The sequence below is a fragment of the Pristiophorus japonicus genome, chromosome X (genome assembly GCF_044704955.1).
Source record: "Pristiophorus japonicus isolate sPriJap1 chromosome X, sPriJap1.hap1, whole genome shotgun sequence".
In the NCBI taxonomy this organism is placed as follows: Eukaryota; Metazoa; Chordata; class Chondrichthyes; family Pristiophoridae; genus Pristiophorus; species Pristiophorus japonicus.
In genome coordinates, this window is record NC_092010.1 from 30137777 (window position 1) to 30378754 (window position 240978).

At 47.5% G+C, this 240978-nt stretch overlaps 3 protein-coding genes across 6 annotated transcripts; 1 reads left to right on the plus strand and 2 right to left on the minus strand.

Annotated features, from left to right (window-relative positions):
* The first annotated feature begins 11876 nt into the window (after nucleotides 1-11876).
* On the plus strand, nucleotides 11877-131130 carry LOC139240845 (keratin, type II cytoskeletal 8-like). Of its 4 annotated transcripts, none has more exons than XM_070869327.1 (11): nucleotides 11877-12468; nucleotides 13838-13924; nucleotides 117564-117878; nucleotides 118116-118324; nucleotides 121021-121081; nucleotides 121174-121269; nucleotides 122793-122957; nucleotides 124395-124520; nucleotides 127642-127862; nucleotides 129358-129413; nucleotides 130222-131130. In XM_070869327.1, the coding sequence occupies exons 3-11, from the start codon at nucleotides 117606-117608 to the stop codon at nucleotides 130380-130382; spliced, it is 1368 nt and encodes a 455-aa protein (XP_070725428.1). In that variant the 5' UTR covers nucleotides 11877-12468; nucleotides 13838-13924; nucleotides 117564-117605; the 3' UTR covers nucleotides 130383-131130. The 4 variants fall into 4 exon arrangements, with proteins under 4 accessions (XP_070725428.1, XP_070725429.1, XP_070725430.1 ...); XM_070869328.1 differs by having other exon boundaries at nucleotides 11877-12276; XM_070869329.1 differs by having other exon boundaries at nucleotides 11877-12188.
* Nucleotides 131131-190885: 59755 nt separating this feature from the next.
* Nucleotides 190886-195733, minus strand: LOC139240846 (keratin, type II cytoskeletal 8-like). The gene is made up of 9 exons (XM_070869332.1): nucleotides 195306-195733; nucleotides 194949-195157; nucleotides 194139-194199; nucleotides 193964-194059; nucleotides 193682-193846; nucleotides 193448-193573; nucleotides 192891-193111; nucleotides 192150-192199; nucleotides 190886-191667 (listed from the first exon to the last, which is right to left on the minus strand). Exons 1-9 carry the CDS (start codon nucleotides 195702-195704, stop codon nucleotides 191486-191488), a joined length of 1509 nt encoding a protein of 502 aa, XP_070725433.1. The 5' UTR covers nucleotides 195705-195733; the 3' UTR covers nucleotides 190886-191485.
* Nucleotides 195734-205780: 10047 nt separating this feature from the next.
* LOC139240847 (keratin, type II cytoskeletal 8-like) lies at nucleotides 205781-212794 on the minus strand. Its single transcript, XM_070869333.1, has 9 exons — nucleotides 212367-212794; nucleotides 212010-212218; nucleotides 211202-211262; nucleotides 211027-211122; nucleotides 210744-210908; nucleotides 210510-210635; nucleotides 209939-210159; nucleotides 208226-208275; nucleotides 205781-206307 (listed from the first exon to the last, which is right to left on the minus strand). The coding sequence occupies exons 1-9, from the start codon at nucleotides 212763-212765 to the stop codon at nucleotides 206144-206146; spliced, it is 1491 nt and encodes a 496-aa protein (XP_070725434.1). The 5' UTR covers nucleotides 212766-212794; the 3' UTR covers nucleotides 205781-206143.
* Nucleotides 212795-240978: the final 28184 nt, after the last annotated feature.

The following is a 240978-nucleotide window of genomic DNA, read 5'->3' on the forward strand; positions in this document are numbered from 1 at the left end:
GGAACCCATTGACTCCGTCTGTTCCCACAGCCACCACCCTGCCCTGGAGCTTGCTACGTAACCACAATTGTATTGTGGCTCACTAAACCAGCAGCTTTGACATACCGGACAAGGCAAGAAGGTGCAAATGCTTTGGAGAAATTTCCCTGAATTTTAACTTCAACTAACATTGTCCATGCCCACACTGCGATGTGTGCGCGCACTAGGCCCGTGCAGCGGAGCCCTTCTCCAGTCGTCCTGGATAACCCTTGCCACTGGACCAAGACCTAGCTCTGTCAAGCCCGTGTGGTGGCTGGTGTGCAACGGCCACCCCACGTTAAAAAAAATCCACGCACAGGCATCTTCCACCCTTCAGGATGTGGTTCAGGACCTAGATCATCGGGTCCTTCATTGAAACACCTGTGGATGCAAGTTATCCTCGTTTGAGGGACCGCCTGTGATGATCACATGGATCCTTCCTTTGTACGGCAGCTTGAGAAGCAACATTAAATGTCCTGGTGGAGAAATTGGCATGGCTTACGACTCCCGTTCGGGGCGCAAAGGAGTTCTCCCCCGGGGCGAGGGGACGCTACCGGCTCCCGCAAAATTGTGCGGGAGTTGGCGGAGGTGCAAATCCGGCAGCGCCCCCCCCACCACCCCCGTCGGTAACGCCCTGGGCCGCTGCACCTCTGGCGATGATGCCATCGCCGTGCGCAGCACCCCGTTTTTGCCCCGTGGCGGAAATTGAGCAGCGCCCCGTGAGGCCGCCGCGGGGCGATGTCAGCGCCAGCCCTGCGGTTCGCAACCTCGGCCACACTCCGCTCGCGGGGCGCAATTTAAAGGGGAGGTGCACGCCGCCATTTTGTCCTCTCGGCCGGCTTATCGGTCCGTCCTTCCGTGAGTTTTTTTCGCGGGGTCCGTGCTGCGACGGTGCGGCCCGTCACTCCGCTTCTGGCGGAGTGGAGGCCCCTGGCCCCACTGCAGAGCTCGCAGCGTGCCCGCCCCTTTAACGGAAGGGGAGGGCCCTATGCTCCCGCCAGTGTTACACGGAAAGGCCGCGTAGCGCTGGAAAATTACCGTACTTACCACCCTGGTCCCGCCCCCCCCCCCCCCCGAGAGGAAGTGGAACACCTGACATTGCGCTCCACTTCCTCTTGGGGGCGGTAACCCCAATTTAGGTTGCAGGGCGGGATTTCCGCGGCGGGTGCAGGAACTCTCGCCTCGGTTACCAACAACCCCCCCTCCCCCCCGCAAACGGGGCGATCCGCAAATTCGCCAGTGACACCCACGTCCCATGAATGAAAAAAAAGCCTTTAAAGCTAAGACCTATATTTTCGTGAAGCTGTTAACAACCAGATTAATGACTTCATTAAAAAAGCCCATGGAAAGATGTGTTAACCAAGCCCAGTCGGGGTTTATACTTAAAACACTTTGAGTTTTAACTATAGAAAATAATCATCTGAAGCAGGTTTGCTACATCAGCATTGTTGCAATTCAGACTTTCTCCCAACACTTTTCACTGTTTTTTACAAAAGAAAGTCAGTGTCTGGAAGCCTGGTTGTGCTAATTCTTCACTGTTTCCAGGTCTTTCTTTGCTGCCTGGCATAGTCGTCGCAACACAAGTGAGTGGAGGGTGCAAGGGAACCCAACCACGGAGTCCAGGCCAGACAAGTGGTCTTGCTCAGGGGGCCGAGAGGTGGTCACCATTGGCAGGAAAAATAGGGGCCTTGGGAACCGCCCCCACCCATCCCCCCGCCCCACCCCACAGCGGGCGAATGGGTGCGTTTCCATGGGCAAGTGAGTGCCAGAGATATGCCTGAAGTGACGCTCATGCCCACCTGCCCCATGCAAATGAGGTGCCCACCCATTCACCCCATAAACTTGTCAGCTATGGCTCAGTGGGTAGCACTCTTGCCTCTGAGTCAGAAAGTTGTGCGTTCCAGAGACTTGAGCATATAACCCAGGCTGACACTCCAGTGCAGTGCTGAGGGAGAGCTGCACTGTCGGAGGTGCCGTCTTTCAGATGAGACGTTAAACCGAGGCCCCGTCTGCTCTCTCAGGTGGAAATAAAAGATCCCATGGCACTATTTTGAAGAAGAGCAGGGGAGTTCTCCCCGGTGTCCTGGGGCCAATATTTATCCCTCAATCAACATCACAAAAACAGATTATCTGGTCATTATCACATTGCTGTTTGTGGGAGCTTACTGTGTGCAAATTGGCTGCCATGTTTCCTACATTACAACAGTGACTACACTCCAAAAGTACTTCATTGGCTGTAAAGCGCTTTGGGACGTCCTGAGGTTGTGAAAGGCGCTATAGAAATGCAAGTCTTTCTTTTAAACTTCTACAGGATGGGCATTGGAGGGCTTTGGCAGGATCGCACCCTGAGGAGTTTTGCTGCCATTTGCTCTTGGCACGTGACCTGCAGAGAGACTATTTGGAATGTCTGATCGGAGTCTGTATATTCACGACCAGGAACCTTTCAAAGACACGCAGGGCTGCCCCAACTAACCTGCGCTGGTTAGATTCTGATTACAGGCAGTGGCACCAATAATGACTGCCTCGCTCCCCTCAAAATGAAAGAGTATCTCCAGACTAGTTTATGTCTCGCCTATCATCCCGCAAAGAGAAAATAACTCTTCAACTAATACAGCTACCCGAAGCCAGTCTTTAAAGGACACTGACCCACCTGAGAGAGCCCGACTTCTTTCTGATTGAGGCATGGCAGTGTTCTGCTCCTGTCACAAGCATAATAATAAAAGAGATTGCGTTAATAATGCATGTTTGAAATGTAAAAAAATATTTTCCAGAACTCTCTGATATTTGTCAGCGTTTCCACATGGGTGCGGACGAGGATAATTTCAGTGATTCCATATAAAAATAAGCTTTTCATTTTTCAGGTTGAACAAATAAAACACACCCCATGACAAATATAGTGTTTAGTTATTCACACAGAAAAAACTAAAGTGAATTTATCAGCGTTCACTAGATCTCCCCAACCCTCTGCTCTCCAGCCCAGCCCTGGTCTTAGGTCACTGCATCAATATCTTCTCTCTGACCCTCTGCTCTCCGGCTCTCTGGCCTTACTCTTTCAATGCTTACTCTCCTTGGAATGAACATCACTACATGAACAAGCTCTGTGAACAGATCAACACTTTCCTCAGGAAATGTTAAGTGAAGTGTGTAAAAGTCAATGCATTCATAAAATGATATTTTTGCAATATAGCAAATCTCCAGACTTTATCATTAAGAATGTAGCAATGTGCAGGACCAGAAAAGTCCATTGCAGTCAGTTTTTTTTGTCATGAAAAGTATTGGTTTGTCATTCACTGAGTCTTAACCTCACTTGCAAATCGCACCCCTTTCAGGAATGTTTCCATAAAGCATTTAATGTCACTGCCCTCAGCATTTTATGTAACTTTGGTCTAATATTTATTTTACAATTGTTTTCTTCACCTGCTTTAGGGCTGTTCCCAGAGAGTGTGTAAACTCAAAGTCAAAGGAATGTAAACTATAATGTTGAACAAGTCAGCATTTGAAGAGGCTGTTTAAGCTCACTTTAGTCTGCTCTTTAAATAGCCCTTATGTCTTGAAGTTCGGCTCTTTGAATATCAGCATGTAAACTTTAAATATATTCGTCTGAAGTTTCCTTCTCCGCCATTGTAATAGAAACACTAAGCTGTTCAAAATAAGTAGGTCACTACCTCCTTTAAAATAGTGGAGAGAGGAATTTCACTGTATGTTAATGTTCATGGTCATGCAGTAATTATGGGACTGATCTCGCAATCTAGATGTAGTGAATTTACATCCCACAATGACAAGTCATTAAATTGCATTCAATAAAGCTGGAAGCTTGTGGGCTAACAGCAGAAAGTGACTGTGAAAGTTGCTAGATTGAATCTGCTGTGCCACCCCTACCCAGACTCTCGCTCACATGACACGCTTGACTCTTAATGCTCCCCAGAACGGGTAGGATTAGTGGGGATGGTTGTCTCCTCCATGCCTTTGTTACCTCTAGACTTGACTATTCCAACACACCCTTGGCTGGCCGTCCACATTCTACCCAATGTAAACGTGAGGTCATCCTAAACTCAGCTGCCCATGTCCTAACTCGCACCAAGTCCCACTCATCCATCACCCCCTGTGCTCGCTGACCTACATTGGCTCCTGGTTAAGCAACGCCTGGATTTCAAAATTCTCATCCTTGTTTACAAATCCCTCCATGGCCTCGCCCCTCCCTATCTCTGTAATCTCCTCCAGCCCCACAGCCCCCTGAGATGTCTGTGCTCCTCAAATTTTGCCCTCTTGAGCATCCCTGATTATAATCGCTCAACCATTGGTGGTCGTGCCTTCTGTTGCCTGGGCCCCAAGCTCTGGAACTCCCTCTCTGCCTCGCTTCCTCTCTTTCCTCCTTTAAGACACTTCTTAAAACCTACCTCTTTGACCAAGCTCTGCCCTAATTTCTTCTTATGTGGCTCAGTGTCAAATTTATATAATTTTTGTCTTACAACACTCCTGTGAGGTGCCTTGCGTCGTTTCACTACATTAAAGGCGCTATATAAATACAAGTTGTTGTTCCGATTCTTGCCACTCTTTTGAGGCCTTGTGAGCACCAGGGTGACCCTTGGAGTGCCCACCAGTATGCCTGAGGCCTTCCAGCACCAGTGGGCACCACAGGACATTGACTGTTTTATATCTCTGGGAAATCAGGTCATAAGTACAACGATGCTTATTTCAGTTTTAATAGACCATATGAATCAGTGGTGGCCAGGGCACTTGTAGAGTACATAAAAGCATTAAATTGTTTATATTACTGGTGCCCTCTTCTTGGCGAGCGCACTTGGAGTGTACGTTTATTGTTTTGGTGGCATTGGGTCTATTTCAAAAGTGAAATGGTCAAGCAAGCCTGACCACTCAGTTGCACAAGTGTTGAGGGCAATTAGGGATGGGCAATAAATGCAGCCTTGGAAGTGTTGCCTAAATCCCAAGAACAAACAAGAAAGCCAGATTTCAAGATGCAAGTACTTTGGGCTGGAAATTTGGTCTTTTTCCGCCCCTGTTTGCGCCCCGGATGGGCGGCAATGGCGGCGGAAAGCACTTGCGGCCAGCTCCCAGCTCCCTGCCGGGACATTCGGTGCGGGTTTTGCAGGGGCGCGGAGCAGTACTGCCCGGGGGAGGTGAGCCGGTGTGCAACACCTCTGCTTGCAACAATGGCTCGATATTTGGATTGCGTCCGCTCCGTAGCGTGCCCGAGTGGGACCGCCTGTGAAAGCTGGCGTTCCGATCTGTAGCGGCCGCAGTGATTGAAGAAACGTCTCCCTCAGGTAAGGGTGATAGTTTTTCTCTTTTTTTTTCTTTTTGCGATTTATGTTGGGGTCTCGTCAGTAATGAATTGGGAATGTTTTTGGTGGGGTTTTTTCAGGTATTCTCCACGGAAGCCTCACTTAGGGCGCTCCGAGGCCGGCTGTTTAGCTGGGGATTTTCAGTGGCTCAGCCGGCCTAGCGCTCTAAAAGAGGCGTGGAACGTGCCCCATCGTGCCCAGCCCCACACTCAGGGCCCAGCTGGTGAATTCTGTGGCTGCAGATGCAAACCATTTCCCGGTGTAAAATTTACCGTTCCGCCTGGTTTAACTCTGCAACAGAGGCACGAGCGAATTTCCAACCCTGAGTATTTACTGTGGCGCATTTCCATTTTCTGATGATGTGCAGACATTGCTGATTAAAGAATGGATTTTGGAAACGATGAGCAAGTGAAGGGTTTACTCAAGTGATCTATGAAAGTGTGAGGTCATGCACTTTGGCAGAAAAAAATCAAAGAGCAAGTTATTATTTAAATGGAGAAAGATTGCAAAGTATCGCAGTACAGCGGGACCTGGGGGTACTTGTGCATGAAACACAAAAGGATAGTATGCAGGTACAGCAAGTGATCAGGAAGGCCAATGGTATCTTGGCCTTTATTGCAAAGGGGATGGAGTATAAAAGCAGGGAAGTCTTGCTACAGTCATACAGGGTATTGGTGAGGCCACATCTGGAATACTGCATGCAGTTTTGGTTTCCATATTTACGAAAGGATATACTTGCTTTGGAGTCAGTTCAGAGAAGGTTCACTAGGTTGATTCCGGAGATGAGGGGGTTGACTTATGAGGAAAGGTTGAGTAGGTTGGGCCTCTACTCATTGGAGTTCAAAAGAATGAGAGGTGATCTTATCGAAACGTATAAGATAATGAGGGGGCTTGACAAGGTGGATGCAGAGAGGATGTTTCCACTGATGGGGGAGACTAGAACTAGAGGGCATAATCTTAGAATAAGGGGCCGCCCATTTAAAACTGAGATGAGGAGGAATTTCTTCTCTCTGAGGGTTGTAAATCTGTGGAATTCGCTGCCTCAGAGAGCTGTGGAAGCTGGGACATTGAATAAATTTAAGACCGAAATAGACAGTTTCTTAACCGATAAGGGAATAAGGGGTTATGGAGAGCGGGCAGGGAAATAGAGCTGAGTCCATGATCGGATCAGCCATGACCGTATTAAATGGCGGAGCAGGCTCGAGGGGCCGTATGGCCTACTCCTGCTCCTATTTCTTATGTTCTTATTAAAGTGGTACATTTTTACTCTTATTTGTGATATGTGTTCAATTCGAGGGTCATTGTATTCAGAAAATGTCTGAATATTCAATACATTTTTTAACTATAGGCTCTAGCTGTGTATGGTCTGCCCTGTAGGTTCAATTTGTGAGGAGAAACCAGCATGCATGGGGAGGGGGAACCATTGCTTTGCACATTGCTTGCATGACTTAAGTTAAAGGGCGTGTCATGTATTCAACCAGCATTGTAACCCATGTATAATCTGACCTAAGTTGTACACTGTGAGAACAATGACCACTAGGTGGTGAACTTGTGGGAGACACTCCTAACCTAGACCTTCAGATATAAAAGGGGAAGCTCCACCCACTTCCATCACTTGAGTGCTATGAAATAAAGGATAGGTCACAGACTGACCTTCTCTCAAGCATAGGCCTCGTGTGCATTTATACTGTATAGTAAGGACGTATCAGGGTGCCGCTCTCGTGGTATAATGTTTTTGACGGAGCAGTATTGCTGATTAATAATTGCCAGGACGTCGGGAGCGCCATGCTGGCTTCCATGCGCAATTCTCCACTCCACGCTGGAACAGAGCCTGGCGAGATTGCCCTCTGGTACTTTAAAGCTCTTGTATTTCTCATTACCAAGCCTCCTGACTTCAGTGGAGAATAAAATTAACATTGTACCCGATCCCATCAGTTTCCCAATGGGGCAGGTTAGGTTAAATTGGCCAGGTATCAGCTGTGGCTCAGTGGGTAGCACTCTCGCCTCTGAGTCAGAAGGTTGTGAGTTCAAATCCCACCCCAGAGACTTGAGCCCATAAATCTAGGCTGACAATCCCAGTGCAGTGCTGAGGGAGTGCTGCACTGTCGGAAGGGCAGTACTGAGGGAGCGATGCACTGTCAGAGGGGCAGTACTGAGGGAGTGCTGCACTGTCGGAGGGGCAGTACTGAGGGAGTGATGCACTGTCGGAGGGGCAGTACTGAGGGAGCGATGCACTGTCAGAGGGTAGTACTGAGAGAGCGATGCACTGTCAGAGGGGCAGTACTGAGGGAGCGATGCACTGTCGGAGGGGCAGTACTGAGGGAGTGTTGCACTGTTGGAGCGGCAGTACTGAGGGAGTGTTGCACTGTTGGAGCGGCAGTACTGAGGGAGTGTTGCCCTGTCGGAGGGGCAGTACTGAGGGAGCGATGCACTGTCAGAGGGGCAGTACTGAGGGAGCGATGCACTGTCAGAGGGGCAGTACTGAGGGAGTGCCACACTGTTGGAGGGGCAGTACTGAGAGAGCGATGCATTGTTGGAAGGTCAGTAGTAAGGGAGCAATGCACTGTCAGAGGTGCCATCTTTCAGCTGAGACATTAAACCGAGGCCCCGTCTGCTCTCTCAGGTGGATGTAAAAGATCCCATGGCACTATTTCGAAGAAGAGCAGGGGAGTTATCCCCAGTGTCCTGGCCAATATTTATCCCTCAATCATCATCACTAAAACAGATTATTTGGTTATTATCACATTGCTGTTTGTCATCATCATCATAGGCAGTCCCTCGGAATCAAGGAAGACTTGCTTCCACTCTTAGAATGAGTCCTTATGTGACTGAACAGTCCAATACAAGAGCCACAGTCCCTGTCACAGGTGGGACAGATAGTCGTTGAGGGAAAGGGGAGGGTGGGACTGGTTTGCCGCATGCTCCTTCCGCTGCCTGCGCTTGATTTCTGCATGCTCTCGGCGACGAGACTCGAGGTGCTCAGCGCCCTCCCGGATACACTTCCTCCACTTAGAGCGGTCTTTGCCCAGGGACTTCCAGGTGTCAGTCGCGGATGTTGCAGTTTATCAGGGAGGCTTTGAGGGTGCCCTTGTTTGTGGGAGCTTGCTGTGCGCAGATTGGCTGCTGCATTTCCTACATTACGACAGTGATGACACTCCAAAAGTTCTTCATTGGCTGTAAAGCACTTTGAGATGTCCGGTGGTCATGAAAGGTGCTATATAAATGCAAGTCTTTCTGTCTTTTGTCTCTGTAACCTCCTCCAGCCCTGCAACCTTCCGAGATCTCTGCGCTCCTCCAATTTTGGCCTCTTGCGCATCTCCCACTTTTTCCGTCCTACCATTGCTGGCCGTGCCTTCAGCTGTCTTGGCCGTAAGCTCTGGAATTCCCCCCCTCCCCGCACACAAAACCTTTCCAACTCTCTCTCCCGCCTTAAGAAGCTGCCATCAACCTCTTTGACCCAGCTTTTGGTTTGAATAATGCTCCTGTGAAGGGCCTTTGGGGCATTTTTACTGTCTTAAAGGCACTGCATAGATGCACATTGTTGTTGAAACCTGTTTGAAAGTCCCGCAGGGCAAGCAAAGCTTCAGTTTCGAGAGCTGCGGCCTTTGCAGTCTGTAGCTGGATCAGAATGGGCACTGTACCAAGCTCCTCAAGATGGCCGCTGACTCTATCAAGAGTGAGGCGTGGCACGTTTTCATCAAGCCTTGCGACCTCTGAGCACTTCTGACAGAAAGTAGGCAAACTCGCTCAGATATTCTTTTTAATGTTGTAAACCCTGCACTCATTTTGAGCTTGGATGAGAAGATTTGCCTTGCGAAATGTTATCCTGACTGAAGGATTTACAGACAGGTACACAACCGTTTCACTGCTAAAATCACTCCCAAAACATGCAGACATCTGTCTCAGCAGCAAACAGGCTTGTCGGGTGGGGTTTAAATCGAGCTCCGCTCATCTTATCCAGCAACCGTGTTGGAATTATTTTTTGAGTTTGACAACTTGGAAGTGACAGATAATGTAAAACAGCGAGTGTAGGTTTCGGGGCTGAGAGAGAGGGGGAAGCTAGTGGAGAGAACAAAGAATGCTGTGTCTGTGAGTGCAACACAGGTATAAGTAGGGACTGTGTCTAAAGCTGCTGTGGTCCTTTAGGTATGTGTAGCGATGAAGCCACCCTTGTGCCAGCCGCCTGCAAGATGCAAGGAGGCTATTCCGCCAGGAGTTATATCTTTTCGTTCACAGAATATTAGGTAGAGTTTCGCAATGGTTAGAAGGCTATGCGGATAGGGATTAGATGAAGAGGGAGTGGGAGGAGCTGCACCTCCCAAACCCGCGACCTCTACCGCCTAGAAGGACAAGGGCAGCAGGTGCATGGGAACACCACCACCTCCACGTTCCCCTCCAAGCCACGCACCATCCTGACTTGGGAATATACCGGCCGTTCCTTCATCGTCGCTGGGTCACAATCCTGGAACTCCCTCCCTAACAGCACTGTGGGAGTACCGTCACCACACGGACTGCAGCGGTTCAAGGCGGCTCACCACCACCTTCTCAAGGGCCATTAGGGATGGGTAATAAATGCTGGCCTTGCCAGCGATGCCCACATCCCAGGAACTAATATATTTTAAAAATAGAGCAGTTAGGGCGAATGACCTCTCTCTGTGCTGTAGATTCTGTGGACTAGAAAGCAAATCTCTTTTACCACATCAGCAGAGCCACTCGGTGTGATGGAAATTTCCGTCACGGAAGTCACCAACTCTGTTCTTTTGTCAGGCAAAGCAAGCAGCATCGAAGTAGCTGCTTCATCTCTGAAAGCTCCCCACAATTGGAAAGACCCACTTTTAGTCTTGCCAATTGAAAGATTGCCCAAATCAATGTGTCAGCTGTGGCTCAGTGGGCAGCACACTTACCTCTGAGTCAGAAGGTTGTGGGTTCAAGTCCCACTCCAGGGACTTGAGCACATAAATCTAGGCTGACATTCCACTGCAGTGCTGAGGGAGTGCTGCACTGTCAGAGGTGCTGTCTTTTGGATGAGATGTTAAACCGAGGCCTGGTCTGCTCTCTCAGGTGGATGTAAAAGATCCCATGGTACTCCATCGAAGAAGAGCAGGGGAATTCTCCCTGGTGTCCTGGTTAATATTTATCCCTCAATCAACATAACAAAATAAAGATTATTATCTGGTCATTATCACATTGCTGTGTGTGGGAGCTTGCTGTGTACAATTTGGCTGCCACATTTCCTACATGACAACACTCCAAAAGTACTTCATTGGCTGTAAAGCGCTTTGAGACGTCCGGTGGCTGTGAAAGGTGCTATATAAATGCAAGTCTTTTTGTTTTTAAAGTAGCCATTGTGTGCACAGACCTTCCCCTAGGTTTACCACAGTGCTGTTGTCCCAGGCATTTAAAATTTACCATGGCTTTCACATCATCTGCAGTTTGACTGCAAAGAATTGTTGCTGATCTGACTTTTGTGAGGGCTACACTGCAGAATGGAGGACACACACCCCAGCTTCACTTCATGTACTAAAGATACACCGAATCCTGTTACTGTGATTGGCCAGTAGATCACGGCCAATCATACTGAATGGGTTAATTTGTTAACAGCAACTTGTATTTAAATAGCACCTTTAGGGTAGTCAAACTTCCCAAGGTGCTTCACAGGAACGTTATCAAACAAAATCTGACACTGAGCCACATAAGGAGATATTAGGGCAGGTGACCAAAAGCTTGGTCAAAGAGGTAGGGTTTAAGGAGCGTCTTAAAGGAGGAAAGAGAGGTAGAGAGGCAGAGAGGTTGAGGCAGGGTATTCCAGAAGGCAACAAAAGGCACAGCCAATGGTGGAGCGATTATAATCAGGGATGCTCAGGAGGGCAGAATTAGAGGAGCACAGACATCTTGGAGGGGGAGGAGGCGCTGGAGGAGATTACAGAGATAGGGAGGGGCGAGGCCGTGGAGGGATTTCAAAACCAGGATGAGAATTTTGAAATCGAGGCGTTGCTTAACTGGAAGCCAGTGTAGGTCAGCGAGCACAGGGGTGATGGGTGAATGGGACTGGGTGCGAGTTAGGACACGGGTTTTGGATGAGCTCAAGTTTACGGAGGATGCAAGGTGGGAGGCCGGCCAGGAGAGCGTTGGAATAGTCGAGTCTGGAAGTAACACAGGCGTGGATGAGGGTTTCAGCAGGAGATGGACAAGGAAACAAAGGACAAGGAGTTCTCCCGGTGTCCTGGACCAATCTGCAACCCTCAACCAACACCACCAAGAACAGATGAATTAGGCCTTCACCTTATTGCTATTTGTGGGATCTTGTGTGCAGAGTAGTTGCTATATTTCTCTACATTACAATCACTACACTTTAAAGTAATTGACTAAATGTGAAGTGGTTTGAGACGTTTCGGAGCGACACAATTCGGCAGTCGATCGCGTCCCTGGTGGCCCGGTGGCAGCCACCAAAGGGCCTGCAGGGTTCGCAGTGGCCCTCCCCTTTAATGGAAGGGGTGAGGTGTTGGAGCGCGTCAGTACCTGTGTAGCGCTGGCCTCCTCAGCGGGGGCGCTGGACTCAGCCCCGGGAGCACCCCTCCAAGGAGGCAGAGCGCCGGAGACAGCGCTTTGAGGGGTGCACGGCCCAATTCCACGTCGGGCCGGGCGCAGGACGTCCCGGCCCGGAAGGTTACCGCCCCCCGACGGGGCGAAGGGCAACTTCCAGCCCGATATCAATCCAAGTCTTTCTTTAAATGATCAACACTTCGAGGAGGTGCTGTTAATCCTGAACAAATATGTTGAAGCCTTATTTGCCAGAGCTATAAACGCTGGCTGTGAGCAACAACACAGCAACGGCACCGCTTCTACACTGACTGATTAAAAAATGAGGTTTGGAGAAAACTTCACAAAAGCTTGTGTTTGAGCAGGCTGAGTGTCTTCTGCAAAGCAAACCTAAGGAGGGCCATTGTGACTTTGGGTGAGAGTGGGAGCCCGTTATAAACATCTCTCCTGATGTCTATTTCCATTGACAGCAACTTGCATTTATCTAGCGCCTTTAGCGTAGTAAAACATCCCGAGGCGCTTCACCAGGAGCGATTATCAAACAAAATTGGACATCGAGCCACATAAGGAGATATTAGGACAGGTGGCCATAAGCTGACTGGGAGAGGTCAGCTAATCCGATATCGCGCGTTTTACACAATTGTCCAAAATCAAAATGACCCTCGATGGATGGTCAACCACACCTGGAGTATTGTGTACACTTTTGGTCTCCTTACCTAAGGAGCGGCATGAGTTCGGGGCCCAGAAGAGCCGAGGGCCCAGGGGCAGCACGGGCCCAGCCCACACTGCGATATGTGAACGCACTAGGTCCGTGCAGCAGAGCAGGTCTCCAGTCGTCCTGGTTAACCCTTGCCACTGCACCAAGACCTCGCTCTGTCAAGCCCGTGTGGTGGCTGGTGTGCAACGGCCACCCCACGTTAAAAAAATCCACGCACAGGCATCTTCCACCCTTCAGGATGTAGTTGGGGATCTGGAATATTAGGTCCTTCAGTGAAACACCTGTGAACTCATCCCTTTTTGGCGTGGAAGCAAGTCATCCTCATTTCGAGGGACTGCCTATGATGATGATGATGATGACCTAAGGAAGGATATACTTGCTATAGAGGGAGTGCAACAAAGGTTCACCAGACTGATTCCTGGGATGGGGGGATTGTCCTATGAGGAGAGATTGAGCAGCCTAGGCCTATATTCCCTAGAGTTTAGAAGAATGAGAGGTGATCTCATTGAAACATGCAAAATTCTTACAGGGCTTGACAGGGTAGATGCAGGGAGGATGTTTCCCCCGGGCTGAGGAGTCTAGAACCAGGGGTCACAGTCTCAGGATAAGGGGTCGGCCATTTAGGACTGAGATGAGGAGAAATTTCTTCACTCAGAGGGTGGTGAATCTTTGGAATTCTCTGCCCCAGAGGGCTGTGGAGGCTCAGTCGCTGAGTGTATTCAAGACAGAGATCGATAGATTTTTGAATATCAAGGGATATGGGGATAGTGCGGGAAAGTGGAGTTGAGGTAGAAGATCAGCCATGATCTTATTGAATGGTGGAGCAGGCTCGAGGGGCCGAATGGCCTACTCCTTCTATTTCTTATGTTCTTCACTGATTTTTTTCAATGGGCTAATCCCATCTGTTCTAGGAACTTTGCCGAGCTGAAAAATGGTGGCAGTGCCCCTTTAAGACTGAGCTGTATTAATCCTGTCATTTTGTTTTTATAAGTTGGGTGTGGGGGGGGGGGGAGGGGCGGGGGTAGGGGGGAGATGAAGTACCATATTGTACAGCTGAAAATTAAAACCTTATAAACAGGTATTTTGGAGGCAGCCTGGAATTTGAAAAATATATATTTCAGACGGTTGAAAAAGGTATAATATGATAGAGCATTGAAAAGGAAGGCTTTACATTTGGCCTCAAGAAAGATATTTTTGGCAGAAAAAGAAAACGATGTCAGTTGAAGCTGCTATTATATGTCTCTTGTGTTCCCAACAGAATGAAGACAGAAGCTTGGAAGCTGTGTACCTGAAGAATTACCATATATGGTATCAACGAAGCCAGGCCAACTCAAGCTGTCAAAAGGTACAACTTGCCTCCAGGGGAACTCAATGTCTTTGTTGGGTGTGGTGTGTAATGTGGGCGTGATTGCCTTCAGCCATACCTTGTCAGATCCAATTTCTCATGATCATTCTTATCTGCTTAACATTTTCTGAGCCGACAGCCTCTTTTGTTGTTGATAAAATGAACGGACATTTTTCTTCAATTTTTAATGCGCTTGGAAGGGGATTTGGGACTTTCCTTAGCAAGATAACCAGACCTGGTGGTTTCTCTTCCCTTTTATGAGTTGCTGCGGACACACGCGAGCTTTCTGTCGCCTGGCTGCTTCGACAGCATTAATGGAGGGTGTGGCCTCTCAGATAGCTATCCTGTCTCATATTTCAACATCTTTGTGCTGTTCAGAATGACGCCGATCCAAAGCTGTGACACACTGCTTACTTGAGTGGTGGTGTGAGTCGCAGGCCTAGGTCGAAGGTCACGCCTCTGCCACTGACCTCTGAAGGGTTCGGCGGGGTCCGCTTTGTGTGCAGACATTTCAACATTCCTTCAGCATTCTATTTGCTCGCGCTTTCCACAGTTTCAAGTGCTGGAGAAGCAACAATTGCGAACTGTTCCTCTTCCTTGAACTGTGCATTGCGCTGTGCTGAAGGAACTGGCTGACAGGCGACAGGGTAATGCAAGGCATTGCTGAACCCGAGCTGGAGCCTCTGTTAGTTGTACCCACCCCCAGGGGCGGATTAACCGTTGGGTGGATGGGGCTGCGCAGCCCCAGGCCCACCAAAGAACATAGGCCCACCAAATAAATGTAGGACAAAAAATATAAGGCCTCCCAAATAGAATAGACAACAAGAGAGGAAACATAAGACCGAGGAAAATAGATTGACTTGTTTATACCCTATATACAGAAGTACTGATATACACTAATATATCGATATACAGAACAGAATATGTACGTGCCTGTTTTATTTCACGTTATTGAGAGAAATTTGCATATATGTATAGGAATCTGGTATTGCAATGTTACCAGCACCAGAATGTATACCTACTTGATACAGAATGTATGCTTTCAGTGTTGAATATGCTGGCCTCTGTTTTCATGCTCAGAACCAGAATCATACACACAATATGATGAACATAACTATTGGCCTATTTGGGATCAGTTTGCCCCAGGCCCATCAGGCCCTAAATCCGGCCTTGCCTTCTTTCATTTGGGACGCGGGATGCACCATTTTGGGTGACCTGCCATGACCAAAGTGTGTACGTGTCCTTAAAGGCAAAGGAAGACAAAAATAATCAGTGGCGAAAATCAAAGCGTGGCCTAAAATTAGCACGACATTTCTCAACTCAGATTATTTCTCGGATTTAAGCAAGGATCAGGAGTTGTATATCCAGTTTCCCACAGCGAATCAGACCACTGCAATAACCCCGTGTGGTATCACCCAAAACAATCTCTTTGGGAAGTGTAGGCTACGGCAAATAACCCATGGAGCTGGGGACCACGGCACTGGTTTCCGATATCTTTAGCTGGGTAAAGCACATGGCATTGGCAGAATTTCTAAAGCAAGTCCAGCAGATGGCCATGCAATGGGGGGGGGTAGGCGAGGGGAGGGGCGGGAGGGGCGAGGGGGGGGGCGGGGGATGTGCTCCCACTCAAGCTGAGATGCTCATTTGTGATCACCAATGAACAAAGTGCACAAATGTACAGATCTTGTTTCCAAATGAACCTCACCATTCCCTCAACCAATTCCTCCTAAAAAACAGGTGTAAGATTTTGCTGACACAAAATGGCCACTGAACTTGACTGCATACAACAGACTTCAGTATGTCATTCATTGTGCAAGTTGCGTCGAGACATTTCAACGCCAAAAGTGCCATCAATATGCAAATATTATTTATTACATCATTGTTGTTCTGCCTCACTGAAATTATCCACAATCTTACTTGTTTTTACATTTTGTAATGTTTAGCTTTGCATTTGGCCCGTTGCATTTTCTTTCTGCAAATAACAAAAGGCTACAAAAATAAGCAATTTCTCTCTGAAAAATATCTCTCAAATTATGGGGAAGAGCCACGTTTGCACCAAACAGCTCAGAAAGACTGCGCGGAGCAAGGATAGAGGCTCAGGCTGATTTACCGGCTCCCCTTAAGCCAGCTGAAGTTTCGTTTGGGAACTTGCCAACAGTGAGTTTATAGTGCATGCAGCTGGCAGATCAGAACCTGTCTTCCATGGTTCAGACCTGCAGGGGAAAGAGGAAAGGAGTGTTGAACAATACAGTATCAGACCGCCCACGTGAATCTATACTGATCCACTTCAAAAGGTGTTCTCAAAGGTGATAATTAAAGGTACCAACAAGAAATGGATATTAACAGTGGTGCCTACCACCAGTCCAGAAGAAAGAAAGACTTGCATTTCTATCGCGCCTTTCATCACCGCCGGACATCCCAAAGCGCTCTACAGCCAATGCAGAACTTTTTGAAACGTAGTCACTGTTGTAATGTAAGAAACATGGCAGCCAGTTTGCGCACAGCAAGCTCCCAGAAACAGCAATGTGATAATGACCAGATAATCTGTTTTAGTGATGTTGATTGAGGGATAAATATTGGCCAGGACACCGGGGATAACTCCCTTGCTCCTCTTCCAAATAGTGCCATGGGATCCTTTACGTCCGCCTGAGAGAGCAGCCGGGGCCTCGGTTTAATGCCTCATCCGAAAGATGGTACCTCCGACAGTGTAGCATTCCCTCAGCCCTGACGACTATGTGTGCGGGAAGTGTATCCGCCTCCAGCTCCTGACGGTCTGCGTTGCGGAATTGGAGCTGAGCGTGGATTTACTCTGGAGCATCCACGATGCTGAGAATGACATGAGTAGCACGTGTAGCGAGTTGGTCTTACCGCAGATGAAGGGTCCACAGCCAGTTAGGGAATGGAAGACCAGCAGGAAGAGCAGTGCAAGGAAGGTAGTGCAGGGGTCCCCTGCGGTCATCCCCCTGCAAAACAGAGATACCGCTTTGAATACTGTTGAGGGAGATGACTCATCAGGGGAGGGCAGCAGCAGCCAAGTTCATGGCACCGTGGCTGGCTCTGCTGCACAGGAGGGCAGGAAAAAGAGTGGGAGAGCGATAGTGATAGGGGATTCAATTGTAAGGCGAATAGATAGGCGTTTCTGCGGCCGCAACCGAGACTCCAGGATGGTATGTTGCCTCCCTGGTGCAAGGGTCAAGGATGTCTCGGAGCAGGTGCAGGACATTCTGAAAAGGGAGGGTGAACAGCCAGTTGTCGTGGTGCACATTGGTACCAACGATATAGGGAAAAAAAGGGATGAGGTCCTACGAGACGAATTTAAGGAGCTAAGAGCTAAATTAAAACGTAGGACCTCAAAAGTAGTAATCTCGGGATTGCTACCAGTGCCACGTGCTAGTCAGAGTAGCAATCGCAGGATAGCTCAGATGAATACATGGCTTGAGCAGTGGTGCAGCAGGGAGGGATTCAAATTCCTGGGGCATTGGAACCGGTTCTGGGGGAGGTGGGACCAGTATAAACCGGATGGTCTGCACCTGGACAGGACCGGAACCAATGTCCTAGGGGGAGTGTTTGCTAGTGCTGTTGGGGAGGAGTTAAACTAATATGGCAAGGGGATGGGAACCAATGCAGGGAGGCAGAGGGAAACAAAATGGAGACAAAAGCAAAAGACAGAAAGGAGATGAGTAAAAGTGGAGGGCAGAGAAACCCAAGGCAAAAAACAAAAAAGGCCACTGTACAGCAAAATTCTAAAGGGTCAAAGTGTAATAAAAAGGCAAGCATGAAAGCTCAGTGCCTCAATGCGAGGAGTATTCGGAACCCAGGAGAGGATTCTGAGCTAGTTAGAGTGGGTGAGAGCTCAGATGAACAGGACCCCAAGAAAGAATGCAAAAGGCAGGAGGCAACAGAGCAGAGTAGCACTGGGGTAAGTGTAAACCACAAGGTGATAGGAAGGGACAAGGTGTATGAATATAAAGGGGGTACAGGAGGGGTCAAAACTAAAAATCATGGTTTAAAAACTAGTATTAAAACACTCTACCTAAACGCACGCAGCATTCGAAATAAAGTAAATGAGTTGACGGCACAAATCATTACAAATGGGTATGATTTGGTGGCCATTACAGAAACGTGGTTGCAGGGTGGCCAAGACTGGGAGTTAAACATACAGGGATATCTGACAATTCGGAAAGATAGACAAGAAGGGAAAGGAGGTGGGGTAGCTCTGTTAATAAAGGATGATATCAGGGCAGTTGTGAGAGACGATATTGGCTCTAATGAACAAAATGTTGAATCATTGTGGGTGGAGATTAGAGATAGTAAGGGGAAAAAGTCACTGGTGGGCGTAGTTTATAGGCCCCCAAATAGTAACTTCACGGTGGGGCGGGCAATAATCAAGGGAATAATGGAGGCATGTGAAAAAGGAACGGCAGTAATCATGGGGGATTTTAACCTACATATCGATTGGCCAAATCAAATCGCACGGGGTAGCCTTGAGGAGGAATTCATAGAATGCATACGGGATTGTTTCTTAGAACAGTGTGTTACAGAACCTACAAGGGAGCAAGCTATCTTAGATCTGGTCCTGTGTAATGAGACAGGAATAATAAACGATCTCCCAGTAAAAGATCCTCTCGGAATGAGTGATCACAGTATGGATGAATTTGTAATACAGATTGAGGGTGAGGAAGTAGTGTCTCAAACGAGCGTACTATGCTTAAACAAAGGGGACTACAGTGGGATGAGGGCAGAGTTGGCTAAAGTAGACTGGAAACACAGACTAAACGGTGGCACAATTGAGGAACAGTGGAGGACTTTTAAGGAGCTCTTTCATAGTGCTCAACAAAAATATATTCCAGTGAAAAAGAAGGGCGGTAAGAGAAGGGATAACTAGCTGTGGATAACCAAGGAAATAAAGGAGAGTATCAAATTAAAAACCAATGCGTATAAGGTGGCCAAGGTTAGTGGGAAACTAGAAGATTGGGAAAATTTTAAACGACAGCAAAGAATGACTAAGAAAGCAATGAAGAAAGGAAAGATAGATTACGAAAGTAAACTTGTGCAAAACATAAAAACAGATAGTAAAAGCTTTTAGCGATATATAAAACGGAAAAGAGTGACTAAAGTAAATGTTGGTCCCTTAGAAGATGAGTAGGGGGATTTAATGGGAAATGTGGAAATGGCTGAGACCTTAAACAATTATTTTGCTTCGGTCTTCACAGTGGAAGACACAAAAACCATGCCAAAAATTGCTGGTCACGGGAATGTGGGAAGGGAGGACCTTGAGATAATCACTATCACTAGGGGGGTAGTGCTGGACAGGCTAATGGGACTCAAGGTAGACAAGTCCCCTGGTCCTGATGAAATGCATCCCAGGGTATTAAAAGAGATGGCGGAAGTTATAACAGATGCATTTGTTATAATCTACCAAAATTCTCTGGACTCTGGAGAGGTACCAGTGAATTGGAAAGCAGCTAATGTAATGGCTCTGTTTAAAAAAGGGGGCAGACAAAAGGCAGGTAACTATAGGCCGGTTAGTTTAACATCTGTAGTGTGGAAAATGCTTGAAGCTATCATTACGGAAGAAATAGCAGGACATCGAGATAGGAATAGTGCAATCAAGCAGACGCAACATGGATTCATGAAGGGGAAATCATGTTTAACTAACTTACTGGAATTCTTTGAGGATATAACGAGCATGGTGGATAGAGGTGTACCGATGGATGTGGTGTATTTAGATTTTCGAAAGGCATTCGATAAGGTGCCACACAAAAGGTTACTGCAGAAGATAAAGGTACGCGGAGTCAGAGGAAATGTATTAGCATGGATAGAGAATTGGCTGGCTAACAGAAAGCAGAGAGTCGGGATAAATGGGTCCTTTTCGGGTTGGAAATCGGTGGTTAGTGGTGTGCCACAGGGATCGGTGCTGGGACCACAACTGTTTACAATATACATAGATGACCTGGAAGAGGGGACAGAGTGTAGTGTAACAAAATTTGCAGATGACACAAAGATTAGTGGGAAAGCGGGTTGTGTAGAGGACACAGAGAGGCTGCAAAGTGATTTGGATAGGTTAAGTGAATGGGCTAAGGTTTGGCAGATGGAATACAATGTCGGAAAATGTGAGGTCATCCACCTTGGAAAAAAAAACAGTAAAAGGGAATATTATTTCAATGGGGAGAAATTACAACATGCTGCGGTGCAGAGGGACCTGGGGGTCCTTGTGCATGAATCCCAAAAAGTTAGTTTGCAGGTGCAGCAGGTAATCAGGAAGGCGAATGGAATGTTGGCCTTCATTGCGAGAGGGATGGAGTACAAAAGCAGGGAGGTCCTGCTGCAACTGTATAGGGTATTGGTGAGGCCGCACCTGGAGTACTGCGTGCAGTTTTGGTCACCTTACTTAAGGAAGGATATACTAGCTTTGGAGGGGGTACAGAGACGATTCACTAGGCTGATTCCGGAGATGAGGGGGTTACCTTATGATGATAGATTGAGTAGACTGGGTCTTTACTTGTTGGAGTTCAGAAGGATGAGGGGTGATCTTATAGAAACATTTAAAATAATGAAAGGGATAGACAAGATAGAGGCAGAGAGGTTGTTTCCACTGGTCGGGGAGACTAGAACTAGGGGCACAGCCTCAAAATACGGGGGAGCCAATTTAAAACCGAGTTGAGAAGGAATTTCTTCTCCCAGAGGGTTGTGAATCTGTGGAATTCTCTGCCCAAGGAAGCAGTTGAGGCTAGCTCATTGAATGTATTCAAGTCACAGATAGATAGATTTTTAACCAATAAGGAAATTAATGGTTACGGGGTACGGGCGGGTAAGTGGAGCTGAGTCCACGGCCAGATCAGCCATGATCTTGTTGAATGGCGGAGCAGGCTCGAGGGGCTAGATGGCCTACTCCTGTTCCTAATTCTTATGTAGCCCTGCACTGGAGTGTCAGCCTAGATTTATGTGCTCAAGTCTCTGGAGTGGGACTTGAACCCACAACCTCAGAGACAAGTGTGCTACCCACTGAAATACTTGAACAGTTGGGCTGCAATGTGTTGAGGGTAATGAGGTTTGTAGAACAATAAAAATAAAAGCGTCCTGAAGTGCTTTCCTCAGGGAGCGGTGATGTTGGGCAGGAGATGGAGACGGTTGCTGGGGAGTGCAAGCTGAACACAGCTCACTAAAGAACTATTGCACGTTCTCCAGGTCGAGAAACGCTCCTGAAGAGTGCAACGCACCTTCTTGATATAGATGAGGAATGGGTAGGGTTGTCAGCCGTCCTGGAATCTCCTGGACACTTGTGCCCAAACCCGGGAGAAACATCATAGGGATATTGAAGAGAAATTGTTAATTTTTTCATTTTATTTGAATACTTTTGTTTATTCAAATATTGGAGATGGGGGAAGAAAGGCTATTTGACCAGGTGGAGTAGTTGGAGGCGGGGGTCATGTCATGAAACCTCTAGGAATGGACGAACCAGAGTTGGCAACCCTGGAGTAGAATGGTTACAGCACAGGAGGCCATTCGGCCCATCGAGCCCGTGCCAGCTCTCTGCAAGATCACTTCAGCCAGTCCCACTACCCCGCCCTTTCCCCGCAGCCCTGCAGATTTTTTTCCTTCAGGTACTTATCCAAGTCCCTTTTGAAAGCCACAATTGAGTCTGCCTCCACCACCCTCTCAGGCCGTGCATTCCAGATCATAACCACTCGCTGCGTAAAATAGATTTTCCTCATGTCATCTTTGGGTCTTCTGCCAATCACCTTAAACCTGTGTCCTCTGGTTCTTGACCCTTCCACCAATGGGAACAGTTTCTCTCTCTCTACTCTGTCCAAACCCCTCATGACTTTGAACACCTCTATCAATTCTCCTCTCAACCTTCTCTGCTCTAAGGAGAACAACCCCAGCTTCTCCAGTCCATCCACGTAACTGAAATCCCTCATCCCTGGAACCATTCTCGTAAATCTTTTCTGTCCTCTCTCTAAGGCCTTCACATCCTTCCTAAAGTGCGGTGCTCCACATGAGCCTCCTCCCACCCTACTGCATCTCGCCCTATCAACATAAGAACATAAGAAATAGGAGCAGGAGTAGGCCATTTGGCCCCTCGCGACTGCTCCGCCATTCAATAAGATCATGGCTGATCTGATCCTAGCCTCAACTCCACTTCCCTGCCCGCTCCCCTTAACCCTTTATTCCCTTGTCGTTCAAAAATCTATCTATATCCATCTTGAATATACTCAATGACCCAGCCTCCACAGCTCTCTGGGGCAGAGAATTCCACAGATTTGCAACCCTCTGAGAGAAGAAATTCCTCCTCATCTCAGTTTTAAGTGGGCGGCCCCTTATTCTGAAACTATGCCCCCTCGTTCTAGGTTCCCCCACGAGGGGAAACATCCTCTCTGCATTTACCCTGTCAAGCCCCCTCAGAATCTTATACATTTCAATAAGATCACCTCTCAGTCTTCTAAACTCCAATGAGTATAGGCCCAACCTGCTCAAACTATCAACATACTCTTCAATTCTTTTGTCCCACATATGCTTCCCCCTAAATGCATCTTTGCTCTTCGCCTCAACTACTCCTTGTGGTAACGAGTCCCACATTCTCACCACTCTCGGTGATTGGGTGTGGACAAAATAATTGATCCTGAATCCAAATGCAATGGATGCGGCTTATTTATCAACGCACGTTGATGTGGTGTCAACAGACACTAGCCCACACGCAGTCTACAATAAATCAATTTGTTAACTGTCTGCTAAATGGTTTCTTCAACCTGTGTGGCAATGAAATGACAGCCACACGAGAGGTGTCCAAACTAAGTTATGCAACTCTCAGATTTGAAAATAGAATGAATTATCAAAGATCAGATCGCATTGGATAGACAAGAAATGATTACCAGGAACATCAAATAAACATTCCAAAAGGAAATTGCAGCACAGATTCTTCATTAGCATTTGTAAATTATTGCAACCACATTTCAGTGGTCACACTGCCAACATTTTCATGCGCTCTGGGAACAGCTATCAAAAACCATTCAATATTTAGGTCTCCATCAGACTTAACATGGGGCCCACAGAGTGGTGAGAATGTGGAACTCGCTACCACAGGGAGGGGTTGAGGCGATTAGCAATAGATACATTTAAGGGGAGGCTAGATAAACAAGTGAGGGAGAAAGGAATAGAAGGATATGTTGATGGGGTGAGATGAAGAGGGGTGGGAGGAGGCTTGTGTGAAGCATAAACCCCGGCACAGACCAGTTGGGCCGAATGGCCTGTTTCTGTGCTGTAAATACCATGTAATAATTGAAGAGATACTTTTGAAGGGAAAGAGTGAGGTACCAAGGCAGTGAGGGGCAACTTTCTCCTCCAATGCATATAATGAGATTAATCTGAGCTGGAATGTCAACCCTCCTAATCTCAATCTCAAGGTGCTGATCACTTTTATACATTTGATGACAGGTTGTGGATTTTTTGGGGGGGATAAGATTATATGTAATTGAGACATTGCTCCATTGCGAGGATTATTATGCAAATCTAAGTTGTTCACCCAGTGACAGACCCTTCCTGTGTTTACTGCCCACATCTGAACTGTAGAATTGTGATTCTTGTAACGACGTGTTTGAAGATTTCTGAATGCTGTAACTTGGTCACCGCTGCATTATACAAGGCTCTGCTTCACGTTATTGCTATTTTGAGTGTGCTACATTTAATTGAGAAGCAGTACAAATGTATAATTAACCTGCGTTTTAATGGATGGTTTGGATGAATCTTTAATTACTCAGAAGAAGGGAAAGCAAGCCTTGCATTTCTGTAGCGCCTTTCACGACCACTGGACGTCTCAATGCGCTTTACAGTCAATGAAGTAGTATTTGAAGTGCAGTCACGGTTGTAATGTGATATCATTTTTTAAGGCTTCTTTTTAATGAATTCAGCAAAGCTTATGTGTTTCCTTGGCTGACAATATAATTACACGTTACATAACAGTATGCTTGCAGTTGCACAATAGCTGCATCTATTTTGGATCTTCCATAGGTTTGACACAGTCCGGGTTTTTATTTTTCCTTGATACAGCAGGGCTTGGAACAAGCAAAGAGGTTGGGTCGGGGACTTGTTAAGCACTGGGCGGCTTCGTTTCCTCAACCTGATCTGTGCCACATTGCACAACGCCTTTTTGCCAAACGCATTTCAAGTCCGATCCCACATTTGTTTGTCAGGGCAGGCACTGGGCGAGTTGGGACAATGGGTGGCGCTGTGTGCTGCTGATAATGTTCAAGAGGCAAATGTCTCTCATTCGGCCGGGTTCGGTCACGATCTCCACAGCCAGGAAGCTGGATAGCTGGGGGTGGGTGGGGGCAGCGCGGCCGCAGCAGTATAGTTTCCGCGGCAGTGTTTCAACTTTTTGAGGGATGTTGACGAACTTCCATGCTCAACGTGGCGTGGGATCCCAGTGCCTTTGAGCACCGTGGTAAAATTCACCGCGACTGAACGGGTTGGAGCTGGCCTGCAAAGTAGCGCCGATTCTCCGACCCGTACTCCCTTTGGAACACGGCTCCCCGCTGGGAGGGCAGGAGCGGCGAACTTCCCCTTTTGTGCCAGCATCAAGGATGGCAAATGGAGGTCCAGAATAAAGTTGCCTCTGCTCCACCCCAGCCACCTGTCTTAACGGCAACTTCAAGAGAGCAGCAGTCGGTATTTGCTCAACTTAAATAACTGCCGTCTTTGTGACCTCTCTGAGTGAGACTGTCAAGGTGCGGTGTACTGTGGCTAGTTGTCCTACTGTGGGTTCACGTCCGCTAGGAACTGGGTTGAGCCCAGTTGACAAACCTACATGGCAGAACATAGGCACCCTCCAGTATTGACAGAGAATTGAATTTCTTTACCCAGAGAGTGGTTAGAATGTGGAATGCGCTCCCACAGGGAGTGGTTGAGGCGAATAGCATCAATGACTTTAAGGGGAAGCTAGACAAACACAGGAGGGAGAAAGGAATAAGAAAGAAGGACTTGCATTTATATAGTGCCTTTCATGACCTCCGTCCGTCCCAAAGCGCTTTACAGCCAATGAAGTACTTTTAGAGTGTAGTCACTGTTGCAATGTAGGAAACACGGCAGCCAATTTGCGCACAGCAAGCTCACATACACAGCAATGTGATAATGACCAGATCATCTGTTTTTGTTATGTTGATAGAGGGATAAACATTGGCCCCAGGACACCGGGGCGAACTCTCCTGCTCTTCTTCGCAATAGTGCCATGGAATCTTTTACATCCACCTGAGAGAGCAGACGTGGCCTCGGTTTAACGTCTCATCTGAAAGACGGCACCTCCGACAGTGCAGCACTCCCTCAGCACTGCACTGGAGTGTCGGCCTAGATTTATGTGCTTGGAATAGAAGGATATGTTGATGCGGTGAGATGAAGTAGGGTGGGAGGAGGCTCGTGTGGAGTATAAACACCGGTATGGACCTGTTGGGCCGAATGACCTGTTTCTGTGCTGTCCATTCTATGTAATTCTATGCAATGTCAACATGGTGTAAAGCATACCAAGCCCAGTGAAGAAGGAGTGAGCCTTTTTCACTGCATTATGTCCTACGCTGCTCTTTCAGGGACTATCTTTTGACTTTTTCTGCTAAAGGCAGACCAAATTACGCTGGCCTGCTCTCTTTTTTACTGTTCCGCATTAGTTTGATCAAGGTGACTTCGTACTGTCGCTTTTCCTGAATCAAAAAGAACAGTGAATGTATTTGTTACGTATTAATGCTTGGGGGTCACCAGACACCAGAGGGCGCTGCAGTCGGAGGTCATCGGGCTGTACGCATGGTCGAGGAGGCGGGAGCTCGGAGCAGCGCGAGTCCGGGGTCGGCGAGAGGCCTATAAAGGCCAGCGGGAGCTCGGAGCAGTCAGTCGAGGAGGCGGGAGCTCGGAGCAGCGCGAGTCCGGGGTCGGCGAGAGGCCTATAAAGGCCAGCGGGAGCTCGGAGCAGTGAGTCGAGGAGGCGGGAGCTCGGAGCAGCGCGAGTCCGGGGTCGGCGAGAGGCCTATAAAGGCCAGCGGGAGCTCGGAGCAGTCAGTCGAGGAGGCGGGAGCTCGGAGCAGCGCGAGTCCGGGGTCGGCGAGAGGCCTATAAAGGCCAGCGGGAGCTCGGAGCAGTCAGTCGAGGAGGCGGGAGCTCGGAGCAGCGCGAGTCCGGGGTCGGCGAGAGGCCTATAAAGGCCAGCGGGAGCTCGGAGCAGTCAGTCGAGGAGGCGGGAGCTCGGAGCAGCGCGAGTCCGGGGTCGGCGAGAGGCCTATAAAGGCCAGCGGGAGCTCGGAGCAGTCAGTCGAGGAGGCGGGAGCTCGGAGCAGCGCGAGTCCGGGGTCGGCGAGAGGCGTACCGGTGCAGCTACAGGGAGAAGGCAAAAAAACAAAGGTGACGTCACAGCCTAGGGGGTAAGTGATTGGCTGGTGATTGGTGAGTAGTTTTTCTTTTTCTTCTTATATTGGTCAGTAACTTTTAACATTGTTATTACCAGTTTAAGTGTATCTAAGGGTTAAGACATGGCAGGAGAGCTCGGTCGGGTGTTATGCTCCTCCTGTACCATGTGGGAACTCAGGGACACTTCCGGTGTCCCTGACGACTATGTGTGCGGGAAGTGTATCCGCCTCCAGCTCCTGACGGTCCGCGTTACGGAATTGGAGCTGAGGGTGGATTCACTCTGGAGCATCCACGATGCTGAGAATGACGTGAGTATCACGTGTAGTGAGTTGGTCTTACCGCAGGGAAAGGGTCCACAGCCAGATAGGGAATGGAAGACCAGCAGGAAGAGTAGAGCAAGGAAGGTAGTGCAGGGGTCCCCTGCGGTCATCCCCCTGCAAAACAGATACACCGCTTTGGGTACTGTTGAGGGGAATGACTCATCAGGGGAGGGCAGCAGCAGCCAAGTTCATGGCACCGTGGCTGGCTCTGCTGCACAGGAGGGCAAGAAAAAGAGTGGGAGAGCGATAGTGATAGGGGATTCAATTGTGAGGGGAATAGATAGGCGTTTCTGCGGCCGCAACCGAGACTCCAGGATGGTATGTTGCCTCCCTGGTGCAAGGGTCAAGGATGTCTCGGAGCGGGTGCAGGACATTCTGAAATGGGAGGGAGAACAGCCAGTTGTCGTGGTGCACATTGGTACCAACGACATAGGCAAAAAAAGGGATGAGGTCCTACGAAACGAATTTAAGGAGCTAGGAGCTAAATTAAAAAGTAGGACCTCAAAAGTAGTAATCTCGGGATTGCTACCAGTGCCACGTGATAGTCAGAGTAGGAATCGCAGGATAGCGCAGATGAATACGTGGCTTGAGCAGTGGTGCAGCAGGGAGGGATTCAAATTCCTGGGGCATTGGGACCGGTTCTGGGGGAGGTGGGACCAGTACAAACCGGACGGTCTGCACCTGGGCAGGACTGGAACCAATGTCCTCGGGGGAGTGTTTGCTAGTGCTGTTGGGGAGGATTTAAACTAATATGGCAGGGGGATGGGAACCAATGCAGGGAGACAGAGGGAAACAAAAAGGAGCCAAAAGCAAAAGACAGAAAGGAGATGAGGAAAAGTGTAGGGCAGAGAAACCCAAGGCAAAGAACAAAAAGGGCCACTGTACAGCAAAATTCTAAAAGGACAAAGGGTGTTAATAAAACAAGCCTGAAGGCTTTGTGTCTTAATGCAAGGAGTATCCGCAATAAGGTGGATGAATTAATTGTGCAAATAGATGTTAACAAATATGATGTGATTGGGATTACGGAGACGTGGCTCCAGGATGATCAGGGCTGGGAACTCAACATTCAGGGGTATTCAACATTCAGGAAGGATAGAATAAAAGGAAAAGGAGGTGGGGTAGCATTGCTGGTTAAAGAGGAGATTAATGCAATAGTTAGGAAAGACATTAGCTTGGATGATGTGGAATCTATATGGGTAGAGCTGCAGAACACCAAAGGGCAAAAAACGTTAGTAGGAGTTGTGTACAGACCTCCAAACAGTAATAGGGATGTTGGGGAGGGCATCAAACAGGAAATTAGGGGTGCATGCAATAAAGGTGTAGCAGTTATAATGGGTGACTTTAATATGCACATAGATTGGGCTAGCCAAACTGGAAGCAATACGGTGGAGGAGGATTTCCTGGAGTGCATAAGGGATGGTTTTCTAGACCAATATGTTGAGGAACCAACTAGGGGGGAGGCCATCTTAGACTGGGTGTTGTGTAATGAGAGAGGATTAATTAGCAATCTCATTGTGCGAGGCCCCTTGGGGAAGAGTGACCATAATATGGTGGAATTCTGCATTAGGATGGAGAATGAAACAGTAAATTCAGAGACCATGGTCCAAAACTTAAAGAAGGGTAACTTTGAAGGTATGAGGCGAGAATTGGCTAGGATAGATTGGCGAATGATACTTAGGGGGTTGACTGTGGATGGGCAATGGCAGACATTTAGAGACCGCATGGATGAAGTACAACAATTGTACATTCCTGTCTGGCGTAAAAATAAAAAGGGGAAGGTGGCTCAACCGTGGCTATCTAGGGAAATCAGGGATAGTATTAAAGCCAAGGAAGTGGCATACAAATTGGCCAGAAATAGCAGCGAACCTGGGGACTGGGAGAAATTTAGAACTCAGCAGAGGAGGACAAAGGGTTTGATTAGGACAGGGAAAATGGAGTACGAGAAGAAGCTTGCAGGGAACATTAAGGCGGATTGCAAAAGTTTCTATAGGTATGTAAAGAGAAAAAGGTTGGTGAAGACAAACGTAGGTCCCCTGCAGTCAGAATCAGGGGAAGTCATAACGGGGAACAAAGAAATGGCGGATCAATTGAACAAGTACTTTGGTTCGGTATTCACTAAGGAGGATACAAACAACCTTCCGGATATAAAAGGGGTCAGAGGGTCTAGTAAGGAAGAGGAACTGAGGGAAATCTTTATTAGTCGGGAAATTGTGTTGGGGAAATTGATGGGATTGAAGGCAGATAAATCCCCAGGGCCTGATGGCCTGCATCCTAGAGTACTTAAGGAGGTGGCCTTGGAAATAGCGGATGCATTGACAGTCATTTTCCAACATTCCATTGACTCTGGATCAGTTCCTATGGAGTGGAGGGTAGCCAATGTAACCCCACTTTTTAAAAAAGGAGGGAGAGAGAAAACAGGGAATTATAGACCGGTCAGCCTGACCTCAGTAGTGGGTAAAATGATGGAATCAATTATTAAGGATGTCATAGCAGTGCATCTGGAAAATGGTGACATGATAGGTCCAAGTCAGCATGGATTTGTGAAAGGGAAATCATGCTTGACAAATCTTCTGGAATTTTTTGAGGATGTTTCCAGTAAAGTGGACAAAGGAGAACCAGTTGATGTGGTATATTTGGACTTTCAGAAGGCTTTCGACAAGGTCCCACACAAGAGATTAATGTGCAAAGTTAAAGCACATGGGATTGGGGGTAGTGTGCTGACGTGGATTGAGAACTGGTTGTCAGACAGGAAGCAAAGAGTAGGAGTAAACGGGTACTTTTCAGAATGGCAGGCAGTGACTAGTGGAGTGCCGCAAGGTTCTGTGCTGGGGCCCCAGCTGTTTACATTGTACATTAATGATTTAGACGAGGGGATTAAATGCAGTATCTCCAAATTTGCGGATGATACTAAGTTGGGTGGCAGTGTGAGCTGCGAGGAGGATGCTATTAGGCTGCAGAGTGACTTGGATAGGTTAGGTGAGTGGGCAAATGCATGGCAGATGAAGTATAATGTGGATAAATGTGAGGTTATCCACTTTGGTGGTAAAACAGAGAGACAGACTATTATCTGAATGGTGACAGATTAGGAAAAGGGAAGGTGCAACGAGACCTGGGTGTCATGGTACATCAGTCATTGAAGGTTGGCATGCAGGTACAGCAGGCGGTTAAGAAAGCAAATGGCATGTTGGCCTTCATAGCGAGGGGATTTGAATACAGGGGCAGGGAGGTGTTGCTACAGTTGTACAGGGCCTTGGTGAGGCCACACCTGGAGTATTGTGTACAGTTTTGGTCTCCTAACTTGAGGAAGGACATTCTTGCTATTGAGGGAGTGCAGCGAAGGTTCACCAGACTGATTCCCGGGATGGCGGGACTGACCTATCAAGAAAGATTGGATCAATTGGGCTTGTATTCACTGGAGTTCAGAAGAATGAGAGGGGACCTCATAGAAACGTTTAAAATTCTGACGGGTTTAGACAGGTTAGATGCAGAAAGAATGTTCCCAATGTTGGGGAAGTCCAGAACCAGGGGTCACAGTCTGAGGATAAGGGGTAAGCCATTTAGGACCGAGATGAGGAGAAACTTCTTCACCCAGAGAGTGGTGAACCTGTGGAATTCTCTACCACAGAAAGTAGTTGAGGCCAATTCACTAAATATATTCAAAAGGGAGTTAGATGAAGTCCTTACTACTCGGGGGATCAAGGGTTATGGCGAGAAAGCAGGAAGGGGGTACTGAAGTTTCATGTTCAGCCATGAACTCATTGAATGGCGGTGCAGGCTAGAAGGGCTGAATGGCCTGCTCCTGCACCTATTTTCTATGTTTCTATGTTTCTATGTTTCTATGTGTGCTTGGTCACCTGTATATAAGCTGGGTGGTCTTTGTCACACTGGCACTCTCAGGTTGGAATAAAGATGGATCAGGTTGCACCTGAGTGAGTTTACAGTAACCAGACTCTTGAGTCATTACAATTGGCGACGAGGTAATTTAAGAACCTTCATTTGCACAATCCTGGTTGGAATCCTCGAGAGATTTGCGGAGGGCGAGGATTGGTCAGATTTTGTCGACCGCCTGGATCAATATTTTGTGACCAATGGCATGGAGGCAGAGGCCCACGCAGTTAAGCACAGGGCAGTTCTCCTCACCGTTTGTGGTCCGAAAATTTAGAGTCTCATGAAGAACGTTCTCTCGCCTGTACGTCCGGCGGTAAAAGGGTACGACGAATTGTGTACGTTGGTGGGTAACCATCTGAAACCACAAGAGGGGATCATCATATCACACTACCGTTTCTACACGCATGTTCATGCTGAGGGCCAGGACGTGTCGGGATTTGTCGCCGACCTGCGACGTCTTGCTGAGCCGTGTAAGTTCGGGAACATGCTGGAAGACATGTTGCGTGATGTCTTCGTGATAGGCATCAGCCATGGTGCAATCCTCAGGAAGCTGTTAGCTGCAGAGACGCTGGATTTGAAAAAGACCATCGCGACTGCCCAGGCATGCATGATGACGGATGGTAATTTGAGGCAGATATCATCGACGAGTCGGGAGTTCCACGGCAAGTACTGTAAACAAGATGGCGTCGTTTTCGGGCAGAGCTTACTCGAAACCTGCCACTGCTCAGAGCCCGCCAACTGGTTCGATCCAGATTTCACCCTGTTGGCATTGTGGGGGCAATCATCAGCCTCATCAGTATCGGTTTAGACAATACTCATGCAATGGATGTTCGAAAGTAGGGCATCTTCACAGGATGTGTCCACAATGGAGCAAGCCTGGTGCGGCTCACCACGTGGCTGATGAGGACCAGTTCAGTGATGGCCCGGATATACGCAACCTGAGGAGGAAGTGAATGGACTGTATTCATTCCTGCGCAAGAGCCAGCCGATAGTCGTTAATGGGAAGCTGAATGGCGTGCCTGTATCAATGGACCTGGCCACGGGTGCGAGCCAGTCAATAATGAACCAAAGGACATTCGACAAGTTGTGGGACACTAAGGCTGCGAAACTGAAGCTGAGTCCAGTCAATGCCAGGTTGCGTACTTACACTAAAGAACTCATACCGGTGCTCGGCAGTGCAGCAATCAAGGTGTCCTATGACGGTGTGGTTCACGAGCTACCATTATGGATCATCCCAGGTAATGGTCCAATGCTGTTCGGCAGGAATTGGCTCGAGAAAATCAAGCTGAACTGGAATGATGTCAAGATGTTGTCCTCAGTGGATGACACTTCATGTGCTCAAGTATTGAAAAAGTTTCCTTCTTTGTTTGAACCAGGCACTGGTAATTTTACGGGAGCCAAGGTGCAGATTCACCTGGACTCCAAAGCAAGGCCTGTCTATCACAAAGCTCTGTCTGTTCATGATGAGGGAGAAGGTTAAAATTGAGCTTGACAGACTCCAGCGTGAAGGGATCATATCACTGGTCGAGTTTAATGAGTGGGCTAGTCCCATTGTTCCTGTGTTGAAGAGTGATGGCACTGTCAGGATTTGTGGAGACTACAAGGTTACGATTAACCGATTTTCGAAACAGGATCAGTATCTGTTACCAAGGGATGATGACCTGTTCGCCATGCTAGCTGGTGGAAAGTCGTTCACGAAACTGGATCTGACATCTTCCTATATGACCCAGGAGCTTGTCGACACTTCGAAGAAACTCACCTGCATCAACACCCATAAAGGACTGTTCACCTACAACATGTGTCCTTTTGGGATTCATTTGGCTGCAGCCATATTTCAGAGGAATATGGAGAGTTTACTGAAGTCCGTTCCAAAACTGTCGTGTTTCAAGATGACATTCTGATATCAGATCGTGGCACTGCTGAACATCTGAACAATCTTGAAGAAGTCCTACAGCGTCTGGACAAAGTGGGACTCGGGCTGAAATGCTCGATGTGTGCATTCATGGCACCTGAAGTCGAATTCCTCGGGACGAAGATTGCTGCTGATGGCATCAGGCACACTGATTCTAAAACCAAGGCCATCAAAAATGCACCCAGGCCTCAGAATGTGACGGAGCTGCGTTCGTTCCTCGGGTTACTCAACTACTTTGGTAATTTCTTACCCAGATTGAGCACTTTACTAGAGCCACTGCATGTGTTACTAAGAAAAGGCGACAACTGGGTCTGAGGTGCGTCTCAAGATAGAGCCTTTGAGAAAGCCAAGAATCTGCCATGTTCAAACAAGTTGTTTGTTCATTATGATCCGTGTAAGCGTCTTGTATTGGCCTGTGATGCTTCATCATAAGGGATTGGCTGCGTACTCCAACAAGCAAATGAATCGGGCAAGCTACAATCTGTTGTGTGTATGCTTCGAGAAGTCTGTCTAAAGTGGAAAGAGCTTACAGTATGGTAGAGAAAGAAGCTTTGGCCTGTGTGTATGGGGTAAAAAAAATGCACCAGTCCCTGTTTGGTCTTCGTTTTGAACTAGAAACGGATCACAAGCCACTCATTTCATTGTTTGTGGAAAACAAAGGTATTAATACCAATGCATTATCCCGCATTCAAAGGTGGGCACTGACATTGTCTGCCTATGATTACCTGATCCGTCATGGATCTGGTACTGAATTGTGCCGATGTACCAAGTCGTCTGCCCTTACCCACAACTGAGATGGAGATGCCTCAACCTGCAGATCTACTGTTCGTAATGGATGCTTTTGAGAGTGAAGGAACCCCTGTCACTGCTCAACAAGTTAGGATCTGGACCAGCTATGATCCTATTTTATCGGTTATGAAACGGTGTGTACTCAGTGGTGATTGGTCTGCCATACCCATGGAGATGCGTGAGGAGACCAAACCTTACAACCGTCGCAAGGATGAGCTGTCCATTCAGTCAGACTGTTTACTGTGAGGTAATCGTGTAATCATGCCGAAGAAAGGTCGAGAAAAGTTTGTACGTGAACTTTATAGCACTCATCCTGATATTGTCATGATGAAGTCCATTGCTAGGTCTCATGTATGGTGGCCTGGAATTGAATCTGATCTGGAATCATGCGTGCATCAGTGCAGTACATGCAGCTAAGTAAAGTACCAGCAGAATCTCCGCTAGTCTTTGGTCGTGGCCATCCAAACCCTGGTCGAGGATCCACATTAATTTTGCGGGCCCGTTCCTAGAAAAGATGTTTTTTGTCGTAGTAGATGCATGTTCTAAGTGGATAGAGTGTGTTATTATGTCATCCAGCACGTCTACAGCTACCATTGAGAGTGTTGCTACTCATGGTTTGCCTGACATTGTTGTGAGCGACAACGGATCTTGCTTCACAAGTCTTGAGTTCTAGGAGTTCATGAAACTCAATGACATCAGACATGTTAGATCAGCTCCATTCAAGCCTGCTTCTAATGGTCAAGCAGAGCGTGCTGTTCAAACGATTAGGCAAAGTATGAAACGTGTAACTCAGGGCTCACTGCAGAGATGGTTGCCATGTATATTGCTCAGTTACAGGTCAAGACCTCATACACTTACTGGGGTTCCTCCTGCTGAACGACTGATGGAGAAATCTCAAGACCAGGCTTTCTCTTGTTCATCCCGATTTGAATGATCATGTTGAAAACAGACGTCAGTCAGCAATGGTATCATGATCGTGTTGCTGTGTCATGTGACATCTCGGTCAACGATCTGGTTTATGTACTGAACTATGGTCAAGGTCCAAAGTGGATCACCGGCACTGTTACAGCCAAGGAGGGTAACAGAGTGTTTATTGTCGTGCTCAAGAATGGGCAAACATGCAGGAAACACCTTGACCAGGTTTATCTGCGGGACACGGATGAACTGGAACCGAGTGAGGAAGATGCAGTCAGTGACCAACCAGACGACTCTGCTGACATTACTGACTCTGAACCTTCAGTCTCTGATGTGGTCATGACCACTCCCATCAGAGCGGCTACTCAGCCCTCAGTCTCAACGGACTCAGAACACTCGCCCAGAGCCAAAGTTGAACTGAGACGATCAACTCGTGAGAGGAAAGCCCCAAACCGTCTTAATTTGTAAAAAGACTGTTGTTAAGATTTTAAAAGGGGGATGTTGTTATGTAGTAATGCTTGACACCAGACACCAGAGGGCGCCGTGGTCAGAGGTCATCGGGCTGTACGCATGTGGCATGTGTGCTTGGTCACCTGTATATAAGTCGTGTGTCTTTGTAACACAGGCACTCTTGGGCTGGAATAAAGATGGATCAGGTTGCACCTGAGTGAGTTTACAGTAACCAGACTCTTGAGTCATTACAGTATTTTAGACGGATTCTCCACTCTGTGGCAGTTCAGCTCTCAGCAGCTTCCTCTTTCGTGTTTGTTTTTCATAGCCAATTCATCGCGCAGGCCCAAACAGATGAGAATGACACCATTGCAAAAGATTCCAGGTGGTATCACATTCAGGCCTGCGTTGCCATGACACCCCTTAGTGTGTGTCCACCCATTGAGATAATTTCCAATGCAGCAATCCCGACAACAGATTTAAACAAAATAAGATGACATCGTGCACGGGTGCAAACTGTGCTATGTGTGTTAAACCACTGTCTGGTGTCACAGAAACCTGGAATAATAGACAGGTGTAGCGTGTAGTAACCCAGGAGAGGGCCTGAAATGATCTAATAAGTTGCAAGGGTGAAGTTGAAGCTTTTTTGTTTAACGTCCTTTTGGAATCTTATGACAGTCTCACTGCTTTACCTCCCTCCGACCTATTTAAATGACATGTACAACAACAACTACTTGTATTTATATTGCGCCTTTAATGTAGTGAAACGTTCCAAGGCGCCTCACAGGAGTATTAGAAGACAAAAATTTGACTTCGACCCACATAAGGAGAAATTAAGGCAGGTGAGCAAAAGCTTGGTCAAAGAGGTAGGTTTTAAGGAGCGTCTTAAAGGAGGAAAGAGAGGTAGAGAGGCGGAGAGATTTACAGAGGGAGTTCCAGAGCTTGGGGCCCAGGCAGCTGAAGGCTGTAAGGAGAACTTTTGTCACGGAAGGCTTTAAGTTCCTCAGATCCCTTTGGATCCCTTCAGATCAGTCGGTGACTATTACCAGCATTGACGATGTAAGCAAATACACAATGTCACATCACGTGACCGGTGGAACCGCGTTTGAAGAGCTTTATTTGCAGGCCATTCGCAAGCTTACGCCAACATGGCTGCAGCAGAGATGGCCGCCAGCAGCAATGCCTGATGGAAAAGAGACCAAAATGACCGATGGAATGGCGGATGGATGAAAACATTGCAAGGATAACTTCTTGCATTGTGACTTCCGACAGTTCCACGGTGACACCCACGGGTAGTTATTCCCATGCTCACAGAATAATCCACCAGTACCTCCTGAACATTAGCACATTGACCAGTGAAAGGAGGGAGGTTCACCACGAGGATCGGTGTGTGGCAACAATCCAGGTGTTCTCCTTGCGAGGGCTTTTTGCGGGCCATTTTTCCCCTCTTCCACCCCTCCCCCACTTTTACCTTGGTCATTGATCGCACCACCTCCAGCAGCCGAGAGCTCTGCTAATTCCGCTCTGACCCAACTGACAGGAACTTTGCCGAATGGGCATGAGATCATTCTTCTTCTGTTGGCCCCTCCTCCCTCTTTGGGCAAAGCAGCTGGTTCAGTGCTTCCCCGCAATGGCACGGTTGAGATAGGGAACTCGGTGCCATGTGGGCACGGCGCCCAGCACTCCAATATGGTGTGGGCCGACACACCGACGTACCGTGCCATCGTGCCACCCTTGATTGGTGGGTTTTGAACCAGCAGAGGAACAAGCAAATAGCAAAATGCTCACCTACGCTCGCACCAAAACAGGGCCCCTACTTATCACACACGTTAATAATGGTTGGGTTGTGGGTCAGTGCACCACACGGAGTGGTACTGAACCACACAGACCAGGAGGTCGCAGGTTTGATATCTGTGCTGTGCTGAGTTGGTTCATCACAGCCAAGACAGCTGCAAGGTCGCTTTAAGTTTGTTAATTAAATATGCATTCTCGGGATGTGGCCGTCGCTGGAAAGGCCAGCATTTATCGTCCATCCCTAGTTTCCCCTTGAGAAGGTGGTGGTGGTGTCAGCCGTGGCTCAGTGGGCAGCACACTCGCCTCTGAGTCAGGGGCTTGTGGGTTCAAGTCCCACTCCAGTGAGCACATAAATCCAGGCTGACACTCCCAGTGCAGTGCTGAGGGAGCGCTGCACTGTCAGAGGTGCCGTCTTTCGGATGAGACGTTAAACCGAGGCCCCGTCTGCTCTCTCAGGTGGACGTAAAAGATCCCATGGCACTATTTCGAAGAAGAGCAGAGGAATTGTCCTGGGGCCAATATTTATCCCTCAATCAACATCACAAAAACAGATTATCTGGTCATTATCACATTGCTGTTTGTGGGAGCTTGCTGTGCGCAAATTGGCTGCTGCGTTTCCCACATTACAACAGTGACTACACTCCAAAAGTACTTCACTGGCTGTAAAGCGCTTTGAGATGCCCGGTGGCCGTGAAAGGCGCTATATAAATACAAGTCTTTCTTTTCTTTCTTTCTCTCTTCTTGAACTGCTGCAGTCCGTCCGTGGGGTGAAGGTACCCCCACAGTACTGTTAGGGACGGAGTTCCGGGAGCTTGACCTGAAGGAAAGGCGAGATTAGCCTCAGTGATTGGAGCTGTGGGGGGGTGGGGGAGAGAGGGCAGGAGGGGGAATCACTGAGTGTTTCCACTGATTGCCATCCAATGCCTCCCTTGTTGATTGCTTGAGTGTGGATGTCGGCTGGGAACAGAATTGGGTTCAATTTTACTGGCCTGTGTGATGAAAGACCCCACTGACACACTCTGTCTCGGCTCACACGTGAAGAATGGACTTTTGGGTGAGGTGTGGGAGTGCTGCTGGTACCTTCAGGAGAGAAGAAAGAAAGAAAGACTTGCACTTATATAGCGCCTTTCACGACCACCGGACATCTCAAAGCGCTTTACAGCCAATGAAGTATTTTTAGAGTGTAGTCACTGTTGTAATGCGGGAAACGCGGCAGCCAATTTGCACACAGCAAGCTTCCACAGACAGCAATGTGATAATGACCAGACAATCTGTTTTTGTTATGTTGATTGAGGGATAAATATTGGTCCCAGGACACCGGGGATAACTCCCCTGCTCTTCTTCGAAATAGTGCCACGGGATCTTTTACACCCACCTGAGAGCAGACGGGGCCTCAGTTTAACGTCACATCCGAAAGATGGCACCTCCGACAGTGCAGCGCTCCCTCAGCACTGCACTGCGAGTGTCAGCCTGTATTTATGTGCTCGTGTCCCTGGAGTGGGACTATGAACCCACAACCCTCTGTCTCCGAGGCGAGAGTGCTGCCCACTGAGCCACAGCTGAAGGCATGGGCAGACAATTGGAAAATAAACAAACAGAAAACAGATATTTGTTTCAAATTGTGGCCAGAAAAGCAATCTCCCCGAGGTCCCTTCGGTGCAGATTAATGAACTGAATCAAATGAAACCCGTAGGATCACATTGAAAGCCTCACATGACATCACGTATCAGCAGATTCCAGTAAAACCTGTGCATGTCCTTTGGAAGCTCGAAGACGTCACTTGACAGCACAGTGTAACCTTATACAGAGGGCTGCAAACACTGCCAACGGGCGAGCAAAGAGTGAAGAAAAGTCAACAACTGAACACAAGGAGGAGTAGTGTCACCAGGAAAGCCATTTTGGGTGTGTCCTGCAACAGTTGGTATATCTGTTGGGGTAATGAGGTTTGCACTGTATTTTTTGACTTATTTTCTTCCCCCACTCCTCCAGTTTTCTCTCCTCTCAGGAACGGAAGGCATGGAAGTTATCCACACACACACACACACTCACACACACACCACCCCCTCACATAATTGGCTGTTCTCCATGTCTGAGCCAGCACAGTGTCTGCGAATGTGTGGGCAGGCCGTTCGCCCATGTGGGTATGACTGGCGAGCCCCATCCCGTTCTCCCAAGGCGCCAACCTGCCGAGGTTCTTGGATTTCCCTCCGCCCCCTCGCTGTCGTCCTCCGTGGCTGGCTGCGCATTCTCCAGCCACAAAGGCAGACGTGGGCTTCTGCCAGCACTGCAGCCAGTGTGCTCTGGTTCATCATCCTCATCATAGGCAGTCCCTCGGAATCGAGGAAGACTTGCTTCCACTCTTAAAATGAGTCCCTCGGTGGCTGAACAGTCCAATACGAGATCCACAGTCCCTGTCACAGGTGGGACAGATAGTCATTGAGGGAAAGGGTGGGTGGGACTGGTTTGCCGCATGCTCCTTCCGCTGCCTGCGCTTGATTTCTGCATGCTCTCGGTGACGAGACTCGAGGTGCTGAGCGCCCTCCCGGATGCGCTTCCTCCACTTAGGGCGGTCTTTGGGCCAGGGACTCCCAGGTGTCAGTGGGGATGTCGCACTTTATCAGGGAGGCTTTGAGGGTGTCCTTGTAACGTTTCCTCTGCCCACCTTTGGCTCGCTTGCCGTGAAGGAGTTCCGGGTAGAGCACTTGCCGGGTTCCTTCCTCTCCTGCTCCCACGAGGGAAGGCCTGGTTGATTTCATCCCCGGGTGACGTCGCTGAAATTGGGATCTTGCTCTATCATTGGTCAGACATGCTTCTTAACCCCCTCCCCCGCCTCACCAGAATATACAGACAGGAGCGCACATAGTTCCACTCATACGAATAGCAATGGTGATAGTCGCTGCAATTTACAAGGCCCACTGTGACTACGTGGTAATGTATTTGCTTCAAGGGTTCTTTGCTTAAGAATTCATAGCAACACATTGCTATTAAGAACTAGTTGGTTTACTAACAAAGGTTTAACATTCATACTACACATTACCCGTTCATCCACTAGGCTCACAACCACCTGCCTCATCGTGGATCCCCCGAACCCAACTGGCTGGGGTTTTATTGAGTCTTGTGAACATCACATGACTGGCTAAGCCACTCCCAACTCAACAGCTCTACAACTATTTTTGTATTACATTAAATCAAGTGCCCCCTTTTGTAAGGGCACCAAAATCTACAAATTAACAATGCAACCTTGTCAAATCAAATTAAAATCCTGTTCCTGGGGGTGATGATGCACTCCAGTCCCTCCGGTGCCCACCTCTCATGGAAGGCCGCGAGCGTACCGGTGGACACCGCGTGCTCCATCTCCAGGGACACCCTGGCTCGGATGTAACCGCGGAAGAGAGGCAGGCAGTCGGGCTGAACGACCCCCTCGACCGCCCGCTGCCTGGACCGGCTGATGGCCACCTGGCCCGTGCCCAGGAGCAAAGCTCTACAAACCTGTGAGCATACTCACAGGTGCATACATTAGATAGGTTATAATGCCTGCTTTGCCCACACTTGCAGCCATGTTCCTGCCATGGGCATGACATTGCTAATGGCTGTCCAAGTCACAAGCACCCTGCAATGTTCTACTCAAGATGGTTCCAGGCTGCCACTGGGGAGGCTGGTAACATAAACTGGTTTTGCTTGAGGAAGCGGTTTCAACTGTCCCGTGGCCAACCGACAGCAGCATGAGAAAGCTGAGGCCTTTTATACTGCGGCAGGAGTCCTGAGGGGGTTACAGGTTGCGACCATGTGGATCTATGTGCTCCATTACTCGATGTGAACCATTACAAAAGCTAGGCATCGCAAGGGATTCAGGGCCAGAATGATCTCCCGGACTAGTCTCTCATTCTTGTTTACAAATCCCTCCATGGCCTCGCCCCTCCCTATCTCTGTAACCCCCTCAAGCCCCACAACCCCCTGAGATATCTGCACTCCTCTAATTCTGCCCCTCCTGAGCATCCCTGATTATAATCGCTCAACCATTGGTGGCCGTGCCTTCTGTTACCTCGGTCCCAAGCTCTGGAATCCCCTCCCTAAACCTCTCCGCCTCTATATCTCTCTTTCCTCCTTCAAGACACACCTTAAAACCTACCTCTTTGACAGAGCTTTTTGGTCACCTGCGCTAATTTCTTTTCATGTGGCTCGGTGTCAAATTTATTTTTTGTCTCATAATATTTCTGTGAAGCGCCTTGGGACGTTTTACTACATTAAAGGCGCTATATAAATACAAGATGTTGTCATAGTTTCGATTGCCTAGAAGGGTGGGAGAGGAATATGCCAGATATTTTCCCACCAAATTGGCTTGGGTTTATCATTTTTTGCCACTCTCAGGAGATCATATGGCTGTGGGATGGGAAGCAATATTCTCTGTAAGCTGCACTTTGTTCTGCGTGGCTTCTTTCATTTAATGCGTGGACCCTTTAGATTTCTGCTCCTGCACGGTATATACAGTGCAAAAGCCAGTGAGTGGCCTGCATGGGACTTGCAGATTACTGCACAACCTCGTGCACGCACCTGAGTCACTCTGGACCACATGGTGTCCATTATATTGTGGTCTGAGTCATTCTAGACCACAAGGTGTCCATTTATTGCGGTTTGAGTCAGTCTGGACCACATGGTGTCCATTATATTGTGGTTTGAGTCAGTCTGGACCACATGGAGTCTATTATATTGCGGTTTGAGTCAGTCTGGACCACATGGTGTCCATTATATTGCGGTTTGAGTCACTCTGGAGCACATGGTGTCCATTATATTGCGGTTTGAGTCACTCTGGACCACATGGTGTCCATTTATTGCGGTTTGAGTCACTCTGGACCACATATAAGAACATAAGAACATAAGAATTAGGAACAGGAGTAGGCCATCTAGCCCCTCGAGCCTGCTCCGCCATTCAACAAGATCATGGCTGATCTGGCCGTGGACTCAGCTCCACTTACCCGCTCTCTCCCCGTAACCCTTAATTCCCTTATTGGTTAAAAATCTATCTATCTGTAATTTGAATACATTCAATGAGCTAGCCTCAACTGCTTCCTTGGGCAGAGAATTCCACAGATTCACAACCCTCTGGGAGAAGAAGTTCCTTCTCAACTCAGTTTTAAATTGGCTCCCCCATATTTTGAGGCCCCTAGTTCTAGTCTCCCCGACCAGTGGAAACAACCTCTCTGCCTCTATCTTGTCTATCCCTTTCATTATTTTAAATGTTTCTATAAGATCACCCCTCATCCTTCTGAACTCCAACGAGTAAAGACCCAGTCTACTCAATCTATCATCATAAGGCAACCCCCTCATCTCCGGAATCAGCCTCGTGAATCGTCTCTGTACCCCCTCCAAAGCCAGTATATCCTTCCTTAAGTAAGGTGACTAAAACTGCACTCAGTACTCCAGGTGCGGCCTCACCAATACCCTATACAGTTGCAGCAGGACCTCCCTGCTTTTGTACTCCATCCCTCTCGCAATGAAGGCCAACATTCCATTCGCCTTCCTGATTACCTGCTGCACCTGCAAACTAACTTTTTGGGATTCATGCACAAGGACCTGCAATTTCTGCGGTCTGGAGGAGTCCGTGTTCCATGTTTTTATTGAATGCACGAGGTTGCAGCCCCTGTTCCACTATTTGAAGGGGCTGCTCCTGAAATTCTGGCTGCACTTCAGTCCCACTCTCCTGATCTTTGGGCACCCTGTGCGGAGGGGAGCGGGTAGGTCCGAAGGCCTCCTCGTAGGACTGCTCCTGGGCACGGCCAAGGGTGCCATCAGCCGGTCCAGGCAGCGGGCGGTCGAGGGGGTCGTTCAACCTGACTGCCTGCCTCTCTTCCGCTCTTACATCCGGTCCAGGGTGTCCTTGGAGATGGAGCACGCGGTGTCCACCGGTACGCTCGCGGCCTTCCGCGAGAGGTGGGCACCGGAGGGACTGGAGTGCATCATCACGCCCGGCAACCAAATTTTAATTTGATTTTACGTTTTAAAGTTAATTTGTTTTAATTGCCGGTGCTTTTAGTGTCCCCTTCCCTTTTATAGGGGGCACTGGGGAAAAATTGTGATTTTAGTGCCAAAAAAAAAAAAAAAAACAAAAAAAAAAAAAACACAAAAAAGGGGGGAAAAAAAAAAGGGCCTTGTAAATGTCTGGAGTGTCACCCAGGTCGGGTGGCACCGTTTAATGTTTTATGTTTTCACAGATAAACTCAAAAGAGTTTCATGCACAAGGACCCCCAGGTCCCTCTGCACCGCAGCATGTTGTAATTTCTCCCCATTCAAATAATATTTCCCTTTACTGTTTTTTTTCCCAAGGTGGATGACCTCACACTTTCCGACATTGTATTCCATCTGCCAAACCTTAGCCCATTCGCTTAACCTATCTAAGTCACTTTGCAGCCTCTCTGTGTCCTCTACACAACCCGCTTTCCCACTAATCTTTGTGTCTTCTGCAAATTTTATTACATTACACTCTGTCCCCTCTTCTAGGTCATCTATGTATATTGCGATTTGAGTCATTCTAGACCACATGATGTCTATTATATTGTGGTTTGAGTCACTCTGGACCACATGATGTCCATTTATTGCGGTTTGACTCACTCTGGACCACATGGTGTCCATTATATTGCAGTTTGAGTCAGTCTGGACCACATGGTGTCCATTATATTGCAGTTTGAGTCAGTCTGGACCACATGATGTCCATTATATTGCGGTTTGAGTGACTCTGGACCACATGGTGTCCACTTATTGCGGTTTGAGTCACTCTGGACCACATGATGTCCATTATATTGCGGTTTGAGTCACTCTGGACCACATGGTGTCCATTTATTGCGGTTTGAGTCACTCTGGACCACATGGTGTCCATTATATTGCAGTTTGAGTAACTCTGGACCACATGGTGTCCATTATATTGCAGTTTGAGTCACTCTGGACCACATGATGTCCATTTATTGCGGTTTGAGTCACTCTGGACCACATGATGTCCATTATATTGCAGTTTGAGTCACTCTGGACCACATGGTGTCTATTATATTGTGGTTTGACTCACTCTGGACCACATGGTGTCCATTTATTGCGGTTTGAGTCACTCTGGACCACATGGTGTCCATTATATTGCAGTTTGAGTCAGTCTGGACCACATGGTGTCCATTATATTGCAGTTTGAGTCAGTCTGGAACACATGGTGTCCATTATATTGCAGTTTGAGTCAGTCTGGAACACATGGTGTCCATTATATTGCGTTTGAGTCACTCTGGACCACATGGTGTCCATTATATTGCGGTTTGAGTCACTCTGGACCACATGGTGTTCATTATATTGCGGTTTGAGTCACTCTGGACCACATGGTGTCCATTATATTGCGGTTTGAGTCACTCTGGACAACATGATGTCCATTATATTGCAGTTTGAGTCACTCTGGATCAGATGGAGTCCATTTATTGTGGTTTGAGTCTCTCTCTATTGCGGTTAAAACCCTCATCAGTGACCAGTCACCCCTCCAAATATCTCTTTCTTGGTGTCCAGTTTGATTTGATTACGATTCTGCGAAGCGCCTTGGGTTGTTTTTACTGTGGTAGAGGCACTATATAAATGCAAGTTGTTATGTTTACATCCATGACTCAGGTCAGCTCCTTAAGGACCTGGAAAGTTCTTTGTCCAAAATAGCACTTCAAAGATTGTCCGGACCTCGCGTTATTTAAGGCTCCAAGAAGGCGCACCAGGTATAACTTACTCCGTGCTTGTATCTTGTATCATTAGCATCCTCGACCAGGCTTACATCCCCAGCACTGAAGCACTGACTACACTCGATCAGCTCCGCTGTGCAGGCCACATAGTTCGCATGCCAGACACGACACTCCCAAAGCAAGCGCTCTACTCAGAACTCCTTCACGGCAAACGAGCCAAAGTTGGGCAGCGGAAACGTTACAAGGACACCCTCAAAGCCTCCCTGAGAAAGTGCAACATCCCCACTGACACCTGGGAGTCCCTGGCCAAAGACCGCCCTAAGTGAAGGAAGTGCATCCGGGAGGGCGCTGAGCGCCTCGAGTCTCATCGCCGAGAGCATGCAGAAATCAAGCGCAGGCAGTGGAAAGAGTGTTCTGTCTTTAATACTCTTATGAATGACTGGGCCCTGCACACCTATGCAGGTGACCCTCAGGTCTCCCACTGCAGTGCCCTCTGGTGGCACACCTTATGTGACTATACAGTTAGTATACATGTCTACATACATGACATCACTTCCCCCCAAGTCTTTAATGCAAATTGACTCGTACATTGATGGTGACCTGGGCTTTGCTCTTCCTGATTGACCAGTGGAGGGTCACTTCTAGCTTGGGTGGGTTAGTAGTGACATTTGTTGCCAGTGGAGGTCCCCGTGGTTTCTGGTTGTGAGTCCATGACTACGCCATTCTCCCCCCCCCCCCCACAGAGATCAGGCTAATGGTCCATTCCATGCAAGTTGCATTCAAGTTCATCACCTGGGTTTTACAATTATATCTTGGTACATTTTTTGGGTGGATTACAGATGCGTTTCATTTTGTGTGGTACATTTACATGATCAGTACAGGTATATCAGAACAGGTACACAAGGACAGTCTAGTTCCAGCACGGCCGGATGAGATCCGGGTCATCTGGTGGCAGTGCAGCGCCCCATGCTAGTGGGTCTGTGGGCGAGGTGAGCTCATTTTGCTCGAGTTGCCGGAGCTCAGGGCTCTTGCCATTACTCCTAGTGTCGGGCAGGCCCAAAGACAGCTAATGTGTCTGTGACCTCCCTTTTCGTTTGCACAATGTCGCTGCTGCTCCCTGGGAAGCGGTCTGAGCGAGTGAGCGTTTTGTCTAAGCGACGATGGGGCTGCCTCGTCTTGTCTAGCAGTTCACAGGGGACTGCTGACTCGCTTTCCTTGAGGGCACCATTGTGAGCACTCTCTAGTTTGGGATCCTGGCTGGTCCAGGTCCCGTTCGGAGGAGCCATTGCGGGTGACCCTTCACTCTTGGGCATTGCCGTGGTGGTGAGTGGGTTTGTGGGCTGTGCCTTTTCCACCCGGGTGGTGGGCGACTGTAGCCGACTGCGAGCATAGGCGCAGTTTACTGTTTCTGGCCCGTGGCGGTTCATACCATCGGGTGCCTGCAATGTTAAACCGATCTGAGGCAGGGTATCACTACCGGTGCCTCTGCTCTCCGGGGATCGTTTACTCTGCGGCTTGTCTATTTCTGTCAACTGTGGGGACACTTTATGATACATCATTCTGGTCCTGGGGACGTAGGCTACAGCATTGGGTAGCCCGCTGGACCTGTATACGACCGTTAGGTGTTCGCCCGCTACATTGGTTCATTGCAATTTGCACTCGACATCGCTCAACAACATTTTGCTCGTTACAGCTGGACTTTTACATTGGTTACCAATTTCAAGCAGTTCATTCAAAAATGGCGGGTTGCTGGCCTCCTTTAAAATGACCTTATACTTTTACCCCAATCGCCTTCCTTGCATGGAACCACGTGTCGTTGCTCCTTTAGCGCTGTACCTCGTGGTTTGGACGCCATCTTTTCCCTGTCCATGATGTCGACTGCCGCGAACTTCTTTCCCAGGGATTCTGCCACTGAAGGTAGGAAGGCGCCCTCGGATCCAATCTTCCTCCCCAGGAGTCCTGCCACTGAAACCGGGAAGGTGCATTCGGGATGTCTCGGCCGGATCATACCACGCAGTCGTGATGAGCGGTCTGTGCCTCGGGGACTGCGCGGATCTGCTCTCCGTGCTTGGTCCAACCAAAGGTCGGGGCTTGCTCTGCCTCTAAGCACGGGGGACGTCGATCACTGGAGGGATGAAGTCTTCCCAGTTCCAATGAATCTTCCCCATCCATCTTCTTCCAAGTAGCGTTGGTCCATCACCTGAAACAATCCACAATGGTAAATTGTGCACCGCGCTATCATGGGATACACTTACATCTGCACTACCAACAACTGATATCAGTTCCTTGGTGTCGGTGCACAGCTTTGCCTGAACCGGGACCAACTTGGGTCGTTCAGCTTAATCATTCCATAGCCTCTCAAAAGCTTCCTGGCTCATTTCTGACTGACTCGCCCCTGTGTCCACTTCCATGAAGACTGGTACGCTATTTATCTCGACTTCCATTATCACTGGAGGACAATCTGTGGTGCAGGTATAGACTCCATACACTTCGTCCTGGGACTGAGCTGCCTCTCTAGCCATCTCCTCGTAATCCGCGCTGGATTCACAGCCATCTGCTGACTCCTCTTCCACGTGGTGAGTAACAGCTCTTTTGCACATTCACTGGAGGTGGTCCTTTGTGCTGCAGCCTTTGCACACATAGTCTCTGAACCGACACTGGTGAGCCCTGTGATTACCTCCACACCGCCAGCATGATGCTACACAACTTACGTTTGCACCCCTCGGCAGACTCTGAGTTAAAGGACTCGGGGGCCTGTATGCTCTGCCCTGGGCAGATTCATGTTCAACAGTTCTATCTGTGAAAGGCGCCATTCTATTTACAGTACTTGCCGGGTTTGAGTCCTGAGAGTGAGTCATCATCTGCTTGGAGCTGCAGCTTGAGGTCATGAACGCCTGGCTGATGCTGATGGCCTTCTGCAGAGTGACGATGGTTTCGGCAGACAGTAGCCTATGAAGAAGGGCCTCATGACCGATGCCAATTACGAAGACGTCCCGCAATGCATCGGTGAGGGATGTGCCGAATTCACACGGTCCTGCCAGCCTCCTGAGGTCGACAGCGTACTTCGCGATTTCCTGGCCCTCGGAGCGGCAGTGTGTATAAAATCGATTCCTGGCTGTGAGGATGCTCTCCTTCGGTTTGACTTGGTCCCGAATTAGTACTTTCAGCTCCTCGTATGACGTGGTCGTTGTTTTCTCTGGTGCAAGCAAGTGCCTGACGAGGCCGTAGACCGCGGGCCCACAACTGGTCAACAGGATAGCTCTGTGTTTATCTGCCAGCGTGGCCGGTTCATCGCCTACCAGGTCGTTTGCTACGACATATTGCTCGAGCCGCTCCGTAAAGGCTTCCCCATCTTCACCCTCTGAGAACTTTTCTAATGCACCAACGTTAGTCATTTTTGCATGAAAGTTTGTAAGCTCATCGCCAGTTGTTATGTCTTTAATACTCTTATGAATGACTCCATGAGGTCTAGTATTGTACTTGAGCTGTTGTGACAGTCCCATTTATTGTAACTCCAGAGTGAGGCACAAGCATGGTGGGCAGTCTTTTATACTGGGCCTTGCACACCTATGCAGGTGACCTTCAGGTCTCCCACCGCAGTGCCCTCTGGTGGCACACCTTATGTGACTATACAGTTAGTATACATGGTCTACATACATGACAAAGAGCGTGCAGCAAACCTGTCCCTCCCACCATTTCCCTCAATGACTATCTGTCCCATCTGTGACAGGGACTGTGGTTCTCATATTGGAATGTACAGCCACCTAAGAACTCATGTTAAGAGTGGAAGCACGTCTTCCTCAATTCTGAGGGACTGCCTGTTAGATCTCTTAATTTCCAATGAAATACGAACTCCGGTTGTAGTTTTAATGTAATTTTATTCTGGCAGCTGCAACAAGCTCTTGGCTTTAAGCCAGACCTTTGTCCTTCTGAGACCACATGGCCAAAATGGCTGTTTTTATACCTGGTTCAATTTACAGAAAAATACGCGCCTTCTTTGACCTTATTGGCTCAATTGATAGTCTGTTAACCTTTAATTGGCTCGCTGCCAAAGGTCCAGTAATGTCATGTTGATGACAATGCAATGTGGTCTGTGTTTTCTCAAAACTGTAGCCAGGCTGCAGAGCTTGAATTCTCTATCACTGCCTATGACGACTCCGTGCTTATCCCTTGTGTCATGGAAATATTCACGCTCGTGATAAGGATGTTTGCACACACACATCAAAATAGGAACAGGAGTTGTGTCTCGATTAAACAACTACTGTGATCACTGTATCAGCATAGGGAATTCCCCATTTACACATAACACAACCAGTTATAGGCACTGTTTAAGACTGCTATTGTTGACATTAGGACAAGACAGCCTGGATTCCCCCCCTGCAATCCGCCTGATTATGGGCAGTAAACTGTTTGGCTGGCAGCTGAAAATAGGCGGAAAGACATTTAGCTTAACATTACAGTGCCAGCTGTGGCTCAGTGGGTAGCATTCTCTTGCCTCTGAGCCAGAATGTTGTTGGTTCAAAATCCAGGCTGACACTCCAGTTCAGTACTGAGGTAGTGTTGCACAGTCAGAGGGTCAGTACTGAGGGAGCGCTGCACTGTCGGAGGGGCAGTGCTGAGAGAGCACCGCACTGTCGGAGGGTCAGTACTGAGGGAGTGCTACACTGTCAGAGGGGTAGTACTGAGGGAGCGTCACACTGTCGGAGGGGCATTACTGAGGGGGTGCTGCACTGTTGGAGGGGCAGTCCTGAGGGAGCGCTGCACTGTCGGAGGGGCAGTGCTGAGAGAGCACCGCACTGTCGGAGGGTCAGTACTGAGGGAGTGCTACACTGTCAGAGGGGTAGTACTGAGGGAGCGTCACACTGTCGGAGGGGCATTACTGAGGGGGTGCTGCACTGTTGGTGGGGCAGTCCTGAGGGAGCGCTGCACTGTTGACGGGTGGAAGATGCCTGTGCTTGGATTTTTTTAACGCGGGCTGGCCGTTGCACACCAGCCACCACATGGGCTTGACAGAGCTAGGACTTGATCCAGTGGCAAGGATTAACCAAGACGACTGGAGACCAGCTCTGCTGTACAGACCTAGTGCGCACATATATCGCAGTGTGGACTGGGAGTGCTGCACTGTTGGAGGGGCAATACTGAGGGAGTGCTGCACTGTTGAAGGGGCAATACTGAGGGAGTGCTGCACTGTCAGAGGGTCAGTACTAAGGGAGTGCCGCACTGTCAGAGGTGCTGTCTTTTGGATGAGACGTTAAACCGAGGCCCCATCTCATCTGTCAGGCGGACATAAAAGATCCCAGGGCACTATTTTGAAGAAGACCAGGGGGATTCTCCCTGCTGTCCTGGCGAACATGACTAAACCAGACGATCTGGTCACATTGTTGTTTATGGGAGCTTGCTGTGCGCAAATTGACTGCCACGTCTAATACATTACAACAGTGACTACACTTCAAAAAGTACTTCATTGTCTGTAAAGCGCTTTGGGACATCCTGAGGGTCATGAAAGGCACTATATAAATGCAAATCTTTCTTATTATTGTGTTGGTGCTTAACGGCCCTGGTTGGCCATGTCACCTGACCACTTGATGAGCTGCATGCCAAAACGGAGGGAAATGGTGTGAAGGACCAACATCAACTCCCCAAATATGTACTTAAATGTAATGCCCAACTAGAAAGCTGCCCATTTTGTGCCCCAACACAGTGGGGAGGCTTTTTCTCTGGGGGCATTTACTGGGCATCAAACAGGTGCGAGGAAGTAGGTTTGCCGTGCTGCTTTCCCCCAGAAAATAATGTGTACACTCCTTTTAACATTTAGTGCACCATTGAGAGCACACAGCAATTATATTTAAGCCTGTCTGCTGGATTTCCTCTGAGTCAAATCTGAATTCTTAAGAGATGCAGGTATTTGTGCAACTATGTGAATTTGCTTCTCCAAAGGTCAGTTTTGCTCCATTTGCTGCTTGCGTTCTTCACAAAACCAGTCCACCTCCCAAGTCAAGAATGTGGAACAGCTGGTAAATGATGAGTTCCATTCATTCTTCAAACCACAAAACTTGTCAAAAAATTAATGTTATGGCTGGAATTTTTCACTTCCTCCAAGCAAATGAAGGACAATTCTGCCTCAAATATTTTAATTACAGGCCCCATCGCTCATCGCGGGCGTGTTAGTCTGAATGCTATCCAGTTGGACAATTTATATAAATCTTGATGAATTTTGTGATCGGAGCTCCGCATCTCGTGTTGATTACTAGAATCTGCCTCACAAGTTTTGTTGTCCCTCTTGTAGAGACCACGATGATTCGATGTTGCAGTTTATTTTCTCTATAAATCAGAGGGTATCAAACTCAATTTACATGGTGGGCCCTGATCCGATATCCTGGCACTTGACGGAGGCCACACTCAGGAAACCCTATTTGGACACATTCGGGTAGACATTGCTATGCCTTTCGCTCATTTTTTGGGCGTAAAACGGGTGCAGTGTATTGTGTTCCTAACACACATGAGACTGCACACAGGGAGGTTAAAGTAACAGTGACCTCAGTCTTTATTAAGACACTCCAGAGTGAGGAACATGCCTTAGGGGCCGGCTTATATACAGTGCTTCCAAGGGATGCTGGGATCCCTTGGGACTTCAGGGGATGCGCTCCCTGGTGGCAGAACATGGGAGTGCATGCTTTACAGATACACAACATCACTCCCACACCAAAGTCAAAGTGAAAACTATTTACAAGGTGCTTTTCTTTCCCTGGTGGACCGCCTCGGTACAAATGTCTGTTCTGGTGTGTTGGCTATGCCCTCGCTGGGCTGGCATGTTGTTGGCCCTGCAGGGCTGCTGGGTGAGCCTGGCCTTGCTGGGCTGTTGGGCGTGATGGGTTCGATTTCTTGGTCCGGGGTGGTGTCGTTGATCCTTTGGGTGTGTGTTGTGGGCTCGAAAAAGGTGGTGTCTGCTGTGGGTTGTTCAGGGCAGTCTGTGAACCGTAGCCTCGTTTGGTCCAGGAGCTTTCTGCAAATTTGTCCATTGTCTAGTTTGACTACAAACACCCTACTCCCTTCTTTAGCTATCACCATGCCCGCGATCCACTTGGGACCATGTCCATAGTTTAGCACATACACAGGGTCATTCAGATCAATTTCCCTTGACACAGTGGCGCGACCATCGTTTACATTTTGTTGCTGCCGCCTGCTCTCTACCTGATCATGCAGGTTGGGCTTAACCAGCGAGAGTCTGGTTTTAAGTATCCTTTTCATGAGTAGCTCAGCCGGGGGCACCCCTGTGAGCGAGTGGGGTCTCATGTGGTAGCTGAGCAGTACTCGGGATAGGCGGGTTTGGAGTGAGCCTTCTGTGACTCGTTTAATGCTCTGTTTGATTGTTTGTACTGCCCGCTCTGCCTGCCCATTGGAGGCTGGTTTAAACGGGGCCGAGGTGACATGTTTGATCCCATTGCGGGTCATGAATTCTTGAAATTCGACACTGGTGAAACATGGCCCGTTGTCACTGGCCAGTATGTCAGGCAGGCCGTGGGTGGCAAACATGGCCCTCAGGCTTTCAATGGTGGCGGTGGCGGTGCTTCCCGACATTATTTCACATTCAATCCATTTTGAAAAAGCATCCACCACCACCAGGAACATTTTACCGAGAAACGGGCCCGCATAGTCGACATGGATCCTCGACCATGGTCTGGAGGGCCACGATCACAAACTTAGTGGCGCCTCTCTGGGTGCGTTGCTCAACTGAGCACACACGCTGCATTGCCGTACGCAGAACTCTAAGTCAGAGTCGATACCGGGCCACCACACGTGGGATCTGGCTATCGCTTTCATCATTACTATACCCGGGTGTGTGCTGTGGAGATCCGAGATGAACGTCTCCCTGCCCTTTTTGGGTAGCACGACGCGGTTACCCCACAACAGGCAGTCTGTCTGAATGGACACCTCGCCTTTCGCTGCTGGAACGGCTTGATTGGCTCTTGCATTTCAACGGGGATGCTGGCCCAGCTCCCATGCAGTACACAGTTTTTTACTTGGGACAGCAGAGGATCTTGGCTGGTCCAAGTCCTAATCTGGCGGGCCGTGACATGTGATTTATCATTTTCAAACACTTCCATGACCATCAACAAGTCTGCGGGCTGCGCCACCATCAACAAGTTTGCAGGCTGCGCCATTTCCACCCCCTTGGTGGGCAATGGTAGCCGACTGAGAGCATCCGCACAGTTCTCGGTGCCTGGCCTGTGGCGGATGGTATAGTTATACGCTGATAGCGCGAGTGCCCATCTTTGTATGCGATGAGGCATTAGTATTTATCCCCTTGCTTTCAGCGAACAGGGATGTGAGGGGCTTGTGATTGGTTTCCAGCTCAAATTTGAGGCCAAACAGGTCCTGATGCATTTTCTTTACCCCGAACACACACGCTAATGCCTCTTTCTCAATCATGCTGTAGGTCCTCTCAGCCTTAGACCATCTCCTGGAGGCATAGGCGACAGGTTGCAACTTCCCCGCAACGTTAGCTTGTTGTAATACACACCCGACTCCGTATGACGATGCATCACATGCGAGCACAAGTCTTTTACACGGGCTATACAATACAAGCAGCTTGTTGGAGCATAAAATGTTTCTGGCTTTCTCAAAAGCAATTACTTGTTTTTTTTCCCCATACCCAGTTCTCACCTTTACGCAATAACACATGTAGGAGCTCTAAGAAGGTGCTGAACCCTGGTAGGAAGTTACCAAAATAGTTGAGGAGTCCCAGGAATGAGCGCAGCTCCGTGACGTTCTGTGGCCTGGGCGCGTTCCTGATAACCTCTGTCTTGGCGTCTGTGGGCTGAATGCCGTCCTCCGTGATCTTTCTCCCCAAAAACTCCACTTCTGTTGCCATGAAGACGCATTTCGACCTCTTCAGCCGCAGCCTTACGCGATCCAGTCGCTGGAAGATCTCCTCCAGGTTTTGTAGGTGCTGGACGGTGTCCCGACCCATGACCAATATGTCGTCCTGAAAAACCACCATGCGTGGTACCGACTTGAGTAGGCTCTCCATGTTTCTCTGGAAGATCGCTGCAACCGACCGAATTCCAAACGGGCATCTGTTGTAGATGAACAGTCTCTTGTGCGTGTTGATGCAGGTGAGGCCCTTCGAAGACTCCTCCAGCTCCTGCGTCATGTAGGCCGAAGTCAGGTCGAGCTTGGTGAACGTCTTGTCTCCTGCCAGCGTCACAAATAGGTCATCTGCCTTCGGTAGCAGGTATTGGTCCTGTAGCGAGAAATGATTAATAGTTACTTTATAATCGCTGCAAATCCTGACCGTGCTATCACTTTTGAGTACTGGAACAATTGGGCTGGCCCACTCGCTGAATTCCACTGGGGAGATGATGCCCTCACGTTGCAGCCTGTCCAGCTCGATTTCCACTCTCTCCCTCATCATGTGAGGTACCGCTCGCGCCTTGTGGTGAATGGGTCGTGCCTCTGGGACCAAGTGGATCTGTACCTTCGGCCCCAAAAAGTTTCCAATGTCTGGCTCAAAAAGGGAAGGACATTTGTTAAGAACCTGGGTACATGAGGCCTCATCGACATGTGATAGCGCTCGGATGTCATCCCAGTTCCAACGGATTTTGCCCAGCCAGCTCCTTCCAAGCAGTGTGGGGCCATCGCCCAGGACAATCCAGAGTGGCAGTTCATGCACCATGCCCTCGTAGGTGACCTTGACCATGGTGCTGCCCAGGACAGTGATGAGCTGTTTGGTGTCTGTTCTCAGTTTCGTGTGGATGGGGCTCAGGGCTGGTCTGAGTGCCTTGTTGCACCACAGTCTCTCAAACATCTTTTTACTCATGATGGATTGGCTAGCGCCAGTGTCCAGTTCCATGGCTATGGGTAAGCCATTCAATTTTACATTTAGCATTATAGGTGGACATTTCGTCGAAAATGTGTGCACCCTGTGTACTTCAGCATCTGCCTCCTCTCTCTGAGGTTCAAAACTGCTTTGATCCACCATGGACCGACCTTCCTCTGCCACGTGGTGGTTAGCAGGTTTTGCAGAGCTTGCAGCTCGGACACAAGCTCGTTGGAGGTGCCCCATTGTTCCATAGCTCTTGCAAACATACCCTTTGAAGTGGCATGAATAGGCTGAATGGAAGCCTCCACAACGCCAACAAGGTGTGAATTGCCTTGCATTCATCCTTTGTTGCGGATTCTGAGTCATCTGGGTCACCTGAGGCCTGCTTGCAGTTGCAGACTCGTGGGTTCTGCCCTGTACATTTCTGCTTGCAAACACAGTTCCAGTTAATTTATGAACATTGTGTGCTGAGAGATTTGTTTGGTGTTATCACTGGTGGACATAAACGCCTGTGCTATCGCAATGGCCTTACTGAGGGTCGGTGTCTCTGCAGTCAAACATTTTCGTAGGATGATCTCGTGGCCAATGCCCAGTACAAAAAAGTCTCTGAGCATTTGCTCCAGGTAGCCATCAAACTCACATTGTCCTGCAAGTCACCTTAGCTCGGCGACGTAGCTCGCCACTTCCTGACCTTCAGATCGCTGGCACGTGTAGAACCGATACCTCGCCATCAGCACGCTCTCCCTCGGGTTAAGATGCTCCCGAACCGGTGTACACAGCTCCTCATACGACTTATCTGTGGGTTTCACCGGAGCCAGAAGATTCTTCATGAGGCTGTAGGTCGGTGCCCCGCAGACCATGAGGAGGACCGCTCTCCTTTTTGCAGCGCTTCCTTCTCCATCCAGCTCGTTGGCTACAAAGTACTGGTCAAGCCGTTCGACATAGTCTTCCCAGTCCTCATCCTCCGAGACCTTCTCCAGGATGCTCACAGTTTGCTGCATCTTTGCGTTGGATTCGTATTCTCGTCACCAGTTATTGTGTTCCTAACACAGATGAGACTGCACGCAGGGAGGTTAAAGTAACAGTGACCTCAGTCTTTAATAAGACACTACAGAGTGAGGAAAAGGCCTTAGGGGCCGGCTTATATACAGTGCTCCCAAGGGATGCTGGGATCCCTTGGGACTTCAGGGGATGATGCGCTCCCTGGTGGCGGAACATGGGAGTGCATGCTTTACAGATACACAACACAGTGCATACCAATTTCTGGGCATGAGGTCCTCCATCAAATCTGCGCCAGTGGCATGGCCTGCTGCCTTATTGGTCCTCGCTGCTTTTAGGCGTCCCTGGTGGCTGCCTGAAATCAGCGTTGGATCCAATTAAAGATGCAAAGAAGGATCACAAGTCTGTTTCATGACCCTTCTACTAATTGTGTGAAGGACTAGGCAGAGCCTGCACTGTGCAAGCTCCGACTGGTGTTTCCAGTACCACGGCGGGCTGACGAACGTTTTGTTGAAAGGGACTGCTGGAACCCGCTGATGAAATGGTAGGGGACGTTTTTTGTACTTACTGTTCTGTGGAGCCAGGAGGAGCGAGAGTACTCCTTCCAGCTGGAGAGTTCTACTGTGAGCTGCTGCTGGCTTCCGCCTACATTTTCCCCTGGTCCGGACCGCCACGCGCTGCTCCCTGCAATGGCCCTAGCCTGCTGATGGTCTTGCAGGCTGGGACCGCGCATATTTCCGGGCCAGGCCACCACCACGCTGCTCCCTCTGGAATATTAGGTCCTTTATTGAAACACCTGTGAACTCATCCCTTTTCGGCGTGGAAGCAAGTCATCCTCGTTTCGAGGGACTGCCGATGATGATGATGACATTTTCCCCACACCCCACCTTCCAGGACTCACCGGCGATGCAGCAGGCCCAAATCTGACCCCCGCCATTGGGCGAACTGCCTCTGGAGACGCGAGAGGCATCGGCAGCTCACCTCGAGTATTAAAATGAGGCCTGACGCCCAATTTTGAGCCCGCCTCGGGCCCAGGCTCTTGGCGCGAGCTTGAATTTCCGCACCCCCGCTCGGTCTGGAGGTTTTAGCAGGCGATTCTTCCAAAATTCTCCCTCGAAAATTGGTTTCGATGACACAGCTCTTTCACGGGCCGTCACACAGCTGCCTATTAACAGCAGCATCGCTTAAACGGCGAGCATTGGAAAACATTCATCACTACGTCTTAAACAACCGTGCCGACTCAGTAAATTTATCCTTACGCAATTTTCCTGTGCACTTAATTCTTTCATCACAGCTGCTCGTTACAGCTCCTACAGATCAAACACGCGGGCTTTCCATTGACGCCCACAAAGAAATACAAAAATTAATTTCATAATTCATGTGAATGTTCTGGTCACTTACCTAATTGGAACCACACATGTTCTGGGTGACGAGCTGTACAGTTGAAAAGTGGGAATGCAAAAGTTACAACAAAACCTATTGTCAAGAGCTTAAAAGAACAGTGGCTCTGAAATTGTGGCCTCTCCGGGTGTGTACGATGTGCGCACGCACCCGAAGAGGCCCCGCAAGTTCCGGGTTTAGGCGCGCAAAGCGCATGCACTGAAATCCGGCACTTGCGAACGGTCAAAGTGTCTTTTGACAGATCGCACGCATCCCCAAGAGAAGGGCCTTCACGGACGGAGAGTTGGGCCATTTGTCCAACTCCTGCCCAGCGAATGTCCTTCAAACTCTTGTGCCTGGCAAAAGCAGGTGTAAGGCCTGCTTTTACCAGCGTAAGTTTTAATAGATATAAAAATTAGTGATAACATTATTTTTTTCTATTAAAAACCCTGTCCTTTCAGGTAAGTTTATTTTTAACCCTATTAAAACATTTTCAAAAATCTAATTTTTTTCCTGAAACATTTAATTTAATTCAGTTAATTTTAAATATGCGTGGTGTTTATTTTATTTATTGTGTTGTGTTTCTGTGTTTTGGGGGATATTCTCATTGCTAGTAATGGGAGCTCGTGCAAAGGGAACTCATCATTATTATCAATGAGAATACTCCATGTTCATTGGTGGTCCAGGCCCACGTGATCCCAGGATGCCCGCACGATCCTGGGAAGTGTGGGCCTCTGCGCTGGGCTGCGCATCTAGGCCTCGGAGAGGAAGTGTTCATTCCTCCGGGACCAGCAGGTACTATCGTGAAAAAAAAATTTGCTCAGAGGCATCCGCTCGCAGGAAGCCAAATTGTGCACAGCAAGCTCCCAGAAACAGCAATGTGATAATGACCAGATAATCTGTTTTAGTGATGTTGATTGAGGGATAAATATTGGCCCCAGCACACCGGAGATAACTCCCTCTGCTCTTCTTCGAAATAGTGCCATGGGATCTTTTACGTTCACCTGAGAGAGCAGACGGGGCCTCGGTTTAACGTCTCATCTGAAAGACGGCACCTCCGACAGTGCGGCGCTCCCTCAGCACTGCACTGGAGTGTCAGCCTGGATTTATGTGCTCAAGTCCCATGAGGGTCAAAGTACACCTGGATGGAGGTGGGATCTGAGCTGGTGAGCCTGTGCACCCACTCAAAACTGGTGCTCATGGTCTGCAGAGGGAGCCACCTGTCATGTGCCGACAAAGTTCTCCTAATCTTCAAACACAAAGAGACCAGCATCACAAAGAGGTATTAGTGTCAGTCAGTGATCCTGACCTCCAATCCACTGCATCATCATCATCATCATAGGCGGTCCCTCGAACGAGGATGACTTGCTTCCACAAGAGTTCACAGATATTTCAATGAAGGACCCGATGTTCCAGTCCTGATCTCCAATTGAAGGGGTGGAAGATGTGTGTGTGTGGATTTTTTTAACGTGGGGTGACCATTGCACACCAGCCACCACACGGGCTTGACAGAGCTAGGCCTTGGTCCAGTGGCAAGGGTTGAACCAGGACAACTGGAGACCTGCTGTGCTGCATTTATCCACTGCAACAGTACCAGAAAGACCGTCTGACCCTGGACAACAGGCTGAGACTCTGGATCCACTGCTCCTCCCAGACTCAAATCCTGACACACCCTACGCCTCAGCCCCCATCTTGCTCCTGACCTGAGCTCTTCAATTCCTCTCAGCCCTGTCCCTTATGCCCCAGATTCTCTTACGGCCTCCCATTCATGTTACAACACCCTCTGCCAGACTGCCAAACCCCTCCACACACACACACCCATGGCTTCTTCCTCGGGTTGCAGCTCTAGTTGGACGTATTCCATGTTGGCTTCATCACATGACGCAAACCACTCTGCTCCCACGTTCCCGCTATTGGTCTATTCGCCTGACATGCTCACCCTCAACTGGGCACTGCGTTCCCACATCAATTACACGATTCGGGACTGCCAGTTAAACAGCCTTTTTCACCATCTCACAGCAGTGTCCAGGAGATTAATCTTCAATTCCTGGAGACTCCAGGACAATCCTGGAGAGTTGGCAACCCCTGCTTCTTCCTGCCCAGCTCAGATCTCACCTCCGTCCAGGTGTACTTTGGCCCTCATCTTGCGGTATCTCCAGTCCTGTAATAAGTGTGTAAGATACAAATTTAGTAAATCAGTCAATAAATGTGTGTGGAATACGTACAGAGCGACTAGAGGCACGCTGAAGAGAGCAGAGACAGATGGAACTCGAAATTTATAGATTCACGGAGGCCATTTGGGCCATCATCCATGTGCCGGCTCTTTGAAAGAGCTTTTCAATTAGTCCAGCTCCCCTTTTCTCCCATAGCCCTGCAATGTTTTCCTTTTTAGGTATATATCCAATTCCCTTTTGAAAGTTACTATTGAATCTGTTTCCACCGCCCTTTCAAGCAGCGCAGAGACAGATGGAGCTGGAAACTTATGGATAAAACTCCTCTGCAGCTACCGATCTGCTCAATCACACTCTCACCACCACCTTTGATGCCCTAGTCCCTCTTAAAACCATGACGGTCTCTCACCTTGGACGTTCTCCCTGGTACAGCCCTGATCTTCGCTCCCTTAAGTCCAAGGCACGCAGACTTGAAGGGTCATAGCGGACAACTGGTTGAGCCATTCACCGCCAGATCTGGCTGGACCATGTAAAGAACTATCAGGTCCTGCTCTCGTCTACCAAAATTGCTCACTATTCCAGAATCATTCTGGAATGTAAAGATAACCTCCGGCTTCGTTTCTCTACCACAAACCGTCTTCTTAAACCCCTCTCCCCTGTCTCCTCCACCCTCACCTCCAACAATAAGTGTGAGGAGCTCATGGACTTCTTTGTGTCAAAGATTGAGACCATCCGTTCGGCTGCCTCTGCCTCTTCCCTTTCTTCCCCTAGCCCGCCGAGCCAAACATCCTCTAAAGTTCCCCCCTGCCCTAGCCCTAACCTCACATCTTTCTCCAGTTTCTCTCCGATCTCCCCTCATGACCTTTCCGAGCACATCCTGTCCATGAGACCCACTTCCTGCTCCTTTGACCCTATTCCCAGCAAACTGCTGACCACACAACTTCCTTTTCTGGCCCCCATGTTGGCCAACATTGTTAACGGTTCTCTCTCCTCAGGTACTGTCCCTCTCTTCCTCAAATCTGCCGTCATCACCCCTCTCCTCAAAAAAACAACTCTCGAGCCCTCCGTCCTTGCAAACTACCGCCCCATCTCCAACCTCCCTTTCCTCTCCAAAGCCCTTGAACGTGTTGTGGCCTCCCAAATCCGTGCCCATCTTTCCCGCAATTCCATGTTTGAATCCCTCCAATCCGGTTTCCGCCCCTGCCACAGCACAGAAACGGTTCTCATCAAAGTCACAAATGACATCCTTTGTGATGTGACTGTGACAAACTATCCCTCTCCGTCCTTCTCGACCTGTCTGCAGCCTTTCACACGGCTGACCACTCCATCCTCCTCCAACGCCTCTCCACCATCGTCCAGCTGGGTGGGACTGCACTCGCCTGGTTCCATTCTTATCTATCTAATCATAGACAGAGAATCACCTGCAACGGCTTCTCTTCCCACTCCCGCATCGTTACCTCTGGTGTCCCCCAAGGATCTATCCTTGGCCCCCTCCTATTTCTCATCTACATGTTGCCCCTTGGTGACATCATCCGAAAACACAGCGTCAGTTTCCACATGTACGCTGATGACACCCAGCTCTACCTCACCACCACTTCTCTCAACCCCTCCACGGTCTCGAAATTGTCAGACTGCTACTCTGATATCTAGTACTGGATGATCAGAATTTTCCTCCAATTAAATATTGGGAAGACTGAAGCCATTGTCTTCGATCCCTGCCACAAACTCCGTTCCCCAGCCACTGACTCCATCCCTCTCCCTGGCATCTGTCTGGAGCAGAACCAGACTGTTCGTAATCTTGGTGTCATATTTGACATCGAAATGAGCTTCCAACCACATAGCCACACCATCACTAAAACTGCTTATTTCCACCTCTGTAACATCGCCAGTCTCCGCCCCTGACTCAGCTCATCCGCTGCTGAAGCCCTCATTCATGCCTTTGTTATCTCTAGACTTGACTATTCTAACGCACTCCTGGCCAGCCTCCCACATTCTACCTTTTGTAAACTACAGGTCATCCAAAACTCAGCTGCCCATGTCCTAACTCGCACCAAGTCCTGCTCACCCATCACCCCTGTGCTCGCTGACCTACATTGGCTCCCGGTTAAGTAACACCTCGATTTCAAAATTCTCACCCTTATTTTCAAATCCCTCCATGGCCTCACCCCTCCCTATCTCTGTGATCTCTTCTGGCCCCATAACTCTCTTAGATGTCTGCACTCCTCAAATTCTGGCCTCGTGAGCGTCCCCAATTTTAATCGCTCAACCATCGGTGGCCGTGCCTTCAGCTGCCTGGGCCCCAAGCTCTGGAACTCCCTACCTAAACCTCTCCGCCTCACTACCTCTCTTTTCTCCTTTAAGACGCTCCTTAAAACCTACCTGTTTGACCAAGCTTTTGGTCACCTGCCCGAATATTTTGTCAAATTTTGTTTATAACGCTCCTGCGAAGCGCCTTGAGACGTTTTACTATGTTAAAGGCGCTATAGAAATACACGTAGTTGTTGTTGTAAAGCATGAGGTAAAGAGTCAGATACAAAAATAGATGCCAATGAAATAAAAGTGTGTGAAAGCCACAGGAACAAATAAAGGACGGTGAACAGTGAGACAGAGAGAGAGAGACAGAAAGATTTGAAGCATGAGAAAGAAACAGATATCCAATTACAGGAAGAGAGAGACCGTTTTTATTTTTGTCTGTGATGAATGTCGGGCAGAATCAATGAGTATGTCTACATATACTGGTGCACATGATTTTTCTCTTCCTGCCCTCTTGCCCTGATAATGTTCATTTAAAGTCAACGTATTATCAGTAGTGGGGGAAAAAGAAATGGCTGGGGCTATATTTCCTACTGTTAGCCAAAGGTAGTGTGTGTAAACTAGGTCTTCCATTTTGTACTCAGACCGACATTTTCTCTGAGAGCAGCAAATGGAAATAATCATCACTTTGTTTTGTTTCAAACGCTTTAAACCAAACATTTTACATTCCACAGGCCACTACCCACAATTAGATCTGCAGAGGTTGGAAGCATATTTTCTGCAAGGTGTGCCAATTATTTAGCTAAAGCAAAACCCCACTTTTGGCAACACCTCTGATTTGAATGCAGTCGACATTGCCTCAGAGCAATGCTGTTGCGACTATTGCAGCTGCTTACTGTCTGTCGGCCCAGTGACATTTCCAAACTCACCCACAGAAGCACAAAACAAAATCCTCGCAAGGGAAACAAGCGCTGCGACCGTGAAAGTTGTGGTGTGTTTATTCATGGACTGGTGCTTATCCCCTGCCCTTGTCCATGATTTTAAAATAATAGAAACAGCCGATGCAGGTGTATCACACTGCAGTTACACTCTCCCACCAGCGACGTCAGCCTGGTGCCTCAAATTTTCATCTCCCAGCTCCCCAGTCTGAACTGTAGAGAAACCTTGTTGCTGCTTTTCAAATGGCCTTGAGTTTGCTATTCAACGACAAATAATAATGTAAAGTCAAGACAGTTTATCAAAATATGGACAGAATGTATGACTTTAAAATGGAGCCTGTGCACCCTGGTCTAATTATCCAACCCACCCTCCATCCTTGCTTCACCTGAAGATGATACTTGTTCTTGACTTGCCCATGTGCAATGCCATGGGAGATTATCATGAAACACAAAAAGTTAGTATGCAGGTACAGCAAAGTAATCAGGAAGGCAAATGGAATGTTGGCCTTTATTGCAATGGGGATAGAGTATAAAAGCAGAGAACTACAACTGTACAGGGTATTGGTGAGGCCACACCTGGAGTACTGTGTACAGTTTTGGTTTCCATATTTAAGAAAGGATATACTTGCATTGGAAGCTATTCAGAGAAGGTTCACCAGGTTGATTCTGGAGATGAGGGGGTTGACTTATGAAGATAGGTTGAGTAGGTTGGGCCTATACACATTGGAGTTCAGAAGAATGAGAGGTGATCTTATTGAAACATATAAGATAATGAGTGGGCTCGATAAGGTGGATGCAGGGAGGATATTTCCACTCATAGGGGAAACTAAAACTAGGGGACATGGTCTTAGAATAAGGGGCCGCCCATTTAAAACTGAGATGAGGAGAAATTTCTTCTCTCAGAGGGTTGTAAATCAGTGGATTTCTCTGCCCCAGAGAGCTGTGGAGGCTGGGTCATTGAATACATTTAAGGTGGAGATAGACAGATTTTTGAGCGATAAGGGAGTAAAGGGTTATGGGGAGCAGGCAGGGAAGTGGAGCTGAGTCCATGATCAGATCAGCCATGATCTTATTGAATGATGGAGAAGGCTCGAAGGGCCAAATGACCTACACCTGCTCCTATTTCTTACATTCTTATGTTCTTATAGTGGTTATGTTACTGGACTAGGAATCCAAGGGCCTGGACTCATGATCCAGAGACATGAGTTCAAATCCCACTGCGGCAGCTGGGGAATTTAATTTCAGTTAATTAAATAAATCTGGAATGAAAAGCTAGTATCAGTAATGGTGACCATGAAACTACCTGATTGTCATAAAAATCCATCTGGTTCACTAATGTCCTTTCGGGAAGGAAATCTGATGCCCGGTCTGGCCTATATGTGATTCCAGACCCACAGCAATGTGGTTAACTCTTAGCTGCCCTCTGAAATGGCTACTCAGTTGTATCAAAAGGCAATTAGGAAAGGGCATTAAATGCTGGCATAGCCAGCGACACCCACATCCCACGAATGAATTTTAAAAAGCTGTTTTTCCAAACTCATCTTTCCTGTGTTCCACCGTTCTCGCAGGACATTGTTGCTGATTGCTCACGTGTGGGGCTTTGTTCATCTGTTTCCTGTTCTCACAGGAAACTGGAGCATAGATTATGATCCGTTCCCCAGTTCTTGGATTATCCTGAAAAGCTACTAATCAAACCTACCACGGCGCCCCTTCATTTGGAAATTATCTCCATGCAAGACTTACAAGGATATACTTGCATTGGAGGCTGTTCAGAGAAGGTTCACTAGGTTGATTCCGAGGATGAGGGAGTTGACTTATGAGGAAAGGTTGAGTAGGTTGGGCCTCTACTCATTGGAATTCAGAAGAATGAGAGGTGATTTTTTTGAAATGTATAAGATTATGAGGGGGCTTGACAAGGTGGATGCAGAGAGGATGTTTCCACTGATAGAGGAGACTAGAAACATAGCAACATAGAAAATAGATGCACGAGTAGGCCATTAGGCCCTTCAAGCCTACACCACCATTCAATATGATCATGGCTGATCATGCAACTTCAGTACCCCATTCCTGCTTTTTCTCCATACCCCTTGATCCCTTTAGCCCTAAGGGCCACATCTAACTCCCTTTTCAGTACATCTAACGAACTGGCCTCAACAACTTTCTGTGGTAGAGAATTCCACAGGTTCACAATTCTCTGAGTGAAAAAGTTTCTCCTCATCTGGGTCCGAAATGGCTTACCCCTTATCCTTAGACTGTGACCTCTGGTTCTGGACTTCCCCGACATCGGGAACATTCTTCCTGCATCTAACCTGTCCAATCCCGTCAGAATTTTATATGTTTCTATGAGATCCCCTTTCATTCTTCTAAATTCCGGTGAATATAAGCCTAGTCGATCCAGTCTTTCTTCATATGTCCGTCCTGCCATCTCGAATATATCTGGTGAACCTTCGCTGCACTCTCTCAATAGCAAGAATGTCCTTCCTCAGATTAGGAGACCAAAACTGAACACAATATTCCAGGTGTGGCCTCACAAGGCCCTGTACAACAGCAGTAAGACCTCCCTGTTCCTATACTCAAATCCTCTTACTTTGAAGGCCAACATGCCATTTGCCTTCTTCACTGCCTGCTGTACTTTCAATGACTGATGTACCATGACACCCAGGTCTCGTTGCATCTCCCCCTTTCCTAATCTGTCACCATTCAGATAATATTCTGCCTTCCTGCGGACATAATCTTAGGGGGCATAGTCTTAGGATAAGGGGCTGCCTATTTAAAACTGAGATGAGGAGGAATTTCTTCTCTCAGAGGGTTGTAAATCTGTGGAATCCGCTGCCTCAGAGAGCTGTGGAAGCTGGGTCATTGAATACATTTAAGACAGAGATTGACAGTTTCTTAACCGATAAGGGGAGCTGGCAGGGAAGTGGACCTGAGAACATGATCGGATCAGCCATGATCGGATCTTATTGAATGGCGGAGCAGGCTCAAGGGGCCGTGTGGCCTCCTCCTGCTCCTATTTCTTATGTTCTTATGTACTGGAAGAGGCATTCAATTCCCCCACCCCGCCCCAACCCTTCGACAGTGTGAATGTTTGTTAGGATTCCCTGGGCTGAGGTAACAGTTCCCCTATTTTATTTCTCATCATCCTGTGTAGTGCGATCACTGTCTGGCTTCACTACGCACTCAGCAAATGGCCTGCAGTCTTCCTTTTAAAATCCGTGCAAATCCACCTTGCCTCTCAAACCCAATACTTTAAAGTGACTTTTTTTTCCCAAATGCCTTCTGTGGGAAAAATGGTTACAAAATCCTGAAACGTGAGAAACAGTCAAGTATAAATTTATTCCAGAGTGAAGTTGCTCCACTCGAATTTTGGTCTGGATAGTCCAGCGGAGGTATCTTCACACCACTGAGGCACTGCAGCAGCTACAGAATAGGTGTAACTGCTGCAAAAACAATGTTGAAAAAGTTTCATTACAGTCATATAAGTCCAATAGGGAATTCAGGAGAAACTTCTTTACCCACAGTGTGGTGAGAATGTGGAACTCGCTACCACAGGGAGTGGTTGTGGCGAATAGTATCGATGCATTTATGGGGAAGCTAGATAAACACATGAGGGAGAAAGGAATAGAAGGATACACCAATGGAGTTAGATGAAGAGGGGAGGGAGGAACCTCATAGGAAGCATAAACACCAGCATGAACCAGTTGGACTAAATGGCTTGTTTCTGTGCTGTGAATATCATGTAATTCTAAGTAAAATAGAGCACGTGGAAAGATTTTAAACTATCGGCAAAAGGCTGGTTCTCTCATCAGCTTTATGCAAACCTCATGGGTTCACCTGATCAGGCTCGGTAACTTTGGTGTTTCCACCAAAGTACCGATGGCCGATCAAGAGAAATTCCCAGCGATTCTGTTTATCCGCCATTTGGATGCAGGTGACTGGAACTCAGCATATGTTTGTGCAAAGTAGAAAGTTTAGGGAGACTTTATTTTACATTGTTTTTCTTATGCCACGCAAACAGTTATAAAGTGCTTGCAAATGCTGAACTCTAAAAGAGATTCTGGCATCGCAGGGGAGTTATCCCCAGTGCCCTGGCCAATATTTATCCCTCAATCAACATCACTAAAACAGATTATCGGGTCATTATCACATTGCTGAGTGTGGGAGCTTGCTGTGCGCAAATTGGCTGCCGCGTTTCCCATATTACAACAGTGACTACACTCCAAAAGTACTTCATTGGCTGTAAAGCACTTTGGGGACATCCTGAGGCTGTGAAAAGCGCTATAGAAAACATAGAAAAATAGAAAATAGATGCAGGAGTAGGCCATTCGGCCCTTCGAGCCGGCACCACCATTCAATATGATCATGGCTGATCATGCAACTTCAGTACGCCATTCCTGCTTTCTCTCCATACCCCTTGATCCCTTTAGCCGTAAGGGCCACATCTAACTCCCTTTTGAATATATCCAACGAACTGGCCTCAACAACTTTCTGTGGTAGAGAATTCCACAATTCTCTGAGTGAAAAAGTTTCTCCTCATCTCGGTCCTGGATGGCTTATCCCTTATCCTTAGACTGTGACCCCTGGTTCTGGACTTCCCCAACATCGGGAACATTCTTCCTGCATCTAACCCATCTAATCCCGTCAGAATTTTCTATGCTTCTATGAGATCCCCTCTCATTCTTCTAAATTTCAGTGAATATAAGCCTAATTGATCCAGTCTTTCTTCATATGTCAGTCCTGCCATCCTGGGAATCAGTCTGGTGAACCTTCGCTGCACTCCCTCAATAGCAAGAAATTCCTTCCTCAGATTAGGAGACCAAAACTGAACACAATATTCAAGGTGTGGCCTCACCAAGGCCTTGTACAACTGCAGTAAGACCTCTCTGCTCCTATACTCAAATCCTCTCGCTATGAAGGCCAACATACCATTTGCCTTCTTCACCGCCTGCTGTACCTGCATGCCAACCTTCAATGACTGATGTACCATGACACCCAGGTCTCGTTGTACCTCCCCTTTTCCTAATCTGTCACCATTCAGACAATATTCTGCCTTCCTGTTTTTGCCACCAACGTGGATAACCTCACACCTATCGACATTATCCTGCATCTGCCATGCATTTGCCCACTCACCTAACCTAATAGAAATGTAACTCTTTCTGTTTTCTTTTATTTCTTCATGGGGGATCCTTCTGGGAATCTTACTCAGGCAAGAGGAGGAGCAAACAGAGCTGCAGCTGGAAGGGGAGCAAATAGAAAGAGGCGAGCTTGGAGGAATCCTCACCCTCCCAACACAGTCATTAGGCCCAGGGCAGCATCCCTGCAGTTCTATGAGGAGCAGTGCATAAGGAGACTGCATTTCTCTCGGAAGACCTGCAGCCAACTCCCACAGCGAGCGGTGCATGGCCGATTGCAGTCAAGGTCGCTGCCGTTCTGAATTGCTTTGTCTCCAGCTCCTTCCAGGCTGCCACAGGGGATATCAGCGACATCAGTCAGTCTGCAGTCAGTGCTTGTATTGAGCAGACGACTGACACCATGTTTTCTCGAGCAAATACTTTCATCACTTTCCCCATGGACAACCGGAAGCAGCAGGATAGGGCTCCCAGGTTTGCACAGATTGCAGATTCCCCCATATCCAGGGCCTCATTGACTGCACCATATCGCCCGAGGCTCCTTCACACGAGCCCCTGCTTTCATGAATTGCAAGGGCCTCCAGTCCATTACTGTGCAACTGGTGTGTGATCACCGGCAGCGCATCACGCAGGTCTGTGCCCACTTTCCTGGCAACTGTCGTAACACTTTTATATTGTGGCAGTCCTCCTTCCCCCCACTCTTTGCCCCTGCACAGCCAGTGAGAAGCTGGATGCTTGGGGATAAGGGTTATCCCTAAACACTTAGCTCATGGCTCCTCTCAGGAACCCACGCTCGGCAGCCAAACAATGGTGCCATCAGACCATGGCTCAACTAAAGCCCTCATCAAGCAGACCATTAGAGACCTCACGATGCCTGGACAGGCCAGGTGGCGTCCTGCAGCACAGCCCACAGAGAATGTCCCGTATTATAGTGGCTTGCTGTGTGCTGCATCACTTTGCTCTGCAACGGGGACAACACAGGTAGCCACCGTTGAATGAGGGCCCTCAGCATGTCCAGGGGGTGGACACTGGTGTAGAGGAAGGCAAGGAATAACATAGAAACATAGAAACATAGAAAATAGGTGCAGGAGCAGGCCATTCGGCCCTTCGAGCCTGCACCGCCATTCAATGAGTTCATGGCTGAACATGCAACTTCAGTACCCCATTCCTGCTTTCTCGCCATACCCCTTGATCCCCCGAGTAGTAAGGACTAGATCTAACTCCTTTTTGAATATATTTAGTGAACTGGCCTCAACAACTTTCTGTGGTAGAGAACTCCACAGGTTCACCACTCTCTGGGTGAAGAAGTTTCTCCTCATCTCGGTCCTAAATGGCTTACCCCTTATCCTTAGACTGTGACCCCTGGTTCTGGATTTCCCCAACACCGGGAACATTCTTCCTGCATCTAACCTGTCCAGTCCCGTCAGAATTTTATATGTTTCTATGAGATCCCCTCTCATTCTTCTAAACTCCAGGAAGGGGCCCAACAGTTTCTTGCAGGCAGATATCTTCGGCGGCAGCTCTTTGAACAGCGCTTCAGTTGAACAATCCCAGCTCCCCTGCATTAACTGTCAGGTCCAACATCTTCCTCAGTCGTTCCACCTTCCAAGAAACTGTATCTGGCCAAAGATCAACACTGATATTCATGTCAACTAACATTGCCAGGTCACCAACAACTACATGAACCCTCTCAGGGCACAAATATTTCAAAAAGCATTCTCATTTTACTGGCTTATAGAAATGCCTGCGCACTAATTATCAGCCTGGTGTGAGTCTTTGGTGCCTGCCTTCGGTGCTCACTTATTTCTACTCTAATGTTTCTACAAGGTGCGCCCCAAATAGCTGCAGCTTGGGAGGTGGAAGGCTGCTGGGGCTCAGACAAGGGCTCAGGAGTTGGGCCGAACTGTAGACAGCAGCATCTCCTGGGGTAGTCTGGCTCAGCTGGCTTTCCAGCACCAGGGTGCCATTACATAGGATTACACAGGATATACTGCACAGAAACAGGCCATTCGGCCCAACCAGTCCATGCCGGCGTATATGCTCCACTCGAGCCTCCTCCCATCTTCCCTCATCTAAATCTATCAGCATAACCTCTATTCCCTTCTCCCTCATATCTTCCCCTTAAATGCATCGATACTATTCACTTCAACCACTCCCTGTGGCAGCGAGTTCCACATTCTCACCACTCTCTGGGTAAAGACATTTCTTCTGAATTCCCCATTGGATTTCTTGGTGACTATCTTATATTGATGGCCTCTAGTTATGCTCTTCTCCACAAGTGGAAACATTCTCTGCATCTACTCTATCAAAACCTCTCATAATTTTAAAGATCTCAATTAGGTCACCCCTCAGCCTTCTTTTTTCAAGAGAAAAGAGACCTGTTCATCCTTTCCTGATATGTATATCCTCGCATTTCTGGTATTATCCTTGTAAATCTTCTCTGCACCCTCTCCAGTGCCTCTATATCCTTTTTTCTAATAGGGCAACCAGAACTGTACGCAGTACTCCAAGTGTGGTCTAACCAAGGTTCGATACAGGTTTAGCATAACTTCATTACTTTTCAATTCTATCCCTCTGGAAATAAACCCTAGTGCTTGGTTTTTTTGTGCCCTTATTGACCTGTGGGGATTGTGAGGGTCTAAACGTGCTGTCATCCTGAGAGATGGCTATTGTGTTCCTAACACAGGTGAGGCTGCACACAGGGAGGTTAAAGTAACAGTGACCTCAGTCTTTAATAAGACACTCCAGAGTGAGGAACAGGCCTTAGGGGCCGGCTTATATACAGTGCTCCCAAGGGATGCTGGGATCCCTTGGGACTTCAGGGGATGAGCTCCCTGGTGGCGGAACATGGGAGTGCATGCTTTACAGATACACAACAATGGCAACATGTTAAAACTCCATTGCATGCCTGTCGCTGCTATTGGGCTATGGCTCAGCATTCCTCCTGATCTGCAGGAGAATGGAGTGAAGGACATCCATGATCCGACTGCAGCCCTGTCTGTTTGGTCTCCCAGTGTGTCCAAGGCGGGGGAGATGGTGGAACCCAGAGCCTGCAAGTCCACAGTTGGTGAGACCGAGTTGTGGAAATTCGTCCGTGCTTCAGTTGGGGCGGTGTCCCGGGTGGAGCGGTAAATTTTGTGCCGGCAAATGGCTTGCGCCTACCGCCGCAATATTCATCAGCTGAGCCCGGAGTTTGGAGCGGGGCGTGAAGGGAGGCTTTGCATGCCACTTTTAGGGCCCTAGGCCATCTGAGCAAGGGAAAATCCCAAGCTAGACAGCCGGACTCGGAGCGCCCTAACAGAGGCCTGGGGGGAAAGAAACAACCAAAAACATTCCCAATACATAGCTCACACAACCACAACATCAATCGCAAAAGAAAAAAGATCACACTTACCTGAGGTCGGCATTACTTACCTCACTGTGGCCGCTGCAGCCTCTCCCGGGCGGTACTGCTCTGTGCCCTGCCGATACTGGCACCGAATGTCCCGGCAGGGCACTGGAAACAGGCCGCCCGGGCGTAAGGGCTTTCCGCCACCATTGCCGCCTATCCGGGGTGCTAAGAGGGGCGGCAGAAAACTGAATTTCCACCCCCTAGAGGATTGTGTACAGTTTTGGTCTCCGTATTTAAGGAAGGATATACTTGCATTGGAGGCTGTTCAGAGAAGGTTCACTCGGTTGATGCCTGAGATGAGGGGGTTGACTTATGAGGAAAGGTTGAACTGGTTGGGCCTGTACTCATTGGAGTTTAGAAGACTGAGAGGTGATCTTATTGAAACATATAAGATTATGAGGGGGCTCGACAAGGTGGATGCAGAGAGGATGTTTCCCCTCGTGGGGGAATCTTGAACTAGGGAGCATCATTTCAGAAGGGGTTGCTCATTTAAGATGGAGATGAGGAGGAATTGCTTCTCTCTGAGGGTCGTGAATCTTTGACATTCTCTACCCCAGAGAGCTGTGGAAGCTGAGTCGTTGAATATATTCAAGGCTGAGATAGACAGATTCTTGAACTATAAACATAAGAACATAAGAAATAGGAGCAGGAGGAGGCCACACGGCCCCTCGAGCCTGCTCCGCCATTTAATACGATCATGGCTGATCCGATCATGGACTCAGCTCCGCTTCCCTGCCCGCTCCCCATAACCCCTTATTCCCTTATCGTTTAAGAAACTGTCTATTTCTATCTTAAATCTATTCAATGACCCAGCTTCCACAGCTCTCTGAGGCAGCGAATTCCACAGATTTACAACCCTCAGAGAAGAAATTTCTCCTCATCTCAGTTTTAAATGGGCGGCCCCTTATTCTAAGATCATGCCCTCTAGTTCTAGTCTCCCCCATCAGTGGAAACATCCTCTCTGCATCCACCTTGTCAAGCCATCTCATAATCTTATACGTTTCCATAAGATCACCTCTCATTCTTCTGAATTCCAATGAGTGGAGGCCCAACCTACTCAACCTTTCCTCATAAGTCAACTCCCTCATCTCCGGAATCAACCTAGTGAACCTTCTCTGAACTGATTATCTGGTCATTATCACATTGCTGTTTGTGGGAGCTTGCTGTGCGCAAATTGGCTGCCGCATTTCCCACATTACAACAGTGACGAGGCTCCTAAAGTACTTCATTGGCTGTAAAGCGCTTTGAGACGTCCGGTGGTCCTGAAAGGTGCTATATAAATGAAATTCTTTCTCTTTCTTTTCAAAAGAATAACATAGCCTACAGTGATGTGCCATCCTGCATGTTTAGATACATTTAGTGGAAGGAGAGTCATTATATATTACATTATTATTGATGACTGGGGGGCAGTGCTGTGTTGCGGGGTCAGGTTGGTGGAAGACCTTTGTCTTCCGGGTGTTTAGTGCAAGGCCCATGCTTTCATACGCCTCTGATCTGGCTTTGAGGGTGTCCTTGTAATGTTTCCTCTACCCACCTTTGGCTCGTTTGCCGTGAAGGAGTTCCAAGTAATGCGCTTGCTTTGGGAGTCTCGTGTCTGGCATGCGGACAATGTGGCCTGCCCAGCGAAGCTGATCAAGTGTGGTCAGTGCTTCAATGCTGGGGATGTTGGCCTGGTCGAGGACGCTAATATTGGTGCGTCTGTCCTCCCAGGGGATTTGTAAGATCTTGCGGAGACATCGTTGCTGGTATTTCTCCAGCGAGTTAAGGTGTCTACTGTACATTGTCCATGTCTCTGAGCCATACAGGGGGGTTGGTATTACTACAGCCCTGTAGACCATGAGCTTGGCGGTAGATTTGAGAGCCTGGTCTTCGAACACTCTTTTCCTCAGGTGGCCGAAGGCTGCGCTGGTGCACTGGAGGCGGTGTTGAATCTGATCATCAATGCCTGCTCTTGTTGATGACTGGGGAGCAGTGCTGTGCGGCGAGGACAGGCTGGTGGAGGACCTTTGTCTTACGGATGTTTAGTGTAAGGCCCATGCTTTCGTACGCCTCAGTAAAGACGTCGACTATGCCCTGGAGTTCAGCCTCTGTAAGTGCGCAGACGCAGGCGTCGTCCGCGTACTGTAGCTCGACGACAGAGGTTGGGGTGGTCTTGGACCTGGCCTGGAGGCGGCGCAGGTTGAACAGCTTCCCACTGGTTCTGTAGTTTAGTTCCACTCCAGCATGGAGCTTGTTGACTGTGAGGTGGAGCATGGCAGCGAGGAAAATTGAGAAGAGGGTTGGGGCGATGACGCAGCCCTGTTTGACCCCGGTCCGGACGTGGATTGGGTCTGTAATGGATCCATTGGTAAGGATCACGGCCTGCATGTCATCGTGGAGCAGGCAGAGGATGTTGACGAACTTTTGGGGGCATCCGAAACGGAGGAGGATGCTCCATAGACCCTCGTGGTTGACAGTGTCAAAGGCCTTTGTAAGATCGAAGAAGACCATGTGTAAGGGCTGGCGCTGCTCCCTGCATTTTTCCTGCAGCTGTCGCGCTGCAAAAATCATGTCCGTTGTGCCCCGTAGGGGACGAAATCCGCGCTGTGACTCCGGGAGGAGCTCCTCAGCCACGGGGAGAAGACGGTTGAGGAGAATTCTAGCGACAACTTTCCCAGTGGCTGATAGCAGGGAGATTCCTCTGTAGTTGCCGCAGTCGGACTTGTCCCCTTTTTTAAAGATGGTCACGATCACTGCATCTCTGAGATCTCCCGGCATGCTCTCCTCCCTCCAGATGAGAGAGATGAGGTCATGTATACGTGCCAACAGCGCCTCTCCATATTTTAGTGTCTCAGCAGGAATTCCATCTGCTCCCGTAGCCTTGTTGTTCTTAAGCTGTCTTACGGCTTTTTGTACCTCGTGCAGTGTTAGGGTTTTACTGAGGTGTTGATGGGTAGCATGTTGCGGGATGGAGTCGAGAACACGCGAGTCAAAGGCAGAGTCTCGATAGAGGAGATCTTCGAAGTGCTCCTTCCAGCGGGCCCTGACAGCCTCAGTGTCCTTGATGAGTGTTTCCCCGTTCTTGGCCAGCAGTGGGGTGGTGCCTTGGGAGTTTGGACCGTAGGTGGCCTTGACTGCGATGAAGAATCCTCGCACATTATGGCTATGGGCCAGCTGCAGTATCTCCTGTGCTTTCTCCATCCATCACCTGTTCTTTAAGTCCTGGGTTTTTTGTTGGACCTCAGCCTTGAGCCGTCTGTAATGTTGCTTTGCAGTTCCCGAGTTGGGTTGTTGTTTAAGGCTCAGAAATGCTCTGCGCTTGCGATCTATTAGCTCATGGATCTCCTGATCATTCTCATCAAACCAGTCCTGGTGTTTCCTGGTCGAGTGACCGAGCGTCTTTTTGCAGGCACTGGTTATGGAGGCCTGGAGGGCAGATCAAGCGCTGTGGGCATTCAGCATCTCAGGGTCATCAAGGCACGCCAGGTTTGCTGTGAGGCGCTGGCTGTATAGGGCTCTCTTAGCTGGATCTCTCGGTACCCCGGCATTTACTTTTTTGCGGCACTGCTTCTGCTGCCCCCTCCGCTTTGGGACTATGTTAATGTTGATGATGGATCGGATTAGGCAGTGGTCCATCCAGCAGTCGTCAGCTCCTGTCATGGCGCGGGTGATGTGCACATACTTGCAATCCCTGGCTCGGACGATGACATAGTCGAGCAGGTGCCAGTGTTTGGAGCGAGGGCGTTGCCACGATGCCTTGTATTTGTCCCTCTGGCGGAACAAGGTGTCGGTGATGAGAAGTTCATGTTCTAGACATTTTGTCAGGAGTAGGGTACCGCTGGAGTTGGCTTTCCCTACCCGCCTCTCTGCCAATAACGCCGCCCCAGAGCTCTGTGTCCCTGCTGACCCTGGCGTTGAAGTCACCAAGGAAGATCAATTTGTCGTCCAGGAATTTTTCAAGGTTGGAGCAAAAACCGTCGTTGGTCTCACCTGTTACATCAAGTGTTGGAGCGTACGCACTGATGACTGTGGCACATCGGTTCCAGGACAGGGTGAGTCGAAGAGTCATGAGGTGTTCATTAACCTGCAGGGTGAGTCTTTGAGGCGGTCGACCAGCTCATTTTTGATGGCGAAGCCAAATCCGTGAAGGCGGCGTTCTTCCTCTGGTTTCCCTTTCCAGAAGGTGGTGTAACCTCCACCTTGTTCCTTGAGCTGGCCTTCCCCTGCCCACCGGGTCTCGCTTAGGGCGGCGATGGCGATGTCAAAGCATCTAAGTTCCCGGGCAACTATGGCGGTGCGGCGTTCCGGCCTGTCGCTGTTGGAGTTGTCCATGAGGGTCCTGATGTCCCAGGTCCTGACGTTCCAGGTCCCGAACTTCATATTGAAGGGTGGAAGATGCCTGTGCGTGAGTTCTTTTAACGTGGGGTGGCCGTTGCACACTGATTACCACACGGGCTTAGCTGAGCAAGGTCTTGGTCCAGTGGCAAGGGGGTCCAAGACGACTGGAGACCAGGCACCGCTGTATGAGCCTAGTTGTTGGCCGCAAATCCTGACCAGTTCCACAAGTGGTGACGCAGAAGAGGCCCAGTCCAAGGTAAGTTTGGAATTATTTCTGTGGGGCCTGGAGGCAAAGGAGCTATCTCGAATTGTCAATTTTAAGTTCATGGCCATTGCTGGGGATTGATGTATGCTGCAACCTTGGGCCCTGTTACGTTCTCTGTGTTACTTTTCTGCTCCTGCCCAGATGAGTGCTCCATATATGAATTGTAACGGCTTCTACTCATTCAGAGATGGTCAACTGCGGCAACTTTATTCTCTGGCATCAAGTGCGTGAAAGGGTGGCTCCTGGGCTGAGCAGGAATGCCCCACGCTGCAATGGCTCATGGTCCCTCTGTGCCATCCAGAAACTCCAGTGGAACACAAACATAGCAAAGCCCGTGAGGTACAGCAGCCGAGTGGTTATGGGCTTGCACTCCAGAAGAGGAACTGGGGGATGTACGTGAAGAGGCAGAGGAGGCGGTGCCGGCTGCTAGAGCCATTTGGCAGACCTTGATGCAGGAAACATTCACCGGAATACCACAAGAAATTGCCACTTCTCCCACAATCTTCCTGCTGCCATGCTCCACCTCACACTCAACAAGCTCCCCGCTGGAGTGGAACTAAACTATAGAACCAATGGGAACCTGTTCAACCTTCGTCGTCTCCAGGCCAGATCCAAGACTGCCCCATCCTCTGTCGTCGAGCTACAGTACGCGGACGATGCTTGCGTCTGCGCACATTCAGAGGCTGAACTCCAAGCCATCGTCAACATCTTCACCGAGGCGTACGAAAGCAAGGGCCTTACACTAAACATCCGTAAGACAAAGGTCCTCTACCAACCTGACCCTGCCACGCAGCACTGCCCCCCAGTCATCACGATCCACGGCGCGGCCCTGGACAATGTGGACCATTTACCATGCCTCGGGAGCCTATTATCAGCAAGGGCAGACATTGATGATGAGGTTCAACACCATCTCCAGTGCGCCAGCACAGCTTTCAGCCGCCTGAGGAAGAGAGTGTTTGAAGACCAGGCCTCAAATCTGGCACCAAGCTCATGGTCTATAGGGCTGTAGTAATACCCCACCTCAAGTCGCTGGAGAAATACCACCAACAATGTCTCCACAAGATCCTACAAATCCCCTGGGAGGACAAACGCACCAACATCCGTGTTCTCGATCAGCACAACACCGCCAGCATCGAAGCACTGACCACACTCGACCAGCTCCGCTGGGCAGGCCACATTGTCCGCATGCCCGACACGAGACTCCAAAAGCAAACGCTCTACTCAGAACTCCTACGTGGCAAGCGAGCCCCAGGTGGGCAGAGGAAACGTTACAAGGACACCCTCAAAGCCTCCTTGATAAAGTGCAACATCCCCACCGGCACCTGGGAATCCCTGGCCAAAGACCGCCCTAAGTGGAGGAAGAGCATCCGGGAGGGCGCTGAGCACCTCGAGTCTCGTCGCCGAGAGGATGCAGAGATCAAGCGCAGGCAGCGGAAGGAGCGTGCGGCAAACCAGTCCCACCCTCCCTTTCCTTCAACCACTGTCTGTCCCACCTGTGACAGAGACTGTAATTACCATATTGGAATGTACAGTCAACTGAGAACTCATTTTTTGAAGTGGAAGCAAGTCTTCCTCGATTTCAAGGGACTGCCTACGATGATGATGCTTAAACCACTTGCAGAAGAACATTGCATCAATTGTGCCAAATTCTTTTATTAGAGAAAGACATGCACCCCTGAGTCAAGTGTAGGCTCCCCATGGTGCTTTTCCTTCCGATCAGTGATTGTTTGCTGAGCTCACCACCCTAATCTGGTGCTTCTTCTCAATGCAGTCCCACTGGTGGGAGGCAGGGTGGTGTCTGGCAGCTGAGTGTCACTGAGAAGCTCGTGGGATTGAGATGACTCTCGACCTCTGTGAGCGTGGAACCCCGATGGGCCTGCTTCAGGCAGCGACATGCCCGCTAGTGCGGGCACATCCTGGCCCTGCCTGCCCCTAGGCTCTGGTGCAATCTTTCAGGCGGAACTGGCGGCAGATTGCTGGCTCTTGGCTGCTATTGGGAGTGACAGTAACATCATCTGTCATCGGGTCCAACCAGCCCCTGCTCCCAGCTTCCAGGTCATGGTGGCCCCCTGATCGGCAACAGAACCTGCCATGTAAGTATGCTTGGGGTTACAAGCCACCAGGTGGCGCCACTGTCAGAGGTCATTGGGCTGTACACACGTGTGTGCGGCCCAGGTATAAAAGGCAAGTCATCATGTAATGTAATCACTTTGGACCCTAATAAAGCAGAGCCAGGTTTGTACCTATGTTAGTTTACAGTATTCATTCTATTGAGTTATTACATACACAACAACCCATCGCAGCAGTGACATTGCAGAAGTCTGTAATAATCTATTACCGACTCTGTAAATTTGAGCGCATCCAGAACTCGGCTGCCCGTGTCCAAACTCGCACCAAGTCCCGCTCACCCATCACCCCCTGTGCTCACTGCCCGTGTCCTAACTCGCACCAAGTCCCGTTCACCCATCACCCCCTGTGCACACTGACCCATGTCCTAACTCGCACCAAGTCCCGCTCACCCATCACCCCCTGTGCACAATGACCCATGTCCTAACTCGCACCAAGTCCCGCTCACCCATCACCCCCTGTGCACAATGACCCATGTCCTAACTCGCACCAAGTCCCGCTCACCCATCACCCCCTGTGCACAATGACCCATGTCCTAACTCGCACCAAGTCCCGCTCACCCATCACCCCCTGTGCTCACTGCCCCGTGTCCTAACTCGCACCAAGTCCCGTTCACCCATCACCCCCTGTGCACACTGACCCATGTCCTAACTCGCACCAAGTCCCGCTCACCCATCACCCCCTGTGCTCACTGCCCGTGTCCTAACTCGCACCAAGTCCCGCTCACCCATCACCCCCTGTGCTCGCTGCCCCATTTCCTAACTCACACCGAGTCCCGCTCACCCATTACCCCCTGTGTCTCGTGTCCTAACTCGCACCAAGTCCCGCTCACCCATCACCCCCTGTGCTCGCTGCCCCGTTTCCTAACTCACACCGAGTCCTGCTCACCCATTACCCCCTGTGTCTCGTGTCCTAACTCGCACCAAGTCCCGCTCACCCATCACCCCCTGTGCCCCGTTTCCTAACTCACACCGAGTCCCGCTCACCCATCACCCCCTGTGCTTGCTGCCCCTTGTCCTAACTCACACCGAGTCCCGCTCACCCATCACCCCCTGTGCTCGCTGCCCCGTTTCCTAACTCACACCAAGTCCCACTCACCCATCACCCCCTGTGCTCGCTGCCCCGTTTCCTAACTCACACCAAGTCCCGCTCACCCATCACCCCCTGTGCTCGCTGAGCTAAATTGTCTCCCGGTCCGGCAACGCCTCGATTTCAAAATTATCATCCTTGTTTACAAATCCCTCCATGGCCTCGCCCCTCCCTATCTCTCTAATCTCCTCCAGCCCCACAACTCTCCGAGATGTCTGCGCTCCTCTAATTCTGGCCTCTTGCACATCGCTGATTTTAATCACTCAACCATTGGTGGTCATGCCTTCAGCTGGCAAGGCTCTAAGCTCTGGAATGCCTTCGTGAAACCTCTCTACCTCTCTTTCCTCCTTTAAGACACTTCTTAAAACCTGCCTCTTTGCCAGCCCTAATACCTGCTGATGTGGCTCGGTGTCAAATTTTGTTTGATAATCGCTCCTGTGAAGCGCCTTGGGACATTTTACTAAGTTGGAGGCGCTATATAAATGCAAGTTGTTGTTGTTGGCCTCATTTGGCCAAACTCATTAGCTGTCCTGCCCAATCGGATGGTGGGATTGCAACCCAAAGCCTGATGTTGCTGTCACTCCCAGTAGCAGCACAGACCCAGCAAAGACAGTCATTCACAATGGCCTCTGACATGAGAGATTGCACTGGAAATGGCTCCGGGGCTGCCACGTGTGCAAAGGCTGACAGGGCAGCACTCCCTCAATAAGCACTGACGTGTCAGCCTGGAATACGTGCTCAAGTTGCTGCATTTCAACAAATGTGGTGCGAGTGCTAGCAATTGTGCCGAGCTGGTACTGAAAAATAACGCTCCCTTTCATCTGCCCTAACATTGTGCCTGTGCCCCAGGCCTCCAACGAGCAGCCATTACCGCAGCAACATGACATTTCTATTTCACTGGGTGTTCTAATGGCTGTCACAGAGAGAAACTGATAATTCAGGATCAAATACTACGCAGTGGTGCACTTTGGAAGTGTGCGCACCAGGAGCTGGGCTGTGGCGGACCAAACAGCCTAATTGTTGGGCGCGAGAGAGAATACGTTCATCCCCCAAGTCCCACAGGTGAAAGGGCAGTGAGCTGATCCACTTTGCCACACTGGCGGCCAACCTGAGAGATAATGTTGTTTGGGCAAGTGCCGCAGCCACAGTGCCAATTCTCAAGTTGCTATTTCTGTCAGATTAGGGTGTCGGCTGCTGGCTTACCACTGGAAATACAGGTCTCGATATTTTCCTTAGTTGGTGCAGTTGGCAACTTTCATGGATCATTGTTGTGCAGGCATGTGTGTTTAACTGCTGAAGTGACACTGATGCATTATTGTTTGCATAACATGGAACTGCATTTTCCTTCTGCGTAATTATCCCCCATGCAAAAATATAAGAGCTGTCAGTTCACTCACGCAGTGCACTAGCTCTTCTGTCCCTCACTCGGCCCCACTTTTCGACGGCAGCATGCGGAAAATCGCGACGCAGCACGTGCCACCCCTCTCGCACTGCCGCTGCCATTTTGGGGGGCCCTTGAGATAGGCGGCCCAGGCAGCTGCCTGAAGCCTCATTACAGTAAGCCAATCAGGGTCCTATGGCGTTAATGAGACGAATTAGTGCGCGGAACACACAGTGCTGGACCCAGTAGTGCTGGGCAGTACAGGCCACAAGCAGCCATTTCTAGCGCTTTTTAAAGTGGTATTCACCTGCATGCACTCAAATCATTGGAAACTATTTATAAACTGGCTTGGAAACCTCTGCATTTTTGCCTGAATTTGCTTCAAAACCTTCAGGAAGCTCGAGGTACTGGCTACTGCAGAAAATGGGAGTTAACTTGGTGAATCCAGTCAGGGCCTGGATGAGACTCCCGCTAAAAGCAGGCGGGGGCATACTTGAGATTCAAAAGTCGTGGCCTGATGATGTCATTGGTGCCATGACGCAATTTTAACGGCAACGTAGTGGAGCCGACTGGCCAGAAGAAGCCCAGGTAAGTTGTAAAACTTTCCCACTCTTTGAACTCCTTGTGGGCTAGTAGGAGCAGGAGTGCCCCACCCCTCCACCTAGGACCCTCTGTGAGTCCTTGGGCCTCTCCCACCTTGGCCTCCCCACATATAAGAAATAGAAGCAGGATCATGGCTGACCCGATCATGGACTCAGGTCCACTTCCCTTCCCGCTCCCCATAACCCTTTATTCCCTTATCGTTTAAGAAACTGTCTATTTCTGTCTTAAATTTATTCAATGACCCAGCCCTCACAGCTCTCTGGGGCAGAGAATTCCACAGATCCACAACCCTCTGAGAGAAGAAATTCTTCCTCATCTCAGTTTTAAATGGGTGGCCCCTTATTCTAAGATCATGCCCTCTAGTTCTAGTCTTCCCCCATCAGTGGAAACATCCTCTCTGCATCCACCTTGTCAAGCCCCCTCATAATCTTATACGTTTCGATAAGATCACCTCTCATTCTTCTGAATTCCAATGAGTAGAGGCCCAACCTCCTCAACCCCCTCATCCCCGGAATCAACATAGTGAACCTTCTCTAAACTGCCTCCAAAGCAAATATATCCTTTCGTAAATATGGAAACCAAAACTGCATGCAGTATTCCAGGTGTGGCCTCACCAATACCCTGTATAACTGTAGCAAGACTTCCCCTTTGCAATAAAGGCCAAGATTCCATTGGCCTTCCTGATCACTTGCTGTACCAGCATACTATCCTTTTGTTTTCATGCACAAATACCCCCGGGTCCCGCTGTACTGCAGCACTTTGCAATCTTTCTCCATTTAAATAATAACTTGCTCTTTGATTTTTTTCTGCCAAAGTGCATGACCTCGCACTTTCCAACATTATACTCCATCTGCCAAATTTTTTCCCACTCATTTAGCCTGTCTATGTCCTTTTGCAGATTTTTTGTGTCCTCCTCACACATTGCTTTTCCTCCCCAACCTTGTATCGTCAGCAAACTTTACACTCGGTCCTTCCTTCCAAGTCGTTAATATAGATTGGAAATAGTTGGGGTCCCAGCACTGATCCCTGTGGCACCCCACTAGTTACTGATTGCCAACCCGAGAATGAACCATTTGTCCCGACTCTCTGTTCTCTGTCAGTTAACCAATCCTCTATCCATACTAATATATTACCCCCAACCCTGTGAATTTTTATCTTGTGCAGTAACCTTTTATGTGGCACCTTGTCAAATGCCTTCTGGAAGTCCAAATACACCACATACACTGGTTCCCCTTTATCCACCCTGTTTGTTACATCCTCAAAGAATTCCAGCAAATTTGTCAAACATGACTTCCCCTTCATAAATCCATGCTGACTCTGCCTGACCAAATTTTGCTTTTCCAAATGTCCTGCTACTGCTTCTTTAATAATGGACTCCAACATCTTCCCAACCACAGATGTTAGGCTAACTGGTCTATAGTTTCCTGCTTTTTGTCTGCCTCCTTTTTTAAATAGGTGTGTTACATTTTCAGTTTTCCAATCTGCTGGGACCTCCCCAGAATCCAGGGAATTTTGGTAAATTACAACCAATGCATCCACAATCCCTGCCGCTACTTCTCTTGAGACCCTAGGATGCAAGCCATCAGGTCCAGGGGATTTAGCTGCCTTTCGTCCCATTATCTTACTGAGTACCACCTCCTTAGTGATTGTGATTGTGTTAAGTTCCTCCCCCCCTATAGTCCCTAGACTATCCACTGTCGAAATATTGTTAGTGTCCTCTACCGTAAAGACTGATACAAAATACTTGTTCAGAGTTTCTGCCATCTCCATGTTCCCCATTACTAATTCCCCGGTCTCGTCTTCGAAGGGGCCAACATTTACTTTAGCCATCCTTTTCCTTTTTATATACCTATAGAAACTCTTGCTATCTGTTTTTATATTTCATGCTAGTTTACTTTCATAGTCTAGCTTCCCTTTCTTTAGTCATTCTTTGCTGGCTTTTAAATGCTTCCCAATCTTCTGTCCTCCCACTAGTTTTGGCCACTTTGTATGTCCTTGTTTTTAATTGGATACCGTCCTTTATTTCTTTAGTTAGCCACGGATGGCTATCTTTTCCCTTACACCCTTTCCTCCTCACTGGAGTATATTTTTCTTGAGAGTTGTGAAATATCTCCTTAAATGTACGCCACTGTTCATCAACCATCCTACACTTTAATCTATTTTCCCAGTCCACTTTACCCAACTCTGCCCTCATACCTTCATAGTCCCCTTTATTTAAGCTTAGTACGCTGGTTTGAGATCCAACTTTCTCACCCTCCATCTGAATTTGAAATTCAATCATGCTATGATCACTCATTCCGAGGGGATCCTTTACCAGGAGATTGTTTATTAATCCTGTCTCATTACACAGGACCAGATCTAAGATAGCCTGCCCCCTGAATGGTTCTGTTACATACTGCTCAAGGAACCTGTCCCTTACGCACTCTATGAACTCTTCCTCAAGGCTACCCTGACCAATTCGATTTGTCCAATAAATATGGAGGTTCAAATCACCCATGATTATTGCTGTTCCCTTTTTACAAGCCCCCACTATTTCCTGGTTTATGCTCCGACCAACAGAGTTGCTACTGTCAGGGGGCCTATAGACTACGCCCACCAGTGACTTTTTCCCCTTATTGTTCCTTATCTCCACCCAAAATGTTTCAACACCCTTATTATTTGAGCCAATATCATTTCTCACTATTGCAGTGATTCCATCCTTTATCAACAGAGCTAACCCACCTCCTTTTCCTTTCTGTCTGTCCTTCCGGATTGTCAAATACCCCTGAATATTTAATATCTTTGGGGAATCCTAAGAAATGGCATCCCCCGATCTTCACATAATAGCCAGCTCCGCAATCCCCCCATCGCGAACAGGGAATCCCCAGGCCTCTTCCCGATCGTAATGTAATTACACTGAAATCACTTCACCCACTGACTGCCGGGGACTGTTCCTGGTTGCGGCCTCCTTTAGCCATCTTTCCACTCCCACCCACCGGCCAGGTAGTCAATCTGGCCAGGTGTCGGGCAGGAGTCCTGGAAAAGTTTTAATCATATAAGGCCCTGAGGTGAAGATTGCCAGGACCTCCACATCCTAGACCTGGCTGGGTGTGTTCTGCCAATCCCCCTCCCCCTCCCCCCGCCCCAGTAAGAATCAGGACCATTTTTACGGATAATGTCAGCAAGGGGCAGCATTCAGATGAAGAAGAGGAGAGGGCCAAGGTGAGCTGCTTTGCTGTTTTGTTATGTTGGCATAACGGAGTTTAAGGGTAAGCACGTCGCCATCAAGGTCAGAGTAGAGTTGACAATCCTGAAGCAAAGGTTCAGATGTGTCGACCAATCAGGAGTTCTGTAGTTCAGGCCAGTAAAAATGGCATGATAGGGCCCATTTATAGTGCAGACTTGTGAGAAATGTGAAATCAGGAGCTGCCGGCATGCAATCTCCTGACTTGCAATCCCTGTGAGTGCTGGGCCTCACCTGGAGCACCTGATCCGGGAATCAGCTCTTATAAACTCACTGAGCGAGTTCAGCACATCATTGTCCGTCTGTCATGATGCAACAGTGTCATGATGTTGACTCATGAACCACCTCAGTGTCAGATTCTATTCAGGCTGTTTGTCCTAACATTCTATTTGTTGTTTTTTGTTTTGCCTTTCTACAACGCCCCAACATTAAAAGTGGCAGCTCTCTGTTACTCCCAGATCCCTTTTTAATTCTCCCGATGCTAGCTCTATTCTTTTCAATACTTTTCCACTTTTCTCCCTCTTTCCTTTTCTCTCTCTCCCTCCCTGCCCCTTCTCTCCTGTCGTCATGCCTCCTTTCATCTCTCTTCTCTCGGATACTCTGCCCTCCCAAATCCCTACCCCAATCCTTCATTACTCTTCGACCTTCCTCCTGCTGCTATCCCAGGCTTGACTCCCTCCTAGATAAGCTTACAGCTTCCCTCTGTGCCTCTCTTGGCATCCTACGAAGGGCCCATTGAGGCACTCGTCGCTGCCTCCTTACAAGCAGTAACCCCAACTGTCCCATCCTACTCTCTCACCGACCTTCCCGCCCAGCGCGCCCACTGGGGGCTAATCTCGCCGATCTCCTCCCCGTACAACTCGCCCCTCCCTGTGGACGCTGGCAGTGGGGCAGCCATCACCGACCCTCTCCGCATCTCCCTCCTGAACGTCCGTTAGCTTGCGAACAAGGCCCTTGCCATCCATGAGCTTATTGTGGATGATTGGCCCTGACAGAAACCTGGCTGAGGGGCGATGACACTTTGCCCTTAAATGAAGCCTCCCCGCCCAGCTATACCTTTCACCACTTGCCCCACTCAGACCACCGTGGTGGCAGTGTGGCTCTCATCAGCAAATCACACCTCGATCTGTCCCCCTAGTCCTCCAGCACGTTCTCCTCCTTTCAGCATCACACCCTGTTCCACCCCTCTCACCTCTCATTTAAAATTCTCCTTCTCGACTGCCCACCCAAGTAGCATAACAATGTTATCACCGAGATATCTTCACTGCTTTCCTCCCTCAGCCTCTGCACCGAACGACTTCTCATCCTCGGTGATTTCAACCTTCATCTCAATTCATCATGCTCTCGCTCCCCTGAGTTCACTAGCCTCCTATCTCTCCCTCCATGTAAACTCACCAACCCATATTCACGGTCAGCCCCTCGACCTTGCCGTCTCTCGTGGCCTCGCTACTCCCATCGTGTCAATCGCAGATAAGGCCATCTCTGACCACTTCCTCGAATCGCTCTCCACCCACATCCCCTTTCCACCCACGCTCCCCGCCCCCCTAACCCGACCTCCTTCTGTGTCCGTCCCTGGAAAAAACTCTCTCCCGACTCTCTTACAACTGCACTTATGAACTCCCAACTGTCCATCCTTTGGCCCTCCATTCACCAGGATATTTCTGCAGCTACCGATCTGCTCAATCACACCCTCACCACCACCTTTGATGCCCTAGTCCCTGTTAAAACAATTACTCTCTCTCACCCTGGCCGTTCCCCTGGTACAGCCCTGATCTTCGCTCCCTTAAGTCCAAGGGACAGACTTGAAGGGTTATAGCGGACAACTGGTTGAGCCATTCACCACCAGACCTGGCTGGACAGCATAAAGAACTATCGGGTCCTGCTCTCATCTACCAAAACCGCTCACTGTTCCAGAATCATTCTGGAATGTAAATATAAACCCCGGCTTCTATTCTCCACTGCTAACCATCTTTTTAAACCCCTCTCCCCTGTCTCCACCCTCACCTCCGACAATAAGTGTGAGGAGCTCATGGACTTCTTTGTCTTGAAGATTGAGACCATCCGTTCGGCTGCCTCTTCCCTTCCTTCCCCTAGCCCGCCGAGCCAAATACCCTCTAAGGACCCCCCCTGCCCTATCCCTGACTTCACATCATTCTCCAGTTTCTCTCCGATCTCCCCTCATGACCTTTCCGAGCACATCCTGTCCATGAGACCCATTTCCTGCTCCCTTGACCCTATTCCCAGCAACTTCCTTTTCTGGCCCCCATGTTGGCCAACATTATTAACGGTTCTCTCTCCTCAGGTACTGTCCCCCCCTCCCTCAAATCTGCCGTCATCACCCCTCTCCTCAAAAAAACAACCCTCGACCCCTCCATCCTTGCAAACTACCGCCCCATCTCCAACTTCCCTTTCCTCTCCAAAGTCCTTGAACGTGTTGTCACCTCTGAAATCTGTGCCCATCTTTCCCGCAATTCCATGTCTGAATCCCTCCAATCCGGTTTCCGCCTCTGCCACAGCACTGAAACGGTTCTCATCAAAGTCACAAATGACATCCTTTGTGACTGTGACTGTGACAAACTATCCCTCTCCGTCCTTCTTGACTTGTCTGCAGCCTTTCACACAGTTGACCAGTCCATCCTCCTCCAACGCCTCTCCACCATCGTCCAGCTGGGTGGGACTGCACTCGCCTGGTCCCATTCTTATCTATCTAATCATAGCCAGAGAATCACCTGCAATGGCTTCCCTTCCCGCCCCCGCATCGTTACCTCTGGTGTCCCCCAAGGATCTATCCTTGGCCCCCTCCTATTTCTCATCTACATGTTGCCCATCATCCTAAAACACAGCGTCAGTTTCCACATGTACGCTGATGACACCCAGCTCGACCTCACCACCACTTCTCTCGACCCCTCCACGATCTCTAAATTGTCAGACTGCTTGCCGACATCCAGTTCTGGATGAGCAGAAATTTTCTCCAATTGAATATTGGGAAGACTGAAGCCATTGTTTTCGGTCCCCGCCACAAACTCCGTTCCCTCGACACTGACTCCATCCCTCTCCCCAACGTCTGTCTGAGGCTGAACCAGACTGTTAGCAACCTTGGTGTCCTATTTGACCCTGAACTGAGCTTTCCACCACATATCTGCAGCATAACTAAGACCGCCTATTTCTACCTCCGTAACATCACCCGTCTCCGCCCTTGCCTCAGCTCATCCGCTGCTGAAACCCTCATCCATGCCTTTGTTACCTTTAGACTTGACTATTCAAATGCACTCCTGGCTGGCCTCCCACATTCTACCCTATGTAAACTAGAGGTGATCCAAAACTCGGCTGCCCGTGTCCTAACTCGTAGCAAGACCTGCTCACCCATCACCCCTGTGCTCACTGACCTACATTGGCTCCCGGTTAAGCAATGCCTTGATTCTTGATTTCAAAATTCTCATCCTTGTTTTCAAGTTCCTCCATGGCCTCGCCCCTCCCTATCTCCGTAATCTCCTCCAGCCCCCCTCCCCCCCGAGATGTCTGCGCTCCTCTAATTCTGCCCTCATGAGCATCCCTGATTATAATCACTCAACCATCGGTGGCCGTACCTTCTGTTGCCTGGGCCCGAAGCTCTGGAACTCCCTCCCTAAACCTCTCCGCCTCACTTTCCTCTGTTAAGACGCTCCTTAAAACCTACCTCTTTGACCAAGCTTTTTGGTCACCTGCCCTAATTTCTCCTTATGTGGCTCGGTGTCAAATTCTTTGTCTCATAATACTCCTGTGAAGCACCTTGGGACATTTCACTCTGTTAAAGGCGCCAGATAAATACAAGTTGTTGTTGTTTCGTCTTTACTTATGTTCCTCATTTTTTCACCCACTATGAAAGAAAGACTTCCATTTATAAAGCACCTTTCATGATCTCAGGATGTCTCAAAGCGCTTTACAGCCAATGAAGAACTTTTGGAAGTGTTGTAATATAGGATATGTGGCAACCAATTTGCGCACAGCAAGCTCCCAGAAACAGCAACATGAGAAGGACCAGATAATCTGTTTTAATGATGTTGATTGAGGGATAAATATTGGTTAAGGACACCGGGAAAAACTCCCCTGCTCTTCTTCGAAGTAGTGCCGTGGGATCTTTTACATCCGCCTGAGCGAGCAGACGGGGCCTCGGTTTAACGCCTCATAAGAATATAAGAACATAAGAAATAGCAGCAGGAGTAGGCCATTCGGCCACTCGAACCTGCTCCACCATTCAATAAGATCATGGCTGATCTGAAAGACCAGTGCAGCACTCCCTCAGCACTGCACTAGAGTGTCAGCCTGGATTTTATACTCAAGTCTCTGGAGTGGGACTTGAACCAAACCAATAGTGACCCTCACCTGGATTAGGTTGGCCTGCACGACGGGAAGATCCTATTACTATAGTAAGACTAGAAGTTGTTTTGAGATTCCCCGTAGTTTGGCAGCCAGCCACCTCAAAGTCGCTCTAGCTGGGATCATTGCTGAGTTGGGTTGAGACGTTTGCCTGGTTTGAAATTGTAATCATTGAGAAGGATAACAAAAGAATTCACCTGCTCAGCAATTTGATCAAAACCAGCTTGTACATCTGCTAATTGTTGTTCAATCGAGAGAGGTTGATCTGCGCAGAAACTCTCATACCAGACTGGATCATATCTCCATGGTATCTGCCAAATCAGTTTGCGTGACTCTTGCAAACCTGTTAAGGCGGTCTGTGTACATGCCTGCCCACAGTTCATTCCCGGAACTAGCAATTAGCAACTATTTTCCACTGACTTCTCATTATTTTAAAATGGGAGGCATTTATCAAATCGGGCATTTATTCTTAAGCAGGTGGATTGGCCCTCTCAGTGTTTCAGTATTTCTCAAAGCCTCCTTGAAAAAGTGCAACATCCCCACCGACACCTGGGAATCCCTGGCCCAACACCGCTCAAAGTGGAGGAGAAGCATCTGGGAAGGCGCCGAACACCTCGAATCTCTTTGCCGGGAGCACGAGGAAGCCAAGTACAAACAGCGGAAGGAGTGTACGACAAACCAAGCTCCCCACCCACCCGTCCCTCCAACCACCGTCTGCCCCACCTATGACAGAGACTGTAGGTCCCACATTGGTCTCATCAGTCACCTGAGAACTCATTAGTGTGGAAGCAAGTTATCCTCGACTCCGAGGGACTGCCTAAGAGAGAATTCACGAGCAATATATTGTACTCCTGCGTGAGTATGGTAGCATAGTGCAGTACTAGGTTGAGAACTCTAAATTTCACTATAGCATTTTGGGAACTTGAATTCAATAAATCTGCTAAATTGTTGGTTGGCAGTCGGAAAAAATTGAATATGAAAGTTGGTGGACTGTCAGAGAAACCGAACTGATTCGCTGATGTCCTTCAGGGCATGGAGTCTGTCACCTCCTACCCAGCCTGGCTCACCCCTTGTGGTTGACTCTTAATGCCCTCTGAAGTGGCCTAGCAAACCACTCAGTTGTAAGCGCAACATTACCCACACCCTGAGAACAAGTAAAACACAAGCTTATGCTAAGTCTTGGTTACACAGATGTTTTGTCAGTGTTACTGCTAGATTCACTCAAGGTCATGTGACTCATTTCTCGCTTATTAAATTCTTAACTTGGTCAATCTGTACATCTGTAATGTTTGAATCGCTCAATTTACCACTGACTTTACTATCTCTGTAGCAAAAAGCACAATACGCTGCCTTGACATTTTTCAGCTAACACTCCAGTGCAGTACTGAGGGAGTGCTGCACTGACGGAGGTGCCGTCCTTCGGTTGAAACGTGAAACTGAGGTCCCATCTGCTCTCTTGGGTGGAAGTAAAAGATCCCATGGCACTATTTAGAAGAAGAACAGGGGAGTTCTCGCCCGTGTCCTGGCCAATATTTATCCCTCAACCAACATCGCTAAAACAGATTATCTGGTCATTATTACATTGCTGTTTGTGGGAGCTTGCAAATTGGCTGCTGCTGTTCCCACATTACAACAGTGACTGCACTCCAAAAAGTACTTCATTGGCTGTGAGGTGCTTTGGGACATCCTAAGGTCATGAAAGGTGCTATATAAATGCAGGTTCTTTCTTTCTTATATCTATGGTCCTTGTTCTTGAGCCCTCAACCACTGGAAACAGTCTGTTTCTAGCTCCTCTGTCCCATCCCTTCATAATTTAAACACCTCTATCAAATCACGCTATATTCCTCTTCGTTATTTTCAATCTAATTTTCTAGCCTCCCACTAATTCCATGCCCCTTAATCTTAGAAACATAGAAATTTACAGCGCAGAAGGAGGCCATTTCGACCCATCGTGTCCATGCTGGCCGACAAGAGGCTATCAAGTCTAATCCCACTTACCAACTCTAGATCCGTAACCCTACAGGTTGCGGCATTTTAAGTGTCTATCCAAGCATCTTTTAAATGTGGTGAGGGTTTCTGCATCCACCACCCTTCCAAGTACTGAGTTCCAGACCCCCACAACCCTCTGTGTGAAGAAGCCTCCCCTCAAATACCCTCTAAACCTTCCACCAACCACCTTAAACCTATGCTGCCTCATAATGGACTCCTCCACCAAGGGAAATAGGCCCTTGCTATCCACTTTATCCAAGCCGCTCAAAATGTTGTACACCTCAATGAGGTCTCCCCTCAGCCTCCTCTGTTCCAAGGAGAACAAACCCAGCCTATCCAATCTGTCCTCATAGCTAAGATTCTCCATTCCAGGCAGCATCCTCGTAAATTTCCTCTGCACCCTCTCCAGTGCAATCACACCTTCCTATAATATGGTGACCAGAACTGCACGCAGTACTCCAGCTGTGACCTAACCAGTGTATTATACAATTTAACCATAACCTCTCTGCTCTTGTATTCTATGCCTCGGCCAATAAAGGCAAGCATTCCATGTGCCTTCTTAACCACCTTATCCACCTGGCCTGCTACTTTCAGGGATCTGTGGGCAAGCACTCCAAGGCCCCTTTGTTCATCTACTCTTCTACTTGGCCTACCGTTTAATGTGTAGACCCTTTCTTTATTAGCCCTCCCAAAGTGCATTACCTCACACTTCTCCGAATTAAATTCCATTTGCCACTGTTCTGCCCACCTGACCAGTAGATTGATATCCTCCTGCAGTCCTCTTCATTATCAACCACACAGCCAATTTTAGTGTCATCTGCAAACTTCTTAATCATACCCCCTAAATTCAAATCTAGATAATTGATGTATACCACAAAAAGCAAGGGACCCAGTATTGAGCCCTGTGGAACCCCACTGGAAACATCCTTCTAGTCACAAAAACATCCATCAACCATTACCCTTTGCTTCCTACCTCTAAGCCAATTATGGATCCAACTTGCCACTTTGCCCTGGATCCCATGGACTTTTACCTTCGTGACCAGTCTGCCATGTGGCCTTATCAAAAGCTTTGCTAAAGCCCATATACACTACATCGTGCGCACTACCCTCATCGACCCTCCTGGTTACCTCCTCGAAAAATTCAATCAGGTTAGTCAAACACGATCTTCCCTTAACAAATCCGTGCTGACTCTCCCTAATTAATCCTTGCCTTTCTAAATGTAGATTTATCCTGTCCTTCAGGATTTTTTCCAATAATTTTCCCACCACTGAGGTTAGGCTGACAGGCATGTAATTACTCGGCATATCCCGTTCTCCCTTCTTAAACAAGTGCACCACGTGAGCAGTCCTCCAGTCCTCTGGCACCATGTCCAAATCCAAAGAGGACTGGAAAATGATGGTCAAGGCCTCTGCTATTCCCTCTTTTTCTTCATTCAACAGCCTGGGATGCATTTCATCCGGGCCAGGGGACTTATCCACTTTCAAAGCTGCTAAACCCCTTAATACTTCCTCTCTCACTATGTTTATTTCATCCAGAATTTCACACTCCTCTTCGATAGCAGTATCTGCTTTGTCCCTTTCCTTTGTGAAAACAGATGCAAAGTATTCATTTAGAACCATACCAACATCTTCCACCTCCACACAAAGATTACCCTCATGGTCTCTAATAGGCCCTACCCTTTCTTTAGTTACCGTCTTGCTCTTAATATATTTATAGAAAATCTTTGGGTTTTCCTTGATTTTACTTCTCTAGTATTCTCCATGGTACCTTGTCAAAGGCTTTCTGAAAGTCCCTGTACACCACATCCACTGCATTTCCCCATCACCATATCCGTCACCTCCTCAAAGAGTTCGAATAGGCTTCTGAAGCAACATCTTGCTCCCTGAAATCCGCGTTGGCTGCTTCTAACTATTTTCTCTTCATCTCTATTATTTAGCAATTTGATCTTTAAAGATTCCAAAATGTTGCTGACCACAGACATGAAACTGGTCTGTAATTACACAGGTTAGCTCTGTCTCCCTTTTAGCCACTCTCCAGTCCTCCAGCACACATCTATCTCCATGGAACCCTGAAATACAATTTCTGGGGCCTCCACTGTGTCTTCCCCCATCTCCTGGGATGTATACCACCCTCTCCTGGCACTTTGTCCTCCTTCAGCCAAACTAACTTCTCCAAAACTTTCCTTTTAGTTATCATAATATCTCATCTCACTTTTAACCAATTCAGGTTTTGCCTCCTCTCCAATATCCTTCTCTTTTGTAAACATTGAAGTGAAGGGCTTTGTTGTAGGCATTAGGCACCTGCTGAATATATCAAAACCTAGAGCAACGGCACCTGTAGCATAAGGTTAGAACTACACCTGTAGTATAAGGTTAGAACTAAATATGTAACTCTAATACCATAAAATGGCTACCCGTGAGGCCTCAAGGGATTTCTGTTAGCTGAATTAGACCGCATTCCTGGAAACTGATAATTGTTGTTTCCCACACACAGGACTAACAAGCTAATCAGCCAAGCCTCAGGACTAAATGTTCTGGTGGAAGTAAGGACAATACGACTCTGTAACAGGATTAAGATAAGGAGGCTACCAAAGACAGCACCCAAGGACAGTAAGATAAGGGGGGCCTGGAACATGTTACATGAGTTGTTCCTAGCAACACACCCCTTAGCAACACATCTCTTAGCAACACATCTCTTAGCAACACATGAGCCACTTTATGTTTAGAAACTAACTCTATCTATTGGTCTAATTGAATTTATAATCTATATGATGTAACTGTAGTAAACTGTTGTAAAACATATAAAGATCCATGAAACCCTTTGTTCTGCGGAGTGAAGTGCCTGGATCCAGTCTTGAGGCTTCCTCCCCGCTGGCGTTAATAAAGGCCGCATTGGCGTTGGAACCGATTCTGAGTGTTGAGTGATTCTTCTGATAAAACACTAACACTAACAGACTTGTTCTGAATCCCAGTCAATTTCTGTTTATTTTCTACTAACTCGCTCCCCTCCCTTCACATTGAGCAATTCTCTTTTTGCTAGATATATTTGTACAATACTTCACTGTTTTAAATAGTTTTGAAATTCTTTCCTGATCATCCTTCCTTCCCTTCTCTATTTCCTAACTTCTTCCCTTATTTTCTCACATTCTCTTTTATTTTGTATCATGCCTATAGACCCCACATGGCCTCTTCAATTTTAGTTTGTTTCTCATCTATTTATCCGCAGCATTCTGAAACTTGAGCTCGTCTCCTTGATCAAGATATATTCATTCTGCAACTTTCCAACCTCCTCTTTAAAAATATCCCATTGTTGATCTAAAGCCCTAAGTGCCAATATCATTTTCCAGCTAGCTCACTCCTCACCGTTGTAAAATCTGCCCTATTCCAATCTGGTGCCCTTGTGTATGTGGCAACTTTTTCCCCTTTGCGTTATGGTCATTGCCCCCGAGGTGCTCACCCACGTTTAACTCATCCACCTGATCTATTTCATTATTCATAACTAGAACTAGCAACACCTCTTGTAGGCATGTGGACAAACTGCTTGGGGAAGGCAGAGCACTACACATGTTTCAGGAATTCCATTCTTTTTTCTCCTTTACTCCCTCCCTGTCCCAAACAATGAGCGATAATTGAATTCTCTCAGAGCAGTAATATTGTTGCTATTTATCTCCCTGATCGGTCTAAAGATTTCCCTCCCAAAATGAGGGGTTCTGTAGTACAGTCCCGCTAATGTAACGTCCCTTTTATCTTTGATCTCTAACCATACAGACTGTGTCTGAACCTCTTTAGTGTACATCGGTCCCCTTACAACAGGTATTCCCTCCTGCACCAATATTGCTGGCTCTCCTCCTTTCTTACCTATTCTGTCCCTCTTAAAAAATATTATACCCCTGATATTGTCCACTCCTGCCCAGTTTGCAACCAAGTTTCTGTTCGTGTTATTAAATAGACATAGAAACATAGAAAATAGGTGCAGGAGTAGGCCATTCGGCCCTTCGAACCTGCACTGCCATTCAATGAGTTCATGGCTGAACATGCAACTTCAGTACCCCATTCCTGATTTCTCGCCATAACCCTTGATCCCCCTAGTAGTAAGGACTACATCTAACTCCTTTTTGAATATATTTAGTGAATTGGCCTCAACAACTTTCTGTGGTAGACAATTCCACAGGTTCACCACTCTCTGGGTGAAGAAGTTTCTCCTCATCTCGGTCCTAAATGGCTTACCCCTTATCCTTAGCCTGTGATCCCTGGTTCTGGACTTCCCCAACATTGGGAACATTCTTCCTGCATCTAACCTGTCTAAACCTGTCAGAATTTTAAACATTTCTATGAGATCCCCTCTCATTCTTCTGAACTCCAGTGAATACAAGCCCAGTTGATCCAGTCTTTCTTGATATGTCAGTCCCGCCATCCTGGAATCATTCTGGTGAACCTTCACTGCACTCCCTCAATAGCAAGAATGTCCTTCCTCAAGTTAGGAGACCAAAACTGTACACAATACTCCAGGTGTGGCCTCACCAAGGCCCTGTACAACTGTAGTAACACCTCCCTGCCCCTGTACTCAAATCCCCTTGCTATGAAGGCCAATATGCTTACCCCATTTGCTTTCTTAACCGCCGGCTGTACCTGCATACCAACCTTCAATGACTGATGTACCATGACACCCAGGTCTCGTTGCACCTCCCCTTTTTGGCCTTCAATCCCATCAATTTCCTCAACACAATTTCCTGACTAATCCAGAGCTTTCTGAGACACAAGAGTTTCTAAGTCCCACATTTCCCACACTCTGAACTCTGCAATACATGCACTTTTTTGTCCATATTTAACGCTACTTTTCCCTTGATGTATTGTCCAATGATGTATTGTCCAAGGAAACAACCCATCCCTTTATCCTTTCCCTGCTTTGAACTGGTCAATTTGTTATTCCTTCCTTCGTATCTTTATTCCTCCTGTATGCTATCCTTTTTGCTAAATACCTTTTTATTTGTATATTTATCTCATCTATTTCTACCTTTTCTACTCACTTTTTCTGATTGCTTTTATTTTATCTTGCCAACTCTCTTGTTTTCCTGGTTTAAATGACACATCGTTTATGAGTTGCGTGAGACTGAAGTTATTGTCTCCTGTTGTATTTGACCAGAATGTCTGTTACAATAATTAACCAGCTTTGATATTACAACAACAACAGCTTGTATTTATACAGCACCTTTAATGTCGTAAAACGTCCCAAAACACTTCACAGGAGCGTTACCAAACAAAATTTGACACCGAGCAACATAAGGAGATATTAGGACAGGTGACCACAAGCTTGGTCAAAGAGGTAGGTTTTAAGGAACGTCATAAAGAAAGAGAGAGGTAGAGAGGCGGAGAGGGTTAGGCAGAGAGTTCCAGAGCTTGCGGCCTTGACAGCTGAAGGCATGGCTGCCAGCGATGAAAATCGGGGATGCACAAGAGGCCAGAATTCGGGGGGCGCCGAGATCTCGGAGTATTCAGAAGCAGATTGAATATTACAATTGTAATAAAAGCAGAGCTTTCAAGCTGAATCAGGAGCCCACAACACATGACTGCCATTAATTCAACACCAAATTGGCAATTTCTCTCAGACAAACCGTGGGGTAGCTGGCGCAGGAAGTGGGAAAGTATTACATTGATGAAACAGCGGTGTCCCTCCGAGTCTATGGTTGGGAATGTTGTTTGGGCAGATTAAAGGGAGCTTTACTATGTTAACTACGCTGTCCCTGACCTGGGCGAACCTAATGCTGACACTGGGGGGTGTTATTGGTCTCGCACCATAAAACTTGCAGAAGTTAGGCAAGGCAAAACGAACAGCCACCTTGTCAAGCTGCCAGTGCAAAACACGCTCACCATAGGCAGGTCGTGCACTGGTGGCAGCACAACAGATTCTGCCCTGCAGCAGCTGAGAGGAGAGGTGCATTTTTTGTGACCAAAGCAGGGAAGGAACTCCGTGGAGCTGCAGGGAGGTGTCTCGGGGACAAGAAGAGTTCCAGCAGGATCCCAAGGTTTTCGGATTCAGCCGTGGAGATGCTGGTGCAGGATGTTTGTGAGAGGAGGGAGGTCCTCTTCTACTTGGATGGTCGGCATGTTCCAAGGCGAGGTGGTGAATGGACAAGAGCTGGCACCTCATGTGAAAGCAGGCAGTATTTACACCAGAACCTGGTTGAGGTGCAGAAAGAAATTCAATGACCTGACCAGAATTTCCAAGTTCAGACTCCCCATCACATCTCTCGTTCTTTCTGCTGAGTCCTGCTTGACCCTACCTTCATTTCCATACAACCGATCATTTCATAGAAACATAGAAAATAGGTGCAGGAGTAGGCCATTTGGCCCTTCGAGCCTGCACCACCATTCATTAAGATCATGGCTGATCATTCACCTCAGTACCCCTTTTCTGCTTTCTCTCCATACCCCTTGATCCCTTTAGCCGTAAGGGCCATATCTAACTCCCTTTTGAATATATTTAACGAACTGGCCTCAACAACTCTCTGCGGTAGGGAATTCCACAGGTTAACAACTCTCTGAGTGAAGAAGTTTCTCCTCATCTCAGTCCTAAATGGCTTACCCCTTATCCTTAGACTGTGATCCCTGGTTCTGGACTTCCCCAACATCAGGAACATTCTTCCTGCATCTAACCTGTCCCGTCCCGTCAGAATTTTATATGTTTTTTTGAGATCCCCTCTCATTCTTCTAAACTCCAGTGAATACAGGCTTCTCTGCTTCCGATAATTGTCCATAAGTTAGCAGGGAAGACTTTGCTGTATCTCCTGCCTGGTGTCAATGTCACCCTCGAAAGCTGCTTCTCCTCTCACAACCACCTCTCCCTACTTGCCAAACTTGCTGCTTTTTCCTGTCATCATACACACTATGGTAAGTTGGCTCATACATGGTGAGGGTTGCAAGCTCATATATCTACTCACTTCCACTCTTCTTGCAGAAGCTTTCGACAACATGGAGGGAGACAACCAGCACAGGGGGAGGTCCCGCCACTCTACAGACACTGACCCCGATGGAAGAGACTGCCATTGAGATTTGGGGATGAAACACATCAGTCCGTATCAGAGATAGTGACGCTCGAGGTCTTTCACAGCAAGGTTTGCAATCATCTTCCCTACCGTTTCTTTTACTGCTGCCTCTTTCACTCACACCCTTACTTGCCTCCTGAACATGACATACTGCTGTCACTTAGAGCTGACAGTGATCTGACATGTTCTTGCCATCAAAACTTCATCCTCACCCCGGCCCTGCTCCTCTTTCCCGAGGTCCGCCAGCCAACTTGGACGCTAGCGTCAGGCAGAGTGAAGGTGAAGGTCCTGATAACGATTCACCCTCACCATACCAAACATCCTCTGGTGTAGCTCCAGATGCAGTCCTTATTGCACAGAAAGGTTATGCAGCATGCAGCACACCACCATGATATGGGACTGTATTTTAGGAAGGCACTCGGTTTGGCCAGGTATATGGGATCCTGGGCTTTATAAATAGAGGCATATGGGCTGAAATTGCCCCTTTCTATATTGCCTCTGGCCGCCTGAAAATGGGTCGGTGCGGACTGGCCACCGCGTCTCCGCGGAGGGGCCGCCATTTTAAAAGTTGCCCTTCCTCAGATTTGGGGACCACCCCGCCTGTTTTCCCGCTGCGGCTTGCAGCCCCCCCGACTCCTTACCGACCGACGGGGACCCCTTCCGGAAATTGCCCCTCGGGAAATTGCTCCTTTCCCAGAATTTCCCCGCGGGAGCGGCACCGCCGGTGGTCGGTGCCCCCGGCAGCTTTTGCTGCCGGTGCACTCTCTGTGGCTTGGCTGCACGGCCACCCTTAAAGGGGAAGGGCTGCTGCCGGCGACGCCGTGCTATTTATTTATTTTTTGGTCAGCCAACTGTCAGGTCGGGCTGACAACTATGGCCGCGGGTTCGGCCGGGCCGCCAACATGCAGCTTGACACCCCCTCTTGGGTGGCCCAGTTTTTGCCACTAACAGAGTTCGCAGCGGCCCTTCCCTTTGACTGAAGGGGAAGCACGTTGTGACGCACCAGCACGATGACGTCATCAGCACGGCACTGATGACTTCGAGCATTGGCTACTCCGCTCCGCCCCGCCCCCACTAGTGACAGCTATTCCGCACCATGCATTGGGGCGGCCAGAACACTTCAAGAGCAGTACGTGCGACTCTTTTCGGGCAGTGGCCAATTTTGACCCCATCGAGTACAAAAGCCAGGAAGTTATGGATGAACCTTTATAAAAGACTAGTTCGGCCCCAGCTGGAGTATTGTGTCCAATTCTGGGCACCACATTTTAAGAAGGAAGTGAAGGCTTTGGAGAGGATGCAGAAGCGATTTACTAGAAAGCTACCAGGGATGAGGGTCTTCAGTTCCGTGGTTAGACTGGAGAGGCTGGGATTGTTCTCCTCAGAGCAGAGAAGGTTGAGAGGAGATTTGATAGAGGGGTTAGGGTTTAGATAGAGTAAATAAAGAGAAACTATTTCCAATGGCTGAAGGGTCAATAACCAGAGGTCCCAGATTTAAGGTGATTAACAAAAGAACCAGAGGTGACATGAGGAAAAATCTTTTTACGCAATAAAGCGTTAGGATTTGGTATGCACTGCCTGAAAGAGTGGTGGAAACAGATTCAATAGTTGCTTTCAAAAGGGAATTGGTAAATAATTGAAGGAGAAAAAAATGCAGGGAAGTGGGACTACCTGGATAGTTCTTTGAAAGAGCCAGGGCACTCGATGGGCCAAATGGCCTCCTCCTGTGCTGTATTATTCTATGATTCTATGATCGAAATCATTGCTTCAGGACTCCAGTGTTCTGCTCAATGAAAGCTTTAGCTGAAGCACGGATCTGATAGATTCAGAGTTCTGTTGCTGAGTGTGGATTGTTGTAAGCCAGATGTGCAGGAGATAGCTTTGAATTTGCGGTCAAACAATGGGGGAATGGATGACCGACACTATGCAGATGTGCCATGGCAGCTGCCAGCAAAGTGGGCACAGACCCTCATGGGGCAGTGCTCCTGGTCACACGCCAATTGTACATTTATTGAGTGAAACCTTTTGCGATTCATGAAGGTAGCAGCATTGTGGACATGCAGTCAATGATGGACTGGAACCTTAGCGAACCCCAGAGTCCCATCCTACTGCTTCTTGATGTCCATGGGTAAAATGATGTACCTGTTCACTTTACGCATCAGTCACCTGTTTAATAGTACAGGTTGGACCTCTCTGAGCCGGCACCCTCAGGCCCTGACCGGTGTCGGAACAGTGAATTTTCCGAACCACGGGAGGTCACGCTGAGCCTAGGCTTATCGGTACCTGTAGACAGCGCCCGGGCCCCTGAAGGCCTCCGTCACGCTCCAGCTCTGGCTCAGGCTGCGAAACTCGGCCTCGCTCTCTCTCGCTCTCTCTCGCTCCACAGCAATGAACACCGAGAGTCAGTAAGCGTGGGAAACCGGGACGCCACCCGCGCAAAGCGGCAGTTGTGCACTGGTCACTGAGAGCCAGGAAGCGCAGGAAACCATTGCCGTGCCGAAGCCGAACCACGGATGTTTCCGGACCAGAGAATCCCGGACCAGAGAGGTCCAACCTGTACTGTCGACGGGCAGTGTCTTTCAGATGAGACTCTCAGAGATATTTTCTCTCAGGTGGGCGGAAAAGATCCCACAGCACTATTCGAAGAAGAGCAGGGGTGTTCTCCCCAGTGTGTTGGACAATATTATCCCACAACCAACACATAAAACAGATTATCTGGCCATTACCACATTGTTGTTTGCAGGACCTTGCTGTGCATTCTGAGGTTGTGAAAGGCGCTATATAAATGTAAGTCTTTCTTTCTTTTCTGTCTACTCGCCTAGCTTTGTCACTACTGCCTTAACTCCTCCCCCACTTTCAAATAAAGGACCACTTCTCCAACCCAGTACCCATCCAAGAGCATGACAACACATCAGCCCTTTTTGCCTCTACATGATCATAGCAGTATCAATTATGAATTGAATAAGTCAGCATGAAGTATTCAAGTACACCCTTTCCTGTATGACTAATCTCCATGAATAATAAAGCAGAACATAAGTGCACATTTCCCACATTACAACAATGATTACAATCCAAAAGTACTTCATTGGCTGTAAAGCGCTTTGAGACGTCCAATGGTCGTGAAAGGTGCTATATAAATATAAGTCTTCCTTTCTTTTTTCTTTCATTCTGTTTTAATTACACCAAACTCCATAGCGAACACAAGCCAACGTATTCTTTCCTCACACACTGCTATCCCTGTGTGGCTAAGCATGGCTTTTTTTGTCCTACTGTAGTACATCTCCGAGGTGTAACCCGAGGGCCAGCATCACGAGAGGTGGTTGGCTGCTCTTATGCTACAAAAGGCTTTTGGGACTCATGGCAGCTCGCTCCTGGGCATTGCTGCTGGCTGCCTCGCTGAAGCTTGTCCAAGGGCAGCTTGGTGTTGTCTTTTATGTTCCACTGGTGTGGCGTTCTGAGGGGGAAGGCCAGAGGCCTGGCATTTTCTACTGTCCTGTGAGCTGCCACTATCAGGAAGGCTGTCTCCACTTTGTTCTAGATCTATTGATCAGTGGTGGCTGGTCTAACAGTAGCTATCAGATCCTGAAAACCCTGAGAGACGGCAGCATCCATTGTGGGCTGCAGGGTCTGACCTAAGTGGGCACGCAAGGTGTGACCTATTCTTCCCTAGATACCACCAGAGCAATAGTCTGTGCTGCTGTAGAGGTAGTGGCACCTGGTCCATGGTCACTTCTTGGTTGGGCGGCTTTTGCTCCATTGATGGCCGTTGATGTCCGCAATGAAGTGAAAGCTTTCCTGATGTTGCCGCAAATGAGAGCTGTACACTTGATAGAGTCACACATTCTCAGAGACTGACCTCAGATGTGCCTCAAACGTCTTTCTTTGCAGGCGAGTACTCATGGGTTCTGGGTTCCATCACGCTGAAGGCATGGGCACCCTTCTCCTCCGCCTCGAAGGTACCACATTCTCACCCATTTCCCACTCCTCCAGCTCCCTTGTGTTCTGCGGACCACCTGGTGCCATATCCTCACTAACACTTTCCAAATCCCTCACGGTGAAAGTATCTGAACTGGAACGTGGGAGTGAAAAAGCAAGAGATGCAGCAGTTAAGATCGAGGCAGTTGTGGCAGAGAAACATGGGGCACGATGTCGGTGCAGACGTTTATGGGTGGGCTTCATCTCAACCCCTCTCCATCTTCGTCATCATCCTCATAACCTACCTGATAATTTACGAGAAAGAAATTCCACCTCTGCTCTGTAAAGTCCTGTCCCCTCAGTACAGATTCACACGAGGCATGTAGTGAAGTCAAGGTCACTCTGGACCTGCACCTTTATTTCACAGCTCTGGAATGCTGCACTTGCCTGAGACCTGTCCTTATATACCTATCTCTTGCAAGTGCACCCCTGGTGGTAAGGTTTGCTGGTGGCTACAGGTCATATCTTATTACAGTCATGTATAGCATGTTAGGATACAGTTATATATAATAATGTAAGATACATGACATGCTCCTCATCATTTTCCTCATCTTCCTCATTGTCTGCCCATGGCTGTGGTTGATCTACAGGAAAGAATTGTACAAGATAAGAATGGTCCTCTCTTGGTTGTCAGTGGCAGATCCTGCAGTCGTAGCCATTCTTGAAAAATGGCAGAAAACCATACATGAGCTATCTGGTGTAACTCGCTGACAGTGAACGGAGTGATCCAAACACTTTGCTATTGATCTATCCCTCCCCCCAGCCGAGTGTGGCAATCTTCAGCCAGAATCAGCTTTTCAAAGGCTGCACTCTCATTTCCAAGCACCCCATTTTACATGGAATTTCTGCCAATGGATGCTCCAACTGATATTCCAATGTGCTGACCCGCAAAATGAATGAGGTTTTAGTTTTACAGATTATTAGTGGGTGCAACTCAGATCTCATCAGCACAAATCTGGCACAACTAGGGTCGCCAAACCCTCCAGCATTACCCAGGAGTCTCCAGGAAATGTAGATTCATCTCCAGGACACTGCTACAAATCACAGGGGGATAAACAAAATAGTAGAGGGAGTGAATGTTGAAGGTGGTGGATGGGGTGCCAATCATGCAGGCCCTGCATCAGGAGACATAGCGCGAAGGGAGGCGTTGTACACTTCTCTTGGCGCAAGGATGGGAAACTCCCAAGCTAAAGAGTCAGGCCGGGAGCGCTCTGAGAGAGACTTGGGTGAAAGGGTGGGGGGGAATAAAAAAAACCCACAAAAACATTCCCAAAAACATTGCCCACGTCACCACAACACACATCGCTAAAAAAATTAAAAGAAAAAAAAATCGCACTTACCTGAGGAGTCCATTACTCACCTCTTCGCCGACGGGATCGTGGGACCGCCCTGATTTCCCAGGCGGTCATTGCGGGGCGCACTTCTAGGCGGACGGATTAGGCAGGAGCTCAAACTCGCGCCGGGCCGGTGTCACAACCAGGGGCGTTGCACACCGGGCGCAGCTCTTCCGGGCGGTGCTGCTCCGCGCCACCGCTAAACCCGACCCGAGGATCGCCGCGGGGCGCTGGAGGCCGACTGCCCAGCCAGAACACCTCACCGCCGCTCCAAGGCAAAACCCAGAATGCAGAAGACCGGAAAATCCAGCCTGTAGAATCATAGAATGATACAGCACAGGAGGAGGCCATTCGGCCCATCGTGCCTGTGCCAGCTCTTTGAAAGAGTGATCCAATTAGTTCCACCCCCCCCCACCACTCTTTCCCCACAGCCCTGCTATTTTTCCCCTTCAAGTATTTATCCAATTCCCTTTTGAAAGTTACTATTGAATCTGCTTCCGTCACCCTTTCAGGCAGCGTGTTTCTGATCGTAACAACTTAAAAGAAAAAGAAAAACTCCTCATCTCTCCCTGGTTCTTTTTCCAATTATCTTAAATCTGTGTCCTCTGGTTACCGACCCTTCTGCCAGTGGGAACAGTTTCCCCTATTTATCTTAGTTAAACCCCTCATCATTTTGAATACCTCTATTAAATCTCTCCTTTACCGTCTCTGCTCCAAGGAGAATACAGTCAGTCAAAATACATGTTGCATAGTGTGGAGTGTGTATTCCTATGGCATCCTGTATCAGTGATTGCTGATTTTCACAGAGTAGGTAACACAGAAAGTACATACTAGCAATTCGGAGGTACTTATGTGTGGTTACTGCATACATTACTGACAAAATAGCTTTTGCTGACAGGTAAAATGGTTGGGCTAATGTATTTCTGATTGTGTTCACACATGAAAACATTTTAAAGTTTATTTAGTTCCTTATGCTGTTAGTTGCAAGCAATACATCCTGTTTTTAAAAAAAAATTGTTCCTGGGATGTGGGCGTCATTGGCAAGGCCGGCATTTATTGGCCATCCCTAATTGCCCTTGAGAAGGTGGTGGTGAGCCGCCTTCTTGAACCGCTGCAGTCCGTGTGGTGAAGGTGCTCCCACAGTGCTGTTAGGGAGGGAGTTCCAGGATTTTGATCCAGGGACGATGAAGGAACAGCCGATATATTTCCAAGTCAGGATGGTGTGTAACTTGGAGAGGATGGTGTTCCCATGTGCCTACTATCCTTGTCGTTCTAGATGGTAGCGGTCGCGGGTTTGGCAGGTGCTGCCAAAGAAACCTTGGTGAGTTAAGAACGTAAGAACATAAGAAATAGGAGCAGGAGTAGGCAATACGGCCCCTCAAGCCTGCTCCGCCATTCAATAAGATCATGGCTGATCTGATCATGGGCTCAGCTCCACTTCCCTGCCCGCTCCCCATAACCCTTTACTCCCTTATTGCTCAGAAATCTGTCTATCTCTGCCTCAAATATATTCGATGACCCAGCTCTCTGCGGCTGAGAATTTCATAGATTTACAACCCTCTGAGAGAAGAAATTCCTCCTCATCTCAGTTTTAAATGCACGGCCCCTTATTCTCAGACTATGTCCCCTAGTTTTAGTTTCCCCTCTGAGTGGAAATATCCTCTCTGCATCCACCTTGTCGAGCCCCCTCATTATCTTATATATTTTGATAAGATAACTCTCATTCTTCAAACTCCAATGAGTATAGGCCCAACCTACTCAACCTATCTTCATAAGTCAATCCCCTCATCTCTGGAATCAACCTTCTCTGAACAGCCTTCAATGCAAATATATCCTTCCTTAAATACGGAGACCAAAACTGCACGCAGTACTCCAGGTGTGGCCTCACCAATACCCTGTACAGTTGTAGCAGGACTTCTCTGCTTTTATACTCTATCCCCCTTGCAATAAAGGCCAACATTCTATTTGCCTTCCTGATCACTTGCTGTACCTGCATACTAACTTTTTGTGTTTCATGCACAAGGACCCCCAGGTCCCTCTGTACTGCAGGATTTTGTAATTTTTCTCCATTTAAATTATAATTTGGTTTTCTATTATTTCTGCCAAAGTGGATAACCTCACATTTTCCCACATTATACTCCATCTGCCAAATTTTTGCCCACTCACTTAGCCTGTCTATATCCCTTTGCAGATTTTTTTGTGTCCTCCTCACAATTTGCTTTCCCATCTATCTTTGTATCATCAGCAAACTTGGCTACCTTACACTCAGTCCCTTCATCCAAGTCATTAATATAGATTGTAAATAGTTGAGGACCCAGCACCGATTCCTGCAGCATCCTACTAGTTACTGTTTTCCAACCGGAAAGTGACCCATGTATCCTGACTCTCTGTTTTCTGTTAGTTAGCCAATCCTCTATCTATGCTAATATATTACCCCCAACCCCGTGTACTTTTACCTTGTGCAGTAACCTTTTATGTGGCACCTTATCGAATGCCTTCTGGAAATCCAAATACACTACATCCACTGGTTCCCCCCTTATCCACCCTGCTCGTTACATCCTCAAAGAACTCCAGCAAATTTGTCAAACATGATTTCCCTTTCATAAAACCATGCTGACTCTGCTTGATTGAATCATGCTTTTCCAAATATCCTGCTGCTACTTCCTTAATAATGGACTCCAGCATTTTCCCAACGACAGATGTTAGGCTAACTGGTCTATAGTTCCTTGCTTTCTGTCTGCCTCCCCTTTTAAATAGGGGCGTTACATTTGCAGTGCATCTTGTAGATGGTACACACTGCAGCACACTGGGCTAATATGGTGCAGTGGAAGCTGTTTAATCACGGAGCCTTGGCGGAAAGCTTATTTATCCTGACGAACTGCCTGCCCGGGCTGACAGAGGTTACAGCTGACTGTTCTGTCCACGCACCTCTCTGATGTCGTGTTCTCTCCAGTCGCTCGCATTGCAGTTGCTGTGAGGTTCAACTGTTCCACCGGTGTGCAGAGCGGACGGTTGATGGTCTTGTGCCTGAAAAGACAGATGACAGCCTATACTTCGTTGACACAGCAGAAAAGAAAGATCTGCCCCATAATAAAGGAACATTGAAGCCTAGGCGGGTCGACCTAATTCTGCATGACCTAATTTCTAACAACTCGCTGTATAATAGAAAAACTCCTCATCTCTTCTCTGGTTCTTTTGCCAATTATCTTGAATCTGTGCCCTCTGGTTACCGACCCTTCCGCCAGTGGAAACAGTTGCCCCTATTTACTTTACCTAAGCCCCTCATCATTTTCAGCACTTCTATTAAAGTCACTTAAGGTCAAGTTCTGAATGGACAGATGATCCGCGGTGACTTTCAAATCCTCATTGCTGCTGAAAAGTTGGGCTGATTGCCCATCAATTACACTGGAAAATGTTATGGCTGTTGCATATGGGCGCAGGAGCCTGTTTGCACAGCGTAAGGAGAGGGGGCTGAGAAAATGGTATCAAAATTAACAAGGAACACGTAAAAGAACCTACCAGGTAGCTGTAAAGGTTCGGTTTGAGGGATGAGATCATTTAAATCTTTTTTTAAAAATCTTGCAGAGTCTTCCAGTAAATAACTACTTACTCCAAAGTATTTCCTGTGCACTTTAAAGCCAAGTCACATCATTTAATTACACAACAAGACACAGGCTTTCCCTGTTTCCTGATTGGCTAGTGAAAGGATCACCGTCCCACGTGATCCCAGGCACGCTCGCGCACCACGGTGCGATCAGCGGGCCTCTACGCTGCGCCCAACTCTGCAAGTTTTTACTTGGGGCCTCGTACGAGGTAAGTGCGCATTTCATTTGAGGCAATTTCAGGGTGAATGTTTTTGATTGCGCCAGTGATTTCTCTCCCGGATTGCTCGCAGCCGTGTCCCGGTGTTTAATCTTTCCTTCCTGGAGACTTCAGGGCAATCCTACAGGCTTGGCAACTCTACACTTAAGAGACTTCTACTGCAGAGAAATGGGGTCAATATATCAGTGCTTAACCAGCACCTGTGCCTTTGCCAGCGTTACCCTTGGATGAGTGGAAAAAAGGCCCACCAGTTCCCACAGCTTGGGGTAGATTTTCAATTTGCCGCCTGGGTATAAAATTGGCATTGTGGGTCACCCGCCCGTTATAAGCACCCATTTGATTTGAAGTGAATACAAATGAAAATGATGCAGTTTGTATGTCGGCAGGGTGGGTGCAATCCACAATGGGCTGCTGTTGAAAATCTGCCCCATTGTTTTGAAGTTTGTAAGAGTGCTTTGTAAACACTGCTTTTGTCTTCCCTCCCGTGCTCTTTCACCTCCCGTGCAGTGTCTACCTCGGCCCGCGTAAAGGCGGCTCTACACGAGGAGTGCAACATAAAGTCGTCATTGTATTATAGATAATGCCACGAGAGACAACAGCGATGTTATCGTATGAGCACTTTGTTTGTATCAACTTCACAGATGCATTTAAAGGGAAGCTCGATAAACACATGAGGGAGAAAGGAATAGAAGGATATGGTGATGGGGTGGGAGGAGGCTCGTGTAGAGCATAAACACCGGCACGGACCTGTTGGGCCGAAGGGCCTGTTTCTGTGCTGTGTAATTCTATGTAATTCCCCTCTCCCCATTGACCACACAGATCATTAAACATGTTCTTGTATGTAGCCACATCCAGTAAAGTTACTATCTTTAGTCTGAGTAGTTCCTTGTTTTGTGTGATTTTTATCTTTACTAGTTATTAAAAGATAAAACCATTCCTTCTATTCATTTATTAGCAGTGGAATAATAAAGTGAGAGTTAGCACAAGTCATTTATTTACACAAGCTTTTCTCGCGTCCGGCCCAATATTTATCCCTCAATCAACATAACAAAAACACAGATTATCTGGTCATTATCGCATTGTTATTTGTGGGAGCTTGCTGTGCGCAAATTGGCCGCCATGTTTCCCACATTACAACAGTGACTACACTCCAAAAGTACTTCATTGGCTGTAAAGCGCCTTGAGACGTCCGGTGGTCGTGAAAGGCGCGATAGAAATCCAAGTCTTTTGTTCTTTTTTTCTTTCTCCGCTATTGTAATGGAGACATTTATGGCAGCTTCATTAAGAACTACACATCTACTGAGGGAATAAGGGGCAAGAAGAAGATGTCCTTTGTAATCATCGGAATATCTGGGAAAAGGGACGGAGGCAGAAAGAGTAAACAAATAACAAAATCACTTGATCCTGAAGCAATTATTGCAAATCCACCATGGAAGACGGAGCAACATTTCTTGTAAATAACCAGGAATAGGAGGTTTTGAGGAGGAAAGAACAAAGTCACTTGCAGCTCAAGCAAGTTTTCTTAAGTGTTCAGAAAATAATCTTAGGAATAGTGCAGCCGTGAGGCCTGGGATCTTTCAGTATCAGTGAGATACATCATATTTTACATGGAGACAGTCGTGTGTTATATTCTCCAAGATAAGAGGAGACTAATTGATGTCCTGTTACTGACTGCTCCATTTTTTTTCGGGGCAGAGGAGCAGTGAGAGATCGGAGCCCAGGAGCGTCGTGATCGGGGCCCAGGAGAGGCGAGGGTTCGGGGCCCAGAAGAGGCGAGGGCCCAGGGGCAGCACGGGCCACACTGCGATCTATGGATAGTAGGAGCATGTGTGCGCACTAGGTCCGTGCAGCAGAGCAGGTCTCCAGTCGTCCTGGTTAACCCTTGCCACTGGACCAAGACCTAGCTCTGTCAAGCCCGTGTGGGGGCTGGTGTGCAACGGCCACCCCACGTTAAAAAAATCCACGCACAGGCATCTTCCACCCTTCAGGATGTAGTTCGGGACCTGGAATATTAGGTCCTTCATTTAAACACTTGTGAACACATCCCTTTTTGGTGTGGAAGCAAGTCATCCTCGATAGGAGGAACTGTTCAATAATCATGCCCCATTGCAGAGATGTCCAAACACCTGACATGCAGCGGGGCTGTGAAGAATACAAAAAAAACTGTACTCTCGATCCCAGGCTATCCATGAGCAATGCCAGTGGAAATGTTCCAGTATTTATAAATCAACGAGTCTGGTGCCTTTGTTTTTAAAAAGAATGGCCGGCAAACCTCAATAGAAAAATTAAATGGCAGAAATCCATCTTAGCTGTTGAGCTTTTTGCAATTCCTGGTCCTCTGCTGGAGCATTATTTTCATTCTCATCTTCATCCCTTTCCTGAGGCCTGTCTATTGCTGCTGCTTATCTTCACCAAGCACAGAGTTCCCTAGCGAAATAGAGCGATTTGAAATTTGCCTCTGGCAGCATTGGATCTGCCGCCCGTTATACGCAGCGCCTGATATTCAGTTGCATCGACTGCAGGGGAGCTGAATCTCAGGCACTGCGTATAACAGGCATCCGATCCAATGCACCTGTTCTGTGCCAACGCTCGAGGCAAATTTCTAGGCCTCAATCTAAACTGAAACTTAATGGGAGTCATGTGGTAAAATGAGGGCTCATATTACTAAAGATAATCATGGGGAAGTGCACTGGGGAGGTGAAATGGGAGAATAAAAGGGCCAAAAGGGAATAAGAAAAAGGTTAGTCGATAACATAAAAGAAAACAGTAAAGGCTTTTGTAAGTATATAAAATTGAAAGACGAATGAGAAAGGGTAGCACTGCTCAGGGGTGAAGGAGGTAGTCTTATTATGAAAGATGAAGGTATGGCAGATAAATTAAAAAAATATTTTTCATTGTTATCTTTAAAATGATGATGGAAGTGAGAATGATGGCGTACTAGAGGTGGAAATAGACAATAAGAAATGTTAGAGATAACTGTGGAAAAGGAACAGTTTTTTTTTTAATTAGCAAAATCCCATGGTAGATAATTCACTCAGCTCTAAGGGAAAGTACCTTAGCCCCAGTGACGGAAGTCATAGAGGACTTTGCCTGAATGAGTCATCATAGGCGGGCCCTGAAAACGAGGATGACTTGCTTCCACGCCAAAAAAACGACAAGTTCACAGGTGTTTCAATGAAGGACCCGAACTACATCCTCAAGGGTGGAAGATCCTGTGCGTGGATTTTTTTAACGTGGGGTGACCGTTGCACACCAGCCACCACACGGGCTTGACAGAGCTAGGTCATGGTCCAGTGGCAAGGATTAACCAAGACGACTGGAGACCAGCTCTGCTGCACGGACCTAGTGCGCACACATATCGCAGTGTGGGCTGGCCCGTGCTGCCCCTGGGCCCCTGGCCCCGAACTCATGCCTCCCATGGGCCCCCATAACGTCCCTCTACAGTCTCTGATGAGTACAGCTCCAACAACACTCAAGAAGCTCGACACCATCCAGTACAAAGTAGCCCGCTTGATTGGCACCCCATCCACCACCTTCACCATTCACTCCCTCCACCACCGGCGCACCGTGGCTGCAGTGTGTACCATCTACACAATGCACTGCAGCAACTCGGCAAACCTGCGACCTCTACCACCTAGAATGACAAGGGCAGCAGGTGCATGGGAACACCAGCAGCTACAAGTTCCTCTCACAAGTCACACACCATCCTGACTTGGACATATATCATTCCTTTATCATCGTTGGGCCAAAATCCTAGTACGCCCTACCTAATAGCATTATGGGAGCACCTTCACCAAATGGACTGCAGTAGTTCTAAGGATAAGGGGTAGGCCATTTAGGACCAAGATGAGGAGAAACTCCTTCACTCGGAGAGTTGTTAACCTGTGGAATTCTCTACCGCAGAGAGTTGTTGATTCCAGTTCGTTTGATATATTCAAGAGAGAGTTAGATGTGGCCCTTACGGCTAAAGGGATCAAGGGGTATGGAGAGAAAGCAGGAAAGGGGTACTGAGGTGAATGATCAGCCATGATCTTATTGAATGGCGGTGCAGGCTCGAAGGGCCGAATGGCCTACTCCTGCACCTATTTTCTATGTTTCTATGTTCAAGAAGAAGGCCCACCACCACCTTCTCAAGGGCAACTAGGGATGGGCAACAAGTGCCGGCCTTGCCAGTGATGCCCACATCCCGAGAATAAATATATAAACAAAGATTCTGGTCACAGGTGCTCAAACTAGGTAGAAAGTTACCGAAATAGTTGAGAAGACCCAGGAATGAACGCAGCTCCGTCACACTCTGGGGTCTGGGTGCATTCTTGATTGCCTCTGTCTTCGAGTCCGTAGGCCTGATGCCGTCTGCTGCAATCTTTCTCCCCAGGAATTCGACTTCTGATGCCATGAAAACGCAATTGGAGCGTTTTAGCCTGAGTCTCACTCTGTCCAGACGATGTAGAACCTCTTCCAGGTTGTGCAGGTGTTCGGTGGCATCGCAACCGGTGATCAGGATGTCATCTTGGAACACGATGGTTCTCGGGACAGACTTCAGCAAACTCTCCATGTTTCTCTGAAATATGGCTGCCGCCGAGCGAATTCTGAAAGGGTACCTGTGGTATATAAACAGACCTTTGTGCCTGTTGATACACGTCAGTTTTTTCGAAGATTCGACCAGCTCCTGTGTCATGTAAGCGGAGGTCAGGTCCAATTTGGTGAACGACTTCCCCCCCGCTAGCGTTGCAAACAGGTCATCAGCCTTGAGTAACGGGTACTGATCCTGTATCGAGACTTGGTTGATCGTTACCTTGTAGTCGCCGCAGATCCTGACCGTGCCATCACTTTTCAACATTGGGACAATTGGACTGGCCCATTAGCTGAACTCGACTGGTGATATGATTCCTTCCCATTGAAGTCTGTCCAGTTCGATCTCGACCTTCCCCCTCATCATGTACGGAACCGCCCGAGCCTTGTGATGGACAGGTCTTGCATCCGGGCCTAGGTGGATCTGCACCTTGGCTCCCGTGAAGTTGCCGATGCCTGGTTCGAACAATGAGGGAAACTTTCTCCGCACTTGAGCACACGAAGCGTCATCCACTGATGATGAGGCTTTAATATCGTTCCAGTTCCATTTAATTTTCTCAAGCCAACTCCTGCCGAACAGTGTTGGGCCATTACCTGGAACTGTCCACAACGATAAATCATGCACAGCTCCATCGTACGATACCTTTACTGCCGCGCTGCCAATGACTGGTATGAGCTCTTTGGTGTAGGTATGCAGCTTCGCATTGATTAAGGCAAAAAGACCCAAACTGAGCCCAGTGTCCCACAGCTTTTCGAAAGCCCTCTGGCTCATTATTGACTGACTCACACCCATGTCCAATTCCATGGATACTGGAACCCCATTTAATTTAACTTCCAGCATTATCGGAGGACTTTTGGTAAAAGAATGTACCCCATACACTTCGTCCTGTACCTCGGGTTGTGTTGCCTGTACCGCTTGATCCACGCTGGATCGATCATCCTCAGCCACGTGGTGTGTCGCAGCACGCTTGCTCGGTTGCGGACACATTCGCTGAAGTTGCCCCATTGTTGCACAGCCTTTGCACACGTATTGCTTGAATCGGCATTGATGGGCCCGATGATAGCCCCCGCAATGCCAACAAGACGAGATTTGATTCACCCCCCGATGGCGGACTTTGAGCAGTTACAGGTCGTACGAACGCGGACGAGTCGGCCCTGCCATGTGCAGCTCTGCCTGCTGACGATATTATTTTATGCACAGTACTTGCCGGTGAGTTTCGATGCTGGGAAGATATCTGTTTCGAGTTTTCGTCCATGGACATGCATGCCTGGGCGATCGTGATGGCCCTGCTCAGGTCTAGAGATTCAGCAACCAGCAGCTTTCGAAGGATGATCTCGTGGCCAATGCCAAGCACAAAAAAGTCCCGCAGCATTTCCTCCAACGCAGCTTCGAAGTTCCATGGCCCAGCGACATGTCTCAGGTCGGTGACAAGTTCTGCCACGTCCTCGGAACGATTGTGCGTACAGAAACGATACTTCGCCATGATGATGTTTTCCTTGGTTTAAAGTGGTTCCGAACCAGCGTACACAATTCATCGTAAGTCTTATCCATTGGTCGAGTCAGTGAGAGTAGATTCTTGATAAGGCCATAAATTTTGGACCCACAAACGCTGAGGAGAACCGCCCTGCGCTTAATTGCGTTATCGGTTCCTTCCAATCCGTTGGCTACGAAGTACTGGCCGAGGCGATCAGTGAAATCCTCCCAGTCTTCCTCTTCCACGACTCTCTCCAAAATTCCATCAGACATGGTTGCGTGAAAGTTTGTATTTTTAACTCGTCGCCAATTGTTAAGTATCGAATAACTCCACGAGGCTAAGTATGGTGAGCTAGTTCAGGCATGACCTTACTCCAGTTTATTTATTCTCAAAGTGAGGAATCAACATGGCTGCCAACATTATATACACGGCTTGCACGTATCTGCCAGTGACCATTAGGACTCCGATAGTCACACCCTCCGGTGGCAGGTAAAACCCAATTAACATACATAACAGAGTCCATACACATTAAATGGTACAATTTTAAAGGGGGTGCAAGAACACAGAGACCTGCAGGTGTTTGTGCACAAATCTTTGAAGGCCACTGACATTGGTTAGATCCAGCAGCTGCAGCTGCCCCCTTCCAGTCCCATGGCACTAGTTCAAAGAAGAAAGAAAGACTTACATTTATATAGCGCCTTTTACGACCAACAGACGTCCCAAAGTGCTTTACAACCAATGAAGTACTTTTGGAGTGTAGTCACTGTTGTAATGTAGGAAACGGGGCAGCCAATTTGCACACAGCAAGCTCCCACAAACAGCAATGTAATAATGACCAGAGAATGTTTTTTTTTTGTTATGATTCAGGGATAAATATTGGCCAGAACACTGGGGATAACTCACCTGCTCTTCTTCAAAATAGTGCCATGGGATCTTTTACGCTCACTTGAGAGAGCAGACGGGACCTTGGTTTAACATCTCATCCAAAAGACGATACCTCTGACAGTGCAGCACTCCCTCAGCACTGCACTGAAGTGCCAGCCTGAATTTATGTGCTCAAGTCCCTGGAGTGGGACTTGAACCTACAACCTTCTGACTCAGAGGCAAAAGTGCTACCCACTGAGCGACAGCTGACACAGCTGATAAATGTGAAGGGCACTCACCCTGATGACCCCCGTGAGGTCATTGAACTTCTTGTGGCATTGTGTGCCAGTTCTGGCCACCATGTCTGCTGCTGACACCTCCTGTGCGATCTTCTGCCAGGTGAGTTTGAAAATGCTGGGCAACGGCCTCCATCCTCCGACTAGATGGAGTGCAGACCACCTCCTTTCAACGGCCTGCACTGAGGCCTCAGCAGCCTCTGTGGAGAATCTTCTGGCACGCTGCCTGCCCTCTTGCTACTCCATTTCTGCCGAAGTCTCACAAGTGGGCCGGGAAAACTGAAATGCGACTGCGTATGTGCAAAATGGGGACTTTTTTTAATGCCGCGATTTTCAGCTCGGGCGCACAAAGTTCGTTGTGTGACGCCTGATTTAGTGCCCCCGATCATGGATCCTCATTTTTTGGCGAAATTTGCAGACGAGGGCGCAAACTTTTTTCAGGCGGTATCAGGACCGCCCTGCTACTGCTACACCCCACTAAATCACTAAAGCCAAAAATCCAGCCCTTGGAGTACTGTGCGAGGTTCTTAGTCTGTCCATATTATAAAAAGTAGATTGAGGCACTGGAGAAAGTACAGAAAAAATTTACAAGGATGGTACCAGAACTGAGAGGGTACAACTGTAAGGAAAGATTGTGAAGATTGGGGCTCCAAAGAGAAGACTAAGAGGGGGTCCAATAGAGGTCTTAAAAATGTTGGCATGGTTTAAGAGGGGGGTTCAAGAGGGTGGATGTGGAGAAACTGTTTCCAGTTGTGGGTGAGTCCAGAAGAAGAGTGCATGAATATAAGATAGTCACTAACAGATCAAACAAAGGATTTAGGGGAAATTTATTTCTACAGAGTGTGGTGAAAATGTGGAACTAGCTGCCACATGGGTTGGTTGAAGCAGATAGCGTTGATGCATTTAAGGGGAGGCTTGATGCATACACGAGGGAGAAGGGAATTAAGGGATACGGGAGCAGGATGGGAAGAGGGAATGAGAGTGGGAGGAAGCTTGTATGGAGTAGAAACACCTGCTTTCGGGTCCTTCAGGCTTGTTTCTGTCCTGTAGATTCTATGCCATTTTTATGAAAGTTGAAACTTAATTTGTTTTCAGAATTGAACTTCTTCCGCCCACATCAAAACAGGATACTCAAGTTTGCTGAATTATTTAATTAGCATATATCTAGGTCACGTATCACATTATTTATGGTTTGCATTGTTAATGTCCTACTCAACTAGTTTTATGTCCTTCCTTTTAAACACACAACAATCTCCTTTGACCTGTTTGTGTTAAAATAAATTACATGATTGGAGAAGATAAGTTAACATTTTAGGCCCTATTTGCCCAAGTACATTTAAAGAAAGATCTTGAGATTATGCTGTGCAAATATTAGTTTGTGAGCACACAACACATTCATATGAAATTCCTTTCTCTGCTATTTTAATGGCTGGGTTAAGCCATTTTTATGCAGCAGGAAAATGCCTCTTTAAATAGTGAAGAGAATTTCCTCCAAATTTGTAAAGCGTTCCTATGCTACGGTTCACAGGGTGTAATTCCAAGACCAAATGCTGTTTACTTGTGCTAAAGTGCAAAAGTAGATTTGCACACATTCCTCCTCTGGAGTCCAAACCGTGGCACAAGGGACACATGCAGCTCACAAGCCGTGACAATCCAGCCCAGGAAGTCCAAGCAATCAATTCTCTTTGCGCTTTTATGTCCTATTTGCTGGTTTGTCCTGTTTGAATTTTGTGGGGCTGGGGGTTTGGAAAGGGGTGGTCTTGGTAATGTTGCCCCGTTGGTGGATAAATCCGAAATCGGAACACCAAGATCTGTTAGTGTCAGCAGCTTGAGATCTAACCAAATTAATGGGAACATGGACCTAAACTTTATGGCCCATCGGCTTCATGGTACAAACCTAACTGAACTACAAAGACAGGTATGGTCAGTCTTGGCGTAGGGGCAAGTAAATGTGTATAGTTCTGATCCACTTGAGGCAAACTATCTTTTTGATACAAAAAATCTGAACGAGAGTTGACCTGTCAACAGCAGAAACATTGGTAAAATATCAGGAAAGGTGCTTGTCTCCTGAATGGACCACGTGTCTCTTTCTTCAAAAAGCAACACACAAAATGGCTGATGAATATGTCTCTCTTCGAATGAGTGTGTTCAATCCATACTTGCTGAGGAAAAGCAATCATTTTGTACTTGAATGTAAGATCATCACATCAGTAGTCTGTTGTGTGCAGCTCTATGGTGTGAAAATTTGTCTGGGCCCATTTTCAGGGCCAGACTTGGCACTGGGTGGGGACATGCCCGAACCGAGAGGCTCGAGGTCAGCTCGAAATTGGGCCTTGTAAATATTCCGGGCAAGCTGCCAGCACCGACCGTGCCTCCACAGGCAACTTGTCCTTCAGGAGGATTGGAATTTGGATCACTTGCCTCACTGGCAGTGGCCTTCGATAAACCCTGGGAGGGGTGGGGAGCGGAGGCCAGCAGGAAGGGGGGCAGCAGTGCTGTGGAGCCAGGAGCACTGCTCCTCCTGGCTCCATATTAAAATCCCCCCAATAATGGTATTCATCTTAGGCCGCATCCATGCCAGCAAAACCATGCCAGCTCCACTCGGGGCAACCCAATTTCATAGATGCTGCAAAATTGGCCATTTTTGCCCTTATTTTCCGCCCATTAAACAGGTACAACGATGACCAATTTCTACCCTTGTGAATGATGCTCTGCCCCACTGAGTATTTTTTAAAATTCCTTCCTGCGATGTGGGCGTCGCTGGCAAGGCCGGCATTTATTGCCCATCCTTAATTGCCCCTTGAGAAGGTGGTAGTGAGCCAATTCTTGAACCGCTGCAGTCCGTGAGATGAAGGTACTCCCACAGTGCTGTTAGGGAGAGAGTTCCAGGATTGTGACCCAGCAACGATGAAGGAACAGCCGATATATTTCCAAGTCAGGATGGTGTGTGACTCAGAAGTGCTGGTGTTCCCATGCACCTGCTGCCCTGTCATGGGTTTTGGGAGGTGCTGTCAAAAAAGCCTTGGCTGCAGTTCATCTTGTAGATGGTACACACTGTAGCCACTGTGCGCCGGTGATGGAGGGAGTGAATGTTGAAGGTGGTGGATGGGGTGCCGATCAAGCGGGCTGCTTTGTCCTGGATGTTGTCAAGCTTCTTAAGTGTTGTTGGAGCTACATTCATCCAAGCAAGTGGAGAGTGTTCCATCACACTCCTGACTAGTGCCTTGTAGATGGTGGAAAGGCTTTGAGGAGTCAGGAGATGAGACACTTGCCACAGAATACCCAGCCTCTGACCTGCTCTTGTAGCCACAGTATTTATGTGGCTGGTCCAGTTAAGTTTCTGGTCACTGGTGACCCCCAGGATGTTGATGGTGATGGATTCGGCGATGGTAATACCGTTGAATATCAAAGGGTGGTGGTAGACTCTCTCTTGTTGGAGATAGTCATTGCCTGGCATTTGTATGGTGCGATTATTACTTGCCACTTATCAGCACAGGCCTGAATGTCGTCCAGGTCTTGCTGCATGCGGGCATGGACTGCTTCATTTTCTGAGGAGTTGCGAATGGAACTGAACACTGTGCAGTCATCAGCGGACATCCCCACTTCTGACCTTATGATGGAGGGAAGGTCATTGATGAAGCAGCTGAAGATGGTTGGGCTTAGGACACTGTCCTGAGGAACTCCTGCAGCAATGTCCTGGGACTGGGATGATTGACCTCCAACAACCACAACCATCTTCCTTTGTGCTAGGTATGACTCCAGCTAGTGGAGAGTTTTCCCCCTGATTTCCATTGACTTCAGTTTTACTAGGGCTCCTTGATGCCACACTTGGTCAAATGCTGCCTTGATGTCAAGGGCAGTCACTCTCGCCTCACCTCTGGAATTCAGCTCTTTTGTCCATGTTTGGACCAAGGGTGTAATGAGGTCTGGAGCTGAGTGGTCCTAGCGGAACCCAAACTGAGTATCAGTGACCAGGTTATTGATGAGTAAGTGCCGCTTGATACAGTCGACGATCCCTTCCATCACTTTGCTGAGGGTAGGCTGATGGGGTGGTAATTGGCCGAATTGGATTTGTCCTGCTTTTTGTGGACAGGACATACCTGGGCACTTTTCCACATTGTCAGGTAGATGACAGTGTTGTAGCTGTACTGGAACAGCTTGGCTAGAGGCGCGGCTAGTTCTGGAGCACAAGGCTTCAGCACGACAGCCGGGATGTTGTCGGGGCCCATAGCCTTTGCCGTATCCAGTGCGCTCAGCTGCTTCTTAATAGCGTGTGGAGTGAATCGTGTGGCTGAAGATTGACTTCAATGATGGTGGCGACCTCAGGAGGAGGCCGACATGGATCATCCACTCGGTACTTCAGCCTTGTCTTTTGCACTGTTATCATAGAATATATTGAATATTTGTTGTAGGTCACAAAATAAATCAGTAGATGTGTTATGGCAGCCAAATTGTTTCGAAGGAAGGCATGAATGGCAAGTAATTCGAATATCATAATGGAATGTGTTCATTAAGTATTAGGCCAAGCCTTTGGTATGTAGGTGGCATAACCACATTCCACACAACTCCAAGAAAGGATCTTCTGGACAAACGTGCAATACAACTTGAGGCAGGTTCTTGCTCTATATAAAGGGCGTGCAGACTTGTAAACCTTAACCAGATTTGGCAACCTTTGATTTTGCAGAGTTCCAGTTGACTTCCACCACCGCTTTCAGAAAAAGCCAAAATGTTGAAGCACTCTGAGCAATCTAGGGTCCGAGGCAGCAGCAGCAGCTCCTATAGCCAGTCGAGCATGACAGGGAAAGAAACCTCTGTGAAAAGGAGCACAGTTACGACTTTAAAGAGTTTTGACAAAGTCAGTCCTTTATCCAGCCAAACAAGCATCAAAACCTCTGCTGCATACAACCTGGAGGTCGATCCTCTCATCCAGGTGATTCGACGGGAAGAAAAAGACCAGATCAAGACACTCAATAACCGCTTTGCAGTCTTTATCGACAAGGTAACAAAATAAAATTGCTTTTCTGTCAGTTCTGCCTGTAAAATATTTTCCTGCAGTTTAAAAATAGGTTCATCATTTTCAGTGGGAAGTGACAGCTGTTCGTTTTTGCCTGCTTTGGATCCGATAGGTACTTAAAATTGTTTTGTTGTTCTTGTGCTAACGGTGCTTTCCAATTTTGAGTGCTTTCTTATTCTCTACCCCCGCTACCCCCTCCCACTACCCCTTCCACCCTTCCAGGTTCGTCACCTTGAGCAACAAAACAAAATGTTGGAGACCAAATGGGCCGTCTTGCAGCAGCAGGGAGGTTACAGTTCCAACAATGAGGATGTGTACAAGTCATACATCAGTGCCCTCACCCGACAGCTGGAAAGTTTTAAGCAGGACAAGTTTCGGCTGGATAGCGAACTGGAGCAAATGCATGGCACAGTGACGGGACTCAAGATCCAGTATGTATCAAATAAAATTCTGTTGCTTTTAAGAAGTCTGCTCTGATTAAACAGCAGGTGTAAACCATAGAATCAAAGAAAGAGGCCATTGTGTCTATGCTGGCTCTTTGCTTGAGCAATCCCATTCTCTCTCTCTCTCCACCAACCTGTATCGTCCTCTGCTTTAAATATTTATCTGCTTCTCCCTTAACAAATACAATGGTCTCTCCTTAACCACTCACTTGGTAAAGCATTTCCTGATTTTCCAACACGCTGCATAAAGAAATTGAAAAGAAACTCTGGTTTCAAATTTTCTCCTTCCCAAGTCCTGAGTTCAACTGTACTGCCTCAACTGAGACCAGGACAGACCAACGATTGGACTTGGGACCTCTCCAAGTCACTCTCTGGTTCGCACAGCTCAGTTAGTGCACCAAAGTCTGCTCTTGTTAAACGACAGGTACCACTTGATGTTTGCATTGAGCTGAAGGGGTTTTGTCTGTGCCGAGTAGCAAACACTGCAGTGTAAGCTCAAGTAGACTTAGCAACAGGTGGGAGGTCATCCCCGGGCAATCGTCTCACATCACTTGGCCTTCACACCTGTTACAAAACTGCAACCTGATGCGAAAAATCTAATTTAGAAAACTTAGTTTGTAATGTTAGCAGATAGCCAATCTCCCATCCGCTCTCTTCTCATACTACAATTTAGCTGGTCCCTGGGTAGAGAGGGAATAATTAGGAGCAGTATTGTAACTCGGGGCTGCAGTTACAAGTCTGGCAGTAGTCCCTGTAGTACACTGACACCTGTAAAAATACATCAGATCATAATGAAATTTGGCTTACTCCACTTCTTTTAAAAAATCGTTTCCGTTGAGAAAGTTTCTGGAAAAAATTATCCTTTGCTCAATATAAAATTGGAAAGTATCTTATACATTGCGATACTTACTGCATGGGTGATTCCATTGATTAGCAATATGAAGGTGAGAAGCAGCAAGAATGTGTGTTGTAGATCTTTCAACATGCACACTTCCTCCTCACATTCTTTCCTGAAAGAGAAGAAAAGCCCCTGTTGTGATTTTTTTTTTACCCCTCCCTTATTAGTTTACCTCCCAGGTTTCTGTTTCTTTTATTGTGACGTACATTCATTTTTACACAGAGTGTCATATTTAAATTAGGACACTTTACCTGTGAGGTGTTTCAGAAGCACGGAGTGGTTGCTGAGGGAGCTGTTGCATAGTGCAGGTTCCTGTGAATGTTGGAGAAGGCATGCAGGTTTTACTGATACTGTGTCCTCAGGGAACTCGGGAGTAAGCTGGTATGACAAGTCCCAAAAGCTTCTTCGATTTGTGTCAACAACACTGTAGCCTATAATATCCAAGTATGTATAATACTTGCAAAAACAAACCCATCTGCTGGCATCTTCAAAGTTCCTTCATTCTTACCACACGCAGGAAGCAGCAAACACTGCAGGAACATCCATGGGAGCGTAACTGCTTACTGGTTTAAAGACAAACCTTTTTGCTTCTACGAATTTTAGGACATTCCCATATACTCTCTCTGCTGATAGTTTAATTCACAAAGGAAATAATCACTTAATATATGTGGCCTTCACTGAGTGTCACCGTTGGTTAGTTGGGAACACTCTCTTGCCTTGGAGACAGAAGATCATGGCTTCAAACCCCACTCCAGAGACTTGAGCATATCATCTCGGCTGACACTCCAGTGCAGTGCTGAGAGGGCGCTGCACTGTCAAAGCTGCCGTCTTTTGAATGAGACGTTAAACCGAGTCCATGTCTACCCTCTTAGGTGGATGTAAAAGATCCCATACTATTCGAAGAAGAGCAAGTGAGTTCTCCTGGTTTCCGAGCCAAAATTTATCCTTCAACTAATACCACCTAACAGATTATCTGGTCAGCGAACTCAATGCTGTGTGCATTTCTTGCGTTACAATGGTGACTACACTTCAAATAGTACTTCACTGGCTGTGAAGTGTTTGGGATGGTCTGAGATTGTGAGAGGTGTTTTAGAAATGCAGATTTTTTTCTTTCTTAAAATACTATTCGAATGAGTTTTGTCGACAGAGCTGAAACAAATGTTTTCACCCTTACGTTTGTAGCCCTGTACAACAGACGCCAATAGAAGGTTGAACTATAAATCCAAAATGTTGACCCTGCCATTTTTTTTGCTGGTCAGCTGAATTTTAATAATGGAGATGACCTGAAGCATTAGAAACCCCTGTCATTGGGAGCACCTGGTCTTTATATTCTAGTATGGGATACCATTGGGTGGATACTGGGCATCTCCCATGCTGCCTGACCAAATATTTTGCCTCTTTAGCTCATAGTCTATGTCACTCCAATGTAATTGGTCCATTTGCCATGAGCACTGACCAAATATGGGATATATGTGTGTTGTATGTATATTCCCAGCACTTCAGCCTCTCCTACTCTAACTCATTCTTTACCAGGACTTCTAAACAGTGGAACTCTTTTCCTCATAAAATCACAAGCTTTTAAAATCTAATGTTCGTATTATCTGACCACTGCATCCTAACGTATTGTTTCTTCTCTCCTACACTATTCAACCTTGGTGGTTGTCTACTCCTTGGCAGAAGTGATTAAAGAATTGTGCCTCCAGTATGATGGGCACATATGTATTGTAATGGTATGATTAATGTTTGCACATTATGAGGATAATAAATGTTCCTTTTTTACAAAAAGATATGAAGATGAACTGAATAATCGCGCAGCAATGGAAAATGATTTTGTTACTTTGAAGAAGGTACATTTTTCATAGAATTTTCTTTGATAGTGAACAATTGATCCTTATGCTGTCACAATAGAATTGAAGATAACCTGTCTGTTTTTGCTTAGGGTGTCGATGATTCGTACCTGACGAAACATCAACTTGTGGATAAACTGGATGGACTTGTTAGCGAGCTTGACTTCTTGAGACACGTCTATGATGAGGTAAAATTATATTGGAACATCTTGCTGACAAAATGTAACAGAATGAGCACAGACATAATGCTATGTGGGGCTTCTGAAATTAGGATTGTCCCTCCCCCATCAAATCACTAAAAATATTTTTTTCCAAAATGTTTTCATTCCGAGCTAAACTATCCAGGGCTTGAAATAAGATTTCTACCCATAATAAAATGATAAACTTGCCTATAAAATTACCTTTAGTGTCTTTGAATACCTTCCTTGATGTTTTTACTTGGAGGCCTCAGCCTCTTTTTAAAGCCTAGTTGGAGATATTTTCCCCAAATCAATCGCTCTGTCATGCCACCAAGCTTTGCCTGAAATTCCCAGGATGCAACAGTCTTAGCATGTGCAGTATGAAAATGAAGGGTGTAACAGTTTAATTATTTTAATGCAACAACTGTAAACATGTTTTTCCTGAGGCATTTATGCCATTATTTTACCAAATGATTTGAAAACAAGCTGAGAGATAAATTTTTGAAGCTATTTTAAGGTTCACTATTTCCGTGTTTCCTAATTTTTTCACATCAGAGAGATGTTGTTGGAGGAAGCGAGACAAGGCGGGGTGATTCAAGTTTTACTTTGTTTTTCCTGAGAATTCGAAAACAGTGATAGTTTGTAGAAAGATGTATTTATCCAGCTACAGTGGTATGGAGTATGGTCATGTATTTATTTTCTCAAGAACTAATTAAAAAACACCCTGCTTTACTATCTCTGGGCAGAAGTCTTAGATGTTTCTTTCCAAATTCTTTCACTGAAGCTGTGCATCACACTCCACCTTCAACACCCTTCCTTTCTCCAACACATTGTTTGCCTTCATGAAATGACTTTGGAATCTTAATTTCCCACAATGTTCTCTTCTTTTTCCCTTTTCTCCCAGCAGGCAGTGCCTAACTGCTGGGCTGCAGATCTGTAGGTGATACAACCTGCCGTGACCACAACCCAAAACCGTTCTCCATGTGATGGCCTGGAGAGTGAGTGTCACCAGGTTTTGTGTCATGGGAGGCCCAATCTGGTCTCCATTTAACATTCACATGCCAGTACCTTCTGGCAAAGGGTATTGAATAACGATCAGCAGTGGAAACCCTGGCTTGGGAGACGAATCTCACTCAGCAGAAACCTGGCAGGTGGGCAGTTAAAATCGCCCTGACTCTCACCTGTCCGAAAGCTACCATGATGGCAAGATCTGCAATTTTACCCTGCTCTCCTGAGCAGGCAGCAAGGGCACATGCCCGGAGCTAACAGGGTCCTTCTTTACATAGGCATGTTGTGGCCCGATGACATCATTGAGACCCGACTGTCATTTTAACTCAGGCCTGTGTGGGGAACCCTAATTACAGTGGCCCCACTATGGGCCAAGCTGAGGTCAGCTCAATAAGGAGTTAGTGATCTTACTGCTCGGATACATGCTCGCTATGATTACCTGGTATTGTAGTTATTTTTGTTTGCTTCTTATGTTCGATTTCTTTATTCCTAATCAATGTATTTTTCTTTTAACCATACATAAGGAACTCCATGAACTCCAGGCACAAATCAAGGATGTTGCTGTCACTGTTGAACTTGATAATACCCGTGATCTGGACCTCGGCGAGCTTGTCTCTAACATGAAAGAACAGTACGAATATTTGACACTCAAGGGCCGTGATGAGGCTCAGGCTATGTACAAATCCAAGGTAAAAAAAAAAGAGGTAAAATCCAGAGGGCATTAGAGGGTGCAGTGGATTAGATCCCGTCCTTTCACCTGTGATACCTGGGTTCAATGCGACTCAGATTGATGGGGTGAAAGCCTTCTCTGTCGGCTGTTAAGACATTGTTCCTAACTTGGCAACAAATTGGCGCTCTCACTCAAGAGGTGACAGGGTAGCTGTTGTAGGAACTGGAAAAGTGCCACACTGATACAGTAGGCACTGCTCTTCTGAGATTGAGGCTGAGGTACATTATTTAAATAGGATAGAGGGAGCTTTTTACTCTCCATCTAACCACACAACACATAACCCTGACTTGTACCAGACCATGGGAGTACCGATAATCTGATGGCAGGCACTCAATATACTGAAGCACGTTGGCACTGGTTCCCTGGATACAGAGGCTTGAGGCCTACAATGTGCCTAAGATGCCCAGGGTGACCCATTAGGGGTGGTGGGCAAAAAGTGGACCTTCTGTTAAATTAGGTAGCCACCCCATACCATAATTGGAATGCTGGAAAATAGCCTAGGCAACCGCTGCCTGCTGGTGTCTGACAATCTGGCCCTTCTACTCCCAGCGCACATGCTTAGAGCGCCGGGAAAATGATGCAAATGAGCTGACCTTAGGTTGTCTGGCGAGATTAGCCCATTTGTGCACAAGCCAATGCATCACTTGAATCAGCAATGGGGTTGTATCATTGGCCCCTGGGTGGAAAATGTTCTGTTCCACTGTGTCACTCAAGTTAATGGGCCCAGAATTTTCAAGGAAAGATAGGCAAATACATGCAATATCTGGTCAGGAGGGATCATTTCACAAGGTTCCACGAGCAATGAGCCAGGGTCAGAAAATCGGGCCCAAATCCGACCCACGCTCACTCCTATCCTTGGACCCTCATGAAATGATTCCTAATCAGTTTAGGGTTTATCTCATCGAAGAAATCCAAGTGCTTAATCACAGCCCTCAGGTGGCAAGAGATTGTTACAGTGTAAATAGCGCTCGGCCTTTTATTTTTATTTATTCATTCCTGGGATGTGGGCGTCGCTGGCCAGGCCAGCATTTATTGCCCATCCCTAATTGCCCCTTGAGAAGGTGATGGTGAGCCGCCTTCTTGAACCGCTGCAGCCCGTGTGGTGAAGGTGCTCCCACAGTGCTGTTAGGGAGGGAGTTCCAGGATTTTGACCCAGTGACGATGAAGGAATGGCCGATATATTTCAGGATGGTGTGTAACTTGGAGGGGAACTTGCAGGTGATGGGTTCCCATGTGCCTGCTGCCCTTGTCCTTCTAGGTGATGGAGGTCATGGATTTATGGAGGTACTGTCAAACTTGAGCCTGTTAGAAGTAACAAAACTGATGGGCCAACTGGCCTTTTCTGATTCTCTGTTGTCTTACATTGTTATGTTCTTTCATATTTCTATCATTTCAGTTCAATCAACTGTCTCAGTCTGCTGGAAAATATGACGATGATCTGCGTGTCATCAAAAGTGACATTACAGAAACAAGCAGGAGAATCATGAAATTCAATACTGAAATAGAGTCCCTTAAGAGTCAGGTAATTACGTCAACGCCAATTCCTACCAAACACTCGCTTCCCCTTTTCCAATTGTTTTCCTTCATCTCCAGAAGGCATTGCCTCTCTTATAATGGCGCAGGCAACATGCACCCTCTGGTACTTTGACCAAGTGTCATTCTTCTTGTACATTGTATATGCTGGAAACTAATTCAACTCAAGAGTGTCACACACGGCCAATTCTGTCCACACATGCACATTTCCAGTGCGGGTCACTGTATCAAGAGTGGGAATCCCAGATGATTTTCCCATATCTAAGGGCATTGTGACCAGTTGTAGTTTGCCTGCTGGAACCCCAGAAATGGGGCAAGACCCAGCAATGCTGGGTCTGTGCCCTAATGATAGTGATGCTGGGGTTGGGCGGAGCCAGAAGTTCCATCTGCCCCATAAAGGAGGTCAGTTCAAAGATCACCAATACTTTTTGACCACTATCTTTTTGGCCTATCCTGCCAGCTTTGATGAAACATGGCTTCACGGTGCTGCATTTTTGCTCTCCATTCACCTCTCCATTCCAACCCCCCCCAAAACCCGTTGCTGGCAAAAGCAAAATACTGCAGATGCTAGAAATCTGAACTAAAACCAGAAAATATTGGAAATACTCAGCAGGTCCAGCAGCATCAAGAAGCGACAAACAGAGTTAATGTTTCAGGTTGATGACCTTTCGTCAGAACTGGAAAATGTGAGCTGAAATGGATGCCCACCTGATTGGGAATTTAAATCAATGAGCCACAGCTGACATCTGAGTTTTGCAGGGAGATGTTTGGACATTTCTAAAATACCAGTTGATCTTTTGTGGTGGTGCTTAAAGGGCGGGGGGTGGGGGGGGGGTGTCAAGAGTCAAGACCAAGTACAGTCTTCAAGATAATTGGACAAGGCACGCAGGAATTATTCAGTTCCCATTTTAAAGTCAAGCATTCTGTCCTTATTTTTCTATATAATAAATATACTTTGATTTGATATTATTCATTGTTAAAATGTAAAACTTATGGCAATTTAATAAGCAGAGAAGTAGAGTTGGTTGGAGCACAGGTGTTTCTCTGCAGTCCAGGCCGAGGAGCTGGGAGAAGCCAGAATGAGGAGTTACAGCGCCACCACTGGTGGGAGGTTGAAATCCAGCATGACATTATAAATGTGGAATTTTTAATGTGAAAAGTTGACACAACAGTGTGACAACAGGAAATAAGGTAAACAGGCAGTGCGCGCTGACACCAAAAGTGACTATGGGTCTTAAAAGGTTATTGGTCCTGTTACAGGTCAAAAAGGTGCAAGGTCATCATTATCCTTGTTAATACTGAATCATGGTGCATTATCCCAGACTCATCAGCACAACTTAACTATTATTCATTATTATATGCTCGCCCATATCCATCCCATTTGAAAGCATGCCCATACGCAGCCTCATGCTCCACCCCTCTCTCGCTTGTTACATGGCGGGTGGGAATGGCCAGGTATGTCACTGGTTTAGCGCAGGTGTGCTGGCAAATTCAGCACCCGCCTACATACTGACTGTCAGCTCAGCTACCCACACCTTTCATGAGGACTCGCAGGTCCAGCCACCAGTATCTTTTTGTGCACACAGATAGCATGTCACATGTACTGAAGGCTATTCTAGATGAGCCCAGATTATGTTGAGCCTGATTTTTGCCCTCACCAGGAGACATGAATTACTCCTGGTATTATAAATGCATTTGTGAAGATTTCTCTGTTCACCATTTCAAGTTGTAAATAAATACTGAATAAAATAAATCTTCTGGATGCCTTCATACATAGTGACCAGGACAATATTTAATGCATGATTTACATCGAATTACATAGGATATACGGCACAGAAACAGACCATTTGGCCCAACCAGTCCATGCCGGTGTTTATGATCCACTTGAGCCTCCTCCCATCTTTCCTCATCTAAATCTATCAGCATAACCCTCTATTCCCTTCTCCCTCATATGCTTATCTAACCTCCCCTTAAATGCATCGATACTATTCGCTTCAACCACATTCCACATTCTCACCACTCTCTGGGTAAAGACGTTTCTTCTGAATTCCCTATTGGATTACTTGGTGACTACCTTATATTGATGGCCTCTAGTTATGCTCTTCCCCACAAGTGGAAACATTCTCTCTGTGTCTACTCTATCAAAACCTTTCATCATTTTAAAAACCTTTATTAGGTCTCCCCTCAGCCTTCTCTTTTCAAGCAAAAAGAGATCCAGCCTGTTCATCCTTTCCTGATACGTATAACTTCGCTTTTCTGATATACTCCTTGGAAATCTATTGTGCACCCTCTCCAGTGCCTCTATATCCTTTTTATAATATGCCGACCAGAATTGTACGGAGTACTCTAAGTGTGGTCGAACCAAGGTTCGATACCCACAGGCTCACTGGAGAGCATGCAACCTTAGCTGATTTTTTTTGCTCCTTACTCAGGGAATTTGAGGGCATCTGCACCATCTCCACCACTGCTTGTAGAGGTACCTGTACAAGTGATATGACTGAAGTTTGTTTGACAACGCGCATCTGCCAAGTTAACCATTCTTCTGCCTCCAATCTACTGGTACAGGCACAGCAGAATATGAGAACATAAGAAATAGGAGCAGGAGTAGGCCATATGGCCCCTTGAGCCTGCTCTGCCATTCAATTCATGGCTGATCTTTGACCTCATCTCCACTTTCCCACCCGATCCCCATATCCCTTGACTCCCTCAGCATCCAAAAATCTATCGGGTCTCAGTTTTGAATATACTCAACAACTGAGCATCCACGGCCCTCTGGGGTAGAGAATTCCAAAGTAGGTCCAAAAGGCAGATGAGACTACTGCTGTACCACTTTTTGCCTACAATTGGCCTCTTATCTCAGTGGATCATGACACCATAGGGAGGCTCAAGTAACCCAAGCATAGACCAGGGATCAGATCTTGAACCTTTATGGTCCGTGTGGCTCAGTGCCATACCATATGGTCCATTTTCCCATTGAACTATTAGGGGAGTCACGGGGTTTATTTTTTTTTGTGGTAAAACATGATTAAAATACAGAAGTTTAAGAGTAATTATTGTTCATCGAACATGTAATTTTTCTTGCTAATGTTTTGTTTTTCAAACCCATTTAGCGCACTGCATTAGAAGCAGCCATCGGTGAAGCTGAGGAACGTGGGGAGATAAATCTCAGAGACACCAGGTCTAAGATTGCTGAACGAGAGAGCGACATTTTCAAAGCCAAGCAGGACATAGCCCGGAAAATACGCGAATACCAGGAACTAATGAACGTCAAGCTTGCCCTGGATTTTGAAATTGCCACCTACAAGAAAATGCTGGAGGGAGAGGAGAGCAGGTACAGGACATTTTGGGGAAAAACATTGCAATGAAGGTTGTTGAAAAAGTTTCACTCTCAGGAAATTGTATAACCAAATCATAAAAGTGTTTATTAAGAACATATTTATGATTTAGTTGCACACTATAGTACATTACTTCAAGGATCCATCACTAAATTCCACATCACAATTTTAGGAAGTTTTGTGGACAATCTCAGTTCTCCCAAAAACTTTGAATATTTATATGGCGCCTTTAACGTAGTAAAAGGTCCCAAGGCGCTTTACAGAGGTGTTAGAGACAAAACAGATACATTTGACACCGAGCCATAAAAGAAGAAATTACACCAGATGACCATAAGCTTGGTCAAAGAGGTAGGTTTTGAGGAGCGTCTTAAAAGGAGGTAGAAAGGTTTAGGGAGGGAGTTCCAGAGCTTGGGGCCTAAACAGCTGAAGGCACGGCCACCATTAAAACTGTCTCGATTACAACTAAAGGCCTGTCACCTTATCTTTTGCATTTTCTTTTACCCAAGTTACATGAATTTCAAATATTGTCCCGAAAATGAAACCTACTTGGGTTTAAAGCCACGAGATAACTCTATACACCCAGTGATGTGTTTATCTGTCACATTATCTAGCAAGTCTTTATTGAAATTCAATGCAGACATAGATTCAGAGAATGACAACCACTGACCCTTCACGTTCTTCATAATTAGCCTGGTACAGTTGCATGCATCAAATCCAGATATTACAGTTGCATGGCACAGAGGGATATTCTGTAAAGTTATGGAGATGCAGAAAATACACTGATGTCTCACTGAAATAATACACAGGCTCTGATCCTGTTTTCCTGGCAGGACAGGCCAGTAGAGAGCCTCCCTATGTTGCCGTGACCCACTGAGATAAGAGGCCAATTGTAGGCAAAAAGTGGTACAGCAGTAGTCTCATCTGCCTTTTGGACCTACTTTGGAATCCTCTACCGCAGAGGGCCGTGGATGCTCAGTTGTTGAGTATATTCAAAACTGAGATCGATAGATTTTTGGATACTGAGGGAGTCAAGGGATATGGGGATCAGATGGGAAAGTGGAGATGATGTCAAAGATCAGCCATGAATTGAATGGCAGAGCAGGCTCAAGGGGCCATATGGCCTACTCCTGCTCCTATTTCTTATGTTCTCATATTCTGCTGTGCCTGTACCAGTAGATTGGAGGCAGAAGAATGGTTAACTTGGCAGATGCACGTAGTCAAACAAACTTCAGTCATATCACTTGTACAGGTACCTCTACAAGTAGTATATATTCAGAACAGCAGCACCTTTTTAAAGAAATATCATATTGTAGAAGTAGTTTGCAAAGCAGAAATTTCTTGAGCCCAAGTTTAGGAAATCCAGTTTGGTGGCAGTCAAAAGATTTTTGTCTGGCAAAAATATTGTGTGACTACATTAATCCTTGAGACAAGTTCAAAGACTGCAATATTTTTCAGGCCCTATTTATTTATATCATAAACTTTTACTTGCAGGATTGGTCAGCAACAGAAGGCAGTTCTTCATGTTAACACCACACCAGCAATTTCTGGTAAGTTGTTTGATCACATATTAGAAATCAGCCCACTCAGCTCCTTGATTAAATCAAGTCAAACAAGCATGCAAGGAAGAAAGGTTCCAGATTTGGTCCCCAGGCTGTTCTGACATAACTGGTCTAAATTAGGGTGTCACAGATTGGTACCATGAGCTCATTGTCCCTAAGGCATGGTGGGAAAAATCACCCACAATTCCAACTCCTGAGCTCTATCCAATTACGACTGATAGAAGTGCATACGGGGTGAGGAAACAATAAGACTTGTGTCCGATAGGTCTTATGGATGACGAACCAACATTCACTGTCCAGCCTTGCAATTTGCTAGGTTACTGGAGGGGCACTACCAGTTATAGAATTACACCACAGGATGTTGTACTAAAGTCTTCAGGAAAGGACAGGTATGTGGAAGAAATTCAAAGGAGCACCAATGCTTATTGCCTTGGAGTGGGCACAGACCCAAATCCTATTTTGGTCGGTTCCCAACCTGAACCATGTTGAACAGGAAGATGCTGAGTAGAGGTTATGGTCTCTTCCCACACTGTGAGGAGAGGGAGGAAAAATCAAGGAGGGTGAAGCCTAGGTGGTCCCTGGTGTCTCCTGATGGCCGGTTGTAGGGACATTGGGAATGGGCCATCTTTTCAGCTTAAAGTGTCAGGTTGACAAAGTAAAATGGGGATTCATGTACAAAAGACAGAAGAGAAACTGTACCCAAGTACCTGCATAAAAGTGAAGCAAAAATAAGTTTTTATTTCTCTTTGGAGATGGATTTCTGCATGTACAATCTTTTCTGCTTTATTTCCTTTAGATTATGGACATTCTAGTTCTTCATATTCCAGAAGTATTTCAAGTGAACATCACGAATCCACACTGAATGGCACCACTTTTCAGGAAGCCCCTCGAGGTATGCTCACAAAGAGAGCTGTCATGGTCAAGACTACTCAGGCAACTCAAATGAATGTGCATTAAAAGGAGTCTGAGGACTAACAGCTGCGGGCAAACAGCTGATGGTGCCATATCTCATATTTCACTTTTTAAATCTTTGTATCGAATGGAAACTGATTACAGCAATAACAAAAACTTCATTTCCTTATATTAATTAGGCCAAATCATTCTTCTCTCCATTTAATTACTGAGAGTTATTTCTGTGCTCAGAGCCTTCTTGTGTTTACTTAGTTAAGCCACCTCAGTTGCCAGAGGCCATCTTTCCTCCTGCTTTGAATTCTGGGTCAAATGAGTCCCTGCGTAAAGTCCTTCCCCTGTATCATGATCTAAGTAATAACGGTCATGTTATGGGTAGGTAAGAATCATATCAGAAAAACAAAGCCAATACCCCCAAAAAGTGAGCATAGAATTCTCTGAGCAGAACATCAAAAACAAAAAGTTTGTAGTAATTGCATGAGGGGAAGAATGAGAAGCATGATGTAAAGCATTGACTTCACGGCTGGCTGGATGTGGGCTTTTACTTGATATAAATTCTTGTGTCAGTCATATTAACTCTTGAAGTGACATGAGTGTTAAATAATTGCTAAGTGTTAATGGTTCATGGGTAATCTTGCAATTTCATGTTGTTTAACCTTACATAAAGTTGCTGCTTTGTTGTGTAGTGAAGCGACATGGATGGGTAAAATGTGTTCTCCACATTTTGTCTATTGCTACCACATGGATGCACCTCTAGTGTAACACTTTGCACTTCATATTAAATTTAATAAATGGCTTCACACCAACGAAGAATCTGCCATTCACTCAATCACAACTGTACACAAGTAAGAACAGGGTGCACCCCACGCCGGTTCACCAACATGTAGAGCACTGGAATGGTGGGGTGTGAGTTTGTGTCTGTGTCTCCCACATTTACCACTGACTTTCCAATCTTAGTCATACTGCAATGGAAAAAAAATGAACAGAGGCCCAAGCACTTCTGTCACACAAGAGGAGGAAAAGAAATCTGTGGCAGCCACATCACTGGATCACTCTCCCTCACCTCCCAGCAACCAGTTCAGCGCAGCATGAATGCAAACTTGGGGAGAAAATTATCCATTAGTTATTTATTTTTGTGAAGCTATATATACTTACTAGTGAATGTCCTTAGGCCTAGTTCCCTGAAATGGTGACCCACCAAAAAAAAAATCTTTGGGGTCATTGCAAAGGCAAACAAGCTGATCTCCCCTCCTGAACCCACTGAACTGTTTGGTGTCAGGGTGGGGTAATCACATTGACATGCTTTCAGCAGGTGTCCATGCAAGTATGGGCACAGCTTTGACACCTGCTCGAAGAGGGGAGTGGCAGGTGCGGTGCCAGTCAGCCACTTACGTCTGCTGCTGGTGGCCGCACTCAAAGTTCCTGAGAGTCCCTTGATCTGCCCACTTCAGAAGAGGGCCAATGTTACAAAAAAAGTTTATCCTCACTTCCAAGGCCTTCTAGGTCATGACGCTGGCCTGGAGACCCTGGTGGGACCCACTTTCGTCCCATGACCTGGACACCAGATTCTTCCCAGCGGCCAGACTGCTGAGCAAAAGGGAGGCAGGAGCAACAAGGTGAAGGTCCAGCTTCCAGCCCTGCCTCCTGTGACATCACGGGCCATGTTTAAGGCAGATGGAAGTTCCACCACCCACCCCATACCCAATTGGATACTGGTAGTAGCTCCTCTTCTGGTTGGAGACCTAGGGGGTCATTTTAAACTGAGAACTGGAAAGGAAAATCAGGGAGTTTCTATAACTGGCATCTGACCTGCAATGCCAGTCGTACATTGTGAGCGGTAAGATTAAAGGTACTGTTTTCGGGTCCTCCTTGAACCTCATCCCCCTCTGCAGCACTCCAGGGTCAATTAATGGCAGGTGTGCAGGTCAGTCCTCGAGGAAATTTGGGACCGGTATGACCTTTAGCTATGTTTGTTGTAACTGGCTGAATAGGGAATTCAGAAGAAACTTCTTTACCCAGAGAGCGGTGAGAATGTGGAACTCACTACCACAGGGAGTGGTTGAAGCGAATAGTATCGATGCATTTAAGGGGAGACTGGACAAGCACATGAGGGAGAAGGGAATAGAGGGTTATGCTGATAGATTTAGATGAGGAAAGACGGGAGGAGGCTCGAGTGGAGCATAAACGCCGACAAGGACTGGTTGGGCCGAATGGTCTGTTTCTGTGTCGTATATCCTATGCATCTCCGAAGCAAGTAATAATAAGACGCAAAATGGAAGTGAAAATCGGGAGAGATGCAGAACGGGTGGCTGATTCAATATCGGCCATTTTATTACTATCGCCCAAAGTCAAAATTATCCCCGATGTGTGTTCACAACATTCCAATGGTATTGCACCCTCTCCCTCCCACTCTTCCCTTCTGTCTCTTCCCTTCCCTCTCCTCCTTTTCCCCTACCTATCTTCTTTGCCCCCTCCCTCTGTCTCCCCGTGCCCTTCCATCTGACTCTTTTTCCCACCCCTTCTTGGTCCAGTTTCATTATTCTCTGTCCTCATATCCTGTTTGGTCTCAATACGTTTCTTCAAATTTGTTTTTATTCATTCCTGGGATGTGGGCATCGCTGGTAAGGCCAGCATTTATTGCCCGTCCCTAATTACCCTTGAGAAGATGGTAGTGAGCCATCTTCTTGAACCGTTTCAGTTTGTGTGATGAAGGTGCTCCCACAGTGCTGTTAGGTAGGGATAGGGAGTTCCAGGGTTTTGACACAGCAACGATGAAGGAACCGCAATCAGACCGAAAATAGAGTCTTAAACTTAAATAAATCTGAAACTAGAATCTTAAACTTAAGTAAAGCCAATTACATAGGTATGAGGTGCGAGTTGGCTACGGTAAATTGGGAAGATAGATTAAAAGGTATGACAGTAGATAAGCAGTGGCAAACATTTAAAGAGGTAATTTAAAATTCTCAATGAATATACATTCCATTAAGAAATAAAAACGCCATGGAAAAAGTGATCCATCTGTGGTTAACTAAAGAAGTAATGGATAGCATTAGATTAAAAGAGGTTTATAATATTGTGAAGAATAGTAGTAAGCCTGAGGATTGGGAGAGCTTTAGAAACCAGCAAAGGATGATCCAAAAAATTGATAAAAAGAGAGAAAATAGAATGAAAGTAAATTAGCAAGAAATATAAAAGCAGATTGTGAAAGCTTCTCCAAGTATGTAAAAAGTAAGAGAGTAGCAAAAGTAAATGTTGGTCCCCTGGAGGCTGGGACAGGAGAAATTATAATGGGGAAATAAGGAAATGGCAGAGATGTGAAACAAATATCTGTCCTCACAGTAGAAGATGCAAAAAGCATACCAAAAATAGTGAGAAATCATGAGAGTGAGGAACTTAAAGTAATTAGTTTCAGTAGAGAAAAAGGACGAGAGAATCTATTGGACTAAAAGCCGACAAATCCCCTGGCCCTGATGGCCTAAATGAGTTCTAAAAGAGGTGGCTGCAGAGGTAGTAGATGCATTAGTTTTGATCAATGTTCCCGCTAAGGTGCCCATGCACAAGGTCGTGCAGTAATCTGAAAGGCCCCGTGCAAGCCGCTCACTGGCTTTTACATTGTAAATACCACACATATGCAGACATTTAAAAGGACCGTGCATTAAATGAAACAGGCCGTGCAAAACAAAGTGCAGCTTACAAGGAATATTGGTTGTGATCTTCCAAAATTCCCTCGATTCTAGAACGGTTCCAGCAGATTGGAAGTTAGCAAATGTAACACCGCTATTAAAAAAAGGAGGGAGCGAGAAAGCAGAACTACAGGCCAGTTAGCCTGACATCGGTTGTCGGGAAAATGTTGGAATCAATTGTTAAGGGAGTGGTAACGGGGCACTTAGAAAATCATAATATGATTAGGCAGTCAACATGGTTTTATGAAAGGGAAATCATGTTTAACGAATTTATTGGATGTTTTTTGAGGATGTAACTTGCAGGGTAAAGGGTAACCAGTGGATGTAGTGTATTTAGATTTTCAAAAGACATTCGACAAGATGCCACATAAAAGGTTGTTGCACAAGATAAGGGCTCATGGGGTTGGGGGTAATATATTAGCACGGATGGAAGAGTGGTTAATCGACAGAAAATAGGGATAAACAGAACAGTTTCAGATTGGCAAGGTGTAACTAATGGGGTGTCGCAAGGATCAGTGCTGGGGCCTCAGCTATTTACAAACTATATTAAAGACTTTAATGAAGGGACCAAGTGTAATGTATGCAAGTTTACTGACGATACAAAGCTAGGTGGGACAGTAAGCTGTGAGGACACAAAGAGTCTGCAAAGGGATATAGGGCTCAAATTTCCCCATGAGTTACACCGTTTTTTTTGGTGTAACTTGATTTTTCTGGTGTATCTTTTTAGTTGCAAATATGGCCATTTAATTTACACCAGTGTAGGTGAGTTAGTTAGGTTTTTGGTTAGGTCAGTTTTTTTTTCAAAAGGGGGCATTCCCAGCCACTTACACCATTTATGCCAATTTGGCCAGAATAAAGTTGGACTCAATTAACTTAGGGCAGCGTATGTGTCCACTTTTGTCCGCACAGAAAGACCTTACTTTTAGTTAAGGAATCGGCGCAAGTAACTACATTTAAAGTAGCACCAAGCACCAAACAAAGCACAAAAAGTAATAAGCAATTAATTAACAAATAAACTAGAAGGAACCCCGCACCTAAAGCACCAAGACGAAAGTAAGAAGCAATCAATAAATAACAAATAAAAAAAATATAGAAGGAACCCTGCACCTAAAGCACCAAAATCAATCAGTAAATAACAAATAAAAAAATAAAACTCCTTCCTTCGGGAATGCAGTGGGCCCATTCGGCCAGAGCTAGGGACGGCGTGCTTTGGCCCCGCCCACACAGTCTGCAGCGCGCGTTTGCAGGAGCTACTGCACATGCGCGCAGACTCTAGCGCGCATGTGCAGAGGTCCCCACACTGCTTTCAGCGCCGGGACCTAGCTCCGCCCCCTCTCTCTTTGTTCTGCGCCACGCCAGCTCCAAGAATCGGCCATGGTGGCAAGTATTTTTTTTGCCGCTGCTTCCGATCTAAAATGTCGGCAGGGGGGCTCGGAGGTGCGCCAAAAAAAAACGGAGGGCCAAATTTGGGCCCAGGGACAGGTTAAGTGAGTGGGCAATAAAGTGGCAGATGGAGTATGATGTGGGGGAATGTGAGGTTATTCACTTTGGGAGGAGGAATAGAAAAACAGGATATTTTTTAAATGATGCGAAACTTTAAAATGTTAGTGTTCAGAGAGATTTGGGTGTCCTTGTGCAAGAAACACAGAAAGCTAGCATGCAGGTACAGCAAGCAATTAGGAAGGCAAATAGCACGTTGGCCTTTAATGCAAGGGGGTTGGAGTATAAGAGTAAGGAAGTCTTGCTACAATTGTACAGGACTTTGGTGAGACCACATCTGGAGCATTGTGTACAGTTTTGGTCTCCTTATCTAAGGAAGGATATACTTGCCTTGGAGATGGTGCTACAAAGGTTCACTAGACTAATCCCTGGGATGAGACGGCTATCTTATGATGAGCGATTGAATAGAATGGGCCGATACTCTCTGTAGTTCAGAATAATGAATGGTGAATCATACAAGATTCTGAGTGGAATTGACAGGGTAGATGCTGAGAGGATGTTTCCCTGGCTGGAGTCTGGAACGAGGAGGTCACAGTCTCAGGATAAGGAGTTGGCCATTTAGGACTGAGATGAGGAGAACCTTCTTCACTCAGAGGATTGCAAATCTTTGGAATTCTCTACACCAGGGAGCTGTGGATGCTGAATCGTTGAGTATATTTAGCAACAACAACTTGCATTTATATAGCATCTTAAAACATAGTGAAACGTCCCAAGGCGCTTCACAGGAGTATTATGAGACAAAAATTTGACATTGAGCCACATAAGGAGAAATTAAGGCAGGTGACCAAAAGCTTGGTCAAAGAGGTAGGTTTTAAGGAGCGTCTTGAAGGAGGAAAGACAGATAGAGAAGCGGAAAGGTTTAGGCAGGGAGTTCCAGAGCTTGGGGCCCAGGCAACAGAAGGCACGGCCACCGATGGTTGAGCGATTATAATCAGGGATGCTCAAGAGGGCAGAATTAGAGGAGCGCAGATATCTTGGGGGGGTTGCATTGACAGTTATTTTCCAACATTCCATAGACTCTGGATCAGTTCCTATGGAGTGGAGGGTAGCCAATGTAACCCCACTTTTTAAAAAAGGAGGGAGAGAGATAACAGGGAATTATAGACCGGTCAGCCTGACATCGGTAGTGGGTAAAATGATGGAATCAATTATTAAGGATGTCATAGCAGCGCATTTGGAAAGAGGTGACATGATAGGTCCAAGTCAGCATGGATTTGTGAAAGGGAAATCATGCTTGACAAATCTTCTGTAATTTTTTGAGGATGTTTCCAGTACAGTGGACAAGGGAGAACTAGTTGATGTGGTGTATTTGGACTTTCAGAAGGCTTTTGACAAGGTCCCACACAAGAGATTAATGTGCAAAGTTCAAGCACATGGGATTGGGGGTAGTGTGCTGACGTGGATTGAGAACTGGTTGGCAGACAGGAAGCAAAGAGTAGGAGTAAATGGGTACTTTTCAGAATGGCAGCAGTGACTAGTGGGGTGCCACAAGGTTCTGTGCTGGGGCCCCAGCTGTTTACAGTGTACATTAATGATTTAGACAAGGGGATTAAATGTAGTATCTCCAAATTTGCGGATGACACTAAGTTGGGTGGCAGTGTGAGCTGCGAGGAGGATGCTATCAGGCTGCAGAGTGACTTGGATAGGTTAGGTGAGTGGGCAAATGCATGGCAGATGAAGTATAATGTGGATAAATGTGAGGTTATCCACTTTGGTGGCAAAAACAGAGAGACAGACTATTATCTGAATGGTGACAGATTAGGAAAAAGGGAGGTGCAACGAGACCTGGGTGTCATGGTACATCAGTCATTGAAGGTTGGCATGCAGGTACAGCAGGCGGTTAAGAAAGCAAATGGCATGTTGGCCTTCATAGCAAGGGGATTTGAGTACAGGGGCAGGGAGGTGTTGCTACAGTTGTACAGGGCCTTAGTGAGGCCACACCTGGAGTATTGTGTACAGTTTTGGTCTCCTAACTTGAGGAAGGACATTCTTGCCATTGAGGGAGTGCAGCGAAGGTTCACCAGACTGATTCCCGGGATGGTGGGACTGACATATCAAGAAAGACTGGATCAACTGGGCTTGTATTCACTGGAGTTCAGAAGAATGAGAGGGGATCTCATCGAAACTTTTAAAAAAACATTTAAAATTCTGACGGGTTTAGACAGGTTAGATGCAGGAAGAATGTTCCCAATGTTGGGGAAGTCCAGAACCAGGGGACACAGTCTAAGGATAAGGGGTAAAGGGGTAAGCCATTTAGGACCGAGATGAGGAGAAACTTCTTCACCCAGAGAGTGGTGAACCTGTGGAATTCTCTACCACAGAAAGTTGTTGAGGCCAATTCACTAAATATATTCAAAAAGGAGTTAGATGAAGTCCTTACTACTAGGGGGATCAAGGGGTATGGCGAGAAAGCAGGAATGGGGTACTGAAGTTGCATGTTCAGCCATGAACTCATTGAATGGTGGTGCAGGCTAGAAGGGCCGAATGGCCTACTCCTGCACCTATTTTCTATGTTTCTATGTTGTGGGGCTGGAGGAGGTTACAGAGATAGGGAGGGGTGAGGCCATGGAGAGATTTGAAAACACGGAGGAGAATTTGAAATTGAGAGATTGCTTAACTATTAGTCAATGTAGGTCGGAGAGCACAGGGGGTGATGGGTGAGCGGGACTTGGTGCGAGTGAGGGCGGCGGGCAGCTGAGTTTTGGATCACCTCTACTTTACGTAGGGCAGAATGTGGGAGGCCAGCCAGGAGTGCGTTGGAATCGGAGGAATGCTCCTTGGAACATGCGTGCGCTGCGCAGTGATCTGTAAGGCCGGCGTAGTCAAGTTCGCAGGCTGCGCGGAGTCGACAACTGGAGCAGAGAAGGAGAGCTGCGCAACTGCCACAGAGCGAGGGGCTGCAGAGCGCGTGGGAGACAGTCCAGCCGCGGGCGGGGCGGGAGAGAGAGTTTGATCTAATTGGCTGTCAGCTTGATTGGAGGAGGAGGAGGTGGAGGAGAAGAAGAAGAGCGGGCTCGTGTGTGAAGAACGGGTAGGAGCGATGCTGCGAAGAACAGTTTCAGAGAAAATGTCTCTTTGTGGCACATGTGAAAAATGCAGACTGAAGGAAGCGAGGGAAAAGCCAGCCAGCAAGTCTCAGGCTGCTCTTCCAACACAAACCCAGCTCCCAATACCAGACTTTAAAATAGGGTGTCCATGCAATTCTGATTTTGCAGTCAGGGGAAGGGATTGTTTATAAAATGCCACATTCCTATATTGTCATTTTCGAAAGAGAAAGTAGTGAGAATGTGAAATTCTCTCCCCCGAGTCCCTTTCTCCCCACCCCCCCCCCCGCCAGCCCTCTTTTCTCTCCCCCACCCAAGCCCTCTCTCCCCCCGCACCCCCCAAGCCCTCTCTCCCCCCGCACCCCCCAAGCCCTCTCTCCCCCTGCCCCACCCCAAGCCCTCTTCCCCTGCCCCCCCCACAAGCCCTCTCTTCTCACCCCCCCCCCACAAGCCCTCTCCCCACCGCCCCCCCAAGCCCTCTCTCCCCCCGCCGCCCCCAAGCCCTCTCTCCCCCCGCCGCCCCCAAGCCCTCTCTCGCCCCCCAAGCCCTCGCTCCACCCCCCAAGCCCTCACTTCCCCCCCCCCCCAAGCACTCTCTTTCCCCCCCCCAGCCCTCTCTCCCCCGCCACCCCCAAGACCTATCTCCACCCCCCCCAAACCCTCTCTCCCCCCCTCCAAGCCCTCTCTTCCCCCCCCCAAAGCCCTCTCTCCCCTCCCAGCCCTCTCTCCCCCCCACCCCACAAGCCCTCTCTCCCCCCACCCACCAAGCCCTCTCTCCCCCCACCACCCCACCCCCGCAAGCACTCTTCCCCCCGCAAGCCCTCTCTCCCCCCTCCCCAAGCCCTCTCTCGCCCCCCTCAAGCCCTCTCTCCCCCCACAGCCCTTTCTCCCCCCCCGCCCACCAAGCCGTCTCTTCCCCCCCCGCCACAGTCCGCTCTCCCCCTCTCTCCCCCACTAGCCCTCACCCACCGCACAACCAAGAACTCTTTCCCGCCGCTACGCCCAAGGCCTCTCTCCCCCCCCGCCCCCCCCCAAAACCTCACTCCCCCACCCCCCCCCCCGAAGCCCTCTATTCCCCCCGGCCCGCCCCTCCAGCCCTCTCTTCCCCCTTCCCCCGGCCTCTCTTCCGCCCCACCCAAGCCCGCTCTCCCCCCCGCCCCCCAAGCCCTCTCCTTCCCCCCCAAGCCCTCTCTTCCCCCCCAAGCCCTCTCTTCCCCCCCACCCCAAGCCCTCTCTTCCCCACCAAGCCCTCTCTTCCCCGCCCCCGAAGCCCTCTCTTCCCCCCCAAGCCCTCTTTTTCCCCCCCCCAAGCCCTCTTTTCCCCCCCCCCCAAGCCCTCTCTCTCCCCACGCCCCCAGGCCCTCTCCCCCCCGCAAGCCCTCTCCCCCCCCAAGCCCTCTCCCCCCTGCAAGCCCACTCCCCCCTCAAGCACTCTTCCCCCCCCACCAAGCCCTCTCCCCCCCCCCCCCCAAGCCCTCTTCCCCCCTCCAAGCCCTCTCCCCCCCTCCAAGCCCTCTTCCCCCTCCCTCCAAGCCCTCTCCCCCCAACTCCAAGCCCTCTCCCCCCCACTCCAAGCCCTCTCCCCCCCAAGCCCTTTCCCCCCCCTCCAAGCCCTCTCCCCCCCCTCCAAGCCCTCTCCCCCCCCCCAAGCCCTCTCCCCCCCCAAGCCCTCTACCCCCCCTCCAAGCCCTCTACCCCCCCTCCAAGCCCTCTCCCCTCCAAGCCCTCTTCTCCCCCCCCCTCCAAGCCCTCTCCTCCCCCCTCCAAGCCCTCTCCCCTCCAAGCCCTCTTCCCCTCCCCCTCCAAGCCCTCTCCCCCCCCAAACCCTCCCCCCCCGCAGCCCTCTTTCCCCCCCCGCAAGCCCTTCCCCCCCCCGCAAGCCATTTCCCTCCCCAAGCCCTCTTTCCCCCCCCCAAGCCGTCTCTTCCCCCTCAAGCCGTCTCCCACCCCCCCCAAGCACTCTCTTCCCCCCGCTCCCCAAGCCCTCTCTTCCCCCCGCCAAGCCCTCTCTTCCCCCCGCCCCCCAAGCCCTCTCTTCCCCCCGCCCCCCAAGCCCTCTCCTCCCCCCCAAGCCCTCTCTTTCCCCCCCCCAAGACGTCTCTTTCCCCCCCCCCAGCCATCTCTCCCCCCCCCCCCAAGCCCCCTCTTCCCCACCCCCCAAGCCCCCACTTCCCCCCCGCCTCCCTGTCTCTCTCCACCTCCCCCCACCCAGTCTCTCTCCCCCCCCCCCCAGTCTCTTCCCCCCCCCCAGTCTCTCTCCCCCCCCCGCCCCCGGTCCTCTCTCCTCCCCCCACCACCGGTCTCTCTCCTCCCCCTACCCCCCTCCAGTCTCTCGTGTACCCCCCCCCCCGGTCTCTCTCCTCCCCCTCCCCCCTCCAGTCTCTCGTGTACCCCCCCCCCCCCGGTCTCTCTCCTCCTCCCACCGTCTCTCTCCTTCCCCCTCTCTCCTCCCCCCCTACCGCAGTCTCTCTCCTACTCCCCTCCTTCTCTCTCTCCCCCCCCCCATCTCTTCCCCCCCCCCGTCTCTCATCCCCCCGCCTCTCTCCCCCCAGCCCCTTCTTCCCCACCCCAAGCCCCCTCTCTCCCCCCCAAGCCCCCTCTCTCAAGCCCTCTCTCTCCTCTTCTCCCCCCCCCAGTCTCTCTCCTCTCCCCACCCGCCCCCCCCACCAGTCTCTCATCCCCCCCCCAGTCTCTCTCCTCCCTCCCCCCGCCAGTCTCTATCATCCCCCCCCCCCGTCTCTCTCCTCCTCCCCTCTCCCCCCGTCTCTCTCCTTCCCCCCCCCCCCGCAGTCTCTCTCCTACCCCCCCCCGCAGTCTCTCTCCTACCCCCCCCCCGTCTCTCATTCCCCCCGTCTCTCATTCCCCCCGTCTCTCATCCCCCCGCCTCTCATTCCCCCCCTGCCTCGCTCTCCCCCCCCCCAAGCCCTCTCTTCCCCCCCCACAAGACGTCTCCCCCCCCCCCCAAGCCCCCTCTCTCAAGCCCTCTCTCTCCTCTTCTCCCCCCCCCCCGTCTCTCTCCTCTCCCCACCCGCCCCCCCCCCCCAGTCTCTCACCCCTCCCCCCCCAGTCTCTCTCCTCCCCCCCCCCAGTCTCTATCATCCTTTCCCCCCCTCCCGTCTCTCTCCTCCTCCCCTCCCCTCCCCAAGTCTCTCTCGTGTCCCCCCCTCCCCCCAGTTTCTCTCGTGTCCCCCCCTCCTACGCCCCCCAGTGTCTCTCTCTCCCCCCGGCCCCTGCCCTTTGTCTCCCTCTCTTGCTCCACCCAGTTGTGAACTCTTTGGACATCATTGGTTTCGAATTTAATCCTGCATTAATGCCCCCTGTAACTGAATAAATTCTACAGTTTTTGTATCTTAAGTGCTCCCTCCATAAGACAGACTTGTTGATGTATGCTTTTGTGACAGTGAAGTTGAGACTTTACTTCTAATCATGGGAAAGCCATTTGAGGTCTGATAGTTTTGGGTAGAAAATCAAGTGAACCTGTTTGGGTTTTTCTGACATCTTGTGCTCGGGTTGTTACTTGCATTTGAGTTTCTGTGCTCATTTTGGGATTTAATTTCCAAATTACCTTAGGATCTTGTGGCAAGCAGTCTGAAGGTAACACATCCCAAATCCTTATTGAAATCAAAACCCTCCACCTTTCTTGAACTTACTTACCCATGTCGGGGAACCCCCCCCCCAGGGCACGGTTTTCCATCCCCAGTCTTTGGAATCACTCAAAGAAAGCAGCCCTCTTCCTTCCCCCCCACCTGCGGCAACCAAAAATCAGTTGTTAAAAATCCTGAGGCTTGAAACATCAGGACTTAATAGGACAGTATCGTTGATCAGTTGTTGGATACAGATTCAATAGTAGCCTTCAAAAGGGAATTGGATAAATACTTGAAGGAGAAAAAATTGCAGGGATATGGGAAAAAGCAGAGTGGGACTAACTGGATTGCTCTTCATGAGAACAGGCGCAGTCTCGATGGGCCGATTGGCCTCCTTCTGTGCTGTACTATTCTATGTGATACGTTGCTTTATGGTTTAGTTCAGAGAAATTGAGCCAATGACTCGAGTGGCAGTTGTATCAAGGCAGAGAGGCACCATGCAACAATGTCTGAATGTCTTTGAATCCTTCCCTAGCAGTCACAAGCTTGCTCAGGGTGTGTACAATTGCTAGGATACAGTTTAAACAATTCCAGACTCGATCCCTTGGCTGTTCATTTCGCTCAGGTGAAAGAAAGTTGTTCTTGTTGTAAAATTTGCCCATGGACAAAAAAGTCACGCTCAGAGGGGTTTGTGGCCTGCTCAGTATATATAAAAATTAGAGGGAACATTGGTCATGAGGTGAGTCATTCACCACAGTATACCCAGCCTCCTGCAGTGATGTCCTGAAGCTGAGGTGCTTGACCACCAACGACCCTCTTCCTTAGTGCTAGGTATGACTCTCGCCAGTGGAGAGTTTTCTCAATGATCCCCATTGTCTTCAATTTTCCTTGAAGCCACACTCGGTCAAATGCTGCCTTGATGTCCAAGGCAGTCACTCTCACCTCACCTCTGGAATTCAGCTCTTTTGTCCATGTTTGGATCAAGGCTGTAATGAGGTCTGGAGCCGAGTTGTCCTGGCAGGTTAGTGATGACTAAGTGCCGCTTAATACCACTGTCAATGATCCCTCCCATCACTTTGCTGATGATTGAGGGTACGCTGATGGGGCGGTAATTGGCTGGATTGGATTTGTCCTGCTTTTTGTGGACAGGACATACCTGGGCAGTTTTCAACATTGTCGAGTCGATGCCAGTGTTGTAGCTGTACTGAAACAGCTTGGCTAGAGGCGTGGCTAGTTCTGAAGCACAAGGCTTCAGCATGACAGCCGGGACGTTGTCAGGATTTATGCATTGAATTGTCTTTTGTGTCTTTTAGTGACTTAACATTTTTGTTCAAAATTTTCAACTTGTCTCAAAAACCTGGGCTTTGACTGGAATGTTTTTACCCTACAACAGTTAAGAATGATCTTTCAACCACAGGTGGTGCTGTAGTAGGTTTTTCACATTTAGCACACTTACCTCATTAACTCTCTTTCCCAGTCACACCTTTGTAACTGCAATTAAAAGTACGAAATTTGAGTCTCAATGTAGTTACGGCTTCTGGCCACTGGCTAGTGCTGTGGAGCAGATTTGTCAAATTAAGTATTTGAATATCGATCTACCACAAGCAATGCTATGGGAATCTACTTAATAGTATGCCAAATATAGAACCAGTTTTATGATACACACACATGCCCTCAATATAATTAAAAAGCACTTTGATGCATAGCATGTATACAGAGATACTTCTCTGGCACTAAAACAATGGCAGAGGTGTGAAATCGGATAACATAGGGGTTCTGTCCCGAAGATTAGGCCGCAGGTGTTTCCTGTTGCCTGTTGGGTCCAGGGCAGGTGGAAGTTCCTCCCTGCAGAAACCTGCCGTCATTGTAAAAGGAGGCAGGACTTCCAGGATGGCGTCATCTGTCAGATTTCCCATTGCTCCTTGTGCTCCTAATGCATCATCAGCACTAACGATTCCTACATGGTGCGCTTTGCACTCTCGGTACACATGGAAAACATGCCTGGGATTTCTGCTGTTGCCTCATTTAAATGCAGTTGGCACACTCCCAGAACGATTTGCATCGTGTGCTGGGATTGCAGAGGTCAGATTTCCTGAGCAGGCGCAGAAATCTGTTGTGACATCTTCTGAAAATGGCTCATGTACTTCCTGCTGGCAGCAAAATTTGAAACTGAGCATTTTCTGAGATGAGGCAGGAAACTGCTAATATCCAGGGGCAAGGTGGACTACCAATGTCAGTCAAAGTGCTTTCAATAAAGGGGTCCAGTAGAGGAGTTTCAAAAAGAATTTGGAAGCAATTTCCCCAGGCAATGAAGTCAATGTTTTCCTGTTCATTCCTAGGGGGAAAAGTTGTGTTTTTCTTACTCGCTGCCAGTCCATAGAGCCCATTGGAGAAGACCATATAGGTGGCCAACTTGCATCTCAGGCTCAGTGCCAACCATTGCTGCTTTTTCTTCCCTCCATGAATTGGTCACTCACAGATATTGGGCTGTAACAGGAAAAGCCTGGTCAATTCTGACAGTGGGGGCGGGGGAAGAAAGGTTGTGGGGGTGGGGGCAAGGTTTCCTTGTAGCACTCCCACTCCTGGCCCATAAGGAGACATGTAAATTAAAATATTACACTAATCTGGGGCTGGATCCCGACAGTTTTGGCCTAGCGGTAAATCCACCATTATCCCCCCCCCCTGCCCCCGGGTCAGGCCTCAGGTTAAAATAGCAGCTCGCATGCTATTTAAGGCAGGTGTCCTTACTACCTGCAATTTTTAATTGCAGACAGCCACATCAGGGCGTGAATGGAGTGGGTAAGTACCCCCGCTCCATTTAATTGTGTCCCCCCACCCCCTGCACCTGGTTTCCACCAAGCGGTGGGGCTTAAAATAGACCCCATTCTGTCAGTAGAAAACTTAGCAGCCATTAGAACATAACGTCCTAGCAAGTGTTGGCAAATGACTTTTTTTGAAAGGAGCATATCACTAATAAGAATAAGGATAAAAAATTCAGAGGTTTCATGTGGCTGTTGAGGACTGTTTCTGAAGAAAAAAATGGCGGCCACCTTGCTTCTGGCAGATCCCGCAGCGGCCGCCATTTTGGGCAGGTCAGCAGCGCTACTGTTGCCTGCGCTTGCTGCAGAAATGGAAATGAGGCAGATCGTGACATCCATGTGTGCAACGCTCAATTGATGTACAATCTGCCATTTCCCCCGTCGCCATTCCACTTAGCGCGCTCTCTCAATCACGACCAGGTGACCAAGTATTCAGCAGCAGGAAGGAGCCTCCAGCAGTGCGAGGCGTATGAAAGCATGTGCCTTATGCTAAACATTAGTAAGACAAAGGTCCTCCACTAGCCTGTCCTCGCCGCACAACACTGCCCCCCAAACATGAAGATCCACGGCATGGCCCTGGACAATGTGGACCACTACCCCGATCTCGGTAGCCTCCTATCAACAACAGCAGACATTGATGATGAGATCCAACACCGCCTCCAGTGCGCCAGTGCAGTCTTTGGCTGCCTGAGGAAAAGAATGTTTGAAGATCAGTCCCTCAAAACTGCCACCAAGCTCATGGTCTACAGGGCCGTAGTAATACCCGCCCTCCTGTATGGCTCGGAGACATGGACCATGTACAGCAGACACCTCAAGTCGCTGGAGAAATACCACCAGCGATATCTCGCAAGATCCTGCAAATCCCCTGGGAGGACAGACGCACCAACATTAGCGTCCACGTCCAGGCCAACATCCCCAGCATTGAAGCACTGACCACACTTGATCAGCTCCGCTGGGCAGGCCACATAGTTCGCATGCCAGACACGAGACTCACAAAGCAAGCGCTCTACTCCGAGCTCGTCCACGGCAAACAAGCCAAAGGTGGGCAGAGGAAACGTTACAAGGACACCCTCAAAGCCTCCCTGATAAAGTGCGACATCCCCACTGACTCCTGGGAGTCCTTGGCCACAGAGCGCCCTAAGTGGAGGAAGTGCATCCGGGAGGGCGCTGAGCTCCTCGAGTATCGTCGCCAAGAGCGTGCAGAGATCAGGCGCAGGCAGCGGAAGGAGCGTGCAGCAAACCAGACTCCCCACCCACCCTTTCCCTCAACGACTATCTGTTCGACCTGTGACAGAGACTGTGGTTCTCGTATTGGACTGTACAGCCACCTAAGAACTCATGCTAAGAGTGGAAGCAAGTCTTCCTTGATTTCGAGGGACTGCCTATGATTAAAGGGATCATCATCAACAACCTGCAGCTGACATGTTTTCTCAGTTTGACTGGCTCTGTGTAACTTTCTGCAACTCTTGCAGCTTTCCAAACTTGTTTTAAGTTCCTGAGGTGACAGGAACTGTTGGTGCAAGTGGAGAACACCTTCATTCTCATTTAAAGCTTCTGCTCACACCACTTGCTCACAGTCATTGGGGCTCTACTTGCAATCCTGCTCACGCTTGAGCATTTTCGGGAGAGTGCGGGGAGGCAGCAAAGAAGTTGGAGAGAATGCACGCAGAGGGAGGAGAGGAAGGGTCACTGGGCTCTCATCAGAAGGCCTCACACACCTGGGGTCTTCTGAGGGCACTTCTATTACCTCCACTTAACCCAGGAGCAGTGTATTGGGAGGCTCCACTTCACAAAGAAGGTGGCTGCAGAACTCCTGCGACTAGACCTGCAGCCTCATTGTATGGCAACTACGCCTCTCCCAGTGGCCCTCACGGTTACCGTGCCCGTCAATTTCTTCGCCAATGATCCTTCCAGTCTGCAGCAGGAGACATAGATAACATCTCCCAGTTCACCGTCCATTGCTGCATCCAGGAAGTCACAGAGGCTCTCTACTCCAGGAAAAGGGACTACATTGTCTTCTCTCTGAACAGAGAGAAGCAGGACGAGCATGCATGTGCCAGGATAGCAGTTTTCCCCATGGTGCAGGGTGCCATCGACTGCACCCACGTGACTTTGCGGATGCCTCATATCAATCCTGATATGTTCCATAACCACAAAGGCTACCACTCATTTAATGTGCAGTTGTTGTGCAGCCACAACCAGCACACCGTGATGTTGAATGCCCTGCTATCCTGGCAGCAATCATGATGTCTTCTTCCTGCGCCAGTCCGCTGTGCCAGCAATCTTCCAGCCACCACGTCAAACCCAAGGGTGGCTGCTTGGGGACAAGGGCTATCCACTCTGCATCTGGCTGATGGCTCCCCTCCGCAACCCCACCACTCGTGCGCAACACTCGTATAATGACAGCCATGCTGCCACCAGAAACATCATCAAGCAGACGATATCCCAACAGTGGATAGTCAAGGGGCTATGGGGGGTGGGGGGGAGGAACTTAACACAATCACAATCACTAAGGAGGTGGTACTCAGTAAGATAATGGGACTAAAGGCAGATAAATCTTCTGGACCTGGTGGCTTGCATCCAAGGGTTTTGAGAGAAGTAGTGGCAGGGATTGTGGATGCATTGGTTGTAATTTACCAAAATTCCCTGGATTCTGGGGAGGTCCCAACAGATTGGAAAACTGCAGACGTAACGCCCCTATTTAAAAATGGAGGCAGACAAAAAGCAGGAAACTATAGACTAGTTAGTCTAACCTCTATGGTTGGGAAAATGTTGGAGTCCATTATTAAAGAAGCAGCAGCAAGACTTTTGGAAAAGCAAAATTCGGTCAGGCAGTAGTCCGCATGGATTTATGAAGGGGAAGTCATGTTTGACAAATTTGCTGGAATTCTTTGAGGATGTAACGAACAGAGTGGATAAAGGGGAACCAGTGGATGTGATCTATTTGAACTTCCAGAAGGCATTTGACAAGGTGGCACATAAAAGGTTACGGCACAAGATAAACATTCATGGGGTTGGGGGTAATATATTAGCATGGATAGAGGATTGGCTAACTAACAGAAAACAGAGAGTCGGGATAAATGGTTCATTCTCGGGTTGGCAATCAGTAACTAGTGGGCTGACGCAGGAGTTAGTGCTGGGACCCCAACTATTTACAATCTATATTAACGACATGGAAGAAGGGACCGAGTGTAACGTAGCTAAGTTTGCTGACGATACAAAGATGGGAGGAAAAGCAATGTGTGAGGAGGACGCACAAAATCTGCAAAAGAACATAGATAGGCTAAGTGAGTGGGCAAAAATTTGGCAGATGGAGTATAATGTTGGAAAGTGTGAGGTCATGCACTTTGGCTGAAAAAATTAAAGAGCATGTTATTATTTAAGTGGAGAAAGATTGCAAAGTGCTACAGTACAGCGGGACCTGGTGGTACTTGTGCATGAAACACAAGGATATTATGCAGGTACAGCAAGTGATCAGGAAGGTCAATGGAATCTTGGCCTTTATTGCAAAGGGGATGGGGTATAAAAGCAGGGAAGTCTTGCTACAGTTGTACAGGGTATTGGTGAGGCCACACCTGGAATACTACGTGCAGTTTTGGTTTCCATATTTATGAAAGGATATACTTGCTTTGGAGGCAGTTCAGGGAAGGTTCACAAGGTTGATTCCGGAGATGAGGGGGTTGACTTATGAGGAAAGATTGAGTAGGTTGGTCCTCTACTCATTGGAATTCAGAAGAATGAGAGGTGATCTTATCGAAATGTTCAAGATTATGAGGGGGCTTGACAAGGTGGATGCAGAGAGGATGTTTCCACTGACAGGGGAGACTAGAACTAGAGGGCATGATCTTAGAATAAGGGGCCGCCCATTTAAAACAGAGATGAAGAAAAATTTCTTCTCTCAGAGGGTTGTAAATCTGTGGAATTCGCTGCCTCAGAGAGCTGTGGAATTGAATAAATTTAAGTCAGAAATAGACAGTTTCTTAAAAGATAAGGGAATAAGGGGTTATAGGGAACGGGCAGCGAAGCGGACCTGAGTCCATGATCGGATCAGCCATGATCATATTAAATGGCGGAGCAGGCTCGAGGGCCCATATGGCCTACTCCTGCTCCTATTTCTTATGGTGCTGAAGCAATGGTTCTGCTTGTTGAGTTTCTGGGTCTGTGCCAATTAACACTTTCACTCAAGTTCTGAAAGATTCAGCTTGATCCTTATTGGTGACAGTGATTATATTTTATTTAGTGAAAGTTAGACTTGATACATTACAGCATCTGAGCAGTAGTTAAACAAGGTTTATATTGCTGGTTAGGCCCTGGGTAGAAGACGTGATCTCCATGGGTCAACCCCCGTTGGATCTGGCCTCTAGGCTTTTTCATCTGGCCGGTGTGACACGTGGGGGTCCTCCGCCAACCTGAAACACTCCTCTGCTCGTTTGGTCGATGTTCCCCAGCTTCTTGCCGAATGCCTCTGCAACCTAAGTGTCTGAGAGACCACTTCTTGTACTAGTTAACCCAATCATTGACTTACACCTGAACTGCGCCCCCCCCCCCCCCCCTATCCAATTACAGGGATGCCATGTATCTAATGATTCCATGTGCTCCTGTCCGGTCCTCATCTCATGACACCCTGACATCGTCTGTTTTCGACCATCAGGACTTGTTTCTGGGGTAGTTACGGCAACACAACCGGAACATGTCTCCATATGTAGAGATAGGGTGTCCTTGCTGTTGGACTATATTTTTAATTTACTGAAGATATCATAACATTCCACACGGTGGCAGCCACACATGATCTTGCACCCCAGGCTAGCTGTCTGCTGTTTTTGTGCCAGGAAGGCTGTTGACTATCTTTAATTTAGCCAAACAAGACCCAGCACTTTGGTTTCTTCAATTTTATATCTAATCTAGTCTACCCAGGGCATATTACACTAGTTTTAAAAGTATGATTATTCAAGCATCAGTTACATAATAAAAACAATACAAACTTAAAACTGTAACTAATAATACTTATTTAATTTGTCCAGTTAGTTAGTAAGGAGACTAGAAATGAAGATTTCCACCTTTCTTATACACCGCCTTGCCTGCTCGGGAGGAGCCCCCCAGTATTTTCCAAACCGGGTGTCCCATTTTGTGATAGTCTGCTGCACTCTTCACAACTTGCCCATCATGAGGGTGCAGGGATTGTGGAACCACCTCGAGGAGGAAGAGGGGGAGGAGGCAGGCGGCAGGCAGGCGTTCCGGAATCAGACTCTGATTCCAGTGAATGAAACCCCAGATCCCTGTTGCTCACCACTTCCCCATCATACCATCCCTCTGACACATATCACTGAGTCCTCCTGAGCACAAAGCTGAAATGAGAGCCACCACAAAACACATTCCATACAAAAATCCTAAATTTATCAGAATCCAGTCAACATTACAATATCAACTAATCACCCTTAGTGCCTATCGTTCGTTTGCCTTTTCCTACTCTAGTGCTCATACGCAGTACTCCCCTAGTGGCTGCAGCAAGGCTGGTGGAAGGCTGTTGACTTTCAGTGGGGGAAGAGCACAGATGGCCTTGCAGGACGAGCTCGACCAGCTGTGGGCTGAGAAGGCCCGCCTGTAGACTGCATGACCTCGGCATGGGCAGCAGCCGTCTGGGCTGGCTGGATGATGGACAGCGACAAAGGCAATGGCGGAATGGCACTGGTGGGAGTCGGAATGGTGCCATCCTGAGAGAAGGCAGCAGATTCTTGCTCCACAGACGCACTGCCACACCCCCAGGCGGCACCTCAGCATTCCTAGCAATCTGTTGGAGGAGAGTTTGTTAGACTGCTGCGACACCCTGCAAGCCCCTTTTTGACGCTTGTAAACCCAGCGTCGATGGCAGAAGTCTGAACTTGCATGGTGTCAAGCTGAGCCTTCAGGAGAGTAGCCTGCACTTCCACTGCAGCACTGAGACGTTGGGTCGCTTCCGCCTGTGCTGCAATGGAGGCCGCGACATCGCCCATCACACTCGGCATCATGGCTGGGTCCACAAGATCTCTTCAAGAGTTGTCCGTCATTTCTATCCTGGAAATCATGGGCTCCAAACCCTGCGCAAAGCCCCATCCATTGTTGGAGCCGGACTCCTCCATGCTCCTTGGCATTAACAAGAGGCTCTCTGGCAGGCTTCCGTGGGCATGCACCATCACCCTTCTTCTGAAGGCCACCCCATCGAGGTCATCATCCAAGTCCTGTGCAGTAGAACTTGTGTGCGAACTCTCCCTCTGGGAAGCTGGCCCCCGAGCTACCCTTTCCCCCAGGCCTGTAAGGGGGTGGTCTCTATGAGGGGGTCAGGTTCCCTTCTGATCAACTTGAGCGGTTCAAATCGCTCCCACTCCCTTGGGTTCTAGACTCTGGATTTATTTGGGGGATGTGACAAAGTGCAAAGGACACTGGTTTGATGCAAAAGAACTTTGATTTTATTACAGTCAAGAAATTACAAACTTATAATTACTCTAACAAGAAAGTACAATGTCAAAACATATTCAAACTTATTAAAGAACAATACCATACACACTCAGAGGGGGCTACAATAGCTTATAATGACTCTAATAGAGAACAACACATTACATTCAAAGGGAGTTACAGTAAAATTATACCTCCCACCTCCCAATACCTAATTCTAGCTAGGTTGGATTCCAGGGCAGGCAGGGACTATGCTTACCAATCCTTTTGACAGTTAGATCGCGGTTTCGGGGTTCGCTGGATGCGGTCGGGTCTGCTTGCCATACCCTGAACGTCGGAGAAGACTTTCTGCTGCGCAATCTTCAGTTGGGTTGAGACCGCTGATGTGGTAAGGCACGTTTTGGATCTGTGGAGTAAGTACCCGTTTTCTTTGGTTAGAAATAGGTTTCTACAGTCTTTTAGGTAATGTTTTACCCGTTGGTAGGTCAGGATTAGATTGTAGAGTGGAAACTTTTCGATTCTTCGGTTTTTCCCCGTTGGAGTTTTGTTTCGAATTTGGTCAATCGCGGTGGTTTTCTGTTGATACCACGTTGGCTGTGGTCGGTTGCTGCCGCGATGGTGATGTTCTTCCTTCCTTCAGGACTTCAGGACTTCGAGGCTGGAGAAGTTAGTTTACAACTGTCGCGTTGGTTTCTCTCCTTGTCTTGATGAGGTAGTAGCAACCTTGTAGCTACTTAGCAACCTAACCTCTGTTGAACATGGGCCAGTTATACGATTTCAGTGATTCTAATCTTGGTGCCAAATTTGTTCAGAATTCTTTGTTTAAATTTGGCGGTTTTGGCTCTTCTTTGTAATATTTTGGCGGGCTCGTTAAAAGTTAATCGGTTTTGGGTGGGTTGATGTTCGAAAACTGTTTCCTGATGGAAATATTAGCTTGGTAATTGGAATGTCCTTTTAGTGCTTAGTTTTCTGCATACAGGTTGGATTGGGCCTCTTTGTGATGTATATTCCAGATCCATGTTGATGGGTAGCTAACTCTGGGCTATTTGTAATGTTAATGTCTCTTGTGGAGAAGGATTCTCGAATACCCATTTCTCCAGACAGGTTACTTTAGTCCTCACACCCAGGTAGTCACGCTAATCAGGTTGTCTCCTGTTAGTTCTTTAGGCCCACCCACAGCCTTGAATTTGTCTTTTAAAATCCAAAATTCGATTAAAATTCGTAGTTTCTTCCATAAGCACTTTAGAATTTCAAACATTTCGGTCGATAGTCCCAAATTAAATTTCCTTTCGAATGAGCCCAAACACAGGGGGCGGTGGGTTCTTGTGAATTTTGCACCCCCTTCAGGCCTTGTTGCAGCCCATTCGTGCCTGGTGCCTCACTGTGTGCAGATCCCGTCTCTATACTACCCTCTAAATTCCGCGCAGTGCCATTTTCTGAGCTGGTGTCTGTGAGTGTCAGATGCAGTGATGATGTGTCATCTTCTCCTGCGTCACTCTCCTTAACATCAAGGACAGGCTGTGCTGGTGGCACCTCTTGGGTATCTGAAAGCAGAACGTCACAAGGGTTGATTTGTGGCGAGGGAAGCGGGGATAGCAATCAGCAGCTTGTAAGTGACAAGAAATTATGAGGGGAATTGAGGGGAAAGTGGGATGTGAGAAGAAGGATTAGGAATGACCATACCGTCATTATCAGCAACGGCTTCAACTTCACCTGTTGCTACAGACTGCCCCTCCAATGATGTAGAGCACGGACTTCTCCAGGTTGCTGAGATTCTGTATAGCGGCTTGGCCACCTCCTGTCTGCTGCTGCTCCCTCCTGTTCAGTGCCACCTTTGCCTGCAAGAGAAAGGGAAGTGTCAGTGAGTGTAGTGCAATGTGTTTGGGTGATAGGCCTGCCATAGTTAAATAGCTGTCCGTGTGTGCAAGGTGTGAGATTTGGGTGAGCAGTGGTAAGGTTGTGAGGGTGCAGTGAAGCCATGATTGAGGTATGAGTGGTGATGGCTAGAGATTGTTGGTAGATGAGTGATAAGGGTGTGGTGCATTGAGCATTGTGTGAGGCATTCGTTGAAGCCTTCACTCAATTTGACCAGCCATGTGAGGTCACTAAACCTTTTTCAGCATTGAATCCACATCCTTGTGACCACACAGGAGGACACAAACAACCTTCCGGATATAAAAGTGGTCAGAGGGTCTAGTAAGGAGGAGGAACTGAGGGAAATCTTTATTAGTCGGGAAATTGTGTTGGGGAAATTGATGGGATTGAAGGCCAATAAATCCCCAGGGCCTGATGGACTGCATCCCAGAGTACTTAAGGAGGTGGCCTTGGAAATAGCGGATGCATTGACAGTCATTTTCCAACATTCCATTGACTCTGGATCAGTTCCTATCGAGTGGAGGGTAGCCAATGTAACCCCACTTTTTAAAAAAGGAGGGAGAGAGAAAGCAGGGAATTATAGACCGGTCAGCCTGACCTCAGTAGTGGGTAAAATGATGGAATCAATTATTAAGGATGTCATAGCAGCGCATTTGGAAAATGGTGACATGATAGGTCCAAGTCAGCATGGATTTGTAAAAGGGAGATCATGCTTGACAAATCTTCTGGAATTTTTTGAGGATGTTTCCAATAAAGTGTACAAAGGAGTACCAGTTGATGTGGTATATTTGGACTTTCAGAAGGCTTTCGACAAGGTCCCACACAGGAGATTAATGTGCAAAGTTAAAGCACATGGGATTGGGGGTAGTGTGCTGACGTGGATTGAGAACTGGTTGTCAGACAGGAAGCAAAGAGTAGGAGTAAATGGGTACTTTTCAGAATGGCAGGCAGTGACTAGTGGGGTACCGCAGGGTTCTGTGCTGGGGCCCCAGTTGTTTACATTGTACATTAATGATTTAGACGAGGGGATTAAATGTAGTATCTCCAAATTTGCGGATGACACTAAGTTGGGTGGCAGTGTGAGCTGCGAGGAGGATGCTATGAGGCTGCAGAGTGACTTGGATAGGTTAGGTGAGTGGGCAAATGCATGGCAGATGAAGTATAATGTGGATAAAAGTGAGGTTATCCACTTTGGTGGTAAAAACAGAGAGACAGACTATTATCTGAATGGTGACAGATTAGGAAAAGGGAAGGTGCAACGAGACCTGGGTGTCATGGTACATCAGTCATTGAAGGTTGGCATGCAGGTACAGCAGGCGGTTAAGAAAGCAAATGGCATGTTGGCCTTCATAGCGAGGGGATTTGAGTACAGGGGCAGGGAGGTGTTGCTACAGTTGTACAGGGCCTTGGTGAGGCCACACCTGGAGTATTGTGTACAGTTTTGGTCTCCTAACTTGAGGAAGGACATTCTTGCTATTGAGGGAGTGCAGCGAAGATTCACCAGACTGATTCCCGGGATGGTGGGACTGACCTATCAAGAAAGACTGGATCAACTGGGCTTGTATTCACTGGAGTTCAGAAGAGTGAGAGGGGACCTCATAGAAACGTTTAAAATTCTGACGGGTTTGGACAGGTTGGATGCAGAAAGAATGTTCCCAATGTTGGGGAAGTCCAGAACCAGAGGTCACAGTCTAAGGATAAGGGGTAAGCCATTTAGGACCGAGATAAGGAGAAACTTCTTCACCCAGAGAGTGGTGAACCTGTGGAATTCTCTACCACAGAAAGTAGTTGAGGCCAATTCACTAAATATATTCAAAAGGGAGTTAGATGAAGTCCTTACAACTCGGGGGATCAAGGGGTATGGCGTGAAAGCAGGAAGGGGGTACTGAAGTTGCATGTTCAGCCATGAACTCATTGAATGGCGGTGCAGGCTAGAAGGGCTGAATGGCCTGCTCCTGCACCTATTTTCTATGTTTCTATGTTTCTATGACGGAATGAGCTAGCTCCTCTCAAATCCTTCTGCAAGTGGCCTTGGATGGCTTCCTGCCACCCTGCGGGAACTATACAGCCCGCCTTCTTTGAATAGCCATGACCAAGGCTTCCAGTGCAGCATCCAAGAATCTTTGTGCTCACTCCCGAGGTTGCTGAGCCACGTCTTCATCCAGACTGACAATGAGATGCTTCTGCAACAAAGCACCTCCCCTTTAGGTAGTGCAGAGAGCCTAGGCCAAACATTACTGGTCATTGGACTGCATCATAGAAACATAGAAAATAGGTGCAGGAGTAGGCCATTCGGCCCTTCTAGCCTGCACCGCCATTCAATGAGTTCATGGCTGAACATGCAACTTCAGTACCCCATTCCTGCTTTCTCGCCATACCCCTTGATCCCCCTATTAGTAAGGACTACATCTAACTCCTTTTTGAATATATCATCATAGGCAGTCCCTCGGAATCGAGGAAGACTTGCTTCCACTCTAAAAATGAGTCCTTCGGTGGCTGAACACCTGATATTGGCCCATCTGTTTAGTGCTGAGCCAATCAGCAGCACATTTAGAACTGAGTTCTGCGCTGCAATCATTATAATGAGCAGGTAGCACGAATTTTGCATGCTGTCTGGACCACTCAACGGGTGCAGGCAATCCAATTTATAGGCCTAAATGTTTCCTGCGTGCAGTTTTGCTCTCCTTATTTAAGGAGGGAAATACTTGCATTGGAGGCAGTTCAGAGAAGGTTCACGAGGTTGATTCCTGAGATGAAGGGGGTTGTCTTATGAAGAAAGGTTGGGCCTATACTCATTGGAGTTTAGAAGAATGAGAGGTGATCTTATTGAAATGTATAAGATTCTGAGGGGCTTGACAGGGTAGATGTAGAGAGGATGTTTCCCCTCGTGCGGGAATCTAGAACCAGGGGGCATAGTTTCAGAATAAGGCGTCGCCCATTTAAAACGGAGATGAGGAGGAATTTCTTCTCTGAGAGGGTCGCGAACCTTTGGAATTCTCTACCCCAGAGAGCTGTGGAGGTTGAGTTGTTGAATATATTCAAGGCGGAGATAAACGGACCTTTGAACTGCAGGGAAGTTAAGGAACAGGCCGGAAAATGAAATTAAGGCCAAGATCAGATCATCCATGATCTTATTGAATGGCAGAGCAGGCTCCAGGGGCAGTACGGCCTACTCCTGCTCCTGTTTCTTATGTTATGTAGGTTGGGTCTATACACATTGGAGTTTAGAAGAATGAGAAATGATCTTATTGAGAGATATAAGATTCTGAGGGGACTTGACGAGGTGGATGCAGAAAGGATGTTTCTCCTCATGGGGGAATCTAGAACGAGGGGCCATAGTTTCAGAATAAGCTGTCGCCCATTTAAAACGGAAACGAGGAGGAATTTCTTCTCTGAGGGTCATGAATCTTTGGAATTCTCTACCCCAGAGAGCTGTGGAGGCTGGGTCATTGAGTATATTTAAGGTGGAGATAGACAGATTTTTGAATGATAAGGGAGTTGAGGGAAGTGATCTTACTGAATGGCGGAGCAGGCTCGAGGGGGAAAATGGCCGACTCCTGCTCCGATTTCTTATGTTCTTGTGTCCTTTCTGTCGCGGTTCCACAGAAAGGACTGACTAACAGCAAGTTACAGGCTCCAAAGATGCAGTGCCTTTTACGCCACAGCACCAGAAGCAACTTACTCCATCTGCAGCAAGTATCAGTTTGGGACTATCCATTCTGGGCATTTAGAGTTCGAGCAGGGATCCCTGGAGCACGCCTGAGGAGGTGGCAGCAGAGAAGCAGGAAGCAACTGGCCAGAGTCAGCTTGAGGCCACCCTCAGCTGCAAAGTGCTGCAATTGCTGCCTTCCAGGACCTGTGTACAAATGAATGTCATTTACTAAGCACTGTCAGGTCATTGAGTCATTTGAGACTGCGTGAAACACTCTGCGAGGTGTAACAGCTTGTATGGAGGATTCCATTAGTCATACCTGTGCTGCACTGCTTGACCGTTCTGCTTTACTGAACTGCAATTCACTTTGAGTGGGAGGCACCTTCAGGGTCATCTGCAGTGTAGCCGCCCCCTAATATGATGTGCTAGGGGCTTCAAGTTTGGTGTATCACACTCACTCTCCAGTCTCCCTTTCCTCTCAAGTCCTTGACAAGGTTGTCGCCTCCCAAATCCGTGCCCATGTTTTCTGCAACATGTTTGAATCTCTCCAATCAGAGTTCCGCCCCGCCACATCTTGACGGCCCTAATCAGAGTCATAAATGACATCCTCTGTGACTGTGATTGTAATGAATTATCCTTCCTTGAGTTCTCTGCAGGCTTTGACATTGTTAACCACACCATCACCCTCCAATTCCTCTCCTGCATTCTCCAGCTCGGTGGGATTGTCCTTGCTTGGTTCCACTGTTGTCTATCTGATCATTGCCAGAGGATCTCCAACTTTTCTTCCTGCCCCTGCACTGTTACCTCTGGAGTCCCCCAAAGATATACCCTTGGCTTCCTGCTCTTTCTCACCTACATGCCGCCCCTTGCCGACATAATCCGCAGACATCGGGTCAGATTTTACGTGCACACTGATGACACCCAATTCTACCTCTACACCATCTTTATCGACCCCTGCACTGCCTGTCAGAATGCTTATGATATCCAGTCTTGAATGAGTCACAATATACTCCAATTAAATATTGGAAAGACCAAATCCATCATCTTTGGCCCCTGCTGTAAACTGTACCCTTGCCTCCAATTCCATCCCCCTTCCCAGCTACTATCTGAGGTTGAACCAGAATCTTCACAACCTTGCCATTCCATTTGACCCTGAGCTGGGCTTCCAAGTCCAGATCTTTTCTATCACAAAGATCTCCTGTTTCCATCTCCATAACATCGCCCGACTCTGCTCGTCTATCTGTGACTGAAACCCTCATCCATGCCTTTGTCACTTTCAGACATGACTATTCCAGTACTCTGACATTGTACTCAGAGCACTGGCTGCTCAACATAAGCTCACAGAGCAGCATCTCGTCTTTCGATTAGGCATTTTACAGCCTTCTGGACTCAACATCGGGTTCAACAATTTCAAATCGTAACCTCTGCCCCTATTTTTTCACATGGCAGTTGTTGGTGATTCTGCCATTCCCATTCACACCTCATCTAGACTCATCTTTTGTTTGTTTTTTAACAATTATCATCTCCTTTTGCCTTGCGTCAGCATTCCTTTTGTCATTCAATGTCTCCTGCCTTCCACCCTATCAGAGACCTTCCCTTTTCTTCTTTCCTCCCCACCCTCCTTTCCCAGCCCCTGCACTTCCTTAAAATCTGTTACATCTCTAACTTTTTCCAGTTCTGATGAAAAGTCATCGACCTGAAACGTTAATTCTGTTTCTCTCTTCACAGATGCTGCCTGATCTGCTGAGAATTTCCAGCATTTGTTTTTATTTCAGATTTCCAGCATCTGCAGTATTTTGCTTTTGTATTCCAGTACTCTTTTGGCCAGCTTCCCACCTTCCACTCTCCATAACCTTCAGCTCATCCTGCCCATATCATGTCCCACACCAAGTCCCACTCACCCTTCGCCCCTGTCCTTGTTGACCCAAATTGGTTTCCTGTCCTCCAATACCTGAAATTGAAATATTTTAATTCTTATGTTTAAATCCTTTCATAGTTTCACCCCTCTGTATCTCGATAAACTCTTCCATACCTACAATAGCCCCCGTCGGACTCGCCGTTCCTCTGATCTCTTTTGACCGTTCCTCTGATCTCTTGTGCATGCCCCCTTTCTTTGCCCCACATTGCAGCTGTGGGTTCAGGTGTCCAGGCTGCCACTCTGAGGTTTCCTCCCTAAACTCCTCTGCCTCTAAAGCTCCCTCTTGTCCTTTAAGACCCTCTTAAAAACCCAATTCTTTGACCAAGCTTGTTGGTTTATCCCATTTCTCTTCCTGAAACAGCAGTCTAATATCTGCTACCCTCTAGTCCTTTGGCACAATTCCTGGTTCCAAAGATTTTTGGAAAATTATGATTCGTGCCTCTGCTATCTCCTGGGAGGACAGACGCACCAACATTAGCGTCCTCGATCAGGCCAACATCTCCAGCATCGAAGCACTGACCACACTCAACCAGCTCCGTTGGGCGGGCCGCATTGTTTGCATGTCTGACACAAGATTCCCAACGCAAGCGCTCTACTCGGAACTCCTACACGGCAAGCGAGCCCCAAGTGGGCAGAGGAAGTGTTTCAAGGACACCCTCAAAGCCTCCTTGATAAAATGCAACATCCCCACCGACACCTGGGAGTCCCTGGCCAGAGACCGCCTTAAGTGGAGGAAGAGCATCCGGGAGGGCACTGAGCACCTCGAGTCTCGTCACCAAGAGCATGCAGAAATCAAGCGCAGGCAGCGGAAGGAGCGTGCAGCAAACCAGTCCCACCCACCCTTTCCTTCAACAACTGTCTGTCCCACCTGTGACAGGGACTGTAATTCCCGTATTGGACTGTTCAGTCACCTGAGAACTCACTTTTAGCGTGGAAGCAAGTCTTCCTCGATTCCGAGGGACTGCCTATGATGATGATTTCTTTCCAACCTCCTTTAATAATCTGGGCCTAGTGACTTTTCTACTTTCAGCCCATTAACTTCCTTAAGTCTTTTCTTTTAAGATTTGTCTCCTGAAGTGGTGTTCCACGTCCTCCCCAATACTCATATCTTCCTACTTTCACCTTCTCTTGTAAAGTCAGAGGCAAAATATTTGTTAAGCTTCTGTGCCTTTCCTTCACTCCCAATTACAAAATGGCCCTACTCAATTCTAAGTGGTCCTCATCATCATCATAGGCAGTCCCTTGGAATCGAGGAAGACTTGCTTCCACTCTAAAAATGAGTCCTTAGGTGGCTGAACAGTCCAATATGAGAACCACAGTTGCTGTCACAGGTGGGACAGATAGTCGTTGAGGGAAGGGGAGGGAGGGACAGGTTTGCCGCACGCTCCTTCCGCTGCCTGCGTTTGATTTCTGCATGCTCTCGGCGATGAGACTCGAGGTGCTCAGCGCCTTCCCAGATGTACTTCCTCCACTTAGGGTGGTCTTTGGCCAGGGACTACCAGGTGTCAGTGGGGATGTTGCACTTTATCAGGGAGGCTTTGAGGGTGTCCTTGTAACGTTTCCTCTGCCCACATTTGGTTTGCTTGCCGTGAAGGAGTTCTGAGTAGAGCGCTTGCTTTGGGAGTCTCGTGTCTGGCGAACAATGTGGCCTGCCCAGCGGAGCTGATCAAGTGTGGTGAGTGCTTCAGGGAGACAGAGGGAAACAAATTGGAGACAGAAGCAAAAGACAGAAAGGAGATGAGTAAAAGTGGAGGGCAGAGAAACCCAAGGCAAAAAAGCAAAAAGGGCCACTTTGCAGCAAAATTCTAAAAGGTCTAAGTGTGTTAAAAGGGCAAGCCTGAAGGCTCTGTGCCTCAATGCGAGGAGTATTCGGAATAAGGTGGACGAATTAACTGTGCAGATAGCAGTTAACGGCTACGATGTGGTTGGCATCATGGAGACATGGCTCCAGGGTGACCAAGGCTGGGAACTCAACATCCAAGGGTACTCAACATTTAGGAAGGATAGACAGAAAGGAAAAGGAGGCGGGGTGGCGTTGCTGGTTAAAGAGGAAATTAAGGCAATTGTAAGGAAAGACATTAGCTTGGATGATGTGGAATCGGTATGGGTGGAGCTACGGAATACCAAGGGGCAGAAAACGCTAGTGGGAGTTGTGTACAGACCTCCAAACAGTAGTAGTGATGTTGGGGAGGGCATCAAACAGGAAATTAGGGGTGCATGCAATAAAGGTGCAGCAGTTATCATGGGTGACTTTAATGTGCATATAGATTGGGCTAACCAAACTGGAAACAATACGGTGGAGGAGGATTTCCTGGAATGCATAAGGGATGTTTTTTTTAGACCAATATGTCAAGGAACCAACTAGGGGGAGAGGCCATCTTATACTGGGTGTTGTGCAACGAGAGAGGATTAATTAGCAATCTCGTTGTGCGAGGCCCCTTGGGGAAGAGTGACCATAATATGGTGGAATTCTACATTAGGATGGAGAAGGAAACAGTTAATTCAGAGACCATGGTCCAGAACTTAAAGAAGGGTAACTTTGAAGGTATGAGGCATGAATTGGCTAGGATAGATTGGTGAATGATGCTTAAGGGGTTGACAGTGGATGGGCAATGGCAGACATTTAGAGACCGCATGGATGAACTACAACAATTGTACATCCCTGTCTGGCGTAAAAATAAAAAAGGGAAGGTGGCTCAACCGTGGCTATCAAGGGAAATCTGGGATAGTATTAAAGCCAAGGAAGTGGCATACAAATTGGCCAGAAATAGCAGCGAACCCGGGGACTGGGAGAAATTTAGAACTCAGCAGAGGAGTGTGAAAGGTTCGATTAGGGCAGGGAAAATAGAGTACAAGAGGAAGCTTGCAGGGAACATTAAAATGGACCGCAAAAGCGTCTATAGATATGTAAAGAGAAAAAGGTTAGTAAAGACAAACGTAGGTCCCCTGCAGTCAGAATCAGGGGAAGTCATAACGGGGAACAAAGAAATGGCAGACCAATTGAACAAGTACTTTGGTTCGGTATTCACTAAGGAGGACACAAACAACCTTCCGGATATAAAGGGGGTCAGAAGGTCTAGTAAGAAGGAGGAACTAAGGGAAATCCTTATTAGTCGGGAAATTGTGTTGGGGAAATTGATGGGACTGAAGGCCGATAAATCCCCAGGGCCTGATGGTCTGCATCCCAGAGTACTTAAGGAGGTGGCCTTGGAAATAGCGGATGCATTGACAGTCATTTTCCAACATTCCATTGACTCTGGATCAGTTCCTATGGAGTGGAGGGTAGCCAATGTAACCCCACTTTTTAAAAAAGGAGGGAGAGAGAAAACAGGGAATTTTTGACCGGTCAGCCTGACATCGGTAGTGGGTAAAATGATGGAATCAATTATTAAGGATGTCATAGCAGCACATTTGGAAAGAGGTGACACGATAGGTCCAAGTCAGCATGGATTTGTGAAAGGGAAATCATGCTTGACAAATCTTCTGGAATTTTTTGAGGATGTTTCCAGTAGAGTGGACGAGGGAGAACCAGTTGATGTGGTGTATTTGGACTTTCAGAAGGCTTTCGACAAGGTCCCACACAAGAGATTAATGTGCAAAGTTCAAGCACATGGGATTGGGGGTAGTGTGCTGACGTGGATTTGTTGATACGGATCCTTTTCCCTCAATCTGTTCAGCGAATACACTGATTCGAACACTTTAAAGTTTAGTTCAGACTAACTTTATTCAGGCTTCATCGATGAGGTATTGCTCTGATAAAGGGGCACCGACTTAATGAGTCTGTCGAATCCATCAGAGCAAGCAAAAATCATTACAAAATCAATATATTTATGCAGTTCGTGAATGGTACAGCCCCTTTTCATTGTCCTATCACATCAGCTACCGTGGCATAGATACAAGCTAAATTAGTCATTTACACAGTTAATTAAGCAATGTCCCTAATCATGAGAGAAGATTAAGTCATCTCCAGCTTATCCTTGTTTTGCAGACAAGGAAGGCACGCATAGTTCTGCTTCTCTGACTATTCCTACATCTGTTGCTACATTCACATTCACGGTCCCTCAAGGTTGTTTAACAAAGACAAGTCACTCATTGTTTTCCCCTACAGTGAGATCTAAAGAGTCAGCAATAACCATGAGCGGCCATTTTAGAAAGAGTTAATACATTTGAAATTAGTATGGATAATACATATAAAGTTGGTAGCTACAGTGATACAGATTCTCAGATTGAGAACTGGTTGGCAGATAGGAAGCAAAGAGTAGGAGTAAGTGGGTACTTTTCAGAATGGCAGGCAGTGACTAGTGGGGTACCACGAGGTTCTGTGCTGGGGCCCCAGCTGTTTACATTGGACATTAATGATTTAGACGAGGGGATTAAATGTAGTATCTCCAAATTTGCAGATGACACTAAGTTGGGTGGCAGTGTGAGCTGCGAGGAGGATGCTATGAGGCTGCAGAGTGACTTGGATAGGTTAGGTGAGTGGGCAAATGCATGGCAGATGAAGTATAATGTGGATAAATGTGAGGTTATCCACTTTGGTGGTAAAAACAGAGAGACAGACTATTATCTGAATGGTGACAGATTAGGAAAATGTAGTATCTCCAAATTTGCGGATGACACTAAGTTGGGTGGCAGTGTGAGCTGCGAGGAGGATGCTATGAGGCTGCAGAGTTACTTGGATAGGTTAGGTGAGAGGGCAAATGCATGGCAGATGAAGTATAATGTGGATAAATGTGAGGTTATCTACTTTGGTGGTAAAAACAGAGAGACAGACTATTATCTGAATGGTGACAGATTAGGAAAAGGGGAGGTGCAACGAGACCTGGGTGTCATGGTACATCAGTCATTGAAGGTTGGCATGCAGGTACAGCAGGCGGTTAAGAAAGCAAATGGCATGTTGGCCTTCATAGCGAGGGGATTTAAGTACAGGGGCAGGGAGGTGTTACTACAGTTGTACAGGGCCTTGGTGAGGGCACACCTGGAGTATTGTGTGCAGTTTTGGTCTCCTAACTTGAGGAAGGACGTTCTTGCTGTTGAGGGAGTGCAGCGAAGGTTCACCAGACTGATTTCCAGGATGGCGGGACTGACATATCAAGAAAGACTGGATCAACTGGGCTTGTATTCACTGGAGTTCAGACGAATGAGAGGGGATCTCATAGAAACGTTTAAAATTCTGACGGGTTTAGACAGGGTAGATGCAGGAAGAATGATCCCAATGTTGGGGAAGTACAGAACCAGGGGTCACAGCCTAAGGATAAGGGGTAAGCCATTTAGGACCGAGATGAGGAGAAACTTCTTCACCCAGAGAGTGGTGAACCTGTGGAATTCTCTACCACAGAAAGTTGTTGAGGCCAATTCACTAAATATATTCAAGAAGGAGTTAGATGTAGTCCTTACTACTAGGGGGGGGGGTCAAGGGGTATGGCAAGAAAGCAGGAATGGGGTACTGAAGTTGCATGTTCAGCCATGAACTCATTGAATGGCGGTGCAGGCTCGAAGGGCCGAATGGCCTACTCCTGCACCTATTTTCTATGTTTCTATGTTTCTATGTTTGTATGTTTCAATGCTGGGTTGTTGGCCTGGTCGAGGACACTAATGTTGGTGCGTCTGTCCTCCCAGGGGATTTGTAGGATCTTCCGGAGACATCGTTGGTGGTATATCTCCAGCGACTTGTGGTGTCTACTGTACATGGTCCATGTCTCTGAGCCATACAGGAGGGCGGGTATCACTACAGCTCTGTAGACCATGAGCTTGGTGGCAGATTTGAGGGCCTGGTCTTCAAACACTTTTCCTCAGGCAGCCGAAGGCTGCACTGGCGCACTGGCGGCGGTGTTGAATCTCGTCGTCAATGTCTGCTGTTGTTGACAAGAGGCTCCCGAGGTATGGAAAATGGTCCACGTTGTCCAGGGCCTCGCCGTGGATCTGGTGTGGGGGCATGGATTCATCGCCAGGCTGATTGTCCTCCCCGAAGTCCTCATCGTCCTCCTCCTCCTCTTCTCCTCTCTCCTCTCTCCTGAGGTGGACCAGCAGTCCCATCTGGCAATTGTTGTCCTCTCCTGATAGCTAGGTAATGCAACATGCAGCACACCACAATGAACTCAGCGACCTGCTCAGGGTGGTATTATAGGTTGCCTCCTGAGTGGTCCAGACATCTGAAGCGCTGCTTCACCACTCCAATTCTCTTTTCGACGATATTGCATGTGGCTATATGGCTTTCGTTGTAGCGCTTTTTGGCCTCTGTCTGAGTCTTTCGAGGGGGGTCATGAGCCAGATATCCTTTATCCATCAGCATCCAACCGTGACCTTGTGGCTGACTCTTAAACAGGTCAGAGACGGTGCTCTCACGCAAGATGTGGGCATCATGGATGCTCCCTGGAAAATTTGCATTTACTGCCACGATTATTTGCCCCTCGAGCCTGCTCCGCCATTCAATAAGATCATGGCTGATCTGGCCGTGGACTCAGCTCCACTTACCCGCCCTCTCCCCGTAACCCTTAATTCCCTTATTGGTTAAAAATCTATCTATCTGTGACTTGAATACATTCAATGAGCTAGCCTCAACTGCTTCCTTGGGCAAAGAATTCCACAGATTCACAACCCTCTGGGAGAAGAAATTCCTTCTCAACTCGGTTTTAAATTGGCTCCCCCGTATTTTGAGGCTGTGCCCCCTAGTTCTCGCCTCCCCTACCAGTGGAAACAACCTCTCTGCCTCTATCTTGTCTATCCCTTTCATGATTTTAAATGTTTCTATAAGATCACCCCTCATCCTTCTGAACTCCAACGAGTAAAGACCCAGTCTACTCAATCTATCATCATAAGGTAACCCCCTCATCTCCGGAATCAGCCTAGTGAATCGTCTCTGTACCCCCTCCAAAGCCAGTATATCCTTCTTTAAGTAAGGTGACCAAAACTGCACGCAGTACTCCAGGTGCGGCCTTACCAATACCCTATACAGTTGCAGCAGGACCTCCCTGCTTTTGTACTCTATCCCTCTCGCAATGAAGGCCAACATTCCATTTGCCTTCCTGATTACCTGCTGCACCTGCAAACTAACTTTTTGGGATTCATGCACAAGGACCCCCAGGTCCCTCTGCATCTCAGCATGTTGTAATTTCTCCCCATTCAAATAATATTCCCTTTCACTGTTTTTTTTTCCAAGGTGGATGACCTCACACTTTCCGACATTGTATTCCATCTGCCAAACCTTCGCCCATTCGCTTAACCTATCCAAATCTCTTTGCAGCCTCTCTGTGTCCTCTACACAACCCACTTTCCCACTAATCTTAGTGTCATCTGCAAATTTTGTTACACTACTGTTAGTGTTAGTGTTTTATCAGAAGAATCACGCAACACTCAGAGTCGGTTCCAACGCCAATGCGGCCTTTATTAATGCCAGCGGGGAGGAAGCCTCAGGACTGGATCCAGGCACTTCACTCCGACGAACAAAGAAACTCATTGATATTTATATATTTTACAATAGTTCTTTACTACAGTTACATCAGCCCATTTCGGCTGGATACTATCCAATCATGCTGATTATAGATTCAATTAGACCAATAGATAGAGTTAGTCTCTAAACGTAAAGTGGCTCATGTGTTGCCAAGAGATGTGTTGCTAAGGGGTGTGTTGCTAGGAATTACTCATGTATCTTGTAACATGGTCCAGGCCCCTTTATCTTACTGTCCTTGGGTGCTGTCTTTGGGTAGCCTCCTTATTAGAGTTACATATTCGGTTCTTGTCAGCTCGGGCTGATTCATGCCCTCGTTATGTGATGTAGGCCCCCCTTATCTCTATTTCTCGGGGGTCTGCTGTGTGGAGTTATAATGGTTTGTTATAGTTATCTTGTATCCAAGGCATTCCTGGCAGTGGGCCTCACAGGGTTATTGCTCGGTCAGCCTCAGTCAATAGTTCACAGCTTGACTACCTGATTTCCCATCATGCCTGGGCAGCCATTTTATGTGTGGCCACTTTAAACTTATATGAGTTTAGATATATTCAGCAGGTGCCTAATGCCTAGTGTTTTGATATATTCAGCAGGTGCCTAATGCCTACAACAATTCCCTCCTTTCGGTAAAGGGACTAGTCCTAGTCCCCCTTTAACCGACCGCCTTACTTTTATTAGATTTTGTGCACTGCCCGGTATTCCCTGCCTCAACGTGCTGGCCAGTCACGCGGTTTCAGGAGTCCCGGTTGCTTAAATCAAATTGACAAAGGCCAAATCCTCCTGCTCCTTTATTCGACAGGCTTGTTTAGTATTTGGGGACCGGTCATGGGTCCCTCTTCGTTGTGCATGGTGTCTGCATGCCTGGCAGGCCATTATGCCCCATGTTATCGCTAAGATCAATTGTATCCCGACCAGTATGTGTGAAATTATTCGAATCCAAGGATGGATGTTCACATTTATTCCCCAGTCCCAGACCTTTCTCCACCAACTCTGACTTTGTAAGTCTACATCGATATCTTCTTCCAGTACTTTGATTTTAGTTTGCAGTTGGTGGTAGAGCTTTACGGATTGACCCACCGTGAGCCTCAATTCTCGTAATACTTCGGTTAGATGTGGGATAGGGACCTGATCTGGCTCGTCATAATCCTGCAAATGATCATGGAGCTGATCGGTTACATCAATAACTTCGGGCTTCTGGCGCCTAACCTGGGTGATATGCACTTGCCCGATCGTGACAGGTCGTAGTGGCGTAAAACAAAAGTTTGGCTGTGGTATCGGGCACTGCAGGTCATTATACTGGTATGAACGCTCAGTAGTAGAGACGCAGTATCTTCCTTTCCCTCCGTAGCCTGCCCTCGCAAAGTGCATATGTGCGGGCACTATTTCTAGTACACACCCGTCGGTTCAGTTAAACCCGCACTCGTCTAGCTCACCTTGGCCTACCGGGTGAGGGCATACTGTGATCTCCCCCTTTGCTTGCATTCTGTTAGGGAAATTCCGGTAAGTATGTCGTTTCGACGAACGGCGGAGGTGGTGGTCAGATAGTAACATATGGAGACATTTTCCCGTATTACTCCGATATTCTCGAGTTGGTACAGGGGGAACGGCCCTGAGTCCGGCGTGGCTATAGGGATCATCAGGACTATCCCTATCCTAGTATTCCTACTCATCTGGCAATCTGGAATTGCTGTGTATACTCGGGTCAGTCCCTTCAGAGTACAATTATCCAGTGTCCCCCTCTGGTTAGCCAACTGAGCCAAATGTGAACTGTCTATCCAATCGGGTACTTCCCCACGTTGGATCTGGTCGAGATTGTGGCGGATCTGTCCCACCATCCACAGACCATAAGCGTGACAGAGTTGCCCCTGTCTTTGCTTTCCTGTATCTTCTTTTTCTCTATCAATGAGGTGATTGATGGTTTTGGCGTGAGCTTCCAGGACTGAGATGCCATCCAACTGGATTTCGGCATCCTTCTTTCCTAGGTTGGCTTGGTCTTCCTGGTTTTGCTCCACCATCTCTAATAACCCCTTCATCACCCCTCTAAGCTGTTCCACCCTCTCATTTAACCCTTGTATATCTATCGAGTTTACTACGGAGGTCCCTGTATTGAAACCGGTAGCAACATCATTAACTATTCCCCTCTTTATCCTGGGGGCTGACCCCTGTCCTCAGAATCTACTGGCACCCATTGCATCGGCAGCCTGCTGCATTACAACTTTACTTAATACATTGTACATTTTCCTTGACTGTTCTGTACAGTATTCCGGCATCTGGATGCCTGAAATATTGATCAGGACAGGCACAATTTCATGTTTAACATTATCATACAACAGTTCCCCCTCGTTGTACATTACAATCCCATTTTCTGGTCCCTTAGTAGTTATGGGACAAGGCAGTTCCTCGGGCAATGTAGTGGTTCTTATGGGGCACGGTGTCGGAGGGGGTGAGAAGCATACATACAATGATATTGCAGCCGCCCCCACCTCCTCGTAGTACCCACACAGCCCCACTCCCTTTTTGCGGATGACTGATTGCTGGGACTGTCCCGGAGGCGCGCAAATTATGCCGAAAGTACATTCATCGGGCCCTTTGACATCCCTCCGTTTAATGCAGCTGCTCCTTATACCCGTGGAGCACTGTACACATACCCGGTTCTTATTAGGATTTACTTGTAACCATGCATTAAAATAAGTCCTGTCCTTGCTTCAGTCCTTGGCTGCTGGGATGCACATTCCATCCGTTAAATTAAACAAGACTCCATAGTTCATGTAGTTGTTTATTTCCTGAGTGCGCTGCAATCCGTTGGTATCATCCAGTGTTTGCGTGGGTCTTGAGGTTCCCAGTAGCATGAGTCCCCAGTGTCGAAGTCACCACTGCGGTCTCATCTTGGTGAGTGTTTTATCTGAAAATTTTAAACAGATAGCCTGGTCGTCACCAGGTGTTAGGTTCTGGTCTACTTGTGTCGCTGTCACTCTGTGGAATCGAAGGTAAGGATTAGGTTATACATATTCTTTATAGTCGTACCATCTCTATCACTTCATGTCCCTGTCTGGGCTGCCATCGGTTTTGCGTTTGAGCCTGCTGTGCTCGAGCCTGCACGGTGACCCATCTAAATATTATCCAAACTCCAATCAACACCAATGCCACCATTATTCCTCCAAACATCGCTGTCTGCTTTACCGTTAGGTTGGGTTTGTGGACTACATCTACCCACCGTGGGGTACATTGGCTCTGTTGCCATAGGTGATGGTGCTATGGCTGCGCACTGCACTATCCGTCTAGTCCCGTTTTTTTAAAAACATCTCTTCCAGCCTGCTTATCTTAGCTTTTAACTCTTGACCAGCTAGTTCCGTTTTATTTTATTAAGAAATCCAAATTAATAATGCCCAGTATAAAACAGCAGTCAATGGAAAGGGTTAACTCCTTTACAGGTTTGTAAGAAAGCCTGATGTCATTACGTGACTTCACGTAATCATCCGAAAAATTCTTTTTTTAAAAATTGATTTAAAACGAGACCACACATTTTTCATAGCAATTTTGTTTACTGAAATTCAATTTTGTTTTTTTTTAAATTTCTCTCTCAGCACAAAATCTAAACTTCTGTGCCAGTTCCATTTTCTATAAGAATTTAAGAATTCAGTAAGATTCTCTAATTCCCAGTTTTTTTTTCTGTGCTGAGTTCGCATAGCTCAGATCTTCAAAACCCTCCTGCTTGTTTAGACTGTTCGGGACTTTTCTTGATAAACACTGTCCATTTTGGAAATCTTTTCAAACTGCATTGAAACTTTCTCATAATTTAAAATTTGAATCCATGTAGAGTGTTTTTTACCTCTTCCACTTTTTTTTCTTCTAATTAAACCAATATCTTTTTCACAGCAAACATCAACTAGTATTTAGTAAGTTATGTCTTTTTCCATCACAAACACATTTGTTAATTTAAAATCATTTATTTACTTTCAAAGTGGCATCTTTATCTTTTTCTTTTCTCCATAACTGGAATGGAGTCCAGGTTTGAGGGCTGCTTTTCGTTATCTCAAAATGCTCCAGTTTCAAAGTCGTTAAAATGTCTCTTCTAAACTGCTAAAGCTTGCTGTTTTTAACATTTTCCAAAAGTTCCTTTTACACCTTCGCAGATAGCTCGCCACTCGCCCAGGAGTTTGACCTGATCAGATTTAATTTAATAATTTTTTTTTTGAATCCACCTCAGTATTTTCTGTGCCTTCTCTGAATAACTCAAAATCCCAATTCAAACGTTGTAATTTCAATCTTTATTATTGCATGTTTTCTTTCGACAAGTAAATTCTTTTTTTTAACCACCGGGACCATGTATTTTTTATCTTTTGCTCAACAAACCTATCCTTTTTACATTTCCTAGCTCCGTAACTTATCATCCGAATAAATCCACAACTGCGTTTCTAACTTAAAATGTCTTAAAACTTCCCACATACAGAACAACACTACAAAGGGTTAGCTAAAATAAACAGACACTTGCATTCCTCTTCCAACCAGGCTTTCAGAAACATGACAACATAAAAATTCATTCCGCAGTCACAAAATCACACAGGGACTCTCACTCAACGACCAGACATTTACAACAGTCTCTCTTCTTTCCTATTAATTGTTTTGGCCGGCTCTATTTTTGGATCCATGACCTTTCAGGGAATTCGTAGTTTTATCTAAATAATTCCTCACATAACTTTTGTAGTGGACTACCGGTATTGGTTTTTCCGTTCCTTCACCCACCATTCCCGTTGGGCTGCTGGCAGGTCCTGAGGATCCCACCCTGCTCTAATCATTTTCTCGATTAGTTTCTTTTGCTTTTCCGCCAGATGGCGGGTAAGGGACCCTTCTGATTCCCACTCGAGTTTATCTGCTTTATCTGGCCATTCCTGGGTAGGACTAGAACCGTTAGGAATCTACTCTGAGGTTTGCCTTTTACCTCGCACAACTTGTAGTCGACCGTCTCTGGGCTGCTGTCAAGTCACAAGTCTGCTGTTACACAAACTTATACAATTCTTAAAATGCGTTTAAGCAATTCCCGCAGTGCTCTACGCATCCTTAACGACTACCTACCACCGCTCTGCCCGTTGGTCCGACCCTGTTCACAGGTTTGGATTCCGTTAGCCGCTGTACACCGCTTGGTTCTCCCCTGGGGTATATTTCAAATCACACTACTGGGTCTGGAAGATGTCTCTCGGTATCACAATCCCACGGTCTAAGTGTGTTCCCTATGCCTACTTGGTTCCTGGCCATCATGTGGGACAAAAGTCCTCTTAATTCAGGCTCAGGCTAGGCGTTCGAGATATTAGACCGTCTCCTCGTGTCGATCAACCGGCTTCCACCTTCCGCACCCTTTATAATTAAAAATCGTATTTTTATACTCACCCGGGTTTTTCCAAGGGCGTCCAGCGACTCCGGGAAATCCTGCCGACTACGCCACTGTTATTGTTAGTGTTTTATCAGAAGAATCACTCAACACTCAGAGTCGGTTCCAATGACAATGCGGCCTTTATTAACGCCAGCGGGGAGGAAGCCTCAGGACTGGATCCAGGCACTTCACTCCGACGAACAAAGAAACTCATCGCTATTTATATGTTTCACAATAGTTCTTTACAACAGTTACATCAGCCCATTTCGGCTGGATACTATCCAATCATACTGATTATAGATTCAATTAGACCAATAGATAGAGTTAGTCTCTAAACGTAAAGTGGCTCATGTGTTGCCAAGAGATGTGTTGCTAAGGGGTGTGTTGCTGGGAATTACTCATATATCTTGTAACATGGTCCAGGCCCCTTTATCTTACTGTCCTTGGGTGCTGTCTTTGGGTAGCCTCCTTATTAGAGTTACATATTCGGTTCTTGTCAGCTCGGGCTGATTCATGCCCTCGTTATGTGATGTAGGCCCCCCTTATCTCTATTTCTCGGGGGTCTGCTGTGTGGAGTTATAATGGTTTGTTATAGTTATCTTGTATCCAAGGCATTCCTGGCAGTGGGCCTCACAGTGTTATTGCTCGGTCAGCCTCAGTCAATAGTTCACAGCTTGACTACCTGATTTCCCATCATGCCTGGGCAGCCATTTTATGTGTGGCCACTTTAAACTTATATGAGTTTAGATATATTCAGCAGGTGCCTAATGCCTAGCGTTTTGATATATTCAGCAGGTGCCTAATGCCTACAACAACTACACTCCGTCCCCTCTTCCAGGTCATCTATGTATATTGTAAACAGTTGTGGTCCCAGCACCGATCCCTGTGGCACACCACTAACCACCGATTTCCAACCCGAAAAAGACCCATTTATCCCAACACTCTGCTTTCTGTTCGCCAGCCAATTCTCTATCCATGCTAATACATTTCCTCTGACTCCGCGTACCTCTATCTTCTGCAGTAACCTTTTGTGTGGCATCTTATCGAATGCCTTTTGGAAATGTTAATACACCACATCCATCGGTACACCTCTATCCACCATGCTCGTTATATCCTCAAAGAATTCTAGTAAATTAGTTAAACATGATTTCCCCTTCATGAATCCATGCTGCGTCTGCTTGATTGCACTATTCCTATCTAGATGTCCCGCTATTTCTTCCTTAATGATAGTTTCAAACATTTTCCCCATGACAGATGTTAAACTAACCGGCCTATAGTTACCTGCCTTTTGTCTGCCCCCTTTTTTAAACAGAGGCATTACATTAGCTGCTTTCCAATCCTCTGGTACCTCCCCAGAGTCCAGACAATTTTGGTAGATTATAACGAATGCATCTGCTATAACTTCCGCCATCTCTTTTAATACCCTGGGATGCATTTCATCAGGACCAGGGGACTTGTCTACCTTGAGTCCCATTAGCCTGTCCAGCACTACCCCCCTAGTGATAGTGATTGTCTCAAGGTCCTCCCTTCCCACATTCCCGTGACCAGCAATTTTTGGCGTGGTTTTTGTGTCTTCCACTGTGAAGACCGAAGCAAAATAATTGTTTAAGGTCTCAGCCATTTCCACATTTCCCTTTATTAAATCCCCCTTCTCATCTTCTAAGGGACCAACATTTACTTTAGTCACTCTTTTCCATTTTATATATCTGTAAAAGCTTTTACTATCTGTTTTTATGTTTTGCGCAAGTTTACCTTCGAAATCTATCTTTCCTTTCTTTATTGCTTTTTTAGTCATTCTTTGCTGTTGTTTAAAATTTTCCCAATCTTCTAGTTTCCCACTAACCTTGGCCACCTTATACGCATTGGTTTTTAATTTGATACTCTCTTTTATTTCCTTGGTTATCCACGGCTGGTTATCCCTTCTCTTACCGCCCTCCTTTTTCACTGGAATATATTTTTGTTGAGCACTATGAAAGAGCTCCTTAAAAGTCCTCCACTGTTCCTCAATTGTGCCACCGTTTAGTCTGTGTTTCCAGTCTACTTTAGCCAACTCTGCCCTCATCCCACTGTAGTCCCCTTTGTTTAAGCATAGTACGCTTGTTTCTGACACAACTTCCTCACCCTCAATCTGTATTATAAATTCAACCATACTGTGATCACTCATTCCAAGAGGATCTTTTACTCTGAGATCGTTTATTTTTCCTGTCTCATTACACAGGACCAGATCTAAGATAGCTTGCTCCCTTGTTGGTTCTGTTACATACTGTTCCAAGAAACAATCCCGTATGCATTCTATGAATTCCTCCTCCAGACTACCCCGTGCGATTTGAGTTGACCAATCGATATGTAGGTTAAAATCCCCCATGACTACTGCCGTTCCTTTTTCACATGCCTCCATTATTCCCTTGATTATTGCCCGCCCCACTGTGAAGTTATTATTTGGGGGCCTATAAACTACGCCCACCAGTGACTTTTTCCCCTTACTATCTCGAATCTCCACCCACAATGATTCAACATTTTGTTCATTAGAGCCAATATCGTCTCTCACAACTGCCCTGATATCATCCTTTATTAACAGAGCTACCCCACCTCCTTTCCCTTCTTGTCTATCTTTCCGAATCGTCAGATACCCCTGTATGTTTAATTCACAGTCTTGGCCACTCTGCAACCATGTTTCTGTAATGGCCACCAAATCATACCCATTTGTAATGATTTGTGCCGTCAACTCATTTACTTTATTTCGAATGCTGCGTGTGTTTAGGTAGAGTGTTTTAATCCTAGTTTTTAAACCATGATTTTTAGTTTTGACCCCCCCTGCAACCCCTTTATATTCAGAGGCCCTTTTTGTTTTTTGCCTTGGGTTTCTCTGCCCTCCACTTTTACTCATCTCCTTTCTGTCTTTTGCTTTTGTCTCCTTTTTGTTTCCCTCTGTCTCCCTGAATTGGTTCCCATCCCCCTGCCATATTAGTTTAACTCCTCCCCAACAGCACTAGCAAGCACTCCCCCTAGGACACTGGTTCCGGTCCTGCCCAGGTGCAGACCGTCCAGTTTGTACTGGTCCCACCTCCCCCAGAACCGATTCCAATGCCCCAGGAATTTGATTCCCTCCCTGCTGCACCACTGCTCAAGCCACGTATTCATCTGCGCTATCCTGCGATTCCTACTCTGACTAGCACGTGGCACTGGTAGCAATCCCGAGATTACTACTTTTGAGGTCCTACTTTTTAATTTAGCTCCTAGCTCCTTAAATTCGTCTCGTCGGACCTCATCCCTTTTTTTTACCTATGTTGTTGGTACCAATGTGCACCACGACAACTGGCTGTTCTCCCTCCCTTTTTAGAATGTCCTGCACCCGCTCCGAGACATCCTTGACCCTTGCACCAGGGAGGCAACATACCATCCTGGAGTCTCGGTTGCGGCCGCAGAAACGCCTATCTATTCCCCTTACAATTGAATCCCCTATCACTATCGCTCTCCCACTCTTTTTCCTGCCCTCCTGTGCAACAGAGCCAGCCACGGTGCCATGAACTTGGCTGCTGCTGCCCTCCCCTGATGAGTCATCCCCCTCAACAGTACTCAAAGCGGTGTATCTGTTTTGCAGGGGGATGACCGCAGGGGACGCCTGCACTACCTTCCTTGCAGTGCTCTTCCTGCTGGTCTTCCATTCCCTAGCTGGCTGTGGACCCTTCACCTGCGGTAAGACCAACTCGCTACATGTGCTACTCACGTCATTCTCAGCATCGTGGATGCTCCAGAGTGAATCCACCCTCAGCTCCAATTCCGCAACGCGGTCCGTCAGGAGCTGGAGGCGGATACACTTCCCGCACACGTAGTCGTCAGGAGAAGCATATCACGTGACCGAGCTCTCCTGCCATGACTTAACCCTTAGCAACCTTAAATTGACAAACAACAATGTTAACAGGTTACTTACTGATACAGAGATTACGGTAAACCTCTGAATCCTGCAGTTATTTTAAAAGTTAAAAGTTGATAAAGATTCCCAATTTGTTTAAAAAGTTTCAGAGTTGTTCAAAAATCTAAGATGTAAATCAATAATAGATGATAAAAGTTTGCCCAATTTAAAAAGTTTCTAAAGGTTGTTAAAAAGTCAAAGACGTAGATCAATAATAGATGTTTAAAAGTATTTCGATTAAAATGTAAGTTTTAAAAGTTCTCCCGAATTGTTTTAAAAAGTTTAAAAGTTGATTAAAAGTTGGTTAGGAGTTTAAAACGTTGGGTTGAACGCCGGCACCTCGGTCCCTTCGGCCGGTTCGATGTCCCCCAATCTGTCAGCACAATGAACAACTGGTGTACGACCACAGGGACAGGTGTGGGCAGATGTGGAGTCCTTTCGTCCCGGGATGGGTACGGGCCGGTGCAGAGTCCTTTTGGCTCGGGGCCGGTGCAGAGGGGATGGCCTGGGACCGGTGTGGAGTCCTTTCGGCCTGGAATAGAAGCGGGCCGGCACGGGGTCCCTTCGGCCCGGGACAGAAGCGGCCGGCACAGGGTCCCCTCGGCCCGGGACAGAAACGGCCGGCACAAGCTCCCTTCAGCCCGGGACAAAAGCGACCAGTGCGAGGTCCCTTCGGCCCGGGACAGAAGCGGCCGGCGCAGGATCCCTTCGGCCTGGGACAGAAGCGGCCGGCGCGGGATCCCTTTGGAAGTCACCTTCCTAATGGCTGCCCCCCCAACCAAGCCTCGGGCCACCTACCATCAATGGTGCTACTCGGCGCCGAGCTTACGGCCAACACTTCGCCGTAGGAAATTAGGCTTATAGAGCTGTGCCTAGTCTCCAGTTGTCTTGGACCCCCTTGCCACTGGACCAAGACCTTATTCAGCTAAGGCCGTGTGGTTGTCGGTGTGCAGCGGCCACTCCACTTTAAAAGAACTCACGCACAGGCATCTTCCACTTCGTCAGTTTGAAGTTTGGGACCTGGAACGTCAGGACCCTCATGGACAATCCCAACAGCAACAGGCCGGAACGCCATTCTGCTATAGTTGCCCGGGAACTCAGACGTTTTGACATTGACATCGCCACCCTAAGCGAGACCAGGCGGGCAGGGGAAGGTCAGTTGAAGGAACATGCTGGATGTTACAGCTTCTTCTGGAAAGGGAAACCAGAGGCAGAACGCCGCCTTCGTGGAGTCGGCTTTGCCGTTGAGCATGAGCTGGTCGACCGCCTCAAAGACTCCCCGCTGATTGGCCAACGATCGCCTCATGACTCTTCATATTACCCTATCCCGGAACCAATGTGACACAGTCATCAGTGCGTAAGCCCTTATACTCAATGCAATGGATGAGGCTAAAGAGGGTTTTTATTCCAACCTCGAGACATCCTTGTCCTGCGTCCCCACGGGTGACAAATTGATCTTCCTGGGTGATTTTAACGCCAGGGTCGGCAAATACACAGCCCTCTGGGGAGGCGTGATTGGCAGAGAAGGGGGTAGGGAAAGCCATCTCCAGCTGTACCCTACTCCTGACAAAATGTCTGGAACATGAACTCCTCACCAACACCCTGTTCCGCCAGAGGGACAAATACAAGGCATCGTAGCCACACCCTTTCTCCAAACACTGGCACCTGCTCGACTATGTCATTATCCGAGCCAGGGATCGCAAGGACGTACGCATCACCCGCGCCATGACAGGAGCTGACGACTGCTGGATGGACCACCGTCCAATCCGATCCATCATCAACATTAACATTGCCCCAAAGCAGAGGGGACAGCAGAAGCAGTTCTGCAAAAAAGTTAATGCCGGGGCACTTGGGGACCCAGCTAAGCGAGCCCTGTACAGGCAACGCCTCAAAGCCAATCTGGCGTGCCTTGATGACCCTGAGATGCTGAATGCCCACAGCGCTTGGTCTGCCCTCCAGGCCTCTATAACCAGTGCCTTTGAAGAGACACTTGGTCACTCAGCCAGAAAACATCAGGACTGGTTTGATGAAAATGATCAGGAGATCGAAGAACTAATAGATCACAAGCGCAAAGCATTTCTGAGCCTCAAGCAACAACCCAACTCGGGAGCTGAAAAAAACATTACAGACAGCTCAAGGCTCAGGTCGAATAAAAAACCCGGGACCTAAAGAACAGATGGTGGATGCAGAAAGCACAGGAGATACAACAGCCACGATATGCGAGGATTCTTCACTGCAGTCAAGGCCACCTACGGTTCGAACTCCCAAGGCCCCACCCCACTCCGGGCTAAGAACGGGGAAACACACATCAAGGACACCAAAGTGCTCCTTCCATCGGGTCCTGACAGCCTCGAAGATCTCCTCAATCGAGACTCTGTCTTTGACTCGAGTGCTCTTGACTCCATCCCGCAGCCGCCACCAAGTCAGTGAAACTCCAATGTTGCACGAGGTAGGCAAAGCCATAAAACAGGTCAAGAATAACAAGGCTAGGGGTGCGGATGGAATCCCTGCTGAGGCGCTAAAATATGGCGGAGAGGCGTTGTTGGCGCGGATACATGACCTCATCTCTCTCATCTGGAGGGAGGGGATCATGCCGGGAGATCTCAGAGATGTAGTGATTGCGACCATCTTTTAAAAAGGGGCTAAGTCCGACTGCGGCAACTACAGGGGAATCTCCCTGCTATCTGCCACTGGGAAAGTTGTCACTAGAGTTCAGCTCAATCGTCTTCTTCCTGTGGCCGAGGAGCTCCTCCCGGAATCACAATGCGGATTTCGTCCCCTGTGGGGCACAACAGACATGATCTTTGCAGCGCGACAGTTGCAGGAAAAATGCAGGGAGCAGCGCCAGCCCTTATACTTGGCCTCTTTCGATCTTACAAAGGCCTTTGACACTCAATCGTGAGGTTCTATGGAGGTCCTCCTCCATTTCGGATGCCCCCAAAAGTTTGTCAACATTCTTCGCCTGCCTCACGATGACATGCAGGCCGTGATCCTTACCAACAGATCCATTACAGACCCAATTCACGTCCGGACCGGGGTCAAACAGGGCTACATCATCGCTCCAACCCTCTTCTCAATCTTCCTCGCCGCCATGCTCCACCTCACAATCAACAAGCTCCCCGCTGGAATGGAACTAAACTACAGAACCAGTGGGAAACTGTTTAACCGACGCCACCTCCAGGCCAGGTCCAAGATCACCCCAACCTCTGTCGTTGAGCTGCAGTATGCGGACGACGCCTGCGTCTGCGCACATTCAGAGGCTGAACTCCAGGATATAAAGTCCGGTCCCCTCAGTACAGATTCACACGAGGCATGTAGTGAAGTCAAGGTCACTCTGGGCCTGCACCTTTATTTCACAGCTCTGGAATGCTGCACTTGCCTGAGACCTGTCCTTATATACCTGTCTCTTGCAAGTGCACCCCTGGTGGTTACAGGTCATATCTTATTACAGTCATGTAGAGCATGTTAGGATACAGGTGTATATAATAATGTAAGATACATGACATCACCCTCCCCCAAGGTCTTATTGTCTTTACAGGTTCAGTCTCTCAGGTGGTCTACGCTCTCGCGTGGAGCGTCTGAGTTGTGGTTCAGTTGTTTGCCTTGGTGTCTGTTTTTCTTTGGGTGTGGTTGCTGGTATCTCGCCTGGGCTGTCTGTTTCGATTGCTGTGATTGTTGTTGACTCGCCTGGGCTGTCTGTTGGGATTGCCCTTTCCTCAGGTTGTTCCCTCTGTCTGTCCACCAGGTGTGGTGCGAGTTCCACATTGTAGTCTGCCTCTGGTTCCGCAGTGTTGTTGGTAAATCTGCTTTTGATTTGGTCTACATGCCTCCGGCAGGTTTTGCCATTGTCCATTTGTACTACCAGTAGCCTGATCCTTCCTTGCCCGTTACTGTCCCTGCAAGCCATTTGGGACCCCTGCCATAGTTTAGTACAAACACTTTGTCCCCTATCTCATTCCATCTCCCCCTCGAATTTCTGTCATGGTACTCAGTCAGCTTACGGCGCTTTGCCTCAACGATTTCGTGCATGTCTGGGAGGATTAATGAGAGCCTTGTTTTTAAAGTCCTTTTCATCAACAGTTGCACGGGGGGGATCCCAGTCAATGAGTGTGGTCGAGATCTGTATGCCAGCAGCAGTCGCGACAGGCGACCCTGCAGCGTTGGACCTTGGATTTTAAGCATGCCTTGTTTAATGATTTGCACTGCTCTCTCCGCCTGGCCATTGGAGGCCGGCTTGAACGATGCCGTCTTGACGTGATTTATGTCGTGGTCAATTATAAAGTCTTGGAATTCTGCACTGGTGAAGCACGGACCATTGTCACTGACCAATATGTCAGGGATTCCGTGCGTTGCAAACATGGTTGCGAGGCTCTCCACAGTGGTGGAGGTTGTGCTCGAGTTTAAAATGGTGCATTCGATCCACTTTGAAAATACATCTACAACTACGAGGAACATTTTGCTCATGAATGGGCCCGCATGGTCTACATGCACCCGCGACCATGGTTTGGTAGGCCAGCGCCAGGGGCTCAGGGGAGCCTCCCTGGGGGCATTGCTGAGTTGGGCATAAATGGTGCACCTTCGGACGCAGAGCGCCAAATCCGCGTCAATACCAGGCCACCAGACGTGGGATCTGGCTATGGCCTTCATGTGAACGATCCCCGGGTGCTCGCAGTGGAGCTCCCGGACAAATGCCTCGCTGCCTCGCATGTGGCTGCCCCACATCAGGCAGTCTGCTTGTAGGGACAGCTCATGCATGCGCTTGTGAAAGGGTTTTAATTCCTCGGGGCAGGCATCGCGAGCCTCTGCCCAGTCACCGGTTAGGACACATCTTTTTACTAAGGATAACGTGGGGTCGCTGGCCGTCCAGGCTCTGATTTGACGAGCCGTCATGGGCAAACCTGTGGACTCAAAGGCATTGATTGCCATGACTATCTCACAGTCCTGTTCATCAGACCCTTCCATGGTCGGCAGAGGTAGCCTGTTGAGCGCGTCAGCACAGTTGTCTATGCTTGGTCTGTGCCTTATGGTATAGTCGTAGGACGCCAGTATGAGTGCCCACCGTTGAATTCGCGCCGAGGCGTTGCCGTTTATTGCCTTGCTCGCGGATAGGAGGGACTTGAGGGGCTTGTGGTCGGTTTCTAACGCAAACTTGGCCCCGAAAAGGAATTGGTGCATCTTTTTGACACTGTACACAAACGCGAGCGCCTCCTTCTCTACCATTCCGTACCCGCGCTCCGCCCGCAAAAGTGACCTGGAGGCATAAGCTATGGGTTGTAATTTGCCCGCACTATTGACATGCTGCGAAACGCACCCGACCCCATACGCTGACGCATCGCATGTGAGAACTAGCTTTTTACCTGGATCAAAGAAAGTCAAAACACTGTTGGAACACAGAAGGTTGCGTGCCTTATTGAAGGCGCGTTCCTGGGCGTCCCCCCAAAACCAATCGCACCCTTTCCTGAGTAGCACGTGGAGACCTGCTTTAGTTCTGCATAAAGTTCCCAAAGTAATTGAGTAGCCCTGGAAAGGCGCGCAGTTCTGAGACATCCTGGGGCTTGGGTGCCAGGCGAATTGCTTCTGTTTTGGACTCTGTTGGGCGGATTCCATCAGCGGCAATCCTTCTGCCCAAAAATTCAACCTCGTGTGCGAGAAACAGGCACTTGGATTTCTTGACTCGTAAGCCTACCCGATCCAACCGCTTTAGTACTTCCTCCAAATTATGGAGATGGGAGTCGGTGTCCCTGCCCATGATAAGTATGTCGTCTTGAAATACAACCGTCCCCGGGCTGGACTTGAGCAGACTCTCCATGTTGCGCTGGAATATGGCAGCTGCCGACCTGATGCCGAATGGGCATTGATTGTACATGAAAAGGCCTCGATGTGTGTTGATGGTGGTGAGTAGCTTGGATTCCTCGGTCAATTCTTGCGTCATATACGCAGATGTGAGGTCCAGTTTTGAGAAAAGTTTACCTCCAGCCAATGTGGCAAATAAGTCCTCCGCTCTGGGCACCGGGTACTGGTCCTGCAGGGAGATTCTGCTTATGGTAGATTTGTAGTCCCCACAGATTCGTACAGATCCATCAGGCTTCATGACTGGGATGATGGGACTTGCCCAGTCGCAAAATTCCACAGGTGATATAATGCCTTCCCGCAGAAGCCTGTGTAGTTCGTGTTCAATCTTTTCCCTCATCAGATAGGGTACAGCTCTGGCCTTGTGATGGACCGGTCTAGCATCCTGTGTGATGTAGATTTTGACTTTGGCCCCTTTGAAAGTGCCCACACCTGGCTGAAAGAGATGTTCAAATCGCTTTATAACTGTTGAGCAGGAGGTCCGTTCCTCTCATGACATGGCACGGACATCATCCCATTTCCAGTTTAGTTTTGCCAGCCAGCTTCTCCCCAGCAGTGCTGGGGGGTCTCCGGGGACAATCCACAGGGGAAGTCGGTTCACTGTCCCTTTGTGTGTGACAGAGAGCATGGCGCTGCCGAGGACTGGTACGATTTCTTTGCTTATAGGTCCTTAGTTTGGTGTCGAGCTTGTGAGTTTTGGTCTGTCTCTTTTATGCGGCCACAGTTGTTCAAATTGTTGAGCGCCCATGAGAGATTGACTCGCTCCCGTATCCAGCTCCATGTTGACAGATATCCCGTTGAGTAGGACCCTCATCATTATAGGAGGCGTCCTGTTGTAGGAGCAGCGGCCATTGATCGTGTTGACCCGCTGTACATCGGTGTCCCGGGTACTGTCCCCACCATCTTCTGGTCCGCTTTCCGACCCATCCGATTCGTATACCAGCTGAGCTGCCGTTTTTTTGCACATGCGGGCCAAATGCCCTGTATATTCACAGTTCCTGCAAACAGCCTGCTGAAATCGACATCCCCTTGACGAGTGCCCAACCCCACACCTCCAGCACAGACTGCTTCGTTTGTTCCCTCGGAGTGAGCTGCGTCTGGCTGATCTCTCTTGAGCTTCTCTCAGTTTGTAGTTGATTGCTCACATTGTGGGTTGATGAGGTGTGAACGGCCGTTCCTGTGGCCCTTGATGGCTTCTGGCACCATCTGTTGAGAGCCTGTTCTTCCGGCTTTGTCTGTGTGTGGGGGTAGCAGCTTGTTTAATGCTGTGAACTTCTTGTTCCAATATTTCGTTAGTTGCCGTACCTGCATTGTAAATCAACCTCGTTTCTTCTTCCCCCACCAAGAATGTCTGTGCAACCAGTGCTGCTGCCTCTAAGGTCAGGTTCTTGGTCTCTATGAGCTTTCGGAATATGCCTGCGTGGCCTATTCCTTCAATGAAAAAGTCTCTCAGCATTTCTCTCCTCAGTTCATCGGAGAACCCACATAAACTAGCCAACCTCCGAAGTTCCGCCACGAAGTCGGGTATGCTCTGGCCCATACAGTGTCTGTAGTTGTAGAACCTGTGTCTGGCCATGTGTAGGCTGCTTGCTGGCTTCAGGTGGTCTCTTACCAGTGTGCTCAATTCTTCAAACGACTTGCTTGCTGGTTTCTCGGGTGCCAGCAGATCCTTCATTAAAGCGTATGTTTTCGAGCCACAGCTGGTCAAGAGATGGGCTCTTCTCTTGTCTGCTTTGTCGTCTCCTAACCAGTCTTTGGTTACAAAGCTTTGCTGGAACCTTTCTATAAAGTCCTCCCAATTGTCTCCAGCATTGTACTTTTCATCTGATCTGTTGTTCGCCATTCTGTGGATTCTGTAATCCCGTAACTCGTCGCCACTGTAAAGTCCTGTCCCCTCAGTACAGATTCACACAAGGCATGTAGTGAAGTCAAGGTCACTCTGGACCTGCACCTTTATTTCTCAGCTCTGGAATGCTGCACTTGCCTGAGACCTGTCCTTATATACCTGTCTCTTGCAAGTGCACCCCTGGTGGTAAGGTATACTGGTGGTTACAGGTCATATCTTATTACAATCATGTATAGCATGTTAGGATACAGTTATATATAATAATGTAAGATACATGACACAGGATATAATCAATGTATTCACTGAGGCATATGAAAGCATGGGCTTACGCTTAACATCTGTAAGACAAAGGTCCTCCACCAGCCTGACACCGCCGCACAGCACTGCCCTCCAATCATCAAGATTCACGGCGCGACCCTCGACAAAGTGGACCATTTCCCATATCTCGGGAGCCTTTTATCAACAAAGGCAGACATTGATGCGGACGTTCAACATTGCCTCCAGTGCGCCAGTGCAGCCTTCGGCCATCTGAGGAAAAGAGTGTTTGAAGACCAAGCCCTCAAATCTACCACCAAGCTCATGGTCTACAGGGCTGTAGTAATATCCGCCTTCCTGTATGGATCTGAGGCATGGCCATTGTATAGAAGGCACCTCAAGTCGCTGGAGATATATCACCAACGATGTCTCCGCAAGAACCTGCAAATCCCCAGACGCACCAACATCAGTGTCCTTGACCAAGCTAACATCCCCAGTATTGAAGCATTGACCACACTCGATCAGCTTCGCTGGGCAGGCCACATAGTTCGCATGCCAGATATGAGACTCCCTAAGCAAATGCTTTATGTGGAGCTCCTTCATGGTAAACGAGCCAAAGGAGGACACCAGAAATGTGATAAGGACACCCTCAAAGCCTCGCTGGTAAAGTGCGACATCACCACTGACACCTGGGAGACCCTGGCCGAGGACCGCCCGAGGTGGAGAAAGTGCATCAGGGAGGGCGTTGAGCTCTTCGAGTCTCAACGCAAAGAGCGTGAAGAGGCCAAGCGCAGGCAGCGGAAGGAGCACGCGGCAAACCAGCCCCACCGACCCCTTCCCTCGACGAATGTCTATCCCACCTGCAACAGGGTCTGTGGCTCTCATATCGGACTGTTCAGCCATCAAATAACTCACTTTGGGAGTGGAAGCAAGTCTTCCTCGATTCCGAGGGACTGCCTATGATGCATCCTGTAAAGGTGCTCGCAGGGCGATATGCGTACAGTCTATTGCTCCCTGCACCTTGGAAGTTTGCTATTCTCGAGAACCCCAAAGCCCTCTCACTCTGTGCCTCCCTGGTCATCGGGAAGTTTATAAAGTCCATCCTGTGTATGTAAAGGGCTTCAGTCACCTGTCGAATGCAGCAATGTGTGGCGTGCTGAAAGATGCAGCCAATGTTGCCAGCTGAGGCTTGAATGGAGCCCGATGCATAGAAGGAAAGTGCCGCAGTAACCTTAACCTCAACGGGCAGTGCGATCCTGATGGTGCTGGTAGGCTGCAGATCTCCCTTAATTAGCTGGCATATTTCTGATGACCTTTCGGAAGCGCAGCCTTCTAACGCACGTGTTATCGGATAAGTCCAGGTATGATCGCTTATCCTTGTAAATGCGTTTGGTGTAAGGTCGTCTCCTCCTCAGCAGTCTGCCACCTCTTTGATTGGGCACATAATGCTCTTCAATGAACCTTCTCCCATCTCTATTCTGCAGCATGTGAGTAGTCATCAATACTGGTTGAGAAATTACAGGCCCCATGACTATAAATCTATCTATCTTCAAAATTCTTAAATTGTCCTCAACAAACAATATAAACTCGACATTGACCACAATGTGAATAGATGATTGGCAAATTCTAAAAGGTCCTTAACATCACTCAATACTGCCATCAACTTGAAGCAGCCTTTTATTAAACTTCCTCCGGTTTACAAAATGGTGTCCGTACTGCCGGGTTAAGGTCAAGTGAGTGCAGCTTTTCTTGAGCGTCTTTTTGGGCGAGCGATCATTTGGGCGCAATGTGGCCGAAATGCCGAAAGTAGTGCTTGGAGATAATCTGGGCGATATTTGGGCGTTAGTTTCTATTATAAACAGTATTCTGGGCCTTGCACGAGTGACGACGTCAGATTTTATTTTTTTTAAATAGGCCGGGAGATTCAGCTCATTCCTGTATGCTGAAAGTTCTGCCGGCAATAATCCGGTGGTAAATTCCATTTCTCATCAAAAATGAGCGATAAACTGAATCTTGGCGGTTATATGGGCGCTAAATGGGCCCATTGATTTGCCATTGTTTTGCTTTGAGCTAATCAATGAAGTGTCGGTGAGAGGCGACAGTCTGGGGTGCGTGGAGGCCTACAAAAGGCCGCGAGACAAGGAGTCGAGCAGCGTCGGCGAGAGGCGGAGCTTGTGCAGCTACAGGGAGAAGGCAAAAAAGAAGTAGAAAGAAACAGAAAGGTGACGTCACAGCCAAGGGGGTAAGTGATTGGCTGGTGATTGGTGAGTAGCTTTTCTTTTTTCTCTTCTGTAACAGTGAGTAAACTTTAGCATTGTTGTTGCCAATTTAAGTGTATCTAAGGGTTAAGTCATGGCAGGAGAGCTCGGTCATGTGATATGCTCCTCCTGTACCATGTGGGAACTCGGACACTTCCGGTATCCCTGACGACTACGTGTGCGGGAAGTGTATCCGCCTCCAGTTCCTGACAGTCCGCGTTGCGGAATTGGAGCTGAGGGTGGATTTACTCTGGAGCATCCACGATGCTGAGAATGACGTGAGTAGCACGTGTAGCGAGTTGGCCTTACCGCAGGTGAAGGGTCCACAGCTAGATAGGGAATGGAAGACCAGCAGGAAGAGCAGTGCAAGGAAGGTAGTGCCCCTGCGGTCATCCCCTGCAAAACAGATACACCGCTTTGAGTACTGTTGAAGGGGATGACTCATCAGGGGAGGGCAGCAGCAGCCAAGTTCATGGCACTGTGGCTGGCTCTGCTGCACAGGAGGGCAGGAAAAAGAGTGGGAGAGCGATAGTGATAGGGGATTCAATTGTAAGGGGAATAGATAGGCGTTTCTCCGGCCGCAACCGAGACTCCAGGATGGTATGTTGCCTCCCTGGTGCAAGGGTCAAGGATGTTTCGGAGCGGGTGCAGGACATTCTGAAAAGGGAGGGTGAACAGCCAGTTGTCGTGGTGCACATTGGTACCAACGATATAGGTAAAAAAAGGGATGAGGTCCTACGAGACGAATTTAAGGAGCGAGGAGCTAAATTAAAACGTAGGACCTCAAAAGTAGTAATCTCGGGATTGCTACCAGTGCCACGTGCTAGTCAGAGTAGGAATCGCAGGATAGCTCAGATGAATACGTGGCTTGAGCAGTGGTGCAGCAGGGAGGGATTCAAATTCCTGGGGCATTGGAACCGGTTCTGGGGGAGGTGGGACCAGTACAAACCGGACGGTCTGCACTTAGGCAGGACCGGAACCAGTGTCCTAGGGGGAGTGTTTGCTAGTGCTGTTGGGGAGGAGTTAAACTAATATGGCAGGGGGATGGGAACCAATGCAGGGAGACAGAGGGAAACAAAATGGAGACAAAAGCAAAAGACAGAAAGGAGATGAGTAAAAGTGGAGGGCAGAGAAACTCAAGGCAAAAAACAAAAAGGGCCACTGAACAGCAAAATTCTAAAGGGTCAAAATGTAATAAAATTGCAAGCATGAAAGCGCGGTGCCTCAATGCGAGGAGTATTCGGAACCCAGGAGAGGGCTATGAGCTGGTTAGAGTGGGTGAGAGCTCAGATGAACAGGACCCCAAGAAAGAATGCAAAAGGCAGGAGGCAACAGAGCAGAGTAGCACTGGGGTAAAGGTAAACCACAAGGTGATAGGAAGGGTCAATATGTATGAATATAAAGGGGCTGCAGGAGGGGTCAAAACTAAAAATCATGGTTTAAAAACTAGGATTAAAACACTCTACCTAAACGCACGCAGCATTCGAAATAAAGTAAATGAGTTGACGGCACAAATCATTACAAATGGGTATGATTTGGTGGCCATTACAGAAACGTGGTTGCAGGGTGGCTAAGACTGGGAGTTAAACATACAGGGGTATTTAACAATTTGGAAATATAGACAAGAAGGGAAAGGAGGTGGGGTAGCTCTGTTAATAAAGAATGATATCAGGGCAGTTGTGAGAGACGATATTGGCTCTAATGAACAAAATGTTGAATCATTGTGGGTGGAGATTAGAAATAGTAAGGGAATAAAGTCACTGGTGGGCGTAGTTTATAGGCCCCCAAATAATAACTTCACAGTGGGGCGGGCAATAATCAAGGGAATAATGGAGGCATGTGAAAAAGGAACGGCAGTAATCATGGGGGATTTTAACCTACATATCGATTGGTCAAATCAAATCGCATGGGGTAGCCTGGAGGAGGAATTCATCGAATGCATATGGGCTTGTTTCTTAGAACAGTATGTTACAGAACCTACAAGGGAGCAAGCTATCTGAGATCTGGTCCTGTGTAATGAGACATGAATAATAAATGATCTCCCAGTAAAAGATCCTCTCGGAATGAGTGATCACAGTATGGTTGAATTTGTAATACAGATTGAAGGTGAGAAAGTAGTGTCTCAAACGAGCATACTATGCTTAAACAAAGGGGACTACAGTGGGATGAGGGCAGAGTTGGCTAAAGTAGACTGGAAACACAGACTAAACGGTGGCACAATTGAGGAACAGTGGAGGACTTTTAAGGAGCTCTTTCATAGTGCTCAACAAAAATATATTCCAGTGAAAAAGAAGGGCGGTAAGAGAAGGGATAACCAGCCGTGGATAACCAAGGAAATAAAGGAGAGTATCAAATTAAAAACCAATGCCAATAAGGTGGCCAAGGTTAGTGGGAAACTAGAAAATTGGGAAAATTTTAAACGACAGCAAAGAATAACTAAGAAAGCAATAAAGAAAGGAAAGATAGATTACGAAAGTAAACTTGCGCAAAACATAAAAACAGATAGTAAAAGCTTTTACCGATATATAAAACGGAAAAGAGTGATAAAGTAAATGTTGGTCCCTTAGAAGATGAGAAGGGGGATTTAATAATGGGAAATGTGGAAATGGCTGAGACCGGAAACAATTATTTTGCTTCGGTCTTCACAGTGGAAGACACAAAAACCATGCCAAAAATTGCTGATCACGTGAATGTGGGAAGGGAGGACCTTGAGATAATCACTATCACTAGGTGGGTAGTGCTGGATAGGCTAATGGGACTCAAGGTAGACAAGTCCCCTGGTCCTGATGAAATGCATCCCAGGGTATTAAAAGAGATGGCGGAAGTTATAGCAGATGCATTCGTTATAATCTACCAAAATTGTCTGGACTCTGGGGAGGTACCCAGGGATTGGAAAGCAGCTAATGTAACGCCTCTGTTTAAAAACGGGGGCAGACAAAAGGCAGGTAACTATAGGCTGGTTTGTTTAACATCTGTAGTGGGAAAAATGCTTGAAGCTATCATTAAGGAAGAAATAGCGGGACATATAGATAGGAATAGTGCAATCAAGCAGACGCAAGATGGATTCATGAAGGGGAAATCATGTTTAACTAATTTACTGGAATTCTTTGAGGATATAACGAGCATGATGGATAGAGGTGTGTTTAGATTTCCAAAAGGCATTCGATAAGATGCCACACAAAAGGTTACTGCAGAAGATAAAGGTAAGCGGAGTCAGAGGAAATGTATTAGCAGGGATCGAGAATTGGCTGGCTAACAGAAAGCAGAGAGTCGGGATAAATGGGTCCTTTTCGGGTTGGAAACCGGTGGTTAGTGGTGTGCCACAGGGATCGGTGCTGGGACCACAACTGTTTACAATATACATAGATGACCTGGAAGAGGGGACAGAGTGTACTGTAACAAAATTTGCAGATGACACAAAGATTAGTGGGAAAGCGGGTTGTGTAGAGGACACAGAGAGGCTGCAAAGAGATTTGGATAGGTTAAGCGAATGGGCGAAGGTTTGGCAGATGGAATACAATGTCGGAACATGTGAGGTCATCCACCTTGGAAAAAAAAGCAGTGAAAGGGAATATTATTTGCATGGGGAGAAATTACAACATGCTGCGGTGCAGAGGGACCAGGGAGTCCTTGTGCACGAATCCCAAAAAGTTAGTTTGCAGGTGCAGCAGGTAATCAGGAAGGCGAGTGGAATGTTGGCCTTCATTGCGAGAGGGATGGAGTACAAAAGCAGGGAGGTTCTGCTGCAACTGTACAGGGTATTGGTGAGGCCGCACCTGGAGAACTGCGTGCAGTTTTGGTCACCTTTCTTGAGGAAGGATATACTAGCTTTGGAGGGGGTACAGAGATGATTCACCAGGCTGATTCCGGAGATGAGGGGGTTGCGTTATGATGATAGATTAAGTAGACTGGGTCTTTACTCGTTGGAGTTCAGAAGGATGAGGGGTGATCTTATAGAAATATTTAAAATAATGAAAGGGATAGACAAGATAGAAGCAGAGAGGTTGTTTCCACTGGTCGGGGAGACTCGAACTAGGGGGCACAGCCTCAAAATACGGGGGAGCCAATTTAAAACCGAGTTGAGAAGGAATTTCTTCTCCCAGAGGGTTGTGAATCTGTGGAATTCTCTGCCCAAGGAAGCAGTTGAGGCTAGCTCATTGAATGTATTCAAATCACAGATAGATAGATTTTTAACCAATAAGGGAATTAAGGGTTATGGGGTACGGGCGGTTAAGTGGAGCTGAGTCCATGGCCAGATCAGCCATGATCTTGTTGAATGGCGGAGCAGGCTCGAGGGGCTAGATGGCCGACTCCTGTTCCTAATTCTTATGTTCTTACGTTCTTATGTTACAAGACTAAATGTTACTCTGCAGGAAATGTGTGTAGAATTAAACCATTTAATAGATAGCTGGATAGAGATGTTCTTCTGGGATTTCTTTGAACACAATGAAGCACCAGAATTTTTTATAATATAATTGATATCACCATCAAGGCAAGCCACGACTTCCTGTTTAAGCCCCGCCCTCTTTGTCTTATCTGGAGGAAAGTTAGGTCGTTTTTCTTGGAGTTGTAATCTGGCAGTGATACTGATGCCACCTGGGTGTCTGCAATATGGATTTGATCTTGTTCACCCAAGGAACCTGGGGGAAGTCTCAAAACCTTTATTCTCCGGTTCTAACAAAGGAACAGACCTCTGAAGAACATTCGTGAAAACATTGAAACAAAAAAAAGTATGTACATAAGTTTATTTTCTGTTTTTCTTAGATTAGAAATCTTATTTTTATGGCACTCACCCCTAAGGTGGCTGCCAATCTAAAATGATAACCCAAAAACATCTAAAACAATATTCTTTACTGAGTGTGGTAATCTGACTCATTGATTTTGTACATCCTTGGTATCTTTGACATGTTTTTATTTGTATATTTAGCTGTTCAGCTGTGTTATTTTATGAATATGAAATTCGGGACAAGTGTGACACAGGAATTACTGAGTACAAAAATTTGACACCCAAAGGATGATTAAAAAAACAAGGCTGGGGAAGCAAACAGACAGCAAGATATGCAGAACAAAGAAAATAACAATTTTGAATTGCTGAAAAGATGTTTATTCGGTAATTCATAGAATGTGATGAAAGACAAGGGGATACAGTATCATGAAACAGCTCCATACAGAAAACTTTGGTTGAGTTCTTATTTTTCAAGGAACCAACAATTAAAATGTGAGTATCTTCAATAGTTTTCCCATAAACCCAAACTATAGGCCTTTATGGGGCCTGATGTCTACCTTTCCAGACCAAAGTCACAGTCCGTCAAGTCGTTTGTCATTCACACTAGTTGAGCCCAAAATGTGTCTGTGTACCAGATTTATCAGGTGAATGATAAACTCACCAACAATTAATCTGATGCATTACTACTGGTGTCACATGGCACAGTTACAAGTAGGTTCAATTGATGTACAGCCTGTGCTGTAAGTATCTGGCAGACTGATCAGTAATTTTTATGAATATCAATAGACGAGTCCTTCCTCAACAAAGCCCTCAAGACTAAAATGACAGTGGATTAGATGATTCACCAGTGTAAGTATTTTAAGAAGTTTCCCCAAATATGCAAAGCTAGAATTACCAGAATTGAATTCTGACTCAGATGGCAATAGATCATTGTAGAGGCATAAGACAAATAATTGACAAGGTTCTGATCACATTAGCTCAACATTCTTACAATCTTCTTGTTTTGGACGACAGTGTAACTCCATCTAACTGCTCAGTTTCCTTCACATACAGGGTTTTCGAGATGTTGGACGGGGCTGCTAGACCAATCACTGAGGTTTCCAAACCGTAACCAGTCCCAGATTGATCTACGAACATTCCACTACTCCCACCAAAGTGCTGAGTCTGACCTGTAAAAGAAAAAAAATACTCTTCAAATCTGGGGCCTATAAAAATAATTTTTTCAAGAATAATTTTCTTTACATAGTACTTTTGAAAATCTCACTTCAGCGACACAGGACTTATAAAAAGGACAAGTAGTAAATGCTTCTTGTCCTAACATAAAATAACTGCTGCTCTCATCATTAAACACAGCGACATTGATAACAATTATGATTGACTATCATGAGAACAGAAATGCTGGAAATACACAGCGGGTCCATCAGCCTCTGAAATCAGAACAAGGAGAGGTTAAGGTTTGGGGAGCACTGTAGACCCTTCTTCAGAACAAGGACACCAAAGGTGGAAACCTGAAATGACAAACTGTTTTTTCCCTTTTCAGTTGATGACGGGCCTACTGCGTCTTTCCACAATTTCCCATTTTTGGATCCGAGTTATAGTATTTCCTCGAGGAATTATTAGCTCAAACTAGGAATTATATAAGTTTTCTTACCCTGTCCCTGTACTTGCTGGATGTTGAGGGTTTTTACCCCAGTTATCATCCTGTTGATAAAGGAAACACATCACATTACAATAGGTATTTGCAGTGTATTCACAGTCATATTTCCCTCTAGTTTACCAACTTTCTCCCTCTCCCTGGGACACTGGCTTCTGCTGGTGTGAAGCTCCATGGGCACAGTCACCCTCCAGCCCCTTGCCCAAAGTGTCCATTCTTCATGTGTGAGCACAGACAGCAAATGCCAGCAGGCTAATTGACCATGGGAAGGAAGATCTACAGCAGGACTCACTGTGTAGCAATCAGGAACAGGATCCTTGGCTGGTTTTACCCTCTCTTGCTCAGGGCACAGAGCCCAACCATAGTCCACAACTGCTGCCCTGGTGGAACTTCTGCTCAGTGTGGCTCCGTTCCACAATGCTTTCACCCACTGAGCCATCGGGAGAGCTTTACTAGCCGATCTCTATAAAGGGAAGAATGAATCCCCATCTGTGTGTTCATTCTGGGAGTGAATGTGATGTTTGTGTCTGGTTCGATACAAACCAGCCTTTAAACCAAAGGAAGTGATTGTAGAGTGCCCTGCCACTCCCAGTGCATGGACTTCATTCCATTATCAGAGATCAAAGCTATAGCAATGAAGATACCAATAAAATGAAAGTACAGATTGTAATGTGCCAGTATAGGACACTGGACTATGCTCAGTGTGTGGCTGGAATTTGTAACTGCCCCATGTCCTACCTCTGCTCCTCTCCCTGCAGTAGAGTCCCGTAGGTGGAAATTTCAAGATCCAGAGCCAGCTTGACAGTCATCAGTTCCTGGTATTGGCGGACTTGGATGGCCAACTCCTGGCTTGCTTTGACGATGGCAGCTTCCAGCTCTTGAATCCTAAGCTTGGCGTCTTTGAGGGACATCTCTCCGCGTTCCTCGGCTTCTCCGATTGCAGCTTCCAGTTTGAGACGCTAAGTAGCACAAATATTAATATGGTCAGTTTCATTGGCATTTCGCCTATCAGAGCAGCACTCAAATTGAGTTATCGGGAAACCCTCTCCCTCATATCAATGAATTGGGAAGAGCAGTGCGGTGAGTATTGTAGGCTGACTGGGATTGGATTCCCATTCGAAATGTAATCAAGAGTGGCACAACTGGACCAGGTTGAGCTGCCCCTTCAACCGTTTCTTGACCAATTTTTTAGATAGGCGAGGGGGGAGAAGAGAAAAACCCAGAGAGACAGACAGACTTTACAACAGTTATTCAAATGGTACCGGTATCCTGTTTGGTTTCAGTTCTTTGCCTACCTCCTGTTTAAGACGGTCGATTTCAGTCGTCAGTGACCGGATACGATTGTTCAGCTCAGTTATTTCTAATTTCAACGAACGGAGGTCGTCGCCGTATTGTCCAGATGAATTGGACAGTTCCTGCATCTGCAATGAAACATTTGCAACTGGTTAGTACAAGATTTCACATTTCAGCAGCGGCTGCAGACCTATCAATACTGTGGTCCATGGGGATCGGGATCTCAAAGAGCTAACCTTGTTCGCTTTCCATTGAAGAGCTTCCTCACGGCTTCTCGCTGCGAGTGCTTCGTACTGCGATTTGGCTTCATTCACGATGCTGTTGACGTCCAGAGCGGGTCTGCAAGCCAATTGCACGGAGACAGAAGTGTTCTGAATCTGTGCTTGTAGCTCATTGATTTCCTAAAGATCGTCGGGGAAAAATATTGAAATGAGATTGTAAGCATTGGAGCTGGATGGGTTAGACTTAATTTGATTAAACAGCAAAAGGACAACTCTTGGACTATGTCCCATTTTTACCTCTATAAAGATTGATCGGAGGAAGTCGATTTCATCGGTGAGGCTTTCCAGTTTCGCTTCCAGTTCTACCTTGTTCATGTAAGAGTCGTCGACGTCCTAAAGAGGAGAGGGACACGTTACTTTGAACAACTCTGGCAAGAGATCCCTTTGCAGACAGATAAAAAGTAATGCTCACCTTCTTGACCAGGACAAACTCATTTTCCATTTCTGTGCGCCTGTTAATTTCATCTTCATACCTGAAATGAAACAGATTATTTACTGGTAATCCCGAGGAAATAATCCTCTGTGCCCCGTTTGCGTGGTGAACCAATTCTGGCTTGTCCCGTCCTAAGTTACTGATCTGCCCCCTTGCACCGAGTAAATGCATGCTCCGCGGCGCTGAGCCGTCATTTCTCCACACTCCTTTATGAGACATCCATCCACGTATGCACCATTCTTCATCGGCTTCCCTCCACAAGATCCACACCGTCCCCAAAGTGTAAACAACTCTGCTCTTGGAACCATCAGTCTTGCTGGCGCTTCAACAGATGGGATCAGCTCGACTAGAACCCCCAGTTTACTAACCCCACCTTTTATTTACCCAAATGACCTTCAAAGCTCTGGGAGACTCCACCCTCACCACAGCTCAGATTCAAGACACAGCTGTCCCGACTCAGTAACTTCCCCGTCCCGTCGGGTACACCCCAGACCTTCAGGAGCAAGGACGCTGTTTGATGTTTCCCTGTCCACAACCCGGGATACTGAGGGCAAATGTGGCAGCACAGCTAGCACAGAGGAATGGAACTGTGACGAGTACAACCATTTATGGTCACCCCTTCACTTTAGGATACATGACTTTCCTGCGGATTATTTCTCCAGGTGACATTTTGCCGGACCCTGGTCAATTTGTCAAAATGGTCTTAATTGTTCGCCTGGGACTTTGTTGAGTTGAGACATGACAGGATCAGTACACATGGATTACGAAATTCAGCAGCACCACACTTACTTGCCCTTAAAGTCCTCAACGAGACCTTGCATTTGCAGAAGATCAGCCTCGAACTTCAGCTTCTCCTGCCCAAGAGTATCCAGTTGCCTTTTGAGGTTGTCAATGTAAGCCTGGAACATGCTGTCGATGTTGGATTTGTAAGTTCCCTGTTCTTTCATAAGTTTCAGTTTGATCTCCAGTTCCTTATTTCTCTGTTCCAAGAAAACAACCTGACGGATAGAATGAATGCACGGTTAGATTTGAACTGAACTGGTCGCAAAGTGAGATGAGCCATTTCCAGAGTCACGCCAAGTCATTGAGCAGGGACACAAAACACTGGGTTACAAACACGACCGACTGGAGAACTGTTAAAATTACCTTGTCGATGAAACTGGCGAACTGGTTGTTGAGCCCCATCATCTGCTGCCTCTCATTCGCCCGGACCTGTTGCAGGCTGGTGTCATTTTGGGGGAAAGGGGTACTCAGGTCAAGCTGAGAGACTGCTTGGATCAACCCGCCACCGATACTGCCACCGAAAGCGCGACCGCTAGCGCGACCGCTTCCGAAAACGCGACCGCTACCGATACTGCTACCGAAACCTCTGATGCTACTGTGGCCCTGAGAGATTGACATTCTCGTCCCGGGAGAATGGACCATACTGTATGCGCGTCTCCCTGGGGTAAATGAGCCGCTTATGCCGGCGGATCTCGAGCTCCCGCTCCCGCCCCATCCACCGCTGGAACTGGAGATAATGGTTTTCGTCCTGCTGCTTTGCATGTTGAGGCTGTTTGAGAGACCGGAGAGTCCGAAACTGAAGGGCTGGTGGTGGTGAGGGTGGCTTTAGCTGCTTTTATGGGCTGTGTGGATCTGGGCTTGGTCAGGGTATCGGGTAACAGGGACAGGAATGGAGCAGCCGATATAGAGGAGGAGCCACCCGCCGCCCTGTGGCATGGGTTCCAACCTGTCCCTCTGCCGAGCAGCAACACCTGCATATTGCTTTTACCGCCACAGGCCACCTTGGCGTCAGCAACAATGTGTGGATCTTGGAAGCCTGCAAATCATCAGCTGTGTGTGGGTCTGTGAAGTGGCCATGTGGAGGAGCTGCTTGCTAGCCCAGCAACTCCTGTTCATATCATTATTGTAAATGGAGATAGCAGCTCGCAGTATTCGACAGCAGATAGTCCATTAGTGAGGGTCATTCCGTGACATTAAGTGTTGGGGGGCGGTGGGGGTCATCACTTGTTGATGTATCTGCACCGTTTGTCCATGGCTCACTTGCTTTCTGTGCTTGGACAAATGGGCTTCCGAATTTGTAGATGTTCAAGTCGCCTATTCGCTGTTGGTAGCTGCACGGTGTGGTAAATAAAGGGTTAAATCCTGATGGAGGGATTGCATGAGCTCGCATTTCGGTCACACCCTTGGGCTTGTGTCTGGGGCTGTCTGTTTGGGCAGGGTTCCAGGTCGCGGACCCGCAGCACAAGCAATGCCAGTTGTCCCCAAACAGGTCGGAAGCCCAATGTATTGAGAGAATTCAGTGCAGAACAACACGAGGAGACGGTGTGGGCGAGGGGAAAGAGTGTGGAGCCGCTTCTTCACTGTGAGCTGCCCTACCCATATCCACTCCATCAGAAGGAGCACCCCCCACATTGTAGCAGAGGTTCCTCGCCACACGCGGCTGAGGATTAAACTCGCTTTGCGCTCTTTCAGCTTCGCAGAATAGATGGCAGCAGTGTGTGAGAGCGGATTGAAAGAATCGACTTTCCAGAGCAATAACATTCCCAGTGTGCTATGTACCAAGGGGCCCACCTGCTGGTTCAGTGTGGAAGCTCAGGAGGATCCCTGGTGTATTCTTTTTATCCATTGATAACTTTCAGATTGATAAATTTGGGGAATAAATAGTTTAAATAAAAATGATTTAAAGGGGAAAGAGGATCCATATTTACATGGACAATTCTTAGAAGGAATTTTCCTATTCCATGCAATCTGGTTGTCTGTCGTCTAAGGAATTTAGCCATGTTATTTCCTGGAGAGATCAAATAACGGAGATAAAACAAGGCCCAATAAGCCCTCTCTAACCCGCTCAGGTGATCAAAATCTGTCCAGGAGATCACATGGAACAAGCGTTGAAGCCACTGACCTTCCATATGCCCCGGTTAAGAACTGCAGGGGCTAGAAATTCCGCATTTAAGAATAGCATCGTTTTTTGGCGCTATTTGCGATAACAGCCGATTTTCTATGCCGAAATAGCGCCAAAAAAGGCCTAAGTTTCGCCAAAAGTTTAATTTTTTTTGACATAGTGTTAAAATACCACCGTTTTTAAAGATGGCGATAATTTTTTTCATGTTAAAAATAACGCCTGTTCTGCACGTGCCCAGATGCTGGTTAATTGGTGGGCGGCGGGGGTTGGTTGGTTGGGGTAATCAAACTGGAGCGATTGGGATTTCGTGCAGATCTGGAAACTGATCAGCAGAGTTACCTGCCTCAGGCTGTGAAACACAACTGTTACATGCCTCAATCAGTTTAAAAATAGAACCACACAGAAAACTTAGTGCACAGACCTGTTAATGACTACTGGACACTTATCAAGAACCGCCTAACACCCAGTCGATTCCTACTCTTGCGTAGTTTAACCACATGTCCCCTATAATCTGTTAAACTGGAATAATCTATCAATCGACGCACTATCGAGCACCTTTCATTATTTTATAAACCTCTATCTGGCTGCCTCCAAGTCTACACTGCTCTAATTCTTAAATTCTTAAAATGCATTCAAGAGAACCTTTTTTAGTCAGTATGTAACAAGCCCAACACGAGAGGGGGGCGGATTTGGATTTAGTTTTGAGGAATGAAGCTGGGCAGGTTGAAGGGGTATTAGTGGGAGAGCACTTGGGTGCCAGTGACCATAATTCAGTCAGATTCAAGTTAGTTATGGATAAGGACAAGGATAGACCTGGAATAAAAGTCTCATATTGGGGAAAAGCTAATTTTGCTAAGTTGAGGAGTGATTTGGCCACAGTGGATTGGAAACAGCTACCTGTGGGTAAATCAGTGTCAGAACAGTGGGAGGCATTCAAGGAGGAGTTCCGGAAGGTTCAGGCCAAACATGTGACCTTAAAGAAAAAGGATGGGAATAACAATTCTAGAACGCCCTAGATGTCTAGGGACTTACAGGGGAGGATAAAGAAAAAAAGGGAAGCTTATGTCATATACCGATGGCTACATACTATAGAATCTTTGGAGGAATATAGAAAGTTAAGAGGTAAAATTCAAAAGGATATTAGGAATGCTAAGAGTGAGCATGAAAAATTCTTGGCTAGTAAAATTAAGGAGAACCCAAAGATTTTGTATCAATATATTAAGAGCAAGAGGGTAACTAAAGAAAGGGTAGGGCCTATTAGAGACCATGAGGGTAATCTCTGTGTGGAGGTGGAAGATGTTGGTATGGTTCTTCATGAATACTTTGTGCCTGTTTTCATAAAGGAAAGGCGCAATGCAGATACTTCTATCAAGGAGGAGTGTGAAATTCTGGATGAAATAAACATAGTGAGAGAGAAGGTATTAAAGGATTTAGCAGCTTTGAAAGTAGATAAGTCCCCAGACCCGGATGCAATGCATCATAGGCTGTTGAGCGCGGTAAAAGAGGAAATAGCAGAAACCTTGACCATCATTTTCCAGTCCTCTTTGGATTTGGACATGGTGCCAGAGGACTGGAGAACTGCTAACGTGGTGCACTTGTTTAAGAAGGGAGAACGGGATAGGCCGAGTAATTACAAGCCTATCAGCCTAACCTCAGTGGTGGGAAAATTATTGGAAAAAATCCTGAAAGACAGGATAAATCTACATTTGGAAAGGCAAGGATTAATTAGGGACAGTCGGCACGGATTTGTTAAGGGAAGATCGTGTTGGACTAACCTGATTGAACTTTTCGAGGAGGTAACCAGGAGGGTCGATGAGGGTAGTGAGTATGATGTAGTATATATGGACTTGAGAAAAGCTTTTGATAAGGTCCCACATAGTAGACTGGTCACAAAGTTTAAAGTCTATCGGATCGAGGGCAAAGTGGCTAGTTGGATCCATAATTGGCTTAGAGGTAGGAAGGAAAGGGTAATGGATGTTTTTGTGACTGGAAGGATGTTTCCAGTGTGAGGTAATGCACTTTGGGAGGGCTAATAAGGAAAGCGTATACACATTAAGCTGTAGGCCACTTAAAAGTGTAGATGAACAAAGGGACCTTGGAGTGCTTGTCCACAGATCCCTGAAAGTAGCAGGCCAGGTGGATAAGGTGGTTAAGAAGGCATACGGAATGCTTGCCTTTATTGGCCGATGCATAGAATACAAGAGAAGGAAGGTTATGCTTAAATTGTATAATTACTCTGGTTAAGCCACAGCTGGAGTACTGTGTGCAGTTCTGGTCACTGTATTATAGGAAGGACGTGATTTCACTAGAGAGGGCGCAGAGGAGATTTACTAGGATGCTGCCTAGAATGGAGAATCTTAGCTATGAGGACAGATTGGATAGGCTGGGTTTGTTCTCATCAGAACAGAGGAGGTTGAGAGGCGACCTCATTGAGGTGTACAACATTTTGAGTGGCCTATTAATGGATAGCAAGGGCCTATTTCTCTTGGTGGAGGGGTCAATTACGAGGGTGCATAGTCTTAAGGTGGTTGGTGGAAGGTTCAGAGGGGATACGAGGGGAGGCTTCTTCACACAGAGGGTTGTGGGGGTCTGGAACTCAGTAATTCGAAGGGTGGTGGATGCAAAAACCCTCACCACATTTAAAAGGAGCTTGGATGGCCACTTAAAGTGCCGTAGCCTGCAGGGTTACAGACCTAGAGCTGGTAAGTGGGATTAGACTGGATAGCCTCTTGTTGGCTGGCGCAGATACGATGGTAAGTACTGCAGGGAATCAAATACGGTCAGGGTGATCTCCTGGACTAGTTTCAATCATCTGGATGGGTCGGAGAGGTATCATCCCAGATTTTTTTTTTCCCCAATTGGCCTGGGTTTTTATCTGGTTTTTGCCTCTCCCAGGAGATCACATGGTTCTGGTTGGGGTGGAGTGTAGAATGTTTCGGTGCAAGGGGTGTCGCAGTAGTGTGGGGCGGACTGGTTGGGCTGGGTGCTCTTTACCTTTCCGCCATTGTTAATTGTTCATAGGTTTATATGTAACCTTCAGGGCTGCTGGCCGAGGGCCGTGTGGCTCTTTGTCAGCTGGCGTGGACACGATGGGCCGAAATGGCCTCCTTCTGCGCTGTAGATTTCTATGTTTCTAATGTAAATAGACCCAGCTCCTTAAGCCTATCTGAGTAACCTCAGTTCTTTGAGCTAGGAATCATTCTTGTATCTCTCCTCTGAATTTTTTCTAAGGCCACTATATCACCCATCATAAGAGGGGACCAAAACTGGCCGCAGTACTCCAGATGCGGTCTAACCAACGACCTCTATAATGACTGAATGATGTCCTATGAGTTGCACTGAATGCTTCTATTAAAACAACACAATACCTTGTTAGCTGTAGCTACAGCTTCTCTACATTGGTCATGAAACTTCAGTGATCTGTGCACACAAACACCTACATCCCTTTCTCTCTCAACCTCTTTCAGTACCATTTGCCATTGTGTGGCCCATTCCCTGAACACATCCAAATTTCTTTGCCTTAGATTGCATTCTTCTACTGTCTTAACCATTGCACAGATTTTGGTGTCATCTGCAAACCTACTGACCATACTGCCAACATCACTGTCCAAGTCATTCATAAAGGCAGTGAAGATTCGGTAGCTTCGGACCAATCCCTGGGGAAACACCACCAGTAACGTGCCTCCAGGTGAGACACATCCATTAGCTACAACATTTTGGCTCTGCGATTGGAGCCAGTTCCTAATCCAGTGTATCAAATTCCTACAGATAACGCAAATTTCTATCTTGTGAAGTAACCTCGTATGAGGTACCTTATCAAAGGCTTTCTGAAAGCCCAGGTAGACATTAGTTGGAAGGACTGGGGAATTAATAATGGTGAGTAGGGAAATGTCAGACTTTGAACAAATATTTTGTATCGGTCTTCACGGTAGAAGACACTAAAAACATCCCAATAATGGATCATCAATGCTATAGGGACCGAGGAACTTAAAACACTCACTATCACTAAAGAAAAAGTACTCGGTAAAATAATGGGGCTAAAGGTGGACAAGTCCCCTGGACCTGATAGCTTGCATCCTAGGGTCTTAAAAGAAGTGTCTGCAGAGGTATTGGCTGCATTGGTTGTATTCTACCAAAATTCCCTGGATTCTGGAGAGGTCCCAGCGGATGGGAAAACCGCAAATGTAACGCCCCTATTTAAAAACCGAGGCAGACAAAAAGCTGGAAACTATAGACCAGTTATCCTAACATCTGTCGTTGGGAAAATGCTGGAGTCCATTGTTAAGGAAGCAGTAGCAGGACATTTGGAAAAGCATAATACAGTCAAGCAGAGTCAGCATGGTTTTATGAAAGGGAAATCATGTTTGACAAATTTGCTGCCGTTCTTTGAGGATGTAACGAGCAGGATGGATAAGGGGGGACCAGGGGATGTAGTGTATTTGGATATCCAGAAGGCATTCGATAAGATGCCACATAAAAGGTTACTGCATAAGAGAAAAGCTCACGGGGTTGGGGGTAATATATTAGCTTGGATAGCGGATCGGCTAACTAACAGAAAACAGAGAGTCGGGATAAATGGGTAATTTTCCGGTTGGCAAACGGTATCTAGTGGGGTGCCACAGAGATCGGCGCTGGGGCCTCAACTATTTACAATTTATATTAATGACTTGGATGAAGGGACCGAGTGTAATGTAGCCAAGTTTGCTGATAATAGAAAGATGGGTGGGAAAGCAAGTTGTGAGGAGGACACAAAAAATCTTCAAAGGGATATTGACAGACTAAGTGAGTGGGCAAACATTTGGCAGATGAAGTATAACGTGGGAAAGTGTGACGTTATCCACTTTGGCTAGAAAAATAAAAAAGCAAATTATTATTTAAATGGAAATAAATTACAAAAGGCTGCAGTACAGAAGGACCTGGGGATCCTTGTGTATGAAACACAAAACGTGAGTATGCAGTTACAGCAAGTGATCAGGAAGGCAAATGAAATGTTGGCCTTTATTGCAAGGGGGATAGAGTATAAAAGCAGAGAAGTCCTACTGCAACTGAACAGGGTATTGGTGAGGCCACACCTAGAGTACTGCGTACAGTTTTGGTCTCCATATTTAAGGAAGGATATACTTGCATTGGAGGCAGTTCAGAGAAGGTTCACTAGGTTGATTCCTGAGATGAAGGGGTTGATTGATGAAGAAAGGTTGAGTAGGTTGGGCCTATACTCATTGGAGTTTAGAAGAATGTGAGGTGATCTTAATTGAAACATATAAGATTCTGAGTGGGCTCGTCAAGGTTGGTGCAGAGAGGATGTTTCCACTCATGGGGGAAATCTAGAACTAGGGGGCATAGTTTCAGAATAAGGGGTCGCCCATTTAAAACTGAAATGAGGAGGAATTTCTTCTCTGAGGGTTGTAAATCTATGAAATTCTCTACCCCAGAGAGCTGTGGAGGCTGGGTCATTGAATATATTTAAGGCGGCGATGGACAGACTTTGAGCGATAAGGGAGTAAAGGGTTATGGGGAGTGGGCAGGGAAATGGAGCCGAGTCCATGATCAGATCAGCCATGATCTTATTGAATGGAGGAGCAGGCTCGAGGGGCCAAATGGCCTACTCCTGCTCCTATTTCTTATGTTCTTATAGCGACTTGCCCTGGCTAATAATGCATCGGTCACCTGCCTGATGCATTTGTGGGTGGCTGACTGTGACTTCAACGATGAGACTGCAGAGCTCTGCGACCAACTGCCTTAACAGTCAGAGCCTCCTGAAGCACTGCTCCTCGGACAGGTCAAGGAAGCTGAGCCTGTGTGTACATCCTGTGAGATGGGTAAGGCCTGTTGCGCGCATGCCACCTCTGTTGTTGACTTCGCTGCAGTCCACCTGCAACTCCTTCTACAGTATGCCCTTGCTGCTGGTGCTCCTCTTCCTCCTCCTCTTCTTCACTCCAATAGAGTGCAGCGAGAGCAGAACGCATTATCACATTCTTGTTTTCTATTAACAAAGAGTATCGAAAGCACAACCCAACTGAAACAGTGATCACAGCATCATAGCCCACAATGAACTGAAAGAGCACGTGTGGGTGTTGCACCTTTATTCAGATCGGGTCCCCTTTAGTTTCAGCACACTGATCAGTTAGCATGCAATCCTATCGGATCTAATTGTATCATCGGACTACGATGTATGTATATTCATGAGCCTCCCCGCCTCTCGTCGATCACTAAAAGCTAGTGGGCAGATACAAAGATCATTTAAAAGACTAATGGAATGCTGACGTTTATCTCGAGGGCTGGAATACAAAGGGGTGCAAGTTATGTTACAGTTATATAAAGCTCTGGTTAGATCCCAGTTAGAGTATTGCATTCAGTTCTTGACACCGTACCTCAGGAAAGATATATTGGCCTTGGAGGAGTTGCAGATTCGGCAGAATGATACTGGAATTAAAGGGTTAAATTATGAGGCCAGGTTTCACTGACTAGGCTTGTATTTCCTTGAGCACGGAAGATTAAGGGATGATCTAATTGGTGTTTAAGATGATTAAAGTAGTTAATACGATATATAGAGAGAAATGATTTCCTCTGGTGGGGGAATCCAGTACAATGGGGAATAACCATGATATTAGAGTTAGGCTGTTCAGGGTTGATGTCAAGAAGCACTTCTTCACACAAAGGATAGTGAAAACCTGGAACTCTCTTCCCCCAAACAGCTGTTGATGCTGGGGGGGTCAATTGACAATTTCAAAACTGGGATTGATCGATTTTGTTGGGCAAGGGGATAAAGAGTTCCAGGGCCAAGGCGGGTCGATGGAGTTAAGATACAGATTAGCCATAATCTAACTGAATGGAGGATAAGACTCGAGGGGCTGAATGGCCTACTCCATTTCCTTTGTTACCATTCGCAGCTGTTAATATCGTAGAGGCTGGGAACGCCGGTTGGGGACGGGATCACCATTTCTGAACCCCTCGCCTGACCCTTTCCTGCCCGCCGGTGTTAGGCTGTTTAAAATCAAGACCGATAACTCAAGTGTCCTTCTTAATAGCTACCCATCTATCATAAATTCCAACTTTTCCCTAATCGAAGCCCCATTCACCCATCAGCCCTATTCCCATTGACTCCCTGTCTCCCAATGCATGAATTTAAAATGTTCTTCCAAGTCTTGAAATCCTTCTGCAGACTTGATGCTCCTTGTCTCTGCATCCTTCTCCCGCCTTATATCCCCTGCTGCTCTCTTTCTTCCTCCAACTCTGGCCTTTTGTATATCCTGTACTCCCTTCACCTTACTGTTGGTGGTAAGAGTCTTCAGCCACCTTGGACCTGGTCTTTGGAACTCTCCTCCTCCCTCCAAATCCCTTTGACTCATCACTTCTCTCTCTCATAACCCATCTTTACAAACAAGCCTTTGATCATTTCCTCAAACTCTCCGACCATGGCTCTCGACCTATAGCTTTATGCATTTTATTTATTTTCTCTGTCCTCTCTGTAACACGCCTTTGCAAATCTTCTATGTTAAAGGTGCTATATGAATACAGGTTGTTGTTGTTGATGATGTTATTAGTGTCTTGAAATCTACATCTCCTGGTTTTCATATATTATTCTATTGGTAACTAAATCTGAACAAGCAGCTAAGCCTGTACACCATGTGTACCACTATATGTTTTTAACAACAATTCTTGGGGAATTCCTTGTGCCCATCATTGTAAAGGGTGTCACCACTGGGCAATATAATATTTCCCACTGTTAACACTCAGTGTCATCATCAAGTGCTCCCAGGTTGTGTACTATGTGGGAATTAAAAAACCTTCTGATTTTATCCCAAAATGTGCCTGAACTACAACTTCAACATTGTACGCAATTATTATATAGTTCTTTATTACACCTGAGGGACATTTCCATTTTCACAGAAGCCCTCCTTATGGATTCCCGAGTTATACTGTAACGTAATCTTAACAGATATAGTGCTGGGGAATGGGACACTTTCCATTTTGGTCACCCAGTCAACATCAAGCATGCCCAGGTCAGTTTTGGAAGCACGGGGTAGAGCTCCTCTTCTCTGCCCCAAGAATATGCTTCAGTCCTGAACTATCCTGTGGTCTCTGAGTGTCGCTGCTTACTTAGTGGTTATTACTGTAAATTAGGGACCATTTGTACTGTAGGCCTGTACTTACTCGGAACAGGTTAGAGACTGTACAAACTCATTTCATGTAGGACACTTACAGCCTGTAGCTGAAGGATACGTTCCTCAATCAGTCTGGACTGGATGTGAACACAGATCCCAGGATTAGTGTTCTAACCCAATGCATCTCTCACTATCCCATAGATATGAGGTGAGCTGCCTTTTTGGTACACAAGCTGCATTGTGACCATTGTGAAAGGAGAATGTTCTGGAGATTCAAAATAATCATGTGTGCAGTGCTGATAATCTCAGGATGGCAACAGTAATATCATTGGTGGAGGAGGTGAAGTTAAATTGCTGCTAAACTTTGCTCTATCTGTATATGTGCACTGAATGACTTCAGTGATGGTCTGTTGTGTTTTTATATGGAATACACAAAGTAATCTTTCTATATTTCATAACATTGCTCCAACCTTAATGTTACAATATTTCAAAGTATGAAACTTGTTCTTTTCAGTAACTTAACATTGTGCTTAAGCAAAATACAGTCCAGATTTGTAGATTAGAAATTTATTCAGTATAACAGGAATGTCATGTAAAGGTAACTCCCCAGTACAAAATGATAGAGAATCAAGAAATAGTTCAACACCAAAAACTTTGGTTTATTTCCCATTTTAAAGGGACCAACAAATAAAGTGTGAGTTTCTTAACCAACTTTCTCATAAACCCAAACGAAAGGCCTTTACTAGGTTTAATTTCCTCTGTGCACTGGTTAAGATGTCGATGTTAATTTCATGTTGTTCAACTATGGAAAATGAACAGGTTAATGAAGGTGTTCCAAATAGCAGACATGAAGTTAATCCAAATATGTTAACCGCTGCACAGTACGTAGAGGAAATACAGCCTCTGACAATGAGCTCGTCAGTGGGCTGGTAAAAGACACTACTGGCATTAGTTGATCCCTCGCTGATTCAAGTTCAAGCTGTATATCCACTGCTGCTCATCTGCACTGATTTCACAATCACGCTTTTGTTACCTCCCATACCAATACTGCCGCCAGATTGCTGATGACCGATCATAGAGGTTTCCAGGCCAAATCCAGTCAATGCCTTACTCGTGTCATTAAACTGCTGAAATTGACCTGTATAGGGGGAAAAATACTCTTAAAATCTGGGTCCTACAATTAAAAGAACAAGTACAACAATAAAAACAACTTGCATTTATATAGCACCTTTAATTTAGCAAAACATCGCAGGAGCTTTATCAAGAAAAAAATTGACACCAAGTCACATATATTAGGACAGTGACCAAAAGCTTGCTCAAATACATAGGTCTTAAAGGAGGCGGGAGAGGCGGAGAGGTTTAGGGAGGGAATTGAAAGCGCGGCCACCAATGGCGGGATGATGGAAATCGGGAATGCACAAGAGGCCAGATTTGGAGACGAACAGAGATCTCGGAGTGTTGTAGAGCTGGAGGAGATTACAAAGAAAGGGAGGGGCAAGGCCATGGAGAGATTTGTACACAAGAATGAGAATTTTCAATTCGATGCATTGGCAGATCGGGAGGTCAGTGTAGGTCAATGAGTACAAAGGGTGATGGGTGATCGGGACTTGGTGCAAGTTAGGATATAGGCAGCAGAATTTTGGATGAGCTGAAGTTAATGGAGTGTGGAAGGTGGGAGGCCAGCCAAGAGAGCATTGGAATAGTTAAATCTGGAGATAACAAAGGCATGGATAAGGGTTTCAGCAGTCGATGGGCTGAGGCAGGGGTGGAGACAGATGATATTACGGAGGTGGTAGTGGGCGGTCTTAGTGATGGGATGGTTATGGGTTCGGAAGCTCAACTCGGGGTCAAATAGGATGCCAAGGTTGCAAACATCTGGTACAGCCGAAGACAGTGGCCAGGGAGTGGAATGGAGTCAGTGGTTCATGATTGGAGATTGTGGCGAAGCACATGACAATGGCTTTGGTCTTCCCAATATTAAATTAGAGGAAATTTCTGCTCATCCAATGCTGCATGAATCAGAGGCATTGGATGTGTCAAAAGAGGTGATGAGGTAGAGCTGGGTGTCGTCAGCGTACATGTGTAACCTGATGTTGTGTTTTTGGATGATATCGCTGAGGGGCAGCATGTAGATGAGAAATAGGAGAGGGCCAAGAATAAATCCTTGGGGGACTCCAGAGGTACCACTGCTGGGGTGGAAAGAGAAGCCATTACAGGAAATTCGCTGGCTATGACTGGACAGACAGGAATGGAACCAGGCATGGGCAGTCCCACCCAGCTGGACGATGGAGGAGAGGCATTGGAGGAGGATGGTATGGTCAGCCATGTCAAAGGTTGCAGACAGGTAGAGAAGGATGAGGAGGGATAGTTTGCCACGGTCACAGTCACATAGGATGTCATTTGTGACTTTGATCAGGGCTGTTTCAGTGCTGTGGCGGGGTGGAAACCTGATGGAAGAATTTCAAGCATGGAGTTTTAGGAAAGATGGGTTTGGGAGGCAACATCACATTCGAGGACTTTGAAGAGGTAATGAAGGTTGGAGACGGGGTGACAGTTTGCAAGGGCAGAGGGTCAAGTGTGGGTTTTTTGAGGTGGAGGGTGATGTGAAAGGGAGGGGGACAGTACTAGAGGAGAGGGAAGCATTAACAATATCAGTCAGCTTGGGGGCCAGAAAGGCAAGTTGGGTAGTCAGCATTATTAGAAGTAATTGCTTCATGTCCTAACATAAAATAACTGCTGCTCTCATCATTAAACACAGCGACATTGATAACAATTATGATTGACTATAATGAGAACAGAAATGCTGGAAATACACAGCGGGTCCATCAGCCTCTGAAATCAGAACAAGGAGAGGTTAAGGTTTGGGGAGCACTGCAGACCCTTCTTCAGAACAAGGGCACCAAGTGTGGAAACCTGAAATGACAAACTGTTTTTTCCCTTTTCAGTTGATGACGGGCCTACTGCGTCTTTCCACAATTTCCCATTTTTGGATCCGAGTTATAGTATTTCCTCGAGGAATTATTAGCTCAAACTAGGAATTATATAAATTTTCTTACCCTGTCCCTGTACTTGCTGGATGTTGAGGGTTTTTACCCCAGTTATCATCCTGTTGATAAAGGAAACACATCACATTATAATAGGTATTTGCAGTGTATTCACAGTCATATTTCCCTCTAGTTTACCAACTTTCTCCCTCTCCCTGGGACACTGGCTTCTGCTGGGGTGAAGCTCCATGGGCACAGTCACCCTCCAGCCCCTTGCCCAAAGTGCCCATTCTTCATGTGTGAGCACAGACAGCAAATGCCAGCAGGCTAATTGACCATGGGAAGGAAGATCTACAGCAGGACTCACTGTGTAGCAATCAGGAACAGGATCCTTGGCTGGTTTTACCCTCTCTTGCTCAGGGCACAGAGCCCAACCATAGTCCACAACTGCTGCCCTGGTGGAACTTCTGCTCAGTGTGGCTCCGTTCCACAATGCCTTCACCCACTGAGCCATCGGGAGAGCTTTACAAGCCTATCTCTATAAAGGGAAGAATGAATCGCCATCTGTGTGTTCATTCTGGGAGTGAATGTGATGTTTGTGTCTGGTTAGATACAAACCAGCCTTTAAACCAAACATAGAAACATAGAAAATAGGTGCAGGAGTAGGCCATTCAGCCCTTCTTGCCTGCACCGCCATTCAATGAGTTCATGGCTGAACATGCAACTTCAGTACCCCCTTCCTGCTTTCTCGCCATACCCCTTGATCCCCCGAGTAGTAAGGACTTCATCTAACTCCCTTTTGAATATATTTAGTGAATTGGCCTCAACTACTTTCTGTGGTAGAGAATTCCACAGGTTCACCACTCTCTGGGTGAAGAAGTTTCTCCTCATCTCGGTCCTAAATGGCTTACCCCTTATCTTAGACTGTGACCCCTGGTTGTGGACTTCCCCAACATTGGGAACATTCTTCCTGCATCGAACCTGTCTAAACCCGTCAGAATTTTAAACGTTTCTATGAGGTCCCCTCTCATTCTTCTGAACTCCAGTGAATACAAGCCCAGTTGATCCAGTCTTTCTTGATGGGTCAGTCCCACCATCCCGGGAATCAGTCTGGTGAATCTTCGCTGCACTCCCTCAATAGCAAGAATGTCCTTCCTCAAGTTAGGAGACCAAAACTGTACACAATACTCCAGGTGTGGCATCACCAAGGCCCTGTACAACTGTAGCAACACCTCCCTGCCCCTGTACTCAAATCCCCTCGCTAGGAAGGCCAACATGCCATTTGCTTTCTTAACCGCCTGCTGTACCTGCATGCCAACCTTCAATGACTGATGTACCCTGACACCCAGGTCTCGTTGCACCTCCCCTTTTCCTAATCTGTCACCATTCAGATAATAGTCTGTCTCTCTGTTTTTACCACCAAAGTGGATAACCTCACTTTTATCCACATTATACTTCATCTGCCATGCATTTGCCCACTCACCTAACCTATCCAAGTCACTCTGCAGCCTCATAGCATCCTCCTCGCAGCTCACACTGCCACCCAACTTAGTGTCATCCGCAAATTTGGAGATACCACATTTAATCCCCTCGTCTAAATCATTAAGGAAGTGATTGTAGAGTGCCCTGCCACTCCCAGTGCATGGACTTCATTCCATTATCAGAGATCAAAGCTATAGCAATGAAGATACCAATAAAATGAAAGTACAGATTGTAATGTGCCAGTATAGGACACTGGACTATGCTCAGTGTGTGGCTGGAATTTGTAACTGTCCCATGTCCTACCTCTGCTCCTCTCCCTGCAGTAGAGTCCCGTAGGTGGAAATTTCAAGATCCAGAGCCAGCTTGACAGTCATCAGTTCCTGGTATTGGCGGACTTGGATGGCCAACTCCTGGCTTGCTTTGACGATGGCAGCTTCCAGCTCTTGAATCCTAAGCTTGGCGTCTTTGAGGGACATCTCTCCGCGTTCCTCGGCTTCTCCGATTGCAGCTTCCAGTTTGAGACGCTAAGTAGCACAAATATTAATATGGTCAGTTTCATTGGCATTTCGCCTATCAGAGCAGCACTCAAATTGAGTCATCGGGAAACCCTCTCCCTCATGTCAATGAATTGGGAAGAGCAGTGCGGTGAGTATTGTAGGCTGACTGGGATTGGATTCCCATTCGAAATGTAATCATTACTGAGCGACCAAGAGTGGCACAACTGGACCAGGTTGAGCTGCCCCTTCAACCGTTTCTTGACCAATTTTTTGGATAGGCGAGGGGGGAGAAGAGAAAAACCCAGAGAGACAGACAGACTTTACAACAGTTATTCAAATGGTACCGGTATCCTGTTTGGTTTCAGTTCTTTGCCTACCTCCTGTTTAAGACGGTCGATTTCAGTAGTCAGTGACCGGATACGATTGTTCAGCTCAGTTATTTCTAATTTCAACGAACGGAGGTCGTCGCCGTATTGTCCAGATGAATTGGACAGTTCCTGCATCTGCAATGAAACATTTGCAACTGGTTAGTACAAGATTTCACATTTCAGCAGCGGCTGCAGACCTATCAATACTGTGGTCCATGGGGATCGGGATCTCAAAGAGCTAACCTTGTTCGCTTTCCATTGAAGAGCTTCCTCACGGCTTCTCGCTGCGAGTGCTTGGTACTGCGCTTTGGCTTCACTCACGATGCTGTTGACGTCCAGAGCGGGTCTGCAAGCCAATTGCACGGAGACAGAAGTGTTCTGAATCTGTGCTTGTAGCTCATTGATTTCCTAAAGATCGTCGGGGAAAAATATTGAAATGAGATTGTAAGCATTGGAGCTGGATTGGGTTAGACTTAATTTGATTAAACAGCAAAAGGACAACTCTTGGACTATGTCCCATTTTTACCTCTATAAAGATTGATCTGAGGAAGTCGATTTCATCGGTGAGGCTTTCCAGTTTCGCTTCCAGTTCTACCTTGTTCATGTAAGAGTCGTCGACGTCCTAAAGAGGAGAGGGACACGTTACTTTGAACAACTCTGGCAAGAGATCCCTTTGCAGACAGATAAAAAGTAATGCTCACCTTCTTGACCAGGACAAACTCATTTTCCATTTCTGTGCGCCTGTTAATTTCATCTTCATACCTGGAATGAAACAGATTATTTACTGGTAATCCCGAGGAAATAACCCTCTGTGCCCGTTTGCGTGGTGAACCAATTCTGGCTTGTCCCGTCCTAAGTTACTGATCTGCCCCCTTGCACCGAGTAAATGCATGCTCCGCGGCGCTGAGCCGTCATTTCTACACACTCCTTTATGAAACATCCATCCACGTATGCACCATTCTTCATCGGCTTCCCTCCACAAGATCCACACCGTCCCCAAAGTGTAAACAACTCTGCTCTTGGAACCATCAGTCTTGCTGGCGCTTCAACAGATGGGATCAGCTCGACTAGAACCCCCAGTTTACTAACCCCACCTTTTATTTACCCAAATGACCTTCAAAGCTCTGGGAGACTCCACCCTCACCACAGCTCAGATTCAAGACACAGCTGTCCCGACTCAGTAACTTCCCCGTCCCGTCGGGTACACCCCAGACCTTCAGGAGCAAGGACGCTGTTTGATGTTTCCCTGTCCACAACCCGGGATACTGAGGGCAAATGTGGCAGCACAGCTAGCACAGAGGAATGGAACTGTGACGAGTACAACCATTTATGGTCACCCCTTCACTTTAGGATACATGACTTTCCTGCGGATTATTTCTCCAGGTGACATTTTGCCGGGCCCTGGTCAATTTGTCAAAATGGTCTTATTGTTCGCCTGGGACTTTGTTGAGTTGAGACATGACAGGATCAGTACACATGGATTACGAAATTCAGCAGCACCACACTTACTTGCCCTTAAAGTCCTCAACGAGACCTTGCATTTGCAGAAGATCAGCCTCGAACTTCAGCTTCTCCTGCCCAAGAGTATCCAGTTGCCTTTTGAGGTTGTCAATGTAAGCCTGGAACATGCTGTCGATGTTGGATTTGTAAGTTCCCTGTTCTTTCATAAGTTTCAGTTTGATCTCCAGTTCCTTATTTCTCTGTTCCAAGAAAACAACCTGACGGATAGAATGAATGCACGGTTAGATTTGAACTGAACTGGTCGCAAAGTGAGATGAGCCATTTCCAGAGTCACGCCAAGTCATTGAGCAGGGACACAAAACACTGGGTTACAAACACGACCGACTGGAGAACTGTTAAAATTACCTTGTCGATGAAACTGGCGAACTGGTTGTTGAGCCCCATCATCTGCTGCCTCTCATTCGCCCGGACCTGTTGCAGGCTGGTGTCATTTTGGGGGAAAGGGGTACTCAGGTCAAGCTGAGAGACTGCTTGGATCAACCCGCCACCGATACTGCCACCGAAAGCGCGACCGCTAGCGCGACCGCTACCGAAAACGCGACCGCTACCGATACTGCTACCGAAACCTCTGATGCTACTGTGGCCCTGAGAGATTGACATTCTCGTCCCGGGAGATTGGACCATACTGTATGCGCGTCTCCCTGGGGTAAATGAGCCGCTTATGCCGGCGGATCTCGTGCTCCCGCTCCCGCCCCATCCACCGCTGGAACTGGAGATAATGGTTTTCGTCCTGCTGCTTTGCATGTTGAGGCTGTTTGAGAGACCGGAGAGTCCGAAACTGAAGGGCTGGTGGTGGTGAGGGCGACTTTAGCTGCTTTTATGGGCTGTGTGGATCTGGGCTTGGTCAGGGTATCGGGTAACAGGGACAGGAATGGAGCAGCCGATATAGAGGAGGAGCCACCCGCCGCCCTGTGGCATGGGTTCCAACCTGTCCCTCTGCCGAGCAGCAACACCTGCATATTGCTTTTACCTCCACAGGCCACCTTGGCGTCAGCAACAATGTGTGGATCTTGGAAGCCTGCAAATCATCAGCTGTGTGTGGGTCTGTGAAGTGGCCATGTGGAGGAGCTGCTTGCTAGCCCAGCAACTCCTGTTCATATCATTATTGTAAATGGAGATAGCAGCTCGCAGTATTCGACAGCAGATAGTCCATTAGTGAGGGTCATTCCGTGACATTAAGTGTTGGGGGGCGGTGGGGGTCATCACTTGTTGATGTATCTGCACCGTTTGTCCATGGCTCACTTGCTTTCTGTGCTTGGACAAATGGGCTTCCGAATTTGTAGATGTTCAAGTCGCCTATTCGCTGTTGGTAGCTGCACGGTGCGGTAAATAAAGCGTTAAATCCTGATGGAGGGATTGCCTGAGCTCGCATTTCGGTCACACCCTTGGGCTTGTGTCTGGGGCTGTCTGTTTGGGCAGGGTTCCAGGTCGCGGACCCGCAGCACAAGCAATGCCAGTTGTCCCCAAACAGGTCGGAAGCCCAATGTATTGAGAGAATTCAGTGCAGAACAACACGAGGAGACGGTGTGGGTGAGGGGAAAGAGTGTGGAGCCGCTTCTTACTCTCCAGCGGTTAAAAAAGCATTCGGCATCCTGGGCGTTATAAAGAGAGGCACTTAAAAAAGGAACTCATAATGAACCTTTATAAAATACTGGTTGGGCCACAACTGGAGTATTGTGTCCAATTCTGGGCACCACAATTTGAGAAAGATGTGAAGGCAGGGTGCAAGAATGATTTACACGAATTGTACCAGCGATGAGGGACTTCAGTTCAGTGGACAGACTGGAGAAGCAGAGAAGGTTGAGAGGAGATTTGATAGAGGTGTTCAAAATCATGAGGGGTGTGGACAGAGATAGGGAGAGAGAAACTGTTCCCATTGGTGGAAGGGTCCAGAACCAGAGGACACAGATTCAAGGTGATTGGCAAAAGAACCAAAGGCGACATGAGGAAACCCTTTTTTTACGCAGCGAGTGGTTAGGATCTGGAATGCCCGAGAGGGTGGTGGAGGCAGACTCAATCGCTGCTTTCCAAAGGAGGTTGGGCACATACATGAAGGAGATAAATTTGCAGGGCTGTGGGGAAAGGGGTGGCGGAGTGGGACACGGGCACAGAGCCGACACGTGTCGTCGGGCCGAATGAGCTTCCATACTGCAACCATTCTCTGATTCTATTCCAAGGAGACAGCCCACCGTGTGCCCCTTGCAGTGTTCACAGGTTAGCACAAAATACCGAGCGACTGTCAAAGGGGCAAAAAAAGTGTGAGATCAAAACAATCTTGGAAAGCTTTTCCCAACCAGTCGGAATTCCAAGTGAGAGTTTACCGTAAACAGTCACTTGTCAATCTGTAAAGAACAATGCAACCGGTTTATTTTAGAACAGTCTCAAATTGGAGAAATGTTTATTCGGACAGGAAGCGTTGACTCAGCTGGGAAGAGAGGGTTAAAATAGCCCATGAGCACTGAGGAGTCGAGGAGAAAGGTGATTGAGAACTTGGTTCCGTGTGTCTCCCATTGGCGGTGTTGCCAAGACTTTCCTTCTCTGTCACCGTTTACTGAATCACTGCCGTTTTTCGGGGTGCATTCGGCTCTGTTGTTTGCCAAAGTCACGTACTGCCCTGATTTCTCACCCTTCCAAAAGCAAAATCTCTTTTCTGTGTATAGTGTAGCGAGCTCCTACGTTTTTCTTTCACTCAGTTTTTAGGTGTGATGAACACAATCTTGCTAAAAATCGGATCACCAGCTCTGCGGAAGTGAAGTGATTGGCCGCAATATATAAATTGGTGCAGAATTTTTAAACAGCCTGCATCATTCTTCCGACTTTTAATTTTTTTGTGTGCCTGGGATATCTGATGGAAATTGTCAATGTAATTAACAAGTCTGTCTTTACAACTCTGAGATAGAGAATTGTGCCTTACTTCCGAACCTCTGCAAACTCGGAAATACATGAGAATACTTGTTTAATTCGGTTTATGGGAATTACTGTTTGCTATAAATCGTACAGTGCTAATCTCCTGTATGCGCGATGTCCATTACTCCAGTTGAAAACGTTAAATCTGTGATTTAGGTTAACATGGATTCTCTTAACAGTGTGCCAATCCGATTACATACTTTATTGCTTTCGTGACTAAGGCAGTGTTACCACCCATCACCCTGGAGCTATATCAGGAAGACAAACTGGTTCAGCGGGTTGTCTCAAACAAATTATTGTCTCACTGTGAAGCTTTACCTAGTTTTTTAAAAAGAGAAAAAAAAACATAATCTTAGATTTAAATGAATATTGGAATGCCTCCAAAAGGGATATTGTTAACCTTGAACATCAGAATATTAGAAATTGTGGAATGAGAATCTGTCCCACCAACCCCTCTCCATTCACTGGGTACACACAATATACCCTATCATGGACTCGACAACAACAACTTGCATTTATCTGGCACCTTTAACGTAGTGAAATATCCCAAGGCGCTTCACAGGAGCGTTATCAGACAAAATTTGACACCGAGCCACATAGGGAGATATTAGGACAGGTCAAAGATGGAGGTTTTAAGGAGCATCTTAAAGGTGGAGAGGTTTAGGGAAGGAATGCCAGAGCTTGGGGCCTAGACAGCTGAAGGCAGGGCCACCCACGGTGGGGTCAAGGAAATCGGGAATGCTCAAGAGGCCAGAATTGGAGATGCGGAGAGATCTCGGAGGGTTGTACTGGAAGAGGACTGGAGCGATAGGGAGGGGTGAAGCCATGGGGAGCTTTGAACACAAGGGGGAGAATTCTAAATTTGAGGCCAATTGATTTACCCCCATCCATTTCACCTTCTGAGACCAGGGTCGCAAAAGCACTTTAAACGCTATCAAGTTTTCTGATGAGGTAACAGAGAGGGTTGATGAGGGTAATGCGGTTGACTTGGTGTACATGGATTTCCAAAAGGCATTCGACAAAGTGCCACATGATAGACTTGCCAGCAGAGTTGAAGCCCATGGAATAAAAGGGACAGTGGCAGCCTGGATAAGAAATTGACTAAGTGACAGGAAACGGAGAGTAGTGGTGAACGGTTGTTTTTCGGACTGGAGGAAGGTATACAGCGGTGTTCCCCAGGGGTCAGTGCTAGGACCACTGCTTTTCTTGATATATATTAATAACTTGGATGTGGGTGTACAGGGCACAATTTCAAAATCTGCAAATTACACAAAACTTGAAAGTATAGTGAACAGTAAGGAGGATAGTGATAGACTTCAAGATGACATAGTCAGGCTGGTGGAATGGGTGGACATGTGGCAGATGAAATTTAATGCAGCGAAGTGTGATGTGATACATTTTGGTAGAAAGAATGAAGAGAGGAAATATAAACTAAAGGGTACAATCCTAAAGAGGGTGCATGAACAGAGAGACCTGGGGGTATATGTGCACAAATCGTTGAAGGTGGCAGGGCTGGTTGAGAAAGCAGTTAAAAAAGCGTATGGGATCTTGGGCTTCATAAATAGAGGCCTAGAGGACTAATGCAAGGAAGTTATGATGAAGCTTTATAAAACACTGGTTCGGCCTCAATTGGAGTATTGTGTCCAATTCTGGGCACTGCACTTTAGGAAGGATGTGAAGGCCTTAGAGAGGGTGCAGAAAAGATTTACAAGAATGGCTCCAGGGATGAGGGACTTCAGTTACGTGGATGGACTGGAGAAGCTGGGGGTCCTTAGAGCAGAGAAGGTTAAGAGGAGATTTGATAGAGGTGTTCAAAATCATGAGGGATCTGGACAGAGTAGATGGAGAGAAACTGTTCCCATTGGTGGAAGGGTCGAGAAGCAGAGGACACAGATTTAAGGTGATTGGCAGAAGAACCAAAGGCGACATGAGGAAAAACTTGTACACAGCGAGTGGTTATGATCTGGAATGCACGGCCTGAGAGGGTGGTGGAGGCAGACTCAATCGTGGCTTTCAAAAGGGGGTTGGATAAGTACCTGAAGGAAAAAGAATTGCAGGGCTACGGGGAAAGGGCGGGGGAGTGGGACTAACTGAGGTGCTCTTACAGAGAGCCGGCACGGGCTCGACGGGCCGAATGGCCTTCTTCCGTGCCGTAACCATTCTATGGTTCTAAGTGAATCTCTCGAATATTTGTTGACAACATCTATTCACTATCTCTGCAGAAAGCTCTGAGATGACGTTTGGATGGCAACGCTATGGAGAGGAAAGCAGAAGGGATTTAGTTAGAAGACAGCAGGGATGAGAAGCTTGAGTATGAGGAGACACAAAAGGAACTTGACCACTTGATCCTGACAGTTTATGCTTTCCAATTACCAATTTGCCTTCCCATACAGCACACCCCCCCCGCCCAAATACCTTGTCCACTGAATCGGTAGCAGAAGATAAGAGTTCAAAGGGAAAGGCCAGAACCAACACATCTTCCCCTGCCCTACTTTTCAAAATGGCTGCAGAGACTCTCTGAGAACATCTGTGGCCTCTTTAAGATTGACTATTTTTGTTATTTCTATGTGAGTGAGGCAGGGAAAGCCAAATCACGAGTGCAGCCCCGAAAGAGAGCCCGAAAAGAAAGTAAAGAGCCAATAATGAGAGAGAGATTACCTCAAAAGTAATGAGGGAGCAATGAAACACAGGCACTTTGGTTCTAGTTCAATGAAATATACAGGAAAATATCAAAGAAATGTGGCACATATTGAATTCTGGGGTTAATTCACAATCACCCGAATTTTATTTGATTCAAGTAATTCCAGGGTCATCAAGTTGGCTTGTTTCCTTTAAAAACAAAGGTGTGGAATGGCATGCCCAGACACTGTTGCTGTGCCATCAGCTTCCAGATGGGATGGTTTTATTAGATGTGAATGATAAATTTCTGAGAACGTTCCAATTTTTAAAGAAGTTCTCCAGTATAAAGCCCTTCAGTGGTCTTCTGCTAAATGATTCCTTGCAATTATACCTCAAGTCATGAAAACAACAACTTGCATTTATCTAGCGCCTTTAACGTAGTAAAACGTCCCAAGGCACTTCACAGGAGCAGTATCAAACAAAATCTGACACCGAGCCACATAAGGACTTATTAGGGCAGATGACCAAAAGCTTGTCCAAAGAGGTAGGTTTTGAGGAGCGTCTTAAAGGAGGAGAGAGAGGCGGAGAGGTTGAGGGAGGGTATTCCAGAGCCAAGCATTATTAAAATTACTTATAACTTTTAATTAGATAAAGGACTATTTTCCTCATGGATTCGGGAGGGTGATCTTTAAAGTTTGAAATGTAAAATTTAACGCAAAAATCAGCCTGCCACAAAATTTTGCTGTTCATTTGAAGTTAAACCATGCCATCTACAGGCCATAAGTGGTTGTGACAACCCATGGAGACAAACAAGATGGTGGAGCCTCACAATCTCCGTCTGGTTTCAAAAGCAAACAGTTCAAATTATTTTGACAAATTATTATTCTTCTAATGTTTTCAGACTATTTCTGTTGCTTTAAAAGATATATGTTGAGTTGAAGGAGTCCCACAGTCTGTATTCTTTGCAAAATGTGTTACAAAGAATTATGTTGACATTTTAATGTCCTTTCTTTTTTTTCATAATCTTTATTCACAAGATAATTGTGGATGTGGAAGGTAATTTGGTCCATATTTGGTCATCCAGCCAGAAACACCCTAAAGTCTCCCCATTGCAGCACTGAATTGTTTCTTAAATGCATCTGGGGACACTTTGTCTTTTCCTCAGACACACAGCAGCCCTCAAGCGGCCTTACTTCAGGCACTGAGGACCCATTGAGGAGGAGCAGTCGGCGAGGGAGGGGGTTGAGGCAGAGAGGTGGGAAATGCCAGCGGAAGACGCACTGAATAAATGTATCCCCATGGAACCTATATACATGTTGGGAAGTTTCAGCATCTGTTGTGTTTTTTGAAGGGCCGGGTGCTCCATTTTGTTTTATTGGAGGGTGTGAGGTTTTTGGGGTTGTTTGAGGCACGTTTGCCAAATAAAATGTTAGTTCAACCATTTCATTCAGCCTCTGATGTCTGACTGTTCAGTTGTGACAGAGGTGTGCCGTTATTGTGCCTCAATATGCGCTCATTATTAGCTGCATCCCTCAGCTCACTCCATTTAAGTGAAGTGCTCCCTTATGAGCCGCCGCCAAATAGCCCTGGTGCCGCCAACATTGACGCACTGCCTCCTTCGTGGCTGCTCCTGGTCGTCGCCCTCTTGCTGGAGATTCGGGGCATCACCAGGCTCCTCCATCTCCTCCTCAGGTGGGTCTGTGATCCCCACTGCCAAGGCCTGGGCCCTCATGCTGGCCAAGTTGTGCAGCATGCAGCACACCACAATGCATAGCGAAACCTGTTGAAGGGAGTATTGAAGGCTGTCTCCAGAGCAATCCACGCGTCGGAATTGCTGCTTCAGCAGCCCTATTGTCTGCTCAGTGATGTTGCGGGTGGCGGCATGGCTCTCATTGTAGCGTTCCTCCGGCTGTGTGGTGGGTTTGCGGAGGGGGGTCATTAGCCAGGTGGCCATCCCTTGTCCCCGAGCAGCTAGACTCGGCCTTCCCATGGTGGCTGAAACAGTCGTGGCACAGTGCTCTCCCGCAGGATAAACACATCATGTACGCACCCAGGATACCGAGCATTGACTGCGAGGATGCACTGCGTGTGGTCGCACATTTAGGGAGTGGTATCCCTTTCTTTTCTGAATACCCCAGCATTCTCGACTGGTGCTCGCAAGGCCACGTGCGTGCAGTCAATTGTTCCTTGCACCCTCGGGAAGCCCGCTTTCCTGGCAAACCCACACGCGCACTCATCCTCTTTCTCCCTCGTCCTCTGTAAAATAATGAAGTCCATGCTGCTTGTGTAGAGTGCCTGTGTGATGTCACGGATGGAGCGATGTGTTGCGAATTGTCAGATGCTGCATATGTCCCCTGATGCAGTCTGGAAGGAGCCGGAGGCAGAGAAGGTGCGTGCCACCGTGACCTTCACTGCGACGGGCAACGCAGTCCTGGTGCCGATGTGAGGCTGCAGGTCTGCCTGCAGGAGATGGCATATCTCTGTAACTACCTCCTTTCGGAAGCGCAGCCTTCTGACACACTGCTCCTCGGACAGGTCCGTTGCCACCGGTAAAGCCGTGGGGGGTGAGGCCTCCTGCCCTGATGTCTAGGGGCTCTCCTCCTTCTCTATTGATGCCGTCTTACTCGAGCATGTAGAGTGCGATGCTGGCAGCATAGTAATGCACCCATCAACGTTTAGCAAATTACTTTTTGTCACGCTGAACTGTCTGCTGCTGCAAACTGGGAGTCTCACGCACCGTGCTGTGTGTAAACGTTGCACTGACTGTGACCTCTGAGGGAAGTGCTTCCTCATCCCTTTAAGCAGCCGCCAGTTAACGACTCTGCAAGCCTGGACTGACTGTTTTTCCAGACGTTGTTATTGGCGGGCGCTCAGTGAGGCGCACGCACTGAATTTACCGACCGGGGCGCAAGTGTGGGCATTGCACCAGGAACACGTCAGGATCGGAGCGATCGCCAGCAGCCAGGCGCTAATGGTTTGTGCCCCCGGTGAGCCTCGAATGAATTTTCGGGGCGCTAAAAGCAGTGCTCCCGGTCGCTAAGCTCTAACGCTCCCATTAACACCCCCTCTGGGCACTAACTGAGGCGTTAGACAACCGAAAATCCAGCCTTTTAAAATCTTTCATGAATTTCTTCCATTTTTGATGACAGCTTTACGTTAATGTGCAGTTTCTGTGACATAATTGAGGTTACGAATACATGTGCTGGGGGATGGAAAATCTTTCTACTGTTTGTGTACAAAGAATCAGCGAGGTTCCAACTTCTTTATTTATTGGTCAGGCTTGGCATAGGTATAACATTGCCGGTTACAAAGTGAAGCTCCGACTGCAATCTGCCTTAACCACAATTTCAGAAGTTTTGTGCTGTGTACCATTATAAACTGGGTTGAGACTGTCAAACTCATTTTATTTTGTGGCCCTTTCAGCTATCAGAGTGTGATCCTATCAGTTTGCTTGGAACTGAACCTCGAGCTTTGTTCTAACCCACTGCACCATCCAGTGCTCAATATATCGTTTATACAAAAGCAGACATAGAGGGAGCAAAGCTTCAAATGAGGAAAAATGTATTCTATGTAAATAACCCATTGTTACCTTCCTTGACAAACATTCAAGTTTAATCACCACGCTGCTACATGCAATCGAGCCATAAACACACTGTTGTGGCAATAGCTGTCAGACATGTTGCTTCCAGTCAAGTACTGTGTCTGCCACGAAGAGGCAGTGTTGCTTAAGAAAACGGAATAGATCTGGGGTATGATGTTAGTCCCAGTAATATTTTTGTTTCTTGAAAGAAAGACATGTTTATATAGGAGATTACGTCTCTCAAAAACATCCCAGGGCACTTCACACACAACGGATGGCTTTGCATTGCAGTCACTTGTTATGTAAGCAAACAAGGCAGCCATTTTCCATACAGCCTGTTCCCACAAGCAACAATAGGATGACAGTAGTGTTGATTGTTGCAACAGTATTGTCATGTCACTGGGGGAACTCCCTGCTCTTCTTCAGATAGTGCTCTGGAATCTTTAACATCCACCTGAACTACTGGGACAGGCAGATAGAGCTTTGGTTTAAAGTTCCATCTGAAGAATGTGACCTACAACAAATCAGCAATCCCTCAGTACTGCACTGGAGTGTCTGCCGAGATTATGTGCCATTCATAGAAACATAGAAAATAGGTGCAGGAGTAGGCCATTCGGCCCTTCAAGCCTGCACCACCATTCAATAAGATCATGGCTGATCATTCCCACAGTACCCCTTTCCTGCTTTCTCTCCATACCCCTTGATCCCCTTAGCCGTAAGGGCCATATCTAACTCCCTCTTGAATATATACAATGAACTGGCATCAACAACTCTCTGCAGCAGGGAATTCCACAGGTTAACAACTCTCTGAGTAAAGAAGTTTCTCCTCATCTCAGTCCTAAATGGCCTACACCTTATCCTAAGACTGCGTCCCCTGGTTCTGGACTTCCCCAACATCGGGAACATTCTACCCGCATCTAACCTGTCCCGTCCCGTCAGAATCTTATATGTTTCTATGAGATCCCCTCTCATCCTTCTAAACTCCAATGTATAAAGGAACAGTTGACCCAGTCTCTCCTCATATGTCAGTCCAGCCATCCTGGAAATCAGTCTGGTGAACCTTCGCTGCACTCCCTCAATAGCAAGAACGTCCTTCCTTAGATTAGGAGACCAAAACTGAACACAATATTCCAGGTGAGGCCTCACCAAGGCCCTGTACAACTGCAGTAAGACCTCCCTGCTCCTATACTCAGATCCTCTAGCTATGAAGGCCAACATACCATTTGCCTTCTTCACCGTCTGCTGTACCTGTATACCAACTTTCAATGATTGATGAACCATGACACCCAGGTCTTGTTGCACCTACCCCTTTCCAAATCTGCCGCCATTCAGATAATATTCTGTCTCCGCGTTTTTGCCCCCAAAGTGGATAACCTCACGTTTATCCACATTATACTGCATCTGCCATGCATTTGCCCACTCACCTAATCTGTCCAAGTCACCCTGCAGCCTCTTAGCGTCCCCCTCACAGCTCACACCGCCACCCAGTTTAGTGTCATCTGCAAACTTGGAGATATTACACTCAATTCCTTCATCTAAATCATTGATGTATATTGTAGAGCTGGGGACCCAGCACTGAGCCCTGCGGCACTCCGCTAGTCACTGCCTGCCATTCTGAAAAGGACCCGTTTATCCCGACTCTCTGCTTCCTGTCTGCCAACCAGTTCTCTATCCACGTCAGTATATTACCCCCAATACCATGTGCTTTGATTTTGCACACCAATCTCTTGTGTGGGACCTTGTCAAAAGCTTTTTGAAGGTCCAAATACACCACATCCACTGGTTCTCCCTTGTCCACTCTACTGGTTACATCCTCAAAAAATTCCAGAAGATTTGTCAAGCATGATTTCCCCTTCATAAATCCATGCTGACTTGGACCGATCCTGTCACTGCTTTCCAAATGCGCTGCTATTTCATCCTTAATAATTGATTCCAACATTTTCCCCACTACTGATGTCAGGCTAACCGGTCTATAATTACCCACTTTCTCTCTCCCTCCATTTTTTAAAAGTGGTGTTACATTAGCTACCCTCCAGTCCAGAGAAACTGATCCAGAGTTGATAGACTGTTGGAAAATGATCACCAATGCATCCACTATTTCTAGGGCCACTTCCTTAAGTACTCTGGGATGCAGACTATCAGGCCCCGAGGATTTATCGGCCTTCAATCCCATCAATTTCCCGAACACAATTTCCCGCCTAATAAGGATATCCTTCAGTTCCTCCTTCTCACTAGACCCTCGGTCCCCTAGTACTTCCGGAAGGTTATTTGTGTCTTCCTTCGTGAAGACAGAACCAAAGTATTTGTTCAATTGGTCTGCCATTTCTTTGTTCCCCATTATAAATTCACCTGAATCCGACTGCAAGGGACCTACGTTTGTCTTCACTAATCTTTTTCTCTTCACATATCTATAGAAGCTTTTGCAGTCAGTTTTTATGTTCCCGACAAGCTTCCTCTCGTATTCTATTTTCCCCCTCTTAATTAAACTCTTTGTCCTCCTCTGCTGAATTCTAAATTTCTCCCAGTCCTCATGTTTGCTGCTTTTTCTAGCCTGTCCTGAAGTGCTTTACAACCAATAATTTTGAAGTGCAGTCACTGTTGTAATGCGGTAGCCAATTTGCGCACAGCGAACTCCCACAAACAACAATGTGATAATAACCAGATACTCTGTTTTTTTAGTGATGTTGATTGAGGAACAAAATTGGCCAGGACACCGGGGAAACCCCTTCTTTGAAATAGTGCCTGAGAAGACAGATGGGGCCTCGGTTTAACGTCCCATCCAAAAGACGGCAGCACTCCCTCAGTACTGCACTGGAGTGTCAGCCTAGATTTTTGTGCTCAAATCTCTGGAGTGGGAGTTGAACACCACAACCCTCTGACTCAGAGGCGAGCATGCAACCACTGGCCAATATATATCCCTCAACTAACATCACTAAAGCAGATAATCTTGTCATTATCATATCGCTGTTTGTGGGAGCTGGCTGTGTACAAATTGGCTGCCATATTTCATAAGAACATAAGAAATAGGAGCAGAAGTAGGCCATTTGACCCCTCGAGCTTGTTCCGCCATTCAATAAGAGCATGTCTGATCCGATCCTCAACTCAACTCCACTTCCCCGCCCGCTCCCCATAACCCTTGATTCAAAATTATCATTCAAAAATCTGTCTATCTCCACCTGAAATATATTCAAAGACCCAGCCTCCACAGCTCTCTAGGGCAGAGCATTCCAAAGATTCACGACCCTCTGAGAGAAGAAATTCCTCCTCATTTCTGTTTTTTCCTTATTCTGAACCTATGCCCCCTAGTTCTAGATTCCCCCATGAGGGGAAAAATCCTGTCTGCATCTACCCTGTCAAGCCCCCTCAGAATCTTATATGTTTCAATAAGATCATTTTTCATTCTTTTAAACTCCAATGAGTATCGGCCCAACCTGCTCAACCTTTCTTCATATGACAACCCCTTCATCTCAGGAATCAGCCTCGTGAACCTTCTCTGAACTGCCTCCAATGCAAGTATATCCTTCCTTAAATAAGGAGACCAAAACTGTACTCAGTACTCCAGGTGTGGTCTTACCAACACCTTGTACAATTGGAGCAGGACTTACCTACTTTTATACTCGATCCCCCTTGCAATAAAGGCCAACATTCCATTTGCCTTCCTGATCACGTGTTGTACCTGCATGCTAATTTTTTGTGTTTCATGCACAAGGACCCCCAGATCCCTCTGTACTGCAGCATTTTGTAATCGCTCCCCATTAAAATAATAATTTGCTTTTTTAATTTTCCTATCAAAGTGGATAACCTCACATTTTCCCACATTATAGTCCATCTACCAAATTTTTGCCTACTTGCTGAGCTTATCTATATCCCTTTGTAGATTCTTTGTGTCATCCTCACAACTTGCTTTCCCACCTATCTTTGTATCATCAGCAAACTTGGCTACATTACACTTCATCCAAGTCATTAATATAGATTGTAAATACCTGAGGCCCCAGCACTGATCCCTGTGGCACCCCACTAGTTACAGTTTGCGTATTATATATGTAGACTTGTATTTACTCTGTACAGCCACCAGAGGGCTCATCCCCTGGAGACCCAAGGGATCCCATAATCCCTTGGGAGCACAGGTATTTAAGTAGACCTCACAGGTTGGAGAGGCATTCTGGAGACCTGCAATAAAAAACTAAACTCACACTTTACTTTGAGCTCACAGTGTTCAGTCTGACTCTTTCTCCATACATAACAACTGGCGACGAGGTACAGATAGCGAACCCAAAGATGCAGAGAACAGTGGGCATCCTGGAGAAATTCTCGGAGGGAGATGATTGGGAAACTTTAGTGGAGCGACTCGACCAATACTTCGTGGCCAACGAGCTGCATGGGGAAGAGAATGCTGCCAAATGAAGGGCAATCCTCCTCACTGTCTGTGGGGCACCAACGTATGGCCTCATGAAGAATCTGCTCACTCCAGCGAAACCCACGGAGAAATCGTACGACGATTTGTGCACACTTGTCCGAGAGCATTTGAACCTGAAGGAAAGCATTCTGGTGGCGAGGTACCGGTTCTACACCTACAAAAGGTCTGAAGGCCAGGAAGTGGCGAGTTATGTCGCCGAGCTAAGACGCCTTGCAGGACATTGCGAATTTGAAGGACATTTGGAGCACATACATGCTCAGAGACTTTTTCGTACTTGGCATTGACCACGAAACCATACTTCGCAAACGTTTGACTGTAGAGACCCCAACCTTGAGTAAGGCCATAGCGATTGCCCAGGCGTTCATTGCCACTAGTGACAATACGAAGCAAATCTCTCGGCACGCAAGTGCTGCTACAAGTATTGTGAACAAAGTGATGTTGGTTTCGAATCGTAACGTACAGGGCAGGTCACACATACCTGCAGCTGCACGTCCGCAGATATCTCAGAGTCCACCATCAAGGGTGATGAATGCAAGGCCATTAGCACCTTGTTGGCGCTGTGGGGGTGATCATCGTTTCCATTCATGCTGATTCAAAGGATACGTTTGCAAGGGCTGTGAAACAATGGGACACCTCCAACCTGCAAACCACCATGTTGCAGAGGAGGACAGATCCACGGAGGATCACGATGAACCAGAGCCTCACTCAGACTGAGGAGGCAGAGGTACATGGGGTGCACACATTCACCACGAATTGTCCCCAGATAATGCTGAATGTTGAAATAAATGGACTCCCGGTGTCAATGGAGCTGGACACGGGCGCGAGCCAGTCCATCATGGGCAAAAAGACTTTCGAAAGATTGTGGTGCAACAAGGTCTCAAGGCCAGTCTTAACTCCAGTTCGCACGAAACTAAGAACTTGCACAAAAGAACTGATTCCTGTAATCGGCAGTGCTACTGTAAAGGTCTCCTATGATGGAGCGGTGCACAAGCTATCACTCTGGGCAGTACCGGGCGATGGTCCCACGCTGCTCGGCAGGAGCTGCCTGGCAAAGATACGTTGGAACTGGGATGATGTCCGAGCGCTATCGCCCGCTGACGACACTTCGTGTGCCCAGGTCTTAAACAAATTTCCTTCACTGTTCGAACCAGGCATCGGGAAATTCCAAGGAGCAAAAGTGTAGATCCATCTAATTCCGGGGGCGTGACCCATCCATCACAAGGCGAGAGCAATGCCGTACGTGATGAGAGAAAGGGTAGAGATCGAACAAGACCGGCTGCAAAGAGAGGGCATCATTTCACCGATCGAGTTCAGCGAGTGGGCCAGTCCTATCGTCCCAGTCCTCAAGGGAGACGGCACCATCAGAATCTGTGGCGATTACAAAGTAATTATCAATCGTTTCTCCCTGGAGGATCAATTTCCACTACCAAAGACTGACGACCTCTTTGCAACGCTGGTGGGAGGAAAGACGTTCATGAAGCTGGATCTGACTTCAGCCGACATGACGCAGGAACTGGAGGAATCATCGAAGGCCCTCACCTGCATCAACACGTACAAAGGTCTTTTTGTTTATAACAGATGCCCGTTTGGAATCCGATTAGCGGTGGCGATATTCCAGAGAAACATGGAAATCTTACTGAAGTCAGTCCCGCACACCGTGGTCTTCCAGGACGACATCTTGGTCACAGGTCGGAACACAGTCGAGCATCTGCAGAACCTGGAGGAGGTTCTTAGTTGACTCAACTACGTGGGGCTCAGGTTAAAACACTTGAAGTGCGTTTTCTTGGCGCCTGAAGTGGAGTTCTTGGGAAGGAGGATTGCGGCGGATGGCATCAGGCCCACTAACGCGAAGACGGAGGCAATCGAGAAGGCACCGAGGCCACAGAACGTGACGGAGCTGCGGTCGTTTCTGGGACTCCTGAACTAATTTGGTAACTTCTCACCGGGTTTCAGCACACTGTTAGAACTACTGCATGTCTTACTACGAAAAGGGGACGAATGGGTTTGGGGCAAAAGCCAAGAAAATGCCTTTGTAAAAGCGAGAAAATTATTATGCTCAAGCAAATTGCTCGTGCTGTATGATCCATGTAAGCATTTGGTATTAGCATGTGATGCGTCGTCATATGGTGTCGGGTGTGTATTGCAACAAGCTAATGATTTTGGGAAACTGCAACCGGTTGCTTATGCATCCAGGAGTCTAAGGCTGAGAGAGCCGACAGCATGATTGAGAAAGAAGCGTTAGTATGTGTCTATGAGGTAAAGAAAATGCATCAATACCTATTTGGGCTAAAATTCGAATTGGAAACTGACCATAAGCCACTTATATCCCTGTTTTTCGAGAGTAAAGGGATAAATACCAACATATCGGCCCGCATCCAGAGATGGGCGCTCACGTTGTCTGCATACAACTAAGCCATCCGTCACAGGCCAGGCACTGAAAACTGTGCTGATGCTCTCAGTAGGCTGCCATTGCCCAACAGGTAGAGAGCAGGCGACGTCAACAAAGTGCATAACATGATAGCGCAAATGTGTCAAGCGAGATTGAAATCAATGATCCTGTATTTGTATTGAATTATGGACAAGGTCACAAGTGGCTTCCCGGCACTTTCGTGGCCAAAGAGGGGAGCATGGTGTTTCAGGTCAAACTTTCAAATGGACTCATTCACCGGAAACACTTGGACCAAATCAAACTCAGATGCACGGACTATCCTGAGCAACCCACCTTGGACCCTACCTTCTTTGACCCCCCCAACATACACACCAGTGGCAACCGGCACCACGGTTGACCATGAAGCAGAACCCATCATCCACAGCAGCCCAGCAGGGCCCAACACACCAGGCAGCCCAGTAAGGCCAGCTGCACAGCAGCCCAGTGAGGGCCCAACAAATGATTCAACAACACCAGCTTTCACACCAAGACGATCAACCAGGACAAGAAGGGCCCCAGATCGACTCACATTGTAAATAGTTACACTATTGACTTTGGGGGGAGTGTTGTTATATATGTAAACTTGTATTTACTCTGTACAGCCACCAGAGGGCTCATCCCCTGGAGTCCCAAGGGACCCCATAATCCCTTAGGAACACAGGTATTTAAGGAAACCTCACAGGTTGGAGAGGCACTCTGGAGACCTGCCATAAAAGACTAAGGTCACACTTTACTTTGAGCTCACAGTGTTCAGTCTGACTCTTTCTCCATACATAACATTGCCAACCTGGAAATGACCCATTTATCGCGACTCTCTGTTTTCTGTTAGTTAGCCAATCCTCTATCCACGCTAATATATTACCCCCAACCCCATGAACTTTTACCTTGTGCAGCAACCTTTTATGTGGCCCCTTATCGAATGCTTTCTGGAAATCCAAATACAGACATCTACCGGTTCCCCTTTATCCACCCTGCTCGTGACATCCTCAAAAAACTCCAGCAAATTTGTCAAACATGTTTTCCTTTCATAAAACCATGCTGACTCTGCTTGACTGCATTCTGATTTTCTAAATGTCCAGCTACTACTTCCTTAATAATGGACTCCAGCATTTTCCCAATGACAGGTGTTAGGCTAACTGGTCTATAGTTTCCTGCTTTCTGTCTCCCTCCTTTTTTAAATAGGGACGTTACATTTGCGGTTTTCCAATCCGCTGGGACCTCTCCAGAATTCAAGGAATTTTGGTAGATTACAACCAATGCATCCACTATCTCTGCAGCCACTTCTTTTAAGACCCTAGGATACAAGCCATCAGGTCCAAGGGACTGGTCCACGTTTAGTCCCATTAGTTTGCCTAGTACTTTATCTCTAGTGATAGTGATTGTTTTAAGTCCCCCTCCCCCATCCCCACTAGCACCTTGATTATCAATTATTGAGATGTTTTTAGTGTCTTCTACCGTGAAAACCATTCAAAGTCTCTGCCATTTCCCTGTTTCCCATTATTAATTCTCCAGTCTCAGCCTCGAAGGGACCAACATTTACTTTAACTACTCGCTTCCTTTTTATATACCTGTAGAAGCTCTTACTGTCTGTTTTAATATTTCTTGCTAGTTTACTCTCATATGCTATCTTCTCTGTCTTTATCATTTTTTTAGTCGTCTTTTGCTGGTGTCTAAAAATTTCCCAATCCTTTGGCCTTCCACTGTTCTTCACAACATAGTCAGCATATTTACTGAGGCGTACGAAAGCATGGGCCTTACGCTAAACATCCGTAAGACAAAGGTCCTCCACCAGCCTGTCCTCGCCGCACAGCACTGCCCCCCAGTCATCAAGATCCACGGCGCGGCCCTGGACAACGTGGACCATTTCCCATACCTCGGGAGCCTCTTATTAACAAGAGCAGGCATTGATGATGAGATCCAACACCGTCTCCAGTGTGCCAGTGCAGCCTTCGGCCGCCTGAGGAAAAGAGTGTTTGAAGACCAGGATCTCAAATCTGCCACCAAGCTCATGGTCTACAGGGCTGTAGTAATACCCTCCTGTATGGCTCAGAGACATGGACCATGTACAATAGACACCTCAAGTTGCTGTAGAAATACCACCAGCGATGTCTCCGCAAGATCCTACAAATCCCCTGGGAGCACAGACGCACCAACATTAGCGTCCTCGACCAGGCCAACATCCCCAGCATTGAAGCACTGACCACACTTGATCAGCTTCGCTGAGCAGGCCACATTTTGTTCATGTGCCAGACACGAGACTCCCAAAGCAAGCGCTATACTCGGAACTCCTCCACGGCAAACGAGCCATAGGTGGGCAGAGGAAACGTTACAAGGGCACCCTCAAAGCCTCCCTGATAAAGCGCAACATCCCCACTGGCACCGAGGAGTCCCTGGCCAAAGACCGCCCAAAGTGGAGGAAGTGCATCCGGGAGGGCGCTGAGCACCTCGAGTCTCATCGCCAAGAGCGTGCAGAAATCAAGTGCAGGCAGCGGAAAGAGCGTGCGGCAAACCAGTCCCACCCACCCCTTCCCACCTGTGACAGGGACTATGGTTCTCATATTGGACTGTTCAGCCACCTAAGGACTCATTTTAAGAGTGGAAGCATGTTTTTCTCGATTCCATGGGACTGCCTATGATGAGCTATCTTCTCAGTCTTTGTCTTTTTTTAATCGTCCTTTGCCAGTGTCTAAAAATTTCCCAATCCTCTGGCCTTCCACTGTTCTTCACAACATTATATACCTTTGTTTTCAATTTGATACCATCCTTTACTTCCTTGGTTAACCAGGGATGGTTCATCCTTCTCTTAGTTTCTCACTGGAATAAATCTTTGCTGAGACTTATGAAATATCTCCTTAAATGTTTGCCACTGCTTTTCGACAGTCTTACCAGAGAGGTCAGAGTGGCCACAATCATTGTGCACACCACCTGCTCAACAGAGACTCCGCCGTTGAGTGGGGCAGCAACCGGGGGGAGGCCAGGATGTCGCAGGTGGTAAGAAGGTCCGAGCGTCGCCGGTGGAGTGGAAGCCCGAACATCGCCGGAGGGAGGGAGGTCCAAACATCGCCGGAGGGAGGGAGGTCCGAATGTCGTCGGAGGGATGCAGGTCTGGATGTCGCTGGAGTGAGGAAAGCCCGAACGTCGCCGGAGGGAGGGAGGCCCGAACATCGCCGGAGGGAGCGAGGCCCGAACATCACCGGAGGGATGGAGGCCCATTCATCGCCGGAGGGAGCGAGGCCCGAACGTCACCAGAGGGATGGAGGCCCATTCATCGCCGGAGGGAGCGAGGCCCGAACGTTGCCGGGGGGATGGAGTCCCGAACATCGCCGGAGGGAGCGAGGCCCGAACGTCGCCGGAGGGATGGAGGTCCGAACGTTGCCGGATGGAGGGATGTCCGAACATCGCCGGATGGATGGAGGCCTGAACGTCACCGGAGGGATGGAGGCCTGAACGTCACCGGAGGGAGCGAGACCCGAACATCGCCGGGGGGGGGGGGCGGTGGAGGCCAGAATTTCGCCGGAGGGAGGGAGGCCCGAATGTCGCCGGAGGGAGGGAGGCCCGAATGTCGCCGGAGGGATGGAGGCCCGAATGTCGCCGGAGGAATGGAGGCCCGAATGTCGCCGGGGGGAGGGAGGCCCGAACGTTGCCGGGGGATGGAGGCCCGAACGTCGCCGGGGGGATGGAGGCCTGAACGTAGCCGGAGGGAAGGCCTGTGCGTCAGGGCGAGGAGTGAAGGTAGGGCCCAAACCTGTGGTTGGAGCTAGTCGGAGGCTCACCACCGTTGAGATCGCCGGGGATCGGTTGGAGAAGCTGAGTCGGCCAATGGGGATTGAGAAGCGAGGGTCCAGTTGGAGGGACTTGGCAGCAGGGAGGTTGACCTGGAAGGTAAGTCTTGATTGGGGGATGGGCAGTGGGCCCTTGCAGCATGGGTTTTAGGGGTAAGAAAATATTTTGGGGGCGAAGTTAGGGCCAGGGGGGCTTAAACAGTGCGGGGGGCGTGGGGGTGGTGCAGTTTGAAGGGGAGAGAGGTGAAGGATGACAGCAGATGGCCAGAGGAAGGTTTGTTCAGGGAGAGCTCCCGGGGGAGCTGCTATCCCAACCGCCATCTTGTACCTTGACATTATCCATGCCCGGATCATATCCGGACTGGGGTCAAGCAGGGCTGCGTCATCGTGCCAACCCTCTTCTCGATCTTCTTCATTGCAATGCTCCATCTCACAAGCTCCCCGCTGGAGTGGAAGTAAACTTTAGAACCAGTGTGAACCTGTTCAACCTTCGACGCCTCCAGCCTCGATCCAAGACCGTCCCATCCTCTGTCATCGAACTACAGCACGCGGAAGACGCTTGCATCTGCACACATTCAGAGGCTGAACTCCAAGCCATCGTCAACATCTTCACCGAGGCATACGAAAGCATAGGCCTGGCACTAAACATCCGTAAGACAAAAGTCCTCCACCAACCTGACCCCGCCACACAGCACTGACCACCGGTTATCAAATTCCACGGCACGGCCTTGGACAACGTGGACCATTTTCCATACCTCGGGAGCCTACTATCAACAAGGGCAGACATCGACGACGAGGTCCAACACCGCCTCCAGTGCACTAGTGCAGCCTTCGGTCGCCTAAGGAAGAGAGTGTTCGAAGATCAGGCCCTCAAATCTGGCACCAAGCTCATGGTCTACAGGGCTGTAGTGATACCCGCCCTCCTGTATGGCTCAGAGACGTGGACCATATACAGTGGACACCTTAAATCGCTGGAGAAATACCACCAACGTTGTCTCCGCAAGATCCTGCAAATCCCCTGGGAGGACAGACGCACCAACGTCAGTGTTCTCGATCAGGCCAACATCCCCAGCATCGAAGCACTGACCACACTCGACCAGCTCCGTTGGACGGGCCACATGAACAACACAAGACTCCCAAAGCAAGCGCTCTACTCGGAACTCTTACACGGCAAACGAGCCAAAGGTGGGCTAAGGAAATATTTCAAGGACACCCTCAAAGCCTCCTTGATAAAATGCAACATCCCCACCGACACCTGCGAATCCCTGACCAAAGACCGCCCTAAGTGGAGGAAGAGCATCCGGGACCGCCTCGAGCACCTCGAGTCTCGTCGCCGAGAGCATGCAGAAAACAAGTGCAGGCAGCGGAAGGAGCGTGCGGCAAACCAGACTCCCCAACTACGCTTTCCTTCAACGACTGTCTGTCCCACCTATGACAGAGCCTGTAATTCCCGTATTGGACTGCTCAGTCACCTGAGAACTCACTTTTAGATTCTTCCTCGACTTCGAGGGACTGCCTAGGATGATGATGACAGTCTTACCCTTTAATATATTTTCCCAGTCCCAGTCCACCTTAACCAACTCTGCCTTCATACCTTTGTAATTACCTTTATTTAAGTTCAGGTCACTCTCAAACTGAATTTGAAATTCTACCAAGGGGATCCTTCACTACAAAATCCAGACTTGTTGCACATTACCAGATCTAAAATAGTCTGCTCCCTGATTGGTTCCACAACGTATTGATCCAAGAAACCATCCCACATACTCTCTATGAAGTCTTCCTCAAGGCTACCTTTGCCAATTTGATTTGTCCATTCAATATGAAGATTAAAATCGCCCATGATTATTGCTGTACCTTTCTTACAAGCCTCCATTATTTCTTGATTTATACTCTATGCTACAGTGTGGCTACAGTTTGGGGGCCTGTCGACCACTCCCACCAGTGACTTCTTTCCCTTATTATTTCTTATCTCCACCCAAACTGATTTTGCATCTTGATCTTCTGAGCCAATATAATTTCTCACGACTGCACTAATCTCATATTTTATTAACCGAGCTACCCCACCTCCTTTTCCTTTCTGCCTATCCTTACAAAATGGCAAATACCCCTGAATATTTAGTTCCCAGCCTTAGTTATACTTGCATTGGAGGCTGTTCAGATAAGGTTCACTATGTTGATTCCAGAGATGAGTGGGTTGACTTATGAGGATAACTTGAGTAGGTTGGGCCTCTACTCATTGGAATTCAGAAGAATGAGAGGTGATCTTATTGAAACTCATAAGATAATGAGGGGGCTCGACAAGATGGATGCAGGGAGGATATTTCCACTCATAGGGGAAACTAAAATGAGGGGACATAGTCTTAGAATAAGGGGTCGCCCATTTAAAACTGAGATGAGGAGAAATTTCTTCTCTCAGAGGGTTGTAAATCTGTGGAATTCTCCGCCCCAGAGAGCTGTGGAGGCTGGGTCACTGAATATATTTAAGGCAGAGATAGACAGATTTTGAACGATAAGGGAGTAAAGGGTTATGGGGAGCGGGCAGGGAAGTGGAGCTGAGTCCATGATCAGATCAGCCATGATCTTATTGAATGGTGGAACAGGCTCGAGGGGCCAAATGGCCTACTCCTGTTCCTATTTCTTATGTTCTTATGTCACCTTGCAACCACGTCTCTGTAATGTCAATCAGATCAGACCTATTTATTTCTGTTTGTGCCGTCAACTCATCTGTCTTGTTCCAAATGTTTTGTGCGTTCGGATATCGAGCTTTTAATTTTGTTTTATGTGTATATGCTCTGTCCTTTCCTGTCACACTCTGATTATCATTACCCCTATCGCTACCCTGCACTTTTGCCTTCTCCTTTCTGTTTGACTTTTAAAATTTCCGCTCATCAAATCCCTCCTCACCACCATCCCCCCACTATTTAGTTTAAATCCCTATCTACAGCCCTAGTTATTCGATACGCCAGAACACTGGCCCCAGCCTGGTTCAAGTGAAATCCGTCCCGACGGAACAACTCCCTCCTATTTCAGTACTAGTGCCAGTGCCAGTGCCACATGAATTGAAACCCATTCCTCCCACACCAATCTTTGAGTCAGGCATTCATCTCTCTGATCCTATTTACCATATGCAAATTTGCTTGTGGCTCAGGTAGTAATCTAGAGATTATTACCTCTGTGGTTCTGCTTTTAATTTAGTCCCAAGCTGCTCATACTCCCTCAGCAGAACCTCTTTCTTTGTTCTACCTATGTCGTTGGTACCTACATGGACCACAACAACTGTATCTTTCCCCTCGCACTCCAAGTTCCTCTCCAGCCCAGAAGAGATGTCCTTAACCCTGGCACCGGGCAAGCAACAAAGCCTTCGGGACTCACGCTCTCGGCTGCAGAGAACAATATCTATCCCCCTAATTGTACTCCCCCCTTAGCAACCTTGTTGTGCGAGGCCCCTTGGGGAAGAGTGACCATAATATGGTAGCATTCTTTATTAAGATGGAGAGTGACACAGTTAATTCAGAGACTAGGGTCCTGAACTTAAGGAAAGGTAACTTCGATTGTATGAGACCTGAATTGGCCAGAATAAACTGGCAAATGATACTTAAAGGGTTGATAGACAATGACAAACATTTAAAGATCACATGGATGAACTTCAACAATTGTACATCCCTGTCTGGCGTAAAAATAAAATGGGGAAGGTGGCTCAACCGTGGCTAACAAGGGAAATTAAGGATAGTGTTAAAGCCAAGGAAGAGGCATATAAATTGGGCAGAAAAAGCAGCAAACCTGAGGACTGGGAGAAATTTAGAATTCAGCAGAGGAGGACAAAGGGTTTAATTAGGAAGGGGAAAATAGAGTATGAGAGGAAGCTTGCTGGGAACATAAAAACTGACTGCAAAAGCTACTATAGATATGTGAAGAGAAAAAGATTAGTGAAGACGAACGTAGGTCCCTTGCAATCAGATTCAGGTGAATATATAATGGGGAGCAAAGAAATGGCAGGCCAATTGAACAAATACTTTGGTTCTGTCTTCACGAAGGAAGACACAAATAACCTTCTGGAAGTACTAGGGGACCAAGGGTCTAGTGAGAAGGAGGAACTGAAGGATATCCTTATTAGGCGGGAAATTGTGTTCGGGAAATTGATGGGATTGAAGGCCGATAAATCCCCGGGGCCTGAAAGTCTGCATTCCAGAGTACTTAGAGAAGTGGCCCTAGAAATAGTGGATGCATTGGTGATCATTTTCCAACAGTCTATCGACTCTGGATCAGTTCCTATGAAAATGTAACACCACTTTTTTAAAAAGGAGGGAGAGTGAAAACAGGTAATTATAGACTGGTTAGCCTGACATCAGTAGTGGGAAAATGTTGGAATCAATTATTAAAGATGAAATAGCAGCGCATTTGGAAAGCAGTGACAGGATCGGTCCAAGTCAGCATGGATTTATGAAGGGGAAATCAGGCTTGACAAATCTTCTAGAATTTTTTGAGGATGTAACTAGTAGAGTGGACAAGGGAGAACCAGTGGATGTTGTTGTGTTCCAAACACAGATGAGACTGCACACAGGGAGGTTAAAGTAACAGTGACCTCAGTCTTTATTAAGACACTGCAGAGTCAGGAACAGGCCTTAGAGGCCGGCTTATATACAGTGCTCCCAAGGGATGCTGGGATCCCTTGGGACTTCAGGGGATGCACTCCCTGGTGGCGGAACATGGGAGTGCATGCTTTACAGATACACAACATCACTCCCCCGCAAAGTCAAAGTGAAAACTATTTACAAGGTGAGGCTTTCTTTCCCTGGTGGACCGCCTCGGTACAAATGTCTGTTCTGGTGTGTTGGTTCTGCCCTCGCTGGGCTGGTGTGTTGTTAGCCCTGCAGGGCTGCTAGGTGAGCCTGGCCTTGCTGGGCTGTTAGGCGTGATGGGTTCGATTTCCTGGTCTGGGGTGGGATTTCGTGCAGATCTGGAAACTGATCAGCAGAGTTACCTGCCTCAGGCTGTGAAACACAACTGTTACATACCTCAATCAGTTTAAAAATAGAACCACACAGAAAACTTAATGCACAGACCTGTTAATGACTACTGGACACTTATCAAGAACCGCCTAACACCCAGTCGATTCCTACTCTTGCGTAGTTTAACCACATGTCCCCTATAATCTGTTAAACTGGAATAATCTATCAATAGACGCACTATCGAGCACCTTTCATTATTTTATAAACCTCTATCTGGCTGCCTCCAAGTCTACACTGCTCTAATTCTTAAATTCTTAAAATGCATTCAAGAGAACCTTTTTTAGTCAGTATGTAACAAGTCCAACACGAGAGGGGGGCGGTTTTGGATTTAGTTTTGAGGAATGAAGCTGGGCAGGTTGAAGGGATATTAGTGGGAGAGCACTTGGGTGCCAGTGACCATAATACAGTCAGATTCAAGTTAGTTATGGATAAGGACAAGGATAGACCTGGAATAAAAGTCTCATATTGGGGAAAAGCTAATTTTGCTAAGTTGAGGAGTGATTTGGCCACAGTGGATTGGAAACAGCTACCTGTGGGTAAATCAGTGTCAGAACAGTGGGAGGCATTCAAGGAGGAGATCCGGAAGGTTCAGGCCAAACATGTGACCTTAAAGAAAAAGGGTGGGAATAACAATTCTAGAACGCCCTAGATGTCTAGGGACTTACAGGGGAGGATAAAGAAAAAAAGGGAAGCTTATGTCATATACCGATGGCTACATACTATAGAATCTTTGGAGGAATATAGAAAGTTAAGAGGTAAAATTCAAAAGGATATTAGGAATGGTAAGAGTGAGCATGAAAATTTCTTGGCTAGTAAAATTAAGGAGAACCCAAAGATTTTGTATCAATATATTAAGAGCAAGAGGGTAACTAAAGAAAGGGTAGGGTCTATTAGAGACCATGAGGGTAATCTCTGTGTGGAGGTGGAAGATGTTGGTATGGTTCTTCATGAATACTTTGCGCCTGTTTTCATAAAGGAAAGGCGCAATGCAGATACTGCTATCAAGGAGGAGTGTGAAATTCTGGATGAAATAAACATAGTGAGAGAGAAGGTAATAAAGGATTTAGCAGCTTTGAAAGTAGATAAGTCCCCAGACCCGGATGCAATGCATCATAGGCTGTTGAGCGCGGTAAAAGAGGAAATAGCAGAAACCTTGACCATCATTTTCCAGTCCTCTTTGGATTTGGACATGGTGCCAGAGGACTGGAGAACTGCTAACGTGGTGCACTTGTTTAAGAAGGGAGAACGGGATAGGCCGAGTAATTACAAGCCTATCAGCCTAACCTCAGTGGTGGGAAAATTATTGGAAAAAATCCTGAAAGACAGGATAAATCTACATTTGGAAAGGCAAGGATTAATTAGGGACAGTCGGCACGGATTTGTTAAGGGAAGATCGTGTTGGACTAACCTGATTGAACTTTTCGAGGAGGTAACCAGGAGGGTCGATGAGGGTAGTGAGTATGATGTAGTATATATGGACTTTAGAAAAGCTTTTGATAAGGTCCCACATAGTAGACTGGTCACAAAGTTTAAAGTCCATCGGATCGAGGGCAAAGTGGCTAGTTGGATCCATAATTGGCTTAGAGATAGGAAGGAAAGGGTAATGGATGTTTTTGTGACTGGAAGGATGTTTCCAGTGTGAGGTAATGCACTTTGGGAGGGCTAATAAGGAAAGCGTATACACATTAAGCTGTAGGCCACTTAAAAGTGTAGATGAACAAAGGGACCTTGGAGTGCTTGTCCACAGATCCCTGAAAGTAGTAGGCCAGGTGGATAAGGTGGTTAAGAAGGCATACGGAATGCTTGCCTTTATTGGCCGATGCATAGAATACAAGAGAAGGAAGGTTATGCTTAAATTGTATAATTACTCTGGTTAAGCCACAGCTGGAGTACTGTGTGCAGTTCTGGTCACTGTATTATAGGAAGGACGTGTTTGCACAAGAGAGGGTGCAGAGGAGATTTACTAGGATGCTGCCTAGAATGGAGAATCTTAGCTATGAGGACAGATTGGATAGGCTGGGTTTGTTCTCATCAGAACAGAGGAGGTTGAGAGGCGACCTCATTGAGGTGTACAACATTTTGAGGGGCCTGGATATAGTGGATAGCAAGGGCCTATTTCTCTTGGTGGAGGGGTCAATTACGAGGGTGCATAGTCTTAAGGTGGTTGGTGGAAGGTTCAGAGGGGATATGAGGGGAGGCTTCTTCACACAGAGGGTTGTGGGGGTCTGGAACTCAGTAATTCGAAGGGTGGTGGATGCAAAAACCCTCACCACATTTAAAAGGAGCTTGGATGGCCTGTGAGGCCTCCTTAAGTACCTGTGCTCTCAAGGGATTGTGGGATCCCTTGGGACCCCAGGGGATGAGCCCTCTGGTGGCTGTACAAGGTATATACATATACCAGTTTACATACATAACAATACTACCCCCACAAAGGCAACAGTGTAACTATTTACAAGGTGAGTCGATCTGGGGCCTTTCTTTCCCTGGTTGATCTTCTCGGTGCAAATGCTGGTTTTGGTGAAACTTTTGTTGAGCCCTCACTGGGCTGCTGTGCAGCTGGCCTTGCAGGGCTGCCTGGTGTGGTGAGTCCTGCTGGGCTGCTGCGGGTGATGGCTTCTGCTTCGTGGCCAACCGCGGTGTCAGACCTAGAGCTGGTAAGTGGGATTAGACTGGATAGCCTCTTGTTGGCTGGCGCAGATACGATGGTAAGTACTGCAGGGAATCAAATACGGCCAGGGTGATCTCCTGGACTAGTTTCAATCATCTGGATGGGTCGGAGAGGTATCATCCCAGATTTTTTTTCCCCCCAATTGGCCTGGGTTTTTATCTGGTTTTTGCCTCTCCCAGGAGATCACATGGTTCTGGTTGGGGTGGAGTGTAGAATGTTTCGGTGCAAGGGGTGTCGCAGTAATGTGGGGCGGACTGGTTGGGCTGGGTGCTCTTTACCTTTCCACCATTGTTAATTGTTCATAGGTTTATATGTAACCTTCAGGGCTGCTGGCCGAGGGCCGTGTGGCTCTTTGTCAGCTGGCGTGGACACGATGGGCCGAAATGGCCTCCTTCTGCGCTGTAGATTTCTATGTTTCTAATGTTAATAGACCCAGCTCCTTAAGCCTATCTGAGTAACCTCGGTTCTTTGAGCTAGGAATCATTCTTATATCTCTCCTCTGAATTTTTTCTAAGGCCACTATATCACCCATCATAAGAGGGGACCAAAACTGGCCGCAGTACTCCAGATGCGGTCTAACCAACGACCTCTATAATGACTGAATGATGTCCTATGATTTGCACTGAATGCTTCTATTAAAACAACCCAATACCTTGTTAGCTGTAGCTACAGCTTCTCTACATTGGTCATGAAACTTCAGTGATCTGTGCACACAAACACCTACATCCCTTTCTCTCTCAACCTCTTTCAGTACCATTTGCCATTGTGTGGCCCATTCCCTGAACACATCCAAATTTCTTTGCCTTAGATTGCATTCTTCTACTGTCTTAACCATTGCACAGATTTTGGTGTCATCTGCAAACCTACTGACCATACTGCCAACATCACTGTCCAAGTCATTCATAAAGGCAGTGAAGATTCGGTAGCTTCGGACCAATCCCTGGGGAAACACCACTAGTAACGTGCCTCCAGGTGAGACACATCCATTAGCTACATTTTGGCTCTGCGATTGGAGCCAGTTCCTAATCCAGTGTATCAAATTCCGACAGATAACGCAAATTTCTATCTTGTGAAGTAACCTCGTATGAGGTACCTTATCAAAGGCTTTCTGAAAGCCCAGGTAGACATTAGTTGGAAGGACTGGGGAATTAATAATGGTGAGTAGGGAAATGTCAGACTTTGAACAAATATTTTGTATCGGTCTTCACGGTAGAAGACACTAAAAACATCCCAATAATGGATCATCAAGGCTATAGGGACCGAGGAACTTAAAACACTCACTATCACTAAAGAAAAAGTACTCGGTAAAATAATGGGGCTAAAGGTGGACAAGTCCCCTGGACCCGATAGCTTGCATCCTAGGGTTTTAAAAGAAGTGTCTGCAGAGGTATTGGCTGCATTGGTTGTATTCTACCAAAATTCCCTGGATTCTGGAGAGGTCCCAGCGGATGGGAAAACCGCAAATGTAACGCCCCTATTTAAAAACCGAGGCAGACAAAACGCTGGAAACTATAGACCAGTTATCCTAACATCTGTCGTTGGGAAAA

What these genes read in the sequence shown, in the direction of transcription:
- LOC139240847 (XM_070869333.1), bottom strand. Translation starts at nt 212,765, where the DNA reads ATGCAAAGCAGCAGGACGAAAACCATTATCTCCAGTTCCAGCGGTGGA. An exon ending in GTTGAGGACTTTAAGGGCAA is followed by an intron (nt 211,263 to 212,009) that starts GTAAGTGTGGTG and finishes GTTTCATTCCAG; the next exon opens with GTATGAAGATGAAATTAACA. An exon ending in CTGCAGGGAGAGGAGCAGAG is followed by an intron (nt 208,276 to 209,938) that starts GTAGGACATGGG and finishes CTTTATCAACAG; the next exon opens with GATGATAACTGGGGTAAAAA.
- LOC139240846 (XM_070869332.1), bottom strand. Translation starts at nt 195,704, where the DNA reads ATGCAAAGCAGCAGGACGAAAACCATTATCTCCAGTTCCAGCGGTGGA. An exon ending in TCCGATCAATCTTTATAGAG is followed by an intron (nt 193,847 to 193,963) that starts GTAAAAATGGGA and finishes GACGATCTTTAG; the next exon opens with GAAATCAATGAGCTACAAGC. An exon ending in CTGCAGGGAGAGGAGCAGAG is followed by an intron (nt 192,200 to 192,890) that starts GTAGGACATGGG and finishes CTTTATCAACAG; the next exon opens with GATGATAACTGGGGTAAAAA.
- LOC139240845 (XM_070869327.1), top strand. Translation starts at nt 117,606, where the DNA reads ATGTTGAAGCACTCTGAGCAATCTAGGGTCCGAGGCAGCAGCAGCAGC. An exon ending in TGAGACACGTCTATGATGAG is followed by an intron (nt 121,270 to 122,792) that starts GTAAAATTATAT and finishes ACCATACATAAG; the next exon opens with GAACTCCATGAACTCCAGGC. An exon ending in TAGAGTCCCTTAAGAGTCAG is followed by an intron (nt 124,521 to 127,641) that starts GTAATTACGTCA and finishes AAACCCATTTAG; the next exon opens with CGCACTGCATTAGAAGCAGC.